Source organism: Coturnix japonica, chromosome 12 (genome assembly GCF_054131305.1).
Source record: "Coturnix japonica strain WE chromosome 12, WE-NBRP24, whole genome shotgun sequence".
In the NCBI taxonomy this organism is placed as follows: domain Eukaryota; kingdom Metazoa; phylum Chordata; class Aves; order Galliformes; family Phasianidae; genus Coturnix; species Coturnix japonica.
This window is the reverse complement of record NC_140674.1, coordinates 8,531,321-8,757,596: the sequence shown is the minus strand read 5'-3', so window position 1 is coordinate 8,757,596 and position 226,276 is coordinate 8,531,321. Positions and strand designations below refer to the sequence as shown.

The following is a 226,276-nucleotide window of genomic DNA, read 5'->3' as shown; positions in this document are numbered from 1 at the left end:
TTCAACATAAATGCATATTCATGTGAAAAGAAATGTTAAAAATTACATACTATAGGTTAGCAAGAGCTCTTCGTGCAGATTTACTAGCCCCAAACTGGAATATCAATATTACATCCCAACCAGGAGCAATGAAGATAGCCACCCAAACATGGTGCTAAACTTGGTCACCTTCTTCCTGCAGCATTAGTCAACAATAATATTGAACCATAGCCTGAGAAAAGTTCACTGCAAGAGCTGTGTTCACAAACTCCTACCATTTCCTGCACCTCACTTTCACCCTATGGAACAGGGCGGGCACTGTACGGCCACATAACACGTTCAAGAGAACATTTCAAAAGGATGCTTTAAGAAGAGTTAAAAAGACAAGAGAACAGGGTCTGAAATTACAGAATGCTGTTCTTTTGGTCAGGAAAAAAAGATCTGGAAAGGAAGTAACTGCAATGTAGAAGAACTGAAGTTAGTCCTGAGAGAAATCTTTCCTAGCCTAGGGGCAAGCCTTCAGCTCTGCTTCTGATTTTTTCTCCTTGAAGGATACTTTGAGAGGAAGATCTGTGGCTTTGCTGTAATTGGGGAATCCCTTCATTTTTGTCAATTTGAGATTCCTGTCATGTAGTAGCCTTTTATTTCCCATGTTTCTCCAGACTTCAGACCTCCACTATCTGCCCTAAGTCATGCACCAAGTCTAATGCAATTCCTTTCCATGCTACTTTAACAAAGATCTCTGCAAAATCATTACAATTTCACAAGTAATTTGAAGAACTACAAATTTTAATCCACAAGCATGAAACAGCCAGGTAATGGGCATCTCCATAAACGACTTCATGGGTAGCTCTAACTCAGCCACAAGGGGAACAGAAATCAGAAGGGTTTCTAACACTGACTTGGAAATACAGCTAGCAGCCTCCTTTTCCAATGTACCTTTGCTTTTGGCTATGTTTTCACTGCATGATTAATCCCAGTAATTGAACTAACCCAGAAGTAATCATCTTCCAGACACGTTATTGCACCTTTTGGCACTTCTCATGTCTTATCATTCTTGCACCAGTGTTCACAGGGATCATGGCTCCATCAGCTCTAGAAGAAAATATTCAATTTTCCCTCCAGTAACAGCGTGGGAATTGCACTGGAGGAATATAACAATCAGCCCAGGAAAATAAAAAGCACCTACATAATCAATCACAGGATTTTCTGCATGGATTGCTTCCTTACAAAGGAGATAGATGAAATGATCTGATTTGTGTATGTACACAGACACTCACATATACACATATATAAGTGAGGGGGAGATGTCACACGACCTCTGGTTGCATTTGCACGCTGAGAAAAGAGGAAGAAAAGTCTGCTCAGACTTACAATAGTTGCAGGACACAATGGGGCCAGGCAAATGGCTGTGGCAAGTAGTCTGGAAGCACAGCTATGCAACAGGAAGGAGGCCAACCTCAGAGGGAGACTTCTTAGCCAAGAAGATGACGAGCCTTTTCAGACTCAGAGCAGAGAGGATTTGCAAGGCCTGAAGACTGTAGGCAGAGACAAAAGGCTTTCAAGAGAAAGAGAATGTTCAATTTAAGAAGCTACCTGAACACTTTGTGTCTGAGAAAAACAGTCCACCTGTCCCTGAAGTAAGGGAAGAAACTTGTAGACAAATGGATTACAGAGTTTGGTGCACTTGACTCAAGTTCTGCTTAGCTGGTAAATGAAAGAAGGCCCTCTGCAAAGAGAAAAACCCATGGTCTCCAGGTCTTAACCTAGGTATGCCTGACTTAGAGTCAAGATCCTCATGTAGTTATTTAAATTACATTTATGTAATTATTAGCAGATGCCTTCACCTTGAATGAACAATTTTCCAAAGCCATCTGAAGTGTCTGCAGAGAGGGGCTGTCCTATTACAAATTTCTATATATGACCTCCAGGCCACAGATGAAGAGTTTCATGACTAGTGACTGCTTAACAGACTGGAATAAAAATATAGAACTAGAAATGGAGACTTTATAACAATTAAACCCCAACATTTCTTACATCTAGCTATAATATTTGCTCAGATATGGCACAAATTCTTGCCTCCAAACTCTGCATCCCAGTGAATGAGAGGATCAAGAACAAGACCTTTCAACGTAGTGACCAAGTGAGAGAGTCATATCAGCCACTTTTGCCAAGAGTAAAATCTTACCAAACCAAATCCAGCTTAGGGAAATCTAAGGGTTGGCAGTTCACCCACACTTACAAATGAGGCCACAAATATGCTGATTTTGACTGTCTAGCATGTTTCCTGGACAAGCTAAGTTAACTTTGGCTGGCTTCTTTCTCCTTTACTCTGTCTCCTTGCCTTCTGTTACTTCTTCCTGTTTCTTGTGAACTTAATGCTGGTTCTCAGTTTCTCATGCTGCCAGTCTGCCTCACTGTGCCCCTTGTAATATGGATTCCTTGTCTTCCTAACTTCTGGGCACATCATGTGACCTAAGCCTTGTCCTGCTACTATCCTTGACCTTTTCTAGCCTTACGTTGGGATTTTTTCCACTCCAACACCTAGTACCTGGTTCTGTTCAGTCCCAACTAATAGGACTAAGTTAACAGTCTTAATTTAATGATGAGACAATGGTCTCCTCACAAAGACCAACATAAATTATGTGTATGAGAGGCAAGGGAAATCTTACATCTTTCATCCTAAATCTTGGTTCAGCAATCATGACAGCAAGCCTTTCACCGAACATGCACACATTCTCACAAGTACCTAACAGCTTCTACAACACCAAGATCAAATGTCTGCAGTAAGGACAGATGAAGTTACAGTTTGATTCTCCAGGCAGAAGGATGCTTTTCAAATACAAAATGAAAATAGACACTTCTGCATAGATTGTGAAAAAAGGAAATTATTGGTACAGGAAAACTAACTGCTTAGCTTTTCATCTGGATTTAAATTTGAGTTAAATATTTTTAAATGGCAGGACTTTAATCAGGGTAACACACAAAAAAACAGCATCCTATCTATTACATCACCTTCATCTTTATAATTGTAGTAACCCTAAGGTAACTCTGACTGAATGCAAGTATGGTGTCACATGAGAAAAAGGAGCTTCTACTCAGAGAGCATAAAGATCAAGCAAAAGTCTTTGTTTTTAGCAAGCTGCACAACTACCAGAGATCAAAATCACACTGCTGCCACCACCACAGGCATCTGTAGAACTACATTCATAAGTGAGCACAGTGCTCACCATAACTTTGACTTTAGATGACTGAGATCTGGTTTGTTCATACTCTTTGCACCTGTCTGTGATCAGCTTAAAGAAAGTGAAAAGCTACTGACTGCCCTATTTGTAATTAATTTTCAGCATGATATGCTGAAAGACTAAGCAGAGTCTTCTAGGCAACTTTCCCAAATTATTTCAACCCGTGCACCGGGTCAGCTTAAAGATTCAAATCTGTTCCCTCACTGTTAAATGCATGGAATTTCTGTGGTTGCTCCTTCTCCCAGCCACATTCAGGTCCTCTCATCCTGCTCCCCCTTTCATGCACACAGTGCAACCACAAGTGTAACAAAAGAACACACAATAAAGGAAGGTTCTCAATGCTCTGTCCTGGCATTTGGCTCAGCTATGTCATATTCCTCAACAGCACTCTTGTAATTTCATAGAGCACAAATGCTTTGTCCCTACCAGGGACTGACTATCCACAACTATGACATACATTTCTCTTATTCTGGTAAGATATTTCCAGCATACTGAGAAGGATTCATCTAAAGGTGCAACAGCAGAGGGGTCCCCACTCATGTAAAAAGCCAATTAAAGTTAAATGCTCAACTGCCATCTGTGCCTTTAAGATCTCTTAATTTTCCCCAGTGATCATTTTTTTCACATGGGACCAATTTTTGCTGTTATTGCTTAGGCAAAATTCCCATTGAAGTCCACGGGGAACTTTGCCTGAATACAAAATGGGGAGCAAAACCCTTTGCTTATTTGCATAGGCCACAAATCACAAAAATCATTTCCCAATGCAAGTGATTTATCCTATATGACAGTTGGTGCAACTGGGCTATTTTTAACCATGACTTGCTGTAAAATATTTCATTATATTTACCATTCAAGAAAAAAAAAGTCAATTGATTCTTTTTCCTTAAACTGGATTAGATTGAAAGATTCTGGCTGCTTTCCAAACCCATTAATTACTAAATGGTACATTTTCAACAGAAACGTTAAGCTATAAGTAGTTCCTTCTAGAGCCAGTTTGCTCCTAGCTAAAATCAATTAAAGCTGGTAAAGATACATTTCTATGGTCAGGTCTCAAGTACAGACAGCTGTATTTATAGTACAGTGGATGCTGGCAAATCCTCCAGCATGGATGGAGTTGTACTAGCTAAATTGTTTTTCTGTGTAGCTCATAGAGGGGCTAAGTAGGTGGCTTTATTATTCTGGGATAAACTCAGCTGTGTCAGTATGCTTGCACTCTCAATTTGCTCTGTTTCTGCTATCATAGCCTTGATTTCCTAGACCCAAAAAGCACACTCTATCCCATAGAGTGTAAAGGCAATGCAGTTTAAGCTTGCTTGTCACCACCACACCCTGCTGCTCATTCCCATTTGTGTGGCCTTGCAAGGAACTGGGTCATGGAAATGATCCAAACCAGAAATAATTTGGGGTGGGAATGATGGGAAATCCAAAAACACAAAGACCAGTGTGTTCTTTTCAACCAGATCACTTCCTTACACAACACAATACAGAGGGCACTGCACAGCGTGAGAATGTGTATTCCTGCCAAAGCAGTCGATGACTTTTGAAGTGAGACATCCTTACACCACAGACACCAGTGTGCTTCAGCTTCTAGCTGAATGACTCCACTGCCCACACAGCACACATGCCAGAACTGCTGCACAGTGACTTGGCCTCATGAAGCCTAAAGGAGCAAAAAATCCTGAAGTCAGCAGGGATGCTGACAGGCACTCTTAATTATCTAGAAACTCCAGAACAACTTCTCTGACAAGCTCAAGCAGCTCCCTTGGTTAGTCAAGAATTTGCAGAGAAAGGCAAGTACAGTATACGACTACAAAGGTGAGGTGGAAAGTGCTTTCTCTACCTAGAGCAGTTGACAGCCTCCAGGCATTTAGATTTGTGTAAGCCAGCACTCTGGCTACCAAAACAGAATTAAGGCTATTTCTCCAGCCTCATGCTGGCACAGTTCCTGCTTGGCCGTGTGGCGAAGCAGATTGGGAAGCTGATCAAGCTGAGAACTAGCCTGGGATTTTGGCAGCACGTGGATGTTATTACTTATGAGAGGACCACCCTGCCTATGGAACCAGCAGGCACAGAGAGGCAGAGCAGCCCAGCAGATGGAAGGCAGGCCAGTAGGGTCTCATTCAGGAGCAGCCAACTTCTTGCTTTCATCCAAGCCACTTGGAGACTCGGTTGTGAACAAGGAGCTCCAGTGAGACCCATGGCACTTCTGAACTCCGCAAATAAAGTGCCTGTAAGCTCACAGAGCACAAAACCTGCTAAAGCAACCCATGATAAAGAGCAGTACAAGAGATCTGGGAACAAGAGCTGGGAGGCAACTTATTTATTTTCTTGAAGCATGAAGTCTCCTATCTGTATTCATTAATATCATCTGCAATTTGTTCCCCCCAGCACTGCAGGTAAGTCCCATCTAGTTAGGAAATGGGCACAGATGGGGAAAGTCAGAGTTGCTCACTTCAATAAAACAGAATTGGGACCATTACATAAAGGCATGGAAGAAGGTGAAAAACTGGAAAAAAAACCTCTGAACAGAACTGAAATAAGGACTGACAAATTAACAGAATCCTTTATTAAATAATCTAGTTTCACTATGTACATGCAGACAGCACTTAAGAGTAAGTTGTTGCTACTAGCTAAATTCATTAACACATTCAATTTATAAGGAAATTAAGAGGTTATATATTTGTTCAGTAAAACAAGCACTATGAACCACAAAACTGAATATTTGTCAGACGTGTTTGCTTTCAGCATTTAATAAAAATCCACATGGAATATTTGTTATGTACATCAGGACTGGACAGGAAGGCAAGTGAAGCTTGGAAGAAAAACTGTTAGCCCCTAGAAAGAGCACAACTCAATGAAGACTAGGAAAAAGAGTGCAATATGCAAAAAAAAAAAAAAAAAAGTACAAAGGTTTGTGAAAATGTAGATGGTAAAGCAAAGCCAAAGAAGTGGCCACAGCAGACGAGAAACTAAGGATGTGGATGTGTGAACTTGTTTGTTATTCTTAACAAGAAAAAAAAAGTGTCATTAATTTCTCGTGCTGAAGAAGCAAAGACCTTTGGTGGAGAAGGGGAGCTTCGTACAGGGCATTTTGGGTGGAGAGGGGGGCTAGTTCCCATGTACCTCATTTACAGAGGCAGTTACTGCATGAGGTGCTATGTCAGCCCTAGGCCTCCTAGTGCATCTGAGTCAGCCAGCAGTAGGTAATCAGTACACCATGGGGCTGGCTCCACCAGCAGCTGCCAGGCTGCTCTCACTGGTGCGTGCTCCTTGTTGCCATCCTTGTGATGGCTTCCAAAGTCATGAAGCATAAGGGGAAGTGTTATTGACTGAATGGGCTGCTGACAAGTGCAGGTGTACAGTCAGCACCAGTAGAGCCCTTCCTCTGCTCATGGCCTATCCAAGCCCCAAGGAAGGCAACAAGGAGCAGAAGCCCATTTTGTTCACATGGGTATAAAGGAGACTGGTCTTAACTTAGGTGTACGCATCTAGGTGTAGCACTTCCCTCACCCCTCAGACAGAAGGGGAAGAGTAGTTCTCTCTCCCATCCTTCTCTCCTCAGAGAAACAGGCTGAAATCTGTAACAGTGTGTAAGTCATGGTAAACAGTCAGCTGTTTTTCCCATCTTCAGACAAAGCAATTTTTAAAAAACAATCAAATTCTTCTAATTACTATGGGAACAATAATTTCCTGCAGGCACTGCATACATACACTGTTAGGAAAACTAGTTTTCTCCACAGCCACAGCTGGCTAATCATTGTGTGTCAGTTAACTTACTTCTGCTCCTCCCCACCCCCCCACCAGCTTATTTTCTTGGAGAAAAATATTGTGATCCTTTATGTTCTCTCAGTATAATAGCCATTCCTATCAATGGAAGAGCTAAAATTGCTACCATGCACGAAGAAAGGAATGTAAATGAGGAATACCAATTAACCTCTTTACAATTAAAAATATCTTTATCTATTATAGTACCCATTAGTGATACTCTAGTTAATGGTCTGTCAACATTTCCATTAGACCTTTTCCCCCTGCTCCCACACAGAACTAAATCCTAGCTAATCACCTTGAATATACCTCTATGGATTTACACAATAGACACATACAGCTCAAATTAGGCAAAACACAGATTCTCCCTTATCTTGAGCCATTACATTCTCCTAATGTACTATTCTTCTACTACATTCTTATAATGTATCATTCTAAACACTCTGTACTCCAAATACACTAAATAATTTTACAGGATGAATCTCTCACCCCACTCTCCAGTGTTACAACTACTTTATGTAGCTAAAATAAAACAACCCACAACTGCAAGGACTTATCCTAAATATTCACTGTGAAAATTGTAGGGTGAAGCTGTGTTCACAGCAGATTCCTTTTGTCCACTGCACTTAATATACTTTTGCACTCTCTCTCTATATATACAATATTGAAAAAATAAATAAATAAAAACACTAGATGTGAGACAGTGGGCTACATTTCATGCATATACTATAATACCTAGAAATGACAGGGTGAACTAAGGACAAAGCATCAGCCTTAATAGCTTAAGATCCCCTTGGCATCCTTATGGTCAAACCACATTCTCCACACTACTGTAACATAGTTTTTTGTATGTCAAATTCATTACAAATGTATCACATTCATATATATTGCATTTGATAGTCCTTCCAACTCTCAAAATACACTTAAGCATTTTATAGTGTGCTCACCATCGAGCGTCCTCAGTTAAAGTGCTGGCTTACCAGCGAGTGTAAGCACCCTGCAACCAACAACCAGATGGAAAAGGAGAGGTGTCCAACATGAATCCTAAGCTACAGTTTAACCCTTATTTCCACCACCAGATTTCTCAGACAATTTGCAATGGTACTGCTGGTTACCTGAATGCAGCTTGGCACCATTTTGAGCACTGAACTTCCACACAGCAGTTCACATATGCTACATTTTCCTGGCTTATTTTTGATCTTAAAATAGAGGATCAACGGCTTCTACACAAGCTAATTAAATACATATACACAGACTACAAAAAAGTTGCACTATGTTCAGGCTTTTATTTGGAATTGCTGTTTGCAAACGCTAATTAGAGCGACTGAAAATGATTCACATTTTATGTATTAAAGCTGATAAAATACTAGTAGGAAAAAAAAAGATGTGTTTTCTTGCTTTTTTTCTTTTTTTTCTTTTTAATAGTCTTTAAGTATACAAATCAATACCACCATATGCATAACTGCTGGAAGCACTACTTTCTGGCAGCCCTGCGGGGATGTCCTGAGTTTTAGGGACTAGTTGAAATCACCACTCCTTGAATTCCTGGGGCTACTGCAGCTCATATTTTAAGTCAGAAACATACAGAAGATTTTTTTTAAGGCTTTAGTATGTTTAAAATACCCAGTTTACTCACTGTATTTAAGATTTTCCTTATTTGTGGCATATCTTCAAAGTTAGTATTTCTATTATCTTTATTGTCACCAAGTACTTACTACACTAACCCCATCCATTGTAGTGCTGTTAATTCTTGCCTGGAAGTTTCTGCTCTCATCTTCCAGTGTGAAGTGTTTTACCCCCAGAAAATGTGTCTGGCACCACTACAGGCCAGCCACAGAATTACATTCTTCTGTAAAATAATCAGTCAGTAGAACAGTCCCAAAGTACTATCTACCATATTTTGTCCAGACATACCAATAAGATAAATGACTTTTCTCCTAAATACTCACCATTAGGCAATATAAAAAATTACATGCAGCACTGTTTATGAATCAGAACTCTAGATTTAAAAATGAGCTTTATATTGGAATTCTTTTAAGAAACCACAGTGAATGGGAGAAAATAAAGAGTATCCTTTTCTATCCTGAATTTACACATTAAAGGCCAGTTGCCATTTTATTTTCTGAAAATAATTCAAAGCAAAAAAAAAAAAAAACACATGACGAGCTCAAAAAGCATTTAATCAAAACTCTAAACAATTCTACTGAAGAGTCACGAATCTAAGTGAGGTCCAGGAAGCCAGGACAACCTCTTGAGAAGGATTAAACCAGGGCTAAGGGACGTCTTTCATGTTAAAGATGGTGGTTGTAGATAAATAGGCAGAATTTACAGGCATTCTTGAGCTTTATTTTCAGGAACTTTTAGGCATTTTAGACCACTAAGAGATCAAAAATGATGATTATTTAATCAGCACAGCCCAGAAATTCAAGAATGATTTGTAGCCCTTTTATTATCTAGATTAAGCATTCAAAACCTTTTCAAAACAGACTTAATCATATGCCTCTAACTACAAATCTACATAGATCTGTTCTGATTCAACACTCACAGCATGCTTTTCTGCTATGAAATTTCCCCCTAACTTACACACTTTGAAGAAATACTAATGGCAAAGTGTTTTTCCACCATTATCAGCATTTTACATTACTATTGTTTCAAGGCTTTCAGGTGACCAAAGAGAAATATAAATAAATGGATGTTTTACCAGAATTTTCTTCTAGTAGGAAAAGAACCAAAATAAAAGAATCAACAAAAACACCACACAAAGAGACCAAGAGAGCTCTAACAAATGTTCCATTCAGGTCCTTGAAACACCAGCTTTGGGATTCACGACAAATTATCAAGCACTCTCCCATACAACATAAGTAGCCATATCAAGACTTCCACCTGTTCTATTACAAAGATCTCCAGAAACCCTCTGGGCAACTACACTAAACTTGGCCCAAAGCACACACCACCCTCAATCTCTTGGTCTGATCTATAGAATAAGGATGCAACGCTAATCCCATTCCTTGCTAAAACTGGCAGCAAGAGGACAAAATAGAGTTAGAATGGTTGTGCAGCATTCTGCACAACCCATTAGTGTTGTGTTACATCCTTTAGACACCTCAGGGAACTTTTCAAGTGATTACACTCCCCCCCTACATAAGACTACACTGTTGTAATTTGGTCCTTCACATCTGATCTTTTAATCTTGCTCTTATCCTGGAAAATTTTGCTGAAACTCCATGTATTACCTCACTTGTCCATACTGATGAGAATTCAAATCTAATGCTTCCTTGTTCTTCTCTCACTGATCATCGTGGTCCACACAGACTTGAGCAAACTTGTAGCTTCAGCACAATATAAAAAGCATCTAACGGGATTCTTACTTCCTGCTCGCTAAGAACAAAGCCATTTTGTGAGCCTTAGCTGCCAGACACCGCAGGAGTCAAACTCCTCACAGCAGCAAATACTGGAGCAAACCCCACTGAAAGCAATGGATAAACACCCCTGTAAAACAAGCATATATACAGTAAGAACAGTTCCACTGAGAAGTTTTATATTACTAGCACATTTCTCTCACATAGGAAAAGAGCTACGAAAGCTGCACAGGTCTGTGATCCAGATTTGTGATTGCCTGCTCACTGTTGGCTAAGCTTTGTTGTTATATTTATTACAAAGTTACAGTACACATGAACATAGAACTGTATCAAGCCAGCATCTAGGAAGAAACTAAAAGGAAGCCACTTGTGATGTTGTCACAATTGTATTCACACACTGCTCAAAACTGGCACATCCAAGAAAAATACACGAGTCTATCCCTCTCCCTCCTTTATCCCTGCAAGTCTCTCAGTTGAAGTGCACTGGAAATCTCAAATAGGTACTTTTTAATCTTCAGTGAAGAGGCCTTGAAGTTTCTTATTTCCATAATTTAAGCAGAAATCTAAAGACTGTTCTTTAGAGGGATTTTTTTCTTAATCATTCCTGTGAGTCATAAATAGGATATGAAATAATAAGAGGTGACATGAACTCCATTCCAGAACAGGCACTCCAGAATGAAAGTGGCATTACTGCTTATCTTTTGCTTCTCATTATTAATCTGTTTCATGCCTCTTCATTGCCAAGATAGTTCAACATTTCTGATGCTTCATATTTCACTGAGGTTTAATTGCAAATGCTTCAAGAGTAGAGGAAAAAAAATAAAAAGAGATAAATACACGGGCTACGGGATTTTTGTTTGAACAGTAGATGCTGTAGCTATACAAATTAAAACAAATTAACTCAGGAGGTAACACAGGACTGGAGACAGACAAGTCCGTTTCTTGATCTCAAGCTGATGGAGGTCAGGGTGAGAAAGGTTAACATAACTAGTGCTGATTTTGTGTCCATCTCCCAATTGTTACATTATGTTACAGAGATCTCATTACAAATAAGGCACATGTACACTGAAATAGACTGGTTTCCACACTGAAATAAGTCAGTCACAGAACACATTGCCTTCTGCTAAAGTGGAAGGGTTTTACAAACAAATGCAAATAAGAAGATTCTTCAAAAATTGGTCTGAAGAAATGAAGATAGCAATTCTGTCTCTATCTCAATTAAGATGAAAAAATGGAAATTAATTGAAAGTGAAATGATAAATTCATACAAAAATACTAGCAACCAACTCAGGAAAGCTTCCGTTGTTGGCATGACATACTAAAGTACTGGCCATTTACAGAGCAATATGTGCAATGATGTTCTGATGTTAGTGTTTGACACGGAGTTACCATTACGTTCTGCTACAGGAATAAGCAGATTACTGTAACTGTCTCAAATCAAAGGATAGAGAGCAATGACTCACCTGAAGACTACAGAAATCCTTCCCTGCCCTGGACTTCCCATTAAGTTTGCTTCTCTCTGCATGCCTCCACACACATTTAGCAATTTCACAAGAAATCTTAATAGATTTTTCACTCTCCCATTCTTCCTTTAGTAAGAACCCAAAACAGCATCTGATATAGCTGTAATATATAACTGCTCTAAAAATATATTGTTGTAGGCAGCAACAGTGACAGTGAAGACCTGATGGAAAGCCACCAGTCCAGCCCCCGCCACATCTCATTTCTAATCACGCCTTCCTTGCTCTCACCATCAACAGGAGCAAGGTACACAGAGCTACACCCCCTCACAGCCTTCCTTAAATAGACACAGTGACTTGCCAAAATGGTTCTTATATCGTCTCACAGGTCACAAGAGTTCATAGCACCCCTGAGCAGATGGACCAAACATGAAGGTGGTAAGGAAACCTGAAAGAGATGCGCAGAGGGCCATGCAGCAGTAATACACAGTTTTAATTTACACCATGTAATTTTCCTTCCACATTTTGTATCCCAAGTATTATCATTTTAGTCTTTTAAACTCACTTATTATTCTCAAGGCTGGAAGAAGTGAAGAATTTCTGATAGTAGCAAAGTACATCGGCAAACAGGTCCAAGTGAGGACTATACAAAAAACAGAGCTCAGGATTTTAGAGATCAGGAAGAACACAAGCAGGTCTGACTGGAACAAAAAGTGACCTCTTCAGCTTTCCAATCAACTCCCAGAAAAAACAGACCATGCATATGTTCTTCCCTTCCATTTGCATTGAGGGTCTTCTGAACCAAGAATGTATGAAGAAAGCAGGTTCTGTTTGGGTGCCATTCACAAAGCAGGATCTCTGATGTAACCACACTTTCCAAAATTGCATTTTTGGTAGCAGTGATTGGTGCTGTCCTAGCCTTCAATCACTGCCTTCAAATGCCTATTGACTATTAAAACAAGATGACATATTAAACAAGATGCCAAATTAAAATGAACTTTTTCCACCAGAGCAAGAGTTTTACAACACAGAACCAATAAAACAGTTGCCTTTTTCATGTCAGATGAAAAATGCTGAATACCTGCAGGGAATTTTGTAGACTGCTCCAGGAGTTGGACGGCTTCTACAGAAGAACTGGCTTTTTAACATGCCTTCACTATGCTCTGCAGTTAGCAGTGTCATCTGCTTATTTTCACACATGCTTTCCTGAGCTGTTGCTTACTTTGCACAACATGGTACCCGGCAACAAAGACTCTATACCTGCAGATGAAACCCAAGGACTTTGAGTTTGAGCACATCCATAGGTAACTGTGATATTATTATTAGGAAATGCTGCAACACATCCAAAAGATTGCTGATATCCCTGTCCACATGCAAAGCTTAATAAAAACATTAAATAGAAATTGCCAGACTGAAGTACCAATAAAGAAAGCCTCATTTCTCCTCCTGTCCAAAGTAACCTCTATCACATCAGAGTGTGCTATCTGGCCAAAGCCCACCTTGTGTCTTTGATTAGGGACCAGAAGCAATATGCACAAATATTTAACCACATTTTCACTCAACTTTGATCTACTAAAACATATGCAAAACAAGTTCAAAGTTACCAACGCAAAAGCAATAGAGAAAAAAGTCTGGCTCATAAACAAAGGACTACAGCTAAGTGTATTTAAGGCACATATGTATGACTGAATATTTTATTTTCATTTCAGATGCCAATATTGAGCCATCTGGCTTTCCTTGAGGCACTTTTTTTTTTCCCTTTTTTTTTTTTTTTCTTTTTATTTTTTGAGACTCTTCAATAGCAAGGCATTAAAAAGAAGAAAAAGGAAGACCAGGTTCTTTACTCTGAACCACTGCAGGCTATCAACCACCACACCATTGTTAAACCCACATGAAACAATACTGAGAAAGTTTCTATTTCCTAAAACAGTTCTTCATTGCCTAAAACATTCATCCCCTCTTTATCCCACTAAACATTAGTCCTAATGGCCATATGTCTGGACATTTATAATTAACATCTCTTATCAAAATAAATTCACTGCTTTGAATTTTTAATAGTTTCTTCCATTAACAATCCTCAATGAGGGGTTAAAAAAAAAAGAAAAAAAGCACTTTCTAAAATAATAACAGAGCAATATGAAGTATGAAGTTGTGGATATGCCTGCAGGCAGGAAGCAGCGTGCTGAATGTGATCTTGACCAATCACACTGAACAAACACCACATACCTGCACAGAAACTTCAATCCCAGGTCTCAAGCCATGGGCCTACAGCCTGTATGGCACTAGGAATCTGCCCCAAATATTAATTTGCTCTCAAACAAACACAGCATTGAAAAGCTTCAGCTTTTATGCGACTTTATAATCTAATCTTGTCTATTAAGGGTGCTTTTTCTTTTTCTACAACATGGAAAGCAGCGAAATGCAGCCATTTCAGCAGCCTTCCAACACTAGCACAGCACTAGGAGTTTCTAGTGAGGCACTGAACATTAGCACTGCCTCACTGTGGCAGGGGCTGTTTTCTCCATCCATACTGCCTCATTTTGTGCTGTCCTAACAAGAATTTGGTTGTTAGATTTCCACATCCACTCATTACTCCCTTTCCTTGTTTATATAAATTACCAGGGCTTGTTATTTGTCAGGATTCATATCTGTGAATTTAATGGAACTGCACTTCTCAAAATCACCCACACTGTCAACAGCTCTAATTTGTTTATGTCAAATCAGTCTTTTTTTTCCCCATTTACCCTTCTGTTTCATACCATTTATATTAGCTTGTCAGCTGGGATTTTATTTATTTATTTGCTTTGGAAGGTTTGCTTCTGTGAAACCCTGATGGCAGAAGAACTGCACAGCTCAAGGGACAAGAAATAAGATATAAATGTTTTCAACACCAAGCTGCTGCTTCCAATTTGGTCCTGGTCAGAATCAACAGAAGCTGTGGACAATTTTTGCATTTACTATAAAAACAGACACAGGCTGCTTTTTTATTATTTTTCACTCTCTTTGCAGACTGCCCTTACCATTTTACTAGCCACCACTCCATGAAATGCTGAAGAAACATTAAGCCTATTTGTGGAAATTCAGGCACGTACTGATTTTATAAGGTCTTCCAAACACCAGCACTATAAGGACCAACAGGTACACGAGGTCCTCACCTCCACCAGCTATCTAAACACAAGGACTGCATCTCTCTCTCAGAAAGGTATTAAACAAGAAACACAAATATTCTTCCTGTGTTTCCGCACAGAACGTGGCCAAGAGGTTACAAGGACTAAGATGTAAAAGCAGTTATGAATATATACTCAGAAGGAATGAAAAGCATTGCTCATCTACACACCCAGTATTTGCTTTTCAGTGTCATGCAAGATCATTGCTTGATGCAGCACATATCCATAGCAAAGAGAGGGCCACAGCTTCACTGATCATTAAAGAACAAGTGATATAATCAAATGCAGTGCAGCAGAAGCCACCCTAGACAAGTCTGGTGAATACCTAAAAGATGGTGTGTTGTCCAGACTCAGTGTCGGGTTCAGCACATATTGAAGGCAAACATTTGATTAAACAATTTGGAAAGGATTGAGGGGGAAGAGAAAGGGAAAGATGGCTTCCTGATTCTTAGAGACAAACTATTCACTGAGAAGGTGCTTCTGGTGATTGTGCAGCATCTGGTATTTCCTGAAATAAAGCAGCCCAATGCACGCCATGCTTGAGATGGGCCCTTGGTCCATAATGCTTCCCCTGCTCTGCAGAGAGGCAGAAGCAGACACGTTCCTCTCAGACACTTCCCATTCCTATGCTGCAGCCTTCCCCACAGCACAGCCCCTGCAGCTGGGCTCTGCAGGCAGGCACAGAGCAGCTCCTGCTGTTCTCCACCCAGTTTTGTGCTGCACCAATTTAATCAAGCAGCAAGCTCCTTCTGTCAGCGCTCTTCAGCTGCAGCCTGGCGTACCAGCTCATTTACTGGCCAACTTGCTTTTTAGACTGTTGACAATAGCTCAGCATTTTGAATGCTTCACACATCATACGTTCTATTGTGGCGCTTCTGCTTTCCAATTCACTCTGGGTACTGATTTTTCCCAGTTGTGGTGAGATTTACGTGCTGGCAAAGCCTTAACAAAGCGATTAATGGGAAATAGTTCTGGATATGATGGCAGGGTCGTGTTTAGAAAGAGAACAAAAGTCCTATATTTCATTTGTCACGTTGAAGTCGACAGACTCTTATTACTGTTAAAATAATGTAATTTGTGTATTTTTACTTTCTATATCTTCTCTTCTAAAAAGTCTTTAAATTTCACAGCAGTAATATTAGTGCAATTATTGTGCCATCAGTACCAAAACAAGTCGCTATTTTAGGAGTTCATGGATCTTCCCTGCTGCTTCAAGAACAAAAAAAAGCCTTGTGCTAAATTTAGCTCATACACTTTTAGCATTTGAGGGAAAAGAGCTGTGGTGCATCTAAAGTCAGTGTGAGCACTTCCTAGTTTTCAACAGGCGAGGATTTATTCCATTCATATTCACTGAGCTGAGGCAAAAACTAAAAGAAGGCCCCACATAATAATAATAAATACATAGGATCAAATCTTGTTGCTCATTTACACAACAGACTTTCAGCTGCACACAAGCATAGCATGCACTAATTTTACAAACACTTACAAACTCTAATTTAAGCCCTGAATGAGAAATATTCTGAGTACTTCCACAGCGAGTTGCAATCATCATTATTCTTCTTGCAGCACACTGAGATGGGACTGATCCCAGCTGCTCAGTCAATGAAGCCAGAAATCAAAGTTGAGATAATGCAAAATCTGAACTGGTTTCCTGCTTGTGTCAGAAGGAGCCATTGTTTGGGATAAAACCCAGGATGCTCCTTAATCTTGAAGCCTACCTGAGTAAGATTATAGCTAAGATTTGAAAGCCTGCACAAGCAACTAAGCTAGACATCAAGGTCACTGTATTAAGAAACTCCACACACTACGTGATACAGAGAAAATAAGCCCAGAAACATCGCATCATCAACTACCCTGCTCCAGCTTGAGAGGGATCTATAGTCCAGCCCACACAGGTGCTTTTAACCTATCATTGAAGACTTCCAAAGGCAGAGAACAGATCACCTCCTTGCCTAAGCTGCTTCAGACTGAAAATATTCAAGCCTGCTCTTAGTGGGTCACAGAGAATAGCAAGTCACCTCTGTGTTTACAAACTTCCAGATATAGGACATTAATTGGACAGTGTCAGTGCTCAGGCAAAAGACACCAACAATAAAACACGCATAGAATTTTTGCCTGCATCTTTCTGCAAACATAGCAATCAAAAGATAATTTTGCCACATTTAGAACCACACATTGAACTGCCCTATTCATTTACCCAAAAGCAATCAAGAAACAGCACAGTATCAAAGCCCTGTGTTCTGTTTGAGGTCTACAAACAAGGTCAAGAACATTGGTAGAAGTGCTGTTGCCAAATCAGTTTTCCCTCATCTTCTGCTTGACAATTAAATCTGATTGTTTCATACTTAGAGGCAGCAACACATGGCTGGTGAATGAATCTGGCAGATGTGTTGTCATTGCCCACTGGTTCCTTCTTTAACATTGGGTGGGAAATTACCATTGTTGTAAATAGATCTTGTATACAAATGGGCCACTTTACATTAGAAACCAAATGGACCAGGCAATAGAGTGAACAGCAATAGCAATTGTCACAATAGCTTTTCTGCTCACTTATGTCAGCTTCAATAACACATTTTCTTTCATTATTACTGTTTGATTGATATTAAGCACTAATTAGCATCAGTTCTCCGCCAACAGAATCCTGAGCATACGTGGAGGACAAGTGAATCGATGAGGTCAGCACTGGCTGTTCTACAAGTAATAGACTGTATTCTGGGCTAATCATGAAAAGGAAATACCAGATTTGTATTTTTATTTTTAATAAATTCTACTCCTCAGAGAGTAGTTATGGTGCTTAAATTGAAATGAGACTCCCACGGAGTCAGTTAATTCATGTGGTTATCTACACAAACGTAGCAAAGAAAAACAAAATGGCAGCTACTCAGAAACCCCAAACAAAAGCTTTGATTGTTCTAGTAAGCAAGAATCAACAACATTCTAAGACCTACAAGAGAAAAAGCTTGGCTCATTTCTACTGCTTAACCTCCAGACACCTTTGCAGTAGAGACCTAAAGACCAAGAGCTGCACAAGGGTGAAAGCATCATTACAGAACTGCAAGCTTGTAACAATAAAATCTAAAGGAAAGTACCACACTAGCAGCAGGGTAGCAAAGTCTGAGGCTGCAGCAAATAAGGACAGGACTAAATGGAGCAGCCATGGATGCAGAAACAAAGGAATAAAACTTGCTTACCTTTAGAAGGTAGCAGGTAGACTGGAATTTCTACAGAAATACTCTTGCCTTCACTGCCAATGAGGTGCATCCTGGCTCCACCCCTTCCAATCACTCAGGTACATTGCATTTACCTGAGCTCTCCTGGGTTGGCCCTGCCTTCCCACCAAGTCCTCAATCACTGTTTCAAGCTGTGACTCAGCATTTCCACTACACAAGCTTTGATTCCACACTGAAAAGCTTGTTCCTTCCATCTGGTTATAAGCAGTCTTTCAAGGCAGGAAAACATAAGTGACTGAGTATTGCATTAGGAACACCACCCTCATGGCTTCTGCCCATCACAGACCATGGCTTGCTTTAACCAGGCTAAGGCATTGTAGCTCTACTGCTGGAGGGCACCAGCATCTTTGGACCAAAGCCATAAAGCAGCGTTCCTCCTCCCTTCTCCTCACAAATGAAAAAAAAACAAAAACCTGTTCTGGAGTCATATTTAGATCTCAAATAAATCACTCCTTATTGCTGACACAGGTGTTGAAATTTCAAAGTTTGAGAAATTCCATTTAATAATAAATAATAATATTTTTTTTTAAAAAAAAAGGAAAAAAAGAAAAAAGAAAAGGAAAAGAAAAAGATAAAAGAAAAGCAGCAAACCTGCTCCTGGATTTGCTTAGTGGAGGTGAACAGTGGGCAAGGGCAAGAACTCAAATACATTCAGATCAGGAGATGTGATATAGAAGTATTTGAAGGGAACAGGAAGATTAATTCCACATTTCACTGTAGCTGCTGAGTTATACATCCCTGCAGCATCATTACAGACTTCGAGAAGGCCCAGTCTATTACATATTGTTAGCATACATGGAGTCAAATAGGATCATAAAACAGGATGATCTGGCTCCCAACTGCAGCAGTGCCACAGCAGAGGTCCAAATATTTGCTTTGCTGCCTGTAGTACAGCAGTTCAATAAACAGTCAAAGGTACGCAGCACAGTCAGCAGTGAGTATTTGTATCCAATAGGTTATACTTGTTACACATTATGTATCTGAGGTAAAGGCTTCTACTGAATTTGGGGAGTGAGCCTGATGGTTTTACAAGAAAAGACAAGCAGAGGACCTGTGAGAATAAAGCCTGGTTACCTCACTGTTTTGTGAACTTTTATATCCAGACCTATGCTCAGGCTTTACATTCAAACATGCACCACAATTATCTCCAGATTTTTGCCAGTTAGAGGGGGCAGGAAAACCCAGCTGAGTCCATTTCAGATCATCCAGCAATCAAAGAAATTAGGGCAGAACAGCATTCAAGATTCCTCTTTTGAAAGTAAAGGAATTTGTAAACAATAACTGGCTGTACACTTTGGAGTGGTATTTCCATAGGCTTCACCTAACGCACAAAGCACTCACTCAAAACATCTGAAGTTTATGTTAGTAAAGTGAAAGCAATAATCCCAGCTGGGACCGAAACATATGCAATGAATTCCATTAGGAGATTGCTTGTTGCTCAGTGTTCAATCTGGGCTAATACAGGGTCCCTTGAAAACATTATATTTGATAACAATCATAAGGATTGATTAAACTGCCTCAGATAAGACTATCTGATCCCATCAGGTCAGCTAGTTATGCTAACGCCATGTGGCAGCAGTTACAAAGCAGATGAATGCAAAAATTTCTCCAGAAGTTCTGAGGATATAATGGCAATCTCGCTTTGATTTGTGTGATTAAAATGCTTTTTCCCCCTGCAACTTCTCAAAAACAGATGTATAAATACATTAAAGCCAACAATTTCTAACTTCTCTTTTATTTAAAACCTGCTGAATTAAGGCATTTATATTTTCACAAATAACTGCATGATGATTGACCTCGAGGTTGCTCTGAACCTTATACATGAAAGAATTTACACGAACTACTTCTCAGCAGCTTTTGTTCAAATTCGTTTGTCTTAAAACCTTTTCAAAGAGATGCTTTTGATCATTATGCCCAAATAAAACTTATTTACTTGGCCAGAGAAGGAAAATATTTGATTATCTCAACATGTATTTGTTCCTTAAAGCTGATTAACTCCTATTTCATAACAGCTCTAAGAATTCCATTGTCAACAGTGACTCCTAAATACACTTACAATTAATCAAAATTTATTTTAAAGCAAACAATTATAAATACAGCACATGTCAGATTTCATAATGTCATTTAAATTATTATTACCCATTAGGAACCATAAGAGTACAGCTGAAGCAGTTAATAGAAATGAACACAAGTCACAGTTCTAATTGTGAGCCTTAGAGCTGCATCCATTAGAGATGATCATAACCCCTTCACAGGCAAAAGGCCTGTATACCTGGTTTCAAAAGCAATGCAGATCTGCATAGAATATGACTTTTGCATCTGATGAGGGCAATAATGCTTCCCTCCTAGACTTACCAGTTGCATAAAGTAAGTTAGTACACAGCTTATTAAAAATGTATTTATTTAAACAAGGCTTTAGAATAAATGTAGTGCCACACAGATACAGAAATACACTGCCTTGCTATTATTGCTTCTTCTGTTCTACTGTAAGACACTGTCTATTTCCAGTTCCAGGCTTTAAAGAACTACACCTGCCAAGCAAAAACCTCCTCAAACAATCAGTACTATCCCTTGCAAACACAAAAAGATATTATGTCACTTCCTGCACTGGTAGATGTCAGCTATTGCACAAAGGTCATTTACATCTCTGGGGGGAAGCAATGCTCGTACAACTCGTAACACCACCCTATTTATATCTGTTCACAGAGCCTTCAAGGATCCAACATTCTGTGCACTTCCTCAGAAGTCCCAACACAGAGTTCTGTTACAACAGCTGGTCACAGAGAAGCACAGCAAAAACCCTGGAAAGGCTGTAAGAGCTTGAGAAGAGGCCAGAAAAAAGGGCCTGAGTGAATAAAGTGGGGAATATTTATCTGGCTGATATGAATAAATATGTCAGTCCACTACATCTGTCTGAAAAGGAAAATGTTAAGCACACAGATCAAGTGGAGGAGAATGTGAGACCAGCACAGGGCAGAGATTCATTCTGTCCCTCTAATGGATTCCTGAGTTTCATGTCACCACTGACATGCGGAAAAGCATAAGCACGTTACTCTATGAAGGTCAAGTATGCAACATATACAGAGAGCTACAAATATTCAAGAGAAAGCATACATTCCACATGTAAATAAGGTTATATTCATGAAACGTGTTTAAGATGAAGCATTAAATAACCAAAATGAAAAAGCAATCTATCAGTGGAAGCCTTTTCTCCCCCCTTTTAAAATAATGTATATGCACATACTCTGTAAAAGGGTTTCTGCTGCAAGATTTATTTTTAATTTTCTACTGATAGACATGGCGAGATAGCTTGTAAGGGTCAGTATACCCTAGTGGATCCATATCATCAATTACAGTACACTGCATTAGCTTGTCATCCACAGAAAGTACACATTAAGGTTAATATTGAATGGATAGTCATTTATTAATTAGAAGACAACGTTGAGTAATTTTATTCCTTCATTTCAGAAGGAACACTAGGTTTCCCATTTCAAAATCAGTACATACATGAAAAGAAAACAGAGACTGCAATAGAATTATACGCATAATACACAAAACCTAAACTTGGCTGCATTAAAGTAACTTTTAATTTACTGAAGATTTCACCTAGTGAAAGAAATTCTACTGTTACAAGAACTGTGACAGTTTCATTACCTTCGTCATTCCTGCTTAAGTCAACACTGTGACCCTAACCTCAATGACCTTTAAAGGATAGTAAGGATAGTCTCTGAGGAAACGAAGACATTTCCAATCTTAACTCAATCTCTTCATTTATCCATAACACATCTTGATGCAAGCTCTTAATAGGAAAAGTAAGGGAACAGTATCCGCACCACACTAAAATGGCATTAAAAGACCTCAGCTCAACAGCCAAAGGTTTGAACAAAAAGGCAAAAGCCATTGTGTTGCAGCTTAGCAAGGAGCTATTGAAATAATACAATTGGACTCTCACTACCAAGAGAATCCCTGACAACCTGACTTGAATTTCCTAGCCTAACTCACCATCCTCATCTTTAATCCTTCAGTTCAGATGCACACACATTTTCTGCGTATGAATTTCACAGCCAGCTCATATTTTGCACTTGAGGCCTCACGCATGTCCCTGTCCTTCCTCATTTCCTGCCCACATGGTTTCCAGTCCAGAAAAAAATCCACACACATTAAACTACTCTGGATTATTTTCCTCTAGTTGCATGGACTGTACCGCAAGGACACTAGACCATCCATACAATTAAATTTAGTATCACCAAAATCATGCAACAACTCTGCCTATCAGTCCCTTTCTCTACATATACATATTGATGAACTGGACTATTTTTTGCATTGAATGAATATTTAGACTTTATTTTTCCTTCTTCCCAGGGCACTATTAACATTGATTGAGTAGCAACAAGAACTGAGAAAGTCCTGCTGCTTGGCTTCAGAAAGGATATCACAGACAGTAAACTTAAGCAGCAAAATATTGGACTCAGTCTCCTCTAAAGTCAGATCTCTTTTCCACTGCAGAATTTCAGTCCTGTTTGCTCTAAAGCATCAACCTCCTGTTGCACCTCCTGTTTAAAGAAACCATGTAGATGTGTTCACAAACACAAACAAAACACCACTGATTTGCTCATCTTCTCCAGCCTCTTTCAGGCTTTTCACACCCATTTCTGATGGTAGTGTCCCAAGACCAAGCATTTGGCCTTGACATGGAGTATCAGACACCACGTCTGTGACACAGCATGAAAAGCAATAACGGAAATTTCTGAACAGTGAAGTTAGAAAATGGAGAATAAAAGGAATTCACAGAATAACAATCTGCTCTCCAAGATGCTCCCTTATCAGCTTCCAAAGGAAGCACTGCATACGGAGGGGTGTGAGGACTGACCCCCTACTGCACTCTGAATAGCACATTTAGGCATTCCACTCCTACTCCCATTGAAATGTAATGCACTAATGCATGCTCACCAGCACATCACCCTCCAGATGGTACACTTCTGCTGTATCTTTTTGTACTGCAAAGTCAATTTCCTCATTAAACGTGTGTTCCCTAGAGCTGATGGGTTCAGTGTCTTATATCAGTCTGGATTTCTGGCCCCTTTTCATCAAGGTGTACCTCATAATCCAGCCAGCAGTCACTATTGTAAGTCTTTTATAAAATGCAGTCACACATGGCAGCACAACCTTTAAGAAAGGCTGCAAAGAAGAGAGGCAGGGCACCAGAGGAAGAAAAAGCAGGCAGAAAAAGGATGCTTACAGTGAGTAGGCAAGAGGCACACAGCATGATGTTCAGAACTACTGAAGAATTGTTGTACAGAAAACTGGCAGTGAGTCATAAAGCATTTCCATGAAGGCCTCAGGTCAGCGTGATAAACACCAGATTAGAAACAGTTTGTTTAAATACTTAGCTGGATTAGAGCATAGGAATAGTTCTCCTGTATCCTGCCCAACAAGTTACTGCCAGGGATGTAGACAGCTTTGAAGCTCAGGCTGCTAAGAGTCTTGAAACATATGTTTTCTTTTAGAGGACTTTACATAAGGAAACCACTATAAACACAAGAAATAAGAGCGCTGTAGTATTCTTTTATTTTCTCAAAGAAAATAGAACTCACAACCCCAGTCCAAAATCACTTAAAAGCTTGACTACCTAACTTCACCCCACAGGAAGAAGCAAATTCCCTTTCCAGTCAATAGACAGCCATGCTCTTGCCCATCAGAATCAGAGACAACAAAAGAAAAAACAAGCAAAAATAAATAAATAAATAAATGAAATAGGACAAAATCCACCTCCTTTACAAGATGCATTATTTATTCCCTTATTGTTTATGAGACATTGCCTCTTTCCTGGCTAACACAGAGATGAGTGCATCAGAGACAAGAAAGAGAACAAGATACAGGAACAACAACATTGCAAATTACCTGCTGCTTCTAGACATGCTGTAAAGAAACATGTGAACAGCAAGGAAGTCTGGACATCTAGCACTCTGCAGTCTTACAAAGAAGGCTAACAAACTGCAAGACAAGTGGTTAAAACCACTGCAGACACTCATTACCAAAATCTGCTAATAACTCCAGGTATCCCCACTTTAAGAGGGTGGAGCATCTCCCAGAACAAACCCAGAACCCTAACAGGGCTAACATCTAGACTAAGTCTGTTGATCCTAAATCACAGTTAGAGCTCAGACAAGCAGAAGTACTTCTTACAAGGTCATTATTGTTTGCCTTTCTATGCAAGAAGATAATTTCTGCAGGCCAGGCACCAGCACAGTGCTGCTGCTCAGAGTGCATAGATGTAGAGACTTTCAGCAGTAGGCCTCTCACACAACCCTCCCCATGATGTACTAGTTTTTAAAATACAAAACACATTTAATGACAGAGATTACATTAACAGGTGCATATCAAGACACCCACACACCACATGGGCCTTCCTAAGCCTTTACCTAAAGACATGAACCACCCAGATAACAAGCCTAGCACCTAACTGGGGCCCACACCAAAGCCGCTGTGTGGCCAGGGCACGCCTCAGTGCTTTGTGGGGCAGCTGGGGCCTCAACAGCACAAGGAGAGGCTACACTTCAGATTTTGTCCTGAATCCTTCATCCCAAAGGCATCTCTGCTCACCTGTGGCTTGCAGGTGATGGCTTTCTCATCATGATTCAACAGATTTCAAGCAGTCCAGGCCCCTCCTACCAGCCCTCAGCCACCACCCCACTCACCCAACTCAGCATCACACACCAGCCTACCTGGATGCTATAAGCAGCTCATTGCAGCCCATCACCTGCTCCTGTATCCATCTTTGTCTCCAGAAGAGCTTAATGGCCTGCAACAGCAACACAGCACCAGGAGAGTCACACCATTTGGTTCCTGCCCTAGGAGTGCAGCTGTACCAGGTGGTGGTGAGGCAATCAGTGTGACCTGACCACGGCCCTACGTGTGGGAGTAGAGCCTGAGCTGCTGCTCCTCAGTGAAGAGTGCAGTGGATTTAACCAGCTCTACCTCAGTGGATCCTGCTGTGGGAAGGCCTAGGTAAGATTTTGCTGTGTCTTGTTATAGCTTGGGCAGCCTCTTTTTATTCCATCTTCATGGTCTGCCTGCCTATGGCTCTCAGGAGGGAGCCACAGTTTGCTTGTGATGTCCCTTTATTCATTGTTGGTAATGGAGCTGTTTAATGAGTGCTATGTTCCTATAAGGCTTTTCTATTTTGTTTCCTTGGACCGTTTAGGATATTAATTGGCAAATCAGTATAGGATGGGGCCGCACAATTCCTTTTGTGGGTCTCTCCTCCCATGTTGCTGTAAATGTTCTCCTGTGTGTGTGCAATTATTAGCATTATAATGGATGATTCTGATCTCCTTTTGTTGAGATGGCACTTGCTGCTGCCTTCTCCACGCAGGTGGAGAAGATTAGCTTTGTTTTCTGCTTCAGATGTAAAGCTTTCTTGTAAGTAGCTGTGGGCTGGACTGCAGAGTTGCTATTTCAGTGTGTTTAAAAATGTAAGAGCTGAAATACATGCAATAGAAAGGTTTGGTAACCATGAATGAAAGGGAGCAAGTCTGTTACTTTGCCCTGCTTCCTCCAGGAAATCCAAATGGGGGCAGGAGTTTAAGCAAAAACACAAGGGCTTCTGGGTCTCTTTGTAGCAAGTGTTTTTGAGCAGCTGTTACATTTATTTAGGCATAAATGACAAACATGGCACAATAGAAATCGCACTTTTTCTTTGTGCAAATTAAAAAATGTGACAGGCAACAGATACTACTACTCATCCAAAGGGGTTTGGGTTGTGTGAGGTGCAGTGCTTGGGGCTCCTAGCCTGGGGTCTGACTTAGAAAGACTACTCTGTGCTGATATAGTACCAGTACTTATGAACAGTGCATACTTGCTTTTCTTCTAATGACAAGGAACTACATGTCAAAGTGCTTGGTGTATTTTCTTCTTTATATTGCTCTGTATTCTAAATTTGGAGTTTTCTGTATCTATTTTTTTCCTCCATGATTGTGAAGGGTTGCTGCAGACTGAAGCACGTTAAAGGTAGAAAAGATCTCCTGGGATATCCAGTAAGGGAATTACTTCCTTACTATATTTTCAAGAATTTTTCTGTCTGCTTCAATAAAACTGATGTGATTATTTTCAGCTGCTTCCCCAGGAACCACATTTCTTGTTCTCAAAAACTTACCTTGCGTTTCACATCTGGTTTTGTTCTCATACTACTTATCTATAGATAATTTCTTCTTATTGTGGTGTTTTGTAACTGTTTAGTATATTTACTGTATTTGGTTAATTGCTGATGTGAATCTCTTTTCACACTACACTACAAATGAAATTAATTCTTAATCATGTCTGTTGTTAATTTTGAGAAACCTTGTTCTATCTCACTGTTGTGTTGAGGAAGCAGTGACTGTACTGTGATATTGCTGGTCTTGTCAGATCTGGGTCATGTGGAAGAAGATTAATCTGCCTGCTTAGTAGTAGTGGGTTTGCATATGCCACCCAGTCACACTTATCTTTGCTTGAGTGTGTATTGCTGCACACTGTTGATCAGCTCATTGTCTGTGTTTGCCCACAGGCTTTGTTCAGCTTTAGAATAAATCTATGTCCTAAAGCTCTGACCCTTATTCTTTTTGAGAAGGCAGTTTTAAAAATGCAAGAGAAACCTTTTGTCCCGGTGAGTCCCATTTCTCTGCCTGCTTGGTGATTACTTTGTGCCCCCTATAAAATCTTCCTTCTCTTTACTCCACAGAGGCATGGTTTTCAGCTCTTGAGTCCTCTAAGCACAGTTTGTGGTTATCTTCCGAGCATCTCTGTGACTAACCAAAAAGCACTGAATTAGTTGCAGGTCTTTATTCCTGGCTGTTACTCACTAAACAGCATATTCCAGATACAGCAGTGTTGCAACATGTAAGCTAGGATGTGCCATTTGGATTAGACACTGCTAAGACAAAGAAAAGAAAGGGTAAAATGAGCCACAACTCATTTGCTATAACGTGCCTCTTTGCTTGACTAGTGTTCAGCAAGGACCAAAACTCTTCCACTGTGAATACCAGCTATTTTTTTATTACTCTCTGTAGCAGAAATGCTGAGTCGTGGCCTGAAGCAGTGATTGAGCACCTGGTGGGCAGGCAGGGCCAACCCAGAGGAGCTCAGGTGCATGCAACATACCTGAGTGATTGGAAGAGGTGAAGCCAGGATGCACCCCTTCTCAGACCTCATTAAAAGGGCTAACAGAGGAGACAAGGGGATCTTGCTGGAGATCCTTGTCTACCTGAAGCCTTCTAAGGGTAGGCAAGTTTTATTCCTTTGTTTCTGCCTACTTGGCTGCTGCACATGAGCTTATTTTCACTTGCTTCAGCTCAGGACTTTGCCACCCTGCTGTTATTACTGTGCTTTCCGTTGCATTATAGTGTTACTCTCTCTACAGATTTTTGGCTCCTGGGTTTTGTCTGTTGTTGCTGTGCATTAAGCTCTTAAGACAGGCGTTATGAGGTTACTAGTTAAACTATTTAAAAGAAGGAAAACTAAAAACAACTCATGCATTGCAGCTCAACTGCGGACAAATAAGACAGTCGGTCCTCTCTGAGTATCACTGTTTGCTCACAGAATTACAGGAACTTGAAGCCAGTGGTTTTTGGAATAGCCACCCTGGTTACAGAGCTAAAGGAGCTGTATATTTCATGGGATTTTTTAGTTCAGTTATTTCCACTGCTTTGGTCTTCCTAGTAACTGGAGCATAAAGAATGATGCTTTACCTTAATGCATCTGAGGGAATACTTTTAATTTACCTTTAGTTTGTGGAGAGGCAGCAATGAAAAATTGAAAGCCACGAATTTTTTGGGGGGAATAAATCCTCAAAAAATATTGCAAAGAGCTTCTTTGTATTTTACCTGATCAGAATATTTCTGCATGCAGAAACTTCTGGTTAAGAAATGCATAATTCCTTATGTATTATTTAGATTCTTACCCAGCTTGGACTCAAAGTCCTTATGATCACAAAATCTGTTTTCGTACAACTGAGAATGAAGTGTCACAGCTCCACGTGTTGCAGTAACAGCAAAATGTAATCAGTGTGGTTTATTTTTTTTCCTCCAGCTAGTGATGAGTAACACATACTTGAGTAATTTGTCTTTTTAAATTATGCTTTTCTTCAGAATGAAAAAGGGGTGGGGAGGAAAAGAGCAACAATCATGGAATCACTAAGTGATTTGTAGAGAGACTTAAATTTCAGGGCAGAAATGCCTTCTAGTGAAACAAAATCTTGGGACTTTGAATCATTTGATCTTTGTTCTGTGGTTGTAGTATATGTGCATTAGTCATAATTACTGCTGTCAAAGCACAGTTTCCTGGGAGCCATGGCAAAAAGGCAATAAGAAATCCTTCTCCATTTGCAATATCATCACAGCAATGCCCAGCATGGAAAATTTTCATGTTGTGAGGATTTGGTATGTACTCTTCCTCAGTTGGCACTGCATCCTGCTGAATTTAGGCTTTAGAACATTTTTCAGATAATACGTTCCTGGTGAATGGAGGCTTCTGTCCAACAGAAATTCTGCATCAAAAGCAAGCCACTGTGCAGTTTGTGCATGCAAAATGCAACACTTTCACCTTTGCCTTCCAACCCTCCGAGGCTGAAATGGACAGATTAGAATCAGTTGCTGTGTACAATGAGGATAATCTTTATCACACTAACCTTTTTTCTTTCATAGGGCAGAGGAAGGCTGGTGTGGTGGGCTTCAGTATATTGCAAACAATTGAATCAGTGCAGAAAAGGGGGAGCAGCTCAGCAAAGATTTTCACTAAGTTTTATGGCCTCCCTGAACCTAAATAATATGGAGACTTTATTGAAACACCAGTTGACCAATGTTGAAATTTTACAAGAATAGTAAGCTAAAATTGTTCAATGAAGAATAATACTTAAAGATAACTTTATTGGATCTCATTCAAGATGTATGATACACAGAAATGGATGACTGTTTTGTTGTTTGTTTGGTGTTTTTTGTTATCCTTCATTTTATATTTCTTTAATTCTTTGTATTACAGCACAGACTGCATCTTACCTGCACTGCTGCTGCAGTAGAAGGCTGTGTTTCTCAGGCTCTCTCTGTAGATTCGTTTAAGCTGTTTAAAGTCACACAGCATTAACTGGTAAAATTTGTGATTCCTTTGCTCCCATTTTTAGCTGTTTACGATTAATAAACCACTGAGGTTCATGCAGCCCTGCATGTAGCTGTGTAGCATGTATGTCCTCGCTAGGACTCAAAGCAGCAGAGGACAGGGTAGGGCTTATTTGCTCTGCCCCTCAGAGGGGAATCAGTTAATTTACTGAAAACTGGAGTAGTAAAAAGCATGAACTCTTTCTCTACCAGACCAGGAAAGGTGATTTCTTTCATTTCTCAGTGTGAAGGTGTCCAAATAAAAACATACGTTTCCTGATTTCCCCACCATCTGTTCTAACCTTCATGAGTATTTCTTCTGTCTGTAGGGAATAGAAGTGCTAACTTCCAATCTAGGTACCTAGCAGCTTTGCATATGGTGTCAAACTGACACCTTTTAGCTTGAACCCTGGTAATAGGAAGTGAGGAGCCTTGGTGACAAATGCCTTGCTGCATTATAAGCGAAATACTTTTGTTTTCATGGCTGGGAAATTTTCCAGGCCTTTATTGTGAGGTTTTGGCAGGGCTGACCATTAGTAATTACTTACTGATTTCTTCCAGTAGACTGCTGAGAAAAATAACATGGTTTTTTGAGGACTTGAAGGTATACAGCACTACAGTGCAACAGCTGGGACATCAGGCTGTGTTGTGTAACAGTGACTTGATCCTGAAAGACCTGAGGCAAGAGACCAAGCTTCCTGGCTTAGCAAAACTGGCACAAATGTGACAGTTATTTAAGGACGGAAAGAGAGAGTGTTCTGAATCCTCTTTGAGCTGCTTCTGGATTCTGTGAGTGCTGATAAAACCCAGAGAGCTGATGGTGTGGGAACTGAAGTATAAGAGGGGACAGTGGGTGAGTGAGTTGTAAGTTACTAGAAGTAACTTGAGGTCAGGGTGAAGTGTTTGGATAACTTGGGTGGTCGAATCCTAATCTAGTTCTGCTCTGTCAGGTAGAACCACTTTTCCAGCTGGCTGGTTCACTGGCACTTGCAGGTTATAAAGATTTCATTTTGTTCTGGTAGAAGATGGAAAACTCCTTTTTTTTTAATTACAGGCATTGATTGCTTTGAGTGGAATACGAGACATGATGGATAGCAGTTCTGAAGTAATGTTGTGGTCTTTGCCTCCACACCCTTCAATAATCTGATTGTTTGATCTCTTTAAAATGTAAGTGCCTAGACACAGTTTATCAATTGTTCTTATAAAGTGAGATTCTTTTTATTTACTCTGAGATTATGTTCTTATTTCTGTAGCTGCACCATTGAAAAACTGAATCTATGGGGTCAAAATCATTAAGTATGTTATAGAAATAAATCGCTTGTAAGTGAAATCATAGAAATCATAGCTATCTTTCTCCTACAACACTTGAGTCATTTGCAGCTGTTCAAGATGAGAATGGACATTAAAAGCACAGGATAATTTAAGAGAAATGACAGCTTCAATGACTTGCAAGAGTAAAGAACTGTGTATTTTAAGTTAGAGAAGGGAGAGCCTAGACATGTACACAGATGCATGTTTCTAATTTAACATGAGGAGCTTATCGTCATCTATAGGAAGCCGTGTGTGACAGAACAGTACTTGAGAGTAGGGTTTGGGGTCTTTTTTTTTTTTTTTTTTGTATTTTGAATGTGAACTACATCAATTATTGCTCTCTGGATATTTTGTGTTCATTCATATTATCCACAAGAGCAGAGCAAACAATTTTAAGAATGGTACTTGAGCCTAAGAGCACTGGATGTGCAGCAGCCCAGAGTGGTGGGAAGAAACTGATCTCTGAGCACTTGGAGATCTCAGTAGGTTCTTCTACTCAATGTATTTGTCTTCCAGAAAATACTGCCTTAGTAATGAGCAGTAGGACACACAGCTATTCAAACTATTCAAATTCAAAGCTAGCCAAACAATTAATTGAGATTACTTAGCTTTGTAATTTTTGTAGATGAAGCTTACCGCTACTTGGTTGTTAGAAGAATTCAGGAATTCCTTTGGGTTTTTCACACTTCAATTTTGTTATCCTATCAGTCTGACTACATTTCCTCAACTATAGATTCAAGGTTCAAGTGGGAGTCTAACCTCACTGTTAGCTTCTTTCCTTCTTTTCTTCCGTACATATATTACCTTTGCAATCTTTATGTACTGAAAGCTGTATAGTCAGTGTTCCTCGTCAGGTTGCTTGGATACCATACACCTGATTACCTCATATTTATTTGTTGGGGCTTGGCAATATTAAAGGATCTGATTCTTTGTTGCAGCCAGATTCTTCATCTGGCTGGACTTCTGACAACCTCTTTCCCACACGTTTTGGACTTGAACATGGTGTAAATGAGGCAAAATGTTGCAAGAGCTTGATTCCTGCATCCTTCTTCCTTAAGGCTTATAGGGCCAGTCCTTGATAGTTTGACCATGATGGCTCTTGGGGTGACATTATTGCTAATCCATAATTCTTGTAGATTTTCTCAGGCCTGAGCCAACATATCTTTATGCATGTATGTTTCTGGAGTCTAACTTTGTTTTTTTCTTCCTTCATTTTTGATGCAGGTCACTACATTTTGACAAATGAATTGTATTATTGGAATTGCTATTTCTTATATCAAGTTTATACCTTTATGAGGCGTTTGTTTGAATTATTTTTGTTTCTGGTTATAATGCTCATGCTTGTCTAATTAAATGCTATTTTCCTGCTGGAACCTAACATTCTCAGCAAAATAGTTAAATTGGCTAATGATCTTGACATGATTTCATGTTTTTGTATTTGTCATTTTCTTTGGGAGGGCACAGCTTCATTCCAGGTCTGACAGCAGACCAAAACTTGAGCATGGTTAGGAAGAAATGCTGTTTCTGCAGAAGATGAGCATGGCAGTGGCAGGGCTCTGGAGCTCCCGGTGGGATGTAGCTTTGAAAAATGTTCAGCATCTATTGTGTGTTTGAGTTTACCTTTGTGACAGCTGTGAAAACAGCTGGTGTTTTTTCTTCCCATATTTCTTTTTCTTTCCCTTCAAAATGTGAATCGATCCCTAAATGTTTTTATTTAATGAAATCTCATTGCTCTTGCTAAATGCATAGCATTTCCTTTATTTTATTGAAAATGAAAATAAGAAGTAATTATGTGAGAAAATATGCTATCTCACAAGTTGCTTTCTTTCAAAGCCTGAATGCACATTCTACTATGTTTCTTTGCCCTAATTCTTCTTTTTGTCTAAGCTGGACTTGAGGCAGGCTTGAAGGTGATTTGAGAAGCTTGTACAGATGCTGAGGCTTGGTTCCCAAAGCACATAAGAACCAGCAAAACTCAAAGCTTCCTATAAACCAGTGGTGGTAGTCTAAAGAGCTCGAGCATGCTGAACTTAAGTCATACTGTATGCATACTCTAAGGCAGATGCTTTGGCCCATCTGCCATGCTTTTCTAGTGGCACAGAGCTTGATGTTGCCTGCCTTGTGCTGTGAGAAATGGCCTCTTCTGCCCAGCCTGGCAGCAAGGAGGTGCAGTGGGGAGAGCTGATTGATCCCATTCTAATGTGATGCTAAGCATGTGTGTCCTACAAGGAAGGCAGTGCTGGCAGGCAGGAAGGCGTGAGATGCCTGTGCCCTCTCAAAGGACTTGCTACCTTCTGCTTTCTCCACTAGCTGGCACACCCACATCTCACCCTGCTCCTGGTGAGGCATGTTTCTCGTATCAGGTGTAAGCTCCAGCAGTGCTGGGCAGGGTTTGTGGATGGTGGGACTCCTTTACTTCCTTTTCTGTTTGCTAGAGAGTAGAAGAAAAACAGGCTTTTCCTTACTGAATGTGTCTGCATGACATATTTCATTTTTATACCATCTTAGTGTTTGTTATTATCAATTAATGTTTTTACTACTGAAGTTACTTTTCCAGTGGGGCGAAGAAATTGGAATTCTGCAGCAGTAAGACATAGTCAATGGGATATCCTGTGTGACTGGAGTTCCATTCTGAGGCATCTGGGGTATTGCTTTCAGTATGCAAGCTTTTATTTCACTCTTCTTAAGTGAGGTTATCTTTCACAAAAAATGGACATCTCATAGGAGCTTTCATGATGTTTTCGGTACCATTTTGCATTAAAGTCATGTGACTTGATAATTTAGATTATGTAGTAGAAGGAAATTATTACTATATTTGTTGCTGGTGCCAAAGTATGAGATGAAGTCCCATCACCAGTACATGTACTACTGAACAAGTGTTCTCACCCCTAGCAGATATACCTGATGCTGCTCTGGAGTGCTCCTGTCTTACAGACATTAAAGTTAGTCTTTTGCTGATTATTACTTTTCTTTTTTTTTTTTTTAAAGAGGATTGAGGTTAGATCCCAGCTTCTCTGGCTGCAGATACAATACCTTAACACAGGGGGAAGGAGAAATCACTTTCCAACAGTTTCTCTCTTAAAAGAGAAACTGGATCAAAGGAGATGTCTAGGCTTAGTGTATGATGAACCATCTTATACAGCTACATAACTTAAGTCCCTTATATAATGTGATATAACTAAATAAGTCAGACATATGCAGGAAAAAAAAAGTTTTCAAGTGTAGTTCATTTATGTTTCTTTCCTTTTTGACTTCATTACTAGTAAACATTATGCAGCTTAATTATGTGCAAGGACTTTTTTTAGAGCCCTTGGCAACACTGATTTGATTTTTCATTCTACCTGTATTTTTAAACTTTAAATAAATGTTATCCAGACTTTCCCCTGGATAAATGGTGACTTCAGATAAAGCAAAGAAATGGGTTAGAAAATGGAAGAGGCATTGATTTTATTTCTGAAATCTTTTTTCAAAATGGTATATTGCAAACCAAAAAGCTTTCATTAATCATTAAATATTTAGAGTTAGTCTGTTTTGAGTAATAATAATTTTTAAGGATTAAGCTTTTAAATATTTTCACTTACTCTGATGTGAACTTGTGGGTTTAATCACAGTAATCCTTGGACACTTGATGCTGAAGCATGTCAGATTTCCTTACCAGTATAGGGAGCACCATAAATAAGACTGATTCTTCAAAAAGTCACTTTTGAAACCAGCTTTTAGTGTGTTGAAATGAATGCAGATGTGTTTTTTAAAGTAAAGAATGTTATTTATTTAATGTCATTTATGGAAAAAGCTGTTTTCTACTGAGCAATTTTGATTAGGAGAATTTATAAGCATACAATTTGACATTCTTATACTTAAAAAATGAAATAAATTGGAAAGGGTGGTGTGGTAGGGATGGGAGACCCAGCTTCATAAGGAGCGTCACATCTTGTGAAAGGAAGGGCTTGAAACCATCAAGAAAAGAAATAACTTAATGTTTATTTTGCATAGGCTATGCATATGGGAGTCAAACTGTGAATTTTTCAATATGCCTACGGAGCCCAAATCTTTGTAGTAAAGCTGAAATCTGTTTAATGGGCTGCTGATCTGTTTTTTGTATCCATCTCCTGCTGACTGCCAGGCAGGTACCTGGAGGACTCAGCTGTATGGCTGCAGGATCTAGGCATGCCTTGCACTGCTTTGGTGTTGGCTTGCTCTGAACTTGCCCTGAGCAAGCTGTGGTGGGTTGTAAATAGCATTGGTGCTGTACAACTTTCTGCTACATCCTGAAAAACTGAGAGATCACTCAGATCTTCTGTTTTTAGTATCTATGCTGTATTCAGTGGGCCTGGTTAAATCCAATGGAAGTTCTTGTTGTGCTTGTGCTAGCTTTCTGAATTCTTTTAAGTAGCATGATCTATCGTCAGCCTTAGAAAGTATTTAAGAGTAAATTTTGCATTTGTTTCCCCACAAATCAGCTCTGCCACCAATTCCAATATCACAAAGAGTTCTGGAGCCCCATGGCTCTGATGATAACCTATGTAAATTTATACTTTGTTTTTAAATTATTTTTTATAAATAATAAATAAATTTTTTATAAATAAAAAGTTTTATAAATAAAATGGTTTTTAAAATAGTGGCTAGATAACCTTGCCCAGCACTTGTGAGAAGGCTCAACCTGCTTTGGTATGGAAAAAGAATTAAATTCATAAAAAAGAATGCTTCCTTAGAAATCTCTTCCATTCTTTGATGACATGATGTGGAGATGTAGCTGTGCAATGTGTAAAATAGTCAAATTGTAACTGTTAAGAAAAGCAAGTTCTTAGAGTTCTTTGCTAGGTCCTGAGCCACAGGTAGGGTAAAACTAAAGTGAACGAACCTCGAAGTGCAAGCTGCCAAAGTGGGGAAGCAAGCACAGGAGCAACAGTAAGAAAACTTGATAACTTGATTCAGAAAATCTTAATTGAGAATTTTTTCAAATAGTTGAGTAGTTCCTGCAGACAGCTGCAGGCCTCCAGCCAGAAATATATACTGCCTACAGAGCAGTCTCTTTCATAATTGTGCCAGTCAGGCAAGCTGAATTCTGTGGGAATGTGGGTGTGCTGACCTCTCTTGCTCAGGGGGCAGCAGCCTCTCACAGGCTGAGCCTTAGGCACTGGGATCCGATCCCACCCAGTGCCCTGCTGTAGGGTGTGGGTGGGGAAGGGCAGTAAACAGCTGTGGGTGGTGGGGAAGCAAGCTGGGAAGGGCCTTCCACTGCAGTTGCTGTGGGGGCAGACGGCATGTGCAAGTATTTCCCCATTACTGCTCACTGTAGTAAACGAGTACACTGGTGATAAACTGTACAGGTTTGTATTCTTACCTCATTATCTGCTGTGATTTCTGCCTAGAACATCCCTGAACTGCATAGTAGGCAAAACCCCCGTTGTGTGTGAGGAACTCAGAGCTTCTAATGAATGCTGATACGGGAGAAATGCTTCAGTAATTTTTTTCATGGAGATGAGATTGACGGTGGGTCAGTGACGAACATGAAAAGGAAAGCATTCATTTAAAAGAGAATAAAATATCATACAAATCATCTCAGTAAATCCTTGTTTTCATACATACAAAAAAAGCCTCTGAAAATGTAAATGCAGCCATCTGGGAAGCCACAAGACTGCATTGGAAGGTGGCATTTGAATCAATTAGGTGGCCAGCACATGAGGGCTACCCTGCCAGCTGAGTTTGTGTGCAAGGGTAAAGTTTTCCTTCCCCTCTCTATCCTCTACCCCAAGTCTAATATATGAAAAGAAAAATAATGTTTGGGGCATGTCATACTCATTTGTCTGCTACAGTAAAGGAATCCATACCATGAGCCCTCTGTGAAGTCAGTAGCTGGGCACATCCCCAGGTGGTACAGGTGGCTGAACTCTATGGACACCATTGTGCCAGGACACTCACAGGAGTGGGCAGCTTTGTCCTGTATTGTGTGTGCTGATGGGTAGAACAGATATATTTTACCTTTGATTTGCTAGTTGTAAGACATTCAGTAGATGGTTAGTTTCTCAGATCATCCTATGAAGTCTATCTGCGCTCCATGATGTGCAACAACTGCAGGTAGTCAGTCTAAGGCAACCCAAGAGTGGACTGTAGTACAAAAGGAAAGATTACTTGAGAAAAATCAGTTTTATAATTCAAAGTATTTATACCTGCAAAAGGGGTATGTTTAGATGCTACCTTCATCTCTAATATGATGCTGAAAATGGAAATTATTGAGACACTACTTCCCTAGTTTTATAGGAAGGAGATGCCATTGCAGTGTTATTTTCTTCTCCATAATTTCCTGTTCATGTGTAAGCAGATTATTTCAAACAAAGACTGTGTATTTTAGCATTAAAGTAGTTGAAGTTTTGTATTTAATACTTCAAACTATAACACGAGTCTCCTTGAAAATGTGAAGGTGAGCACTGTGATTATATGCATCTCTTGTTTCTGCTGCATAATACAAAACTCAAAGTTGCTCTGATTAGAATTTTTAATTCTAAATCAGATGAGAATAATTGCCTTTAGGTATCTTAATGTCCATGCTCAGCATCAATATGCAGGTGAACTAAGTATGCAACTCCCTCATATTCTGTAGTGATTGCACCCTCAGTGTAGCAAGGTCTGCTCCTGATTGCTGCAGACAATCTCTTGCTTCCATTGCTGGCCATATGACAGGGGAGCTGAGATCTCCACAGGAGCAGCCCCTGAGCCTTCCTGGATCAGGACTTGAAAACGTTCAGAACAAGCCTCAGAACAAAGCAATTTTAGAACATGGTGTGCATGAGCCCTGCAGGGTCAGTACGTTATGGATTCTATTAAATGGAATTTCCTCTTCAGCTGACAAAAGGCTGGAAGCAAATTAGTCTATAAACGTTTTATTTTAAATTACAAATCTCAACTTGGCATTTCCCATATAAGAAGCCTTGTTCCTTTCTTTGCAAGTTTACTATCCAACACAATATCTCCAGACTTCAGTTCCTCTCTTTTCTAACCTGCCTCAGTTTCTAGGCAACAGATCCCAGGGGCAGACTGATCCCCTGTGCCCACAGACAGCTCAGACCCTTATCCATCCTATCTTGCGCTGACAGGTAGACCTGGGTAGAGGAGTCAAGGCAGAGCTGTGACTAGGGGCTCTTAGCTGTACCACGGCTGTCGTGCAGCAGTTCCTAGGGCCACCAGTGGGAGCTCACCCAGCGCGGTGCTGAGCCTCAGGGTCCTGTCTCCAGCTCTGCTCCTGGAGCTGAGCAGTCTCTCTCTTCTGGTTTCTGAAGTATAAGAGTTCTAACAGAAGGCAGAATAAAATATGCAAAAGTAGCTAATAGACTGAGTGGGAACTTATAGGGATATGCAAGACCAGTGCAGTTTTTCAGTAAAATTCAGGTTGGAGAGTGAATTCTGTTCTCTTAACTTTGTCTGATTTTAAGACGATAAAACCCCCTTCATTGTGCTGCTATAAATATGTGCTTACTGAATTGTTGCACTGACCACACAAGTGCAGGCTATGCCTGAACTCGGTTTGCTGAGCCCCAAAGTAATTGGGGGGACTTTTCTGGGAATTATCTCCGGTATCTGTATGTATTTATTCATTGTTCATAGAATGTTCCCTTTTGGCCACTGACAAAGACCAGACTTTGATGTAGATGAACCATTATGCAGCTGTGTTTTCTTACAGACTGAAGGTACCGCATTGGTCAGTAATTGGGAGCACTCAGTGAAGGCTGATGGAAGGATACTTGAGATACCAATAAGAGAAAATGAGAATTGTGTTTATGGCCCCTGTATAGTATAAGCAGAATTCTCTGACCCCAGAAGAGAAACAAAAGAGAGACCATAAACATCTCAGTTACCCATAGTAACTTTTTCAAATCGTATCAAAGTTTATGAAAACAAATGTAAAATTACTTCGAAAAAATTAGTTTTTCTTTTTTTCTTTTTTTTTTTTTTTTTTTAAATAAAAAAGGAAGAAAAACCACTCCTGGAGTGGCAAGTGCCCAAGTGAATAAGAAAGTAGTGATAAATAATGGAGTTCTAACCATTATAATGAATGAAAGCTGGAACTAGACTGTATCTGTCTTATGCAGATGGGATGGCTTAGCCAGTTTTATTAAAAGTCAAAATGTGTGAATAACAAATATATGCAGAGACAATCTTGTAAAGGATATTAAAAATTCTTGTGAATGTTTCTGGCACGCACAAAAAAAAACCTTCAAAAACCAACAACAAAAAAAGCTTTCAACCCAGGCAATAATGACAGTTTAAAGTAATGGATATCTGAGTGGAAGATCTGGTATTGCATTCATAGAGAGTGAATAGGGGAATGAGGTGGACAGAAGGCAATTATCTATTATTTTTCACAATACTAAGGACAAATAAATTAACAATGATATAATTGGGTATCAGATTTAGCTGCTAAAATAAATAAAACTTTCTATACACACCAAGTAATTAAATCTTGCAAGTCATTGCCATAGTAGAGACAAGATAGAATGGGTTCCATAAATAAATAAATCTTAAATTAGCAAATGGTAGCCTTCAGTCCTTTCAAGGGAAGAATCAAGGCTCAGCAGGCCAGGATCTCTTAGTCTGTTTTGGTGAGCTTCAAATGCAGGAAACTTTCATTTTCTGAAAGCTGAATCCATGATTACCTTTACTAATGAAATGTAAGTAAACTGCTGATTTTATATTTCCAGAATGTGCAGTAGGTGAAGAATTTCCTTCCAAGGGCTGTTTGTATGTTCCAGCAGTGTCTGTGTGGCTGTGGGTCTCTAACAAACTGCTACCCTACTCCAGGTACCTTCCTAAAACTAGGAAATCACTTCTGTGATGCACAGTGTTCTGTACCTTAACGTTAAACCATACTTGGGTATGGTTTAACTTGTGTATAACTGCTGCTAGCTGTCACTGCCAGCACACTGAACTGCCTCCACAGTGGATAATTGTGTATACGGGTCTGAATGTGTATATGTATACATTCAACTAGTGTTTGCATATATATGTGTAGTTTGTCAGTGTGGTTTCAGCACGAAGGTTTTTACGTGTAAAAGAAAATTGAAACTGCGTTATCATAAATGCACAATATCTGTACTATTACTGTTTATTGCTACAAACACTATGTTCTTAATGGAAATCTTTTGAATCTTTAAGTGTTTGCATTGTCTGTTTTAATAGATAGTAATGTAATCTCACACCATATTAAACTTCCCTGGATGTTCCTTCAGAAGAAGCTCTTATCTAAGGACTTTCAAGTTTTTAATTCATTTTCAGCTTCAAAAAAAGAAGTCTGGCACTTCAAAACAGCAATCAGGAGCTTCAAACTACATCTTATGAGTCATGTTCAAATCCTATTAGTTTCCCTTATATGACTCTAACTTACAGATAGAAAGTCATAATGTTTTTGGTATTCTGAGAATGATAGGGGATGCCAGAACTTTTTTTGTGAAGAAGCCAATGACTTCAAGCTATGTTTGATGGAAAATATAGTCTACTCTCCTGCAAAATTTCATTGATTTGAGTACATCCCCACTATGGCAAATTAAATGTAGGAAGTCTGCTTAAACAATTTTTGAATATTTAACAATTTACACATTTTGTGTAAGTTCTTTGGCTTAACCCAAAACCTTATCACCTCAATCTGGTAATTGTGAACAGCTAATATAGATACAGCGATTTAAACTGTTCAGAAGAAATACCATGTGGGAATCATCATGTCCTTCTACAAGTGTTGTCATAGTAAAACTTTTCAATTTTCAGGTATCCTTTAGAGTGATAATGCTATAGCACTATAAAAGAAGCTCTTGTTCCACGTCTCAGTTTACTACCTACCCAATAGGTGTCCTGTCTTTAAGTTGGGCCACAGAAAAAGCAGACCTAAAAGCGGAATGCCTTTTTAAATGCTTAGCTTTGCTATGGAAGCTTGAATGTGTATGAACAGGTAGAGACAGAGAACCAGCTGAGATACCTTTTGGCTTCAGACCATAAGCAGGTGGCGTTCCAGTGGTCACATAAACACTACTATGGAGTTGAGGTCTATGCTAGAGTTTAATGGCTACCTTGAGAGCAATGGGGAATGCCTTTTCTGTTTTGTTTGAGCGTCTAGTTTAATGAACTTTGGGTTCAGTCCTCTGTACCTATATGCAGTTTTGTGCTTTCGGGGCAATATGTAACTTTGCACTCGAAAGCCTTACTGATTTCAGTGAACTTGGTCTCAGTTGTTTTAGTTATTGGATGGCAAGAAAGAAAAGCAATTCTGCTCTATGAAGTGACCACTGCATTATGTAAAGTATGTATTTACAATGCCATCAATTTGTGGTGACAGCTTAAGGACACAAAAACCCAGGTGCAATTGCACCATATGGAAAATGGTAGTGCTGGTATTTGCAGTCGTAATTGCTTTAGCTTATTGTGAATACTGCCTCTGTTCTGCTGGGTCTGGGTATATTTTGACATGGAGCAGTGCATATTTTATGTTGCTAGATTCTGCATAATATTCCATTAGTATTTCTACAGCACTTCATTATTTTAATGAGGTACAAACATGAATGTATTTAACTTATTCTATGCTTTGCTGGTAGAGAATGTCAAATTGATTTATGATGCCTTTTAGGAAGAAAAAGAGTACTGTGGCAATTACAATTATCTTCTTTAAACCGTTGTGTAACTTATTGGCTTTGTAGGTATAGCATGACATTTAGAAATACTTAGATTTCAGTTGATGGGAAATCCAACGCATCCCTGGGTAAGGGTATATTTATCTGGGTTAGGTCAGACAATGAAGGTTTGCTTTTTTTTTTTTTTTTCCTTTCAGTTTTGAGCCACTTTTGTTTAAAAATGTGTTCTGATTTTAGAAGTTCACAAATGTAAATGCGTTTCTGAATCGTTGAATGGCAGTATTAATGATAGAATTTATAGTGTGACTCAGTAAAGATGAGATTTTCATGTTGATCTTGTGACAACTAGTCTGTACTTCAAACTCAGAATATCCTTGATGGAGTTATGGATAGATGCACCATGTGGCACTGGTGAAGAATCACAACTAAGACTGCAAGTTTGAAGAAAACAGCTTTATTCCTTTGAAGCAAATAGAGAGTAGAGAAATCAAACAGCTGAATGAGAAACTACATGAAATAAGGCAAATATCTATTTTGTGTTTGTTTCATGGCAAAGCTTCTGCCTAGTCTTTCTTGACCTGTCTTAGCTTGCTCTCTACTGTTGATGCAGTGCAATGTGTGCATTTCTTTCAGGGCTAGAACCGAAGAAGCTATTGGAATTAGTATTGCAATTATATCTATGGTAAGAATTAGAAAGCAAGTCATGCTAGTTTACCAGGAGCAAAGCAGTAATTAAGTTCTGGCCTGTACATAATCTTCATCCTTACATTAGCTTGCTGTTCAGAGGTAGGATTGGTGTACTTGCAAGTCTGATGGCTGAATATAACAATGGCAAGATTCCTCAATGGCAAAACAATCACCTTTAAGGGTCACTTTGGAAAAATCTATCAACAGCCATAGAAACAGAAAGGGGAAAAAAAAACAACAGCAAACACAGAGCTGCTTGACTTGAAAGTCTCAAAACAGAAAATGTCAAAACAGCACGGTTTAAGTGTGCTTTAATGAATGTGAATAATACAAACCCTATTTCTGTAGACAGTTTTCAGCTGAATAGTCTCCTCACTCTAATGCATTTCATTTTGTTAGCTTATCACTGACATTTTAACCAATCCTTCCCAGGGTCCATCTGGTGGTCCATCTGTCTTCAGCATCTAGAGTTCACTGTGTGATGAATGATGTAGAGACTATTAAAGAATAACAATTAGTTACAGCATTAAACATAAAGGTTACATAAATTACGTATTTCTGTTAACGAAGTGTCGTGCAAAGGCAGGAGGAATTTGGCAAGTCAGACAGTGAAAGTGTATTTTATTATCACTGAGCAAAACATATTTAGGTCAAATTATTTCCTGTGATTTTTCCCACCCCTCAGGTCTTTTGAATAACAGATGTTGGCTGTACAGTACTTTGGTTGTGTACGATCTTTTTCAGTACAGCAATCTTCAACATAAAGGTCAGATTTACATGCGAAGGAAAATACACATATGATTCATCAACCAAATATTTGTCATTTGCTATGCATTACTTTAGGACAGTCACCTTGAGGCAGGGAAAATGATAGGATACTTTTCATTTAAACAGGCTTAACAAAATTCCTGTACAGCTGCAGTGAGGGCTTAACTGCTTCTTGTTCAGAGTAATCTCATCTCATACAGGCGAGTTTTGTGTGATCTAAGTCAAAGTTACTTGACTCTAAAAGAGAAAAAAGAGTAAACAACTGAGCTCAGGGATGATTCCTGAGTCTGCCTGCAAAGTATGAGTATGTATCTATACATAGTGAGAACAAAATGTGAACAAAGGCCAAAGCACTCCATGAATCAGACCAATGATGGAGAAACCATGTAGGGTAGGCTATCAGTGAAAAGTACGAAGGCTGCTCTGAAAGTAACACCTCCTATTTTAATGTATTGGCCCACAGTGTCAGAGGCAGATGTTGGTGATAAGGCAGTAAAGACTGAACCTTCCTGCTTCTATCCTGTTCCATTTTGTTGCAGTGTGACAGGTTTGCAGAGGGGCAGTCTGACAGAATGGTGTCTGATATGGAATTGTCTGTGATGCAAAGGTGTGGAACTGAACTTCTCTATACAGAAAAAAATGGCACCCATTAGCATTTAACCACTGCTTGCTGGATGCTTATGGAGACCAAACAGTGGATATGATCATAGTGAGGGATGGGCAACATTTTCCTAGCAACACTGCCATCATAGCAGCTGTGAAACAGCGGGTCACCTCTGCTGGTGCAGATTTTTGTGTGACATGACAACTCTTGTTCACTGCTGGTGAAAATGTGTAGGTAATGGTGGTGATGGTATTGCAGAAGTGTTCTGAAGCTCTGGTTGTGTGCTATCGAATTTCATCATTATACTCTTTATAGCTGTTGTAGTTTCTGGGGAAAGGAATGAGGCATTACTTCTGAAGCCCCCTGTGAACTACAAGAAGAGTGTCGACATAAGGTTGAAAAAGATGAAAAACAGAGAAAGCAACAGAAGGAAATTGTTCCTACAAGGCAATCTCACATGAGTAAGGTTTAGTAACTCAGTAAGTCTCAGTTATTTTGTGCCAAAAAGCGGTATTCATCCAAATTCTTTGCATACTTTCCATACACTCTAGTAGGTGTAACTAGAATTACCTGTCGGCCCCTTTCAAAAGAATATTGAATGCTTAGTAACTGCTTCTGACCTGGTAAGATATCTGCCTTTTTTCCCCATTCATTCAGGACCCTTAAAATAATGGAAGGGAAGCAAAAAAAGAATTGTGAATTTGATGTAAGAGTCTCTGTTCTCTTGTCTCTGACATTCTGTCCCCTTCCTCCCTTTGCAGAGCCCTGGTTTCAGCTGCTGTCCCTTCATTTGCACTTCCCCACTTCTGTAGCTCAACTCATCACCACCTTTTAGCTTCATCTTGGCACTGAATGACTTGATGTGTATGGAGAGTGTATGGAGCTACTTACGTTTAAGTACTCTGTTCTTAAAATTCACATTTCTTGATAGGAAAGAAGAATGAATGTCTGCTACTGAGAGAAAAGTTTTGAAACGAAGCTTTTAAAGATGAAGCTATTGTTATTATTGCTTACATTCTTACTAAGGAGAAATATGTTTAAAAAATTCTTACCTGTTTCTGACTTATCCAATGGGAAGTAATGGGCTTTTTCTGCTCTGTACCTTTTTTCTGCTCTGGATAAAGTGAAAATAGTTGCACACGATAATTCATTTGTTAGTAGGCAGTGAACTGTGTATTATTGGTGCCATGCAGTTTCTGACCTCTTCCATGTTTAGCAAACCACCCTGGATGATGTGATTATTGTTTAACCCTGCTTGTTGTGGTGGATTAATATGCCCTAAGGGAAGCACAGAAAAGACTAAGAGATATGGAGCATGTATGAGGTCTCAGAGTGATGTGTTGTGAAGCAGAAAGGAGCAGTGACCTGAGGAGACTGGGTTATATATAGGTATCAGATGGGTATTAGGGATAAGACTGAGAGGGACAGAAATAAGGAAGAATGTGAGGGTGTGGGAATGGGGAGGGGGATTACAAGCTAATCACAGAACAGTTGTGTTCTTTTTCATTTAGCTCAGACCAGAAAGGAAATATGGAGAAGCCACAGACGTGCTTTATTTCTTACAAGGAAGTGGGGGATATGAAACCAGCACCTCCAGTGCTGGCTGGAGGTGGAACCCCAAAGGTAGGAAGCAATGGTGCTGGGAAAGAGTGACAACCAGAGCTGGCTGGGGAGTGCTTCTGTCACTGCCCTGTCTTCTCTTATACTTTGTGAGGCTTAACACTTCTTCAGCTCCTAATAATGTGAACATTATAATGGCAAGTAAGCCAGTAACTGGGAAGAAGCAGCCCTCTAAAGGCTGGAGGTGGAAGGCTCCAGGTGTTTGACCATCCTAAAAAAAAAACAACCAAAAAAATCCCTGTTCCCTCATAATTTTTCATCAGTAAAATCATGCTATCAAGCTCAGTTCACCAGGAGATAGGAAGTTTCAGTTCTGTTTCTATCAAGATATGCAGAGCAGCAAGGATTACATGCATTAGCCTCTACAGTCAAAGCTCAAAAACAGAAAAGAACGCAACCTTTGTATGCTGCTTGCTGGGATCAGCTTGTGTATAGGAGGACTTTCCATCATGTCCATGCATCTGGAGTAAAACACTGTGCATGCTGCAAGAATCACACTCCCTATCTAGTCCTGAACAATTCTGATACCCCTCTGAGCTGCAATAAGGTGACAGGAGAGGAGTAGATTGCATTTGAAATTGAATGTAAATTGAACATTGTTTCAACAGTCACCTATGCAAACATTTGGGCTGTATCTGTATGGCACTAACCCCAGCCATGTCTGTGGAAGGCAGCTCGTGGCTGCTGCTTGCTTTGTGGGCAGAGCTGTAGCTGTGAGCCCAGAAGTGGAAGAGGCAGAAGGAGGAGGCTGAGGTTCTTCTCTGGTGGGAAGTAGCCAAGCAGTTCTCAGCAAGAGCAGGAATTAGCTGCAGTGGGGGAGTGTATACACTCTTGAATCCTTCAGGATGTAAGGCTTTCTTGAAGTGCATTATTATAGTCTACCAGACTGTAGCAAAACAGTAATTTCTAATAATTTGTAGTGGTAATAGAATTGCTATAGCCCTATTTTTAAGTTGCTAAACTGAAGCAAGAATAAGGGCATGTGATGGTTTTGAAAATGTGACCTTGGTAATTCCTATCTGCAACATGCAAAGTTAGTTGAAGGTTCCAATGTAAACTATTAAAAGCACAGTGAATCCCATGGCTGCATAAGTACTGAAGTATTCTGCTCATTCAGTATCTGCAGTCAATAGTTGACATAACATTTGTTTTCCTTTTGTTGATTTTCTTAACAACCAAATGCAGAGTGCCTAAATGTTGCACTTAATTTATTTTTCTGCTTGAATGATGAATGCTGATTTGTCTTGAGGCAACAATTTCACTGCACTATCAGCCAGTTTTCCTCTCTGCAATAAATGCACGACATTCTTGGAAGAAAATATGCAGTAGCATTAAGGAAAATTACTACTTGTACAAGAAAATTTTTAGAATAAATCTTGGAAGTGTCAAAATTGCTACAGTAATTTTTATGTGTTTGGAGAAAATCATGCCCAAACATTACAGTTTATGAATAAGATTCTTTTAGAAGGTGATACTCTTCATGAGGTCATTCTGAGGACAGAGGATGAGTGTGGATCCTCTAGAATGTTTATCAGTCTCCGGTAGTAAACCAGAACAGATCTATTCTTAATCTGTATTCCCTGCAATGGATCCTCTGCTGGCAAGTAGCATAGCTGAACTCCAGGAGCTGAGGAACCAATGGCATTAAGGCCCTGAACCTGGTGGGGCTTGCAGGAGGCTGCCTAGCAGCATACAAGGTCTGTCCCTTCTGCCCTGCTGAACCCCAGGTCCCAGCCCCTGGGTGCTTGGTGAGTGCCTGCATGCCTGCTTTAAAAGGAGATGTGCCCTATCTGTATTGAGATCCTTGAAGTCAAGGTCTGAGTTACTTGTGTCTACTCCAAGACCAGCCATTGAATAAAATGATGTTCTCTAGCACAAAGCAGATACCTGTAAGATGGGAACGCAGCTCTTAACTTTGGCCTTCAAGGAGGTGACAAAATACTGGAGGCCGTGATGTTTTTGGGTTGCAGTCGCTCAGATGAGAGGGCCACCCAAGGTGCTGAGTGTGTCTGGCAGTCCAGTTACAGGCAGTCTGCCCTGCCCAGCAGGGTCAGTGCTTTGATGCTGGTAGGTGAGTCAGGGCTGATACTGAAGCAGCAGCAACTGTCCCTGGCCACTGCTGTTGTGAGGTAGATTGGAACTGACAAAATAAAGATGAGATGCCATGGGCTGTCATCGTTTGGTACTGCCCACTGCAAGGCAGGCTGGGTGCAGGACAGCCTCTGCCTCTCGGCTGTGTCACTCCTCCTCCAGTGCTCTGCTCCTTCATGGTGACACTGCATCTGTCCCCCAGTTTGGGAGAGCACTGATCTCCTTTAGTGGCTTAGCACAGAATTCTGCAGCAGCTGGGTTAGTCCAGCTGTCAACACCATGAGCCTAGTGTTTCCCCATGTCTTATGTTACCTTCTGGTTTGTAGACCTTGAATAAATTCAGATATTCACTGCAGGCTCAGTGCTGCTCACAGAGCTTGTTGTCACGGAGCCTTCTTTCAGACAGCTTTAATGTGCTGGCAGCAGGTGGAAATTCTGACCATCCACATGGCCTTGGGTAGCACACAGTGGTGGGGTGACAAATAAAGCAGATGTTCCCCTTTAAACAGACACAGTCCTCCCAGTGGAGGTCTCTGTAGCAGAGGTATTTGTATCAGCCTCAATACAAGTACTACTGTGTAACTCTGTCCTGAAGATAGCATTAATTAATTTTATTACTAAATACTTCCCATTGTTTGAAAGCTTTTCCCTTGGTGTCAGTTGAGATCTTGCCACTTAGCCAATTTCAGGAATGCCTGAGATGTTTTTTCCTGGATCAGCTCTGACAGAATGTCTGAGCAATTTTTGAAAGCAGCAATACAAAATAAATGGCATGGGGCTTGGTCGTTCTTCCAAGCTCAGCTTTACCTACATCTCCTCTCTAATCACATCAGGAGGCTTCTAGGTGCCTTGCTTTCTAATATTTGAAATGGAAAGCTCCAAATGCTGCACATGAATGGGAACCTCACCGTAGGGACATACATGCCATCACATTTGGTAGGGCTGATTGAACACAGTGCACAGTCACTCATGAACAGAGCCGCCAGGTCGCATTATTCGCTTCCTTTAAGTATTCAGCATTATCCTGATGCTTGTGGAAATGTCTGAAAATCCCTTACACTTAACAGGCTGGAAGTACATCATTGTCTTTTCCCTCTACCTTTAACATCATGGTATTGGTTTGCTAAACTTTCTCAGCTGCAGGATCTGACCTTGAATTCCCAGTGCTGTGTTGTGACTGGGAGCACCTGTCAATATAAAAGGATAAATCCATGTTTGTCAGTTTGTTCCAAGCCCGGCAGCACAGCTGTGTAGCTACAAGGGCTTGGCTCTTTGTGATGTGTTTGTACATGGGTAGCGGTGGGTTCCCTGTGAGGGCTGTAGCTTCCGGGCCTTGTAGCAGGGCCTGAGAAGTAAGAGCTGTGTGAGTGGGCACCAAACTGTGTGGTGGGGATTCTTTTCCCTCTTTAAAGATGCTGGAAGGCTGGCTGTGCTAATTAGCTTGACTGGCTGCTGGCATACAGCTAAGCAGATTTAGCTGGGGTTTGCCCACTGGTGTTTATGACAGAGGAGTCATTCCCTTTGCCCTTTGGAAATGCTGAATAAGGACTGTGCTGTGTGTGCATGGTACCACTGTATTTGGAAGTGAACTCAGGATAACCTTACTTTGCACGGACTTCACAAATCAGCCCTGATGTTGTCAGGAGTGACACCGTACTGAGAATGTTCTGCTAGGTGAGTTATTTACTGTGTAACTTCAGAGAAGAAAAAAGATGGCACTTGACACAAAATCATAACTGGGAAAATATTCTGTTAGACTAATATTTGATGTATGACCTCTATTTAGATGTAGAACAGGTAGTATTGGTGGGGCCTTCAGGTTCCTTGAGACTTTCTGTCCAAGGGTGCTTGAAGAGACCAGGCTATCCCTGGGTGTGCTATGGGCTTCTCAGTGGAATAGTCTGTGACTATGCTGTGTGCATAACCAGAAGGATGTCTTTTCATGCCCCTATGTGATTATTGATATGGTTAAGTTTCTTAGAGGACTGAGATTTCCACACATGAAGAGAAACAAAACAACATCTTTCTGTGTTGAGGCCTGTGGGAAGCCTGAGAGCGGAGGCTGAGGGCTGAGCACACCAGTCCTGGCCTTGGTTGTAGCTTACCTGCTTGAGCGCAAGGCTGGGTGTTTTACTTGAGGCCAAAGATAATTTAAAACAGTTTAATTGAATGAAAATGTATTTCATGAAGTGATTGGTGGAGAGGTGCAGTGATTTAGTAGTTAGGAGTGTAACCTGTACCAGGTCATGCACGGCACTCTTAATGACTTCAGTAAGTTACTGTTGCTGCTGTCAGATCCCCATGACCAGAAGGGACTTCTGATACTCACCTGGTCCTGCCTGGTGACCAAGCAGGGCATCTCACAATGAACAGGACCAGCAATTGGAAGCAGCTTCCTGAATAAGAACTTACACAATCTTCAATAGTGAGGCTGAAAACAAGTGGATTTGGTAAGGCCAGACTTTAATTTGTGGCCATAGAATGATTGCCTGTAATATGTGAATTTGATGTTCTGCAGTATTAACCACAGGAACTTTATAATTCTAAAGGCAAAATCATCAATGAAGCTGAAGCCAGCAGTAATTAATTGCTGTGATGCTCAGGGTAACGCTGCCTCTGCAAAAGACTTGAAGTACAGGAGCTGTTCTGCGATACCCAACAAATGTTTTGTCTTTTTGACTAAAATATTTGCAAATCTGTTCCCTTTTTTTTTTTTTTTTTTTTTTTTTTACTAATTTTTTTCAGGAACTTCAGGTTACTACAGGTGCATGGTAACAAACCAGGTTATAAACTAAGTATGGGATTAATCTGCAAAAGCATATGGTTAATATAGGGAGTAGCGGGTGTGAAGAGAAGGGAATTTCAGTCAGCATGTGTTTATCAAGCATTTCTGTTGCCAGCCACTTGAAATTCATCTTTTGCCATTTGGAAATGTTAACATTGTAATTCTTAGACTTTTTTTTCCAGGTACAAAGAACAAACAGATACTTTGTGAATTGCGTTTATTTGAGTAAGGGAACAACAAACCGACCAAAAATAAGTCCCCTTGGTGGACTGCTCTGCTGTGTTTTTCTACTGATAATCTGCAGAGAGGTTTTGTGTGCTCCTCAAATAGAGAAATGGGAAGGTGCAGTTCAGGAAAAGAGGATCTAGGGGCATACATAGACAGCCAGAGGGCTCTGGCAACAGCTGTCCCTACCAAGGCATGCTTGCGTTCCTCATTGAGCACCTCAGGGGGGACATGCAAAACCAGAGTGGGGTTTTGGGGTTCCTGGCACAGGCCGGGGGGTTCTGTGGCAATCAAATCAGCTTTCTATGTTTTCTTCTTATTTTTAAGATTATTTGTTTTGGGGGGTGGGGGGGGGGGGTGGAAAGTGTAATGTGGTAGAAGTGGAGTTCTGCATATTTGCATAACAAAATGCTGTTTTCATATTTCAGCCGAAGTTATACCTTTATTTTCCCATATTTCCCTCAAATTCACACCATTTCCTCTATTGAGGAGCTTTCTCTGCAAAGAACATGATATAACATTAATTATTATGCAAAATAATTTCCAAAAAATTGCTGAGCTTTGTGCTTTGGTTTTTAAATCATGAATCCTTAAAGTAAAAGAAGATGCAGCCACTGGGGGGTTTCATTTCTTCAGGATGAACCTCATGCTGTGCTTTCCAGGACTGCCAGCATTCTCTGGCTATGGGTCAAGCCAAAGGCTGAGCTGAGTTGCAGAGTGCAGAGCAGATACTTAGGAGCTGCAGACAGGGGCATACAACCACTCAGACCTTGTGAAAGCTAACAGGAGGGAGCTGCTCATCCCTGAGCCACTTGCACTGGCATTGTGTGCCTGGTTCAAATTAAGGTCCACTTATCTTCATGTATGGGAAAAGGAAAAAAGCATTCGGTGTCTGGCTGGCAATTTAGCCAAAAACAGAAGGAAGGTGGGTGGGCAATGTCTGACCTCAATGTACCCTTTAGTTGGACTTGGCATATTCCTACTCCTGTTTATCAGATTTCTGTTCATTTACACGTGTGTGGTTGTTTATTTATTTTTTTAAGGACTCAAAACTTAAAATAGAAATGGCATTGAAAGCAGAGGTCTGTGGAGAAAGCTCGCTGTCTTGCATCTATTTGTGTTTATTTTTAGATCTGTGAAGTATTTCTTGCCATTCTGTCTAGTCAGTGTCCATGGGATGCACCAGCTCTGGTTCCTGTTGCTTACTAGCACTAAGGGTAGAGCATTTGGAAGAGTTTGGGCTGTGGTGCTTTGGTGTGCTGTGCTGTCATTTGGGAAGTCTGTGGAAGTCAGAGATGCTGCAAATAGGTCTCCTGTTGGGGTACTGCAAAGCAGTTTTCATATGCCACACAGATTAATTCATCAGTAAAACTATAAGAAAACTACGTATGCAGCTTCTGAAGTGTGTGCAAGTTCTTGTTATGCCTTAGCAAAACTAACTGTGTGTCCTAGAATTAGCTTATACTAAAGCACGCTATGTCGCTTATTGCAAGCGTAGTCTGTAGATGCTTTCTGAGCTGAAACAGTAATCACTTGACCAGATAATAGGAAAAAATGCAGTAATTTCTCTGTTCTGACACAGTCATATGCTGTGGGCCAACAACATCTGCAACTCCTACGTACATTAGTGATAGGTTCTTTAGAAACCCAGAGAAACAGGGTGAGATCAAAGCACATGCTTTGCCTTAGTGCTAGTTCAAAACAGAATACAGCACACCAAGCCCATAGCCTACAGCATCAGTCTCTGATCTGTTTATCAGCCTCTACCTGACAAATGGATGCACTGAGGAACAAATCCAAGTCCTGCTGCAGGCACAGGGGAAGATAGGGAGCAGAACCTCTTCCCCAGGCAAACAGAAGGGTGGAACACTGCCAATGTACCAAGGGGAATTTTTAAACAAGGAATTGGTTTGAGAGCTTCACCAGGTCTTGGCTTCTAAGCTCTTATTCCTGCAGTGCTGAGAATCCTGTGGGTGACCAGGTGGCAGTGTAGGAACTCAGTGAGCTTTAAGTACAGCAGAGTTTGGGTCCCCACAGTAACCAGCGAGGCTGTTCTTTGTACAACATCATTCCTCTGGCTGAAAACCTCCTGTTGACATCCAGTTCCAAGTTTATTCAGGAAAAACTCACATGCCTTTATTCTTTTGCCAGCATCTTCTATTTTTACATTGAGGTTTCTCCCTTCCTGGCATTTATCCCTGTGATGTATTTACAAATGATAATGAGCTTCTATCCATTCTTGTCGCTCTTTTGTTAGCAGAAACAAGTGAAGCTTCACCTGTACACTTCAATGAAGTAAAATTATAGGCACTGTTATTCTCAAAGCTGTTCAGCATCCTCTATGCTCCCCAGGCATTGCCTGTGTGCTTCTAATGAAGTAAGTATTCCTTGGTTACTTTCAAGGGTGTTACTGCAGCAGCTTGTTGCCTTACATTCAGATATCATGCCTGTGTTCTTCTGCAGTTATTTCTACCCTGATGAGCTTCCATTCTATAGCACAAGTATTCTTAGTCTGTTATGAACTGATGTCATATGGTACTGAATTTCATTCAGTTTCTATTACTCTAATTCTTTCTAACCCTCCAGTCTTCTTCTCTGTTGCTGATACAGGCAAAAATCGTGTCACTGGCAAATTTCATTAGTATGCTTTTTATGGTAAGGTCACTGATGAAAATATTAAATAAAATTGGTTGGTGTAGCTCGTTGTCATCTCCTATTTATCCATTTCCCTTGCTCTCTTACAATTCATTTACCAGCCTTCACCCTCTTTATCTGAGCTAATGAACTTCCATGTGGCACTCTACTGAGCTCCAGATAGATGAGATCTTTCTTTGGGTTAGAAAATCAGTTATGTTATCAAAGAAACCTACATGTAGCCAAACTAATCTGATGTGGCTTGACATTTCCTGTCTAATCTACTCAGAATCTGCAGCCAGAAATAACTTAATTGTGTTTTGTCTTTTCAAAGCAGCATGTTCATTTGAGCTTTATTTCTATGTAACTCCTGATAACTTTTGCATCCTAATTCTGAAGCCAATTCGCTTTGGCTCCTGTATTCTTTTCAATTTGGGCTATGCTATGGTTTTTTTTTTGTTGTTTTTTTTTTTACTACTGTGTAACATGTTTTTGAATAAGCCAGATACTGAAGTCTTCTTGTGATAAGCGGGCTTAGTACTGCAGAATATACTTGACAATATTCTGGTATGATATAATGTATATAGTCCATGACAAGGCCTCTTTCCAGTCCCCATGCTATGTGGATAACAGGCAAAGTACTATGAACTCCCTGTCACAGCCATGAGAGAGAGCAGAAGTCGGCAGCAGGTCGCTGCAAAAGGAGTTGTAAACCATTGAAGTGTTTATCTTGTCTTAATTTTCACCAGAAGTTCAAAGGCTTAGCCATAGCCAAGTACCCAGTTAGAGGGCTGAAGACAGGAAGCACAGCATGCTATGCAATGTGGCAGGCACAGCAGCCCCCAGGAGGAGCCATGAGTACACCAGGGAGCACCAGTCCTGCAGCCCCGCAAAATCCGGCAGTTTGCTGTACCTTCCAGAATTGCTCTCAATTGCACCAACAGCTTTTTTGAGTCAGTTTTCCTCACCTTTAATTTTTGTCTGTTAGAAGAAAGAGGATGCACTCAGCACTGTGGTTGTGATGTGCCATAAGACCCCCCATAAACAGCAGCATAAAAGTGCAGCCCTGAATTCCTCAACATCTACACAACGTTACTAAAGAAAGGATCTCAGTGAGTCTCTCACAAACACCAATTGGTAGGGAATGACTTTTCTGCTTTTGGAGAAACCTCCTGTCTCACCTGGAATAAACTTGACCCAAAGACTCTCAGTCTTCAAATTGTTAAATATAATTTTCTCGGTCTATTAAATCTTATCCAAAATGCTGATTGTAGACTGTTTCTGACACATTAATATTGGCTCAAAAATTATTAGTTCAATAGTTGCTACAGAACAACCATTTCATCAGTACCATAATGACCATCACAGCTCTACTTTAAATTCCTGTTTTTGTGGTTTTATCATTTGGCTGTAAAATGTTCCATACTGAAGCACTGAAGCTTGGCATACTACTTAGCTTGAGTCTGAATGTATTTGATTAATCTGGGAATCCTTCCTACTTCACAACTGCCAGATAATGCAAAAGATATTATTTTAAGAAGCCTTTATTTTATTTTATTTTATTTTTTGGTCCTTTATATGAATTGACACCACAGGGTATTTAAAGTAAATGTCAGATGCATTTTCTTTATTAACAGGTTTACTATGCAATATCAAAACCTATTACATGTACTTCTATCTCAGTGTGGAACCCAAACATTCTGGGCCCAGCTGAGTAGCATTAAGGCAGCTGTGCTTGGCTTATGCAGTGAAAAGCTCTTGTGGACTGCCATGAGCAGATCATTCTAACTGCTCAAGAGCCTTCAGATGGCACAGACATCAGGGAGCTTGCATGTTAACTTCAGAGCTTTATCATGTGGTTCGGCTTGGGTTCTCTGATGCCAACCTCACAGTTCTGCAGAAACCTCTTGAGGCTGCAGGTTGGTGTCAGCCGCTCCGTGCTGTCTCTCTGCTGCTGAGAAGTGGCTTAAGCTGTCAGTGTGCAAAAATGGGTTAGAACTGTTCATCTTTTTTCTTTTCTTTCTTTTTTCTTTTCATTGTTTTCAGATTTTATTATATTCATAGTAATGGAAGCTGAAGAGACAATAGCTAGAGTGCAGAAAACTGTTTCAAAATTAGTAAAAGCAAAATAAACTCACCATAAAGGGCAGCAGGCAGGGCCTTGGGCTGGCAGCTATCAGCCCTGCAACAGCACTAAATGCTCAGGCTCCTGGTGAGCAGCACTTGAACTGCCCCAGAACCCAGCACAACCCCAGCAGTGCAGCCTGTCTGCTTCTCTTTTTGTCCTTGGGTTAGCACAGTGTTACAGCAAAGGAGATATTGTGTTCTGTCTGTATCTGTAGAGATAATTAGAAACCTAAACTATGTATGTTAATGCACATGTATTTAAGTAACTGTTTATGAATATGGATTAGCCCAGCCAGTGAATGGTAACAATGACAAATATCTTGTTTTTCAGTGTCATTTATCAACAAGTATTCCAAAATGCATTGCAGTTATAACCTTATGATTTATACAAACTCTTTGATGTGCGCAGAAGTCACTCTCTAATTGCAGCAAAACAAAGCAGCAAATTAAATGTAGAAATTAATGTATTCAAGCATAGTATCAAGGTCATCTGAAAGTAACAGACTTCAGGGAGAGCAGTTGCCCATATCAGAATTCAGTATCTTTGTCATAACAGATTTTTGTAATGAGTCAGCAATAATAATAATAACACTCTGAGGTTTTAATGGTTAAAAACAGCCCTACGCTGTCCAATGTCACGGAAGAATTACCCTCCAACTCCAGGATCATCCACATGGCACTCATGTATGAACTTGGCACTGCCACTCTGCAGGAATTTGGTTTGCTTTGTGTGGCTGGTGGTCTTTTCAGTGTACTTGCCTGCTGACTTGCATGACCACATTTAACCTATTGAAGGCAACTGAGCTACAGCAGGTATGCAAGAGACTAGAGTGCATCCCTCTGAAAATAAGCTGCTGATTGCTTTACTAGTGTAACTTTCATTTCTACTTCTGTTGGAGGCCTCTGCAGCTCCAGTACAGACCCACTTCCCTTATGGATTCTGACAAGACCATAGCTGGAGGTGGTATGGCTGTATTTTGTATTGTACGTTCTATGGTTTCAGGATGAAAGTGAATGATTATGAATCACTCAGGAAAAAAATGAGGAAGATGCATTATCTGCAACTAAAAAAAATAAAATTATAATGAAAATAATAGGAAGGTGTAAAATATTTTTGTTCAACACTGTAAATCTTTGAAATGATTTCATTAAATATAGTAATTATGATTCTTTGAGAATTGCCACATTTACTCTGCTTTTTTGACAAATTCTCAATTAGAAATATGGAATTCCAGAACAGGAGACTTGCAAAGGTCAGGAGATGGACTCTGCTATCATTTTAGCAACTAACTATATTCTTATTGCTTTTAATTAACATTTCTCAAGTAGAGATATATACTTAAACTGAGGATAAAGAAAGTCAGGAGACAAGAAAAAAGGTATGAAACAGGACCAGCAACAACAAAAAAAGTCAAACCAATTAAATGGAGCTAAAGAATGCATTCCATAGTTTCAGGACCATGTTTGTTTTGTGTCTGGGTCAACAACCATACTATGGTGATCTCGAGAACAGAGACAGAAAGAAACACGGGGCAGAGATATGTAAAGAGAATAGCTGCAAGTCAGGCTGGATCTGCATGTGATTCATCTTACTGCATAGACCTAAAAAGCCCTGCCAAGAGCTTATCTACTTGGCACTGGACCACGTGGATGTACTGGCTCTTGTCTCAGAACTTAGCTTTGGATTTTCTGAAGTACATTCTATTTTTCAGTGTAGGTATGCCTTAAAATAACTTCTTGGCTAGTTTTTCCATCAGCTGTAAACAGGGAAGGATTGGAGAGAAGGAGACAGCCATGTTGTTTCACGTGGAGCATGTAGTGGTTACTGTGGTATTATAGGAAACATGCAGCTTTGGGAGTGTGATGGTTACAACTAGGGAAGAGGAAGTATGTATGTGGGATTTTGGTTCTGTTTTTTTGTCTCGTTTTGTTTTCAACATTCAGAAGAAAAATAATGAAGCTTTCTCAAGTTATATTGGTATTTTAGAGTCAGCTGGGAAACAGGGGCACTGTGTGTTAAATATGATGTGATCTGTAGAGCTAAGGCTAGGAGACACTATGAAGTTCTACATTACAAGTCTGTGTAAGAACAAATGAGGTTTTAAATTAGAGGCAACTGGTAGAATTAAGCTAATTAGAATTTATGATTGTACACAAGATGCTTTCTGCTAAGAAGCATTAAGCTATCTTGTGTTAATTACAGACTATGTAATTGTGGTCCAGGACTTTGATCCAGTACTTTTTCCTCAGTGTGGGGTTACAAGTCTGCTGTGCTGTTACACATTTCTTTATGCTCCTATAGCTTCATCTGATGTTATTCCATTGTGTCACGTTATAAGAACATTGGCAGCAGTATGATAGAGTCTCTAGTTTCTCCTATTCCTGCTCATTACACCAATGGCTTCATAATACTATCACAGGGAGAGGTGAGATTGCAGGCATTTGCACTCCAGCTCTGAGCACAGTCTTTGATATGAACAGAGACGCTCTGCTTCTGTTTCTGGTAAATGTTTGTGTGGAGCTGCCTAAAAGAAGAGATTTATTTACTAAGAGATATTCAAAGCCTCCTGTCCTTTTCTTGTTAGGAAACACTGAAGGTGAAACACATTCCTGTCGTGAAATGTTTTAAAAAATCCTTCTGTATAGGAAATGGAAGCCTGTGCCAGATTCTGATTGGTTCCAAGCATCTGGGTGTTCCTTCATCAAAGTCTGCTCCCTGGTGCCAGCTCTATGCATTAGTGCCGTTCCGAGCAATTGTTGCTTATTTCTCATATTCCTTTCACTCGGGTCCTTAGTTTGTGTGGTACTGCTTTGCAGGCAGATAGAGGCTTCTTTTCTGCACTGGGGGGTAAGGAAGAAATTTAACAATGGGGTTATGGTTTGGTTTTGTTTCAGAACTTTTTTTAGTACTGTCATGACTGTCTTTTATTTACTGCTGTTTTCAGGATAACGTAACTGGTGATGAAAACTCACATACTGGAAAATATGAGATACATGTTTTACCAGATGCAAGAAATGCAGGAAGTGTCTTGCGATTAAGGTCATTAGAGATCAGATGATTTTTAAGTAGACCCAAGCTGATATATCTGGAGAAGTAATCAGTTGCAATAATGTACGTGACCTTTCTAGCAAAACAAATCTGTGCTAGCTACAGCCAAGGACTGTAAGGTACTTTTGTGGAAAAATGATTTTCTGAAGGCTTGGTTTCTTTTCCTCACTTATTAGATCCTTGGAGCTCTCCATGAACATTTGAATTTGCCTACCCATGCTCAACAGAGTATAATTGTCATGTTTTCCACTTGATTTATAAAGTGATATCCTTTGTGAATTTTGAAATAATGCCATTTTTGGAAGTATTTTAGGGACCACAGATTAATGCAGCCAATATGGAATTTGATCTACTGGAATTTTACTCCTTTCCTTCCCTGCTTCTTTGCCAAGCTGAATGTGTTCCTGGCAGGGTTCTGTCTGCTAGCTGATTCTCTTTGATTTGCTGAAGTCAGCTTGCAGACTTCTTCTTTGACAAAGTCACAATGAGTTGACATCTTTCCTTGTCCACAAGGAGATGTTCTAGATAGAACATTTGCTTTTGAAGTGATTTTTATTTTCCTTGTGTTATTCCAAAGGGGAAAGAAGACCATATCAATGGTAGTCAAAATCTTTGAATTACAATGGGAAGGTTACATGTGTTTTCCAGCTGTGTAATACCACCAAGATTGTGTAGTCCCAATGCATTTGTGTTTGGTATGGAGTTCTGAATACTAGATGGTCTTGTGTGAGGGCTGCTCCTACCCAGTCAGGGTGAACATTCACTACTGTTCTCCCAGCACTGGTTAGTGATTGAATTTTAAGTCAGAATCGATATAAACACCGTCCGTCACTTAGTTTTGTCAAATTAGTTCTTGTTGGGTATCCTCCAAATCCACTCCTAACTGTCTTTTATGATTTTAGTAATTGAGCCAACCTTGTTAAAGAATTTCCCACAGACTGACTGACCAGTAAATAAAACCTGGGATTTTTTTGTGGTGACAGCTTTCACCTGAGACTGCTCACTCTAGCATAAAAAAAGAAAAAAGTATTTTTCTGTCAAAAGTTACCAGAAACCTTAAGCTGTTACTGGGTGAGGACTGAAGCCTTCAAACGGAGCTTGAGATTGTGAGCTTTTCTGTTCAGGCAGAATGGAATAACTTTTCAAAGGTTGTCAAGGAGGAAACTCAATTGGTGCTGCAAGAGACCAGGAGATATTCATTCAAACTGCCTAATGTTTAACTCTTGGAAATAAAAGAGCATTAGAGGCCAAATGTCATGCATATAATCACAGAGTCCTGAGAAATCTTGTACAAAGTCTAGACTGACCAGAAAATCTAGGTAACATCCAGGTATCACTTGCAGCCTGTATGTCACTTGAGGTCTTGAATGTGAATGACACTGCAGTAGGAGCCACAACAGTGCAAAAAACCACTCATATTCATGAATTTCATAAGACAAGACTACACTAGGCACATGAAAACCTGCAAGTATTCAGAAAGCTAATATCTCCACCCTGACAGATAACATCACGTAAATTAATACTGACCTGAAAGAGGATTTTCTGGCAGAAAAATAGAACACCGCTACAAATTCTGCAGATGAAAAAAAGGTTTCTCTTGTCATTACAAATATATTCAAGAGTTCCTTACGAAGAAAATGGAACTGAATGAAGAGAGCAATACAGTCCAAGTTTCCCAGCATCCAATGAAATTTTCTCATTGTGAGAAATGCAACCACCAAATTCTTTTCTCACAGCTCCAGCTGCTTTCCTCCCACACGTCATCAAATCCTTTTATAGATTTCATCAGCCCAGTGTCTCCTTCTTTAACAATGTCAGACTCCTTCTCTGTGCCAAAGAAATACAAATGAATGTTCATACATGCTTCTATTGTTCTATTTTTCTAACTTAGAGCTACAGCCAATGCAAATTTTGGACATTGTACTTGTATTGAATTAGAAGGCAAAAGACAACAGATTTATTTATTTATTTATTTATTTTAGAATTTAAAAAAACAATATAGAAGCACAGAATGGGTAAGATAAGTTTCTTAGTGTGCATGTTGAGCAGCTCTACAAACAGAAGATGAACCGAAGGAAGAATTCCTTCCAAAATATGAACAAATTTGTGGTAATTTATATACAAGAAGTTAATTCTACAAGGAATCATCTTGATAGTTAATGGGATGGTGTCTTAATCCTTCTCCCATACAGAAAACAAAAGGAAAATGGTTATATAGCACTGTGTAATGCTATTCCTTCAGGTGTTTGTTTTGCATTTTACCACAGCATTATGTGAAATAGGTCAATGCATCCCAGAAATGATTTTTCCCTTTATTAAGGAAGGGAATGACCATCAGCAAGAGGGAAAGAGCCCCAGCAAGAGCAGTATCTTATTTTCCTTATGTTTGGCTTCTACATTACATAGTGGTTTTTTTGTTTTGTTTTTGGTTTGGTTTTTTTTTCATTTTATCTACAGATGAAAGGACCTCTGTTTCTGTATGTAGCATTTTTGTTTCCTGTCTAGCATAAATAGATATTTCATTTCCTCACTTCAAGCCTACCAGGGTTGTTCACAATTTGATTTATTCCTTTAATGCTTATCCATCCAGAAGTAATGTATCTGTAGAAACCTAACTTGATAGTGCCCACAGATGTAGAAAGCTCATGTTAAGATCAGTTCTCAGTTACTAGAAGTGTTCTAAATCTAGTGTGTTTATACTGAAGATCTTTCAATTTAGGGCAGTTTTAAGTAAGAAGTAGCATTTAATCATTTATTTTTAACTTGAGTTGTGGTATAAATTGATATCACAAGTCAGTTGTGCACTTTTTTGTTTAAATGAATTTCACTTTGATTAGGCTTAAATTAGGGACAGCATAAATCATTAAATTGATACTACATCTCTAGTACTTTAAGGTGCTGTTTCTTCATATGCACTGCTGTTCAATCTGCAGCTCTACCAGTGGATCAGAGCATGTGAGCACTAATCCACTTCAACCCAAAGTGCTGAAGCTTAGTTTAGGACCTATGCCCATCTCCTATAGGATTTTTGTCACATATTATGTGTGTCCTGCTATTGGACTGAATGAACAGGCACAAGTCATTTTGTCTTCACTGAGAAAATGAAGGTAGTTGAAAGAAGAATTTGATTAAATTGCTCTATTTGCTCTGGAATCCAGCCTGCAGTTCACACAAGTGGGTCAAAAGCAAAAAGGCTTTTGTTTTGTCTTTTTTTGAGCACATTCATGATCTCCACAGAGTGCCTATTGAGTCTCATGTTTGGCAGCTACGCAATGATTCTTGTTTAGGGAAGCTCTATTTTATGCTGTTAGCTTATTTTAAAAAGCATTCTGCCAAGGAGGTATGTTGCAAGATCATTCAATTATCCTGACAAAAAGCATATTTGCAGATGTCATTTGGAACTTGTATACAAAGCTATTTCTTTTGTTAGTTAGCATATTCCTCTTCTCCATAAATGTCTACGTTCTCAGAAAGCTGAGGATTTACAGTCAGAATTTGCTTTCCCAGTTGGGCTGAAGTTAGCTGAAGCCTTGATGCATGTCTGTGGATATGGACCGCCTTTCAATTCTGCTTTGCATTTATATAAGTTAATTGATGATTCCAGTACAGCAGGCTATCATATTGTGCACTCCTTTTTTCTTGTTTCTACCTGCTCGTTTGAAAGTGTCAAGGGTTAACAAAGATGCATCACTGTATATCAGGAGCAGATGAACCTTTCTCCCACATCATTGCACTGAGTGATGCCGTAAAACATTCATTTTGCTGGGAGAGTTAGCACAGTTAGCACTCACTTCCTTTAGTTCTGATTAAAGACTCAGATGAGGGAAGAATTTTTGAGAACCATAAAGTAAATACTAACTCAGCATTTTGGTTATTCAGGTACTGGGATTTTGCCAGGACTCTGGTTTGCAGCAGACAGGAATCCCTGTCTTAGTGTTTACCTTCAAAAAGTAAAGATCTGAGGATGGCCAAGGTCCTTCAAAGCACACCTCATTTCTGGAAGCGTGCAGCACTTCTAAAGTGTGAGTCTAGAAATAGCAACAGTGGATTTTAGTGAGATAACGTATGTTGCTAATAGGGGAAATCTGTCTCTTGAAATAATGCAAATAACATCCAGAATGCACTGTCAGTTCAGTCACTGGTTTTTGAAAACACAAGATGTACTGCGTCTAAATAATTTGCTGAATACTACTGGTGTTAAGCTTTATGCTTTTACCTGTAGGGGTTGTTAATTATACCATCACATCTGGAAAAAAGAAAAACAGCTTTGCATGAGGTGGTAATCTTTTCTGCGTGAAATGTCTGTCAGAATACACTTCCGTGTTGTATTTTTTACACTAAAATGAATTTGTTTAAGAAGTGAGACAGCAGCGGGTATACACCTTTCATTAAATGTCCAATTATATCATAGCTGGAGCTGTAGTGATTACTCCCTGACCTTTAATAGAGAAGTTGCTCTCCCGGTAATTATAATTGCTTATTAAACTAACCTAATAGTGTAGTACCAGCCCATAAAGAACTGTTTAAACTAGAGATTCAGGTGGCTCTTTCTGCTACTGGAAAGGCTAATTGAAGCTCCGACATTATTCCACTGTCCTCTGAAAGGCGGTGTTCTTGCTTTGCCACTCACATAAAATCTTTGATTTTGCAGCAGCATCCTATTGCTGGGCTGCCATCTAACTGATCTGCATCACTAAACCTACGGGCTGAAATCATATGTCAATTAGCAGAAAACACACTTAAATAGTATTACATTTAAATTTAGGACTATCAGTTCTGTTATCCAGTTGCTAAATGTGGAATCCCTCAGGAAGTTCAGATCATAAGAAAAAACAAAGTGTTCCCTTTTCAAAAGTTTTCTCATTTTTCATTTTCAATTCTGAACAGCTCTAATAATAATAATAATAATAATAATAACAACAATTTCCTCTCATTTTGGCAGACCCAAATCTGTACTTTTCAGAAAGGTTTCTTTCAGGTCTTTCACCAACTTAAAGTGCAAGATAAAGCACGGCTTAAAGATTACAGCCATACTCATACTGAACTGAACGTTTACAGTAAGTTCATTCAGAAATGGCTGAGCCTGCTTTATATTTGATGCTGATCAAACTAGGGTGAGTAATTTAACAGTTCAGAGTTTTTCAGCTGGTATACCCTACAAAGTTCTTGCTTCTGTACATGAGCAGCTCACATACCTGTAAGAGAAGTGGAGGGGGGGGGAAAAGAATATATCAGAAGCTGATGTTGCCTCAGGGGATAGTGAAATGAGCATCCCATTTGGGGGAGGATGTGGTTTGCAGGTGGCAAAGAGGAACTGGAACTTTGCCAGCATGAATACCAGTATGCCACTCAGTTCAACTCCATCAACTTCCCAGCCAACTCCAAGCAACACATGCTGCATGCTAATAAACATCATATGGCTTTCAATCTGCACCGAGAAGGGCCAAAGCAACAATTTTCTAGATAGATCGACTATTGCTTTGGTATGAGTGATAATTTAATTAACAAGATTCATTGTAAAGGCAGTGTGTGGACCAACAAAGTTGTTTCAGAGTCACTTCAAGGTATTCATCAGCAATGTCAGGAGATAAAAGTTTTTTGTGGGTAGGGAAATGTGGCTAATAAGATGTTATCAAAAGAAAATTCAAACAAGTATTCAGTGTGTAGCTATCACAAGTCTTCAATACCAATCTCTCTCATTACCAGTCTTTTAGCTTCTGTTCTCCTATAGCAAATAGTCTGGCACAATCAGGGAAAATTAAAGGGAAGTTAAAGGAGTTTACTACTGAAGGAAATATGGTGTTGTGGAGAGTAAATGGCAGATACAAAACACAAATGGAGAACGGTGGGGAATGTATGAATCAGTCCTTCTGTAAGACTTCATCTGATAGCTCTTAGAGAATGGAAACCTGAGTTGGAATCATAGGTAGCTTGAATTGAATCCTTTAAATTATCATGAGCCAAATAAATTTATACCAGCTGAAATCTTGTCCCATAGGTTTGAAACTTCACGTTTTATTTTACAACAGGTCAGAAAAATCCCTGTTTGTTTTTTTTTTTAATGAGAGAAAGGTTTGCTGATTATTTATGCAATTCAGTCCATACCCAAGTACCTTTGGTCAAGATGCTCAGGAATAATCCAGTGTATATTCTTGAATAAAAGATACTTTCTTTCATCTGACAGCTGTTCTTGTACCCAACTTCCTATAGTCCTTTGGTTTCATTAACTATCCTGGATGGAAGCTGAAGCTTTATGCTGTTCCAGTTTGAAAGGGTATAGTGTTAAAATCTTACAAAACCTCATTTACTACTAAGTCTCAGAATGGCAGTGAAAACAAGCAAGCAACCCCTGCAGAGTCATACTGTTCCAGCACATATGCCTTCTGTTTTTCTGGTAACTCTAATACAGTGAGGCATGTCAGTCCAGATAGAAAACTCAGCTCTCTGAAATAAGCACATTTAGGTCAATGTGTCAAAGAAATTAAACGATTTTAGGTTGCAGTTATTTTTGCTGAAGACCTGTTGGCAGTGAGAAAACTTCCAGTTGTCAGAGTTGAGTAGTGTGCTTGTTTAAATATAAGGCATATATGTGCTGCTGTAATGGAAATATACTGTTGTTTGTTTTTTTTGTTTTTTTTTTTTCTGGTTTATTTAAAAACAAGACAACAATGTGAATGTGTTTAGTTGAGGATATAAACATAGCTGTGAAGAAATTTCAAGTGGTGGTTTCCACAGTAACTGTGGACAATATATTATATTATTATATATTACTGAGAAGTCTACTGTTGTCTGCAAAAGTCTGAGCAGTTACACCTGCACAAAGAGAGTTATATGTTTTTGAAGGACCAGTATTACTGAATTTTGAGCTTCGAGAGTTTTTTGTTTCTCATCTCTAATTTTTCCACAAAGATGGGGGGTTTTGTCACTATTTCTATAGAATGTGACAACAAATCATTTTACAGGCAATTTTGTAGTATTTAAAATGTGAAGATCATGTGATTAATGAATTCCATTTCACCTCTGAAGTACTAAAGAGAACACTTCCTTAGTTTGACTTCTGTAATCAGGTTTAATTAAAACAGTTTTTTGTGCTGCATAAAATGAGGTTCAGATATTTATTTGAATGTAACTATAGTCATTTAATTAAATCATTAGCAATCACAGAGATGACATTATTACTTCCAGCTCACTTAACATGCATTTTAGCTTGAGGCAAAGCCATGGGCAAAATACAAGGCAGGCTCTTCCCCCCCCCCCCCCCCCCAAATTGTATTAACATATATAATCTAGCAAAAGCAGCATATTATCGTTGCTGTCTGAAGCATATGGATCTCTAGCAAATTTGACCCAAGACTGGAATCCAGCATGCTGGACACGAGCTTCCTGTAAAAGGAGTGTCTGCCACACACACTGAGCGCTTGAAGCAGGCAATGCCAATGAAATGAAGAGTATGAAGGACAGAGACAGCCACTGCTCCCAGCCCCACTCCTGATCTCAGCACATGTTTGGTCTGTTGATGTGAAGCAGGCAGCGTGCTGTGCACCAGCCCCACGGCAGCTGGGTGCCTGCCCTCTTGACTGAGCCTTAGCAGCATCACAACTACAGGTTGTTTACGTGCCTTTAGTTTGTTCCACTCAAACACTACTGATGTGAGGATTTTGAGTGAGCATCCGTCAGTGTAAATGTGTTGCTTTGTCAGCTTCCTTTTTTCTGTCTTTATGCAACAGACTTTTCCCTGTGACTGTACTGACACTTCCCTTGTTGTTTCTGGTGCAATAGAACTTAAAAATCTGGAGGTGAATTGGGAGTAAGCAGCGCTTTTGATGAAATGAAGAAAAAACTCTCAGCCAGAGCCATTCTGGAGTATAACTTTACTAAACCTGTGTGCAGCAGAGCCTTTTGGGAGCACTGCCCAATAACTCTGGGCTGAGCCCCTGTTCCAGCCAAGGCACTGTGTTCCTAAAGTGCCACCCAAATCTGCACATTGCAAAGAGCACCAAACAAATGGTTAAAAGGGGACAGAAGAATTTCAAGAGGGGATGTGATTTTTATATTGCCATGGTCCAATCCTAATTAGTACTTTGCAGTGTGCTCTCTTTGAGGTGGGAGCTGCAAAGACACTTGAGAGACAAAAAGGGAGGCAGAAGCCAAATTGCAAAGTCGCAGTGTGTTTGTGTGGGAATGATAATGAGAAGGTTCTCCTGGAAGCTGGAAGGATCCACAGAGAGAAACAGGACACTTGGCTGCAGAAAACTTAGGCATGAGTATAATATGCTGGCAGTTTGTTCCAATTTTCTCATTTGCAATTTATGAATAGATGAAAAGAGCAGCTAGAAACAAAATACAAAAGCAATTGCCTTTTTCAGTCTTCATTAGCATTCTCCTGTTGAACAGATGGGGCTTCACCAGATATTCTTATGTTAGGGATTTTTTCTGTTCTGAACAATATTACAATGTTTTAATTATTTGATAGACTTAAATTTATTGACAGGATATCTGAACTGTCATCAGCAAAAAGGAAGATTTCATATATATATATATATATATTTTTTTTTGCTTTAGATCAGGGAGAGATGCAACCTTTCTCAACTTCATACACTGGGATTTTAACTAGATTCTGATTTTTCTTGTCAACTGGAAGCCAAAACCATGTTCAGAAAAAGGTTCCCTGTGGTTTACAGACCGTTTCTACTCTGAAACCATCTTCCCCGTCAGGTCTCATTACCTGCTTAAAACTTCTCATGTTTTCTAAAGTGGTTGCCGTGATTTACAGACATAAAATGTCTGCAATCTCTGTACCATTTTTACCATCTTCAGGTGAGTGTGTAGCTGCTCTTTGTATTTTGCTGCCTTATTGGTCTGGTGGCAGCAAGGCTCAAAGATTGAAATAAATCATCAGTACATTTTAACTCCTTTTCTTGTTCTGTCTCCTTGCAGTTATTTCTTTTCAGGGGCTATGATGCGGCTGGGGACAGACTGTTTGTGTGGTCATAACTGGTACAGAACCACGCAGCTTTCAAATAAATATTTATTCTTGGAGGGGAAAAAAAATCTGGGAATCCAAAAGTGTGAGTCAAATTTTGCAAATATTTTCTTTGAGAAAATGAAGTGAAAATATTGAGATTTTAGACTCTCTTTTCTTGACATTCTGCAGCTGACAAAACATTTGTTTTTAACATTTGAGATGTCATGTGAAATGTGATTGTATTATTATCAGCAGGTTAATAAGGCTCTACATTCAAAAGGAGAACATGATTCTGTGTCCAACTGTTTTAACTCTTCATTTTATTGGGGGCATCTAAGATGTTTGATATTGAATATGTTTTTTATTCAGATTATATTTTTCTTTCAGCTACCTGACAGAAGAATCGTTCTCTCATAGAGCAGGTGTATGAGATGGACTCTGTGCTGTTGGAAAGACAGAGTGAGAATGAGGCAGAAAGAAAAATGCATTTCCCTTTCTCATTTTTCTTGTTACGTTTGATCTTTGTGCTTGCTGCAGCCCTGTCCTGTGGAGCAAATGGCTGCGTTGTCAGTTACTCCTAACATTAGTTTTCTCCAGAACAAGTCCTGATGTGATGAGCATCCCTAATTCATGCTAAAATAAAACATGGTATAGCTGTACAATGATGCTTAACTGAAACTGTCCAAAGCTGATGAAGAATCTGGAAGACAGGATTTGGGGCAAGGTAATCTTTGGTTGATGTTTTACTAAGGGACATTTTACTCTCCCTAGCAAGGAGAGGAGCTGGACCGTGCTTTGAAAAGAAGGCAAATCCTTTCTGGGAAGGCAGCAAGGGGTGCTCATTAGGTGGCATTACATTCAGTGCCAATGTAGATGTGATCAGCAAGCCTCTCTCGCTTACTGATTCTTTCTCAGTTTCAGTTGCAGAGGCTAGTTTCATTGCTAGAGTTGAGAAAGAACCTTCAAAGGGATCAGAAATGTGTAACTCCGTAGAGAAACGCTGGTAGCAGCAACATCTCAGGGATGGTGAGAGCAGGAGAGGCGGCTTCTGTGATGGAGGAACGCTGCTGCACTTTGGCTCTTGCTGGCTCTCTTCAGTTTTCATTCTTTACAGTCTAACTTAACATAGCATGAAGTTGGCTGTTTCCATGATCTCCCTCTCTTTTCTTTCCTTCTGCTTCAGGCTTAATATTGCCCTGTTCTACCTTGGCATTCTTTCACCATGCAGCTCATTTTTGTTGTTTTATTCTTTGCTCACCGTTTTGAAACTAGCACAGCACAGTCACTTGCTGCACTGCTCTCTGTTTGTTTTTTAACATTTATGAGGCTGGAGAGAGAGGGAAGGTGAAGAACTAGGAAAAAAACATAGGACAATAGAGCAAGCAGATAGTTAAAAACAGAAGTTGGACAGTGGCAGACATGGCAGTCATCTTTTAGTCTGGAAAAATAAATTGGCAGAAATGAATTATCTGATTTTTATCAAAATTTATTACAATGGGAAGAAGAACTGATATGTGAGGCCAAAGCAAAACGAACCCATCCTGCTTCTCCTTAGATCCACACAGGTGTTCAGCATCCATAGCATTCTTCTCCTTTTGAACCGAACCAGGATCCTCATGCCTCTCTTTTATACCTCTTCCCTTTTCCACTCCTATCTCTAAAGCATTTCAGAGCCTGTTTCCCAGCCAGGTGGTAGAGCGATGACTTCAGTGGGAACTGGAAGAGCAGTTGGAAAGTCAGCACTTCCTACAGTACCAAAAAGTTTGTAATTCTGTTGTTTCTAGAGAAATGTATTTCTCCATGCATCTATGTTTATAGAGGCTTTTTGATTGTGTACGGAGCAGTATCTGACCTATTGATTGTTACTTATTTATTTTGCTTCTGTATGAAGGTCTCATTGCAGTGAGGACCCCATTGTGAGAAACTTTGTGCTGGTATAGGGGAAAAGCTGTCTGTAGCTACAAAACTGTAGCATCTTCTTTGAATAAGTTTTGCTTACAGGCAGTTATGATTTATTTTGGTGTTCCACAGTACAAACTCTATCGACCACAGATATGTTTTCAGCTTGAAGCTATGGTGGAGTTGTTTTAATCCTGGATAGAAGGTATTTTCTGTTGGAAATCAGGTATTGGCTGCCAATAAATAAGAGATAAATTAGGGATTCCCGGACTGTTCCTACCATATTACAAATCTGGTCTCTCCAAATACAGTCTTGGCATTCTTCCTCACCATACAAAGTGTGTGAACATCTTGTCGTGCTCACTGAAGTAAGACTTTGAGAAACATACTGGAATATTCATCAAGAGAATATCGAAAATACGCACATCTTGAATAAATCATTTATTTTTGAAAGAGATGGAATAAGACTCTTTCATCTTTTGTAGTGACTTTATTAATATTCCTATTTCTTGCACTTCATAATGAAAGGGAGTGCTTTTCAGCTTTACATTGCGTTTAATTTACTCTATTGATTGGGGACAGCCTCATTCCTAGTTTAAAATATAGTTTAGACAACATTCAAAATGAAGTTATGTTAATAAGTGTAGCTTTATTGTGAATCTATAAAAATAAATTTGAAGGGGGCAAGCTGATCTTTCTGCCTACTTTAAATCTAGAGAAATAACACAGATACTGCTGTGGGAACAAGAAGTGAGTACTTTACCAACACTGAGATATACTCCTCCTCTTCTTTCTCTGCTTTATTTGTGGCTGTTGAAGTTCAAGTACAGGATGATTTCAGGTGAGGGCCTTGCAGCAAACTGAGTTTTTAAAATGTTGTCATGATTTTGCATGAGTGTGAAATGGGCTCCTTTAATGTGTTCTTTTCAAGAGTTTTTCTTCTCTGGCTTTTTGCCTCTTCGCAATCTTTTTTTTACAGCTCTCCTTTGCTCAGTTACTATTTTATTATCTATCCAAAATTAAACAATTCCAGCAGGAGAGAAAGACTCTAAAGCTCACGGATAGCATTATAGCTTCCTTTTACAAAAATGCATTTTGGTTACATTCTGGTATCAAAGTGTGCTTAATCACAGGGTCAAATATCAATGGTGTGGTATTTCCCCATTTGCCAGTTCCTCATACCCTGTTCCCTGCTGTCTTTTATCAGCTGCAGTCCTCTTGCACCTTGAGCACTGGGGGGAAGGTTTGGACACTGCAACATAAGGACATAAAACTATCAGAGAGCATGCAAAGGAGGGCTGCAAAGATGGAGAAGGGTCTGGAGAGCAAGAGGTGTGAGGAGCAGCTGAGGTCCCTTGTTTTGCTCATCCCAGAGAAGAGGAGATGAGGGGAGCCCTGGTGGCGGTGCAGCTCCTCACAGGGAGTAGAGGGACAGTGCTGAGCTCTGCTCTGTGTGACAGCAACTGAGCCCAAGGGGACTGAGCTCCAAGCATGGAGCTGTGCTGGGGAGGGCCAGGTGAGATCGGGGAGAGGTTCTGCACCACAGGGCAGTGGGCTCATCCCAGAGCTGCTGGAGGTCAAGGAGTGTTGGAACACCACTCTCAGGAATTGGGTTTGGGTGGTCCTGCATGGAGCCGTGGAGTTGGACTTGAGGACACTTGTGGGGCCCCTTCTTACTTAGGATATTTTGTGATTCTGTGTGTAAGATGTGATCCAAACAGAGAGAAGTCTGAACCTTTATTTTCTGTGTGGTTATTCTCTCCTCAGGGCTATTATTTAAGAGGAAAATTCTAGTTTTGGAGAGCTGGCATTTTCTAGAGGAAAATATTCCATCAGATATTCCGTATTATTTCTCTTAGCAGTTAGCATGGAAGACCTAATGAAAGTATTCTCTTGTTTTAAAAGAGGGTAACTAGACATTTCCCTGAAGGTTTACTCATTTGGTAGGTTATTTTCATAAGAATTTTTATATTTTTACTCATGCTTTCAAATCAGCTGCTGATGCAAACCTCTTTGGAATCTTTGGGTTTCACCTTTTTGTTATAAAACTGCTGATCTTCACAGAGAAGTACATTATTAGTTTTATATATTCTCTGTTCTGTCTATTGAGGCCCTTTTCCAACTCCCATAATGTGCTATCGGAAAAACTCTTAAGTGAAGGATAGCGTATCCAGCTCCTACAGCCTAAGCTTATTTAAGGAGTTTGTCATGTTCCCCACATTGCCTCAGCCTTTAATAGGCCCAGGGCAGGCTCTTGGCCAGCACTGTCCTTTGCAAGAAGCGTTACTGATACAGGAAACACACAAGTTTTACATCTTAACTTCTCCACTCAAGAATCCAGCTTAAGCAATTTATGTTAGTCTGGGCAAATATCCCAAATATCTGGGTAAAAATCTGGCCATCTTGTTCTTCAAAATGGTCCTATTCAGCCCCAGAAAACACAGAAAGAAAATACACAGCTCCCTGATGGTTTTAGTGGCCCTCCACAAAACTTGGTTCATTTTATTGAAGTGTTTCTCATCACAGACAGTTATCTTTAATCAGCCAGCTGCAGGTAACCAGTCTAGCTTGGTGTGAGATATAAGCATGCCCTAATACTGTCATATAGTTGTTAGCAACAGATGTCCTGTATCTGACAGCTGCTCCCTGGAATTGCTGGAAGAAGGAAGTTCAGCTATCAGCTTTTTTTGTCCTTGTAGCATTTTCTGGTCCTATGCTCTATCAGGAATAAAAATGTTGGCAATGGACAGTTGCAGTTTATTTGTGCCTGATTTTCTGTGTTTGTCTGACTTCTAGGAAGGTGTCTGTGCTGTAACACTGTTGTATAAACTCTTGGATAGTGCAGCTGCTCCAGATAACACTTTATTGTGCCAGGGGTTGTGCCCACTGTCTTCTCTCTTCTTGTAGTTTAAAGCTGTCCCACTTTGTCCCACTATGTACCCATGTAAAAAGTGATTTCCCCCTGTTTATAAGCTCTTTAAGTAGTGGAAAGATGTAGTGAGGTCTCCCCAAAGCCTTCTTTTCTTCAGGTTGAACAAGCTCAGCTCCCTCAGCCTGTTTTCACAGCAGAGGTGCTCCAGCCCTCTGAGCATCTTTGTGGCCATCCTCTGGACCTGCTCTTGTTCTGGGGGCCCCAAGCCTGGATGCAGATGGGGCCACTGCAACTCCAGATGGGGCCTCACAAGGGCAGTGTAGATGAGGACAATCAGCTGCCACCCCTCTTCTAATGCAGTCCAGGATGCAGTTGGCAACATGCTTGTGTTTGGGGTTTTTCATGTAGTTTCCAGCTTGATTCAGTCAACGATCATTAGTAGTGTTATCAATGGAAATTTCTTTGCTTGAAGAAGTGTCTGTGTTGAAGCAGTTGCACTGCATCATTTCTTGCAATGCAGTTGCTTTCTGTTTGCAAGAAATCTGTGCTGCCCATTGAAGCATTAGACTTTGTAAAGGGAGCAATGCGATACCTTTAGAAGAAGGGTAACATTCTCCTCAGCATTGGGTATTCCCATTGTAGAATACAAATGAAGGTTTACAGCTGGCCATTCAGCAAAGCTTATTAGAGTGAGCTTCATTAGCTCTTTTGTATGATTTTGCTAAAGGCTAAGCAGTATTCTTTGTTACTTCTTGCACATGCTTGTATGCAGTCTAAATATAGGAACCTACACAGACGCAATTGGTTACAGAAGACACAGCTGTGGAGTTATTATTTACAATCGCATGAGACAAGAAGAACAATTGAAGTAAACAGAGACCCCACTAATAACTGCTGGGAGCTTTCATTGAAGAACTGTTTCTTTTTTAGACCCAAATGTATCATCAGGAGAGAAACAATTCCATATGTTGGCTGTATTATTGGAATATGAGATTATGTTGTTTCTCCATTGCCAAAATTTACTTTTATCTCTGTTGTTCACCATTTTACACAACTACTGTCTCAGAATAGTCTATTGCTTCCATTTTTCTTGTTTTCTTTCTCTGAAATTGTTGAATTCTACTGTGACACTGAGGAGGAAAGAATCAAAGCCCAGCATCCCCTTTCCTTAATCAAAACCAAACTGCAGAGCTGGTACCACAGAAATTAAAAGAAACATCATTTTCCCAAATTACTGATGGCATTCCATCATGGTACTGGCTGGAGAAGAGACTATGCTATTGGTGCCCTTTTGTCTCTTCCTAAGAAATAGCATGCTCTAGGTGTACGCTGATTTTTTTGGGACCATGTTCTTATTGTTCAAATCTGTTCAGCCAGATTCTCCCAGACACCTATGCATCACCACGTTTGCTTCCTGCACATTGTGTCACAGCATTATCCTGTGGTGCTCGTGTCCTTTAGCACCCGCAGTTCAGGTTGAATTTAACGCTCTGCTGCAACCTACTGATGTTCTGAAGAACTACATCCCAGGCAATCTCCTACCAAACTTCTTCCCTCTCCAGCCCCACCCAAGCACGAGGTTTGAAAGAATTTAATTAAACTCCCCCTTTTCAGCACTTGTGCAATCGTTGTTTAGAGGGGAGTACTCTTCTATTTTGGTGTTTCTATATTTGAAAGTTTCCTATAATGTAAACTCAGAATGAGTTTCAGGCTCTGAAAATGGCAGACGAGCTTGATGAGCACAGCAAGATGAACAGATTGCACTAACATGACCAATTTTTTCTTTCAGTTTTATATTGTTCTCAGATGTTCAGGAAGTCCTCAGGATTTATGCAGAATGATTAATGAAATCAACTTTGATAACGCTTACTAAGCAGTCATAGCTTAGGCAAGTTTTGCTCTGTTAGGCTACTGAGAAAGTCAGCATGTACAGAAGGTAGCAGTTCTGTACTAGGAGGCCTCAATAGCAGTGCTGGGAATTTCACTTTTTCTGGAATCTCAGTTGCTACGTGTCCTTGTTAGAAGTGACTCTTCAAAATGCCGTGCAAAGATGAAGCCAGAATTCTCAAAGGCACACAGCTCTTATGTCTTATTAATTTTAGTGAAGACTGGGGTCCCAGTGCTAAGCTGGCTTGAGAAACAAGAAGACAAAACTGATCTAGGAGTACATCTGAAAAGATGGGTGCTGAGAAAATAACTGGTGGATCTGGGGATAAGGCAAGATGTCTGTGATCCATAAAAAGACTTGCCAAGATCTATACAAACTGCCCAAACAAATATGGTAGGTGGATGGGGAGATAGCCATATACGACTCTTGAAAGTATGCTATCTGTGCTGATAGGTCTACATAATGAGTAGAGCTTGAGTATATGCTCTTTCCAGAAGAAAAATGCATAGGAGGTTGACTGTATACATGGAAATGAGAACTGTGGGTTTGGCAGTCTGGACCTGTGCCTGCAGATAGTTGTACCCGATGGTGTGCTTTTGAATGACTAAGTGAACAGTCCTGTGCACCTTCCTACATACTGTCTGCACGTGGCCCCTGGTTGGAGTGCACCTCTGAATCAAGGCTCTCTTTTGCTAATGAGAATAGAAGCAGGAGAGGAGAAGAACTCTGAAGTGGTGTCAAATAGTCTCAGTTCTCGTGGCAAATTAATAAACATGTTCCAGAGGGAACTGTGCTTTCCAGTTCCATGTACCTGAGCAGGAGCTGAAAACCCTGGGCAGGTATCTGGTGCTCCCATGGCCGCCCTCCAAGCCACCTTCAGATTAAAGCTTATGGGAACAATCAGACCTCCAGGGGGAGCTCATAAGTACTTTAATGGTTTATTTTGAAGTTTACATTTGAACTAAAAAAAAAAAAATCCCCCAATCCAGGAGCCCTTCAATAGCCCAAGCTATGGGACTTCGTCCCATGTCTAAGTTTTTTAAGTGTCATGTAAATGGATACATCTAGGACTATTGTGTAATGCCTTGCATTGTGTGAAGGCCTTTACTAGAGCTGTATTTGGAGCTGATTTATGTTCTTATACATTCGGCATTATTTGGAAAATGAGAATATGCTTCCATACTTTTTATAATAGACATCAAAAAAGAAACAGTGAAGAAACATTCTGAGATTTAGCCTGAAAAGAGGCTTCAGCAGTCTGCCTCTGTGCTGGAGAAAATGGAGAGGTACCACCCTCCCTTGCTCCTTATCTGTACTGCTGTTCCCTGGTTGTTTTGTCCATCAGAGGAAGGTGTGCAGCACTTCATGCAGATCCAGCACATCATCTCAAAACCCACTGCTCACACCCTTATATAGGTTTGCTACTGGTTCGTGTTTGGCTCAACCCATACACCAACCCCACTGAAGATACATCTCATAACCTTACTCCTTCAAGTAACTCAAGCCTGCACCTATATTTGGATGAGAGTTTGTGTTGAGAAGTTGTTTCTTTCTGTCAGTAAGTTGCAAGGTAACATTAAGGAAGTGGTTTGTGGACAATGTTATTCCAAGGGGAAACCTCGTGTGATGGCAGAATTGCTTTGGCAGCCCAGGGCAGGACAGGCTTAGAGAGTCTGCATCCTGCTGCTTGCTTCCATGTCCAATTTCAAGATGCTGTGTATTAGCTTTGTACCAATAATGAAAGCAGAGTAAGGCAGTAATTTTCCTGTTAGAACTTCTAAGTATCCATTTTACACAGAATAGTCTAGAGAATGAAAAGCCCCTAAAGAGAAATTATCTGGGAGCAGAAGTTCATTGGGCTATGGATGGCTTGGGTAAGGACAGCTAGGAGACAGAACTATGAAATACTGTATTAGTCCTGGAATATGGGAACCCCTCCATGATACTCTCTGAAAGGAAGATGATGCTTTTATTTAACTCTGGCAGTAGAAGATGAATTATCTGAATACTTGGAGGAAATTGTGTGAGGAGGTGAGTTAAGAGCTATTAATCAACAGGGACTGCTAAATTGAAACAAATGCAATCCAATATACTTCAGACCATCCTCGGCACCAGAACACTTACACAGATTGGGATCACAAGAAGATAATTTATGCTGGAGATGTTTCAACCCAGGAGGAAATTATAAGCATGTGTTTTGGGGCAGCTGTAACCTAGAGCATTCTGGAATATGATTCTTACTAATTAATATTGCAAAAGTAAAGGCACCAGCATCTGCACTGCTACCTCTAGTATATTAGCAAATTACTCTTAGTAACAGGAGCACTCCTAGATAACAGGGGACTTTGAGTCTGATGTTAACAAATTAGTTACTGGATCAGAGAGTTCTGCTGATTAAACAAAATGGCTGAATAGAAACAGGATAGACAACGTAGTACGTAGATGGAAAATATATTAAAGGAATGTAAAACATATGGAAAGCATTTTTAAGACTGTGAAGGAGGAAAATCACTGGATCAAACCATGGAATTTGAAGTAAGAAATGTACTCTGTGAAGCATGGAAATTTTGAAGCTGAAGAGAGCTTAAAATTAATGTTTTCTTCTTTTACTTATTCTTTTCTTCCTTTCTACACTTCCCTATGAATTCACAGTGCCTCTGGGAATGCCCTGGTAACAATCAGGTATGGGAAAGGTCTGGATCATGGTCACAGGGTGCTCTGAAGGCAGTAGGACTTCTGCCCCTCTGTGGAAGCCCTGCATGCAGCCCACACTGCTCAACCAGCACTATTGTCTGGCAAAATTATATGTTATTTTACCTCTACAGAAGAGCTAAGAGAAGTTTGGGTATGGGTAGAAATTTCAGACTATCTGGAAATAGTATGTAGGAGGCAAAGCCTGTGGATAAACTGTTTGGTAATGGCTTACAATTTCTGTAGGGATGTGCAGCAAATCTGGCACTGAAGATGGATGCATTTTCCTAGGGCAATGACTCTAGAAAAATGTTTCAGTGTTTGCAGTTCTGAAAAGGGTAGTTGTGGTACTACAGACTGTGGCTTCCTTTCTCTCTTTCCTCTTGAAAATAGCGTGCAAGGGATTTAAAGTCTCTAGCAGTTCAGGCGTTAAGAGATATCAGGAGCTGGCGTCACTGTAAAACCCAGGCCAGCTCTTCCTCAATGAGCTGACAGCCACCAGCCAGGTCTGATCGCAGCAAGATCTTAAAGCTAGTTCCCAAAGAGGGATTTGCCACTCTGAATGCAAGCTGATGGCATTCAGCTGACTGAAGTGGAAAGCTGTGATCCTGAAAACCTTGCCGAGCTGCTGGCATCTAATCCCCGCAGACACCCCTGTTTTACTTGATGATGCCTCTGTTTCTCAGAGCTCACACTGCTCAATGAGAATTCCTTGTCCTAAAATGTCCTCCTTCAAATGTTCTGCCTTTTGGTATTCTGCAATCGGATTGCTTGCGTAGAAATGAGTAGGTCAGAAGTTTTCCCCCATTCTGAGAGATTTCAAACCCACATTTCCCATTCCTTGGGCTATGCTGTACGCAGCAGGAGCTCCCCAGTCCCTTGGAGAAGCCATACCAGTGTTTGAAAATAATGCATGTTAATCTCCTGTATATGCATGAAGATGGTGTCTGTGGAAGGAGTATACTTTTCAGTTCTGATTTAATATTCTTTATTTTTCAGAACTCATATAAAGGAATAGCTAAATATTGCAGTACTGTAACGTGTATAAGCTCTGGCATCTGCTATGCCTCTGCACACTGGATGGAGCTCTCTGGCAGGGTAACTGCACAGGTATAAGAACCTTATGGTGGAAAATCCTTGTCCAACAGAACACATTCTCATGGTGGTACACTACAGGATCACTCCTGCTTTTAAGCATGTGGGAGTTTTGTATTTGTTATCTTTCCAACATGATTCCCCAACCCCCTGATACATGGAATCACCATTAGGGTCAGTGTTTGGCTGCTGTCAGCCCGTCTGTGCATTCCCACTCTGCATTGTGAGTTACCGACTGGCTGTAAGTAAGGGTCTGCAGTGCTCTCAGTAGGAGACATGCTCAGATTTTCACTGTGAAACAGAAAGACTTTGACCTTAACAAGAAAATAACAAACCTGTGTTGTTTGTTCCTTGGTGCTACTCCTTAAAACAGTTCTACAAGCACTGTTTTGTCTACTGCTGTATCTCCTTCATTAGCTACTAGGGATAGTAATGTCACTGACTGGAGCCTGTGCCTAACTCTTGTTCCCATCCAGACCTCTGCTTCCACTCTGAACCTTTACCTGCACTGTGTTGGGAGGCATAGACATCTGATGTGGGGTTTTTTAGCATCTTGTTTCTTCTCTTGGTTTACTGTGTAGCCCAGATTGCATAAGCAAGTGTAGATTTGTCAAATAATATTTGCATTCAGACAAAGGAATTTTCTTCAGTGACAGGCTTTCTGTCCTTCCAGAGCAGGGCCATGCATAACCAATGTGAATCTTGTTCCTAACACGCTACTGTGTGACATTCTCATGAACAGACCTAGGCAGCATGGAGTGCAATGAAGTCACCGCTGGCTGAGTCCTCAACTAGTAGGAAACTGCCCAAAGTTTGGGTAAGGATTGGTTCTCCACAACAGGAGGAAGTGTAAAGAGGGTTGTCTCTGGTCTAACTGCCATTAATATTTTCAGTAGTGACACAGTCTCCATTTTACTCCTACGTATTAACATTTGTAGATGGCACTGTGCTGTGAAGGGTTGCAATTGCTTTAATGCAGAAGATAACACTCAGAAATTTAAGAAATTACCTGAAATTCGCCACTTGAAAGAGAGAAATGGAATAAATAATGACAACTGAATTGGTTTTTTAGTATTAATGAATTATTAATATTCTTTCTCTTTTAATCATCTAATTGTAGCTTAGCAGCACTATAGGTGGGAGACCATTTATGGGAAGGGATCTCATCTCCCACCTGTGAGTAATCAGCTGGCAAGAAATTAAGTGGCACCACCCCAAGTGAAATCTGGGAAGGGATAGAGCTTTGAGGAGAGACTTTATAGAGTGAGTACACAGAGAAGGCAGAGACTGATAATATCCATGCTTTTGTTGATGGCATCTGTTGTGCCTGATTTGCATTCTACTTTTGTATAACATAATGAGAAGATGGGCCTAGAAGCTTTAAGCTGTTGGGGTCCACAGACAAATAACATTTACAGATAGTCAAGGACTCCCTGCATGTTAGACTAGGAATTCAGAGATCTATAATTATTACTGTGCTATCAGTGTTAAACAATTGTTCAGTCATAAGAGTAATCTTGATATTAGCCTCTAATGCCTTTGCTAATATATTTCAAAGAAGCTATGATATGTCACAGATCTATGTTGTCTTATAATTACGTGAGAAGAAAATACTTTACTTTACAGCCCAGGGGTGCAGGAGAAATACATAAGGCATATCCTTGTGTGTTTGTGCAGTGTTCAGTCCTCAAGAACACAGTAACACAGGCTGTAACATGCATGCTCTTAGACACTCTCAGTGGGTTTTTATTGCTGCACTTGAAATGTGCATCAGCTTTCCAACTGTAGTTAGTTTTTATGAATGACCGTCAATGAAAATGGCACTTTCTCAGTATCTAGGTCTGGTTTTACACTTAGGTGAGCTGATTGCATTTCTGAAGCATTTTTAGTTTCCTAGTCCCAATAGCCCTCCTGATTTGTGTAGAAAGGAAGCATCTGACTTTTATTTCCATGTCTGCAATCCCTACACCTGAGTCATTCCCAGCTGATTGCTGTCATATGAAGCACAGAGAAAAAAGGGTGCTGTAGTGAAAACTCCTTTGGATCTGGATGCTACAGGCATTTAACCTGCTAGGAGCATCCAATGCAGCTCATAGCAAATGCTGTATTAAGAATATGGAAAAAAAACAAAACAAAACAAAAAAAAAACCACAAAAACCAAGGCAGCTTATTATCATGGGTGCAGAGCTGGGCCAAAATCATTCTGCATGGCTGTTTTTGCTGTAGGAAGTAATAGTGAAGGCTGCCTTTGTTTTTCTGCACTTGGGGAAATGAGAGAGGGGCTGTACTCTCCACCGAACAGATGGTAATTTAAAAGGTAGTGTATAGACTAAAGGAGTTGGTAATTACTGTAGAATACTTTCATAGGCTGAAGGAATTGGTGATTATTATAAAAAGCTTCTCTTAAATGTACGGCCGCATCTTTTGCACACATTAATTAACTTCTATAGGAGATGAATAAGAATACATGTATATGTCTTTGGGAAAGAGTTTGTTCCTCAGATTAGAAACATCTTCAGTTTGAATCTTTTTGCTTATGCAGAGAATGCCAAAGCACGATGGAAACAGTGGATTAAGTCCCATTAACTTTAATAAGATTTGATCAGTCTCAATAATGTGATGTGTCATTATTATCGACTAAAATCAGCAGCTCCCTAAGAATCTGATGACAGCTTCAGAGTACTGTTGCAAGATAATTTTTTAACACTCTTCTCTAGTTACACCGAACAGATAGAGTTACCCTACGCACAGTATTTCTTATTCCATCTTCTTGAATGTCTTTATTTATGAGTAGAGGAAAAGGAGTGAGATGCTGGCATCTGCCGTTATCTGTGGGACTGAACTGTTGTACAATGGCTGATGTTCGCAGAAGTCACATTTTGGCTTTTAGTTGGTCTCTTTTTGCTTTCTCTGTTAGAAGGTGTACAGCTTTGATGTTGTCCATGCTTTATTTTTATAACAAATTTATTCTTAGCATTATCAATATGTTTCATACTGTTACTACATTAGTACTTCTATAGGGAGATACCATCATGGACCTCCCCACAAAGATTCAAGAAATCCATCTGAAAGGAGATATTTTATTCTCCCATTTCTATCATATGAGTTAATAACCTGAGTTTGACCTCAAATTGTCTCTGTTGCTGGGTAGATTAAAAAGATTTTTGTTTAAAATACAATAATCCCATCTCATTTTAATGTATCTAAATTTAGATTAAAAATACTCATATCGCCTTTCTAGTGTTGCTGCTTGTAAATAGCAAGTGTGTGTTCAAAAATGTACAAACTTGAAATATTTATATGATCCAAGCAAATCTGACACAGAGACAAGCTCTAAACTGGCAAAAATTACATTAGACTCCAGATTTTACTTGCGTCAATTGGTAATAATCAGCAGCTAGGCAGAGTTATAGTTCCTTTGTGACCACTCAGTACAAGCAGTCTCAGTTCACTGCAGTTATTCCCATACAGCAGGGTTTCAGGGGAGGGATCTGTGCTTGCCATAGTGATGGCGTGTCAATGTTTTGTGAGGACCTTTTCCTCTTTTTCTCCTGCAAATACATCCTTGAGAGCTGTTGAGGTTCCTTATGGGAAACAGGGTTGTCTCCAGAGTTCCTCAGTGAGCTTTGGTCAGCTAGGAAAAACCAGATCTTTGGATGCTTTATGGAGGGTCAGTTTACATCCATTTGCTCTCCAGAACCATCCTGAGTGTTTGCCACCAACCAGTCCTCTTAGGTAGTGCTGTTCTCACAGCACCCAGTTTGGATTCCCTAAAGCCTGAGGGTGCAGTGTGCTGCAGCCACAACAGGACACTATGAGGAAGGCCTCTTGTGGGAGCAGAGGAGAGGCTTTTGCAGATCCTAATGACAGTTCCCCCACCTGCATGGGATTTTCCAATGAGAGGGAGTGGGAAGGAAGTGATGGTGACGGGAAAGGCTGCTTGCTGCAGTTTTGCACTGTACTTAAGGCTGAGCAAGCTGGTGGGATGGGTTCCCCATTCACTTTCCTCCACAAATGGAGATTTGGGGAGAGAGCCTGGGCTGGTTTTGCTGTTTATTTTTATACTGAAGAACTTGTGGCTCGTTCTCTGCATCTTCATAGAGGAAAATAAATTTGTGCAGTATCTGCTTGTAAAAAGGAAAAAGTGGCAAAGCATCCAGTGTTTACCCAGGAGGATTACCCATTGACTCATGGTGGCTCCAGTTCGCTTCCACTACAGCTTCTGATTCTTGAGATTTTGCTCCTGCAAGGTAGCAGGCTAAACACACTCCAAAATAACATTTAGAGGCCAAGAGACATCCTACAGATCATTCCAGGCAGAAGAAAAGTCAAGCAGGCTGTGTTTAGAAAAGAAAAAGAAGAAGCCTCCTGGAATGCAGTCCTCAATGCCAAGTACACTTTGTATAGAGTACCATGGAAAAACAGCATTTAAAAATGGAAAGGTCAGGATCTTGACCTGGTTGACTTCCACAAATGGTAAAATATGCTGACTGAGGAAGAGGAATGTATGCCACAGAGGTATGGGACATGCAAGTGAGAGTTAATAGCCATGAAGACAATTAATCTTGCTTTGATTATTTTGTGTCAGTACAGTGAAAAATTTGCAGGTGGAGCTCTTCCTGTGATTCTCCAGGTACTCTCAATATTCCTAAATGAAGACTGATTGCACGGAATTACCTTAGGCCTCTGTTAGTTTAACTTTCATGCCTGTTTTTATAATTACATGGATAGTTGTAACGATGTGCACATCTCAAGTGCTGCGTGGAGCAGGTGAAACTCCTGCTTTAAAGGGTAAAGCCTGTTTCATATGGCCTCGTGTTTGTAAGTACATGCAATTTCAGTCATGCTAAATATGACGTGTCCATGCATTTATCGTAAGTGATGACTGTTGCAATTAAATCATTAATTAATTGTCATCATACCAACTGGAGTGTTTCAGCTAAATGTGTTTAGTAGAAATGAGGATAGTGGAGAAATATGTTAAAACTGAGAACACTTCAGTCATCCACCAAACAAGACAGACTTAAAATTGATCTCCCATGATTTTCCTTTGTCATGGTTTAATAATTTTGTAATTTTTGCTATCAGTATTCCACATCATAACATCATATAAAGCATGAATAATTTTACTGAATCTGCAACTTACAGAAGAAGACTACATCTCCCAGGGAACAACACGATAGGTCACGGGACCTGGACTCTATATTAACTCTGTCGCAGAACAGACTGACGTCTTTCGAGTTCTGGCGTTCAGGGGAGTGTGTGGGAGCCTTCAGCCGTTCGCCTAGATTTACAGTAGGCCTCTCGGTTACGGGACTCATTCTCTCTCCTATTTTGCTTGATTCGTTAGCTCAATTTTCAATTATATTGTATTATATTGTGTTATCCTGTATTTCGATATAGTATTTAGTAAATAAGTGTGCCTCCTTAGATCGTTGCCGCTGTTTTCTTTTCCTAATTAACTTTTTCCTTTCGGCCTAGGGCCCCTCCGGGGTCCACGGCCCCTGTCACGGGCGCAGGTGGATTTTTAGTTCAAACCGTGACAGATTTTGGTGGAGAATGCGGGCAATTTGAGTTGCTGTTTTTCTGTGTTTTCTTCTGTTGCTCTTTTAGCTTTTAACAGAGCTACGAGTTTTTTTTCCCTGTTAAGGAGCTATCTCGTGTTTGCGATTCTGCACCTGCGAGCTTGACCTTGAAAGTCCAGGCGGACTGCCAATACTCCAGTATATTTTATAAACACTGCTGAGCTTTGTTTTCTTTTACTTTTTTCTCTCTATTGGAGGAAAAAAGATGTTTTCTCTACTAAATTTGTTTTACCAGGGACTGTGTGCCATTGGTTCCTTTTTTGAGACGCTCCGAACATATTGGGCCATGTTTAAGCTAGCCACTTTTTCTTATGGAATTGTAAACATGTATAATGATTTGAAAGCATGGTTAGCAATGCTCACTTCGTATCTGTATACAGCTCCAGAGGGAGCAACTAATGCAACTAATTATACAGAAATGGTGATTTTTAAGCGTGCTCCTCTTTCTTTCTATGAATCCTTTATGCAGTTTTTGAATGATCAGTGGGTCACACTCTTAATCTCCCTGATCTTATTGTTGATTATTGTAATAATCTCACTCAGTATCTGGATTTATAACATCCGGAGGAAGTCTTCCCTAGAACCAGAGAATACTGAGTGGCAGGGAATTGAAGAGATTCTCAAAGGACAGACATCTTCAGTGTTATGGAGCTTCACTCCTGAACACTTGAAGAATCCTGAGAGTTTGATTGCATATTTGAGGCAGGAATGTTGTGGCTCAGGCAGATCTCAGGAGGCACAAATGATTTTGGGCCTAGCTAATGCTTATTGGGCCTTAGTCAATACCATTCCTGAGAGAGAGAGTCTTAGAGCTGAGGCAGAAAAACTTTGGACTGAGAAGGTAGAGAGAGAAAAAGCTTTTGAAGCTGAGAGAAAAGATCTCCTGTACCAACGAGACTCAATCTGGTACGAGAAAGAGAGTCTTAGAGCTGACGCAGCAAAACTTTGGGATGAGAAGGTAGAGAGAGAAAAAGCTTTTGAAGCTGAGAGAAAAGATCTCCTGTACCAACGAGACTCAATCTGGTACGAGAAAGAGAGTCTTAGAGCTGACGCAGCAAAACTTTGGGATGAGAAGGTAGAGAGAGAAAAAACTTTTGAAGCTGAGAGAAAAGATCTCCTGTACCAACGAGACTCAATCTGGTACGAGAAAGAGAGTCTTAGAGCTGACGCAGAAAAACTTTGGGATGAGAAAAGCTCCCTGCAATCCCAACTCAACACTCTCCAGTCTGAGCACAGTGCCCTCCGGTCCGAGCACGACATTCTCCAGTCCGAGCACGGCGCCCTCCGGTCCGAGCACGACGCTCTCCAGTCCGAGCACGGCGCCCTCCGGTCCGAGCACGACACTCTCCAGTCCGAGTACAGCGCCCTCCGGTCCGAGCATGACACTCTCCAGACTGAGCGCGATGCCCTCCGGTCCGAGCACGACACTCTCCAGTCCGAGCACAGCGCCCTCCGGTCCGAGCATGACACTCTCCAGACTGAGCGCGATACCCTCCAGTCCGAGCACAACACTCTTCAGTCTGTGCATAATGCCCTCCAGTCCGAGCATAACGCTCTTCAGACTGAGCACAATGCCCTCCAGACCGAGCACAACACTCTTCAGTCCGAGCATAATGCCCTCCGGTCCGAGCACGACGCTCTCCAGTCCGAGCACGGCGCCCTCCGGTCCGAGCATGACACTCTCCAGACTGAGCGCGATGCCCTCCGGTCCGAGCATGACACTCTCCAGACTGAGCGCGATGCCCTCCGGTCCGAGCACGACACTCTCCAGTCCGAGCACAGCGCCCTCCTGTGTAAGTGCGTCGATCTCCAGGTCAAACATGACTCTATTGACTCGTTGTACACTGACCTCAAGGCCGACTACAACGCCCTCAAAGCCAGTCGCAGCACCCTCCGGTCTGTGTACGACGAGCTCCTGTCTGACTACGACGCTCTCCAGTCTGAGCACGACGCCCTCCAGTCTAGTTATAACGTCCTCAGGGCGGAATGCGACACCCTCAAGTCTGAACCGTATGTACTCCAACTTAACCAACCACCGGGGGCACCAGATACAATGTTGGTTGCCCCTGTAAGAGGGCGAAAAACAAAACGAGTTTCAACTCAGATAGAGAAAATGCAGAAGGAGTTAGAAGAGCGGAGGGAGTTAGGAGAGCAGGACTCAGGAGAGCAGGGGGACTCAGGAGAGCAGGGGGACTCAGGAGGTCAGGGGGACTCAGGAGAGCAGGAGGAGTCAGAAGACCAGAGGAAGTCGGCGGAGCAGAGGTTGTTAGAGCAGTATAAGAAGATGTTAGAGGAGGAGAAGAAGTCAGAGGAGCAGAGAAAGTTAGGAGAGAGAAAGTTAGGAGAGAGGAAGAAGGAGGAAGGTCGCCTGGAGGAAATAACACAAGCGTCAGAGTCAGGGTCAGAGTCAGACGAGGAGCCAAAAGCTAAATTTTCTTTACGAGAATTTCTCGAGTCCAAACTTATAGATGGGGCAGCCTCATCAACACAGCTGCCAACATTAACACCTGAGACTCTTGATAGAGCAAAAGGTGAGCAAAGTATTACGACCATTATTGATCGATCTTTTAAACTGAGTGAAATTCGAGATCTGAGAAAGGATTTCACACGTCAGCCAAAAGAAAATATGGTCACTTGGTTACTTCGCTGCTGGGACAATGGTGCCAACAGTGCGTGGCTCGATGGCAGTGAAGCTCGCCAACTGGGTAGCATTTCCAGGGACTCACGTGTGGACAGAGGTATAGGCACATGCCAAAATCGGTCCTACACCCTCTGGAAGCGGATGTTGATAGCGGTAAGAGATAGATTCCCCTTTAAACGGGACTTGGAGCCTGAGAAAAAGAAATGGACTGATATGGAGAAAGGTATCCAATTTTTGAGAGAAAGGGCTCTGGTGGAAATGCTCTACAGCCCCCAGTTCAATCGTAACAATCCAAACCAATTACATGATCCTGAAGCAGTCCACGTTCCACGACAAATGTGGCGTGACTTTACAAAGGCAGCTCCAGAAAAGCATGCCAGTGCACTTGCATTGGTATATGGCAAAGGGGAAAGAAAGCCCCTTGTAAATGAGCTAATTAGCAGACTTCAGGAGCTTGAATTATTTATAAGCGCTACAGAAGTTAAGCTTTATACTTCAGCCATTGTCCAAATGGGAAAAAAAATAGTGGAAAGGTTAGACAAAGTGGAGGAAACACAAAGTGATATTATTGACAAATTGGCTAATGTGCCTGATGTAGATGAATCCACGGTGGTACCAGATGATGGAAACCAGGATTTCCACGATCGCCTATTGAGAGAGCTAAACAACATGAGTTCCTCTCGACCTGTATCATCGAAAATCTCAACCATAAAAAAGAGACGTCCTCGTATTCAAGCAAACGACAATGATAAGACCATACGTTTTGCTTTGTTGTATTTCTTGAGTAATCATGGGGAGGATATAAAGAAGTGGTATAACTCATCCACTTCTGCACTTCAGGCACGAGTGAAAGAATTACAATCCAAAACAACCACCAAGGTGAACTCTTCCAAACGGGGGAGAGTTCCAGTTGCTGCAAGTCAACGAGGTAAACAATAGAGGGGCCCTGCCCCCAGCCAGGGGGGGGAAAGGGACAACAGAGTATACTGGACTGTGTGGATTAAGTGGCCTGGCACATCTCAACCACAGAAATATAAAGCCTTGGTGGACACTGGTGCACAATGCACCCTAATGCCCTCAAGTCACCAAGGGACACAACCAATATATATCCATGGAGTGACTGGGGGTTCCCAAGAATTGACTATGTTGGAGGCCGAAATAAGCCTCACTGGTAAAAACTGGCAGAGACACCCTATTGTGACTGGTCCAGAGGCTCCATGTATACTGGGAATCGATTACCTTAGGATGGGATATTTCAAGGATCCCAAGGGGTATCGATGGGCCTTTGGGATAGCTGCTGTAAACACAAATGGTGTTAAGCAGCTGTCAACTTTACCTGGTCTGTCAGATGATCCTTCTGCTGTGGGGTTGCTCCAGGTAAAAGACCAAGAGGTACCAATTGCCACCAAAGTGGTTCACAGACGGCAGTACCGCACCAATAGGGACTCATTGCTCCCCATTCAAAAGCTAATTCGCCAATTAGAAAATCAGGGAGTGATTAGCAAAACGCACTCGCCTTTTAACAGCCCCATATGGCCAGTGCGTAAAACCAGTGGGGAATGGAGGCTGACGGTAGATTACCGTGGCCTGAATGAAGTCACACCTCCATTAAGTGCTGCTGTACCAGACATGCTAGAACTCCAGTATGAATTGGAGTCAAAAGAAGCTAGGTGGTATGCCACCATTGATATTGCTAATGCCTTCTTTTCCATCCCATTGGCTGCAAAATGTAGGCCACAGTTTGCTTTTACCTGGAGAGGTATTCAGTATACCTGGAACCGTTTACCCCAGGGGTGGAAGCACAGCCCAACAATTTGCCATGGATTGATCCAAGCTGTTTTGGAACAGGGTAATGCTCCTGAGCACTTGCAGTATATTGATGACATTGTGGTGTGGGGCCATACAGCAGCAGAGGTTTTCAAGAAAGGGAAACAGATAATCCAAATTCTTTTGAAAGCTGGTTTTGCCATTAAGAGCAGCAAGGTGAAGGGGCCTGCCCAGGAAATCCAGTTCTTAGGCATAAAATGGCAAGATGGACGTCGTCACATCCCAGCAGATGTGATTGACAAAATCACTGCTATGTCTCCGCCCACAAATAAAACAGAGACCCAATCTTTTCTGGGAGTAGTGGGCTTTTGGAGAATGCATGTCCCAAACTACAGCCACATAGTGAGCCCTCTCTATCAGGTAACACGGAAGAAGAATAATTTCTCATGGGGTCCTGAGCAGCAGCAGGCTTTTGAGCAGATAAAACAAGAAATAGCCCGTGCCGTGGCCTTGGGGCCAGTACGGACGGGACAGGATGTGAAGAACATCCTCTACACTGCTGCTGGAGAGAAAGGTCCCACCTGGAGTTTGTGGCAAAGAGCCTCAGGAGAGACCCGAGGCCGACCCCTAGGATTTTGGAGTCGAGCATATAAAGGGTCTGAGGAGCGCTACACTCCAACTGAGAAGGAGATCTTAGCCGTGTATGAGGGGGTTCGGGCTGCTTCTGAAGTAGTTGGGACAGAGGTTCAGCTTCTTCTAGCACCTCGCTTGCCAGTAATAAACTGGATGTTTAAAGGACAGGTTCCCTCCACCCATCATGCTACTGATGCCACTTGGAGTAAGTGGATTTCATTAATTACTCAACGAGCTCGAATGGGAAAACTCAGCCGTCCTGGAATTCTAGAAGTGATCATGGACTGGCCTGAGAGTAAAAAAATTGAAACACCACCTACAGAAGAGGTATCACGTGCTAAAGAGGCACCACCATACAATGAGCTACCAGAAAACGAAAAGAAATTTGCCCTATTCACAGACGGATCATGTCGTATTGTAGGGAAGCATCGCAGATGGAAAGCTGCTGTATGGAGCCCCACACGACAAGTTGCAGAGGCCACTGAAGGTAAAGGAGAATCAAGTCAATTTGCAGAGGTAAAGGCTGTTCAGCTGGCTTTAGATGTGGCTGAACGGGAGAGGTGGCCAATGCTTCATCTTTATACTGATTCATGGATGGTGGCAAATGCCTTATGGGGGTGGTTGCAACAGTGGGAAAATGATAATTGGCAACGAAAGGGTAAACCTGTTTGGGCTGCTGAACTGTGGAAAGACATTGCTGCCCGAATAAGGAACATTGTTGTAAAGGTGCGCCATGTAGATGCTCATGTGCCTAAAAGTAAGGCTACTGAAGAACATAAAAATAACCATCAGGTTGATCGAGCTGCCAAAATTGAGGTGGCTCAAATAGACTTGGACTGGCAGAACAAGGGTGAATTATTCCTAGCTCGGTGGGCCCATGAGACTTCAGGTCATCAAGGAAGGGATGCAACATATAAGTGGGCCAGAGACCGAGGGGTGGACTTAACTATGGACGCTATTGCTCAAGTTATTCATGATTGTGAAACATGCGCCATAATTAAACAAGCCAAGAGGATGAAACCTATTTGGGGGGAAGGGCGATGGCAAAAGTATAAATATGGAGAGGCATGGCAGGTTGATTATATCACCTTGCCACGATCTCGCAATGGTAAGCGTTATGTACTCACCATGGTGGAGGCAACCACTGGGTGGCTCGAAACATACGCAGTACCCCATGCTACCGCCCGAAACACCATATTAGGGTTGGAAAAGCAAATCCTGTGGCGGCATGGCACTCCGGAAAGAATTGAATCAGATAATGGGACCCATTTTAAAAATTCCCTTGTAACCACTTGGGCCAAAAATCATGGCATTGAGTGGATTTACCATATTCCCTATCATGCACCAGCTTCTGGTAAGATTGAACGATTCAATGGGTTATTGAAAACTATGTTGAAAGCAATGGGTGGCGGAACGTATAAAAATTGGGAGAACCATTTAGCAGAAGCCACCTGGTTGGTCAACACTCGAGGATCTAGTAATCGTAATGGTCCTAACCAATCCAGCTCCCTACGTACCGTGGAGGGAGATAAGGTTCCTGTAGTACACATAAAGAGTGTGTTGGGAAAAACAGTTTGGGTCCTTCCAGCGTCTGGAAAGGGCAAACCTCTCCGGGGTACTGTCTTTGCCCAGGGACCTGGGTGCACATGGTGGGTGATGGACAAAAATGGGAATGTTCAATGTGTACCACAAGGGAATTTGATGTTGGGGGAGTGCAGCCAATGATTTTCCTGTAGATATATAGGTAGAGTCTCAGAAAATATTTCAATTGGTTACAGAATAGTTCAATTAGGTATAGGACTTAAGATAGAGTGGATCAATGTTAAGGAAACACTTTTCTCTATATACCTTAATTAGGCATTCTGTAAGCAAGTTTTCCATCTGGACTCTATATCCTGCACTGGCCATGCATGTGTAGAGCACACATGGAAAGAAGTATAAGTCAAAAGGAAATCTGCTGTGGTGGCTGGGAAAGGATGAGTGCACCTTGATGTGGGGGACGCCCTACCAGCGCTGCCTTTCCCCTCTACCGCTGACATGTTTTCCTTTTTCTGGCAGTTTTGCCATTTTCTCAAAATTAATAAATAGTAAATTAGGTTATAGAGTTTTGTTCTCAACTTAGGGATTTGTATGGAATAAATATAGATTGTTGAGAAAAAATAAGGTTGCTGATTATTCACAATTATACATATGAGTGTGTATGTATGTATAAATATAATGTAATGATGTAGAATAAGGGGTGGAATGTCATGGTTTAATAATTTTGTAATTTTTGCTATCAGTATTCCACATCATAACATCATATAAAGCATGAATAATTTTACTGAATCTGCAACTTACAGAAGAAGACTACATCTCCCAGGGAACAACACGATAGGTCACGGGACCTGGACTCTATATTAACTCTGTCGCAGAACAGACTGACGTCTTTCGAGTTCTGGCGTTCAGGGGAGTGTGTGGGAGCCTTCAGCCGTTCGCCTAGATTTACAGTAGGCCTCTCGGTTACGGGACTCATTCTCTCTCCTATTTTGCTTGATTCGTTAGCTCAATTTTCAATTATATTGTATTATATTGTGTTATCCTGTATTTCGATATAGTATTTAGTAAATAAGTGTGCCTCCTTAGATCGTTGCCGCTGTTTTCTTTTCCTAATTAACTTTTTCCTTTCGGCCTAGGGCCCCTCCGGGGTCCACGGCCCCTGTCACGGGCGCAGGTGGATTTTTAGTTCAAACCGTGACATCCTTGCAGCTTCCATGTTAGAATTTTGAGACTTTCTAAAATGAACTTCAGCACATAGTGGAGGAAGGATGCGAAGAGTGAAACTCTGATGGCCATGCTGCCCAGGGCTGCATTGCCAGACAACTGGTAGGAGCCTCACAGAGAGAAATGCATAATCACCAGTCCTGTGTTTTCTCTACACTTATAAGCAACATTCTGTATCTGAAGATGCCTGTAGCCCTGTGGGTGCCAGAGAGCTAACAGGACGTGGGTAAAGCTTCTCACATTTTACATCTTGTACACCAGATGTAATTGGGAATAACAAAAGTAAATGGAAGGATTTCCTTATGCTTTCCTTGTTTGTAGTAAGTTTAATCTTTTAAAATAGTTCCACCTGCCACATAAGGCACTCATAGATAGACTTGGGGCAGTTGAAGTATTACCTCTGTAGCTTCAAGTAGCAAGTGATTTTGCTTGCTCTTTGTTCAATGGAGAGATCCTTTTCTCCTGATCTTTGTATACAATTTACGGCTCATTCCATTCACAATGCAAAGCCAGCTTACCCAAAAGCAACTGGTTTGGATGAATGGATATTTCTTCAAGAATAAAATAGGGTTTGGAGTGAGGGTATTTCTATCTCTAGCGTACAGAAGTGCAGATGAGATCTGATCCTTCTGACATCCTCATTTTCAGACCACTGATCTGATGGCACATTCTTATCAGAGATGCCATAAACACGAAGGCATCTTTGTTCTCACTGAAGACATTCTGTACTTGACTACTGTGGTGTCCCTTCAATGAAGCAGATTTTTTTTTCTTTTCTCCTGAACCTCTTCTATTCAATATTACAAAGGTACAATAATTATAACACATTGATGTAATTAAGTAAGAGGGCAGATCTGGTATTCCATAATCAGGGGAAAATGTTCTGACCTCAGCAAGCCCCTAAAATAAGCACACAAGTTGTATTTACAAGCAGTGTTATTGCTAGTAATAAGTCTTTATAAAAAGAATGCGTGTTTGCCTGGGGTTTGAGGGTTACTGCAATGCTGTCATTTGCAGTAAGTTGGATGGAGTGGCTCTAACTAGATGGGAAGTGAACAGTGAGGTCTTAGAAGTTTCTGAATTGCTGGACTAATTTAAAAGGCACTTGAGTTGAAAAGCATATTAAAAGCATTAACTTCCTTGTGCTAGCAATAGCAGTGGAGATTGCAAAACGTGGAGTTTAGCAAAGAGCCGCATCAGCAGTCAGAGACTTATTAGAGTTAATGAATTAATGTCTCCAGGATGCCACTGAACAGGAGAATCCATTTCACCACACATGGACAGGAAGAAATTGTAAGACCAGATGAAAGTCAACATGGATTATATAGTATGATTGCTTATTTGCAGCTCTGAGGCTAAAACACACAGCAGCCAGATCCAGTCAGCTTTGCAGTCAGCGTGTGCTGATCAAGGGGCAGCAGCAAGGCTGGAAACAGTGAGGGGAGAGGTGGGAGCTGGAGAAAGCTGTTCTGTCAATGGAGAAAATGTCTACATTGGCGCCTGTGTACATCAAGCAGACCTAAGGAGGTTTTGCTGTGTTTTTTTGTTGTGCTCTGAGCCCACGGCAAATGAGCACAGGGGGAGGTGATGGTTGTACTTGTGAGAAAGTGGAACTATTGTTCCATTTCAGCTCACACGCAGCTGTGAGGGAAAATTGTTTTTGTGCTGTTGCTAAAAAAGAGACAAAACTTCAATAGTGTTCCTTCTTAATGCAACTGCTCAGTGAGGACTTTGCGTGGTATTAGTAATGGTTTTGAAATAAAATTGTTCCAAACATTCATCATCATTGAGGAAATGTTCAAGACCCAAAGTGGTTCTAAGTGGGAACTCAATCCAAAAAAGTACAGCCAGCCATTATGTGTAATGCTGAAATTGTTCTCCATCAAGGATACAATTGCAGTCATTCAACTCTTAGGGTTGGTCGTAAGCAGTTGTAGGAGTTGGTTCCAACTTGTATTTTAAGAACGTGTTGTTTCTGTAGCTTCAGATCTCCGGCACAAGACTTGCTGCTCAGACAGAGCTTTGACTCTGCCCTTGCTGCTACTTTACAAATGCTAATTACGTGTTTAGGAGCTGACAGGTTTTTCCGAGGGGTGTGTGTGTGTGTGTAATTAACAGGATGTGCAATATATACTGCTGTGGCTTTTTCGTAGCAGTTTGTACATTTCTGGTAATTGCCTCATTCTCATGATCCTGTGCATATTCATCCTTAAGCAACCAGAGCTGATGGCCCTGCCAGCACCAAGCTAGAGGATACCTGAAATCAAATGGAAAGGCTCCTGTGTAACAACTGACTGAAACCCAAGAATTAAAACACTTCTGAATTGCAGAGGAGCAAAGCAGAAGAATTCATCTGGCATAAGAAATAATTTGGTGAACAGTTAAATTTGTGCAAAATCCTGGGTACCTGTGCTTTGTGCTGTGCAGGGCAGCGTCAGAGGGAGACTCAGCTCATCTGTGACAAAGCTCCAGACAATCACAGAAATGTTTAAGGGGATGATAATCAAAGATGTATGTCGTGTTTAATCCAACTGCCTTTTTGCAGGGCTGCCACAGCTGAGCAGCAGCAAAATGCTCTGCCCAAAGCCAGGACAGCTGCAGGCCCCTGAGCCTCCGTTCTCATTTTCTTACAATCATTTTCCAACTGTGTGTGCATGTACTGAATGAAAGCCATGGTTGACTTTCATGATGATTCTTTTTCACACGTGCAATGTGTGTTTCCTTTGCTGTCTGCAACAAATTGCAGTGAAGCGTGTTGCAAAGTACATCTTTGTGTTGAGGCAGAATGCTTCCTTACAGTCACTAGGGCTGCTCTTTTTCTTCTTCTTTGCAACATTAGGCTGCAGTTTCCTGTTCTGAGCCTGACCTGGATCACTTGCAAAGTGAATGAGTCTCCCTTCTTCATCTTTGAGTCACTTTTTAGTGACAAATATTTCTCAATAGAACAAGAAAAACTGAATTCCAATCCTATACTGCTTCCTCACTGAGCTGAACTTCAGCTTTCAAACAGGGATCATCTCTAAAATATTCGAAGGCAACACCAATGGTATGAACATCTTGACTGGTAGCTTTGCTTGCTGTAAGCCATTACGGGAGCCCTTACTGCACTTCAAATGATTCACCTCATTGAGGAAGCCCTGACCTCAGCTGTGAATGCCACAGTGCTGTCCTTACTGTGCTGGGTGGCTTCAGGACATGGGGATTGAGACAAGGCAGCCAATGAGCAGCACACTGCTGTGTTTCGCTTGGCTTTGTGTCAGCTAGGTCACAGATATAGAGTGGAAAAAGGCAATGCAGTTCTTGTTTGCTTCTGCACTGTTCTTAGTCTTTCAAAACTCAGTGTTGTAACAATGGGAAGAAAGGTTTGCCACCAAGCAAAAACTCAAGACCCATTCTGCAGGGCCACATCCTTCTGTGCTGTGTGCTGATGGGAGACCTGGTGCTAGCAGCGGTGTGCACTGTTCCCACGTGAGTATGGTGAGTTGATTATTCGGGGATTATACCTGGGGTTACGCAGGGTCTGTGTCCAGTACGGACTGATGGACTCCCGATGGGGCGGTCGCTCCCCAGCGCCTCCTTGCCCGCAGTATCCGATAACTGTGCGCCTCGAGGAAAGTTGAAGCACCCCGTTCGGAGGAATTCCAGCGGGGCTCTGGGCACCACAGCTGCCCGTCGAGGCGTCAATCATCCCGGCTGCGGTTCCGGGAGCCGCCGCCGCCCCTCGCTGCTCCCGGGGGGCGTGCGGGGCCGCTGAGCGCGGAGCACATGGGCCGGGGAGGGCCGGGGGAGGCCGCCCCGCGGCGCTCGGGGGGAGCGCGCCTCGAGCGGGCAGGCGGGGAGGAGAGCTCGGGAGGGAGCGGGGCACCCCAGTTCCGCTTCCTGACGGCGGCTCGGCCCGGGCGGGGAGCGGCGGCGGCAGCGCGGGGTGCCGGCGCCCATGGCCGGCGAACGGACGCGGCGCTTCACGCGGAGCCTGCTGCGGCCGGGACAGGCGGCGGAGCTGCGGCACAGCGCGGCCACGGCCGCAGCCACCGCCAGCGGCCGCTTACAGCAGCGGGTGAGCGCGGGCGGCGGGGAGGGGCGGCGGGGAGGGGCGGCGGGCGGCGGCCAGGTGCGAGGGGCGCGGCCGGGACGGGCAGGGCAGGGCAGGGCAGCCCCGGCGGGATGGGGAGGGAGCCTGGAGGGCGCCGGGATGGGTCCCGGCACGGCTACTCTGGGTAGCGCTGCTCAGCCTGCAGCCCGCCGCTCGCTTGCGTCCTCTCTTCTGTTTTGAATGAGCTTTACGCGGGTACTGGCAGCGAAAGGCGAAAAGCTCGCTGCCAAAGTGAGCCTCGCGTGCAGCGGGGATAAGGAGAGCGAGCGCTCCCAGCGAGTTGCTGTCACTCGTGTGGCTTCTGGGGACTTGCTGCCCGCATCGCCGCACGGCCGCCGAGCTGCGGTTGTTCGGTGGTCGGAGCTCGGCTGGATGGTAAATCGCTCGGGTTCACAGACACGCGTGCTCAGCCTTTGTGAATTATCAGCCGTTTGTTTGGCGTTTATCGGCCGTTCTCGTGTTAAGGTGCCTGTGGGCTTTCTTAAACGTGTTCTGAGAGATAAATGACCCCTTCCCGGATGATTAAGCACGTCGGGATGTCAGTGATTTGCGTAATTCAAATATTTTCCTTTTCTAATTCTTCAGGCCAGACGGCTCATTAAGTAGCCAAAAAAGTGGGAAGAGAGAAAGTTGTGAGTGAAATGTCATCGCTCATCAAAGTTCGTGGCACGCAGTGCCTAAACACAAAGCTTTCCATCTCCCTCTGCAGAAAGTGAGAGCTGGTTCCCTGTTCCTGTAACTCAGTGGGTATCGCCCACTGTTTCTACAGAGCTTTGCCAAAATTGTGCGCCCTGCGTGTCTGTACACCAAGTCCAAGTTGTTTTCTTTACATCTCTGGGCCTGCAGTGCTTTTGTGGGCATCCCCAAGAGTCTTTGTTAAGTGTTTCCATGCTTCAAACTTGTGAAAACTTGGTAGGGGCTTACTGCTCTCTGATGCGGTTCAGTGTGCCATTAACTCATGTCAGTATCCCAAGGTGTCTGTGCAGCCATAAGGCTGCCAGCTGTGCTTGGTCAGTCCTTTGGGTACCTTGGGGTTAGGGTTTGGCCCGTGGTCAAATAGAACACTCAGAGCTGATAAAGCTTTGTGAAGGGACCATCCCAGTAGGGCTGGGCTCTGTCCAGGCACTGAGGTGAGTTGTCAGCCCTGGGGTGTGTATTTGAATCCTTGTTCCAGCTGAACTGCTGGGTTGTCTGGTTGCAGCTTGAGGGACTTGGGATGAAGTTGTTAGGAGTACTTCTTGTTCTGCCACGTCTCTGCTGCAAGGATATGAGAAAAATAAAGAATGAGGTGGGTGAAGCAGATCTGAATGAGATGGTCTGAGTCCCTTCAGGAGAAGATTGGTTTGGGTTCACTGGTTTGTTTGTTGGTTTAGTGGGGTGTTTTTTTGTTGTTGTTTTTTGGGGGGTTGTATGGGAAATTGGTAATCACAGCCTGAACCTCAGATTAATCAGCTGAGACAGGTGTTGGTCAGCTGTGGGAGCACAGGTGAGAGTAATTTAGCTGGGCTCCCTGAAGGGGTGGAGCTTGACTCCACCTCCTCTAGACCTCATTTAAGGGCTGACCACCACGGAGGCAGCATCTCTTGGAGATCTCCTTGGTGGAGATTGCCTCAGTGGTTCCCAGCATACTGAAGGCTTCCATGCAGGTGAATTTTTCCTGTAAATAACCTTTTCGTTATTTACTACCATCTTTTTCATTATTGTCACCATACAGGGGGGCACTTTGTGTCTGCTAATGCCATGTATCATCCAGCAGTAGGCACAGTGGCCTTGGGGTCTGTCGCTTGCTGTGCTGGCTGTGTGTGCCTCTGGGAAACTTGAAATTACTGCCTTCTTACAATACTTTCTGGAACTACCAGTAACTTTTATATAATTCCTTATACTAAGAATTCATACCAGTCAGGGTATCTCATACCAAGATTAGATCTCATACCATCAGGGATAAGTCCTTTCCAGCTGTGTGAACTCACATCTTCCTTCGCAATCTCCCTGGCAATGTTGGGCATGGGGATGCTGGGACAGCTGCCACAGCAACACTTGCTCCACAAAGCTCCACAGGCCTTGGGTGTTCTGGCTGAACTTATGCTGAATTCTTGCTAGGAGTACTACTTCTCCTAGTAAAGAAAAGCTTGATGCCTTGCATGAGGTGTGTTGGTGCTCCCTGCTCCTTGCTCAGGGCACATCAGGCCCTCGTGTACTCTGAACCTGGCCTGGAGTATCCTGACGGCTGCAGGCAGGGTGTGTGGCTGGTGGATAGGTGAGGGGATGATGCCTTCTGGCATGGCCCCTGTACCTGTCCTCTAGGGAATGGCAGCCAGGCCTCTGCCAGGCCTCAGGAGCCAGGTGAGTCCCAGCGATCTGGTGAGAGCTCAAATGCCAGTTGCACACAGCATCTCAGGGGAAAGCTGTGAGTTGCATCTTCTTTACTGTCTTCAAAAGTATTTCTGTTTCTTCTGTGTGCTTTCCCTTCCTTTTGTTCATATTTATTTGCTTGATGTGGAAAGAAACAATTGCATGTATTCAGCTCAGAATTCTGTTTGTAGATAGGAAGAAGTGTCCAAGCAGTCAGGGGAAGGAGGTGGGAGGAGTAAAGATGCCTTTATCACTTGGTGTTGTGGTGTGAAAGAAAGGAACTTCTTCAGTGCCCTGAAAGACAGAATGTGGGAGCAGGGACTGAGGGTGCACCTGGCCATGTGTACTATTGGGTCTGGTTATGCAGCCTTTGCTTGTTATATGCAGCCAGGTTAGGTCAGACTTTCATGCTCAGAATCAGGCCAACGCATGAAATAGCCCTCACAGTAAGATCATGATTTGTTTAGAAGGTACAGTGTTAACTGAGCTGTTCCAAGGACAGAAGTACTTTGGAAACTGGGCTGTGAAAGGGCCCTTTCTTCTGGGGATAGTCTGATGTCTACTGTTTGTCCAGCACAAACTGAAGTAAGGCATTTATAGAGGCAGTGAATGTACCATGTTGTTACAGATAAAATAGGCTGTGTGTGTTTGTACATACGTGTACATGCCCAGTCCTTACAGGCCATCTATTGATCTATTTCTCTGTAGACTTCTTAATGTATTAACTTGTTCCTGCTTTCCCTTTTTCTTTGCTTAATGCTGAGATGATAGCCTAGTGGAATAATCCTGAAAGTGCATAGAGTGAGAGTCTCATGCCTGTTTTGATGCTTGAGGAGATGGCTTATTCATTTCATGGGTGTAAGGAAATGTTATTTGTAATCTTGCTCCAGTGAGGTTTTGCTTTTAGGTTTCTTTGCACTTGAGATGTCATGGTCTGCTCAGTATGGGCAGCTTGTCAGGTGTATTCAGAGTGTTTGCGGCTTTCTTTGAATGCAGTGCGACACTGAAGTCTTAAACAACTTGTTCACGTTTGTGTTTTACCTGTTTATTCAGATTTGGAGTGCCTAATGACTAATTTTGTAGCTGCTCTCCAACTGGGGTGTCCCAAGGGCACTCGGAGCGGTGTGGAGCTGACAAGGATCTGATCCTTTTCAGCTGGCTCTGGAGCCCAGATGTAAGAGCAAGCCGAGCAAAGGGCACAGACAAGAATGCACTGTTTGCACATTCTGCAGCTGCTGGACTCCCTCCTCTGCAGGCAGACAAAGGGGCCTGATTCTTCTCCTGGGTAATTCTAGGAACTGCATCTGAGGCTTGCAGTAGGGATTAAGTTGATGCAGAAATGAGGAAAGGGAGATAAGGGAAGAAAGCCTCGGAAAGGGTGGAGAGAGAAGAACAAGGAAAGCCATCTAGAAAGAGTTATCAGGTATTCTTCTCACTGGAAAAAAAATGGGGGAAAAGAGAAAAGACTTTGTAGGGAAGGAGAGGCTGAAGAAGACAATCAAACGGAGGAAAGAAATGAAGAGAGCTGTGAGGAAGATCCATCAGGTTGGTGAATAACTTGTGCAAATAAACCCTGATCATGGGATCCTTGGGCAGTCATCAGAAGGTAGCAAGACCTGGGCACTGTGGTCTAAACCTATGTGTTTCACTGCTGTCTCAAAGCCCTCACTTGACTAACGTATTTTAGATTAATGGGAAGTGAGTCAGCTTGAGTAACTCAAAATGATCTCAATGTATTGAAGCCACATTAGCTTCTTTTCTTTGCTTGCTACATCAGTTAAGGGGTTTGGAGAGGGATGGCAGTAGGAAGGAGGAGAAAAACCTGGGTAACAAAGCCTGGTGCTGCCTTGGGGGAGAGCGGCTGTGTTTGGGGCTGTGGCTTCCAGCTGCTGTTCAGCAGCGCCTGTGTCACTCCTAGGAGTCAAAACATGTTTGTCACTTTCCTAACACAAGGTCAGAAGGCTCTGAAGTAGTGACATGTGGTTATTACACAAACAACAAAGGCAACTAGCTGTCTGTAACACTTTTCACTTCAGCATTGCCAGTTTCACAAAGCTTAACAGTATGTTTCTGAAGCGCGATGAGTTTTTTGTATCTATTTTATACCAACTGTGTATTCTTATGTTAGCGAGTGCTGACTTCATCCCTGTCTTGATGATAAGGGAAACAAAACACAGAGATAAGTGCCGGAGCTTGCACAGTGAATGCACAGTGAGCCACAGCACAGCTGTTCAGGTGGTTCTGTGGTGGTCTGCTCTGCAGCCAGCCCTCCATTCTCATTGCTCTAGGGGCAGCTTTCCCTCTGCTCTAACCAGTAGGAACCCAAGAGATGCCCCCCTTTATGTGTGTATTCCTCTGGGAGCAGAGAGCAGTGCTGTGGCAGGAGTGCTGAATAGTGATGTGTGCCAGTGAGGCTTTCCAGAGCTGGCCTCCTACAGAGCCTTGGGCTGCTTATTTTTACCCTTTCACTCTCTTTTGTATTTTAGGTTGGGCTGGCAGCACAAGGTTATTTTTCCCTTTCTGCCACTGATACATAATAACAACCTAAGCACATAGCTTAAGTGCAGTTTAGTAGGCTGCTTGCTACCACTGGCACTTCTGTTAATTTCTCTGCTGATGGTACAAGCTGGCAAGAGTCATCTCTCTGCAGAAGGGCTCAGAAATTGGGAAGGAGGAGGGACAACACCACTGCATGTTGAGTTACCAATTCATTCACTGTTAATGAGTGCATTACTCTATTTCCTTCCCACTGGGGCTGTTGTGCAGTTGGTTTATGTGTAGTACAGAAACTTAGTGAGCTGTCAACGTGAACAAGGAGATCCATTGCTGACTCTGAGATCAGCCTGCCTGTTCTTTGGCTTTGAGAGAAACTTTGGCCAACTTAAAGCAAACACGATTCTTGGTTACTTTGACACGTTGACCTAAATTAAATGATGTAGACATAATGAAATTTAATGCGTGCAATGGGGTTGTGTACAACAGAGGAAAGAAAAAGCCCTTATTTTTGTAAGTGTTACTATTTATGAACAAGAATAGTACAGAAATGTCCGTCTCTGAAACTGGAACGATGAGATGTTTAGCATAGGAAGAAACAACGTGTTATTCTCAGTTCAGGTTAATATAGTTTGGTTTTTTTTGTTTCTTTTTTAATTGACATTTAAATGCATCATTTACCCATCTGCGTTTTCTGCTGGATGAACTTGCTTTTGCTGCTGTGAGTAAGCTGATGTTTGTCCACTGTCTGATGAATGCTTGTCATCTGTAGCCAAGAGCAAAGCTCTGGCCGCTCAGGTGTTTCAGAAAGCACAGCTCTGCTCTTATTAAGTCTGAGTTAAAAGCTCACCTTGTGGTGAGCACGGTGGCACTGCAGAGGTGGGACATTTCCTTCTTCATTTTATCTAAGTGATACCCTAAGCCACTGTGTGTGAAATGTGTCTGCTTTTGTGCACGTTCCTCAGTGAGCTTTACTTCTGTGGTTTTTGTTCACTGGAACATAGGCTATCCCCTAATCTGGGTTAGTGGGCTGTTGTCCTGTATGTGCTGGGCACAAATCCTGTGCTGCTTGTGCCCAGGCACTGTGTTGAGCATAAGTTAAGGGAGGGCAGGGGGACAGTCTTCCATGTCCCACTTCTCTGCCCTTTGGAAGCAAATGCAGCACTCCTCTGTGCAGTCTGAACAAACACAGGAGGAAGTATTCCCAACTTGAGTCTTTCAGGGTGAAAGGGATGGGCTGAACTCAGCCTGGAGCGTGCTGACGTATGTAACAGCTTGTCCCTTGAGTTGGTCTTGGGGGAAAGCTTTCCACACTGCTGTGTGAGTGCCGCAGCATGTGTTGGCCTTGGTGACTTTTGTTAGGAATGCCTCTGTTCTGTTACACAGGCCACACATAACTGTGGTGTTGGTAGCAATATCTGTGTGTTTGTACAGACTTTCTCCTGGCTTTGTTTTTCTTTGTGTGTGTGTGTTCTTTTTTATTATCTGTTCTTATTTACAAGAATCTCAGAATAGCCTCAGGTCTTAAAGGGGTTTAGGGAATAGAGTTTGGCTGTCCTTAGGAAGGAGCTGTTTCTTGCCTTCAAAACTCTGAGCCGTGCCGAGCAGATACAGGAAGGTGCCATGGAGCAGAGCCATGCTGACAGGCAGAGACCTTGGGAAAACAGTCCTTAGTCCCAGCCCCAGCCTGGTGATTCCACATGCAGGTAGAAAGGCAGTTATGAGCAAGTATTAAACTCGGTAATAAGCAGACTTTGATATTTATTCCAGAATATCATATGGTATGTATCTTTTGTATTCACATCCTTGCAAAGCATACTGAAATGTGCCGAGCTATCGTGCCTCCATTGTCAATATACAGGCATGCTTTTTTTCTTCCATTCACATGCACTTCCTCTAGCAATTGCAATAACAGAGCAAAGTGAAATATCAAACACAGTTGTTGTTTGAGAATAAGTTACTAAAATGCATCCACCTGTTTTAAAGCTCTCAACTCATGTTAGGCATTGGTTGCCTTTTACATGAGTGTAGTGGAAATGCTGAGTCACAGCTTGAAGCAGTGATTGAGCACCTGGTGGGCAGGCAGGGCCAACCCAGGGGAGCTCAGGTGCATGCAATGTACCTGAGGGACTGAAAGTGGTATAATCAGAATATACCCCCTTCTAAGACCCCATTTAAGGGTTTGCAGTGGAGGCAAAGGGATCTTCCTGGGAATCCGTGCCTTCCTGAGACATTCCAGAGGTAAAGAGATTTTCTTTGTTTCTGTATCCACTGCTGCTATATTTGGGCTTGTTCTTATTTGCTGCAGCCAATGACTTTTGCCACCTTGCAATTATTGCTGTACTTTCTATCACATTGTAGCACTACAGTATTGCACATGAGTAACATCTGTTTTTCTGCTTGAGCTGTGTCATTGCGTGGTTGTTCCGTCTGCTGACATCGTGTCATCAGATGACTTTTGCTAGGATCAATGCTTGATATTAAGTCGTAAGCAGAATTACTGCATGGATTTATCCTCATAGCTCTCCCAGAGTTAGTGAGAAGTGTATTTGAGGTTAGTTAGGAGAATTCACTGAGCTGAAATTAAGACTATGAGCAGAAATTTAGTTTACCATCTTTCCTAGTCAAATAACAAACTGTGATTTAACAGCAATGTTAGGAATTCCTTATCATATACGGAACGGGGCAGTCTAGATAGGTAGTAACTTTTCTACAGGTGTACTTCTCAGACATTTCCTGCTACTTATCATATTTCAAATCTGTGCCCAACTGTTCAGGTGTTTCTGTAGGCTTTGATAATTATTTATTGCATTTTACAAGCTCCAATTCTGTGTTTCAAACCTGTTCACTTTGGAACAGGAAAAAGATGGATTGGTTTTTAACCCAGCCTATTGCACATAGTCACTGCCTCTCTATTTCCCTGTTTTTGCATCTTCCTGCTCCCTGATTCTCTGCCCTTGTGCTTTCCAGCCCTCAGTGCTCACTGCTCTTTGTGCCTTTCTCCCACTTGTCTCTGTGCCTACATGTATACCCCTCTGTATGCAGAGCACAGTGTGTCCACCTATCTGTGCTCACCACACACACCATCTCAAAACATGCTGCTTTCAGCTCTGCTTGCTGGCTCCAGTGCAGCCATCTCCCTGTTCCTCTCTTCTCAGTGCAGCTCTGTTATGTGTCAGCAATACTCCCTCACCCCCATACTGTCAACGTGAAGTCTTTGGGTATGGAAACACACCTCCCTCCTAGCTTTAGTATTAGGCTTTACATTAAACAAATGCCTTTGTGTAGATAATTGCTATTTGAATGGCTGTTCCTTAGATAAAAGATGATTCAAATAATAGGTAGTGACTCCTCTTTCAGGAAGAATACCTCTGCCATGTCTGCTCACTTAACATGTTTCTGTATCAGTGGCTTCCTGTTCATTGCACATGCAGTATATACAGATGATTACATATATAGTGGCATACAGTGCAATGTCTCAACACATCTGTATCAAGCCTATTTTAAAAATATTTAAACCAATTGCGTAAATAGGTAGCTGCCATGGCTGCCCTCTGTTTCCATGGGGTGATGTGACATGCAAGGATTCTGGGGGTATGAGCAGAGACATCTGTGCCATTGGATACTGTAGCGTGCTGGAAAAGACCTGCTGTACATGCTCCTAGAGCTCTGACACGTGTGGGGTTTCTCTTTCCTACCACTGTTTCCCGTTTGTTTTTCAGAAGACCCCAGCTCCACATGCTTAAGAATCTGGCCAGGGATCCAGATTGAAAAATGTGGGGTTTTGTACTGTTTGGGAAGTCTGTGTAATAGGGGATGGGGTGTGGCAAAGGACTGTTGCAGCTGGAGTTGGAAATGAGTGATACAACCTCTGTGCCGCTTTTGGATGCGGTGGCTCTCACTGCTGTGGCTGCAGGAATGGGAAGTGGGCTGTGTGTGGGCACACAGGGCCTGCTGTTCTTGGGAGCATGCTGGTGGCGGTCAGCCCCTCTGGTCTCCCTCATGCTGGTAGCGATGCTTGGCAGCATTGCTTCTGATAAGCTGTTCTTGTGCTGCCTGCAGTGGGAGGGGATTGCCCTGAGGCTGGAGGGGACTGCAAGATGGTTTTCAAGGAAAAGAGCAGCACTGGGGTTTGCCTGATCAAACAGCTGCAGCTGCACAAAGGGTCACATATCAGCAGACCGTTGGTAGTTAAAAGGATGAAACCTAAAAACAAGAAGTCCCTGTGTGTGTGGTACGAGAATTACAGGAATTAAAACTGAAGAAATTAAAAGAACTTCAAATCTTCCCCCTCACGTGTTTCCTTCCCTCTTTTATTTCCCCTCCTCCTTCATTTCTGTTTGCTTGGAGACTTAGTGGAAGTGGAAAAACAGTGGAACTTCAGACGTTTTCATGTAATGCTGCAGTATTTAGGTAGACTATGCTAAATGGCAGTATTTAGGGTGAAGAAGGTCATTTCTTGTCTTTTAGTTGTGGCTGCTCAGGGTGAGCCTTCTGCTCACCAATATCTGGAGATGCCTGGAAATGTGCCTCTATTCTTGTGCTTCTTTTGCTGTTGTTTAGGAGACGGTGCGAGTGTATTTATTATGTTTTGAACTCTGTGCACCTCCTCCTAAGAGGGGAATGTGCAAGTATCTGTCAGCTGTCAGCTTTCTGTATTATTTTCCCTATTTAAATGCTGTTTTGTTTAATAACGTGATGCTCTGCACAGCTGTGCATGTGAGGTCCCACACTGAGATGTACTGAAAACCTGGCTATTCTGCACCGTCCTCCTCTCACTCTTGAAGATGTGTTCCTTTCTTGAAGAAAAACACACAGAAGCACCAGGCAGCTCACTGCTCTGTTTAGCTGCAAAAAGAAGGTGGCAAAGTGGTGATGGGCGACTAGGTTTCTCCCTGTGACTGGTGTGCTGATTGTGTCCTGCTGCCTGTAGCTACAGAGTACTTTTCTGAAATGCTTTCCCATGTCTTGAGGATGCAAGAATAATAAAGTGAACCGTGACTGGTGAGGAGTAATGCTCTCTAGTTGCTACTATCATGGCCTTAGCTTAGCAGGTATTTTTCTTTTTTTATCTGTAAGATAACTGTAATGAAAAGTAGTGAAGGGTAAGTGCTGACAGTACAGCTATTTTTAGACAGCTTGACAGGAAGCATTTACTTCTTCCTGTTCTGTTTGATGTTCTGTTGACTTTCTCATAAATATTAACCCAGCTGGGGCGTCAGTGTCTGTTGCTACAGTGGGATGGTGATGACAGTAACAAAAGTCAGTGGCAGTAGTAGCTGAATTTAAATATTTTCTGTTGCTTTAAATAGATCAAGTGGGTTCTGGTTGAAAAAGCACAGTATTTCCTATTAATTCTTTGGTTGCACAGGAGTGTCTTCAGATTTCTACCTGATAGTTGGGTTGAAAAGTTGGAGTGGCTTTACCCGTGAAGTATGGGATCACACTGGTGCTCTTCTGGATCAGGTTAGATTTTCCTGCACTCCTGTCCATGGCTGGATATTGGGTTTATCTGTACTCCCCAGTCCAGTGATACTGTGTGGTTTGATGATGTTTTTTCTGCATCCCCAACTACATTCCTGAATTGAATGGGGTGCTGGATCCATTTTCTCCATTATTTTGAGTGATTTATACTTTCATCTCCTGAAGGCCCCTGCAAGTGCTGCCCACAGCCCAGGGGTAGCAGCAAAAGCAAGGCAGAGGTGAAACTCTCTGTTGTAAGCCTTCACCTCTCACCATGCTTGATTCCAGTGGCTCACTGCTGTGTGAACGCTGTCTCTGCAGGATGCTTAGGGCAGTACCTTCCATCAGGGCACAGCACGTTTCAAGTGATGATATCTGAGGTTTGCGTTTCCCCTTCAGATCTGATGCTGATGTGTGAGGTCTGAAAGGCAAGAGCTGCTGCTGTGCAGGGTGGGAGGGCTCTCACCAAGGGCTTCCCACGAGGTGCTGCAGCTTCTGAACGCTGCAGAAAGCCTGTACCTGCCTTGATGCTCTGCTCCATAAATCACATCTTTTTGCATTTAGCAACATAGCATTTAGCACTGCTGTATCTGTGGCAAGACTGAGTAACTGTCACCAACCCTGACCTTCTGCCTGGCAGAAGCCTGTCTTCAGTTATGTGTTCCTTTATTTAGACATAACTGTTCCCAACTTACTCAGCTGCTTGACAAAAGCAGAAATGACAGCAAGGTGAGAGCTGTTGTGTTGGCTGCCACTCTGTGTTGCCTCCAAGTCGTCATCACGTTACATGCAGAGTGATAAATGATAATTAATATCTGACTAGAATCTAAGTAGAGTCCTAATTAGATGTTGGGGTAAGTTTTGGCAGAAATGAACAATTGCTATCCCTGCATCTCAATTTCTGCCACAGTTTTAAGTGAAAGCATAGTCTGAAGTTTCCCAGAGTCTACAGAAAGGGATATGTTTGAAGGAAATCTGTTTTTCCATATATTCACTTGGATGTCTCCAGTTCCAGTGAAAGCTTTGGCAGTGTGAGCAACAAGAGAGTTTACTTCCTTAAAAAATAACAACAACAACAAAAGTTAGGGTTAAAGCTCCAGCATGTAATCTGTAGCATTTAAATTATTTACAAACACAGTTGCACTTTCCCAGCTGGAGGTACTTAAGAGCATAAGGCTCTATGGAATGCCTGGCTGCTTGACAGAAAGAGTGGCTGGTCCAGGAAGCTGGTCATCTATTTTAAAGCATAACTGCGTGTTCAGCACAATTAGAGAGCTGATCGCTTCCCTAAAATAAATCAATATGTTTGCTAGCATAAATAATTAAGACTTCTTGAAAAGCAGCATTGGGTTGGTTTTGTTCTTTGTTTTCTATTTGGGTGGAGAAGTCTTGGAAGACTAAACAGAGAAGGAGCCAATGTTTGGGCACTACCTAAAATAATGAAGGAACCCTTGGAAGTTTGAGATGCGTCATGACAAAATAGAGAATGGCATCACTGCTATGCTAAACTGTTGTCTTTTTTTTGCAATGTTCTGAGAGATTTCTGTGAGGGCAGGGTTTACTTTTTGTTGTAAACATGAGTTAATAAGGAATACTAGCAACAGACATGATTAGAACTTTAATAACAACAGCAAATGATTTGCAACTAGACTTTTGACTCAGTAAGAAGGAAAACTGCTTGCGCATATGTGTAGTTAGCTTGTAATTTCTGTTCATGTTTTAATCTCCTTTGGAGTTCAATATTAATCTTTCAAAACACACATGTTACTGATCAAAATATTACTCTTCTAAAGATTTTTTGCCTGAAATACCCACCAGAAGACATATGTTTTTAGAGAATGTGTTACAGCCTAACAAATATAGACCAGACAACTTACTTTTGGGTTGGTTTTGCTAATTTTGTATGTAGTTGAATGAAGAACCTCGTGGATGTGAATGTTAATTGATACCAGCAACGCAAGTTCATTAGCTTTGGTTTTTGTATGATTTTATTCTCTTCTTGAGTTCAAGTAAAAGAAGGGGAGTGAAACCCTGGCAGGAGACATGAAATGAAAAACACATGTTGCACAGAAAAGCTGTCCAGGGTATGGAGCACCACACTGCAGCTCATTAGATGCTAAAATAACTGTGACTCCGTTTGATTTGTGAGCACATTCTTGTGCTATGAAAGAGCAAAGCAAGATCACTTCTGGAAAGTGCAGCGTGTTTTCTGTTGGGGCTGTTTTTCTGGCTGGGGTAGTTGGAGGGGAGTGCAAGCTTCCCTGAGGTTCTGGGTCCACCAGTAAAGATCGTGGGGCTGATTGGTGTGTGTTGTAAGGAAAAGCATGACTCCTATTGTGTGGCAGTAGTGAGCGCTGTGTATCTACAGCTCCCATCCCTGCAGGCTGCTGTCTGTGCAAGTGTGGATTTCTGGGAAAAAATTCATTGTGTGCCCCATGTCTTGAGCCCTAGACATGTCACAGCTGGGACGTGATGGAAAGGGGAAGGATTGCTTGGTGTGCCCTGTCTGGACCCACCAGGTTTGGGGCTTTTTGAGCAGTATTAAATGAATAGATACATAACTCCTCCTTAATGTTTACATCCTACAGAAATTCCAGAGTCTTGTGATTCACAATCTCTTTGTTTCAGGGGGAAAACTACCACCGGGTTTTGGACTTAAGATAAAAAGGATTTGTTGCCACTGCTAGTGGAAATAATTTGTGTTCTTCTTGTGGGGTCTTTGCTGTCAGAACAAATAACACGTCTGCAGCTGCTCTGTTTGGGGGTGTGAGATGATGAGGCATCAGCACCTGAGACAACACTGGTTTTGCTGGGCCCTGCATGTACAAATTTTACTTTGCGTTTCCCTTTCTTCCTTTATCTGTGTTTTGTGCCTCATTTACCAGCTGTAAAAGGTTACGCTCAGGAACTGAATGAGAATGTTCATTTTGGTTCCATGTTTCTGGCTGAACTGTTTGCGTATGTAGACTGTCTCAAGGTGAAATTGCCTTGAAATAATAAGCTTCAAGCTTAAAGAAGCCTGACTGGGAGCTTTTGCTCCTTCTCATGTGAGGCTGGAAACTGGAAACAGCTCTCTGCAAGTGAAATTGTGTGATCTGAATGGTCAGTTTCCAGCCACTTGTTCCTGCCTTTGTGTTGGGCATTGGCTTGAGCAGTTCTTCCGCTTTGCTGTCAGGGCACACAAATCTGGGCTCAGTTTTGCTGGGCTGAATGAGCCACGTTCTGGCAGTCCTGGAATAATGCAATTTGGAAGGAACTTCTGGAGAGGATCCAGTCCATCTCGCAGCCTGTCCAGCTAAATCAGGCTGCTGGGCTCTTGGCAGGACAAGCACTGAGACTGTGAGGATGGGGAGCCCATGGGCCATGTGCCGGCACTTGGGCACCTTGTGGGGAAGCATTCCTATTGTGCAGCCCTAGGTCTCCTCTTGCCATGGCTTCTGTGTGGTGCAGCTCATCTCCTGGCTGTTCTGCTGTGGCTTCTTTGTCCAATGCTTCCTGTGCATGAGCCCAGCCTTAGTTGGTACTTCTGATGGAAGTCCTTTGTGGAGTTTCTCTCCATGCATGTTTATTTGTAGTGCTGCCAGACACTGCAGAGTTTCTGCATTATACTTTTCAGCAGACATCAGTGTGAAAGAGGAGAAAAGAAACCAGTATTGAGGCACTAGCATGTGCAGTGCCAGGCAGCATTCCTGTGTTGAGCAGGCCTCTGTCCCCCCAACTGTGATGAGAAATGCCCGATGCTTGTCAGTGGTCAGCAAGGCTTTATGCACACGGTCATTTATTTCATCTGCCTTGCTCACATTTTCAAGCCGGAGAGCAAAGGGTCTGGTGGTGAATCTGTCTTTCGTGTGCTCCTCCCTAGAGGGTGCCATCATCCCGTACTGTGCAGCCAATGCTTTGCAGCCAGGAAGTGTGCAGCCCTGCCAGATATACTGCCAACACCTGCTAACACCAGGAAAAGCTGGGTGGCTGAATGGGATATGCCTCTCCTGTAGCCTCAGACATAAACTGCTCAATGGGACACTGCGCCCACTCTGCACACTGCATCGAGAACAGCTTGTGTCAGTTAGAGATAGCTTCAGCAGGAGGAAATGTGGTTTTGAGATGAAGATGTCATTCAGAAAATGCACTGACAGTTTAGCAAAGTGAACACTTGCTCCCCAGTTTGCTAAGTGTTCACTGGAGGATGAGAACTAAAGAAATACAAAACTCTTTGTGTCCTTCCGAACCTGCTTTGCCTTGGGAAGGCCCCTCGACCCGGTCTGAGGTTGCAGTGCTTCTGGTGTTTTGAAGCAGCACTTTGAAATACAGTGTTTTTAAATGACTGTGTGCCCTCAGATAGAGAGTGTGTGAGAAGGAGAAGGCACTGAGGTTACTTGTGGCTTTAGCAATCAACAGCACACATCCTTTCTCTGAAATGAGAGCGTGACCAGCAGCACACAGCATCCTGGCTGGGTAAAGTGCTGGGACCTGGTGGTGCTGGAGGAGAGGATGGGGCAGCTCCTGTGAAGGGATCCAGGTAGACCCCCATCCTCTTACAGCCTGGCAGCAGATGGGAGTAGGGAAACAGTACTGGAAATGATGCCGTGAGGTTTTGCTGCAGCACGGTGTCTGTCTGCTGTGTCCTGCTGCTGGCTTTAGAGACACAGTCATTGCAAAAAGCTCCTTGAAAGCTTTTGGTTCATACTGCTCCTCAGGCATAAAACCTGATCGGAAAGGAGACGTGTTGATGAGTTTATTTTATCCAGCAGACTGCCATGAAGACAGAATCTCAGTGTATGCCGAGGTTCTGATTCCTTGGGAGCTGGTGAGGAGGATTCTGTGGTTGTTTTGAAGCAGCCAAGCGTGAAGAGAGCCTTTCAGATCTGTGTACATATTTTCCCTCTATTTTCTTTGCTAATGCCTCTAAGAAAACAAATACTGACTGCAGACAAGGACCTTTGATGTGTCTGAGGAAAATTCCCTTTGCTAAAAGATAATGTGTCAGCTCTTTTGTTTTGGAAGCGTGAGGTGGGTGATAAATTGTAAGGTGCTGAGAGGTGACTGTAGCTCACCAAAATCTGAGTGGTCTTCATCTGCATCAAGGTAGAGAGGTGTTTGCTGTTGGAACTTGCTTGGAATGCTCACCTACTCCTGCTATGAATGAGGCCTTCCCTGCAGTTTTTCTGGAACTGAGTCTCTGCTGTCTTTAGTTCCTCTTAAATGACTTGGGACTTTGGAGAGTCAGCCTGAGCAGACTGCTCAAGGTTCTTCAGTCTTCAAAGGCTTCTGCAGAACTTCTCAATGCAGGTCATGTAGACGTAGAGGGGCTTTTGTTTTCCAGAGAACTAAAATAACTAAAATATGCATGCTGTATTCATAGCTGATCAGCTACAGGCAGAGGGCTCTCTTTGCTGTGGAGAGAGCAACCTTGTGGCAGGTTGGCAGGAAAGGTCAGTGTTTCCTTTGGGAAGTATCTCCTCCATCAGGTGTTTTTTATTTGATTAAAGCTCTCAGCTGATGACCATCGTACTGACAGGTTATCTACTTTTCTTTCATTCAAATGGCACAAATTCAAATTACACAATGTGAAGTGCTAAAGAGGTGTGTAATAAAACTGTAAGAAAATATTTGATAGTGCCTTTAGAAAGTCTCTCAGCCTGTAAGAGTGCTGCAAAAGAGAAAAAAAACAAGGCTTTGAAAGTGAGGGGTTTGCAGTTTGCTGCAGGACTCCTCCCAAAGTCAGTGTACCTCTGGCATCTCTTCCATGTGGAAGCTGAGGCTGGATGACGGATGGCTGCTAGCTCAAGAATCCAGATGCCTTTAGACTCTGCATTCTTATCACAGTCTTTATAAGACATGGCAAGTGTGACCCATTTCTGCCACTGCACAGCTTTGCTGCTGCACAGACCCAGCCCTTGGAGCTGCTGAGGACCGGGTCACTGAAATCATCTGGGTTAGAAGAACTATCTTGCCTGTCTGTGTTTCAGCTATTTCTTTTTCAAATGGCAATGCCTTTAGTGGTCCACTTCCCAGCCTGTTCTATGGGCTGTCATGGAGAGGTTCCTGCTGCCTGAGCACTGCCAAAATGTGTGGTGGTGAAGAGTGGAGGGAGAATGGCTTTGAATGGGGGTTTGCCTGCACCAGCCTTGTTGCCAGAGGTTTCAGAATGGGGAACTGTGGTATTACGTGCACAAAGGAGGATTTTGCTTCCCAGAGGGTTTCAGTGAATTTAACTTGTGGATTAAAGTGCTAATTATCACAAAACAGTGCTTGATGATTCACTGTAAGAGTAACTAACACCGTTAATGGTGTGTAAACGTAATGTGTGTTAATGAGACCCCTACATCTAAAAAATGAGTCTATGCGGGAGGTGGGCTCCAGGCGTTTTTCATGGGCTGGGAAGTTTCCTACCCAAAGGTAGCTCATGCTTCCATGAGATTTCATTCAAAAGTGTTTGTTTTTTCATTTCTTTGGTTCCTCAGAGGCTGGTGGGGTTTTGTTGTTGTTTTTTTCCTGTATGCTGTAGCTGGTTTTTTTCAGTTCATGAGTTTTGATCAGGCCTGGAAAGCCAGTTTTATCTGCCTTGGGCTTGTACAGTTTACTTGGTTTTGGACTAAGCCTTGTTTTAATTTGCTACAAGATGCTGCCAAGATCATGTCATTCCTACTTGTATTTAATACTATCTTAATCCACAAATAATTGTAAGGAAGTCACTTAGACCACCGTCAGAGAAGAATTTCAACCAAAGACAGAATAATGAATGAGAGCGATGCTAAGCTTTGGGTCAAGCCCCAGGGTGATATCCCTTGTGCGTGTCATTTGTTCTATGGAAACCCAGTGTCATAGAAATCCCTGCCATCCCTCCCAGCTGAGCACTGGGGAGTAAAGGCGTTGTACAGGCGGATGTGAGATGTACAGTAACCCCAAGGTAGCAGAGCAGTTGCCATAACAGCCAGCAGCAGACATTTTGCAGGAAGTTATCCAAGCCTGTATTGATGCTTCTGGAATTAGGGCAGGAATTTAGCTCTCCCAGCTGCCAAGTGCATCTTCTGTGTGACAAAGGTGTCTGGCTCAGTTTTGGAGCATGAGGGAACTGATGGCAATGTAAACAGTAGCAGCAGGAGGGCTGCTGGTTTGGTGCAGAACTTGCCCAGCTGTGCCGCTGTGCCCCTATAATCACATTAGACAAGTCCAGCTACCGAGCATGCCTCATGGCCTGCTCTGTGGGGTACGTGTGTAGAGGTGGGCACATCAGTGAGTATGTGAAGGCTGAGCTGGGTAGGTGAGCCTTATAGCTGTGTGGGTTGTACTGCTAACTGTTCTAATGCACTCAAAGCCATTAACTCTAAAGAAATGGCAACGAGTGTATTACTTTTAAATGACATTTGGTTTTTCTGGCAAATGCTTTAATTACAATTATGTCTTTTGCCAGATTGCTAAGCAATTAAACTCTATAATCAAACCCAGAAGAAAATACTTCCACAGAGTGCTTTCAGTGCAGTTCCTGCCTGAGGTTGTAAGGAGGAGCATTACTTACAGTGGCACAACAGCAGCATTATAGGGCTACGTGGAAATTGATGACAAACCTTCATTAGGAGTCAAAGCCTTTCGATGTACAGCAGATCCATTTTTGGATGCGCGTATAATCAGGTTATACATATGAGCTTAAAAGCAGCTTCTCTGGAAGCCCTATAGGAAATTCTTAGTTTTCACAACGTGTAGGAGAGATCCATTTCTGTATATGTATTTAGCATTAACTTCCTCTCAAGTGCTGTTACCTTACACTGCACACCATTAGCCTGTGCTTGTTTCCAGGTTGGTCACATGGTTTCTAAGCATCCCTGGCTGCTTTCTGACAGACTCGTCAGGCAGAGGCTGCTCCTGCTGGCTGCCTGCAGCTGCCCTGATCCCCATGGATGGGACACAAACACACTTTGCTCTTAGCATGCCTGGATGGTTTCTGGTGGTTTGTTCACTGTGAGACCCTGTTAACAGAGACCCTCCTCAACAAACGCCTCCTGTGTGGATGTAAAAATGTGTTACTCTGCAGAACAAATGCATGGGTGGGAACACACAACAGCTACACTATTGAAAGGCACTTTGGAGCTGAACACTGCTGGCTCTCATACAGCCACGGCTATTTTAACATGAGCTGGATGAGCCAGTCCAGATATTTTTCCCCCTTGTTACATTTACAACTCAAATGAGCTTGCTGTGCTTTGGAAAAGTGCAAGAAGCGAAAAGATTACAGTCCAAATCCCTCAATGAGCTTTAGTGTTTTCAGCATCAAAACACCAAGTGCTTTACAGACAGCATGCTGATAACGAGAGCTAATAACTTTCCAGATGTTTGCTGTTATTGTGCTACACATGACTCTTTTTAAAGGTTTGCAAAGGGCTCCTGCCAGTTGTTGTTGGTGTGTGTGCAGCAAACAGCTGGTTTGTTTGAACTCGGAATTTTAATACTTCCAGTTCCATGTAAAGTGGGATGGGAGGAGGAGGCTCGTTGTACAAGAGAAGGAGTGCATTTTCTCGTGTGAATTCAGAAGCAGAGAGGGAGGGAGAGTGAGGAAAGGATCACAATACTGCGTGTGCTTCAGTTTCAGTGGATCAGATCTTTCCTCTATCTGCATCCAAGCTATTCGGTTGTGATCAGATGATCAGAACTCAAGGAAGCGATTGGAGAGCGAGCTGGCTGCAGCTGCACTGTAGGCTGTTTTCAGGGACAAGGAGCCACTGTTTTTCAAACATAGCGTAAACATAGAAGTTATATTGTAGGCTTCAGGATGCAGATATGGGTTGTGCTGCCAGCATTGTTCTGCTTCAAGCCTTTCGTTCTGTGGTACAGAGGAACTGTCCACATATTTGTAGGCGACGACGGCGAGAGGAGTTGTCACATGAAATCCTGCCACTGGACAGCGATGAGGAAATGAGCAGACCCAGGACTCTCATCATCATGGTACAGTATACTTTAATCAGCAGACAGAGTTTGCTGAATTATTATAGCAGATGCTGTGTGATTTGTTTTCCTTTACTGTGCAGTCAGATAGAGCTTGACAGGCTATTTGCAGCTGTGGATCATTCTGCCGTAGGTTTGCTGTCTGTACACAAGCACAGCTGAGTTGTTACTTTAATCTCAAACTGGAGCTGTGAGCTGCACATAGGCTGTGTGTAAAGGTTGTGCCCGGTTAATTTGCAGATGCATTTTGTTGCTGTTGGTAAGAAGAACAGTGTCGGAGCCCGTGTTGTGGTTGTGTTTTATCTCAGACTTGAAATTCCAGACAACAGACAGCTTAGAAAGCATTTACTAAGTCTGCTCATCATAAAAACAAAACCAAAGTGGGAAGATGGCAGAGAAAACTTTACTTTGCCCCAAAATGTGGCTGGAATTTATATCAAGTTGTTTGCAGATAAGCTCACGTATTTCTTTGCTGCAAACTGTTTGCAGCAGGATCATGTTTGCAGGCTCACCCCTTCCTGGCTTATCTCCTTACTTATCTTAGAAAGGAGTGTGGCTTGAAAGACTTGCTGTCTTGGGGAGTTGTTTTCTCTTGTGATTGAATGGGTTCATTTTTATTTTGTGGTTGGAATATAAAAAGCACTTTAGCTTTATTAGGAGTAGGCAAGTGATAAGGTAGTTACAAGTTATTGTTTCAGAATGGAGAGTGCACTGACCCCACTTGCTGCTCCTTGCTGAACACAGGTGTAATGAGTATCGCCAGGCCCTGAAGTGGCTGGGGTCTGACGTGGTGGTTTTGTGCTGTGTAACTCTCACTTGATGAAAATATTACAAAGGTGCCACAAATGGTTTGTCAGCTTATCAGAGCAATCGTGTATACCCTTTGAGCTTCTGAAATTGTTTGGATTTGTTTTTTATTCTGTAAAGGATGTTATGACAAAGTCCAGATTACATCCCCTGGCACCTCACTGTACTACACAGGGCAGAAACTTGAGTGGGTGATGGTAACATCAGAGAGCTTAATAGCTGTCATGAGGTCTGGCAGTGGTTTGGGTAGAGCCTTGCTGCCCATAAAGGTGTGTATTGCAGTCATGGCAACTATAGCAGCTAGGATCTGATCCAAGTGTGCTTTAACTTTTAGCTGAGGGTATTGCCCAGTGCCTGGGTTGTAGCTACTGGTCATGTGGAGGGAGACAGCAGGTTTCATCATGTGAAGCTGATGTTCATCTGTCCTCTACTTTAAAATCTAGTACCTATAAAGCAAACTTTGCCACTTCCCTACTTAATAGTGAAATAAGCAACCTCGACCACATTCAAACAAATAGTTGCTTCCCACCAAGTGATGATTTCAAGAATAGTGAATTCAGAAAGGTCTGGAAGAAATTGTAGCATGTCAGTGTATGAATCATCTGTGCAGCTTGCTTCAGCCCTTGCAAGAAAAGGGCAGGTTGGCATTGTGGCAGAAAGCAGCACCCCAATACCTGAATGTGGGCTGTCTGCAGCCTGTGGAGCTCCTGTGTAAGTCCTGGGAGGGGTCCTATGGGCAGCCAGCCCTCACTGTGAGGGGAAAGGGCTCCCCACAGCCTAAAGGGTCTGTCACATATTGGCTTTGGTCACAGATACACCTGCCTGTTGCAATAATGGCACAAGAAAAAAGGGGGCTTCTTGCAGCAACTGCTAATGTACTGGTGATCCTTCTGCCTGAGTTTTGCCCCTTTCCGAAGTCTGTGTGGGCTCCTTTCCTCCCCCAGCTTGCCTGGAGTAGGGGAGGATGAACAGCTCAGGCTGGCTGTGGGGCTACTGCTGTCTGGGGCAGGTGTTTCAGGGGGGAGCTGTTGGCTTCAGAGCGCTTCTGCAGTAGAAATAAGCAGTCCTGTTTCCACTAAAATTCACGTGTGACTTGAAAGAGCAGCATGATAAGGATGACTGGAGGCTACTGCATCTTAATAAAGCATGTGTTACGCTCCTAACCGTTTTTCCCTTTGGCCTGTTATAGATCATGGAAGTTTATGTCTGGAAAAAATACAGTGAGGCAATTACGTAGGCAAGCAGAAGAGTGTTTAGTTCAAAACATCATTATTCACTTTGTGCAGATGCCAGGAGCTAAGCTGATCCTAATGAGATTACTGAGTTTGCAGGTCTGAGGGCAGTGAGCGCTCCCAGAGAGGTGGAGGATCCTGGCATGCAGTGCTTGAGGTGCCCTGAAGCACCCAGCTCCCTGCAGGCTCCTGGTGGCCCCACGGAGACAGGAGTTGGACTTCATGGTCCTTTTGGGTTGCTTCCAACTCAGGATGCTCTGATTACATGAGGAGCTGGCACTTCTGCCTTTCTAAGCTTCAGAGGAGATGGCATCTTAGTAGCCGGTGTGCCACTGGATGTGTGCCTCCTACTGTGTGTTAGTGTGTAGTTTCAGTTTTGGATAATTATTTGTGTCCTATTTATGAATGGCTTTTTTTTAAAAAAAAAGTCTCCAGTTCTATTGTGTGTTCTCATAAGTTTGCATGTGTGGGAAAAAAAAGACAAATCCAAATGTTGCCTTGATACAGAGAGCAATCCCAAGGGACAGAGAGCCACGGTTTTAAGTTAAAATACTAGCAATAACTGTGTGGAACTGGAGGTACAATGGGTGACAAAAGAGACCCTAATACAGATTTCAGCTGTTGCTGAACAACCACCCAGTAACCACAGCGTGAAAGTTGCAGGCATCACAGCAGGTATTTCTGGCATTCTAGTCTTTATTGGAAAGGATCAATAATGTTTTTGTTATATATAGATATAGATAGATAACTGGAAGTCCTCTGTCATTGACTGCAATATGCCATTTTGGACAGAATCCTTGCAGCTACCAGACACATAAAATAAGTATCCAAACAACTGCTAACTAGGTGTATAAATTGAATTGATATGTTCTGTATTTAACAGACCACCTTGTCATTTTCTGTGCCGTTAAGAAAATATCTTTAAGAGCTAGTTTTCAAAATAAGTCCATGAGGTAGTGAGGCTTCAGATATTAAAAATCTCTGCAGACTGAATGCAAATGACTGTATATACTATATCTGAGCTGGGGGGGGGAGGAAGGAGGAGGGAAGGGGAAGATGCCTGAGGAAATAAAATACAGAGCTTAGAGCTATGTGGTACTGTTTGCAAATAGAGGACTAACACTTAGGCTGACACTTTGCATTTGGAACTTGTGACTGGAAAAGAAGTTGAGCTTTATTTAGTAGGTCATTTATTGTTTCCTTTTCACATGATTTATTATGAAGTTTGGCAGCTGAGATTTGTGCGGAAGATAAGAGCAAAGCATGAATTTCCCCCTCCTCCCTTGGTACCCGGCTACACAAACACATAGTAAAATGTTTTGCATTTTGAACAAGACATTGTAACTTGAAGTGATACACTAGCTTGAGTTCAGCAACATTAAGGTGACAATATTATTCTTTGTATTCAATGTTTCATCTCTGAAGAGAAACAGCTTGTGAGAGTTTCTCTGTTCCAGTAGTGGAAGCATGAGAACTTCCCCTGTTGCAGAAATGCAGGTTAGCTTCTCTGCTGTCAGGTTAGCAGAGCTGCTTTTCATTTTTAATTTTATTATCATTTAAAAATGTATTGGTCCTCTGACTTGAGAAATGATATTTTGGATTGCCTTCACCTCTTATTAATATTGCAGTGATGTATTTAGCATTAGAGTATGTGGAATTAAATATGAATCTGTTAACTGTGTTCTTGTGACTGCTTACAAAGTGTGTGTATTCAAAATAATAAAGCAGGTGATGAAAGCATCCTTTTACAGAAGAGGACTTTTTTTCCCCCTCCCTTTTTGTGAAAGAAGAAATCTATTTGTAAGCAGTGCCTCCCAGGAAGAGTAGGGTAGGGTATAACATTAGAGTTAGCGTACTATGGTTAGGCTGCGGTTGGACTTGATGATCTTCAAGGTCTTTTCCAACCTGGGTAATTTTATGATTTTATAAACATAAAGGTATATGGAAAAGTCTCTACCAGTTGCACTCTTAGGGAGTACTTCATGAAGGCTTTGTGGCTTTATGCAGTTGTGATGTGTGCCCAGAATGCTTCCTGGGAGAGAAGGTTACCTATAGGAAACTGACTTGATAAAAGCCAAGAGAATAAAGAGAAGAAAAAAAGAAACCAACCTGACAGCCTTTGGCCATCAGCAGCCACACTGCATGTTAAGCATGTTTCTAAGGAAATCTGTGCATGCATGTTCTTCATCTGCTGCCGTTCTTTCTGTGGGGTGCTGTATGTTATTCTGCCTGGCTCTAGTTCTGATGGGCTGTATCAAATGATGAGTTTCCCTTGGATGTTTTGTACCTCCATTCTTTTTCTTTGGCTGAAATATTCTCATTTTACAAAGGAAAAACAAAAGAGTTGAGAAGGAAATCCCAATGATCTTGTCTGGTCTGGGATTCTGGAATTGGGTAGTCTCTGGTTGTAGAAACCTTAAACTGTTTATAATGGTATATGAGAATATACCAAATCAGGCCTGTGTGCAAATCTTGCATTTGTTTGTCTGCTGACTGGGCTCTGTGGGTGGTTTAGGATGACAGTGTATATGAGGAAGGACGGAGAGCTGTAAAGCTGCACTCTGCTGCGTCTGCTAAGTGGTGTCATCCCATGCTGATCAGACTCTGTTACAGGAGCACATCCTGGCTCACATGTAGTAGGTTGGGGCAACTTGTAAGCCAGCAGGACACAGCAATAGCCCAGTGATGCTTCATGCACACAGCCAGCATGGCTCAGGGTTTACCTGGTGGTACCTGCATCTGGAGGGGCTGAGGCCTGGAGGTGAGCAGCAGCATGGGGCAGTGGGGCTTTTGTTTTCTGTGCAGTGCTGTCCTCGGTCGAGGCTTTGGTGAGCTGGGTACAATAAGCTGCACTTGATTCAAAAGCAGATTAAATGCTTGCTTCCAGAAGCTGTATCGGTGTCCATCCTTGCTCCATGCTTCCTGGTGACATTAACCTGCCAATGACTGTGGTACCAAGAGCTGCCTTGGCTTTTTTTCTGCAGTCGTATAGACAGAATCTCATGAGTACAGCTGATCTGGATCTAAATGCATATAGCTGTCCAGTATCTGTTTCCAGGCCTTTGGCTACAAATGTGGGAATATCGATCTACCTGGGAGCAGCTGTGCTGAGTGAGCAGGGCTGGTGCAGGGTAGCCCTGCTGAGGGGCAGGTACGTAGTGGGGAAAGCTGTCATGGCAAAGGGTGTGTGTAAGGGTGAATGGCTTGGAGATGGGAGAAACAAAGTGGAAAATGCTGTTCCTCCCCACCTGAAATGAGTTAGGTACTCTGCTGTTGAAATTGGGTAAGATTTGATTTTTTTGAGGGTGAGTAACTAAGCATTAGTCCTTCTAACAATGTTCATTCTCTCTCCCTTCTACTCCCCCAGCAATTTCTTCCCAAAGTGGGAGAAGTCTTTAGTTTTGACTTCTGGATAAATACAATCCATTCACCTCTTGGTTGGGTGGGAAATCTGGATAGCATGTGCCAAAAACACTTCTTGGATTTTCTTTTTTACAACAGTAATTTGAATGCACTTGGTTTAAACCTAATTTGAATAAGTCAGATTTCTAGTTCAGGACGTTCAGATACTCACCTTAAGCAAAGCTATGTTGCTCATGAGAGGGCAGGGGGAAATGTCTCTGAGTGTTTCTGTGATTCACAGTCTTCTGTATGTAATAATTGTTTGATTTTAACATATGTTGCTTCTGTTGCTCTATAGCCTTCCCAGCAGCCTCTTAGCATCAAGGTGGGGTAATGCAGTGCAGTCCCAATAGGAGCTGTTGCATGCACCTCCCTTTCCCAAATAACAGCTGCTGAACCATTTAATTTCAAGCTTACACTACCTGGTGGCTCTGCTTTTGTCAGTGTGTAAAATGAGAAATTAACTCTGCCAAGGTGCTCAGGTGACTGAATTCTTGCACATTGCAGTGCTGCTGTCTCAGGAGCACAGAAATAATCACAGTGTCTGGAGCTAAGCAAAGCAGAGTGCCCAGGAAATGCAGGAGCCATTACTTGTCTTCTGGGTTCTGAATCACTTCCCGGAATAACCAAGTTTTATGGCCTGAAGTAGTGAGTGGGGTGAAACATACCCTGGGACAGGAAGGACTAGCATTCAGCAACCAAAGGCATGTCACTATGTACTACTTAAGGATGTTCTGGGGGGGCAAGACTCTGATATTGTGGGGCCCTATTCCATGTCTGGTCCACTGTAAACCAGCTCAAATGCTGGCCCAGCACCTCCTCCACTGAGGTAACTGTGTCTGTGGGCACATCCTCTGTCAGATTGAAGCTTGGCACACTGATCCCATTATTTTTCTGCAGGCTGCTTATTTTAGACTCAGGAACCTGTATAAATAAGTATGTATTATTTATTAAAAAAAAAAAAAGTGCCTTTTTCTTCCTGTTAATTTGGTGTCTCTTCAGAACAAAATGTTATGTTCTGACTGAACAGAAAGAATTTGCATGCAATATCTTGCTTTTACAGTTGCAGTCTGTTAATAATTATTGCCAATTTGTGGTTAGCTTAGAACATAATAGTCTCTGTGTGTGGTTTTCAATGAAAAATAGCCATTGTAATGCTTGTCAGACTTCTTTATGCCTGGGGCATCACTCTGAATGCAGTGTATGGAACCAATTGAATAGAACACTTCATGTCTTGGTGTTTGTTTTTCCTTACTTCTCATCTGTCAACTGCTGTGCTCATTTTCTTTTTATTACTACTGATACTTGCTTGAAGATGAGATGGCCAAATTCACTTCTCAGTTTTACATGTGTAAATCCAGCAGGACGCATTTCTGACTTAATGCAGTAAAACAGATGAGAAGCGTGACTTTGCTGCTTTCATGTTCCTCTTTTTACAAAGAAATCATGGACTGGAAAATGTGTGTGGCCTTGATGGGTCAATGAGTGATTAGCTATGAAACCAGCATGTTGGGAGTTAAACTTCTTGATGTCATCACTGAAAACTTTCCTTTGGCATTTATGTGTGCTATGATGGCATTTTCAACAGGTGGTGACTTAGTTGCTAAAATCAGATCTTTCAGAGGGGAAACCATAACAGTAAAGAGATGAGTTACTGAATTGTGAATTCCTAGAACCAGATGCTCATCCTCCTTTTGAGAGGCTCCTTCCATCAGTAAGCACTGTGCAAATGTGTACTGACAGCTCTTTCTGTAGCAAATCTGGTCTTAATGGGTTTATGAAGGAGGGCTGTTTCTTAGAAGGAACGTTGCCTGAAATTGGGCCTCTGTCTCCTTGCTTTTGGGTGCTTGAGGTTTGGAAGGGAATAACAGAAATGGTGTTCATGCAGCTGATCTCCATTTCTTTGTTTCTAGCGCCTTAGCTTTCCCCCATCTGTAATCCATTCTCTCAGGTGCCCAAGGAGCCTTTGTGTTTGTCCCCTGCTGCTGATCAGGTGCTCCTTCCCCAACACCTGTGTCAGTGTAAGGCAGTATGTTTGGAAGCATAAGGAAAACTCATCCTCACCTTCTGAACTGAAGAACTATTTGTACACAACAGAAATGTTCACGAGCACATGCATAATTTTCTAGAAGTAGTAGAAGTAAATCCTGCCTAAGCCTGGCACACTATGTTTGTCTTACCTTTCTGAATCTAATGGAAATGGTAAATATTGCTTAACAAAATGGCGTTCTAAAATGTTTTCAGTATGTAAAAAAAGGCCATTCTTGAAGAACATCAATCCTTGTACCAGTATCAAGAATATACACAATATTTTTAAGCTTTTGCATGTGGAAAATGCTTGTCAGTTTTCCTTTTTAAAACAAAATCAAGGGCAGGTTTAAGTTACTGAGCCTGCAGGAAGAATCTGAATGAGGGGCTGAATATTGCTTTCTGTAAAATGCGCTCAAAAGACAACTGTATTTGTTGGAAATGTTTTCACAAAGGATTTGCTCTAGAGTCAGGCCATGTCTGCAGTGTTTCGAGTAGAACAAGGAATCAAGCGAGGAAGAGCTGCAGCAAACTCTGCTTTATTTCCCATCCACATCCTTTTCTGGCACTTGGTAATGCCTGGCTGTACTGTGTATTTGCAGGGAATCGGAAGTTAACCTCTTAGCTTCTGATTTTCTGACAATATCTTTTGTTTCTAGCACAATCCGTGCATGGAGTCAGGATTTTCCAGATATTTTGATGGGAAGAGAAAAGTATTTGGACTTTCCAGAATTTCCAAAACACAGAAAAGTCCCACAGACTTGGTGCAGAGTCAGGTTGTCGGTGGTCAGTGGAGGTCTCTGGTGGTTAGGCAAGAGTGAAGGTCTGAGGACTTGCATGTTGGACACAAAGAGCTGGGCGTGGGAGTGGGGAGAAACATAAGAGAAGAAATACTGGCAGACATTCATCCTGTTAGAGAAAACCATTCCGAGAAGGCAAAAGAGGAGGAATTGCTGTGATTCAATTCTCTGCCTTGCAGCAACTGGGAGCGGAAAGCCTTGAACTAGAGCCTATGTCTGCATAGATTTAATGGATTGGTTTGGGTTGTTGTAGTTTGCTGCTGTGTGTGGGGCTCCTCCTGTGAACCAGGTGATGCTGGCAACTTGTCCATGCATCTATACCTTGCACATCAAGCTGCTGCTTGCTGTGAAAGGTGGGCTAGGTGTGGGAGCAAAACTTAATGGATTATATTTCCTTTTGCTGAGGTTGGGGCTATATTTAGTTTTGATTACACAGGCTTTCACAAACCACAAGGCTTGTTCTGGGATCCCAACCACTGCCCCTTCTCTTTTTTCCCAGAATTTTTGTTTTCTTATTGTGGTAGGGCAGAAGATTGCATGTTTGTTACAAGTGTCCATTAGGATTAACAGTTCTTAGCTTAGAAATGAGAAACAGAGACTGGAAAAGTGAATAATTTCTCCAGAAGTACAGAAAGTTGTGTCAAAGGGAGAAATACCTTCTCAAATGTTGGCGGTATTAGAATTCACTGTTTTACTTCATGTAGTCGAAGACTGGGTAAGACAAAGGGAATGTCAAAGGATGCCTCTTTCTCTTTCCTTCTGCCAGAGTAAACTAATGCAGATTTGACTTGCAGGATTTTGTTCCATTCTTCTTTTTTTCCTGAAATAGAATAATCTTGCTAATCTATTCTTTGATGTTCTTTGAAATTTGTCTATTTTTTCTCGCTTCCAAAATGCCATTATTAACTTTTCAACTACAGGACCTGAATGAAGAAATAACATGTTTTCTTAGTTGTTTAAGATACCAGTAGGAGATAGGATGGCATACAGGAGTTCATAACATTGAATTTATGCTACAGATATGTAAGATCAAATACAATAATAGTTGTACTGTCAGCTTGCATATGTACAGAAAACAGAGTATTTTAGTATTTCGAGAAAACAATGAAGAGAATCTAAGGATATTTTATTGTTTTATATGCAGTAAGTGTATGTATGTATATATGCACATGCATTTGTGGCATTGTAGATGGTGATTCTGATCTTGACTAAATGAGTTTCCTGACCTCCTTTTGCTTCAGCTATTCCAGCTGGAAAATTGGGTGAAAATGTGGATTCTTTGTAAACCAGATGTTGTTGAAGCTGAGCTTTTCTTTGTAAATAGACTGAAAAAGAATAATCATTTCTGCAATGTAGCATAGACGGAAATGGCAAATATTAGAATTACAATCAGAAAAACACACAGTGGAAGCTGAAAAACACGGCAGCAGCAACATGTCTGGAGATAGTAAATTTAGATGGTTAAATTATTTAATGACCTTCTATAGCCCTTCATCACTATGTGTTTTGTTATCAAGGGCTGATTGAAGTCCAAGTAGATGAAAACAAAAGGGTAATGTTTGTTTGGAATTTCCCAACGCATCAAGCTAAAGAAGAAATTAAAGTAATTGCATATCTTGTTTTTGTACGCATCAGCAGGACAACATTGCTAATGGAAAGTTCATTCTTCCAGCCTGACTGCTGATGTAGAAAGAATCGTTTTGTTTGCTCAAGTAAGAATAGCCCAATTTCTATTCAACCTGTGCATAAATACCTGGAGCAGAGGCCCATGGTTACGGCTCTCAGCTGTGCTATGTAAAAGTCAGTGGCTCACTGTGCTCCAGGGACTCAGATGTGTAACAAGGGCAATTGGCAGCACTGTGGCTCATGGCTCTGCTGGCTTTGCCAAGAACTGCTGTCTCAGGATTATGGAATAGGCACGAAAGGAGTGGCAGGAGGGATGAGATTTGTGATCCTGGCTTTCTGCTAGGTGCAGGGGGTTTTGCATCTTGAAAAGCTGCTGAAACCATTCTCCTGCTGGGAATGTCTTCTTGGGGGAGATGGATGGTAGAAGCCTTGTCATAAAGTGGAAGGGCTAAATACACACACATGGCCAGAGTTTTTGGAGATTTTTTTTCTAAATACAGAAGCTTAAGCTCACAAGTTTGCTCTGTGTGAGGTGCACTGATATCTGGGACAGGAGGTGAAAGTAAAGGGCCCAGAGGAATGGCTGAAATCAGGGCTCTGTCAGCCTGGAAGGGCAGAAATGGATTGACATAGGTGTAGCTGCTGGCATTGGGGTCTGTTTTCTGGAAAGGTTTGTTAGCAGAGCTCTGGCAAATAGAAGAGGCTTCTTCTCATGGATGTTTATGAAGGGATGTTGCCACCCTGCCTTGGAGAGCTCACCTTGTTTGCTGATGTCATTTTTTCCATGATAGATTTGCAGCCCTTTGTCTGCTAAGAGCTGTCTGTGTGTAGATGTGTAGGCAGAATGCAAGTATCAGCTGCTTCAATGACTTCACAAAGCGTGTTTTATATACGCAGAGGTTGATGTTTCAGCTCGTTATTAGACTGTGCCTGGAGTCAGATTTCTTAGAAAACAATGTCACTTTCTTCCAGCTGATTCAATACCAGCATGACCTGCAAAAAGGTTGCTTCATGTGTAGTTTTACCATTATAAATTTTGGAAAAAGTTTACCACACAAGAAAGAAAATACAAAACAAAACCAAAAAGCTATTTTTGATCTCATTACAGTAATGCACTTTACCTGTGCAATATGAAGCTTTTAGGAAATGCAGTTTTTACGTGCCTTCACAAACCCATACAGGCTACATAGGGTCCTGGGGGTGAAGATTATCCCCCTCTGTAGTGGACCTTGACACACGCTTAGAGCACCTGAAGCTGCTCAAGCATTACCTCTTGTTGGTTAGCACCTGCTCTTCTGTATTTGTTTTCTTGCTTTCTTATTCTGAGCTCTCCTGTGCTTCTTTCTTGGAGGTTGTCCCATCTGATTCGATTCTCCATGTTTCCCTGTTTTAGTGATGTAATTGTAGTATTGGCAAAACTCTGAGTTTGCAATACTACCATGAAAGTGACTGTGGGTGTGCAGTTATTTATGTATATGTGAGCATAAGTCAAGACTGTGCTATTGACTTACACTGTGTTTGTGCATGTCAGCATTCCTCCTGGACAGAAACACTGAGCCAAAGGGAACTATGCATTCCCAGAAACTTGCTATGAATTTGATCTTTGCATGAACTGCTGCTTTTATTTTGATCCTTCTTGGTGGGAGAAGGAGATTACATCATTTAGGAGGGAAGTACTGTCAATTCAGTATTTGCAAGTAGAATATTCAGCAAATCAAATATTTTGCCTTTTTAGAAATGTCTTCTATGTTAGTCGATGATACATACATTTAGAACTGAATTTTTGTATGTTTATAGGGCTGCTTGATAAGCTCCAGTGAAATTAGTTTGCCCAAGCATGAATGGCACACTGTAGCAGTGGATTAGTTTGTCCAGCAGTACGTTTCTACATATCATTGTGTATCACAGATTCAAACTGAAGTCAGTGAAGCATCCCAGTGCATAGATTTAAAAGAGAAATAAATTAAAGAGGGCGGAAGGTACAGAGGCAATGTAGGAAAGCAGAAGAAATGAATTATTAGAGAATTTGTGAACCCCCATCAAAAAACTGAATGCTAACAGCTAATGCTGTTGAAATTTGCTTTGCGTTTCTGCTACAGGACGCAGTGTTATTAGATGTCTGGGGATAGTAGCCCCCATTACAAGTGCAGAGAGCTATGCTTTCAGAACGCATCTAAGAAAGTGGTGCCTTTGTAGTTGTTCACTATTAATTCTGTTTGTATCGCTGTGCAAATACTGTAGTTTGTTATTTTGTTGCTTCAACCTTTTAAATGCCATGGTGTTGAGAAATTACAGCACTCAGAGCCTTCAGCATAGAGTCTGACAAACAAGCTGTCAGAAATGGTAGTAAATGAGTTCCAATAACATGAGGACTGAAAAATCTGCTGGGCAAAAGATAGTGAAGTCAACAAGATTTGGACCATCCAGAAACTTGAACCCAAATTCATCTTTTATATTATTTGGGAGTAATGAAAGTTCATCAGAACTTTGGTAAGCAGTGATGGCTTATCTGGGGGAAAGGTGCCCTGGAAGAGCTCCTCAGCAGTGCTGGAGGCAGAAAGCAAAGGAGTGAGCCTTTCACTGGCAGAGCACGGAGTTAAGGTTTCTGAAGTGTACATTTTGTCCTCGGCTGAACTGAGCAGCAGTAGTTCGCAGGCCTTGTGCAGGCTGCAGGAGGTGGCTGAGCAAGGAACCATCTTCTCCTTTAGTCAGTCTGGCACTGTGCTGCACAATTTGGGTTTAAGGGACTGTCTTTGCCAGGTTCCCTCACCAAGTGGTGCCTGTTGTCCTGCATGTAGGCAATGCTGCAGGAGGCTGAGGGAAGGAAAGCTGGAGATTGCTGCATGTACTCAAGTTACAGAAAGGAGTCGATACGCTGTGGAGCCTATGAGAGGAATTGATATCTGCTTAAAGTTAAGTCAGCAGGGCTGATGGATCCAGCATTAAATTTAACTTCTGGCAAGGACCATTTTTTCTTGGCAGCTGCACTCACTATGTTAGATGAGAGGCACTTGGGACTTGGTAAAGATAGTGTGGTGGTTGGAAAGAAAACAGGGTGATTCCAACTTGGTTAGTGTTGTGGTTCTATATTGGTAGCCACTTGAAATGTCTGCATACCTTGGCAGAGAACTTCTGCTGTCTTTTCTGTTTTCTAGTGCCAGACGTGAATGCTTTTCACCGCTAAGTAGGAGCGCAGTGAAATCTGTCTTTACCAGCCTGCTGTATGACTGCTGAAATTCAGTCACAATGAGATGATGACCTAAAACACAAAGCTGAGAGATGAAGATACTGTTGGTTTTTTAATTCATGGAATTTGTGTATTGTACTTCAAAAGTAGAAGACAAAAGCAGTCATGGAATGGATATGTTTATGCAGTGCTCAGGTTATATATGCTGTGCTCAGTGTGACCAGGCCCTGGCGTCCTGCCTGTTGAACAGCCACATGGAAATTTTGCAAAGGTTTGTTACCATGGATCAAATGTTACTAAAAGTGCCTGGAAGAGTTACTGGAATTCCCTGTTATTTGCTCAAAGAGGGAAAAAAAAATAAGCAACAACAACAACAAAAAGGCAGCACTCAGGGCAATGTTGCAGGTCTCTGAATACTTACCTGAAATTAGTTAAGAAAAAGATGCTTATAGTTTAATATGTGAAACATCTGGAATGAAAAAGTAGAAAAACGGTTTATTCTCTTGGTTATGCAGACTAAGATTAATTGAACATAAGACTAATGGGCATCCCACAAAGACGGTCTGCAAAGGGAAATGCAGCTCTGCTACCCCAGCAGGCTGAGCCCTCTGCTGAACAAAGGAGAATAAATGAGGCATGTGTGCATGCACATGTGTGGGCACTGAGGAGGTTTGTCTGGTTGTGTAAGACCTTTATGCCCTGTCAGCCTGCAGACAGCTGACCTTGGGTGCCTCCCACCTCAACAGTGGGCAGGCTGCCCTGTTCCGTGCAGGGCGGAGGGCATGGAGCTGCCCTGAGGGACCTGCATCGATGGCTCCTGGGCGCTGCCGTGCTGGTTCCACCAGGCAGATACATGGTGAGCAGGTGACTACAAAACCAGGTTTTACAAGTCAAAGTGTATTTTGAACTTTGCCCCACTTTTATTTTTTTCATTTTGCAGCTGTCTGCAGACGTGTAAGTTTGCAGGGTGCTTCCTCTTACTGATATTTTGCACTGCTTTGAAAGGGGAACTGTTACCTTGATACAAAGCAAGGCAGATCCCAGGCCTGAGCAGCACCTACGTGCTCTGCCAGGCCTGTGTCTGAAGCCTGCTTGCTAGTGCTGCAGCAGATCACCATTTAATGAGGAGCTTCTTTGCTTGGAGTCATACGTGCGCATGAAAGAAGAGTGCAGCCATTTCAACTTTCGAATCGGGGAGGAGAAAGGATGTAATGGTTTTTGAGGCAAAGGCAGACGTTCAGTTGCAAGCTTTTTTCCTACAACTTCCTATTCTGATTTGCATAAGAGTCAGGGGGGAGGGTGTATTTATGGTTTAATGAGACACTGTTGCTTTAATAGAACATTATTCACAGGAAGAAATGAGTTATTGCAGGCTTTCGTCTTTCTGTTCAGTTTCTGTGGATACAGCATGCAAGTTTTAGCCATACTTCCCCATTGAGTGGTATCAGTAGCTTTCATTTGTTGCACTGAAGCTGCTGAAGCAAAGAGGTTACAGGGGTGCAGTTTCTTAAGAGCAATTTGTTTGCCGCTTGAATTCTTACTGATACAATGAGCTTTCGAGGACGAGTTTTCAGAAGGGAGCCCAGTGAGCTGCGGAAGAAGAGAAAGACCATTAGGCGAGTGAATCGAGGAGAAATGCAAAGGCTGAGTTGCGTGAGTATTCCTCTGTGCTTCCATTTCTACTACAGAACTGTAACCAGATTACAGGTCAAACAGGAGTAGGGGAGAGCAGGACTTATTCCTTTGTGTGTGTAGAGGATGAGGTACATGGTAGAATGATTACTTTTTTATAAGACCGAAGCATGCAGAGTTCAGGGAGTTTACTTCAGGAAAACAAGGTAACATCATGTTTTTCATCTTGGAAAGTGTGTTGAGGCACTGGCACATGCTGCCCAGGGTGGTGGCAGTCGCCATCCCTGGAAGTGCTCAGGAACCATGGAGATGTGATACTGAGGAACATGGCTTAGTGGGCAATACTGGCTGCAGGTGGGCTGTCGGACTAGATTATCTTAGAGGTCTTTTCCAACTTAATGATCCTATGTTGTTGATCAGATGGATGCTGACAGCAGTGTAATGTGATGGTGTCTCTATGCCTGATAACAAATGCTTGGCAGTTCTGTGAAAATCCATAATGGTGTCACTGGAGTAGAAAGTTCTTTTGTGTGATTTCAGGGTCATTTCACACTTTGCAGTCTGCTTTGTGTAATTTGTGCCTTTGGAGACAAGCAGCAGGAGAAAGCCTCTGTCCTACTGCAATGAGCAATAGGGGAAAGCTCCAGCACTTTTGGTGGAAAGCTGCAGCGAGGCTTTGCCCCATCAAGGCAAACAGTGGCACTGAGCAGGGACGGCACTTTCTGAAACCCCAGGTGTGGCACGTTAGTTATTTTGTGCCTAAACTTTCTCAACTAAAAATGAAACTATAGGAAAGTTAGGTAAAACACAGAGAACCTTTCTTCAAGATGACTTAAGCCAGCACTGTTTTTCAGTGTATTCTCTTAACTTGGGACATTACTTAAGATTTCAAATGTTTAATAGTTTCCCTGATGATGATATGGAGACAGATGAATATTATCATCAGCTTTCTTAAGAAGGAAAGTATATGTGCAATTGTAGCATTTAGTAACATATAAGTTGGGATGGCCTGTGATTCATGGAGTAGGAAAGTCCTTGTGTTTTGCTTGTGACCAGTTGCCATTTTGGATTGGTATTTTATATGGAAGTGGATCTTTCAGACACAGCTGCTTTACAGTGTAGTTCCTGCTGTCGTACAGTTGGAGACGCCAAGGGCTAGAGAGGTTTTGGAAGTTAACTCTCAAACAGCACTAGATTTTCTGAAGTCCCCAGCTTGGATAGTCCCCAAGTAGCTGTTGGGATTTTCCAAAGGGCTGAGTGTTTCAGTCTTCTGTGCTGAAAGCATTACAGCTGAGTGGTTACCACTGAAAACTTACCTTACTATTTCAGGGCATCTTAGTCTGCTCTTGTTTCCTTAAAACTGACTCCAAAGTTCAGTAGAATCAGGGTTACATATCTGAAAAACATAATATTCTTGAGAGTTAACAACAGCAAATAGCCATCTTTGTGTATATTTTAGGAAGTTCCTTGACTAAGCTTTAAGGAGGCCTATTTTCCCTTGATAATGGTAATTACTTGGTTTTGTCACGGTAAATTGAGTTAAATAATGAGCTTTTTCATTAGTTAGTCTTTACCAGTCTACCTGTTTAGCTTTGTTTTTTAAAAAGCTTGTACTTCATGGTCTCAGTCCTTGAGAATGAAGGCTGATGCTGCTGATGAGAGCACCCAACACTGACAGCTCACAAGACCTGTTAGGACATAGGCGATGCCACTGGACTTGTACTGATAAATCCTGGTTGTTTTGTTGTTGTTGTTGTACAGATCCTGATCTAATGTGATTAGTGCTCCCTAGAAGTGGTTGAAGGCTTGCAGGAAAGCGTGGTTAGAAATAAAACAAAGCCCAAATAGCAACAATAAATCAGTAGCCTGCCTGCAGGCAGTGCACTGCACTTCTGCAAAGTGTCTGGCTGTTATAATACATGGGATATAAGCTGGGTTTTCAGGGGAATCTGTTTGGTTTTATTTCCTTTCAGACAGAAAATAGACTGAGATGGGGTCACTGTGTCATGTTATTCTGTGGATGGATTTCTCAATAGCATGTTTTGCCCCTGGGAAACACAAGCACACTTGGCTCTGCTCTTGTGGTTTGTGACCCGTGTCATTCTACCCAATATTTCATAATTGGAGCATATTAAATTGTTGGCCTATGGGTACTCCTTGTTACCAAGCCAGGATCCTCTCACTCCTGTGTTCGTCAGCAGTGGTACCAGCAGTGCTGCAGGTCTCGCAGTGCTGTTAACACCCATGGCCTCTGAATGGGGGTCCTTGTTCAAAGGCAGCATTTCTTCCTACAGCATAGCTAGACCTGTGTTTTCTGTAGGTGGACTTGTATTATTTGCTGGAAAAAAATCTTTTGTAAGACTAATTATAACCTGATTAGTTTTAATTGATTATAGATTGTTGATGGAGCCTAATGTGGTTGAGCAGATCATGTTCTCATTTACGTTGTGCATGTGAGTGACTTGGTAGCTAATTGATTGGGAGGGTGGTTGATGTCAGTGAAATGATTATAAATTCATGTCAAAGGGAGAGCTGAGTTTATGGTGATCGTGTGTGAATGATATTGCTGTTAATGGATGAATCCTCAGTGGAAATACAAACATGATTATTTGGGCAGATAGGTAGCATGAAAACATCTAATTCCTGAAGAGATAAATAAAACCATGGTGTAGTTAGTCAAAGGGAGGGAGGTATCTACTAACTACAATGAAGCAGGGGCAGCACATATGAGGTCTGTCATGTAGGATGTTGACGTGTTGCAAAGTTCACTCTAGAAATCAGATGTTATTTTTGAAAAGTTCAGTTAGAGTTAATGCAAACATTCTTAAGATTTGTTTTTTTTTTGACTGGGGGATTTCTGGAGTCTTTAAGCACCGTTCAGAAACGTTGTTTGCTCAGCCTCCAAGTCTGGGACTTCATAGATCTAAATTTTAGTATTTAAGTAAAAATGGCCAATATAGGTGACTATTGTGCGCTGGCTTGCAGTTTCATCATGCAGTTCACAGCTGTGATCAAAGCCTTTAGTGTCAGAGCATGTTTAATGAACAGATATCAGAGCTTTCTTTTGCGTTCTAAATATTCCCTATGAAACAAAGTAACGACAGGAAAAAGTCTTATACAGACTTTAAAAAGTCAACTAAAAAGAAACCTTTATTTCTCAAGTAAATTAAAATGGTTTTGAAAGGTGGTTCAGGACTGTGTGCTGTTCTGCAGATTGCACAGCTGCTCTAGCATTAGGATTGTGCCAGATGTGGCTGGTGGAGGAGAGCCTTGCAGTGTCATTGCTGCATCTTCCTTCCTGAACTTCCCTTGAACCTGTACACAGACTACTACACGTGTATCACTGCATCTCCCTCACTTGTTCAGTTCAGACTGAAGGAAGGAACTGGTTTGGTGTGATTTTTGTTACTATAACCAGTGCTGCTATCTCTGTGAATGTGCTGTGGCTGTCAGAGCTGGTTTTCCATGTTTACTACAAGAGCACTTTGATTGGCACTTAAGTGCAAAAATTGGGAGTGTCTTTTTTCCATGTACATTTTCTACAGACTACAGTGTTTGAGTGTCTTTCTCAGCACACCTGCAGTGTTGTTTGCATAAACTGCAGTGGAAGATTAGAAGCTTTGGACAAACCCACTGTGTACAGGCTGCAGGGTGGTTCCATTCATGTTCCTCTTTGCAATCATGAGTCTACTCAACTGAGATCATACTAGAAAAAGCAAACATGGCTGGCAAGTGCTGTTTACAGAGCAGCATCCCCTCTGTGCTGCCCAAGCAGGACAGCTCGTGTCTCCTTCCCCATTCCATGGGCTGTAGCTCCTGGGGTTTCCCCTGCATCCCCCCAGTTCCCATCCCACTTTCCCAAGCTCCTTACACAGCAGTCCTACCCATCTGACACCTTTGTCTTCCTTTAAGAATTGATTCAGCTTTGAAGAAAACCATTTTTTTTTCTCTAACTATGCTGTTTTTCTGGCTAAGGTCAGGTAAGGGGAATGAAGTGGCCGAGTAGTGCCAAGTTAAAGGGCTGCATAAATTAAATGTAAAAGCAATATTAAGGTGCTTTACACAAGTTTCTTGTTTTTCCCCTGAAGTGACCTGTGGACAAATATTTGGTCTGGGCTTTAGAAGTACTTACTATTTAGAAATGGTGTTTTTTGACATTAAGAAATGTGGCAGTTCGTTTGGAGGCTGTGTTGTTAGTGGCATGGTAGTGATGCTCTCTTTCCTACAAAGGGTTTTCAGCTGCTGCACAAGGACAGGAGGCAAGTTGGCTTCTTACTTTTGACCTTAAATATTTTGCAGACTACACTGGTAGCTTTATTTAACTTTTCAAATGCTAATCATTGAAGATGCGCCCAGGATTCAGAAATTACTGTAGCAAACAAGCACTCGTGGCTCAAAAACAGAATTCAGGAAATGCTTATATGTAAGTGGAGCACGGCATGAAGTGACCCAGCCCCCACGGATGCTTTGCTGCACTGACAGTGCTGTGTGGCTTTCAGGTTTTAACCATTTGTATGGTAGCTCTAGTAGACCTGGTGCTCTCCAAATTCATAATGAAAGCAGCAATTAATTGTAATTTGAGAAGTAACAGGCACTGCAAGAAGTTGGTCAATGACTTGTCTGAGAAATGGGTCCCTGTGGTTTGGGGTGCCTCTGCTGCAAAGCTCACTGGTCAGCCTGTTGGAGCAGTTACGTGTGTGTGCGCAATGGAGGCAGCAGCTGGCTGCAGCAGCCAGAGCAGCCATGGCCAGGGTTAGCTCTCAGCAGGGAAATTTCCACTTTTCGAATGCTCTCTGCATTCTCTTATAGTATCTTTTGTAGCTGGACAGTAGGCACAGTCGAGCCTTATAGACTTTGATCCATAAGTGATGATCATTTCTAAGGTAAGGGATTAGAAATCATCTCATCCGAAGCTGTACTTGTACAGGATAAGTCAGACTGAGTAAGGCAAATCCCTGATTGGTGTCAGTCTGAATTTTCTTTGAATAAAGAGAAGTCAATGAAAGAAAATCTCTTTTCACTTTCTCTCTTCTCACCAGTGTCTTCTGTAGGTTCTATTGCTTTTGTGTTCCTTAAGCTAATAGATTCTATAGCATTTTGGAAACTCACTTATGAATCTCTAAGAATTTAGGGGAGTTGGATCTTTGTATTTCTTTGCAGTTTATTCTGTAGCAGAATCGTGTGGGAATTGGCAATCCCTTTAATGAAATTTACTGGCTTGTCAGCCTCACTGCTGCCACTGAAGAGTATATCAGTTATGCTGTGCAGCTCTGAAAGGCTGACTGGATTCCTTCCAAGTACAGTTCTCCAAGCTTTGGTGAAAGACATTACAAATCAAACATTCTGGACCTGACAAGTGAACTTCTTGGAGAGTAGGAGGGAGGAGTTGTCACTTAAATTTGTCTTTGTAGAACTGATCGTAACAAATTTGTTGACTGTGGATCACATACTGAGCCAGTTGTAGCCTTTGTGACATGACTAGAGAATTTGCTGACTACAAGTAGTTGCATACTGGGCCAAACAACCATACAAATTGTGAGGTCTGCTATAAAAGGAAGGACTGTCTGTCTCTTAGTTCTGGCTGTGCTTTCTTGCCATCTCCCTGCTTACCTTTTGCATACCCTGAATTTCTTCTCCTGCGCTTGAAACACGGTACTTGTTTTCCATAACGGTTTAATAACTTCACAGCAAGGTGTGAGGTGAGCTGGGAGCAGAGTGAGGGCAGGTCGGGCTGGTGGGATGTGCCTGTCTCTGCAGCTGAGCAGCCTACAGCACTGAGATGTCCATCCAGTAGGGAAGTTTGTGTCCAGTCACTGGTGTGCCCTGGATCACTGCTGTACTTCCCAATGGCAAGTTGGTTCAAACTTTGCTCCAACAAAACTCAATTTTTGTTGACTCCATAAAACATGAACGGTCATCTAGCCTCAACTGCAGCTCTGTGAATATTCAGGTTTTTGTGGCTCACATTCATCAGAGTTTCTTTGCAGCCTGTGTTGTCAGCGTCTGGAGAGAGGGTTTAATCTAGCCCATAATCTGCACCTCCTCTAAAAGTCACGGAGTCCTGGCTCTTATTAAGCTTTGGTTCTAACAGCTTGGCCAAGAAATGCTGCATTTAAATTGGCCCACCCTGGTGGAATAAAATTAACAGGAAGGGAGGAACGTGAGTCTGAGAACCAGTTTACAGTGATGCCATTTCAGGAATTAATTTAATTTACCACTCCGAGTTTTAGTAGGATTGGGCTTGGTTAACAATACCATTGAAAAGTCTATTTAAAAAAAAAAAAAAAAAAAAGGTGCTATTATTTCTGTACATGGCCCTTTACCTTGTAAGCCTGTCCTTTTCAGTATCTCAAAGGTATACTGAAATGAGCTGTGCTTTTAGACAAGCCGTAACTTGGGTGAAATACAAAATCAGTCCTGCCAAACCTTGGCCGATCTCTATCACAATTCTTCCAGCTTTTTAAGAACACACAGAGGATCCTCCTGTTGTGAAGGTATATTTGTTCAGGCAACCAGAGCCCATCAGCTTAAATTCTTTATCTTCTCTTTAGCTGTGTCTTTCCGTTTGCTTCTTTCTTTTGTTAGGACTTTAGCAGAAGAAGTTTATTTAGACATCTGTAATAAATTCAGAACTTCCAGATATTCAGAATTTGGTGTCTGGAAAGCAGACACTGAATCTTAAAGAATTAGAAAAATCTTAGCATTTGGTGTAGTTTATTTTTAGAATGAGGAAGTGCTTGGGGTGACTATCCATAGACTGCTAGTCTCAGTTGCATCATTTCCTCCTTTAATGAGTGTTCAGAGAAATATGACTTCAGGAGGATGATACTTAAGACATTTTAGCCCATAATTCTGATGAAAAGGTGTGCGCTAGAATCTGCACGCCATGTCTTTGCAGCTGGAGGCAGACCATGTGCTGTATCTGTTTATGTAAAATAATACATGGGTATTTTGGGTCGTTATTGGTGAGAAAATCTGTTGTATCTGGATCCGAAGATTATGATGTGGGCCTCATTCGAGAAGGTGAATTTGTACGGTGATTGGTGAAGTTCTGGTCTGCTCCACTTGTGCAAAGTGAAGTGGCTCCGAACTGGTGCTTGTTAGAGGTGACCATTCCCAAGGATGCTAGAAAAGCTGGCTCAGCAACACACAGATGTGTGCTCGACAGCTCTGTTGGCGTGTAAAGGAAATGGTTCTGTTGTGGCTGTTGGAGCAGGTGAGGAGTTGTAGAGTGCCTTTCACTACATGCAGTCACAGCCATTTCAGTGCAGCAAAAAATAATTCATTACTCGCTTGAGATAGAGAATATAAAAAGCACTATAAAAATCCAAGCCAGCATAATTTGATCTTGGCACACAGATTGCTTGGTTGGTCTGTTTCCAAAAAGAGCAGACAAGTTAAATTGAGGAGAGGCAGCGCTCCGGTTATTAAAGCTTTAAATCAGCCCTACTCATTTACAAATCTCTACTGGCACTTGCAGAGAGAAATCTGCTAATCCCCACATCACCGCTTCAGTCTGCCTGTGACAAGCAAACTGAACAGTTATTCCGTGTCTTTGAGAGCAACTGCTAACTGGAACAGCTGCTGCTTCCTATCACAAGTGCAACACAGCGAGCTGTAGTGCCTGGCTCTGCCAAAGCCAAAGGATGGGTTCTGCAAAGGATGGGTGTGTGCAGTGCTTAGTGTTAGGACCTATAGGAATATGTAGGATTCTGTTATTTCAGTGAGTAGAAACTTCTAACGAGAGGTCTCATGTTTATGATGTTATCGTGTATGTTGTCAGCGGTGGGTGGGCTAAGTTATTCCTGCAGTCAGTCTATTGAACAGATTGGGTTATTACTTGCATCTCTGATTTGAGACTTTAAATAATGCAATATTGCCCTTTATGTGGGATTCGTTGTAGTTGTGGAAGGAATAATGACATTTGTCACTGCATCAGCATTGCCATAAATGCTGAAGTGCTTCACTGGAAGGTTTTGAACTAATTTGGATAATGTCATATCTGCTTACGTTTGGTTGCATTCTAAATGTGTCATCTTTCTCATAGGGCTTCTCTGTTAACTTCAGTTAAAATGTTGATGGCAGCTCATGTGCTTTGCAGCACTGAGCGCAGGAGAATTAGTACTGTGGGAACAGTGATGTTTATACGCTCTGTTTCTGCCTCAGGGTTTTCTCAAGTTTCATTCTTGCCTTGCACAGATGACCTTGCAACTATCAAGGAGACATTCAGCCCTGAAGACTTTCAGGCATCTATCAAGGGTGGTTTTGTGAGTGTTATGAGGGACCAAGGCAGCACGGCTTGCCCTATCCCCAACCCCCACCTGCATCTCACTGTCTGTGTCACCGGGTCCACAGGAGATGTGGCAGTACCCATCCCAGCCTTGCAGGGATTTCCAGGGGGAAGGAGAAATACCTCCTCATTCTTGTAGCCCCAGTAAAAAGGGTAGTTCAAATCTGTGTAGAGAACCTACAAGTGCTGTGTGCGTTTTTTATGGGAATCCCCCCATATTTTGAAGAGAGTCCGAAAATCAGTGGGATTTCCCAGCTCTTTTTTAGTCTGTAACTTTAGTAGGAAGGGAGCTACTTATTTTGTTTTTATATGGCCTTGCGTGTTTTTAAAAGGTTTTTGAAAGGTACTGTTGATGAAGTTTCTCTAGAGTGCAAGACCCAGATTAATAGTGTCTTATCACACCTCTGTTGTCAGAGGATGGACATTCATGGTTACTGTGGCATGCCTGGATGACTAGAGCCTGAGATTGCTACAAAGCCATTCCTGCTGTGGTATCTGGTTTTAGAATGGTGGGTTCACAGTGTAGTTAATGTTGTGAACCTTCTGCAGAAAACATTTGTGTTTTAGTGACACCACTATGCAGTAAACATGCCTTCATGAAGCACTTATACCTCAAAAGTGTCAGTTGTGTTTTTTCATTTTACTTAGGATTTCCTTGCAAGTGGTTGCTCTAAGGCTTCCTATTGAAAATAACAGTAATTCTATTACAAATTTGCTTTCTTCAAAAGAAGAAGTAGAGAGAATAAGCTTTAGTTTTCAGACCTGGGCATCATTATTGGTGCACTCAGCGTTTGTCAGTGGTGTTTTCTCTTTGTGTTTAACTCCTTGATACTTAGGTCTCTTTTGCACTATTTAATATAGGTATAGCTAGATTTAATGGAGGAAAGTCTAAAACTTGTGGCTGGAGGATACTGCAGTGACAATGGAAGAGAGAGAGAGAGAGAGAGCCATGTGGGGCAATGATTAGATGAGCCCATTGTGTCCCTATGGGGAACTGCTCTAGATAGATGGCACAATGGGTGAAACAATGTGCTAAAGGATACTGCTTGTGCTTCAACCTGAGAGTTTCTTGAGCAGGGATGGACATTAACCTGTCAGTTCTTACAGTCCAGGGCCCACTTCTGGCTCGTGGCAGTCTGCAGTGATGTGGTTGGGGTGATATGAAGTCTCAAGTGTTCTGTTAAGTTGCTTCTTCTTACCCGAACGTTGCTCCCTGGTGTACAGTCCTGTCACAGAATGTAAAATAAATTTTCAAGCTGTTTCTTCTCTTTAGGGCCTTTTGTTTTATAATGTCCTTTCTTTAGATAAGGTGTTTTTGGCTTTTTCCCTTTAGGACGGTCCCAAGTTTCATTTCTAATTCATCATCCCTTTCATAAATCTGACAGAACTGTCCTTGCCTCCAGGTTCATCCAGGGAGGAATCTGACATTATATCAATGTGGTGGAATCTCTATTTATTTATTATTTTATCTTCATCTAGCTAGCTCTTACAGTGGCTTTCTAATGTTTTTTGTTACACTCTATTTAAGTTAGGCCAAGTGTTGTTTCTTTTTCCTCTCTCCTTCACCTCCTAAAGCAATATTTACGAGCCACTTTCCTTGTAAAAGATCTCTAAGTTCTCTTTTATCACTGTTATGTGTGGATCTTTTGTATCTTTCATAAGTCTTTAATGTCTCAACATCAGTAGATATTGCCTTTGGACTCCAAATGCTAAGTACAACTGACTATTAGAAGTTTATTAACTTTTAAGCCGACAAATATGACTTAGACTGAAAAGTGAGTTAATAGACATGAACAGTTGAAGGAACCTCTCCAACTTTTTAAGTTGCATCTCCATCCTTGGAGGTTTTCAAGGCTCATCCAGACAAGTTCCTGAGCAACCTGATTCCCGTTGCCCTGCTCTGAGCAGGGACTGGCCTGGGCAACCTGCTGGTAGGCCGCTGGTTGCTCACAGGCTGGTTGGAGCAGTTAGTCACTGTTTTAATCTATTTCACGTGGATATATTGATGATGCTTAATAGAACTTTTCATGGATCCATTTAATACCAAAGGAGGATTCAGACTTAATGCACGTAAATAGTGTACACATGGGCTAGGGAGAAATCTTGAGATGACTGTAGTTACTGAAGAAACAGGAACTCTAAAGAGCAAAGCTAGAAGAGGTAGCTGATAGCTTTGGGCCATCGCATGTATGATGGACCATATGAATACGATTTGTATAACAGGATAGGGTGGATAGTCATCAGATCGTCCATTTGAGAAATGCGTTTTATGGAGATGTGCCAACTTTTCTGATACACCATGGTTTTGGTCTAGGTAAGAGAGGGGAAACTTTGTTATTCTAAACTTTATATTATTCAGCTTGTTTAATGGCTGTCATTGTGTTGGGCAGAAAAAGCATTCTGTAGAATTGTTTCTGCGCTTGCTTTCCTCTGGGATCTTCTATTCTCTCTCTCTTACCCATTTCCCATCTCTTCTACCACTTTCTCTTACTCTTCCTTATTTACTCTTTTTGATGCTGCAGAATCCTTTAATTAAGCAAATGTTACCCTAATACATCTCATTAATGTATTCTTAATTCTATGATTCTTGCAAGTGCGATGGGCTTCCCTTTTTAAGTCTATTTTAGATTGTGTGAATTTACTTTTGTTTTGCTATTCTGGTGGGAGTTCCTTACATTCATCGTCTTTGCCAATAATTGCTCTATTGTAATTAAACTAAACATGGTTCTGACAAGAGAAACCATGGGAATGGATGACAGGTAATTTATTCCAAGAGACTAAATTAGGATTATTACCAAGTAAAACAGCATGGTGGTACAAACTATCAGCAGCTCAAGGGGTTGGGTCTGCACAGGAGGATGAAGAAATTAGCTCATGGTAATGGAATCAAGTGGTGGTGGAGTAGGTTATTTATTCTATAACATGTTAGCTCAAAGTAGTATCTATCTATACTCAGTTCAAATTGTGCCCATCTATTTTTCCACATACATTTACAGAGAATGAGATATTTTATGAGGTTGACATACAAGTTAATGTGGTTAGTTTAGTCTCTGTAGTGAGCTGACAAATTGCCTTTGAATTAGCAGTTTGCACATGACTATCACAACTGGCCCAGATTCCACGTTTCCACTTCTCTTAAGCAGTTCTGTTGTAGCAAGCTAGGAAGTGGGAGGGAGGTCGGGGAGAAATCATTCATACTAACATGCAAAAAAATGTAAGAAATAATAATAATAAATATATCATTTTATGGAGGGTGTGAAGAAAGGAGAATTTGAGTAGAGTTATTACCTGATTTACCTGATCTTTTTCTTTTTCTCTACAGCAGGAAAAACCAAAACTCTTGGAGCCTTTGGATTATGAAGCTGTTATCACAGAGATTGAGAAAAACGTTAGAGACAGTCCATTTAAAGATCTGATATTGTTCCCAGATGATGACTTTTCAGTAAGTACAAAGCAAACGTGTGTTGTTTTTTTCTCTTAAGTTTGTTCATTTCATCCTCGCTGCTAACAGGAGAGACAGAAGTGTTCCCAGGGCTCTCTAAGACTTTTCTTTATTCATAGCTTCTTATTCCCCTCCCATCAAATTTCACTCTTTTTTTCCCCTCCTCTTACATTTGTATATAAGTGAACTTACAGTTCTGTAAGCCCTATGTGAAGCCTTGGTTTTCTGGGGTATGTTTCAGGAACTCAACACAGGTTATTCCATAACATGTACTTGTTGGTTCAACACAGTTGTGGTTTAGCCTATGTTAGAATTTCTCCCCACCATTATAATCTAACATAATTACACTTTGGTAACTAACTTACAGTCTATCTGATCCTATTCTGTTTGATGTATTTGACCAGTGTGGCTCTTGGCTTTCTACTCTATTGGACTTTTTAGATGGTAGCTGTAACATACACTGTGCCATTTATCAGCATTAGTTTGCACAAGAAGAGTACATCTGAACAGACTTGGTTTTCTTTAGTTTTGGAGCTTTCTCAGTTGTGGATGGAGACCTGGCAAGCTGTCCTCAACTGCTAGGGATGTAGTGCCAAGGCAGTCCCTGTGGTGGGGTGCTGACAGGCTGTGGGTACTGGAGCCCACTGCCATGGGGCTGCCCAATGTCATTTGTGGTTTCCCAGTGTTGGGCCTGGCAAGCCGCAAAGAATTCAAGAGTCTGGAAGTCTGGGACAGCCTGGGAGGACAAGGGCTGCCTGCAAGGTGGTTTGGGAGGCATACTACCAGGCAAGAAAGCTGGCAGATTACCTGCACCTTACAGCAACTTCTTCAAAATCAACCAATCTCTGTAAAGGATTTAGGTTTTGACGAATAGGCATTCTCTAATGGAAATACATTTCAGTCTGTGCCTGACTGTAACTGCTGTGATAGCTTTTCCCATCAGCTCATAGCACTGCCTCTGTCTTGTGGGGCCGAGTTAATCTAATAGACTGCTTTGTTTTACTAAATGGCTCTATTTCCTTGGTGGCATTAACTGAGTTAATGTGCTCATGGGATTGAGGAAGAACTAAACAGAATACATTTTGCCATCACCATTAATTCCTTTATCCATTTTACACATTTGTGAATTTATGAAATTGAAAATTAGCATTATAAAGGCGAGTAGACTTGCTGTGTGCTGCCACAAGGCCCTTGAGTCCTTGGATTTAGAATAACTGAGCCCAAATCAGGGGTAAAAAAGAAGCTGATTTTCTTCTCAGCAAAAGGAGAATTGCGTCCTACTGCTCAAGACCTCTGCCTGTCAAACCATGTTTTCATATCCTTATTTCCATTTCATTTTTAGCTGTTGCATCCTGACGTTGGTAGTGACTTCTATTTTGTTTTCTCTGTATTGTTTTGCAATTATACCTTATAGTGAACTGCTTGTGTACTGGAGATGACCTGTACTCACAAAAGAGCAGAGGCAGTTACATCTGGGGTCTGTAGCCTTGCAATAAAGCTGTGTCTCTTAATGTTTTGTTATCTTTTGTTGAAGTCAACTGCAGTAGCAAGATCTTATGTCACTAGGCAGGGCTGTAGAGCTTCCCTAGCAGATGGGTTTTTCAGCTGCAGAGCATCTATTTATAGCTTTGCTCCTTCCTGCTGAAATATCACCTGTGCACAGCAGTCTGGGTCAGCCATTTGAGTAGAAAGAGATCCAGGTCTGACTGAATTAGAAGATGTTCAGGCTGGCTCTGATTGTTATTTAATGTGATGAAGCCTCAGGAAATTGTGGGTGTTACTGTTAAACAATAACCATTAGAGCTGCTTCAGACTTTGTGGCTCAGGGATGATGCAGCCCCACTTAAGGCCTGTGCTAGCACACTATGGGCAAAAGCCTCTTCAGAGTGAAAGCCAAACAATGTGCTAGGTGAGGAAGTGAGCGTAAAAGAAAATTCTGTTTTAATCTGTGGTATTCACTGTGAACATCATCTATGAACCAATTATCTGCATAGCTGCAGTACTGTCTGATCTTCTCTTTGATTTCCAAATTCCTTTCTCTCTTTGAAAGCAATTCTAACAGAAGACACGTTTTCTCACAAGACCTTTTTAGGTCATTTCTAGTGCCTTGCAATAAGTCTACAGGACAGTAAAGAATTTCTGATATTAATCTGAGCCTGATATTCTTCAGTTTCCCTGTGTTTCAGCAGAGGAATACAGGGCATATGTGTTATGAAGATGCATTCTGTGTTTTAACTCCAGCTAGGAAAAAGATGCTTCCTTTTTTTTTTATGATTGTACATAATAATTCTTAAAAAATAATAATAACCGCTAATCCTTGCTTGCTAACTTTCCTCCTGCCTGCCCAAAGTCCAGTTTCCCTTTGGAAAAAAAAGTACACAGCTTTGCTTCACTATTATCTGCTCCTGAATGTCATGAACATGGTGTCTCTGTCACTGTGCTGGGGAACAATCATTAGTGGAAATTTCTGCTTCAAAACTTTGCATTTGCAGCAATGCAGCAACTGTGCGGAGGAAGGGCTGGCACAGCTTCCTAGGAGCTCCATGTCACACGAAGGTGAACTTGGGTTGTACTTGGTAGTAAGTGGGAGTTTATGCCCTTGTTGTGGTCATAGAAGTATGTAGTGATGTTAGTATATCTGCAGTCTCTTTTTATCTGGTTTGTAGTGCTCATTTCACCTTCTGTTCTCTCAGGCTGGTCCACATTCTTCCTTTGCAACTGGACCATTGTCTGGCATTCCAATTTCTGACTTTACTCCCATGTGTTTTTTTGGAGAGGTGTTTGTGAAAGAAGTGTGGCAGCTTCATTCAGATCTGTCTCCCACTCAGTGGTGCCCTCCCTTAGTGACAACAGGCTCAGCATCGTGCTAACACCATGCTTGGTGTTAAACCATGCAGGTGTAATGAAAATACATGTTGCCTTTATGCTGTTTTTAAATGTTAATTATCATAAAAAGGCAATTGGGAGTACTTAATAGGTACTTTGATTTGATATAGTAAAAGATCATGTTAAACTCTGCCTCTTTGGGTGAAATGGTGAACACATGCTGTAGGAGTAGGTGTAAATGAGGGAGTAGAAGCCTCCTTGGAAACAGCCCTGTAAACCCTGGTGTCATTTCTGACATCAGAAGAGTTACTGTGGTGGATTACTAGGTTGTTTCCAATAGCACATGGCTTATCCAACACTTTCTCATGTGGTAGGCAGTGTCTGGTCATCAAAGTAGAACTGAAATTTGATCTATTACTCATGTCTAACACAATGCAAGATCTTTCATGAGAGTTCACTTCAGCTGGGAATAGCAGAAAGGCAAGGAGCAGCTAGACTGAGATGGATATGTTTCACCTATTTAAAAAGAGAGAGCTAAAGCAGCAAACACTGTGTGGGCATGGCCCCTCACGTTCAGCATGGTCCTATGAGGAATGGGACACATTGAAGCTGTCCCCTTAAACGCATACTGTGCTTGCTTTCCTGTCCCCTTGCTGCTGCACTCACTGCTCCATGGTGAGGCTATGGCCAGTAGCAGCCTGCAGAGTTCTACCTTGGCCTTACTTCGTGATCTGACAGACTAACTTGGTACCATTTTCACTAATGTTAAGTAAACCTGTTTTCACTAATGTTAAGTAAACATGTTTACTTAGATCCAATCTCTCAAGCTGCTTAGACTCCTTTTCACCTCAGTATTAACACACATGAATGTTTCTGCCTGTTTGTGGTTAGCTCTCTTAGGAGGGCTGCCTTTTTCAGAAGTAAATGTAATCTTTTTTTGGTGCAATTTACCACTGGCCACATGCTTTCAGACTAAGAGCTGTTTGAAAAGAGTCAGGGTGCACTCCATTTTCAAGTCCTACAATTGCTGTGTCAGTGGGAAGTAGATACTGTCTGAAAACATTATTCCTTATTGGTCACTGATAAGGAGAAATATTAGCCTGTGCCTGTCAGTGTAGAAATAGTCTTTAGTGAACATAGCAAAATGTAGTGAAAGGGCGCTTAACTAAATTACACCTTGGAACTAATCAGACACCTGGGGCCATCAGCTCGTGCAAATGAGGCATTGCCTGACTGCCTGAAATCTCTGTTGGATGTAGGTATTTATATAAAATGGATATCCAGAGGTCTTTGTAGAATGGCAGGTTTCAGGTTAATATCTGTGCTATTTCATTCCCAAAGTCTCAGCATGCACAATCCAGAAGATGCTCTTTTTACCTTTGGCTTGAACATGCAGCTACTACAAGTGCCTAAACAGAAAACTATTGCATTCAAAGCACAACAACATGCTGAATTTGGCCAGTGACAGCCTGCTATTTTTTAGCAAGCGTTCTGATATTGAACTTTAGTTGATTTTTGAAGTTAAAAAGTTCTGGTTGAACAAATGCTGTGGCAGATCTACCTTAAAGGCCATTGAGCTTTGGAAGTAATCAGCTCTGAACAGGAAGCGTTTTTGTGGCCAGACTTGCACAGCGAAGTGGTTGATCATAACTAATTCTCAGAAGGGAAGTGCTTTGTAGTTTTTAAAGCCAAGGTTAAATATAACAATACACAAGATTTGTCATGTCCCAGTTCTATGTAAATAAACCTATGATATTCTTTGGCAAAGCCCACAAATGCAACCAGCCCCATGTTACCAAGTTTCTCAGTTTTGCACAGCTCTGTTTTTTTCTCTTTCAAGTGCAGTCTTGTTGAGGAGAAGAGGCTGGGCTGAGTTGGGCTGAGTGCTGCGTGTGCAGCAGTGGGTTGGAGTTCCGTTTCTTGTTCTGCCCCAGTCTTGTCGTTTCTCACATAAACTCTGTGAGAGAAGGGAGGCATAACAACCTCAGTGGGAAAACATTCAGCTACCTCAGTCAGTGTGTTGCTATCTGTTGACAAGAAGTGTTGAATTAGGTATAAATTATATATATCTGTATGCATTTTAACTAAATACTGAAAAATGTCTTTTGCATAGTTTGCAGGGCAAATAGATGTTATTGTAGTCAAGCAAAAAAGGCTGTTGGTCTCTGCAGCTAAGTCACCATCTGGACAGAGTGTGTGGTGTAGAATGCATTACACATGTCTTTTCTGTGCCTCTGCTCTGCCTTGCATCTGGATATCTGGTCTCTGGCAGCAGTGACCTCATGGAAGGGCAGCCTACGTGTTTTGTGGCTTCTGCTGCTGGCAGCCAGGGCCCAGCCTGATGAAGCACTCCTGCAGTGTGATATCGGGGGGTTTTCAGCTGTGCTCAGGGATGGCATTGTCTCAGAATTGCTTAAAATGTCACGTATGTGTGAAATAATTAAGGAAACGTTTTCCAGACACTGTAAGTATTGCTGGGAAGTCCCTAAGCAACCAAGGATTCAATCATTTTCACTATTACTAACTGCAGTCTGAAAAATCCATATTTCTCCAACTGTTTTCTCTCTTACTCATAGACTAAATGATTGTGTAAATCTCTGCATGTAGGCTTTGGTAATACAAAGAGAGCCCTGGAATTCAGTTGTATGAAGAATCATCGTTATTTGTTGGAGCCAAAGTATTTTTTACCATGCTGTATCCTAAACTGTCCAGATGAAATGGAAATCCCATCTAGTTTGCATCTGCCTGTGTGATGCATGCCTTTCTTTTAGAATTGCTCATATAAAAAGTCATAGGGAGAACCAGCCTGTTGCATGTAGGCTGTAAGGAAAAGAGCAGTTGGTAATAGCCAGCTGATTGTCATATACAGCCTGGATGCTTCAATTTGTAGAGAAAAAAGGCCACTGTTTAGTTGGAGACTGGGTATTTGAAACAGGTCCTTATGGGCTACTAGCCGTGGATGCTGAGAGCTGCTTATTGTTGAAGCAAGCAGTGGTTTGTCGTACTAAACTGGTCTGATGCTGTGGGTCTTCCTGTGGAAATCATGTGCCGTTCTCTAAGGGGAAAAAAACAAAGTGTGAGATGACGTTTGTCTTGGTATCAGTCCTTGGTTATCTTTAGTTGAGTTATTCCATTGTAACTGATAGTAGTCTGGAGTGGTAGTGGTGGTTGTTTGCTTTCCACAGAGAAAACAAGTGGGCCTGATTTCATAGAATCACTGAATGGCTTGGGCTGGAAGGGACCTCAAAGACCATCTAGTTCCCAACGCCTTGCTGCAGACAGGGTTGCCAAGTGCTAAATCAGGCTGCCTGGGGCCCCATCTAATCTAGCTTTGAACACCTCTAGGGAGAGAGGATAGAGAGAACCTGAGGATTAACTCCAAATACCCCCAGACCTCCTCTTGTGGGTTTTTGCTGTCTTGCCAGAGATGTGCATGGAGAGTCTTAGCCATGCAGCAAGCGCTGCTTGTTGGCCTGGCCTCTTGCTGGCCTGGTGCAAACTGGGGATGTCAGCCTGTTGTGGGGATCTTCTGGATACACGCTTCTTTGTGGTTTCATGCTCAGTCCTGACAAGCCAGCTCAGCCAGGAGCTGCTCTTTCAAATAGGAAAAACAGCTTCATCAGTATGGCGTTCAGTGATCTGAGAGGGGATTGCTGGATGGACCACATAGAACCTGCTCTGCTGTGTCTGTGCCTGAGAGTGGAAAAGCCCAACTGAAAGGCTGTTTCAGGGTCCCAATTGCTTTCCTACTGGCTTGTCCTGCAGCCTTCCCTTTGAAACTTGTGAGGACTTTCCTCTTTTCTCCTACCAAAACAATTAAAGCTTATAGTTCTATTTCTACATCTCTTTGCTTAAAATGCAAGAGGTGCAGAAGGGAGGTGTAGGAAGCACATAATGCAGTGAGAGTTGGAGTATAGTCTTGGGAAAGGGATGTAAGGAAGAATTAGGATATTATCTGTTTATGACCTTTCCTACCAGAAACTTCAGAGACTCAAGCAAGTTTGCCTCGAACAAGCTTGTTCCCAGAAATCTGTTTGAATGGTACTTTTGCTTGTAATTAATGCTTTAGCTGATAGTAGCGTATGAGTTGGGTTATAGTTGTTCCTGTGCATGTGTATCAGCTGCATGAAAAACCAAGAAATGCAAACAGTAATAATCCATTTTCTTTTGCCTTCGTGAGACAAAACTGCTGTTTTTTGTCATTCTCACTAATCTGTTTTCCTTTCTGTTTTTATTGCCAGATAGACACAATTTCACTGGAAATCAGGACACTGTATCCTTCCGTACCTGAAGATGCAGAACAAAAAGCAGAAAACCTGTTTGTTAAAGAGGTAAACGTCTGAAGCGTGCATCCGCTTTGTTTTAGCATCGTTGAAGTGATTTGAAGCAGGTTTGAATTTTGGATGAGGAAAGATTAATAATGTGGCTGCAGGTGCTAGTTCTGAGACAGCTGGATCTAGAATAATTGCAGGGGCACTGAATTCACTCCTACTGTTCTCCAACTTCATTTTCTGTCACTGCTAGTCCATTGGTGTTGGTATTTTCACATAAATGTTACCACCGGTGCCCTAAATGGTTAGAGCTTAGAAAATATTGAAAATATTGGTAACTTTTAAAAAAATACAAATATTTGACATGATTTCAAGCTGTTAGAGTTATTACAATGTATGTATCGTATTTGAGGTATACACTGAGGTGCTCAGAGATATGATTTGACAGAGGGTTTTTAGTGTTAGGGTACTATGGTTAGGCTGTGGTTGGACTTGATGATCTTTGAGGTCTTTTCCAACCTGGGTAATTCTATGATTGTCGCTATCTGAGGAAGTGTGTAGTGTGAAGAGTGTCTAGAAGCTTGTATTTATTGTTAGTATACAGAAGCTGTTCTATTTTTCTACTATAAACTCAGGCAAACTTCTTCCACAGCAGTTAGAACCCCACTAGGTGTGATTGCTTGCTAGCACTTCTAAAAAATAAATGTAGTTATGTTGGTTCCATACCTTGGCTCAGATCAAAAGCAAATATTCTGCTTGCTCTGTTTGCTTTCTTACTACCTCAGAGATATTTTGGATTGTCACTGATTTTGTTACATTGAAGGACATGGAAGATGTTGGTTGCACCGTTCAAAGGAATTTACTTCAGTCACTACTTGGAACCTTCTCCTTTTTTTACTATGTGTGAAGCACAGCCCATCCTCTACATTAGCAGAGCACATTTAGGGTCAAATTTTCAGCCCTTCTTCTATAAAGAATTTAATTGCAAACACTTGATAATTAGCCAATAATGTATGTGTTCTTTGCCTTTTTTCACAGATGAGTTTTTGCATACCTGGCTTTCTACTTTGAATAAGTATGGGCTATTTCATATGTAGTATGGCAAGATAATTTGCAGAGGAGAAGTCAGTGGGAGAGAAGCACAGTAGGTTAGAAAAAAGAATGTTAGAAATATAGCTGTTGAATTCTATTCAACATGACATTTTACAGGTTCTATTTCTCCTCAGCAGCAGGTCTAGAAAGAGCAGTAACAACTTAATGCCAGCTCAAATAGTCTGAACCTCACCATCTTTTGTAATGACAGGAGGGTTTAAAGATAACACAGCTTATGGAATTATATATCTTTCCTGAATTTTCTCTGCCCTTCCAACACATTACGGTCTGCTTTTTATTTTAAGGTTCTTCAAGTAGCGAGTCCAGCTCTGCACTGTCCTCATTGCTTTACAGGGAAAGTGGTGTATCTAAAAATGGAACTTTATTGTACAGAACCTGGGAATCATTACAGCTGAATACTCCAAGGGAATGCTAATGACAGCCTGGTAAAATACATACCGAGCAGCTCTGTTACCTTTCTCTGCAATATTAGTAAGCCAAACTTGAGGGCAAGTATTGGAAAAAGCACTACTAAAAGGCTAAGACTGTGCATGGAAAATAGCAGGATAAAACCATATTTTGAAGTAGAAATGTGTATGTTTCACTTTGACACAAAGCCAAAAGCAATACATAAAACAAATTAAACTCCAGGCTTCCAGTCCAAAATTAAGTAAAACTGAGCATGGGGTGCCATTAAGATCTATGGTTGAAGTCTGCCTCAGTGACTGCAGCAATCTGTACTGACCCAGCAGCACAGTCTGTTCTGCTCGGTGCTCAGCAGCTCTGGGTAGCTGTGCAGGACTGGAGTTTGTGACCTTCACTTCTCTTTTTAGAGCTGTGAACGAGACAACACTTTGCTTAGTGAAGGAAGTATCTCCTCCTACAGATGTACTATGGTCTTGTGAAGCTGGAATTAAAGGGCTATCCATCTGTAGCAGAAAGTTTTGCCACTGTTCAGCTAGTTCATTGCTCTTAGTACTGGGTTTAAATCCCTCAGTTGAAAAAACAAACTAAACCAAAAATCTTGCATGGTAAGTCATTTTGAGTGGTAATGACTGTTTTGGTTATGTCACTTCTTAGTTAATCTCCAGCAATTAGAGTTGGCTTGGACTTTAAGTGCTTTTAAAATTCCTGTTGCTCAAAACAGCATTGTCATATCTCATCTGGAAAAGAGGCAGAAGTACATCAGACCTCCTGTAGAGCTTCATTTTAGGGGCAGTGGATATTCAGGCATCTGACATGCTGGAGATGTTCAGGAATTGCAACGTGGTTGTTTTTTTTTTGCAACATGTGCAGAGTGTGCATGCAGATACACAGTTGCACACACAAAAAACTGTGTGCATATCTGTGTGAATAAAATTACAGACATTATCTAGAAAGTAAATAATGGCTGTCATTGGTCTTCTCTTAAACCAGCTTGAGCCAGGTGCTCCTTCCAGAAGTGGTCATTTTTGGGGATCATGTTTGCAGAGGAGGATGGGATATGATGGGAGCTCTGCAGGGCAGGAGGGGAATGGGGCATCTTGCTGAAGGAGCTTCTTCATGTGTGTAATTATGGAAAACAAGCCCAGAGGGGCCTTTGAGAAGCTGTCAATCCCTCCCTCCCAAGTGGGTCAGGTACTGCCTGACCTTGACCCATCCTTTTTGCTTTATCAGTCTGCTCTGGTGGCAGTGGCTGCTGGGGAGGGCACCTTTGGTGACGTGCAGGGCAGACAGCTGTCTGCAATTCCACCTACAGGTGACTAGTGACTTTCTATTTAATGTCAGCTGGGTGGGGTTTTGGCTTATGAAAATAACTCCTAACAATGAGGACAGTGGTAACAAACTTCAGTGGTGAGTTGCTGGGCATCAGAAGAGCTTTCCTGCACCCCAGCACTGGCTGCTTCTCAATTATGGGTGTTATTGTAGCCCTCTTTTCATCCTTGGAGCAGGGGGACAGTGCTGGCAGAAAAGCACTGCATCACAATGAAATAATTTCAGTATTATTACACTATTTCATTTCCTATGTAGATTTTCTAGGTATGAAAGTTGCAGTTGTCAGTTATGTGAAGTTTTTTCGTGCCCGTCATTCACCTGGCAGCTCTTTTTATTTCAGGTCTTGTTGTTTTTCTCTGCAGGATTAGTAAGTCATTATGAAACACAAAGTTTATTAATCACACAGTTGAAAGAGAAACAGCCTTCCATATACCCATGGAAGTGGTGTGTGTCAGTGCAGTTGTTTTCTCCAGCTTTTAATTCAGTCTCTTGCCCATTGTGCTGATACATTTCAAACCCAAATTAACATGGGAGCTCCTGTTGGTAAATGTTGCATACAGTTTTATTGTCACTGGACAAAACACTGTCCCTCAGGTCACTGCAGCAGGGGCCACAGAAGGGGCAATGCTGGGAGCAGTGCTGCGTGTCACTGATCACGGGGTAGGGTGCAGAGCGTGACCTGCAGCTTCCCTTTCCCTTTCAATCTTGTGGCTGCTTCCAGCTCTGGAGACTTTCTGCTTTCAGTTTCCAAGCCCTTCCTCTTTAACATCACCTGCTTCTCACTTCATTTTACAGAGCATGTGAGGAGGCAGAAGGGCACTTGGCATGCAGTTTCTCTGCACTTGTTCCCCCAAACAGCTGTTGTCATTCATGTGGCTGCACACCTAGAGCTTAGAGGGAATGTAAGCTGCAGAGGAAAGAAACTCCAGTTGCTTTCAAAAGCACCAAGGTGCTTGCTTCAGTCATATTTCTCTCACTTCCCTTTTCATTTTCAAAATGTTCATTGGCATTGCAGGGCAAGTCTTTATTAAGTTGCTCTTTCACCATGTTGTCATCACCAGAACCAGAGCTAAGAAGATGCAGGTGAAAAAGGTTTGCAGCGTAGTCAGTGTCTGTAAGGAAAAATTGGACTGTCTGGGCAAGGAGAAAACTAAAACCATAGAAAAGAAGAAATGAATTGGATAGGTCCCCTGGGAATGGGCTGCGCAGCCTGTCAGGCCAACAGCAGAATAGGAAAATACATGCAGTCATGTGCCAGCCCTCCCACGTCCCAAAGCTTCCATTTCTCTGCCTGTATTTTTCCTCCCCCGCAGTCCCCTTGAGCTGAACAGCTGTACAGTGGTGCCTCTGCTGCTTACAATGAAATCTCTGCCTCCAGAAGGACTCTTCTTGCTCCTCACAGCTATTTTTCCCCACCATTAAAATTAAATTTACAGTAATTTCCAATTAAAAAAAATCTTTAAAAGTCACTGTGGTCTGAAGAAGAATATGATTTTTCAGTTGGGGGTATTCTAAATAGAAAATGTTGTAATCTTGTGTTAATATATTTCTTTTTTAAAAGTGTGCCCCGGTGGCGCAAGTGGTAGAAGTGCCGCTCTGCTACACAGGAGGCTCGAATCCCAGGGTGTTGGACTCGATGATCTCTAAGGTCCCTTCCAACTCGCACGAGATTATGGTACTATGATGAAAATCTAGATCTGCTTTATAATGGCTAGCCACAACAAGCAGGTTACAGAGCCATGGTAGCTGTTGCACTGGTTTGATTTGCCTTCTGTGAATTTTCTGAATGATACTTGAATGCATTTCTTGTCCCCTTTAATTTTTATCTTCATTAGCTTTTTCTCGGAGAAGCACAATATGCCTTCATGGTTATAAGCTAAAACACTGTGACCTGCTCTATATAGTATTCCCAACTATGTTTTGAGCACATCAGCCTGTAATGTTTGCAATAAAAGTCTGTAGTGAGAATGCTCTGCAGACATTAATTGCATCTTCTCAGTAGAATACTTAGTGTTGAAAGCACTGCAGAGGAAAAGATACCCTTTCTGTAGGAGGCTTGATTATTTCATGTTTACCAAGCAGAAAGAGAGTGAAGTGTGAGTTGAAAAGTCCGTGCTCTTCCCTACAAGGCTCATTAATGAGTTTTTCATTGGCTCTTGTATAGCAGAGTATGTGTTACCCCGTAAGAGAATTTTCTTGTAACGCAGGTAAATAGCAAATGGTTTAAATGAAAACTTTGGTCATGCAAACAGAAGAGTGACAAAGGCATTTCTTGGAGAGTCATAAGAAAAAGTGTTTTTTTAATATTTAAAACCTGAGCCAAGTAGGATCATGACTATCATGTGTTGGCCACAGGTTTGTTCTGCAAGGTGCACAGTCACTTGGTCACAGTACCAGAATAGTATGTTCATTGTTGGATAATCCTTAATGGGTGTTTTTTATTTTATACTGTTTAGTGGTCATGCTTTATTCTGCATCGCATGTCTGAAAGAAAATGAAGGCTTATGTCAGATCAAGGAGATCTTCGTTTCAGTTGGAATCCCTTTACTGCTGAATGCACATGGCTGTGTTGAAATATTCTGTTCCATTTCAGTACCAAGAGAACTACCCACTACTGTGCATCCACTTCTTCACCTTCTTTTCCATATGCTAAAACAAAGATGCTGCAGAAGATTGTGATCACACCTGAGATCATTTCCTAAATTCATCTGTGACTATGTATCTGTATGCTTTACACAGGAGTTAAGAGGACATTTGGCAGGCCAGCACTGAGTAATTCAAAAACCACAACTTTAAGGCTTTCAGCTCATCTCAGGCTGCAGTAGCAGTCCCACAATCTTCTCTCTGTCTTTTTGGGGCAAAGATGACTGTGCAAGCAGTGACTCCCATGGGAACATTAGGAGAGACTGGTGAGAGAAGGAATACTTTCAGCTGGAGTGACCCTTCTTGTCCCTTTATTGCCTCTTCCTCTACTTTTTCTGCTTAGCTTTTTGTGTTCCCAGTCTCTTTGATCTGTTCTTAATTTTACTCTTTGCCTCCTGCGGCCTCATCCTTTCCATGTCTTTAAGTGACATGGAAAGTCACTAAAAGACATGGAAAGTCCTCTTTTTTCTTCTTGTTCATCTTAAATGTTCAAGTGAAGTTCAGGAGGAAAATAATGATATTAGGGGAAATTCTTCAGCATATAGTATGATTAGAATCATAGAATCACTCAGGCTGGAAAATATCTTAAAGATCGAGTCCAACCATCACCTAACCATACTAGACTAACTAACAACCCTCTGCTAAATCATGCCCTGAGCACTACATCCAAACGGTTTTTAATCACATCCAGGGATGGTGAGTCAACCATTGTCGGTTACCTATTTGCATTTTATATTCCATACTGAGGATTGCTGGAAATTCTGACATGGTGTTATTTTTCTTGTTATCAGTGTGTACGTTATCAATAAATACATATTTCATGCATCTTGTTTCATCCAACTGTCATGTTTAATTGCACTGATAAAAGTTCTGTATTGAGTAAATCACAGCGTTAATCTGATTTATTTGACAGCATAGCAAAGCTCTTCACTATACTCTTTGTGCAGGTCTGCTATCCTTATTTAAGGGAGATTTGTATATTAAGACCAATTTCAGATGAGACGTAAAACCAGCTAAAAGATATTCTTAGAAAATAAAAGCTGCAGGGAGATGATGAGATGACTGAGCAAATCCAGTGTGATGGGGAAAATGAGACCCTGGTGATAAATAATAATCATGTTAATATATTCCTGAACGTTAAGAGAATGAAGATCAGTCCCTAGGGGTAGAACAAGAAGTAGAGGGCTTGTGCTGCAACAGCAGGGAATAAAAAGAGGGAGGCAAATGCATTTACAAATGGAAGACTTAGACAGTGAAACAGGTTCAGACAAATGCGTGATGTCCATGGAGCAAGTCAGGCGTAAACTGTGTGGTGTCTCTTGAGGGTCCAGTGATATAAATTAATGATGTCCACAGAGTAGGTGATGAGAACTAGGAAAGCATGTTAAGTTGTTTTCAGCTTCCCTCCGCTCCATCTTGTATGATTCAATGCTTTTGACCTGAAAGAGAAATTGTGCTTCAAAATGGGAGAATGTGGCACTCGCTTTTGAGAACTCTGCACTATTCTATAATAGAAAGGAATAGGTTCTTCTCTTTATCTCTTCTTTAGCCTTTTCTGAGCCTCAACAGTTGTAGCAGAGTTAGAGTCACTGAATACCCTGAGTTGGAGAAGGCCCATAAGAATAATTGAGTGCAACTCCTGGCTCCACAATCATTAACTAATCATTAAGAATTTGACATTTTAAGGCAGACTGGGGACAAGAGAGTATAAAAAGCCACTTACCTGTCTGAATTTTGACTCTGTGTAGTTTAGATGTGAACTATCATTCACTGTAAATATATGTCCATTTTCTGTTTCTTTTGTGGGAATGTGTTGTGTTGGTTTGCCACACACAAGGGACTGTAGTGCTCTGACCAGTTCTCTTTCAGGGATACCAGTTTCTTATTTAATTAATTCTTGTTATTGTTGTCTTCTCTTTAGGCTTGTAAGTATTACAGTTCCCAGTGGCATGTTGTGAACTACAAATATGAACAGTATTCAGAAGATTTTCGACATTTACCACAGTAAGATCTAGTATAAGTTCTTCTTTATTTTTCCTCTTATTCTGTCATTTTGCTGAGTTGTGTCCTTATTTGTGCTTTCCTTTGTCTCGTATTCTATACTTGTTTTACTGTATTTATAGAGGCTTGCATTTTTAAAAAGGGGAAGAAAAGGTCTTTTAGCAAAAGGTCAAGGCTCTGCAGAATTCAGTAGCATCAACAAACTCTGTTACTGCTGATTCAAACCTTAAGAGTGTGTTTGCATATTCAAAGCACAGCTGATACAGAAAGCTAGCTCCTGTTTTCCTTAATAATGCATAAATGTCATTCACCTTTAACTGGGATTAATTCTCCTTTTAGTTACCCTATGTGACAGAGGTGTAGGATATCGCTTAGGGGGCTTATAGCTGCACAGTGCAGAAGGTCTGTGTGCAGTGAGTACGTGCACTGCTGCAATGCATGGGACACAGGGCTGCAAAAATGTGCAGCTGTCTGGGTAAGCAAATGTCCTGACCATGCTTGGATATAGTACATTAAATCAGCGTAAAGGGAGTGGGAGGAACAATCTCTTTGATGGGAGTGGAAAGAAATTAGGAATTTGGTGCTCATTCCTTTTTGCACGTATTCCTACACATACTCCCACTTCTGGGAGGTTTGTATCCTGAGGACTGTTTTACAGAGTAGTGAATGAACTCACTGAATGCCCAAGCAAGCAGCATTACCACCTACTTTCATGTAATTTGAGACACAAAAATACAATAGTGGATGAAAAACATGGTTACATTTGCATAACGCCAATCACTGGAACAAGTGCTCTAGACTTGGCTTGGATGCAGACTAGTACAAACTAAACCTATGAAACAGCTTGTTCTAGATGCCCTCTCCAAGTAATTGGAAGAGGAGATGGTCATCAGGAATACTCAGCATGGATTCATCAAGGGAAAATCATGCTTGACTAGCCTTGTAGCCTGCTATGATAGCATCACAAGCTGGGTAGATGGGGGGAGAGCAGTGGGTGTCATGTACCTTGACTTCAGCTTTTGATACTGTCTCCCACAACATCCTGATAATGAAGCAGAGAAAGTGTGGGATAGATGAGTAGTCAGTGAGGTGGGTTGAGAACCAGCTGACTGGCTGTGAGCAGTGCAGAATCTGATTAGAGACCTGTGACCAGTGGTGTTACCTACGTATCTGGATATATTCAAGACCTGCCTGGACACCTAACCTGTACAGCCTGCTGTAGGGAGCCTGCTTTGCAAGGCAGTTGGACTTGATGATCTCTGGAGATCCCTTCCAACCCCTCCAATTCTGTGATTCTATCATGGAAGGAATCAATAAGCTGACTTTTGTGGTCCCATTAGATGTGTTTTTCAGAGAGTTTTGTGCTGTAAGCTTTCCCACAGATCTGCCTTCTCTCCTGTACGTTGGTGATTACAGTAGTGCAAAGAGCCAGTGAGGGCAATTTTGCTAATTGGCGTTATAAACGCGCCTTTTCTTATGTATCCAGTGTACTGATTGTTTTATTAGATTAATGTATTTAGCGCTAAAGAAAATGTTTGCCAGGCAGAAGTTTTCCATTTAACCTCAAGTACTTCCATTCTCATGAATTATGCATTTGACAGACGTGGTTGCATTATTCTGCAAGGAAGTACATTTTAGCTCTTTATGGACATCCTCTTCTGTGAAGGATATTTTAATATGGTGATTAAAGTCACTTGCCTGAGTTCATGCTCTAGGGATGTTATGGTGTGTCATATGCTACTTCCCCTTAAATACTGTTATCTCAATTCTTTCTATAGGAGATTGTTCTAATACAGAGGGTTGGATGAGCGATAAGCATTTTAGTTTTGTATCATGAGATGTGACACCAGATTGAGCTGTGGCTAAAGGACTCCCATTCACAAGGGGTGCTCTGTACCTTCTCATGGGGTTTTGCTTTTAGAAACACAAAAATTGAAACCCAGCAGCCTTCAGTTTTGCTGAAAGGAATTCATTGGTTTTTTTTATGTGTTCCTCCTCTGAGGTGATTGTTTGTGGTTTTTTTTTCAGATCTCTTTGCCCCTTAAATTCCTCTCTGTGAGCTCTCACTACCTCTTTTTACACTTTTTTATGCTTTGTTCTGTGTGTTCATGCTTCTTGAGCAAATGGAGGGGCGGAGGAAAACCTGGACTTGCTTAGTGGTGTGGTGACAGCATGTCTGGAAACAGAAATAGCCATTAGCAAACTTTTTGCTGTCATTTATAAAGTGAGAACCCTCAGTGTTTAGGTAGGTATTTCAGTTCCACTGCCTCAGAAGTCTGCATTTTATAAGAGTTCGAAGAGGCAATAGTTAGAAAAAGAGCATCCCTAGGCATGTTTTGTCTGCCTGCCCTGGAGAGTGGAGCAGTGTACCTGGATAGGGTCCCACATAAGAAAAGAAAGGAAAAATTGGAGAATGACACAGATCTGAGTGGATGAGTGTTTCTTGCGCAGTCAGTGAGGGAAAACTTCTGCAGGATGTTGCGTGATCTCACTGCAGACTATAACGTCCTTACAGCTGGGTTTTGCTGATAGCTGTAGGAGTAGCACATTGTGGGTTACTGGACCTTGACTTGAGGCCTTGTATAGACAGAGAGAAAAAACATCAACAATCTTTTTTTTTTTTTTTTTTTCTTTTTTTCCAAAACCTTTTTCTACTGATGTAACCTTCATACTGCCTGTCCCAGAGCACTGACATGCTTTGCTTCCATGGTGTGCCTGTTCTGTCACTGGAAGCATTGACTGTCAGTCTTTTTCTGCCTTTCATACAGCTCTTCTGGGAGGACAGAAGGGTTTCCTTTTTTCTCAGAAGCACGCTATGTGCTCAGGCGTGCAGAAGGTCTGTGGTTTAGTGGGAAAGGCTTGTCTTCTCATTGGGGTGGCAAGAGTAGGGCAGAACTGCAGTGCTGCCGAGTCAGGGCACCCAAGACCACAGCAATCCAGCTCCTCCTTCCCTCTGCCTTCTTCCCCTTCCCCTGTTGCAACAATTTTGCTTTGTTTGTTTTTCTCAGTAGCTCAGTGGCTTGTCTCCCTACTACTGGTACAGGTCCTCAAGCAAAGGATATGGTGTTTCCCACCAGTTCATGGGCTGGTGGAAGTGGGCAGTCCCACAAACGCATGCCCAGTGAGTGCTGCAGTGTATCCTTGGCTCTGAGTGACAAAAAAGCCCAAGGGATTCAGAGTGCTAACACTCTATAGACTTCAAAGATAGTAGCACTATATGAGGTTCCTTTTCTCCACAATATTAATCAGTTCTTCACGTTAAACACTAAAAAAGGAACAAGCTAAAAGAGAATAAAGTGTCTTGTGTCCTTTTGTATTCTGTGTTCATTTCATTATCCTGGCTTTTCTGAGTACAATGGGATGCTGAAGGCATGATATACCTGATTTTTGAAATAAGAGATAGCAAAGAGGAGATCGGTATTGCTTTTTATTCTAATCTTCCTAATCTATAACTTGTGTATGAATGAACAGAAGATGAAAAAGGGGCCAGTTACCTTTCCTTCTCCTTCCTTTTTTTCTTCTTTATTTTTTCTTTTTTTTTCTTTTTTTTTCTTTTTTTTTCTTTTTTCTTTTTTTTTTCTTTAAACTGTGACACTAATATTTGCTAACATCACAGAGGAAAGTAGCTGATGAGCACGTGGTTCCTGAACTTCTGTTTGCTCCCATATGTGACAGTGTGGCATTTCTTTGTTCACATTACAAGTCTGGGTAGATAAAACTGCATTCTGTAAAGGTTGGTCTTCCTATCAAACAATGGCTTTTACCATGACAGCTTCCATAGTTTATTCATGTCATTAGTAGAGACTTTTAAGAAGAGATTTTAATCTTCAAGAATTGAAAACCAGTGTTGGTATGTTTTAGGTCACAGAAAAATCTATTTTTTCCTCAATTTAAAAATATCTGGTACCAAGTGCATTGGTTTGGCTGTTACTTAAGGCTTAATTCTGCAACGTGTGTAGTACTTGATGATACAGCTACCTGTGTGCTTAAAAATAAGCACGTGCTTAAGTGCTCTGCTCTTTCATTCTCAGCTTTGTTTCACCATCTATAGTGTGGAGCTCTAAAGTGGCACCACATCTGAAAGTCTGCATTTTAAAAGTTACCTGAAACTCGTGCTCATCATATTGAATGGTAAAATGCGTATCTTGAAATATTAAAGAAATGTAGAAGCTTTAGCAAATGTTCTAATGTTTTTATTGGTTAGAAAAAGCTACAGAAGAGTTCATTCTGGTTCATTTGACAGCCTTTAATGGGACCTCTCTCTGGGAATTGTTTAGTTTTTATTGTCTGTTGTGGGTGGAAGAGCAGGGAATAGAATAAGTAATAGTACCTTATCTTTTATATGGAGGAGATGCAGCATCCCATTGCTGGGGAAAAAAGATGAAGGGAGCTTAATAACAATAAAAAAGCAGTGTTTGTAAGTGTACTGATTTTCAAAGGAATATAGAACCAGAGAAAAAGGAAGGTATTCTGTGGATGGGTACCCAGGATAGTTGCCTCCCTGAAGTAGAGGATACATTATAATTATTCATTTACTTAATACTAATAAATAATTTTCTCGTCTCCTAGAAATGACTGTAGACCAGAGAAACTGCCATCACATTCCTTTGAAATCGATCACGAAGATGTAGATAAGGATGAAGTATGTATTCTGATTTGTTTTCTTTTTTTTTCCGCTAGTGGAGACTTATTACTTTAATACCTTGAAAAAAAAAGATAATGGAGACTCATTATCTCCTATAAAATATTTGATATTTAAAATAACTTTGAAGTTGGTGGAACAACATATACACAACAGGCTTATTAATAAAGTCTTAGATTAAAAGGAATATAAGGATGATGATTTGTTGTCAACTAGGTATTCACACATTACAGTTTTCTTTTGTCAATGCACTTTTAATTACGTCTTTCATCTAGGATACAACGTCCCACTCATCTTCAAAAGGTGGCGGTGGTGGAGGAGGAGGATTAGCAGCAGGAGTTTTCAAGTCAGGATGGCTTTATAAAGGGAATTTCAACAGCACTGTAAACAATAGCATCACTGTTCGGGTAAGGGGCCTGCATTATTCTTTCTTTATTCTATTTCAATTTGTATCTCCCACAGAGGCACGCTTTTTTTGCCATTTCCATTTATCCATTTATATCTCAGATTAGGCATGGCTACGTTGCTTCAACAGATCCTAAAGTAACATTGCAATTGTCTGCAGAGTAGTGCAATTGAAATGTGGGGTAGAAATTGCTTTTTATTTAAACCCCATGAATCAGGTATCAGTGAAAACAATTTGCAGCTCAACAACTGTCTGCCTTTTTTTTTTTTCCCTCCACTTTAGTCATTCAAAAAGCGCTACTTCCAGCTGACACAGTTGTCAGATAACTCATATATTATGAATTTTTACAAAGATGAAAAAATATCTAAGGAGCCGAAGGGATGTATTTTCTTGGATTCCTGTACTGGAGTCGTACAGGTAAGTCTGATTTTATTTCACTGTATTGTTTTGGTGATAGATAAGTAAGAATTACTGGAGGCACATAGAAGAACATACATAGATGGGTTTTGTTATCAGTCATGTGTAAAGAAAATGCCGTTTGTTTTGCTCTTCAAATTGGTGCAAGTGCTCAGACTGGCAGAATACAAGAGATAGAGCTGAAGTATGCTAGAAGATGAGTATATACTCTTTTCTGATGGCACATGTGAGAAAAACATCAGTAGAAGTTTATTTTCACTGAAATTGCTTTCTTAGCTTCTGTGTCTTACTTCATTCTTACTAAGGCTATGCTTGTGGGTTAAAGAGACTTGGATTATGGGTCATTCATTGTTACAAGTGGAAAATTAATCTTATATCCTGAGTCTCAAATTATTGAGATGATTCAGCAGTCTTCTTGAAGATCCTCTATAGGGAATAGCAGTCTACACTGTGTAGCTCCTGAGGTATTTCTTTTTCAAATAGATGCAGGACAGGATAAAACCAAATACATGGCAGGGGGCAGTGATGTTTGCTGCTGTCAGTCCATTGGTTTGAAAGACCTAAGAGGTGGCCTGGAAGTGTGGTGAAAGCCACCGAGGAGGCTAAACTATGGAACTGTTAAAGCTGCAACTTGCACAGGAATTCCGTTTAGAAATGTCTAATGTCTACAACACATTCTTGTGCTAGTCTGGACTATGTATGTGTGTTTGGGATGATGGTCAGTTTGAAGGAAGCATGCTCTGTACAGTTACAGACACACTGGTGCACCTATGACAGAGCTGCTACTGCTCCTTGATTCTCTGCTGAGCAGTTAGATGTGACTAAGGGAGTATTTGCTTAGCTTAAAGTAACAGTCATCCAGGATCTTATGAGTTGGTGTTTATAAGTCATTTATAAGGGGAAAAAATGACTGCTTGTTCTTGCCTGCTGGTGGTGTGTGCTTTCCTTTAAGACAGATCTCAGCCAGGACCGTCATTAAGTCCCTGCAGTGTAGCTTTAGCAATAGATTAAGTACTGGCCCAGGGGGTGCCCGATCTTCAGTGTTGTTTCTGATGACACTTCACGGTAGCAGAAGTGTTTTGATTGCAAGATCTCTGGCCTTTTTTGCTAACCTCTGGCAGAAAAAAAGCTTAAGAAACCCTTGACATCTGCTTTCTAACTCTATGGAATTCCTACCTATTGTCCAGAACAGTTTGAACTGTAAGATCTCTCACCTACCATCAGACACCAGTTTTCTTGATTATTTAACTGACATTTAGAGTAGGATGAATGAATTTGAGCTGTCTTCATTCAAAAGTGAGAGTCTTAGCCAAGGCAATAATGGTGCAAGTGCCATGAGCATCAAAGACTCCAACTGCTATAAAAATGTGGTGATCTTAAAATCATAGGACTCAAAAATGAAACTTTGATTAGAGTTGCAGGGAAACTATGGAATCTGGAGAAAGCATTGAGTAAATATGAGAGCTTAGAGGAACTACGATGTAAAATTTCTGATTTCATGAGCTGAGTTTACTAGATTGCAACAAACATCCTGGAAAAAAACCATATCCAGATTAAATACAAAGTACCTTCAAAACAATGCTTTTATTTTGGAAGAATGACCCTGCAGGCATTAGACAGCCTGATGTTTCTTTCATAGCTCATCTCTAGTTTCTTTTTTAATCTTGTGTCATTTCCATCTGAAAACTTGGAATTAAGTGTTGAAGATTAGAATTTAACCTCCAGGTCCACAGTCCATACAGATACGAAAGGACTTACAGAGGAGGGAACTGAGAAATGGAATTCGGGTTTTTTTTAGCTCTATTAACTGTTCAGGGAAAAAAAAGTAGTTGGCTTTAGTTTTGAAACAGAGTCTTTGCTGTAGATCTCATCTGCCTGCCAGAGGTCTGAAGTGCAGATGGAAAAGTGGATATTGAAGTTTTCCTGCCACAGTGTTCTTAGGATTCAGCATGCAAGATGTATTTCTCTATCAGATAGTGTCTAATAGTGTTACAGTACCTGATTGAAAGGTCATGGCCATGTATGTAAAGTGAAGACCAGTGCATTCTTTTTAGTGATCTTCATACTTTTTCTGAAGATAAATTGAAGCACAGTGTTTTTCTTCATGGATTGTGCATAAATTTATATACACGATCCACTTAAATTATCTATCCTTAAAAGTTTGGAATGGGCACTAGCTGAGGATTCTTGGTATCATTTTTTCCCCACATTTAACTCTTGTTCAGGCCCTCAGGGTTTATTAGCTAAAATAGATTCCAGTAAAATTTTAGTTTTTATTTTACATTAATAATTAGAATGTATGCAGTAACCAGAGGATTACAGTGATTTCACTGTGATCAAGAATGAAACCAGGAATGAAATGCTACAAAACCCAACCATATTCTTCCCTTGCATAGGGCAAATTAATATCTTTATACCTGAAAGATTTTTCACTTAAGTAAGGTTTGTGAGAGAAAACTATTTTCTAACTAGAATTTTTCAGTAGCAAAGTTAAAAAAGAAGCATACTCAGATAAGCATGCATACCTGAGCAAGTGTAGAATAACCTAGATTTCACTGATTCCAATGATCGAGTAGCTCCAGAAGCTGTTTAGTCTTGCTGATTCCTGAGCTGGGTCATGACATACAGTACAAAGACTGGAGCAAGTGATTAACAGCAGATTGGGTAGGAATCTTCTAAATCATCTCTGCTGCTGGCAAAACAAAACTGGTCATGGAATTTTTTCTCCACTTCTGGTGTTCTCTATCTCCTTCACTGCTAATAAGTCTCAGATTTTTTGCCTTTGTTTCTCATACACAAAAGATGATGCCAGTGTGATCTGAACTGCCGGATTAGATGCTGCTCTGGGTAACTTGATATATGGCAGCAGTTCTGTATATTGAGAAATAATTCTGGTATGTAAAGATATAGGATGCCACTGTCATTTTGTTTAAGACCATGAATTAGGAAAACAAAGAGCAAAATGACCAAGTATGGAGTGGATGAGTTGGTTTTCATCTGTCAGTCTGAGGTTAGATGTGCCAGCAATGCCCTAATAATTGCAGGTGAGGGCAATTTTCTGGAATATGGAAAGTAAAATGGTGACACTGTCTATGGACATCAGTAGTTGTAAAGAGTATGTTATATAGTGGGGATAGGGTCCATTAATGTTCTTCCAGATTTAAACAAGGAGAAGAGACAATTTATGTGACTATTTCCATAAGGCTAACAGTTGGAAGCCTCACTCCTTTGATGAACTTGAGGAATGAAACATAATTACATTAGAAGCTCATTCTACTCAGTTTTATTGAGCTGTTTCATTAACTAATCAGCTATTAATTCTCATAACCTGTGGATCAACTATCTACTGTAGGTACAATCTAGTGATACAGAACAAAGCTAAGTCTGTTGTCAGTATATTGGATTTCGATTTCTGTTCTGTACTTTATAAGGCCAGAATGCAGTGACTGGGCAGCAGCAGCAGTATTTTCACCCTTGGTGTCCTGCAAGGAATTGTCAAAAATGCAATAGTCACTTGTAACACCTTGAAGTGCTCACTGTAATGTCTTCTCACGGAGGAATCTGTCCTATTCACATCTTCTGAAGAGGTTATTCTTATTCTTCTTATTATTATTATCAACAGAGTTGATTTCTGTTCGCAGTCTATCTGGTATTATGCAGAAGCTCTTTCAAAAATAAACAAAAAAAATTACTTACAAATGTCCTTATCCTAACCCCAATATTTCTAGCTTCGTTATATGCTTAGAAACTAGTCATTACCTTTATGTTGTTTGTTTGCAACATCTGTAAATAGCTTGAAAAAGAAGACTGCATGAATTGTGCACATTTAGTTCTTCATTTCCAACCACAGCAGTCAGAAGTGGAACAGTCTTTCACTATGTACTTCTTTGCTTGCTTGCAAGATTTAATTTGTTGAACTACTTTCATCCTCTTTCCATGGAGCAAATTTGAATGTTGGTTAGCACTGCTTGGTATCTTCTTGATTGTCTGGTGCAGTGGTGACTTACAGGAGACTTGGACCTTATTTCCTCTATTCAGCATTAAGTCATGTAGTGTTGCTGTACTTTCCCTATCTGAGGTCTTTCGTTATTTCTCTTAGGTGATGATCCTGCCCATATTCTTAGATCTTCTATGGCTGAACAGATGTTAGATATACAGACAGAGCATAAACGGACATAAATTCATTTTTGTGATATTAGGAAGAAAAAAATCTTTAAAGCCAGTTAATTTTGTTTGAAATTTACCTATAAGGAATGACTATATAGAAGTCCATCTTATGGATGCCTTTTTTGGTACCTTTTTGTAGTTGGTTCTGGTGTTTATTTTTTTCCTTTCCATCTGTTCCAACAGAATAACAGGCTTAGGAAACATGCCTTTGAGCTGAAAATGAATGACCTCACATACTTTGTGCTGGCAGCTGAAAATGAACAGGATATGGATGACTGGATTTTCACTCTCAACAAAATCCTGCAAATAAATCCAGAGGGGACCATTCAGGAAAGGAAAAGTGCAGACCTCACCGACCTGAAACTTGGTAAGAGTGAATAATCTTGTATTGTTTTTTAAATCAAATGCAAGAGAGGAAAAAATAATAATAATAATAATATAAAAAAAAAAAAAGCCTTCAGCTACCAATGTCAAATCACTTTAACTGCCTGAGTCTGTAATGGATTCCGTATCTATTGATTTCTGATGGAGCAGCTCCAGCCTTTTGGCAGGCCCTGAACAATGTCAGCTAACTACCCACAGATCATTTTCAAAAGGCTGTGAGAGGGACATAAAGCTGCTCCCCTTAAAGTCAGCAGGAACAGCATGGCTCTGCTTTGCTGATGCAGCTCTTTTTCAAGAGTAGTTCACCCTGTCAGTGATCTTGCTGGTACATTGTGTTTTACTGTCTTGGGTCTCAAGAAAGTTTTTAAGAGTTTGCTCTTGGGGAAAGATTCTTTTTCCAGCATTTTGTTTTTCTTTAAACATCTGGAGCTAATAATTAAAGAAAAAAATCACCAGCTGTTGCTCTTTCCCTGGAAGCTTCTTGACTTTTCATTTCTTGCTTTTGTGACTTTGCATATTAATGTGCTTTGACCGTGTAAGAAAGAGTGAGATGCTTGGTCATACTGTACTCTTCATGAGACAGAAATTCATCATTTCACATAATAAATCCATGTTCAGTTTGATCAATCCTAGCTATAAGTGTATAACTGAAAGCACTTGAAACCTTAATAAAAATTATTATCATCACTTATAGTGTGAACTAAATCAAAGCTTTGAACCCACATGCTTGAGGAAGTTCAGAGCTAACCATAGGTTTTAACCTAGTGTTTATAATGAATTCTGATTTTGGAGGGTTAGAAAGCTCTTCATGTAGCCAAATATGTTTTATGGTTGGAGGCACAAGGGACTTGCACTTCAGAACTGGAGAAGTACTTTTGAAAATCCCATCCATTAGGGTAGTAAGTAAGGGGAAGAAAAATGCTCATGAAGCATCAAAGACATAAGGTTAATAGAAAACAGTTCTTAGGGGTAAAAACCCCGATAACTTCATAGCACATTCCTCTTGCTTGTTCGCTTGTCAGAAGGCATAATTCTTTCTTGGCAGAAGAGCCCTGAATGTCTGTAGTGACTTATTTCGCCCTGGACTGAAAGCAAGAGCCAAATAAAAGATTTGCTGTATAGTGCTGTTTTCTGGATTTGTAGGTTTGTAGCTTTTGGAGCCCAGACTTTCTTCTCAAAGAGCAGATAGGGTCCTGTCTGCCTCACCGACTGTACTGAGAATTCCTTTTACTGGGAGTCCAAAATCTTTGGGCTGACATAAATTCTCAGGGTTGTCTTGGGAGGGACTGAGAGAGCCAAAGGAAGATGTCTTTGTTATGGACATAAATATTTGTTGTGGATAGACATGCCAGACACTTCAAGTAGAGTCTGGCATCATGGAAGCTTAAATACATGCTCTGTTATACTCAACACCACTGGGAGATGAGGTTGGGGTGAACAGAGGTCACATCAGTATCTCCTCCATTTGAGAGGAGGTGGATTCTAAGAGGGAACAAAGAGGAATAGGATGGGGATTGATTTTTAAAGCCCACTGGTAAGTGCAAGCGTAACAAAAGCATTGACCTATTTATTTATTTATTTGTTTCCCCTTTTCAAGACCCTGCAGAAGCTTCAGTGAATTATGATTGCTCTCAAGAAGAGACTGATTCTTCAGAGAACACCTTGCATCCAGACTTTGCAAAAGTAATGGCTGTTATGTTTGTCCTTACATGCTGAGTGGAAAGTGCTGCCTAGGTCAAAATGCCTGCCAAAAGATGATCATTACTGTTGTGAAAGGTTTAAAAATAGCATGCGCCCCATTTTGTGTGTTGGAGCCATGATAAATGATAGAAATAAAATTATTTCTGAGTTGATGGCTTTGTCTAAATGAAAAGAATTCCACTGGGAAAAAAAAGAAAGCACATGCCTGTTTGAGTGGTTTGATTTATACCTGTGAAGTCAGTAAGGCTCTAACCCCTGTAATTGTTTATGAAATATTTACTTTTTCAACCTGCATTTCACAGACTTTGGCCCTTAAAGAAACAAGGTTTACTATATAACTTGCAGCACTTAGATGAGCTGCAAACTGTTCATCACCTTTGCTAATTTAATTGAAAGATGTATGTGATACCAGGGAGATATTTTGTTTTGTGGGAGGCTGTTTTTCCCTTGGGTTGTGAATCCCTAAAGTGTTTTCAGTGTGGTGAGCCACTATTCTGACATCTTGACTATGGGCTCTTCAGTAACATATATGAACTTGAATTACTTAATTGCTTTTGGGTTCCTTTGAAGTATACTGTGGGCTGAATATCCTTCTTAACAAAGGCATAACCTTCAAAGAATGTTTGAAAGCACTTTGGAGTACCTGCTGCAGAAATGAGGGCTGTTATTATAAGTGACGCATTGGTCATTCATTTAAAGGTTTAACAACTCTATGGGTTTCTGTTCTTGTGCAGAAAACTAACCTATTGTCTGTCATTATAGTACATCACAGAAACAGAAGAAACAGTGAAAGCTTCTCGAAATACAGAGCGACTAAATCTTTTCTCCTTGGATCCTGATATAGCAGTAAGTGAAATTACCTTTTCAAGTTCCTGTATGTTTCTAAATACAGATGCCTGAACTAACAGGCTTAGCTAAGCTACCTGTATGGCTGTTTGTACTGATCGAATGATTGTTGGTTGACTTAAAAAAAGGAATGTGGAGATATCAGCAGTGATTTTGTGAGGTTTTCAGGTAATTCAGTGATAGTAAAAACCTTCAGCAAACTTTGCATGTTTTGGATTATCTTGTTTTTATTTGTATTTAACTAATCACCTAACTTATTTCAGTCAATGAATCCTCAGAAAAAGGAGTTTCCAGGGACAAACTCAGTGATCAAGCCATTTGAAGAAAAACCCGCAAAGCGGATCCTGATAACCTGCAAATCCCTCAGTTTGAATCTCCAGGCCTGCGTTACTGAGAATGAAAGTGATCCTGCAACTAATGTAAGCTTTGCTTATTTCCCTGTGTGCTTTTTTCCTTTCTCCCCCTTCCAGAAAGACTTTCTCTGCAATTATTACACTCGATAAGCTACCCCTCAGCCTATCCCTTTGAAATAAGTAATGAGGCTGGGGAACCTTTCAGTACTTTGAAGCTGATTTAGATTGCAAACTTTTAGCTATGGTTGGTTGAATGGGGAACTGAAGACATTAAGACTCCAGGATCCTTAACAATTGCTATAAGAACAAGTTTAAACTGCAAAGGTCTCCATAAAGGGGCAATTGAGTATCAGTTCATGGTGGGTAATTGGTATTTTTAGTTGTTTTTCTCAGAGAGTTTGGGGGCCAGATTAGATTACAGATGAGAAGGCAAATAGAAAGGACTGGGTGCTTCATCAAGTAGGAAAATCCAGAGTTAAAAATAAAAATATATATTAAAAAAGGACAAAGCAAGAAAGATTTGCTTATATTTGCTTCAAGAAAAAAGAGCAGGGAGAGGGAAGTTGTCATTATCAGTCCATAGCTTTAGGTTAATTCTCCTCAGAAGCAGGGAAGGTTTTGAGAAATGAGTGTCCTGGCAACTCAACTTTCATACATTCCATGAGGCATCGATTTTTGTTTATTTCCATATGATGATGACCTCTCCAGTGAGTGCATATTCAGCATAATGTGATCAATACTTTTTTGGCAGACTGGAATAGCTGTTTAAGGGAAGTCACAATAACTGAACCAAGGGCATGTGCTAGTTCATTACAGAGGCTGCAAATGCATAGAATAATGTACCTGCTGATACATTGCCCTTATCTCCTGAGTTTTAAGATTCCGATTTCCAAATGGCTCAGAACTTGTCATCACGAGTTTGTCTCTCTTATCCTGACTGATGTGTGTCATCAGAACAGTGAAGGCTCTTTAGAGGTTACTTACAGTCATACAGTTTAATTCCCTGGCACTATGGGGTAGAACAAGTGGGTACTGTCAGAGCTGTTTGCATGCTCTTGATTTCCTAGCAAAATAGAACATGTGTTTCCTGCTGAATAATACACCCACGCGTTTGTGTTTGTACCAGTAAACATTTTTCATCTCATTACATTTGTCATCATTTCTGGTCACATTTCTGATGCTCCCTGGAAGGCCCACCCTCACTATCCATTCTTTTATAATGAGTGCAAATTTGCATTAGAATTATTCTGTAGCATTTCTCTGGGGTCTGTTAATTTGCTCTAATCACTATCCTCAACAGAGACATTTCCATATTCTTTCTGCAAGTTTCTGTGTAAGCTGCTGATTGCTGTTCTGGCCCAGTGTCAATGAGCTACCTTTTAGAGCCCCTAAACCTTGGAATCTTTGCTGGATGAACATGTGTTTTCAATGACTCTTGTAATTTGCAAACAGTCTTCATTTACTTTCTTTTTTTCTAGCTCTATGGTTCTAATAAAAGATTTTACTCTCTCTCTTGGTTACTGCATTGTTTTGTTTCTGGTGTTTTCTCCAGGTGGAGCCTTTCTTTGTGAGCGTGGCACTGTATGATGTCAGGGATGGCAGGAAGATATCTGCTGATTTTCATGTGGATTTGAACCATGCTCTCGTCAGACAGATGATTTCAGGTTCTTCATTTTCATTAGAAAATGGCACTGTTGACAATATAAACACGAATGAAATGGAAGAACCACAGGTCAGGGGGTTCCCAGAAGAATGGCTGAAGTACCCAAAACAGGTATTCCATGTGTGGCTTATGTGACTTAGGGCTCTTATGACTAGTTTTAGTTCAGTAGTTTTAATTTTCATTGCAGAATTTCTCTACTACCAGTGGTTCTTTTTTCAGTAACACGCTTTCTTAACCAATATATATCAGTGGTACTTGGACACAGATACATGGTATTTACAGTCCATTCACAATTCAAAAAATTAATGTCTGTCATTTAGAGAGACTGAACGCATATCCTGAATTTTTTGGCTCGTTCACTGATGTTTTTCAAACCATCAGAAAAAAATTGAACTTAAAACTTCATTGAAACGCTGTGTTAATCTCCAGGTACTCCCACATTCTTGCATTTCTTCTCAGTGCCATTCCCATGAGGTGTGGCTGATATTTGAGTTGTCCCAGAGGAATGGCTAGGTTAGGTGATTCTAGCGTGGTTGTATGTTTCTTCACTTCAGTTAGTATCTTTGCAAGTTGCTGAGGGCACAATCTTACTGCAGAGCTAATATGAAGCTTCCCTCTGGCTGTCTTGAATATGTTCAGAGAGATCCTTTGTTATGCCTTCTGAATTTGGTGTGATGGCATTTCCATAAAGCAGAGAACACTGGCAGTATTTCATCAGTATTGCCCTATACTTTTCTTACTATTCTCTTTTTTATTGTCAGGCTCTTTTCTCCATAAGTAATCCTCATTCTGAGATCGTATTAGTAGCAAAAATAGAGAAGGTGCTCACAGGAAACATTGCCAGCAGCGCTGAACCGTACATTAAGAATCCTGATTCTTATAAGGTAATGTAACATGAACAAGTTCCTTTTTTGTAAGATTCAGCCTATTGGAAGCTGGAGGCATTGGTAGTTCTGCCTGTGAATCTCACCAGTCCTATTAAAGCAAATGCCCAAACTCCACTAACTTTATTAAGATAAAGTTATTACGTTGTGAACAACTACAGTCTTGTAAATATTTTCACCCACTTACACAAAATGAAGAAAATGCCGTTTTGACTGCAGCATATCAACTGCAGCATGGTGCATTCTTATGCTAGTTATGTCCTAGCCAAGTGAAATGCTGTTTCAGTAATCGTATATGGATTATGAACTAGTGTGCTTTGTATGCTCTCATAACTAAGGTAGGCATCTACCTGCATCTTTTTGAGAACAGATAGAGCACTTAACATAGATCTATAAAAGCAAACTGGAATAGTAATTGAACTGCTGTACTTCTGACTTCAAGGACTCTGAAGAGATTTAATTTGTCAGTAGTTCCATCCCAGAACCTTCTGTCATGGGTAGTATCAGATCCAATTATTTTGGGCGCCATTACAACCTCTTCAGCAGAGGGATAGTTTGTTACTCCGTGCTGTAGACATTTCTGGCTTATTGGTGACACAGTTCATAGGGGTTTTATTGTTTTCTTTTCCTGTTTTGTAGTGTGCACAGAAAGTGTTAAAATCCAATAAACAGTTCTGTAGCAAACTGGGAAAATATCGTATGCCATTTGCTTGGTCAGTGAGGTATGTATTAATTCTTTTTATAATCTGTAGCGATATCTTATAGCTTATTCTACTCTTGGATTTATATCGTCTTATTGCTTTCCATTTGTTCTGCCTAAAACTAAGCAAAGCTTTCTGTGTGGTGCAGACCCCCAGAAGATCCTGCAGCTTTATTAGTTCATTGCCCTATTTTTTCACAGATGAGTACTGGTTACTTTCTCATTATATGCTATTGTGTTGGAAACCTTTGTTTAAGTAAGTAGTGAAGTAACCAAAGAATGACAGGTAACTGAGAGATTATCTAGGTATCATGAGCTTCATCAATGATTTGGTGCTAAAAACTACTGAAAGGTTTTCAAAGTTGAAGTTTTTACAATCATTTCCTACAAAGACAGTTACTGTCAGAGACAAGGATGTAATGGCCACATAAAATACAGGTTCAGCAGTCTAAAGTTCTGCCTCTCACATTTCAAGTAAACATGACCATGAACCCGGAGTAGTGGTGACCTCAGTACAGTGCCTTAGGCCATGGTAATGAGAATGCATTTGCTGTTTTTGTGTCTGCTAGGGGAAAGAGACCTGTTACCTTCTTGTTTGGAAGGTCAGTTGGGTTTTATTGCAGTAGCAGTAACAGTGTTTGGTGTTTGCTCTACCACTCTGTTCTCCTTTCCCTTGGGTCATTGTATGGTCCGTTCTGTGCTACTCACTGGTGCCATCCTCAAGCTGTTTTTCCTGTGCCTCTTGATCCCTTCCTATCAAGTTGTCAAAATAGATGTGGCTGCCTTCTTTCATTATTTCTTCAGATTTTCTAGTAATTCCTCTGTCCTCCTTTCTGTTTGTTCCTTCTCAGTCTTTCTGTCCTTTCCTCACCTTGCCCTGTGATAACAACTCTCTCTGACCAAGCCACATTGTGTGTCCCTCTGGCAACACTGTCTATGCCATGCATGGAGATGGAGCAAGGAATGCAATATTTTATATCCTCTATAAAAAGGAAAGTTCATCCATCAGCAAGCACAAGAAATCCTATTCATGTGTTCTGACACAGCAGGCCTGCTGGAGGGCTGCTTGAAGCTGTAGAAAGGAAGAAGGAAAGAGTATTAGGTGAAAATGTCACGTGGTGGTGCTGCCTGTGACCATTAGGGATAGCTCTGTGGCTGTGCTCTTCTGGTGTGGAAGTACAGGGCACCAGAATTGCATGGTTTGTCCTTCAACATGTAGGTGAAAGCATACAATTTTAGCATGCGGTGCTTGGATGGGAAAGAAGCAGACATAAAGTCGTGGCCATTTGAGAAATCATTTGTTTTTCATTGACATCTTTTTTTTTTTTCCTCAGTATCCAGTGGAAACAGGAAAAGTGGGCGCATGCTCAGAAGAAGGGCGGAAAATGTGCTCTGATCTGTCACAGCAAAGTCAAGGGTGTTCATTAATATAATAGTAGGCCTGTGTAGCCAAGGGGCCATTCATCAAAATGATATTGATGGGTGTCTGTTTTTTTTTATTGATGGGCTACTTTTAGCATGTAATAGATGGTATGGTGGCAAGAGGTGCTGGCTGGGTGACAGGCTGGCTTGAGGCTTTTTGTTTACTCTGTCCTGGCTGGCTGTTGCTGGTGGCTGTACCTTCAGTTATGCATCCTGTAATTCAGTCACTGCTTGTGTGTGTGCCTCAGTATAGTGGCACTTTGGATACTCAGGAGTCTGAGCCTTTCCCAGCCTTCCTTTGTTAGTCTGATGTTTTTCTCAGGTACATAGGACTGAAAAGACCTTCACATCAGGCTCTATTTTACATCTTCCTTAGGAGAGCATCAGATCATTCCTAAATATGTTTATTTAACCAATATTCTGGCTATGATTTCCCACATAGAAATAGAAATACGTGCTTGTGTTAGCAGATGCAGAGCAAGCTCAACATTTTGTAGCCAGTTACTGTGTGTACGTTACACAGATGGCCTGCACGTGAGCAGAGGATGTACCTGGAATTCGTGGACATCCCTCAGTTCCAGAAGACAGTAGTTTTGGATGTCATCCTACTTCAGTGCTTCACTGCCCATAACACTAAGGAGTTTTCCTTCCAGCTGTAGGATTAATTACTGAAAATACACTTGGGTGCTTTTATCAGCTCTTAAAACTTTTCATTATTAATCATTTATGGAGGTGAGATAACAGTGTGAAGATTGTTATCCAAATAAACCACGTATACAATCTTGTTGGCATCAGTGGAGTTGCACAAGGAATTTATTTAGATCAATGTGTCAAATTCTGCCCTTATTTACATCTATTTATGTTTTAACATTACTCAGAACACTCTTCAGTAAAAGCAAAGTATAATTTGGCTCTGTACTTCTATTTTCTCAGCTTGAAAATAGAAGTTTCCACAGGAGACTATCATATTACAGGGGGAAAAAAATGGTCTTACTGGGATAAATAGCAAAGCCCTGCATTGGAAGTAACTGGAAAATACATTTCCATTCTGGCATTACCCTCACTCCTCTTTTTCTGCAGAAATATTCCCCTTTAAAGCAATTGCAGATGACTGCATTGTGATTTTTATATATATGTTTAGCGAATCAAAATCTGACAGTTAAATTTTGTACATGACTGAAACTGTCATTATCTTATGTGGCACCCAGTTGGTTAGCATCATGCATAAGGATGACTCAGGGTTCCTCCCTGATTTCTTGCTGGCACTGTTGTGATCTGGTGCTTGTATGCTCTCGTAGGTGTACAGTTCATGTTAGAACTGCAATGTGTCAGAATAATTTTCTACTTAAAAGTGTGTTTCAATGTGAAATTGCAAACCTGGTGTAGGTTTTCTGTGTTTAGAGAGCTGTTGTAATTGTGGACTATCAGCTGATTATATAAGAAGAGTAGAATAATTGAAACATTTAAAATACTTAGTACTAATACTAATACTTACTTAAAATACATTTAAAATTATACAACAGTATCATTTTCTTTTGTGAAATCTGACAATTTTTTATGCTCTTCTTAATTTCTTCAGGATTTTGGTTCTGCAGTTTTTTTTTCTTTTTAGATCTATCTAATAAATCAGTAGCAGGTAGTAAGGAATCATTAATATATTGCTTGCTTTCAGTGGATGTCTGAATTATATCTGCAGGGGCGAGTGCTCTTGGGAGCATCATGGGATCCTACAGAGGCTGGGTTTGCTCAGCAATCCCAATACAGAGCCCAGTGGCACAGCCAAGATCCTTTCTCAACATTTTGGTTTTCTCTGGTAGTCTGGAGAAGGAGGAAGCAATGCTGAGCACATCATAATGTCACCAATGCTGTAATAGTTATTTAATCTTTTTTTTTTTTTTTTTTTCCAGTGATGGTTTAATAGGATTTGTAAAATAACCAATGGCTGCCAGAAGTTGGGCCTGGTTTCTCCCAAGTAGCTTAAAATATTTGATGCTGCATGTTGGTGTGGACCCTGTTCCCTGCAATTCTTGAAAGCAAACATCTGATAGAAGAGGGACTATTATTTTTTAGTTACAAAGAAATGAAATAATAGTGTTTCTCTTAGTTAATTAATTAAAGACAGGGTACGTTTGTACTCATCCTTGGGATCTTCTTCCAAGGTTTTACTCCATTATTTTGTATCTGGCAGCGATTTTTCTGGCATCAATTACTCTTCTCCCTGGCAGTGAAACAGAGGAGTAAATTAAGGAAGAAAGATTGGCCAAATGATTCACAGAACAGCACTTAGTGTCAAGAACATTTTACTTTTGTTAAGCAATGTTTTAGTGTACAGCAGTTGAATCCAAAGTTCATTAATTTGGATAGCTGTTACATTATTCAGTCCAGCCAATGTGTGTGACCCTTGGGGCTGTACAAAGGGCACTGCGACGTCTTAATTAAATCCTGCAAGTGTCAACGAGCAGGAATGGAAATATCTGAGCATGTTTTCCTGTGTGCTCAACAGCTGATACTTATTGTTCCTGGTTATAAACCATATCCTTTCTTTCCATTTCACTTGGCACTTAGTAACTGCTTCACAAAAAATTTAGTCAGTGTTCCACAAGATTGTTTTATGAAGGAAAGCTAAGGCACAGTGAGTCGGTGTCTTGCTTCTGGAAGGCATGGAATAGATTTAATGCATGAGAAAACTCTCTAGGGGTTTCTACCCTGGTTTTGCACAAGCACATGCTTCTTTATGTGATGAGATTGGTTGCAATTTGATGTTTTGCTGTAATTTCTTTTATTATAATGATCAGTGGAGGGTGGAGTGGGAAGTGAAAGAGGTGAAGTTCGTCAGCTTTCTCTGTTGATACTTAGCAACCAAAAATAGTGGGGAAAAATGAGTGGATGCCGAGCTGGATGATGATGATGATCTTTTCTAGCACTGAAATGCAGGAACTCTGAGCTGTCAACAGCCAGGCTGTGTCTGAGGTGACTTGGGACTATTTGCATAATGTAAAGAATCTTAAGTCTTTGCAGAAATGGGTCAGTGTGTGTGTAAATACACTGGAACTGTCTCTGCTCCTGAAGAGATGCACCTCTGAAAAGCTTTCTTGTGTGAAGCTCTGCAGAAAGTTCTTAAATTTGTGCAGGAGTTCAGGTCATCTCCTTATTAAAAGATGACAATTTTGAACGTTCACACTGATGTGTTTGTAAACATGTTACTTTTCTTTCTTTATAGACCAGTGTTCAAAGATAATCAGGGAAATGTTGACAGAGACTCACGGTTCTCACCTTTATTCAGGCAAGAAAGTAATAAGATTTCCATGGAAGATTTGATTAAGCTAATAGCTGAATACAGAAGGTAAGGAGTGCTTTTTAATTCTATTTGAGAAGGTATAAAAGCTTTATAAAGCTGTGCAAATTATTTTTCACAGCTTTTTTTTTTTCCATCGAAGTAGCCGTGTTAAATTAGTGTTTTTCACATTAGGAAATATCTGCCAAAGAATGCTTTCAATTTTCTAGTGTTCCTGGAAGGTCATTTGGCACATTAATAAATGTTACTGTAACCTAAACGTAGTAATTTTTTACATTGTTTTCCATCCTTCCATCAGATGAGATGCAGGTAAAGGTACCAACACAGGGCTGTATTGTAAAAACAAGCAAAATCAAACAGCACATTCAAGTGTGAAAAAAGCGTTCTTTAATAGTTCCTCTGTTCCTGGTTTGGTTTATTTGAGTCTCTGTGACAAACTGCAGAGAGAACATTGAAAGGAAAAGCTTTTCCAAGTGCTTGACAGTGTGTAAATTAATGAATAGAAGTGTGGCTGGGCATTCTTCCACGTAGGTGTAGATCAGATTAATTCTACAGTGAAGACTAGATGAGTGACGTGAGAATAGAAGCTTAAATTTCTTCTTTACTTCAGGTGCACCCAGAAACAATATAATTTTTCCTGTAGATTGAATATCTACTAGGGAAATTGGATCAATCCTTTAATCACTTGCATTACCTTACTGTTACTATTCACTAGACTTTGTTGACATTCTCAGTACTTGAATAACAACTGTCTTTGCTCCCAGATAAAAAGGAATTTAGTATCATGGCTTTGGCATATTTCAAGCTGCTTAGGTACAAGGAATACCTCTCAGTCCCTTTTCAGTACAGCACTTTTCAGAAGCCATGATTCTACAAGCTCCTCATGACTCAGTGGTCACAGAATTACTTTTAAAGCACATTTGTTTCAGACTGTAGGAGGGAAAAGTATATTAATTCTTGCAAGGATAATTGTTAGTTCGTCCTCTGTTAGTTTCTTCCTCTTCCATAACCTGTGACTGCTTGTGAAGAGAAGGCGTGGAGAAGGAGTGAAGAAAGAAAAAATATTTCTTCCCTCCTGTTGCATTTGTTTTGAGTCTGGCCACCAACAGGTTTATTTCAAAGGTGTTTACTATGTATCTTTTTATCTTAAATCAAGGTCTGTTTTTCATTTAGATTTAATTCCTATTCTGTTCCTTGTTCTAATTTTCTAAAATGTTCTCATTTCTGTAATTGCAGAGCAGAGAAGATTAGCAAAATACAGACCATACCTGGCAGTTTGGATATTGCAGTTGATTGTGTTCCTTTGGAGCATCCAAGTATGATTCCGTTTTATGATTAAATAGGATGTTGTCATAGGCTTTCTGTCCTGAATTGTGGTGATGAGGCTGTTCTGGTAGCAAAATGTCGATCACTGTGTAGAAAAATGTATGCAATTGTTTGGGAAGAGAATGTGCCCGATTTTGTGGGTTTTTTTTTCATTTAATTACGCCATTCTTTTCTTCCTGCATCTGCATGAATATGCTTTTGGGATACAGAACATAACCTGCTGTCTCCATATGTGATGAAAGTGCAGGGGTCACTTTTTGATATCTAAGACTTTCAGCCAAAGAACCGTCTGGGCTTCTGTTCAGATAGATGTTAAAAGCCTGGCACTGTCAGTGTTGTCTGTGATACACGTATCCTCTGTGAATCAGCACATGTGGGATGTGGTTACCAGCAGGTTTCAAGAATGCAGATGAGATGAAGGACTTCATTTGGAGGCAACTCTGGCAAAAGTGCAACTCCTAGTACAGATGGTTCTAATTTAAATAATGTTTTAATTTTTGTTTCAAGGGACACATTGCTGTGACCTGCTATTGCTGAAAGCTCAGGTCTATCTCAGTTTCTCTGAATTAATTTTAACAGTCACTATTGTTCAGATATTATTATATCTATCGTCCCTGTTACTTAGTTCAGTACAAGCGCAGCAAGTAGCAGCTGCACCAGTTCTGTTGTAACACCACCTTCCCACAAAAAATAAAGGTCTTGGTTACTATTAAAATCCCTTTTTGCAAAGAAGAGCCAAAGCAAAGGAAGCTGGACACAGATGTTGTCAAGAAGCTGCCGGTACAATTGTGTCTCTGGGGATGGACACTGCTCTGCTTCACATTAACATCAATTTGTATTAGACAACTGCAGTAGATCTTTTGTTTTGGTAAGATGTTATTTGAGATAGCAACAAGAGCTAGAGACAGTGATATGTCAGGAGATGTCTGTGTTTAAGCCTGTGGAAATTTGTTGCTTTTTCTACTGCATAAGAGTGGGGGGGGGGGAGGGGGAAGGCCAAAATTGTGTAGTTTTAGGAAAGGGAAAGAAAGAAAACACCAGTGATGCCTGGTCCCTGCCTGTTGTCAGAACTCTGAAACTGGCAGGAGGGCAACAGCCGTGTCCCCTGCTTTCCCCCTTAAAATACACCTAAAAACCCAGAACTGGGAGGCTCCATCTGTGCAAGGGGCAGTTATGGAGAGTAGCTGATGGCCTTGCAGCTGGGAATGAGGTGGCTGCAAGCAAACTGCTCTTTTGCCTCTACATATGCATCTGTGAAATGTGAGGCACAGAGACCAGACCTTCACAACAGACTCTATAAGGCTTGATTTTTCCAGATGGCTTCTTGTTATCATCACTACTACTTCTGATGAGAGCAATAATAGCCTGTAGAGTACATGTGAACTACTGCTATTGAAAAGCTTCATATTTATATTACTTACAACGATTTTTGAATGCAGTTGAACACGACTTTATTTCTCTGTGAATTTTTCATGGACTACCAGAAGCGCAGTGTGAGCCCACAGCAGAAGTCCTGCTGAGAGGCCTTAGTGCTGCCAGCCCATCCTTCTGCCAGCTCTGGCTTTCTCTAGTGAGAGGCAAGATTAATGGCCAAAATAGGCATAGGCAGGATGCTTATAAATCGAGTTTGAGGGACAGTTGGTTTTGAAGAAAGTAAAATTGAGAGTACTTATATGCAAGGGTTCACCAGCTTCTTTCAGTTTCCTCCCCACAGATCAGTGGGATTTTCCAGTGGGTCATTGTTGGGTTTAAGGAAAGAATTCTTGCACAGAACCTTCAAATTGCTTTTCACTCAGGACACCCCTAAATTGATGACCCAAACCTTCCCAGGTGCTTTTATGCAAATAGTCCTTACATTTTCTACGCTGAGATTGCATGTCTTACTGATCCAGTGGTACAGATATACAGAGTATCTCTAATCTCTCCCTGTTGTCTGGGTGACAGTTTTTGTTTTCATCTTCTGTTTCTTAATTGGATTTCAGTCATCCCAATTACGCTGTATATTTAATCTAGTACTGTGCTGCTTGTTTCTTCATTTTGTTTACTATGTTATTAGATGATAGAAAGGATTTAAATTAGATATTGGACTGTAAAATTAATTAGAAACAGCATCAGATATTCATCACTTATTTCACTGAAACTGTCAGCATACCAATAGTACTGTTATGCCATCAAACACCTCCAAATACTGTGAATGTCAAAAGTTTTACAGTGCTGCTCTGTTTAATTTCAGTGAGATTAAGTGTTTCAGATTGAAGTATGTAATTCTGGATTTATGTGAATTCATGTTACAGTGAAATTTGACCCGCTGCATGTCAGTGTTGTTAACTCTTAGCAACGGCTGTATAAAGAAAAATCATAAGGGGTGTTTTTCTTTTCTTTTGAAGATTGTGTAACTTCATCTTTCATCCCAGTCAAGCCATTTAATGACATAAAGGAACATCAACCTACAGTGGAAGTTGAGGAGTTTGTGCAGGAATCAACAAAATATTCTCGGCCTTACAGAGTTTACAAGAACCAAATATATATATATCCAAAACACCTCAAGTATGATAGCCAAAAACATTTCAATAAGGTACAGTATGTGATGATCAATTCAGGCCAATATTGAGTAGGTATGTATTATGTGAGCTCTGTTATTGGAATGATGGTGTGCTTATCAGATAGGAGAGGAAAATGTGAATGAGGTAATAGCTTTTTCAGTCTTCAGAATTTTAATGATTTTATTTAATTTTAATTTTAACCTATTTTAATGAAACGATGTATGCAGATGCAACGAACCTGGAATTTTCTTTAACTGAAATTTAAGGGCTGCTTGCATTTTTGTGCTGGTCACTTTATAATCTGCTTCTCTGCAGTTGATTGATAGCACTGGAAGGAAGGCAGGAATGCATTTCAAATTTGCCCGTTTTTCTTAGATTTTGAAAAGAGCTAAATTCACCCCTTGTTGCTGGCCTGCGTTATTATGGCCATCCCAGTCCTGTTCTGAATGTTAATACATTTCTCTTTTTCAGGCAAGGAATATAACAGTATGCATTGAATTTAAAAGCTCTGATGAAGAAGGAGCAAAGCCTCTGAAGGTGAGCCTCCCCAAAATATATTCAGAGAGCATTATTTCTGAGAGCATTACTTATAAAACCCAGGAATGGGAACTGTACTGATCCGGAACAATTCAGCTTACCGTTTTTATGGTGAAACTTGCTTGGTCTAAAATTTATTATTTACCTGAATTTTCTTCCTGAGCTTAAGGTGCTTCATGAGAAAGAATGAGGCAAAAACTTAGAAAACTTTAAACTTAATTCTTACCTTGGCTATTGACCGAGGTCTATAACATAGTATTGTTGTTGTGTCAGTTCTCCATGAATAAAGCTGTCATCAAGAACCTCTGGACCAAACTGTGCCAGCGAGGGGATCGTTAGTGGAAGTCAGTAAAAACCTTATGTTGTGTATTGAACCTCATAAAGATGAAGTAGCTTTTGTAAAGCTTTTTGCAGGAGGTTTTGGAATAATTAACAGCAAGGAAGAAATTTAAGGAGTGCATTGCTTAGTAAATTCAGGGTAATTTTCATGGATCAATGAACTATTACTGGAAGTTTGTTTAGAAATATTAATTTGTAAGCAGTTATCAATCCATCGTGATACTGCTTTTAATGTAGTGTGTATTAGATATACTAAGAGTACTATCATCAGCAAAATTTGACAATTAATCAAAGTATGTTGCTTTTCTTAGCGTATTTATGGGAAACCAGGTGGACCATTATTTGTAACAGCAGCCTACACCGCTGTGCTTCATCATTCCCAGAATCCAGATTTCTATGATGAGGTCAGTCTGCTTTTTTACTCATAAAATACTAATTCCACATGTTTGCTAATGCAACAGGAAAATGTGCAAAGAATACCTGTTACAGATTCTTTTGTATCTATATGGAATTGTATTGTGTCAGTCTACATAACTGTGTTATGTCTCAGTGAGTCTTTCCTCTTTTAAGGTGTTCTGAGTACATTTTAGATGTTATAAAGTTAATTAGGAACAGCCTACTCTCTAAAATGCTTGTCTGGATAGCATTAAGTATTCAATGTATCTCTGAATTTGATGTTAACAATAAACAACATTATGATGAAGAGTGGAAAGAAATGTCAGAATAAATCCTTCTGACATATAAGATCTGCACTGGGGCATTTTTGTTTATCCAGTGATCCGAACAGAACGTACAGTGATGTGTAGTGGCTGCAGCAAGTAGCTTAGCTCATACTTTGGGAGATGCAGCCCTAGAATGCTGTTTGTGTGTTGGCCTTTGCCAAATGCTAGATGCTCATCCTTACCATGCATTTTTACATTTCACCAACACCACCTATGATTTCCAAGTTTTCTGCAGGTGAATTTAAATTCACCCTTTCAGTGACGAGTGCACTTGATGGTGTGATAATGCCATACATCTTTTGTGGATTTTTCACTACTGCTTCTATGTAGCGATAATGCTGACAAACAACCCCAGCAGAGTAGTTAACCAGTGTTTTCCAAACCACTTAATCTTTGAAAAGCTTCTAAACATTAAAACAGAGGTAAAGTCAGTAACTATAGTAGGTATTAATTTAAACTTTGTGTTTAGGAGCTGGGGTAGGATGTTTACATTTTCATAGAGTAATTTAGGTTGGAAAGGACCCTTAAGGTCATTGTCAGATCCTTCCATCAAGGTAATTTCAGTGGATTTGAACTAGATTCATCCTACTCCTTTGCAGGTAGTGTTAAGGGTTATAACACATCTTACAGTGTGCTTCTCTGTGATCTCAATGAGCCATGTTCTTTGGGCATATCACCTTCAGTGTAAATGAAGAACTGAACTCAGACCTTACTAGATGATATGGCTGGAAGAGGCATGCACCTGTCCTAAGTGTTACTTGTGTTAGTCAGAAAAAACAGCAAAGAAAGACTTGAAAATAATGTAGAATGTTATCAAAAAAGGTGTCTTAATTTCCATGCCCAAGAGCCCATTTCATATCTATATTATGGTATTAGATTCTTACCCTTAAGCTGATTTAACCCTGGAAACGTTTACTAACAATTTCTAAGCCTTACTTTAAGCACAGCATCAGTTTGGATAAGCATTATCACAGTTCAGAAGGGCAGAGTGTCTTTTTCATTAGTTCCTATGGCAACATATTTTGATTGCTTCGTGTATTTATCCCAGTAGGTTAATAATATGTCAGTCCAAATCTGTAGGGATTTGTGGATGACATGGCATGGCATTTAAGATGGACCAGAAATCATAAATAAAAGTTGATTTTCATGTAAGCTGTGACATTATGCTGAACAAGTAGCAGAGATTTCATTTTGGTTTTCATTTAGATTGCCTTAAAAATAAGATAACAGTGATGGCTGTTTACAACTGCTAAAGTTCAAGTTATCACTTGTAAGCAGGGTCTATAGCACTTTAGTTCTGTACTCTTTTGTCTTCTGCTCTCTCATCAAAAGTGCAACTGTTCATCCACAAGACAGAGAAGAAAAAAAGCTGTTTAATTAGAAGTGACAGATAACTTTCCCTTGCAATTTTCATAAATGAGTATCTATTACCAGGGCAGCAACAGCACCACACAGGTGAACAATTGTCAGTAAAGGCAGACTGTACTTAGACCTCTGTGTAGAGAGATGTCATTCATTTAGACCATCTCTGATGCCTGGTTTAATCGATATTTAAACTAAAGTGAGGTATAACATTTTACATTTCAGGTGAAAATTGAACTTCCCACTCAACTCCATAAGAAACACCACATTCTGTTTTCATTTTATCATGTCACGTGTGACATAAATGCAAAAGCTAATGCCAAAAAGAAAGAGGCTCTGGAAACACCAGGTACCTGTAGCAGAATTACTTTTAATTATAAATATAAGTGATGTACATTCAAATAAGGATTTCACAATTTCTGTCTGGATGTTATTGCCTTCCTTTAAATCTGAGCAGCTTATTCTCCAAGGTGTCATATTAATTTGTTCTTGTGTGCAGTGGGATACGCATGGCTTCCTTTGTTGAAAGATGCTCAACTTGCTTCCCAAGAACACAACGTGCCAGTAGCAAGCAGTTTGCCTCCCAATTACTTAAGTCTTCAAGAACCTGCTAGTGGAAAGGTATTATTTCCTACCTTTGTGTATTCAAAGAGCACAGAGTAGTTACTTGCAAATACTTTGAGATCAAGTTTGCATTTGCACTTATCTAAAAGTCATCCATTTTGGAATGCTCATGTGTACAGTATCATTGAGTATATAAGCGAATGTACGTAACACTGAGTTGTGAGCCATATGATGCTGATTCAGGAGCATATATGGAATAAGTGCATTTTGTAATTTTCTTCCACGATATTATACTTAACATCTCCAAAACTCCAGAAAGAACCTTTAATGACAAACTCAGGCCATATGACATTCATTCTCCAGTTGATGTGATTTGCAATCATGATTCATTCTCCAGCTTTGCAGTGTGATATCACTTTTTCCCACTGATCCTGCCCAGTTTGGGTTATTTGTGCCTTCTTGTTTGTTTTACTATCGTCATGAGGACAGGGTAAAGCAGTGATCTGGTCCCTTGAATTATAATGTCAATGACCTCTTGCTAAAAAGTTGGCTTTTGTTGCACGAGTTCTCTATTTGTGAAATCCATTTGTATACAAATAGCTATCACAGTTCAAATGTGCTCGTGAGCAAACCTATGCAGTGAAAAAGAGATGCTGACTTGAATGTATAGGAAATAGTGCAAAATGTGTTTTTTGTTTTATTTTAATAGCAGATCGGCTGTGATGTAAAATGGGTAGATAGTGGGAAGCCACTTTTCAAAGTATCTACTTTTGTTGTATCAACAGTAAATACTCAGGTAAGCTGAATTTCCTCTTAGCTCTGTTATCTGCTTACAAGTAAAAAGCATCAAGGAAAGTCTGAAATGTGCTTTGTCTCAAGTCTTGTATGATTATGTTCATCTAACATGTGAAGGTTACTTGAGTGTAGAATGGCGACATGACAATGATGAAATGCACATTTTAAGGAAAAATAAAAATGAATTCAAATCATACTAAAATAAACATTATGGACTGTCAATGTAACAAGAAAAAAAGAAATTGTGACCACTAGGAAAATAATTCTGGCTGTTGAAATGCCCTGGATTGTGAGGAAATGACTAATTGCTCACAACACAGAAAGAAAAGATTGGTCAGAGGACCTAGAAATGTTTATATATAATAGGGTGTACAGTAGCCAACGGATTAAGCTAAATAACTTGATCTTTCAAGGATTTATGTCTGAAACAGTAGGTACCATGTGTCATTTTCAGTATCATAGGAGATTGCTATAAACAGTTTATTGAGTTTAATTCTTTCTATAATATAAATTAACGAGAACTTTTATTTATCATTTTATTTATCATTTAGGATCCGTACCTGAATAACTTTTTCTATCAGTGCCAAGAAAGGGAGAAGGATTTCTCTCAGCCTCCTACCTCAAACTTTATAAGTTCTTGTAAGGTAAAGTAACCTGCAGCTCAGAATTATGCAGTAAAATGGTAATTAGGACTTTCAACGGATCCACCACTGCACAGTTCTCAACATGGCATAGACTTTGCAGTGGAAAATGAGTCCATGACAACTCCAGTTAGGCTTCATTGGTGCAGCAACTGTATTGCTGGTCAGAGACATGTCTCCTATTCCCCTTCTAATTCCTAAGTACTGTGTTCAGTTTTGGACCCCTCACAACAAGAAATACAGTGAGGCCCTGGAGTGTGTCCAGAGAATGGGAATGAAGCTGTGGAAGGTCTGGAGCTCAAGTCTTATGGGGAACAGCTGAAGGAACTGGGATGTTCAGTCTGGAGAAAAGCCCAGGGGAGACCTTATAGCTCTCCATAACTCCCTGAAAGTAGGTTGTGCTGAGGTGTGGGTCAGCCTCTGCTCCTAGGTAATAGCAATGGGACGTCAGAGGTTGGCTTTAAGTTGTGCCAGGGGAGATTCAGGTTGGATATCAGGAAAAACCTCTTCAAAAGATTGGTGAGGCACTGGAACAGGCTGCTCAGGGAGGTAATGATGTCACCATTGTGGAGGTATTCAAGAAACATGTAGATGTAGCACTGAGGGATATGTTTTGGTGGCGAGTGTATGGTTGGACTAGATGATCTTTCCCCAACCTTAATGATTCAAATTCTATGATAAATATGTCTGTATTTGGTAGAGGTCAAAATGAGGTAGCAGAGGCATAGCAAGCAGTTTTAAAAGAGCATTGGGTAAATATAGGGCCGCAACACTTTATTCATAAGTTAGCACCCTGCAGCCTATTTACTGAACTTTAAGAGGAAGAGAAGCAAGAAGACTGAATGATGGCTATGACATTAATTGTACTGCTGTACTAGCTCTAAAACATTGTGCGTGGCTGGTATTTATTGTTTTTCCTTATAGCAGCCTGTAAAATCTAATTGCTATTTGGGGGTTTAGATGTTATGATCCTGTATGTGATTTTCCTCTTTCATTTGTCATTAATGTTTGAGCAGATTTCATAAAGATATTTGAGAATTTTCTACAATAAGCAAACAAAATGTTCCAGTAAATTACAGCCCCAGTTCTCTGAGAAAGGCCTTAGGGGTGATTTGACCAGGGGTGATTTGGTTTTAAATAGTGACAGTCTGTGCTAGTTAATTTAACAAAGTGATTAAGGAATGCTTTCAAAAATCAAGGCATGTGTTATACCTCTACTGAATGAAGACTTTATTTGTGATTTTTTGAGCGTGTTGGATAAAGTTTAGGAATCCAATCTTCAGAACTTTCTAGCTATCTAAATAACCAGAATCTCAGCGTTTTGTTATTTGATGCTTTTAGCTTACCTCCTAAAGTGATTGATTTTAGTAGGAAATAGAGATAATGTTGTATGTAACAAGGGATTAACTGTGCAATATAATTAAGGAATAATGCTATCCAGGGTTATTTTTTTCTTTTTACTTATAAACCAGTGATAACTTTAAAGAAATTTAGGAAAGGTTTGGAAATCACTGAAATACAAAAATTGAAGGAATTCAAAGGATTTTATTGTATTCTTTAGGAGCTCAATATCTTCCTTGATCAGAGAAGGTAATACAGTGTCATTCTAATAAAGTTAGGATGTTTATATTTTTTGACAGTGTGCTTTCTATGTAATTAGTTTGGCCATAAGTACATTTCACCAGATCTCAACACAGAACGATTTTACCTAAAAAAATGTTAGGAAGTGCATGTTGTAAAAATAGTTCATTCTTTTAGTGCTGTGGTTTTGGGTTCAGGTTTTTTGTTTCTTTGTATTTTAATCAGGATAGAGCAAAAGATTAGAATTCTGAGATGTGGTCAATACCTGTAGTTTCATGGATGGTCGTATTTAAAACAAACTGCATGTGGAAATAGTCCTTCACTTAGTTATCCCATTTCCTTCCACTGTGGCTGTGCTGCCTTCTACATGCTGAAATAAGAGTGGAATAACTAGCTTTCATTTTGGAAATCTCTTAATTTTCTTTCTCATGTCCATTACAGAATTTGCTGAGGATAGAGAAGATCCATGTAATAATGAACTTTCTTCCCATAGTCCTGAATCAGCTCTTCTGGGTTTTGGTGCAAAACAGTGATGATGAAGTTACAACAGCTGTAACCAGGTACCTGAATATTTTTCGTATAAAGGAAATAATTATATACGTTCATCCAAAAATAGCTGCTCTCATGAAGGCTGACCACAGTGTTTACATTTCAGTAAGTGAGAATGCCTGCTTCCCCTTAACAAAGGGCTCTGCAAGTAATTCTTGGAAGAGCATGGCATCCTGTGATTGGCACTGGTACCAACAAGGAGTCCTCTGATCACAACGTGTTTCTGTACCCATAGGCAATGATAGTTAAAGGTCTCGTTCTTGAGGAGCTAAGTACTTCCTAATGAACCTTAATATCAATTTTAATTTATGTTTGAATGTGAGGATATGGAATTCAGCACAGAAAAAACTTCGCATCTTGCAACAGCCAACAAAGAGTCAAACATACTAGTCATGCTTTTCTAGGGCATTTTCTAATTAGAAATATATAACAGCAATAACTGTAAAGCAATAGCAGTGTTTTTTGGTGAGCTAGCAAACAGCTGGAATGATTTTTCTGAGCCTCTCATCCCTCACATAATGAAATTGTTTTTATTGATGCTGTTAATCAGTGCAGCAGGAAAAAAAAATACTGGAAAGATTATTGTTCTTCTCTGCAGGAGGGCAGAAAGTTGCCCTGCGTTTTCTTTTGGCCATAGTGGTGTTTCTGTTGCACTTCTGCCAGTAACTAAAAATTGTAACTATAGCTAGGAGGAAAAAATGACAACTCTCACCCCTGTTATAGTCAGTACATTTTCTTTCTCCAGTTGTTTTCCAGAATTAATTTCTGAAGAAAGATTAACCAGGAAAACTTAAATGAGGAAGCTGAATTTCTCATCTTAGCCTTGGGAAAATAGAGTTTTAGTATACTTTATCAAAGGTTGATGGCATCTTGCAGAACAAAGTTCTGCCACATCTGGGCACTAGGAAACATTCCTTGCAAAAGTTTGATTTTGTGACTACGTGCATTTTTCAGAGGAAAAGAGAAAATTGGACCTTTATTCCGGAAGCCTTCATGGCCAGCAAATCTACTACTGTTAAGACTAGTTAGGGAGAGTCCTTACTTTGGCTGGAATTAAAGTATCAGTTGACCAACAGGAAATTTAATACAATAGAAGAAACAGTTACTTAAAAATTAGACTTAATGATTAGATGGAAAAATAGAAAGATGCTGGGTTTTTTCATGCATCAGAACCCACCTGGCTACAGGAAAAAAAAAGAAAAAGAATTCTCAGTTTTCATCTTGTTTATATGGTGGCTTTTGTGCTAGTACTGTTGATGTCAACAAGAATTTGCTCATCTGCTGTGTGCTTTATTCATTGATGTGTCCTATATATACACACATTGTATTTTGTTCTGAATAGCTTGGAGCAGATTGTGTTGAACTTATTAAAAGCAGCAACAACAGCATGAAAGCTTAGAATTGCTTATGTGTTGGGGAGAAAACATTCTGCCTTTCATATTCTCTCATGATTACTTACTTGTCCAGAGGCCCAGAGATGGCATCATTTCTCTGTGCATCTTTGCCAGAGCTTATTTTATTTTCAATTCAGAGTAAACGCTGAAGGATCAGAATGGGCACCACTAATTTCATCATAGAATTTTTTATCTTGCTAAAAGTTTTACTGTGTCTAATACAACACGAAATTAGATATATGTGAAAAGTATGACCTTTAAAGAATTATGAGGCTTTTGATTGCAGTAGTAAGAATTGGTAGAAAGTATCCAGATCACCAGTCTATTAGTAATAGCTGCTTGTACATGGACCAGTCTGGCATGTATCTGTTGGTGTCTCCATGTGTTAATAATCCATTTTAGTTATGCTATTATTATGAGTGCCCTTGAATTTGAGATATGTTCTACCAAGTTTTTGTATTTATGAACTGTTTCCTTCTTATTCTTTTAGCATAAAGTTAAGATCCTGGAATTTCAGGATGTTTTCTATATCAAATATCTTAAATTTGGGGGGGGGGAGGAAAGAGGTCCTATATGAGGAAATCATGTGGTTAAGTTGAAGATAACTTCTTTCTCAGTGTTTTCAGTCTCAGTCTTTTGTGTGTTTTCCTGAAACAAGATGGTATCAAACAAAGATGGCCTGCATAAAAATTGAAGAGAAAACCTTCCTGAAACACCTGATCTTTCCACCTCTGCTGTTAATAGTACAGGGTTGAGTTTGGTGTTTGTATGACCTGAGCAATTCTCTTCTATGTTAATGATCGCCAGGGTCAAAGCATCTCCAATTGCCATGAATGCCCACCCTCTCCCTGCTGCACAGAAATGAGAGCTCAGCCTACTCAGATACTTGGGCTGTAGCTGTGGCCCAGGCAATGCACAGACTCTGCAGGACTGTTTTAAAGTGGGTCTTAATTACAGAATAAAGTGATTTGTTAGATGACCCTTCTCTGCCTTGTGACACAAAACAGTTCAATTTGCATTTTTGGTTTTTGTTTATTTTCCAGGGTTCTTACTAATATTGTTGCTAAATGCCATGAAGAACAGCTAGACAACTGCATCAATTCCTATGTGATGGTATGAATGCTGTTAAACTTAAGAAATTGTATGTAGTTATTTTGGTTTTGTTTTTGTTTTTTTCTTCCTCTCTACCCTTTGAATTAGAACTTTCTGCCTCTGGCAGCCTGGATGGCTCAGCAGTGAGGTAATCAAACAAGACATGGAAGAGGCTGAGTAAATTCCAGTCTTATCATAAGTTTCTTATACCACCTTGGACAAATTACCATGCAGAGCAGGGAACAGCCATTCAGTGCTTCAGTTTTAGTTTCAGTGTTGAGAACTGTTGGTTGATGTCTCCACGGTGTGGGTTTACTTTCACACTTCATGGAGGTGTGTTTTACGGGTGAAGCATCTGAGCACCTTAGTCAAATTCTAATCTCAGGTGCCATAACTGAAACCCAGAGGGATTCTGTTGAAGTTCAGCAGAAATGTTGAGGCTGTGAAAATAATAATGGATGTAACATGTAAATATAGTAAATTCAGTAGGTATTAGCATCTGCTTGATAACTTTTGAGATTTGCATTGGACACCTATTGTGCTTAAAAATCTTTGAAATAGCAGGTGATTAATCAGGCTGTACCATGAAGCTTGTTTTCCCATTTCCAGCAGCAGCCAAAAGCTAATAACTGTTAATCTCTTTTATCCATCTGTAAGGAAATGAATAATACCTACTTTTATTTTGCAAATAAGTAAATTTAGAATTGTGAGTCACTCAGATACTGTAATAATGTGAAATTACTCTGACTTAACAAAGTGGACCCAGAAGTGTCAAATGGCACAGGGAGAAGCTTATTGCATCTACTCTGGAAATTAAACTGAATAGTAATAAGATATTTTTCCAGGAATAGTCCTTTCTTTTACATTCCTTCTGCTTGTACTGAAATAACAGTTCTTCCTAACTGGTTTGGTTGCAGTGCTCTTGTTTTTGGGAAGCCGTAATTGATCCCAGTAACAAATTATAAGCTTAATAAAATCTTAAGCCTCAATAGTAGACCTATTAGTTCTGGGCAGTTAGATAAATTCCTATCTTGAGGACCTGGCCTGATGGGGGGATTTAGTTTCCCTTCTATCAGTTCTAGTGGGTGCTTTAAACCTTTCAGGATGAAGAGTTGCTTCTAACTCTAACAGTTGCCATTGGAAGAAAGGAGCAAGTGAAAGGTGGCCCTGCCTAGGTGGGTCAAAAACCCTCCTCACTCCTTCTGCTTGCCTATTCTTTGTTTCTCTGGTTAAATGGCTTGAAAGGCAGCTGAGAGGATCAGATGCCCTATTGGGGGTGGAAAAAAATAATTGGTTGTGGCAATGATTTTTAGTAAAAATACCTCTTGCAATGAGTTGAAATCAGTATCAAGTTCTGCTTAAAACTCAGACTTTGTAGGGGAGTAGATCTTCACCATTACTGCTAGGGATCTAAAGTTTGTGTGAGTTTATTTTTTCAGCCAAGATGTTCTAAAACAAAACAAAACTTGTCAGCTCTTCAAGGTGAATAATTTATTCTTCACCTACTGCGACTTTCTGTATTTGTTTCAGTGCCTATTTTGATGACTTTCTTTCCTTCTTCAGTATGTGTTCAGAACCAAATCATTTGAGGAAAGGACTGTTCATGAGGAGCTGGCCAAGAATATGACTGGTCTTCTGAAGTTAAATGACCAAGTAACCGTGAAACAGGTTTTAAAGGTGAATGATAATGAATTCGACCATTTGTAGTTTTACGGCTGGTTTTCAGCCTGAAGCTTGCTTGTCATATCTTTTTCCCCTCTTTTTTGTCTTTTTTTTTTTTTTTCCTGTATGAGCTTTGCATAAATCCAACCTAAACTGATTCAACAGAAAAGACTTGCAACACTTTAAACAGCTTCTCAACATAACTCGTTTCTCAGAGTGCCGTGGTTTGCATAAAAAATGCCTCTTTTCTCTAAGTCCGTGTGGGAAACCTAATTATTGCATAATATGACATTAGCACTTAGGATATTTTGGTTTAATTCTCATTCTGGAAGCTGTTGCACAGAGAATATTCATGTGTTACTAGGACATTTACATCTGTTTTCAGCTGCTGTCCTTGAGTGGTTACCAAAATAAGAAGTATCGAGGTCCTCCCATAAGCAAGGTCTAAGAAACCGATACATGTGTAAGCTCCAGTTACTAAAGCATACAGTACTCCTCTTTTATTTATTTCTCATGTAGAGTTTACCAGTGTGCTTTACTGAGAAATGCATTCCGTCTTTAAAGAATGGAATTGGCTTCATAAAATATTTGTCATATATTCATATTTGCTGTTCTTTTTTCCTTCTTTTGAACAGCATTCCTGGTTCTTCTTTGCAGTCATAATAAAATCAATGGCGCAGTACCTGGTTGATACAAAGAAAACAAAGGTAAGCATATATGTTGCTCTTAATTAATGAGGTGATCAGGCTCTAAGGGAAAATACAAAATGCAGAACCACGTGAAATAAACGTGTTCGGAGATTTCTTCTTAAGTGGTGAAAAAAACGAAAGGTTGTCACATTTTAAAATACTGTTTTTGCCCACAAAACTATGACCTGTTAGGCTCAAACCTGTTATTGCTTATGCAGAACTATTGAGCCAATATACAGTTGCATCAGCTTTGGAACAGATGGATTAGAATGGAATGAGAATTTTGTAATTTTTCCTGGTTACCTGGCAGAGGATAACTAGATGGCAGATAAGTGATCTAGAAACACTGTCTTTGCCCTTGACCCAAATGTGATTTCAGGTTTAATACACATTGTTATATACTCTCAAGTGATAATCTATTCACTTCTTAGGTTTCTCGAACTCAGAGGTTTCCAGAGTCATTTCAAACTGAGCTGGATACACTTGTGATGGTCATGGCAGACCACGTTGTTTGGAAGTACAAAGAAGCTCTTGAAGAAACTAGGAATGCAAACTATAGCACTGCCAGGTTTCTCAAGGTATAAATTCTGTAGTTATGCTTAATTGCCCGAACTTAATGGAAGGCTGAGGCTATTCTGCTCTAGCTGAAGGGGAAGAAAAACAATTCTAAGTGAGTGATGGTTCGATTTCCAAGTTTAGTATTGACTTATAGCTCACGTTTTCTAATCACTTGGGTCTTTCACAATGCAAAAGCTATTTCTAATTCTGTTTTAAAACAGTTCTGATTGATTTGCATCTATTCTCTAAAAGAGCCCGAGTTTGCAAATTCTACAGATTCTTATGTTCTAGTTAATACAAAGTTTGGTAAAAAACATAAATGTATTTCCCATTGAGCTGGTATTTTATCTTTAAATACTGTAGCTCTGAATGACTGTGAGTGGATTAATTTTTCCTAATCACAGCCACAGTTGGCAGCTTTCACAAATCAGAATAAGCAAAGTGCAAATCTTGTATGGAATGCTGTACCCTGCCTCTTTATGCCATTTTTCTTAAAGTCCTTTTGTTTAGTAGATAAGAAAAAATACATGTGTGCTTTGGAAAAGTCATAAAGTGGGTTGTTTTTGAATTTTTATCCTAGTATTTCTCACTCATATTTATGTTCCTCAACGTCAGATTAGTTGTGAAGCATTGGAAAATTGCCATTCAGTAAGTGGTATGTCCAGCTATTTATCTAGCTGCTTATCAAGTGATTCCCCCAAACTTTTTTTTGCGGGGGGATCTACCCTTCTGTTAGCATATGGAATGCTGTATGCAGTATACACTGAAATCCAGGCTGAAATCTTTTATGACAGATTAAAGCTGTGTTAGGAGGGAGCTGTATTCCAGCAGTAACTGGTTAGAAGGAAGCTGCCTGAAAACTGAAGGTGGATTTCTCTCCCTTCACATCTAAGTAAAATTAATAATGAAATTGAGAATAGACAGGAATTGCTATCTACATTGGCCTTTGTTGCTTGTTTTTAAAATATGGATGTCCAAGTAGCTGTTTACACCTTGATCTGCATATATAGCTGACTGTATTAATAGTGTTATATCACTTGGAAGATGATGTTGGTTTGAGGCAAGAGCATAGATAGGTTTCCTCTTGGTGGACAGTACAGTGTGATATTTATTCTAAAATGTAGACACAGGGACAGTATAATTTTATATTATATATATTATTAATTTTTATATTATTATTTGGGGGAGGAAGAGCTGGTTTCATCAGTTTCCCAGTTTTTTTTACCCTGCTATTACTGATTTCACCTGCCCAAGTGCTGCAGGTTTGCAGATGATGCAAGGCAAAAAGCCAGGAAAATGAAGTCGGGTACTGCTTTTTTTAGCAATAAAGTGATATTCCTTCTTCTTTTCTTAGCGCTGCTTTACGTTTATGGATCGTGGATTTGTGTTCAAGATGGTCAACAACTATATAAGTATGTTTGGAACAGGAGATAGCAAGGTAGAGTTTTGGTGTTGTTTTCTAAGTGACTCACTAACAGAATGATTTTGTTTTAAAAGCATTCATTCCATTGCTTTGCCATCCTCAGAACTCAGTCATTAAAACCTTAATTTTGTAAGGGTTCCCCTACAGATGAAATCTTGTAATGAAAATTAATGAAAATATAAGTAATGAAAATTACTTATATGACCATTTCTGGGAAGTTCTTTAGATGCACAAAAATCAACAGAAGTGCAGTTAAGTACACTTTCCCCTTACAGATGAATAAAGTATTAACAAATGTTTCATGTAAACCTTGGCTAAGTGCTAAGTACTGTTAGCAATTACCAGTCTGTGTGAGTAATATTAACAAAAATACTGTGTGGGGGTTTTGTTATTATTGTTGCTCTGGAGCCATCTTTTCTCCTTTCTGAAAGTAAAGAGCCACATCCAAACTACTCACTGAGCGCTGCATGAAAGAGGCCGACCCATTCTTTGAATTTAAGCTTTGATTCTTTGGAGATTATGTTTGGGATTTGGTCTACAAATATCAGTAACATGTGAGAGTAATTTTATTTGAGGGCATTGAAATAAGAGCATATGAAAAACTGCCATTGTGTAAATTTGGCTGTATTGTACCTCACTGATGGCACAAGAAAGCCAGCAAGCTCCAAATTACCTTGCACTTGCTGAGGGGATTCCGTGCAGTACAAGTTTATTCTATAATATCTATAATACGCTGTGATTTAATTTGGACATTAAATTTCAAACTGCAGGAGGTCCCAAATTTTTCAGCTTGATTCCTTCATTTTTAATCCATAAGAGAAGTCACAGATCTTTATCCTATTCCAGCCATGTATGTGAGCTATCCTACCATAGTGTTAAGACAATAGATAACAGGATGTATTCGGGATGTGCAATTTGGATGACTCATCCCTCCCCGAAAGCTTACAAAACTTCTGTTCGTTGACTTTTTGTAACTCTTTAGGGGTGATCTGAGTATTTCTAAGTAATGAATGAGAATTACTCCAATCTGTTTCACTTAGTAGAAGCAAACATCGTGCTGTACACAGATTTCTCACATAATCTCTGGAGAAGATGGATGGGAGTCCCTTGGTAGCAGTGTTGTAACCTGGGGTCTGTTATTCTGTGAACAATATTATGTAATCTGAAAATTACTTCCATGTTTCAAAATGCACTAAATCTGAATGTATTCAGACTCCTTAACTGCTAATCTGTGCACATTGCCAGCCACCCAGCTTCTTTCCAAAGCCATCTGGTGGGACGCATGAAGCAAAATCACTGTGAATCCGATGCAGATGTGCAGCTGGAACAGGCTTTGATCACATACAAACAATAGCCGTAAAATAAAATCAGAGATTTCTGACCTCAGGGAAAGTCCTGTGTCTTGGATTGTTTTCATTTTCAGTCAGACACCTAAGCAAGAGTCAGGTGTTAAAACTGCCTGCAGGATTCACTTCTATATGGCCTTTGCTTCTTTAAATGGATTGTTTATTTTTCAAAAAGGTTATGCTATAATCTGGCCTCTCTTTTTAGGAAATGTAACAGCATTTGTTGCTGCCTGAATAATTTGTGCATGTGTTAATATATAGCGCTGCATTCTCAGTTTATTCTAATTGTGGATAGATACCTCACTAGAGCCAAATCATTGTGGTGTTCACTCAAAAAGACTCAGTTCTTCATGGAAAGCATACTTCAAGTGCTTCCTTTCTTTAATTGCCATTAGGCCTTGAATTCCATGGACAGCTGTATTCCTGATGTACAACAGTGCCATAGGAAAATCCTCAGTAGAGGATCAAGTTTGTATTTATCAGTACATCTTCAATGTAAAATCATATTTTAAGAATGCAGTAAAGATTGTTGGACCACAGCAAGTTCCTTTGATAACAGAAGAAAACCAAATGTTATTCATATAGCTTAACATAACCAGCCATAAGGTTTCATCATTGGATGTGAGTTAGAGTTAAATAGTGCAGCTCTGTCTTACTGTTTTCTTTCTTCTACTGTAAACTGAGCTGTTGCCTGTTATGATTTTCAGACTTTACATCAGTTCAAATTTGACTTTCTCCAAGAAGTCTGTCACCATGAACACTTTATCCCTCTGTGTCTCCCCATACGATCTTCAAACATTCCTGGTATGGTGCCCCCTAAAAGGGTTTTATAGAACAGGGAATTACTGGGTGGTTCAGATAACTCTAGAGTTCTGTGTCTGTACATTAGCCATGGAAGTTTGTCTGCTGTGGTATTTTAGTTTGATAAAATAATGTCGTTGCCTGTCCAGCTGGAAGGTGGGAGCTGACTCTTCCACTGGAAACGTGTTGAATTCACTGTGAACCCTGAATTACTAAAGCCTCTGCATATGGAAGGGGCTTAAACAGATGTAGTAAGAAGGAGAAGACATCAAGACTGTGGTGATGATTAGAGAACTGTGAAACTAGTTGCTGCAGTTGACTGTATGGCTTGTTCATATAATAGTCCCTCCTTTGGGAGGAGGATCTGAGCAGGTCACACGAGGAATTTGGAAACCTCCTTCTGGGGGAAAAGAGGCTGTTGGTACTTTGGCCTCCAAAATATCTCTAGAGTTGACAGGAGAGTACCATGCAATAACTCTTTTCTTCCAAATGCATTCACTTTACATTGTCAACTGTCTCTTTTTTTGGCATTAGTTTGTGCCACAATAGAGTTCCGTTCTGGTGCTCATTGCTGTTAGGAAGCTCTGGGGAATTTGTTTTCCAAGCAGTCCATTTTGGAGAAATGTCAAATATTGGTTAACAATTCATTTTTAACCTGCTCAGGCAAAAGCTGTGCAACATGTTGCTGTTAAACCACTGTGAAGTTTGTTACTTTAGCATTGTGAAAAAAATATATATTTTTAGAAATATTTGGTGAAGACAACAATTCAGTCATTTTGTAGTGTTTTTTAGTATAACTTAAAAGCTAAAACTTATTGTAGCAGTTTCTTGTATGTAATGATGTAAACTGTTTGTTCGTTGTCTGTTTCATTTGGGAGGTGGTGGAGTTGCCATCCCTGGCAGTGTTCAAGAGGCATCTGGATAGGGAGCTAGGAGATATGGTTTAGTGGTTTTCTGTAGGTATGGTAAAGGGAGGATGGTTGGACTAGATGATCTTGTAGGTCCTTTCCAAGCTTGTGATTCTATGATTCTATATGAAGCAGTTGTACAAAGTTGGAATGAAAGCAGAGATTGTTAACTGTTTCATTCAAATATCAGTCAAATTATTAAAAAGGTTACAAAGTAAACATATTCTTATGTTTATTTTTTTAAAACATATTCTTTTTTCCTGTTATTGTTTTATATTTATGGTAAATGAAGACCCCATGACGCCTTCAGAATCAACCCAGGAATATCGAACATCAGGTATGAGCAAAATTACTGCATAAGAAGCAAGTAGAATTCTGCGTTAAGAGCTTTAATAATAAATCAACTGTTGCCACTGAGCTGGAGCAAATTCAACCAAACATTATTCAGTACTTGTGGAAGTGAAGGTCTAGTCTAGATCTTTGTATTTTAAAGCTTTTAGCTAGAAAATGGGAATAACAACTTGGACTTGGTGCCTCAAAGGAGTGATGGGTCTTTTTGTGTGTAAAACATTTGAGACTGTCATTTCGTAGTGTATAATCTGGATGAATGGGACAAACAGACCCAGGAAATCAAGGCTTTACTGGGGGCTAAATCATAGTTACTGAACATTTGGGAAATGGAAGAAGGCTGTTTTGTGTAGCATATGTTAATTTAGACTTTCTTGTCCTTTCTGATCCAAGATATTCCAGAGTACACATTGACCAATGAATTTTGCCGTAAACATTTCTTAATTGGAGTACTGCTGCGAGAGGTTGGGTTTGCCTTGCAAGAAGACCAGGATATTAGGCACTTAGCTTTGGCTGTGCTCAAAAACTTAATGGCAAAGCATTCGTTTGATGATCGATACGCAGAGCCGGTAAAGACATTTTTTAAATTCTTTTTTCTTATTTGCTCATACAGGGGCCAAGTACATGAAACTTCCTTAGACACCAGCATACAGTAATTAGTTTCTTCAGATTTATGTAATATCTTTTCTTTGTAGGCAAAACAAGCACAAATAGCAAACTTGTACATGCCACTCTATGGAATGCTTTTGGACAATATGCCAAGGATTTACTTGAAGGATATGTTCCTTTTCAATATCAATACTTCCAATCAGGTAATTCTTGTGACTTTTCAAAACACTGAAAGGGGTTCAACTGACCAAGCTGAGGTCTGATTCCAAGGTCTGAGAAAATCCAATCTGGTGGGAAGAAATCCAAATTTATCCCTGTCAGAAATTAGTTGACAAAATACAGCACTGATTTGCTTGCACCCAGTAAGCAGAGTTAGACTTGATATGTTCTTTTCAACTCCACTGGCTGGTGTTTCATATTGCAGATAGCTCTGGCATATTACAGTAAGCCTTGAGGGTTTTCCTAGGCTGTCATATCTCAACAGCTGAAAGTATGTTTTCAAGCTCACTCTCTAGGAAAAGCCATCACTGTATGTCTGTTGTCATTGTAAAATTTATGAGTGATACCATCTAGCAGTTTGTTCTGTTCGTTTCAAAATACAGGGATCTAGGGATGACTTGAGCACAAATGGAGGATTTCAGAACCAGACAGCAATGAAACATGCAAATTCTGTGGACACTTCCTTTTCCAAAGATGTTCTGAACTCTATAGCAGGTACATATATGACAGATAAATCACCCACACAGGTGGATTTGTGTGTATCTCAATCCATTGTGCTTTCTGCTTAGTATTCATGGATGATATCATTAACCCATCTTATACAATACTCAAGGAAACATGGTATCCACTGTTTCTCTTCCCTTTGGGTGTTTTTGGATTGATTTTATTTCTCCTGTGAAGCTGCTCTTCTTCCACTGCTTCACTTACCCTCCTGCTTTGGAATGATGCCAGTATTCAGGCTCTGACAGACCCCTGTGCCTGAGTTCGTTCTTGCAGTCTGTCTGTCTTCAGAATAGTTCTAAGGTTTCTCCCAAGAACTCCTAAAGTCTCTTGGAGGCGCAAATACTCTTAACTGTCCTAGGCTTAGCAGAAGGGTGGAAACAACTTATTTTGTTTGCTTCATCCAGTGCAACAGGCCATGTTAATGCCATGAATAATGTCAAACTGAATCATTTTTTTCAACTTATTGCATCTTTTCTGTACCAAGCATACTCATCAATATCTTTGGCACTGAAAGTTCAAAGCACTGGTATCAATCCAGCATGTGACATGTTTTAAGTTCTCCATTTTTCTTGTTAGTTTTTGTATCCATAAATGTTTTGGTTTAGCATGTTTGCTATGACTTTCATTTACAGCCTTTTCATCAATAGCTATCTCTGCAGCAAACCATGCTGACTCGAGAGCTTCCTTAGCAAGTCTTGAATCTAACCCAAGTACCAATGAAAAAAACAGTGAGAGAACTGACACGTGTGAAAAGGTACATGTGCAAATATTGAAAATGATTACCAGATGTGAATAGTTATCACTATACTCAACAAAGCCCCTTGATGTCAATTCAACAGATCACGAGACCTTTGTCTTTGATTGGATCAACTCTTCGTTTTGACAAGCTGGATCAAGCTGAAACTAGAAGCCTACTAATGTGTTTCCTTCACATTATGAAAACTATTTCAGAAGGTTAGAAAATGTGCACTAATTGACTGGGGTTGTTGTAAAATATTGTGAATACTGAATCCAAACAAGCATTAATGCAGAATAATTACAGTGGCACACTTAATTCCCTGTAATAAATACGTAATATATTTTAATATCTCTCTTTAGATGCACTGATTTCCTACTGGTTAAGAGCACCATTCTCAGAAATAACAGACTTTTTCAGCATTTTAGAGTAAGTTCATTTTTATAGTTATGTGATTTTAAATGATGTTTGAAAGCTGATGCTGTCAATTTTTGTGTTTGTCGACCTCATGTTATAAGCTAAAATAGCTATTATATCTTGGATTATTATACCACAGTCTTCCAAAGATAAAATGAGACATTACTAATAAAACCTCTGTCTTCCACTGTGTTGGCCATTTCTGTGAACAGAAGCCTTAATGCTTTGTATTTTTCTCCCAGACATTTTGATAGTATAATATCCTTATTTGGGACTGAGGTTTTCTTCTGTTTGGAAAAATATTTACTTCTCCAAACCTTGTAAACCTTAAGAAAAGTTTTGTAACTGAAATTACCTATTTTTGATCTCTGCAAGGTGTTCTACTCAATCCAACTAATGCGTGTCCATAGAATCAACATAGGTAGCTATTTTCAGAATTCCTTACTGTTTGTTAAGTGAAATGCAAGTTAACTTCACCTGGTGAGGAAGCAGTGCTTGTACAGCCAGATCTTTGCCTTTGAGTTTGCCTCATTACCAAGCAGGAATTTTCAATCAGAGAGAAAGTGAAAAAGGGTGAACAGCATAGTGTCCACACTTTCTACATACTTAGTCTGGGAACTTCTGCATCCTGTTCTGTTTGCTGACGAGTAAACATGTTTGGCAGGTCTTTTCAAATCACTACAATTCAGCTTCTTCTTGTTGTTGTCTTTGTCATTAGGAAACCATTAATAGACATAAAAAGTGCTGCTTTATCTTTCAGGGTCTGTCTTCAGAATTTCAGATATCTGGGAAAACGCAATATTGTAAGGTAATTTTGGTTATAACTGTATTATAATATTTAAATATTACTGCAGTATTATAGGCTGTACGTTAAAGTGTTAATGTTGCTGATTTCTATTAGCCTGAATGTTCATCTTTGCCTGTGTTTTCTTCAGAAATCAGCAAGCTGTTGTACACTGCATTTTTTTCTTCTATGTAGATATTCTTATCATGATGTTTTAGAGTTATGAGTGCGTGCCTGATGTAAAAGATGAATTACTTGTGATAGCCACTATTGCATTTATAACCCATCATTCTGAACCATTCTTCAACCTTATTTCAGTGTATGTCATATAAAGGAAATCAAATGCTATTTTTCATCTGTATGATGGAACAAATGGTTTTAATGGGCATAATGAAGTGTTCCACAGCAATCAAAAACCAAAAAATCTTCAGTCTCTACACATTTACCTGAAAAAGCATGAGATCTTTTTCCAGCTGCATAATGTGAAACACACGCTTTGTCTTAGTCAACATTTCATTTTTAATTTAATGCTACCATTGTAAACTTATCTGTATGTCACACTGTGGAGGAATGAAAGGTCACCAGATAAACCAGTTCATGCTCTGTGGCAGGTTCTGTCACGCCTTTGTTTATTCTTCAGAGGCATGACAAAATCAGTGTCACATTCCTGACAGATTAACAGTTATTTTCTTTTAACAGGAAAATTGCTGCTGCTTTTAAGTTTGTTCAGGGCACCCAGAATAATGGCACCCTTAAAGGTTCCAACTCCTCTGGCCAGGCATCAGGTCTGCTCTCACAATGGTAATGACACACCTCATTATTAACCTCTGTAAAAATCACAGCTTTTGTCATCCTGTAGCCATCTTGCACAATCACAGCGTTCATTGTAAAGGAGTTGACACAACCTGTAACACGTTTCAGATCCCCCAGAGCTGTAAACTATAAAAGAATTGAGCTGAAGCTGGACTTAAATGCTGCTTAAAATGTGATGTTCAGAAAAATTCTTTCTGCCAATAAGTTGTTAAGTGATACAGAAAGTGTAGCTGTTGTTTTCTGCTTAGATACCTATCTGGAAGGTACAGTTGGTACAGTTTTCTCCAACCTGAATGAATTCATGTTTGCATTCTTACTGCTTTATGGGTGAATTTCATATGGATGCAGTCACAATATCAGGGGAGTACTTGCCTCTTGATAATCTTGGGTTGTGAAGGAGGATGTATCTATCAATACAAAGTCAAACTTCAAAGTAGTTGTGCTTGGTCCCTGTCTGTTTAATTCCGTATGGCTATGTGTAACATAATACTGTGGCATTACCTCCGTGCTGCCAGTTCCAGAGTCTCTGTCTTTCATGGTCTTTTTTCCTTCCTCTTCCTGGTCTAATGACTGAAAGATTCAGTTATTCTCATGGGTAGTGTGGCAATAAACTGCAAGTGCACTGCACCTTTAATAATCTTTTTGACCCTTTTATGGAATAGCGTGAGCATTTTCATAGTTAATAATGTAAAACTCCAGAGAGAAAGTGAACTTTTGACTGCACATGTGGCTGTATCTAAGAGCTGCTGAGAAAGTCTCCCTCCCTTGTATGTTTGGGTCGTTGGCTTTTCTCATTTACGTGTAGCTAGAATTTGCACGCTACTATAAGCATGTACTTTGGAGTGGAAAAATTAGCACGCAGGAGAGAAGATGCCTTCCCTCCTGTGCTTCTTTCTTTGTTCCCATACTGTGCAGTTTTCAAGGAATAGCACTGATTTCATTATCCCACCTGGACCTGGCAAGCAGCCTTTAGAAAACTGTTGTTCCAGTGCGCATTCACTGATGATCAAACGTGGTGGCAATCCAGAATGTAGTCATGTTTCTGCTGATTCTGGGGCCTTCACACATTACCCCCTTGCAGATTTGTTGTCCAAAAGGCTGTTGGTTTGGCCTGTTGTAATGCTGAGTGTTCTTTGATGATAAGCTCAAAGATGAAGTATTGCTGGTGATCAGCTCTATCTTGCATTGACTTTTGTGTATTTCAATGAGCTAAATGTCACCATGCTCATAGAGAATCACCTTTCTACCAAAGGAAAAAAAGAAACCAAACAACTCAAGATCAAAATATCCCAAATTTTCAGTGCACCGGTTTGCTCGGATGGGCCACCCAAATCCTTCCACTGTGACCTGTCACAGGAGACTTCATTGCATTGGTTGGCCATTAGTTTCATCCCTGAGTTGGAAACTTTCTTTTTAAATGTTTTTGTGGGTTTTTTGATATGTATATATACAAACAACTAATAAGAGGATTTAGCCAGGTGCAAGAAGCAATTCTGTCCAAGAGCATCTTTAAATTATGCAATTTTTGAAGCTACATTTTAAATTAATATTTAAATAAGTAACCTGAGCTTTGATTGATATTAAGTCTTGCTGGATTCTGTAATGGCCACAAATTCAAAATCCTTTCACCAACTATGATAAACTTTTCATGATAATGAAATACTATATAATGTTTGACAGTATGAAAAGACAGAAAGAATGGGCATACAAGCATACATCTATTTTCATTGTCACTGTCATTCTCATTCTTTTTCCCCCTTGTAGAATCTGCTTAGCTGTATTTGTTCTTTCATGACTGTGGTCAGTTTCTAAGATGTTCTTTTTATGATGGGTTTCATATTAGCATTTGAGAAGTACCTCAGAAAATTCTGATGTGGAAAAAATCTGTATAAGCGTGATAAATTTATTTCATACTTCTGAGTTTTAATGGTACCTTTGGTTTTCAGGATGCATTCTAATTCTAGTCATGATGGCCACAAACATCACAGATCTCAGACGTTACCAATAATCCGTGGCAAAAATGCACTTTCTAACCCCAAACTCTTGCAGATGATAGACAGCAGCACTGCATGTAAGTACCAAAAATGTGTGTTTACTTCTCTCTAGATTTCTATGGGATTTGGATCAAGCTCTAGACAATTAAGTCTGTTTTCATGTCCATCTGTGAGAGACAGCCTGAAGGGAATCAGAGCTACTGAGTTTATGCTTTTATTTCAAGACGCTGAGAAATCTAACCTTAAAAAGTTGGTTTAGAAATTTATTTAAAAAAAAAAAAAAAGATAAAATTAACGTGATATATTATAGTAGCCTTACTGATAAGTGATACACCCTACTCCAGCATTCCTTCTGTCTGTGGTTATGTATTTGCTGTGCAATCAGACATGTGCTGGCTGAAAAATTACCTTTATTAAACTAAGCAGTAAGAATGACCTTTTCAGGACAGAAGGTTCTTTTCCCTTTGGGTTGTTTCAGAATTTGGTAGTTTTTAGTCACCTTTAATAATTACAGCATATATTATGAGATAAGGGGGTATATCATGCAGCTGAAAGCTAGTGTCTTTTTAGAGTATTGTAAGAAGGTAAATTCCAGCAATTTATGTGGTTTATAGTCAGCGTGTGTTGCAATTTAAATTACACCCATCATCCTTGTGAAGCAATGTGATTGAACCATCACAAATTCAATTTAGTTTGTAGCAAAAATGAATGTACTGTAAATCTGTGGCATCAAAGTTTGCAGGCAAGGTCTTTCATGATGCTTCTTTCTACAGTTCTTGTTTTATTCTTGTTGTTAGATGATGGTACTTGTAACACTGCTACCTTTATACCTTATACCGTATATGTAGAAATCTATACTGCTTAAAAGGCAGTTTTCCACTGTATCTGAAAATGAAAGACTGTTGGGGGGCGTTAGTAGTCAAGAAAGCTGAGCCTGTAAACTGATGATATCCTTCATTAGATCATCTTGGCTGCTCATAAGGAATGGAAAAGCTTTCAGGCACCTCATTGCCTCCAGCAGCATTATTGTTAATGAGTTCAGAATCTTCAGTTAAAAGAGAGAAAGGTATCCCAAGTTACCTTTGCAAAGTTAATAAGCTGAAAGTTGATAATAGAGAAAGAACATGAAATTCTCCTGAGCTTTTCCAAAAATAAACTATACACCTTTGTGTTCCCTACTGAGGAAGGATTATACTCATAAACTACTATTATGAGATTACCATCTGTAAACAACCCAATTCACCGGGCAGTCTGACCTTGGCCAGTTCTAGAAGATGCAATGTACTTTAACAGGTGTAATCCTAAATAAGACATGCGAGCTCTGGTGTTCTGGCTGACGGAATGTGATCTGTCTATATTTGTGGAACCTGGAAGTGTTTTCAGTAGAGGCTGAAATGATGAGTCCAAAGTCATCTATCCCACTTTTCCACTAGATTCCTTTCATCCCTTGAGGCCAAACAGAAACAATGAAAGAGCATATGCACATCACTGGTGCAATTGAAAGAAGTCGAATCAAATACACAGCCCCTTCCATGTCCCAGGAGCATTTCTCTTTAAAATACTGTTAAACCTAAGCATACAGTTAGTTAGTACACCATCTCTACTGCTCAGAGATGCAAAATTACATTATCTTTAAGGATGCTCAGAAGGTTGTTATTGCTTCATGTGTTCTAGGCAGCTCAAATGAAACAGACATTATACAATATGTGGACACAGAGGCAAACATTGCTACAGAAGTCTCCCTCACAATTCTTGACCTGCTGTGTCTTTACACTCTGAACCACCAGGTATGTTTTGCTGTTTTGTTTTCTGCTTGAAGTGGTGCCACAAGAGTTATGCAGTGGGGGAAAGACCTTAAGGGTCAGGCACACAGAGAAGACTCAAAATGCCTGAGACAGCAATATCAGGAAATAAGATAACAGTCCTCAGTGAGGGTATTTCATGAACAGTTTGACTCATAGTATGCAAATTGAATAGAAAGAGAGGAAGCAGAGCATCCTGCATATCCAAGGCTATATACAACTCTGCTCTGCACAAAAGGGTTGCTCATCTACTATTATGTCACCTCATCTTACTCATGTTCATCTGTATCTTCTCAAGTTGGCAGGCGAATCCTCTGCACTTTAAAAATCATTCTATTAATGTCAGCCCGGATGACTTCTTGAAGGTCTCACAGCTATAAAAGAGCAAGCAGCTCCTTTCAGATTTAGTGTCTCACTTCAGAACCCTTACATCTTAAATCTGGTGTGTGCCAGCCAAAAGTAGGAGTATAAGGCAAGTGTTGCCTTTACAAAACTGCAAATAAAACGTGTCTGCAGCAAACTGGGACTGCCTCATCCCTGAGATTTTAGGGCAGACACTGAAGAAAAACACCACACTAAGAGCACTCTTAATGCAAAGTCCAGCAGGTCATCATCTGTTCGTTCTCTTAAATAACCAGCATGTTCTATCTTCTGTGTGTGCTTTTCAGAGGCAGCTCCAGCAATCTGATTGCCAGAATGCATTGATGAAGAAGGTCTTTGACACACACATGCTCTTTCTGCAAATCAACCAGTCAGCAGCAGCTCTCAAGCATGTCTTTGCTGCCCTCCGGCTGTTTGTAGGCAAGGTAACTATGGTTTTCTTCTATTAATCTGAGCTATTAATGTTCTAGCGAGTGCAACTTGAGGGTAGTAGAGTACTTTGACAGAATTTTCACCCTTGCTGTAGTGATGCTCATTCCTGAAGATCTTCTGATTTATTGGTTAGAAGCAGGAAGTTCACAACTTCTGAAAAACTACATCTGTTGGAAAATGAAAATATTGAAATTCTCTATGAAAGCAAAGCTTGTAAAACATATAATTAAAATCCATCCATCTGGTGTCTGGCTGTGTCACAGCCCTCTTGGTTTTCATGTTTTTACTGCCTGTGGAAGAAAGCTTGAAATCCTAGAGGTCTGCAGTCCTCATGGCAGATACCCGAGTTGCAGAATCCAGCAGTGGATGGATATGGCTGTCCCCAGGGGAGTTAGCAGGAGATTATTTCATAGGCTTTCCCAGCAGGTCACCTGAAGTATTAAATTTGTACAAATATGTCATCTTCAACATAGAATTGATTCTGGACAGAAACGTGCTCATCAAACTCTATTTGCATGCATCGCGTATGTATTAGTAATTGTGAGCAATTTGACACTTTGTACCAACTGCAAAGGCTGTCCTATTTCCAAGTCATAGGCTTAAATGAGATCCTCTTAAAAATAACTGAAACGTAGCACACAGATAAAAGAATTGTTACGGGGAAGTGAGAGAAGTGAGAAGTGAGAATAAGCAATGCTAGCCTGGTCTCCCAGGTGCTTCTGTGAAGCACAACAGTGTAGATAGTTCAGACTGTGGCCTCAGATGGTTGTTGTCTCAGGGGAAGGAAACCATTCTCCCAGTAACATGCCTGCAGGATGGGCAAAATATGACGTAGATCAGCCACAGACAGCTTTCAATTACATACCAGACAGTCAGGAACGGAGGAAGTACATGCGGTGGGGAGTACGAATACACATCCAGGATTGGCCTTTTCATTCATCCTGTAGCCCTCAGGATTAATTTCTCCCTTTGTAGTTCAGTGGGAGCGGGGATCAGTTTTGGTTCCTGCAGCAGGATGTTCTAAGCAGATCCGTGCTCAGAATGTACTTCTTCCACCTTTCATTGCTCTGTCTTCTGTTGTATTCACCCTGTTTATAAATAGTGTGTATTGCCTACAGAGCAGTTCTTCACCCTGCTGTTCTAGCTCTTGATTGCTGGAAGTTCAGTAACTGCAGCTCAGAGCATTTTCTTTCTCCTGAGCAGCCTTTATAGTGGAGCAGACCACCACCCCCCTCTTTTCCTGTTTAGCTGTTCTGCATTCTTTGCAGATAGGCTGCTCTGCTTTTATGCTTGCTGTGTACCAGCTGCTGTCTGGACTTCTCGGAGGTCAGTCTGATTGATGCGTTGCATATGGTGTTTGCATGAAAACCTGTGTGCAGTTTTTACTTGAACTTGATTTGCACATGGGATTATGTTTTGCCGGTGGCTAATTTCTTCACTAAACCCTCGTGTCAGTGAGTATGTGAAAGACGGTTGTTTTTACTGAAAACATGACAGACAAACACTGTTGTCTCAGAATAATTATAACAAGGCCTGAGAGCTTATATCCACACCTCTTTTTTCCTCCCAATAGTTCCCATCAGCATTCTTCCAAGGACAAGCAGATCTCTGTGGCTCACTTTGCTATGAAATCCTGAAATGCTGTAACCACAGGTCACGTTCAACCCAGACGGAGGCATCTGCTCTTCTTTATTTTTTCATGAGGAAGAACTTTGAATTTAATAAGCAGAAATCAATAGTCAGATCCCATCTTCAGGTGAGTCAAGTGTAAGATCATCAGTATTTACCTGATGTGCATTGTTCTGTCGTTACTGCTATTATTATTATGCATTACAGCGCAGCAGTTCATTTGAATTCCCCAGCCAGTTCTCTGTGGCAGTTTGATTTTTCTGCCAAGTTTGAAGACATTGGGCTGAATTCTCTGTTCTTGGCCTATTCGGCTCCATTCCAAGGAGAGACAGCAGCTGCAAACCCAGCCACATGGCCAAGTAAATCAGATACATGGCTATTCTTGAATCGTGTGCATTGCTTACAGCACTGAGAATATAGCTGATGAAGTATTTAAACAGAATCGAATAATATATTAACATAAATATATTGCCCAGTATCAATGCACTTATATTGCAAAATGGAAAGCTCAGTTACGATCCCTGCGTTCAGAGAATGTAGTGATAGGACAAGGAAATGTGACTTCAAATTAAGAGGATGAATTTCCATCAGATAATAGAAATTCTTTGCTCTGAAGGTGGCGAGGCACTGGAAAGGTTACACACAGAAGTTGTAGATGTGCCATCCCTGAGAGTGTTCCAGGGCAAGGGTGACTGGGGCCTGGGGCAGCCTGATTCAGTGGAAGGTGTCCCAGCCCACAGCTGGGGGTTAGAACTAGATGATCTTCTGGGTCACCTTCAACCCAAACAGTTCTATGATCTTCTTAAAATAGATCTATAAGTGTACTTCTGCTAGACTGGTACATCAAGTTACATTAAAACAGGCATTAAAAACTGTTTAGAAACTTTGTCTTTGCTAATTGCACCCTGTTCTTTTTTTTTTCTTTTTTTTTTTTTTTTCCCCATTTATTGGGCTTTGTTGCTACTCTCTTCTTGTACAGCTCATCAAAGCAGTGAGCCAGCTGATAGCAGATGCAGGGATTGGTGGATCCCGGTTTCAGCATTCACTTGCAATTATAAACAATTTTGCTAATGGAGACAAGCAGATGAAAGTAAGAAACTTTTTCTTTTATCAATCACTACCTCTTTCAAAACAGCAGCAACTTCAGAGGAGCAAGTGTCTCTGTGAATAATATGGCTGACTTGGGTTACACGCTGACTTGTGCATGCATAGTGTGCTTTCTTGAGGCAACCAGGCATCAGTGAATTCATGAATAACAAAATTAATAATTAAGATTGACAGATTTCAGATAGAAATGTATTTATTTCTTACTTGCTGCTTAATTTGTTCTCAGGAAGACATTTCAGCTGCCTGATATCAGAGGAGATGCTGTGTGTTGTGACTGTTGAAATGCTGCTGCAATTAACAGTCTTGAAGTCTACAAACTGTCCCTAATCCATTCAGTAGATGTGCACCACAAACATGCATAATGTTGTAAAATGTGTGCATGTTGTTGAAGTGTAAATCTGTTTCCAATCAAATGAGCTATGGGCATGGGCAGATGTTCCACAAGCAGAATGGGAGCTCAGTCAGGGGTGCTGCATGTGATTCTTTGGATTGTTTCAGTGATATATTGCTTATCTTTCCCAAAGAACGTTAATTTCCCAGCAGAGGTGAAGGATCTGACCAAACGCATCAGAACAGTTTTGATGGCCACAGCTCAGATGAAGGAACATGAGAAAGACCCTGAGATGCTTGTGGACCTGCAGTACAGCCTAGCAAATTCCTATGCCAGCACGCCTGAATTACGCAGGACCTGGCTTGAAAGCATGGCCAAGATTCATGCAAGAAATGGAGATTTATCAGAGGTAATTTATAAACAAATGAGTAGAAAATGCAATTGTCATTAGGCTGAGATGTTCAGATGAAAAGGGCCATGAAAACAGATAACAGCAGAGACTTAAGAGCTGTATGCAATCTGTCATACACTGGAAGACAAGTTTAAGCAATGCCTAGAGATGCGATGTGTTTATTACCTCAGTTTGCTTAAGTGTGACAGTGCCTGACATATGCTTGAGTAAGACTTAAAAGCTTCTGAAGGGAATGCTGTGTCCAGCATCACATTAGCATCTCACCTGCTTCACTCTTAACAGGCATATTAGTGTAAGTGAGGTTATAAAAAGTGCTTAATTTACATACAGGTTTTTATGTTGTTCTTTTCACCTTAAACAGTGTAAGAGAGAAGTTGCATATTTATAACATGACCTTTTCATCAAAAGCTGAATGAGTGATGTGAAGCTCTAGTCCCTAGCCCTACAATATTGTGTTTACTATGTGATCGTATGTGGCTCTATTGAGCAAATTTCCTGGTGTCCTCATTTATTTCTTAGTCTGTGCTTTTATCTGAAGCGTTTTGTGAAATTAATACTAGAGAGAGGCTTCATCATTTAATCCTTCAGGTTTTACTGTTTAGTCCTTTATTTTCTCAAGATGTTACATTAATTTCGTTTTCCCTCTTCTGCAATGTGAGTTGTCAGTAATGAAAGAGGGTACCTGTTCCTTTTCACACATATGCTAAGTCAGTGTGCTTCCACATACGCATGAATCTTGGTCTCTCATTGCAGGCTGCTATGTGCTACATTCACATCGCTGCTCTTATTGCGGAGTACCTAAAAAGAAAGGGTAAGATCAACATACTCAAAATCAACCCAATATATTTATAAATCATATTGTTGAAAATAATTTGAGATCGTTCTCCTTTCCTTACTTTTAAATAAAGTATTCTTAAAGCTGCTCAAATTCTACCCAAACACTTTATTTTCAGTACATTGTAAGTACTAGTCTTGGCACTAGGACAGTGATGGTGTGTGTTTTGCGTGGAGGATTAATTATATGTTAGTAGAGTAGTGCTAAAAGAGAATGCTTCACTTGTTAATGTGCTGTTATTAAATATGCATGTATTAACACATACCAGTAGCAGTGTACTAATACCATCTTACGCTATCATAGGTTACTGGAAAATGGAAAAGATTTGTCCCTCACGTATGCTCCTGGAGGATGGTCAAGTCTCTGATAGTAATGTGTTACTAACAACTCACACTGGAGGAAGTGAGTGCTCTAACCGTGCCTGTTTATGGGTCAGATAACATGGCTTGGGAATCAAATTAATGTTCTTCAACTGATCTGGAAAAATATCTACCAAACTGAAAATATATATAGTGCATGTTGATGGCTGTAACAGCAAGCAAGTGATGTCAGAAGCATTGCGTTACTTTCCTGATGCTCTTTGGCTGGTTTGGTGAACTGCACAGAACAACCCTGGCTAAGGGTTCTTCTGGGGACAGAGCAGTCTGCTCTTCATTGGCAATCCTCTTAGGTCAATTGGTGTTTAGCACACAAATCCATATTAAGTTTCCTTGACTATCCAAAGCTAGGGGATATCAGGTTATCTGTATGTAACTTTGTATAGATAAAGATTATTTTAATCTGCAGTGCTAATTAGAGAAATAAGTGCAGGCTTATGTTTTTGAAATGCTTCCATGCATTGTCGTTTGGTTCATGAAATGTGTATTTCAAAGATATTTTCAGCTTGAGATATTTCAGTAGTATTCATAAAGAGCAATTTCCAGGGACAAAAGAAAATATAGCTGGGAAGAGAAAACTTAGTTTTGGAAAGACCATGGTTCTTTGATATCTTGCAGATGTCTATAGGTGTGATTAAAGGGACTTTTGTACACAGCAGTATTTCAGGGATGACTCACTTTTATACCTTGTATAAATAACAGATCATAGTAAATAGAGTGAAGAACTTATGTGTGATTTTAATCCTGCCCATCAGTAAAAAGATAAGTTGCTTAAAACTCTTTCAAAACTTGAGAGGGGGTTGTCACCCCTCCACCTGCAATTGGAATTCCTGTGTAGAGGAGTGTGGCGTGCATCACACTGCACTGCGAAAGAACTGAAATGCCAAAGGGAAATAAGATTGCATCAGAAAAATATTGCTGTTACCCTTTGCCTGTGCAAACTGATTTACTTCATAGAGAAAATGTGTGATAGTCTCATAAACTCGGTTCCATTTGTGCTTCTCATCACTTGAGCTGAGTAACAAACCTCATCAATGAAATCAGCTTTGTTTTAATAGCATCCACTAACTTTTTTAAGTGTGTGGTGATTCAGTCATTAATTGATGTTGTTTTGACTTGCACTTCAAGGCTTATTTTCTATGGGATGGCCTGCTTTTCTTAGCATTACCCCCAACATAAAAGAAGAAGGTGCTATGAAAGAGGACTCTGGGATGCAAGATACTCCCTATAATGAGGTCAGTGGCATTAACTTTATAGGCTTGTTTTATACTTACAGTCAGCAGTATTTCTAATGGGTGCCTATGCAACAAACGATAGTGAGAGTGCACTTCACCCAGCATTAAAAGGCACTCTGCTTTTAAGTGAAGTGTCATAGCTGTTCTGTTAAATAGCTGGGATAAGTGTTTAGCAGAGCAGAATGTGAAGTACCAGAGTTGGAGCCCACAGTACCATCCTGTCCTTCTGAATGAGTTGTCAAGTATTACCATGTTACTCTGATCTCAATTTATTGTCTAAAGAAGTGCTAGGTCACCAGTACCCAACTTAACATTGTGTGATTGGACTAAACTTTAGTACAGGAGATGCAGAATAAAAATGAAACAGTGGGTAGGTACTTTTCCTGTGCACTTACTAATGAAGTGCTGTCAGCTATTGACTGATGTGGTTATTTGTGGAATTGCAGAACATCCTGGTGGAGCAGCTGGAGTTGTGTGTTGAATATTTATGGAAGTCTGAGAGATACGAGCTTATTGCTGAGGTTAACAAGCCCATCATTGCTGTTTTTGAGAAGCAGAGGGACTTTAAAGTAAGTTCTTTTTTATTATGGAAATAAGTCTGAGCCAACAGTCAAGATCAATATTTTTAAACTAATGTACCTTCTTTACAAGGGATATTTTGTTCTTCCTGACTGTAATTTCTCCTTTTAGTGCTTTATGCTATGAGTAAATAAAAATCTTTGATTTCTTTTCAGCATCAGTGCAACCATAGATGAACAAAAGTTTTTCAAACAAATCAACTTGTAAAGGTCATAAAAACTAGAGCAACGACCTGCTAGCTGTATTTCATTGAGAGTCTTTCTGTTATGTCCCTCGTTACATGTCCCCATGGAGAGATCTATCTTAGTTAACCAATGAACGTGAATGTTTTATGTATGTTTTTAAACCAAGATCACATTTTCATTGTATCTGAGTTTAGAAACAGCTGACAAAGTGTGTGATGTCTCCATGACTCCAGGGTTTCTTCATTTCTTCTTTACTTGTCAAATTCAGATCATAACAGATAATCTGATGAAGATGTCATATACCAATTTTCTGGTTTAAAATTTGTATAAAGGAAAATGAGGAGGTATAAGCTGTATGCTGAAGAAGCAAGTCCTCAGATTTAAACTTACTTGAACTCTTGGCTCTCTACACAAGACGGCAATTTGTGGTGGGACCTGTGGGCAATATATTTGTGTGTGGGAGCTGACTGGGGTTGTTGGCACCATGCCCTTCCCTGCACTCAGGACACTCGCTTCCTCTGACCTCTTAGAAGGTTCCTATCACTGCTTGTTCATGAGATGCAGTGTGACCGTGCACACAAACTCTCTGCTATAAAACTGCATGCTCAGAAGATGTCAAAAGCCTTAAAATAATTCTTTACTATCAAGTCTTAACTATTCCCTTGATGTATCTTTGCAAAGGTTTGGGTTTCTAGTTAAGGCGAGCCATGCTTGTGCAGAGCCTCAGTGTCATTTCCCAAAGTTTTTGCTCCTCCTCACCTTCCTTCTCTTCATACAGAGGCTGTCTGATCTGTACTATGACATCCACCGCTCATACCTGAAGGTTGCAGAGGTGGTGAACTCTGAGAAGCGTCTGTTTGGGCGATACTACCGCGTTGCATTTTATGGGCAGGTAAGCTGACACATGTTCTTTTGTCTTGATAGATTCTTGGATTTCAGCCAGTACCTTCTAATCATGCTGTATTGCAGGGAGGCTAAAACAGGGAAACAGTCAACAGGGAATCATGGAGTAAAAAGTGCATCATGGGTCAAACTCTGAGGAGGTTTTTACTCAGAGGAGAGAGCACCCAGTTGCATCTGTGCAAACTGCAACATTGGATGTAGTGTGCAATGGAGAACAGACATTTACATCAGATTTAATTCTTGACTTTGACAAGCAAATCTGAGGCAGATTTTTCAGAATAAAACTGAAATGAAACTGAGTAAAACATCTTTTTATGTGGCCTTCTCTTCTCATAGAGCTTAAAGCAGAGCGGTACGCAGTAGGTGTTATGTTCTGTTTCTCCCTAGCTGTCTTCTGCTTTCAGGCCAACTGATTCTGTGCAATTTACTATAGAGTAGTTTTATTCCCTTTGTTGTGCTTCAGCATCCTCGAAGCATTATTTTGTGCTTTCTTTCACTGCAAGCCAGTGTAGAAATCCAGCATGCTCACTTAAGACCTATTTTTGACAAGCGTATAAGCAATACTTTGAGGTGTGTAGACAACAGACTGATGTGAATCATTCTGTTTGCTAATTAGATTTTAATACAGAAATTTGCTCTTTTCTCCTTTTGATCTTATTCAAGGCTGTGGTAAGTCTAGTTCTTTTGCATGTTTTGTTTAATTCTCCTCACACATCTTCCATCCTTCCCAGAACTTAACATTAACTTTCCCATGCTCTCAATTTCTTTGGTTTGTGGCAGAAAAAAAATAACATCGTTCCATTTGTTGTTGCATCCTGCAAACTAATTTTTGTTTGTTCAGTTACCCAAACTACAAAGCTGTATCTGTCACCGTGTTGTGTGTGCACCATGGGGCTCAATGCTGTCACCTTATCTCAGTGACAGTTTCCCTCTCTGCTTCACTGGGTGCAGGATTGGACCCCTTATTTCTGTGCTGAAAAACTCAGTGTCACACTAACGCTGTTTGAATGCAAGGCTGCCTTCCTGGCCTGTGCAGCAGCTCCAGAGTGGAAGGCTGTTGTCCATCTGTGTTTGGTGGCAGGAGTAATTGATCATCTTGGGTGGAGGGGCAGCCACAAACCCCATGATCTCTTGATCTCTTCTTAGGACTGTGCAAATTTGGGATTCAGAGGGCAGCAGTGAGTCCTGGCTCTCCCTACAGATCAGCGAAGCTGAACTTGCCAAATGCAAGAAAGCAAGCTGCTGTACCTGAGGAAGAGCAGAGTTTTCACTTATGCCCTTCCTCAAAATGGGGGCAATGGAGGTGAAAATAAGACTCTCTTCTTTGCAGCTTCTTGCTGGGGCTGCCCCCTTGCTGTCCTCCCACCAAGTAGCCAAGCTCATGGAGCAAAACTGTGTTTAAGTGGGTAATTTAGCTGCAGCAGTTCTGCTCAACTGGGTTAAAATCTCTGTTACAGTGCAATGGCTTTTGGCTGCTGGTACCACGAGGGCAACTTCATTTAAACAGCTTTAGTGCTTGAAAGCATATGACTTTTTGATAGCTGTGTGTTGCTCAGTTTATTCCCTGGTGCACATGGATACTGAGCTCTAAATGCAAACAAGCACAGCTTCTTTATTTCCTTTTGCAGATGAGATTTTATGTGGCAGAAATTGGGACTGCTCTGTACTGCTCCTTGCAGAGACATAGTGACTAAAGCGTATGGCACAGTGCAAATAATCGAAGGTAGATTATTCCCATCAACATTACTGGTGCCTCATTTACCAAGGATAATAGCACTCAGTGTTGCAAAACTGATTGAGGAAGGTATACCAAGGCACAAAGCACCACATGAGATGTAGGAATTACGGATAAGGGATTGACTGCATAGAGAATAGGGAGAGAATCGTGCTCTCCTACATGCTGCACATTTTTTCCCTGCAGAAGGTTTCCTTTCTGTGTTTGTCAGCCCCTTTGTCCCTTGTGCCATTTGCTTCCATGCTGGCTGTACAGGTGGAAAGGTGTGGAGCCTTTTGTTTCTTCTATTGCCAGAAATGCTTGCAGGTCTCTGTGCCTGTTGTATCTTCACCAGAGAGTTTTATTCACCAGCTCAGAGTGCCATATCTCAGGACAGCTGCTGTTTTAGGCTGCAAGTTCTGTTAAGGGCTTTGGTGAGAGCATCTCATTGCACCACCAAGTGGCCACACTAGCTATGAGCCAGGGCTTATGGTTTTATTCACAGAGGAATGTTTTGAGAGGTCAAGATTTTTCTTAAATTTATTTATATGTGTGTGTGTGTATATATATATGTATATACATGGGAGCTGCTAATTATGTTGAATAGCTGAAAACTTGTGTTGTGCTTATAAGCAAAAACCATTCAAGACATGATTCAGTGAGCTAAGAGTAAAGCTGAGGTTTTTGTTCTCCCAAATGATCTGGTACTTAGTTGGAGGGCAGACTTTTGTAGCAGTAAGATATCTGCAGGTTTATATGTGAAGATCAAAGGATGTTTTTTTCCAAATTTGCTAATAAAACAGCGGTAACAGCTTCTTACTGAGCTGTGCACAAGCCCACTTAGCACAGGAGGTGATGCTGGCACTGCACACTTGATACAGGTAGGGAATGGTCCTCTAAATATCAAATCTCAGCCTTTGTTGGCTATGGAAGTGCTGTTCCGTGTAAGAACATCTGAATGAGTGCTAGGTTGTCTCTGGTGCTAAGAAAATGAGTTGTTGAGGTGCTTCCCTCTCTCTTTGTAGTGGGGATGTGCTTGCTATAGTAAGTGGTTGAAGCACTGACCCACTTTAGCCCACATAAACAGCAATCTCATTTCCCACCAGCATGCACTTGGCCTGTGCAAAGATCATCTTAAAGCAGAAGGCCTCATCTCATTGTGCCTGCTGTGGGAGCAGGCCTGCTTTTCCACCTAAGAGCAAGGAGGAAATGTACTGTGAGCTTTAAGGGCCGCACCTGCAGGTATACAAGGAGTAAAAAGGGGCCCTTCCAGCACTCTCATACCAACATCTGCAGTCACAGCCCCACTCACAGCATGGCGGAGTGCAGAGGAAATCTGTCACCATGAGGTTATTCTCCCTTCACTTACATTCAGCTGCTCTACGTTAGTAATTTTCACATGTAAAGCTGCAGTGTTCTTGAAGGGCAAAAACAGTCAGCATGCAAATAGTCCGGGGATAAGCTTTGATAGTGTGACCCTGGCTGCTTAACATTTTAAAATCCTTAAATTGGAGGATATTTTGGTCCTAAAAAGTATTTAATCTTGCTTTCTATAGTCTTAAGCAGACATACAGCATGTGGCAGATGTGATTATTTATAGCTCGCAATTAACTTCTGTCCACTGAAATACTGCAGGCAATTTGTACTCTCAGTGCTATCCCCTGTGTTAGAAATGAGACAGAATTTGTTAGCAGTTTCTTTTATTTTGCGGAAGTTTATGTTGCTTATTATTCCTGATCTCATTGTTTTTTTTTCCTGAGCAGCACCATAAGCAGAGATGGCATCCTAGTGTGCCGTGCAGCATCAGCACAGAGATTTGGTTCTTGTATATAAATGCTGTCCTGAAGCATGCAAATATATCCAGAACCAGCATCTAAGATAGGAGGATAAGCAATGTTCTAGCTTGTTATGTGATGAATTTGGAAAAGGGGCTTTTTTTTGTTTTAGGTTTGGTGCTTGCTTTGTTGCTGTTTGTTAAAAGCATTGAACGGTAACAGAAAGTGGATGTTTTCTGACAGAAACAATCCTAGCAGTGTGATTGAGTGTGGCTGTGTGAAAGTAATGAGGCTTTCAGCTGTTTCCCCATAAAGTGGTGTTTCTTCAGTGGAAATGAGATCAGAAACCAGGCTGTGATCCTGCACATCCTTTCTCATCAGCATCAATAGAAAGTGACAGCTCGGTAAATGTTGATAGGGTTTCAGCTTTTGGAGCTCTAGATTTGGTCTCTAATTACCTATGTAGCTCTTCCCAGCGCCTGCAGTGATTAATTGATTAATATTGTTAAAAATGGCACAGTGTTAGAAGGTCATGGTGAGGCTAATTAAGATACTATCAGATAAGCTGCTGGTGCTGCTATTAGTCATTTGTTTCAGTAATGCCCACAGACCTCTTGGCACTTGTCAGATGAGAACAGGTGGTTTCTTGTCCCTTGTCCTGACTGGAGGCGAAGCCACAGATATTTGTTAATCCCTGCTAAAACAAAGCTGAGAATTCACAGCTGATTTATCACAAGCCTGTATATTTTTGTAAAAATGGTCTGTTATTCTAGTGACTGAGGTTTGGAATATGCTTAGCATGGAAAGGCTGGGTTGTTTGGTTTTTGTTGTTGTTTCTTAACATCAGTGCCTGCCACAGAGATTTTGGAGATTTCTCCTGACTTCATTCAGTTGTGCTCCCCTGTTTTTTAACAGATTGCAGTTTGCCAGGGCATGTTGTAGAATTACCTGCCCAAGCTACATCATGTTAAGTTTAAAGGGCCTTGGGTCTGGCATTGTTAATGCTGTCTTTCTTTTCTCCCTTATCCCTGCAGCTTCAGGTATTTTCCACTGGGTCACTTTGCCTTTATGGTGAAAAGGGTACAGCTGCAGCATTTAACACTGCCAAATTTCATCAGCAGCATGTGAAATGTTAGAGGGAGGGCTGGTGCTGCTCAGGGTGCTGGGATGAATCCAATCCTTGTTGAAGGGTCAGCTGCTGCTTTCTGCTTAGCTGGGATTGCTGCTCCCCGGTGTTTGATATACGTGCTCATGGTGTAGCAGCTGTGTCTCACCTGTATGTGATGCAATGCCACATTAATCTTCTGAGGCCAGTTCTTCTTCTGAAGTTCTTGTTCCATCCTTCAGTAGGGCCTTCCATTAAAACTCTGCCAAGTACAGTGTTGCAGTAGGTAAATGGTCCTTACAAGATTGAGCTTTTTATTTTTGCAAAGGAGCACAGTCCATGTAAATTCTTATTATTTTTCTTTTATTTCTTTAGACTTTTTTTTTTATGTACACAAATCAGAATTCTAGAGAAAGTGCCATCACTGTTGAAACAACCAGATCTCTAATGGGAAAACATGTGTATGAGTTATTTACTGGTTAACTTAGGAGATCTTAAGCCAGTACAAATGCAGACATGAGGCAGTGTCTGTGAGGATGAAGGGAGTCGATCCTTAAACTTAGGTGCTGGAAGCTCTGGTGGATATACAGACACATCCTGGGTGCCTGGTGCAAGCACCTCTGTTAGGCTTTGCCTTGCCTGGTGTGTTCACTGTATCCTGTTTCTTTTCAAACAGGGTTTTTTTGAAGAAGAGGAAGGAAAAGAATATATCTATAAGGAGCCCAAATTAACTGGCTTGTCTGAGATCTCTCAGAGGCTGCTGAAACTGTATGCAGACAAGTTTGGAATAGATAACGTGAAGATCATCCAGGATTCCAACAAGGTATGAAAGACTTGATTCCTGTACAAGGGAGAAAAGCGAGTTCGTGTTTTGTGAGCAGTGTTTTGAACAAATGTGAACAGAGTGTGACCCAGTTTTGTAACCAAAGAAGCTCCTAACCTCGTAGTATGGTGGATGTAGTATGGAAATGCCAGTGCTAGGGCAGTACTTCACTGCCAGTGGGAAGAGAGCATATGCCAGCATGTGCATGCAGAGAGCATGCAGATGTTTGTTGTAAAGGAGAAGCAGTTCTCATTCACTTCTGGATTATCTTTGATCAAAAATCCCACTGTTTTTATGGGTGTTTAGTTAAAAATGTTTGTATTACTTTGTGGTCTGAATACAAGGCTTGGAAGTCTTGTGTTTTATTGATATTAAAATGGTAAATTAAAGAAATATAACGGATGCCTTGATGGTTTGTCACACTTAACAAAATTTTGTTGTGTTTGCCACTGTTACACAGGTCAACCCCAAAGACCTGGATCCAAAGTATGCCTATATTCAGGTCACATATGTCACACCTTTCTTTGAAGAGAAGGAGGCAGAAGATCGAAAGACTGACTTTGAAATGCATCACAACGTCAACCGGTTTGTGTTTGAAACACCTTTCACGCTCTCAGGAAAGAAGCACGGCGGTGTGGAAGAGCAGTGCAAGAGACGCACCGTCCTGACCAGTACGTCTGCTGCTGCTTGCCCCCCCCAGCCTGCCTTTGGCAGCTGAGGCTCACAGTGCTTTGTGTGCCAGCCTTTCTGCAGACAGCGGGCACAGCACGTTATGCTGAGTGATAAATTATCTCTTCCATGTGCCCATTTGCAAAGTATGTTTGTTCTTAGAATCCTGCTGACCCTTGTAGGTGAAGATATTTTCATTTGTGGAGCTGTCAGCTGTTTTATTTTCCTCTATCAGCATCTTATAATGATGGGGTTTGGGAGGGGTTGTGCTGAAGGCAGCTTAGCACTCAGAAGTGTTCATTCAATAATAAACAGAAGAAATTAAAAGCAAGATAGGGTGCTTGCTCCGCTGTGAAGAGTAAGTCTTGGATAAGAACTTTTGTCCATGTGGAAGAAAGACACATTGCATAGTGTTTTTAAAGTGAGAGGTGACCTTTCAGGTTGGTGGTTGCAATCACTGTTTTAAGGCAGGAATGTAGGGAGGACTGCATGTCTGTTCTTACTGAGTCATGTTAAACAGAAGACATTCAGTTCCTTATCATGACTAAAATCTTTGTGAAACTACTACTGAAACCTGACCTGTCTGAGTTTTGTCTGGGAGCGTGAGGAACTGCCTGAGATAGAAGCATTGCTCTCCTGAGCAGCAGTGGGCAGGGAGGCTGATGTTCACAGCAAAGGCTCCTGAGTGACAAAGTCCTGTTCTCCACCAACTTCGGTGCATGTGCTTCCCCAAAGGGCAAAGTGAAGAAAGGTGCTTTCAGTATAGGCATAGTCACCTAAATGTTTTGTTCTGGCAAGTCAGAAGAGAGTTGCCCATGTCTGGGGGCATCTTGTTATGTGACGCAGCTTTGTTTATGAGAAGAAAGGAAGAATTGCTTGTGTGTGGTTTTTTGAAGTGTCTCAGCAGCTCTGGGTGTTTGGAGATCTATACTGAAGCAGGCAGTTTCTGCTGTCCAAGGAGCAACAGCCACCCTCTTATATGGAGCTCTTTTAGCTCTGAGCTGCCTGGCACCATATGCTCATTGGAGGAGGGCCTGTTTGGAGTCTGGGAGGTTTTCCAAAGTGTGTAGGATAATTAGGAGAAGGTTAAACAGCTCAGATCAGACAGTACCCCATACTGCATCACTGCCAGGTTTCTTGAGATCCATGAAAACAGCTGTACTGGAAATAAGAGGCTTTACCAATGAATGATTCCCCTACCAGCTCCCATAGTAATTATTAGGTTGAATACTAAGACTGATTCCTCCTTTTTTAGGGATGGCACTTCAATAACAATTCTCTTGGCATGCAATAGCCAGTTCAGTTAAGCTATAAGATCCAGCCTGTGGAGTGAAACTTGTTCAATGGGATATTTGAGGTGTTTGGAGTTCATTACAGGTTTGTCATTCGGTGCTTTAATTCAGAAGAAGGGATTAATACATTTTGAAATCTGAACGGTGAGAGATTTCTGCCATGTGCCTCTGACAGAGCTCAGTAGCAAACGATGAATTCAAAAGGAAATTTGTTTTCCAGCACCAGGTCTGTCAAAAATTCAGTTTAGATCTGCTGAATTCTATTGCTTACTCAGTGATTAAGACACCATTTGTGTAGACAGTGTCAAAGTTAATGCAGTCTAAACCTTTGACTGACTTGTTTTGCTTTCTTAAATACTTTCTTGTTGCTAGCTGAGCCTCTCTAATGCATTTCTTGCTTTTGAGTAGCCAGCCACTTGTTTCCCTATGTGAAGAAGCGTATTCAAGTCATAAGCCAAACCAGCACAGAGCTGAACCCCATTGAAGTAGCAATTGATGAGATGTCCAAAAAGGTCTCGGAGCTCAATCAGCTCTGCACAATGGAGGAAGTGGACATGATCCGACTGCAGCTCAAACTCCAAGGAAGCGTCAGTGTCAAGGTAGTGAAAATTAGACACACAGTTTTTGTTTTTCTTGGGTGTTTGTTTGTTTTCCCCAGTTCACCTGAATTTTTATTCAGGTTTTCATCCTTTCAGACATGTTTTGTCTGTTTTGTACTTCTGGTCGCATCTTGTTTTCCAGTGCAGTTGGAGCCTGCTCAAAAAACAGTAGAAAGCTTTCCATTGTTGTTGATGAGTGTTGGATTTATGTGCAAATGTAACTAATTCTGTCAAATCTTCTCTAAATGAATGTTAAGACCTTTCTAACAAGACCATCATGTATCACTTGAGAATAAAAGTTGTCACACAGCCAAGTATGCAAATGCTTTAAAGAGAGAGATTTTCAGGATTAGTTTTGTCGTTTTATTAGAAATATTGGTGATACGTGCACATATTTCTGGTGCCCTAGCTGAAGTTTTCTTCAGATGCACAGTGTTCATGATGGTTAACAAGCTGAGTGCCTCCAAAGGCCGGCAGAGATCTGCAGTTTGTGCAGGGCTGACTTAGCTCCTTTTTTCTCTCTTGCTTTATGCACCTAAGCTGTATGTTTCTCCCCCAGGTAAATGCTGGACCAATGGCCTATGCTCGGGCTTTTCTGGAAGAAACAAATGCAAAGAGATATCCTGATAATCAAGTTAAGCTCCTGAAGGAAATCTTCAGGTAAGCATTTAAGTTTGCCATCTTCTTTGTAATATGAGGAGAGACATGACATGAAGTTATTCTGAATTGAAGCATGCTGGCTTACGTCTGTGTTTACCATGTCCTACAAGTCATTCTCAGGAAAGCATTTACTGAAGCTTCAACCTGTGCCAATAGCCAGTGTTCCTCTTGATCTGAGGATGATTTCTGAAATTAATTTCTAGCAAGATATAATGTGCAAGGAGAGGAAGAGGTATAGTAGTGATATATATATTTGATTTTCATTGCTACAGTATTTGTATGGTTGTTCTGTGTGCTTTTGTTTGTAGGCAATTTGCAGAAGCTTGTGGGCATGCTCTTGATGTCAACGAACGCCTTATTAAGGAGGACCAATTTGAATATCAGGGAGAAATGAAGTCTCACTATCGGGATATGCTCAGCGAGCTCTCTGCAGTGATGAATGAACAGGTTGGTTTGTCTGTTTCGATGATGAGGCCAAATGAAAGCAGTTGATTGTTTCTTCTCATGACAAATGAAGATGTAAAGCAGAATGATAAGAAGTAAGATCGGGTAATTGAGAAAGCAGAGTTCTACTCTTTTTTGTTCACTTCAGCTGTATTACACACAGTGAATTTGTCTGACAGAGATCTGTCTTCTGCCCATCATGTTGGATATTGAAAACTTGAATGTTAATGGGATTGCAGACTGAGGTTTGAAGGCATGGAAAGAATATCAGTTGAACTGCTGTTCTGTGCCAGCCAGCTTTGTCCTACAGCTGTGACATATTTAATTAAAACAGCAAATCGCATTTAAGAACTAACTTATAACTGGTGAAAATATCTTTAGTAGTTTGTATTCAGCTTGCAGACTGAGTGATAGTACACTATCAAAATGCATATAGTTTTAAAACTCTACTTCAAATGCAAGCAACTTTAGAAGGATTAGTATGCATGGTTGCATTATATGCAGTGCATTCCAAAATACTGAGCTGAGATTCATGCTGTGCTGTATCCATGCATACATATTGCTTTCTGTTTTAATGTAAAAAATAATTGAACTATTCTGTGCACTGCATGCAAATTAAAGCATGCTTAATTGTAACTCTGTGTGGTTGTGGGTAGGCCACCTTAGGCTGTGCCTGAGAAGCACTTATTCCTTCCCAGCTGCTCTGTATGTCTCATTGCTCATAGCACAGATAGTTGCTACTTGTGTGCAGTTACTTTATTTAACCATTGGTGTCAATGGTGACATCTTATCAAGTGCCTGATTCCACCCCACTATTCCGTGCCATGTTCTTCATCTTCACATGTGAGGAGAATAATGGTTTACAAGGTGTTTTTTTGCCTGTTGCTGTTTTTACTGAGGAATGAAGCTGCCTTTCCCAGGGTGTAAACCTGTGTAATTGCTTTGAGGTCTTGGTGCATGCCGGGGCTCAGGCTCAGTGGTTGCTGTTGTGTGAATTGTGTTCTCTTCCTGATTGGATGCATAAGGATTTGTGAACCTCATGCATTTCAGTAACTTTATCATAAATAGTATTTATCACTGTTCTACCAAGGGTGTCTTTGGTTGCTCAGTGCTCATGGCTCTCTGGTGGAAGTTACTTTGGCTGCTTTAACATGCAGGGGTGGTACCACATGCCTCATGTTCCCCACAAAAATGGAAGATGGATGAATGGTCAACTTAAATTAGTCATGAGCAGCCCATGAGTTTCAGCATGCATAAAATATTCAGTGAACTCGATTAAATATTCACAGCTGTATTTATTATCTCTATCAGTGTGCTTGGAGTTTTCCTCATGCAAGTGACCTGTACATAACCGTGCTATGTGCAGCACTGAGTTGATCCAGCAGAAGACAGAATTGACTTTTGCTTAACCAAAAGCTTTAACCAAAATCAGCAGACTTTGAACGCCCATACAGAAAGGTAGTCTCTCAATTAATAAGTGTGAGCTCTTAGAAGTTTTCTGTGCAGTGTGGCTTTTTGGGAACACTCCATTCCTTTTGTGAGGAGTGCACAAACCCCTGTTCCTGAGCAGAGCATTGCCTCCAGCAAATCACCTACTGTAAACTGTAGCCAAAGTAGTTATTTTGCAGTTGGATTGCTTGAGTCTCTATTGTAACTGTGCTCTTTATAAAGACAGTAAGCATTGCCATCTTTCCCACTGTCATGATCAAGAGAGTTTTGCTTGCTCACCCACTGATAGTGACTCTTTCATCACCATATGTTTTTCTCTTTTCTGTTTTGTTTTGTTCTTCTTTTCTGACAGCTCTGTCATGGTCCTTGCTTATACAGCTTCTCTTCTTCCCTGTCTAACATTTCCCTCAATACTATAGCCAAAAGTGGTATGTTCATTTTTCTTACATCTTTTTTCTTTGAATGTCGCGTACTTTCTCACTTGCTGATTTCTGTGTGTGCTGTGTTCATTTAGTTTCATGTCTAATGATTCCCTTAAGCTCAGGGAGGTGTTTCTTTTTTGTATTGGTATATTATTCCTGAAGTGTGTTGAGAGGTGTGTTGTTAGGATCCTAGCCATAAACTTGGGTTGGTCAGTGAAGCAGCTCAGTGGGATCCTCCTGATGCCAAGAAATGTGCTTGTCTGCATAATATATGTGGCATGGCTAAGCAGTGCTGCGACTAGCTGCCTGGGGTGGCTGAGGATTGATGGCACCAAGGGAGGTTTCTTTGCCACCGCTGGTGGCTTCCTGGCCAAGGAAATGTGTATATTAAAGCAGGGAAAATAGCTATGGCTAGATAGAACATTTTTAGGGAGGAAAAAAAAGTCTTCCTTGCTAAAGACTGCAGCTAGGACAAGGTGGAGCAAGATTTGGCCACTGTTCTTCCCTGGGCATGCGGCTCAGCCCACAGCCTCAGCCTTTTCTCACCCCAGGAGATTGGCTGCAGGGCTGCTGTTGGTCATAGTTTTGCAGCTGATGTGTGTGAGAAAGTCTGGGAGGATCCTGCATACCCTTGAGTGACTGAGTGGGCTGAGGTGGGAGCAGCCTGTATCACACTGAGGAGATGCTAGTGAAGGTGTTTGCTGGTTCTATAAGGAGTAATGACTTCTTGGATGGGATTGCATGAGTTACTATAGAGAAACATTGCCCAGGGAGCCCGATGAAGCACTACTGAGAGAAGCCTGTGACTGCACCCCAGGCCCCGAGTATCCCCCAGCTCAGGGGACTCGCTTCTTCTTGCTGCAGCCTCTGGTCACTTCTGGCTCCTCAGCAGTGATCCTTCCCCTCCAGCAGGTTGCTGCATAATGACCTAAAACCAGGAAATGACTGCTTAGATAATAAGCACTACAAAAATCAAGATATCCAGATCTCTCTCACTGTTGCATATTTCTTCTTCTTTTCTCTTTAATGACAAGATTGCATACAAGGAGGATTCAACAAAACAGCAAGGAATGGAGCGCACGTATTCACGAATCATCAATAGAGGCAGCTCGTCCGCGCCTGCAGCAGCCACCCCATCCAACCCTGATGTGTGACGGAGGCCTGGGTGGGGAGCATGCAGCCATGGAAGGACCTGGGATGATGTTTTGTTTCTATTTCCTATTAGATTAATAGTACTGAAAAATAATCTGATCACGGACAATGCCAGGGAAAAAAAAAAAAAAAAAAGACGACATGTTATGATTTTAATTTATTGGAAATCCTCACAGTGATGGTTTTTTTAAACTGCAAGCTTGGTTTTATTTCATTTCTTTTCTTTTTTCTCCTTTTTGCACATTCCCTGTCTTTTTTTTGTTGTTGTTGCTGTCGGTTTTTGTTTCGAGCAGTCTTTGTTAAGACTGATGACACAGTTTCCATTGAACAGGTAGCTGCACAGCAAACCCTAAGTTTGCTATAAATTATAATATATCTAATACTAAGTCCTAGTCTGCATATATTTTAAAGGTCGGAGTGGATGTTTTATAACATTTAAGTATATTGCAATTGTAAATAGAAGATGTGTAAAATATGTCATTTTTACAAGATTTAAAAAATATCTTTTTAGTTAATTATGGCCGTACTAAGAACATGGATAACATTTCAGTTACCAGTACATTAAAATATTTGTGTCTGTGTACAAAAGCGTCCGTAACATTTCCTCTTCGAGGACCTGCAGTTCGGTTCATCCCCATATCGTTATGCTGCAGAGCAGTGGAGATCAGGATGCCTCTTGCTTTTCATCTGCGCGTTGTGTTATGGTCTCTGATGAGCAGTGTTTATGACCATCTGCAGAATGTGGCTTCAGGCTGTAGGCATAGGCTTAAGCTGAGGTCACCTTGAGAAATAAGGGCCGTGTAGTCCTC

At 40.8% G+C, this 226,276-nt stretch overlaps 1 protein-coding gene across 18 annotated transcripts; it reads left to right on the top strand.

Annotated features, from left to right (window-relative positions):
- Positions 1-94,393: 94,393 nt before the first annotated feature.
- DOCK10 (dedicator of cytokinesis 10) lies at positions 94,394-226,055 on the top strand. Of its 18 annotated transcripts, none has more exons than XM_085512867.1 (57): positions 94,394-94,701; positions 140,312-140,431; positions 147,499-147,588; positions 154,940-155,022; positions 159,589-159,661; positions 159,937-160,068; positions 160,350-160,484; positions 164,835-165,018; positions 166,633-166,718; positions 167,499-167,582; positions 167,846-168,001; positions 169,488-169,709; positions 170,360-170,482; positions 171,122-171,204; positions 175,825-175,947; positions 177,136-177,215; positions 179,613-179,800; positions 180,240-180,305; positions 180,956-181,048; positions 182,954-183,077; positions 183,228-183,349; positions 184,002-184,088; positions 184,639-184,731; positions 186,751-186,869; positions 189,296-189,365; positions 190,908-191,021; positions 191,642-191,713; positions 192,127-192,273; positions 193,608-193,691; positions 195,730-195,826; positions 197,024-197,068; positions 197,473-197,648; positions 197,775-197,891; positions 198,291-198,402; positions 199,044-199,165; positions 199,251-199,365; positions 199,510-199,576; positions 200,325-200,372; positions 201,048-201,149; positions 203,108-203,232; positions 204,830-204,942; positions 205,626-205,763; positions 207,344-207,526; positions 208,379-208,489; positions 209,031-209,246; positions 210,003-210,060; positions 210,388-210,486; positions 211,590-211,696; positions 212,143-212,265; positions 213,239-213,352; positions 218,634-218,780; positions 219,241-219,451; positions 221,150-221,340; positions 221,900-222,000; positions 222,309-222,447; positions 224,246-224,321; positions 225,350-226,055. In XM_085512867.1, exons 1-57 carry the CDS (start codon positions 94,582-94,584, stop codon positions 225,415-225,417), a joined length of 6,594 nt encoding a protein of 2,197 aa, XP_085368993.1. In that variant the 5' UTR covers positions 94,394-94,581; the 3' UTR covers positions 225,418-226,055. The 18 variants fall into 18 exon arrangements, with proteins under 18 accessions (XP_085368993.1, XP_085368994.1, XP_015726909.2 ...); XM_085512868.1 differs by having other exon boundaries at positions 94,473-94,701; positions 140,315-140,431; XM_085512872.1 differs by lacking the exon at positions 94,394-94,701 and adding an exon at positions 98,421-98,634.
- The last annotated feature ends 221 nt before the right edge of the window (positions 226,056-226,276 follow it).

Coding starts and splice junctions, on each gene's coding strand:
- DOCK10 (XM_032446711.2), top strand. CDS start 113,821: ATGGGTTGTGCTGCCAGCATTGTTCTGCTTCAAGCCTTTCGTTCTGTG. Junction 167,583..167,845: donor CCTTGGATCCTGATATAGCA/GTAAGTGAAATT, acceptor AACTTATTTCAG/TCAATGAATCCTCAGAAAAA. Junction 181,049..182,953: donor ATCCAGATTTCTATGATGAG/GTCAGTCTGCTT, acceptor TTTACATTTCAG/GTGAAAATTGAACTTCCCAC.